General features: G+C 40.7%; 2 protein-coding genes and 8 long non-coding RNA genes across 10 annotated transcripts; 4 read left to right on the top strand and 6 right to left on the bottom strand.

The window, feature by feature from the left end:
- Positions 1-6: 6 nt before the first annotated feature.
- LOC138922163 (uncharacterized) lies at positions 7-10,488 on the top strand. The gene is made up of 2 exons (XR_011435243.1): positions 7-620; positions 6,014-10,488. It is a non-coding gene; the product is annotated as an uncharacterized lncRNA (long non-coding RNA).
- A 2,098-nt stretch (positions 10,489-12,586) lies between these two features.
- On the bottom strand, positions 12,587-16,522 carry LOC138922159 (uncharacterized). Its single transcript, XR_011435239.1, has 2 exons — positions 15,433-16,522; positions 12,587-13,722 (listed from the first exon to the last, which is right to left on the bottom strand). It is a non-coding gene; the product is annotated as an uncharacterized lncRNA (long non-coding RNA).
- A 26,944-nt stretch (positions 16,523-43,466) lies between these two features.
- LOC138922157 (uncharacterized) lies at positions 43,467-84,576 on the bottom strand. The gene is made up of 4 exons (XR_011435237.1): positions 84,448-84,576; positions 80,690-80,771; positions 48,199-48,282; positions 43,467-43,604 (listed from the first exon to the last, which is right to left on the bottom strand). It is a non-coding gene; the product is annotated as an uncharacterized lncRNA (long non-coding RNA).
- On the top strand, positions 66,802-68,519 carry LOC138922158 (uncharacterized). Its single transcript, XR_011435238.1, has 3 exons — positions 66,802-66,939; positions 67,151-67,307; positions 67,473-68,519. It is a non-coding gene; the product is annotated as an uncharacterized lncRNA (long non-coding RNA).
- A 5,715-nt stretch (positions 84,577-90,291) lies between the features above and the next one.
- Positions 90,292-165,683, bottom strand: LOC138915046 (ral guanine nucleotide dissociation stimulator-like). The gene is made up of 13 exons (XM_070258989.1): positions 165,174-165,683; positions 97,575-97,756; positions 96,027-96,220; positions 95,505-95,884; positions 94,531-94,746; positions 94,073-94,176; positions 93,501-93,570; positions 93,367-93,393; positions 92,368-92,445; positions 91,860-91,934; positions 91,274-91,306; positions 90,786-90,907; positions 90,292-90,580 (listed from the first exon to the last, which is right to left on the bottom strand). Exons 1-13 carry the CDS (start codon positions 165,555-165,557, stop codon positions 90,544-90,546), a joined length of 1,902 nt encoding a protein of 633 aa, XP_070115090.1. The 5' UTR covers positions 165,558-165,683; the 3' UTR covers positions 90,292-90,543.
- On the bottom strand, positions 115,540-124,566 carry LOC138922161 (uncharacterized). The gene is made up of 2 exons (XR_011435241.1): positions 124,451-124,566; positions 115,540-115,672 (listed from the first exon to the last, which is right to left on the bottom strand). It is a non-coding gene; the product is annotated as an uncharacterized lncRNA (long non-coding RNA).
- Positions 117,788-120,684, top strand: LOC138922160 (uncharacterized). Its single transcript, XR_011435240.1, has 3 exons — positions 117,788-119,325; positions 119,537-119,696; positions 119,862-120,684. It is a non-coding gene; the product is annotated as an uncharacterized lncRNA (long non-coding RNA).
- Positions 145,654-159,286, top strand: LOC138922162 (uncharacterized). The gene is made up of 3 exons (XR_011435242.1): positions 145,654-145,849; positions 146,868-147,018; positions 158,156-159,286. It is a non-coding gene; the product is annotated as an uncharacterized lncRNA (long non-coding RNA).
- Positions 165,684-167,035: 1,352 nt separating the features above from the next.
- LOC138914992 (elongation factor G, mitochondrial-like) lies at positions 167,036-192,764 on the bottom strand. The gene is given in 11 exon segments (XM_070258990.1): positions 167,036-169,518; positions 170,052-170,153; positions 171,677-171,814; positions 179,971-180,055; positions 180,411-180,568; positions 184,545-184,695; positions 186,785-186,901; positions 189,451-189,655; positions 190,346-190,478; positions 191,355-191,507; positions 192,417-192,764. Coding segments are annotated over 11 exon segments (1,614 nt in total). The 5' UTR covers positions 192,750-192,764; the 3' UTR covers positions 167,036-169,479.
- A 33,386-nt stretch (positions 192,765-226,150) lies between these two features.
- LOC138922164 (uncharacterized) lies at positions 226,151-228,444 on the bottom strand. The gene is made up of 2 exons (XR_011435244.1): positions 227,652-228,444; positions 226,151-227,307 (listed from the first exon to the last, which is right to left on the bottom strand). It is a non-coding gene; the product is annotated as an uncharacterized lncRNA (long non-coding RNA).
- Between the last annotated feature and the right edge of the window lie 36,724 nt (positions 228,445-265,168).

The following is a 265,168-nucleotide window of genomic DNA, read 5'->3' as shown; positions in this document are numbered from 1 at the left end:
CGTAATTGTAAATGGGATTGTATTCTTAATTTCTCTTTCTTCTTCTTCATTGATAGCGTATAGAAACACAACTGATTTTTGTATGTTGATTTTGTATACTGCGACTTGACTGTATTCATTTATTATTTCTGAAACTATTTTAGTAGATTCTTCATGGTTTCCTATATATAAAATCATGCCGTCTGCAAATAGTGAGAGTTTCACTTTGTCCTTTCCAATTTGGATCCCTTTTCTTTCTTTTTCTTGCCTGATTGCTCTGGCTAAGGACTTCAAATACTATGTTAAATAAGAGTGGTGACAGTGGGCATCCTTGTCTGGTTCCTGTTCTTAGAGGGCTAGCTTTCAGTTTTTCTCCACTGAGAATGATATTAGCTGTGGGTTTGTCATATATGGCCTTTATTATGTTGAGGTATTTTTATTCTATATCCATTTTCTTTAGAATTTTTATCATAAATGGATGCTGTATCTTGCCAAATGTTTTCTCTGTATCTATTGAGATGATCATGTGATTTTTTATTCATTTTGTTAATGTGGTGTATCACATTGATTGACTTGCAGATGTTGAGACCCATCCAGGAATCTCATCCCTGCATCCCTGGAATAAATACCACTTGATGATGGTAAAAGGTCTTTTTATTGTATTACTGTATTTGGTTTGTCAATCTTTGTGCTGTCCTTACCTGGTTTTGTTATCAGGGTAATTTTGGCCTCATAGAAAGTGTTAGGAAGCGTTCCATCTTCTTTGATTCTCTTACATAGTTTGAGAAGGATAGTTATTAAGCCTTCATTGAATGTTTGTTAGAATTCTCCAGAGAAGCCATCTGGTACTGGACTTTCATTTTTTGGGAGGTTTTTGATTACTTGTGTTTGGTCTATTCAAATTCTCTAATTCTTCTTGATTCAGTTTTGGGAGGTTGTATGAGTCTAAGAATTTATCCATTTCTTCTAGGTTATCCAATTTGTGGGCATATAGTTTTTCATAGTATTCTCTAATGACCCTTTTTATTTCTGCAATATCTGTTGTAATTTCTTCTCTTTCATTTCTAATTTTCTTTATTTGATCCTTCCCTCTTTTTTTCTTGGTGAGTCTGGCTAAGCATTTGTCAATTTTGTTTATCTTCTCAAAGAACCAGCTCTTAGTTTCATTGATCCTTTTTACTGTTTTTCATTTTTAGTCTCGATTCCATTTATTTCTGCTCTGATTTTTATTATTTCCCTCCTTCTGCTGACTTTGGGCTTGTTTGTTCTTCTTTTTCTAGTTCTCTTTGGTGCATTTTAAGGTTATTTATTTGAAATTTTTTTTGCTTGTTGACATGGGCCTGTATTGCTATGAATTCCCCTCTTATGACCTCTTTTGATGCATCCCATAGGAGTTGGTATGTTGTATTTTCATTTTCGTTTGTCTCCAGGTATTTTCTAATTTTGCCTTTGATTTCCTCATTGATCCAATGGTTGTTCTATAGCATGCTATTTAGTCTCCACATATTTCTGACGTTCCTAGTTTTTTTCTCATGATTGATTTCTAGCTTCATAGCGTTGTGGTCAGAAAAGATGATTGGGGGTGATTTCAATCTTCTTAAGTTTATTGAGGCTTGCCTTGTTTCCCAACATATGGTCTCTCTTTAAGAATGATCCATGTACACTTCAGAAGAATTTATATTCTGCTGTTTTTGGATGGAATGCTCCCCATATATCTATTAAGTGCATTTGATCAAGTGTTTCATTTTAATCTACTATTTCCTTGTTGACATTTTGTTTGAATGATCTGTCCATTGATGTAAGTGGGGTGTTGAGGGCCCCTACTACTATTGTGTTGCTGTTAATTTCTCCCTTTGGGTCTGTTAATAATTGCTTTATATACTTTGGGGTCCCTGTATTAGGTGCATATATATTAATAAGTGTTATGAGCTCTTGGTGGAATGTCCCTTTCATCATTACATATTGCCCCACTCTGTCTCTGATTGCCTTTTTCAACTTGAAGAATGCGTTGTCTGATGTAAATATGGTAACTCCTACTTCCTTTTGTTTGCCATTAGCTTAGAGTATTATCTTCCATCCCTCCACTCTAAGCCTATGTTTGTCTTCAGAGCTGAGATATGTTTATTGGAGGCAGCACATTGTTTGGTCTTATTTTTTAATCCCTCCAGCTACTCTACATCTTTTGATTGGAGAATCAATCCATTTTCATTTAGAGTCATTATTGATATATGAGCACTGAATACTACCATTGTATCTCTTGTTTTCTGGTTGTTCTCTTTATTTGTTGTTTCTCTTTCTTTGTATTCCTGACTACCATTTCATTTCAGTAGTTTTCTGAAGACGTTTTTCTCCATTTTCTCTCTTTTTATGAACTGTGGCTTCTTCTCTGATTTTTGTTTAGTGGTTACTGTGAGGATTGTATAAAAGATAGCATTGATGAGATAGTCCCTTTTCTCATAGCCTGTTATCTCCATTAACCTAAGCAGGTTCCTTCCCTTTCCTCTCCACTTCTGAGTTATTGTTACAAATTTCTCTGTTTTTTATGATGTGAGTTTGTGACTATGTTGAAGCGTTTACCATTACTCTTGATGTTTTCTTTCCCTTTATCATTTAATTTATAATTCAGTCTTTGCCTCTGTTCTGACAGAGAGCTGCAGTTTTCTGTCTATTTATCTCCTTGCTCAGAGCTTTGTAGACCTTTGTCTTTTTGTTTCAGTGTGAGGGCATCTTTAATTATTTCTTGTAGGGGAAGTCTAGTGGCAATGAACTTCCTCAGCTTTTGTTTATCTGCAAGAGGTTTTATTTCTCTATCATATCTGAATGAAAGTTTCATTGGTTATTTTTATATAAAGTTATTTTCTTCTGCCTTGCTGCTCTTAATATTTCTTCCTTGTCATTGGCTTTTGCCATTTTTACTATTTATGCCTTGGATAAAGTCTTTCAGCATTGGTGTGATTACATACTCTATTAGCTTCATATACTTTTAAATCTGGAAACTCCTTTAAATTGGGAAAGTTCTCAGGTATTATTTGTTCAAACAAGCTCTCTGTTCCTTTTTCACTCTCTTCCCTCTGGAATACCTATAATCCTTTTGTTGCTTTTCCTAGTTGAGTGGGATATTTCTTGAAGAATTTGTTCATTTTTAAAATATCTTGGTTCTGTCTCCTCCTCCACCTGTAGAATGTCTATATTTTTATCCTCTAAATCACTAATTCTTTCCTCTGTAACATCTGCTCTATTTCTTAAGGGTTCTGGATTATTTTTTATTTCACTAATTATGCTTTTCATATCCAGGATTTCTGCTTGATTCTTTTTTATAGTTTCAAGCTCTTTACTGAAGATATTCATTTTATTTCTGATCTCATTATATTGTCTTTTGGAGTTCTCTTGTAAATCATTGAGTTTCTTATGAGATAGATTTTTAATTCTCTGTCATTTAGATTGTAAATCTCTGTGCCTTCAGGGTTGATTTCTGAAGAATTGTAATTTTCCTTCTGGTCTAAATTATTGCTGAATTTTCTCATGGTGTTTGACCAACTAATTTTTTGTCAGGGCAATTGTGGTATTATTAGGTTGCAGATTCCACCTGTTACTGCTAGGGGGAAGCAGAAGAAGAATTTCTGGCCACCACCCCTTCTGCTGGAAGCTGTGGGGGTAGTGTCGGCACTTGCCCTGGCCTGGAGTGGGTTCAGGCTGTTGTGTGGACTGTGCTTGGCAGGTGGGCCTCCTACTGGACTGATCTATGGCCACTTTTTGGCACTTCAGTGGCACGGTGGTCTCCCTCTCCTCATGGGGAAAGTGATCACGTGCAGGCCAACGGTTGCTACTGCCTCTTCCCACAGCCACCCCAGGACATGCTCCCTCCTTTGGTGCTTAGCAGGACTATGGGTGCCTGTGCAGGTCCGGAGTGTGCTTTCCCCAGCATTTTGACCTGCTGCACCCTCTGCTTGTGGTCTGGGGAGCTGTGCTTGATGGACTGGGCTTCTTCACTGGGACCAAGCTTGGGCCACTCCTTAGTGCCATAGGTGCTTAGTGGGCTCCCTCTCCCTGCTGGGAAAGTGATCGTGAGTGGGATAATGGCTGCCACTGCCTTTTCCCACAGCCACCCCAGGACATGTTTCCTCTTTTGGGGTTCAGCAGTACTATGGGTGCCTGCACAGGCCTAGAGTGTGCTTGCCCCAGCATGCAGATCTGGGCCTCTGCTCATGGGCCAGTGTGCTTGGTGTGTGGGGCTTCTTTGCTGGGACTGAGCTAGGGAAACTCCTTGGTGCCACAGGTGCATGGCAGGCTCCCCCTCCCCACTAGGAAAGTGATCATGAGTGGGCTAAAGCCTGCCACTGACTCCTCCTACTGTCACCCCTGTGCATGTTTCCACTTTCTGCTCACTTGTACCAGGTGGAAAGTATTTGTCTGCAAGCACAGGGCTACCAGGGGAGAGCAGGGAGTGCTCACCTATCTCTGCCACTTACTGGGTGGCCAGTCCATCCAACCTCAGGTGTAGAGCTGGGTGTGTCTCTCAGGCATCCTCTTGTGCTTCATAGGATTCCACCATTGGTCAGTGAATGTCCATTTAGTGATAGTTAAAAATGGGGAGAGACAAAGGGAACGTTTAACTCTGCCATGTTGCTGATGTCACTCCAGTTTTTATTCTTAATATACTATGAAATGTGATTTATTTTGAGTGGAAGACATTTACTATTAATTGCTGCAATTAATTATTATTATTAGTAACTATTAATAATACACAACTTTGCAGTGAAAATTTTTCAAGGATCAATAAAGTTAAAATAACCATAGAGCATATGGAGAACTGCAGTATCAAAGTTCAGAGCTTTTGGGGCTTTTATTGTTAAAATATACTTTATTTCTGAAACAATAGGTTATATGTAACATCAAGGCAACTTGAAATACATTCTTTTCTTTCTTTTTTTTAGTGAGATATAATTGACGTATGACATTTTGTAAATTTAAGGTGTGCAACGTGTTGATTGAAGGCATTTATACATTGTAATGTGATTATCACCGTGGGGTTAGCTCATACCCTGTTTCACGTCACATGATTATATTTTTGTGGTGATAAAATTTAAGATCTAGTCTCTTGCAACTTTAAAGTATATAATACAGCATTGTTGACTACAATCACAATGCTGTACGTTACCTCCCCAGAACTCGTTCATCATCTAACTGGAAGTTTGTGCCATTTTAGCAGCCTCTCCCTATCCCCCCCCCCAGCACCTGGTAACCACCATTCTACTCTCTGTTTCTATGAGTTCAGCTTTTTTAGAGTCCACATACAAGTGATAAATCATTGAAAATATAGATGTTATAATTGAACCAGTTGAGCAAGGTTTCATTATCTGTATTTTTCTCATTACTATTATTTCTTATCAAATTTCCACAACCCAGAGCCAGGAAAAAGATCATGGCTATTCCATAAAAATCTCTACCTTATTTTTAAACAATAGTTGCAGAACTGTAAAATTATGGAAATTTGCTTCATATACCTCCTAATTTATATTTAACTATCTTTCCTTTTTTTCCTTTAAGGAATTCAACTTGAATTTGCCATCTTTACTTTCCAAGGTTCTTAATAGGCATTAAACGAATGTATTCATGTTAAAGAAAAATAGTAAATTGAGAATTTTTATTAATTTTTACTATTTTTAAGTAATATTCCTAGAGGGAAATTTAGACAAATTATTTTCTATATCTAATATAGATCTAAGTAATAAACTAGCTCAGAATATTCTCTTTTTATAATGTGTGAAATACAGATTAAATTTTACATAGATTAATTGGAAAATATAAATATAAACCAAAAATTATTTTTGTTAAAATGAACTACTTTCATATATCATGTTTTTAACCTTGGTTCAAATAATAGTAAATCCAGAAGATATTCTAAAGTAGATGTTATAATGTTCTTAAACTTTTGAAAGGAGAAACATCTTGCCTTTTTCAAAGTATTCCTGTTTAATACTACACATATTTGTAGTATTTGTGTTCAGCAAGTGACACCTTTTGTCACTTTTAGAGGAGGAGTCCCACTCCAGCAGGAGCAGCAATCCCAGGATGTCAACTCACTTCATGGTTTGGGGTCACCAAGAAAGGTAAAAGTCACCAGGAACTGGTGATGGAACAGTGCTTTACTCACACTGGGAAGAGACAGAGTGAGATCAGCTTGTACAATGAGCCTGGGTCCCCAGTGGCCAGCAGGTCTTGCCCCACTGCCAACACAGTGTGATGGTCTGCAAGCAGCCCCCCTCCTGCTGCAAGCAAAGGATCCCATCCTTCCCTGGTGGGGTTGACATACCGAAGGCTGGGACTGTGCCTGAGAGCTATCTGAAGCACAAGCTTAAGCAAGACAAAGAAGCACATCAAGCCTGGAATAGGGAAAGAGACTCTCAAGCAAGGCCCTATGTCTAGCAAATGCTGTGAGGGCTCACCATCTCTTTTGCAAGGAAATGTTCCAGGCCCATTACAGGGCCATGCAAAGGTCAAAAGACTGCACACACAAGACTGCATTTTTCAGCAATTTGCAATCCAAAAATATTTATAAACATGATGTGTATAATAAAAGAGTACTAATTCAAAAATAGTTAATAATTTTCTTAAAATATTTTGCATTTCTCCTTTTCTTTAAAGCACCTGGTTTGGGTTATTATAAATCATATTTATTTAAACTACATTATTTGCTTTATTAGTTAAAAGATTCAGCATACTATTAATTCAGTGCTGATGAAATCTACATTTTCTTTTACAATATTATTGTCTATATTCATTATACTGTGCATTAGATCTCTATGGCTGATTTACTACTCATTTCAAGTTTGTACACTTAAATACCATCAGTCTTAACCCCCTTCCCTGGGTAGGCCACCCTTTTACTCTATTTTTTAGAGGTTTAACCTTTTTTAGATTCCTCATATAAGTGATATCCTACAGTACTTGTCTTTCTGTGACTGACATCTTGCTTAGCTTGGTGTGCTTAAAGTTTATACAAGCTGTGGCAAATGGAAGGATATCCTCCTTTCTTATGGCTGAACAATATTCCATTGTGTATGTGTACCACTTCTTTTTTATCTATTCATCCATGATGGGCATTTGGGTTGTTTCCATATCTTAGCTATTGTGAACAGTGCTGCGATAAACGTGAGCATGCATATATCTCATCAAAATGCTGTTTTCATTTCCTTTGGGTGTACAGCCAGAAGTGGAATTGCTGGATTATATGGTAGATCTATTTTTAACTTTTTGAAGACCTTCCATTATGTTTGTCATCGTAGTTGGACCAATACACATTCCCAAGACCTATGTATAAGGGTTCCCTTTTCACCACATCCTTGCCAGCACCTGTTGTCTCTTGTCTTCTTGATGGTAGCCATTCTAATAGGTGTGAGGTGATGTCTCACTGTGGTTTTGATTTGCATTTCCTTGATGACTGGTGATGTTGAACATCTTTTCATGTGTCTGTTGGCCACTTTTATTTTTGAAAAATGTCTATTTTGATCTTTTGCCCATTTTTAAAAATCAAATTTTCTGAGTGTTTTTTGTTATTAAGTTGACTGAGTTCTTTGCATATTTTGGATATTAATCCTTATTAAATATATGGCTTGAAAAGATTTCCTTCCATTCTGTAGGTTGTCTTTTCATTTTGTTGATTGTTTCTTTTGCTTTGTGGATGCCTTTGATTTGATGTAGTCCCATTTGTTGATTTTTGCTTTTGTTGTTTGTCCTTTTGGTGTTGTGTTTAAAAACTTACTGCCAAGACCAATATCACTGAGTTGCTTCCCTGCATTTTCTTCTAGGAGTTTTATGATATCAGGCCTCATATTTAAGTCTTTGATCCATTTCAAATTAACCTTTGTGAGTGGTGTGAGATAGGGGTCTAATTTCATTGTTCAGCATGTGTTTCTTCAGTTTCCCCAGCACCTTTTATTGGAGACTATCCTTTCCCCATTGGGTATTCTTGGCTCTCCTGTTGAATATTAGTTTTCTGGATATACTGGGATTTAGTTTTGGGTCATCTATTCTGTTCCATTGGTCTATATGTCTGTTTTTGTGCCAGTACTACACTGGTTTTATTAACATGGCTTTGTAGGATGGTTTGAAATCCAAAAGTGTGATCCTCTGGCCTTGTTCCTTTTTCTCAGGATTCTTCGGCCATTTAGGGTCTTTCGTGGTACCATGCAAATTTCATGATTGTTTCCTCTATTTTCGTGAAGAATGCCTTTGGTATTTTGATGAGGACTGCATTGAATCTGTAGATGGCTTTGAATAGTATGGCCATTTTAACAGTATTAATTCTTCCAACCCATGGACATGGGATGTCTTTTCATTTGTTTGTGTCTCTTCAATTTCTTTCAGCAGAGTCTTGTAGTTTCATTGTACGAATCTTTCATTTCCTTGGTTAAATTTATTCCCAAATATTTTATTGTTTTTGATGCTATTGTGAATGGGATAGTTTTCTTTATTTCGTTTTCAGATGCTTAATCATAAATGTAAAGGAATGCAATTGATTTGTGTATGTTGATTTTGTATGTTGCCATTCTACCAAAATTGTTAATTAATTACAACCATTTTGGGGCTGAGTTTTGAGGGTTTTCTATATATAAGATCATATCATCAGCAAACAGTGACAATTTTACTTCTTCCTTTCTGATTTGGATGCCTTTTATTTCTTTGTCTTGCCTAATTGCTCTAGGTAGGACTTCCTGTACTATATTGAATGTGAGTGGTGAGAATGGAGATCCTTCTATTGTTTCTTAGAGGAAATAATTTCATTTTTTCTCCACTGAGTATAATGTTAGCTGCAGGTTTGTTGTATATGGTCTTTATTATGTTGAGGTATGTCCCTTCTATACCTGATCTGTTAAAGGCCTTTCTCATGAAAGGATGTTGTATTTTGTCAAATGCTTTTTCTATGTCTATTGTGATGATCATGTGATTTCTATCTTTCATTTCATTGATGTGCTGTATTACATTTACTGGAAATATGCATTTTGATATATTAATGTTTTATCATTTAATACAATTTGTAAGCAATTGCATAGACATTTACAATCCCAAATGTTTGTAAAATAAATATATAATATAAAATTAAATTATATATTATGTACAGTATAAAATATATATATTTGTGTGTGTCTGTGTGTCTGTGTACACTTCATACTCATTGTCAACTTTGTCTTAATCATACCATCTAATTGCTTAGATGGGGAGAACCCTTATGTAAGAGAATAAGCTGATGTTACTAACTTATATGTATTTATGCCTTCTGAGATCGTATAAAAAATAGCACATATACTCCCTGGCCTGTCTGAGTTGGTTGTACAACTTATGCATATAAGGTTTTCCCTCCATAATTGTTTTCTTGATAGAAAAAAAGAGAAAAACTAATTCTACATTCAGCCTTTGTTCTTCTTCATTTAGTCATGCAATACGTGAGCGTAAGTACTAGTGATAAAGCATTTATTCTTCTTCAACTTCTGCACCAATTATTTTTCCTCAGTTCTTACATTCTTATGTTGTTTCAATTCAAAATATACTGACAGATTCACAATGCAAACTTAGTCTTTGTTTATCTAGTTATAGATATTCAAAACTACCAGAATAGTCAGATGGTACTTCAAATGCACATGAATAGTATAAAACATCTTTTCTTATCTAAAAAGCTTTTTTTGTGGTCATAAAATTCTTTATTTTGATTACTTCAATTAAAAGAGAAAATAAAAAATATTTTTGGTGTTTTGACAACGTTGGGAAGGTAATTCTAAGTTGTAATGATAAGCAATAGCAATAAAAGTATATTTGGAGAAACATAGGAATGGTTTAGCCTCAGGTGTATATAGATGAATAGCATAAGCTGACACATTGAAGACATTGATAGATCTCTATCTTTCTAAGTCAAGATATGCATTTAATTTTTAAAAATCTGCATTATATTATTACTTTAGTGAAGCTGTAATTTCAGTGAGAAGTACATTAAATAACCTCAAACAATATATTTCATTATGCTGAATTAGCTTCTTTTCTACCTATTTTGACTTTTTCAGCTTGACCTTAAACTACAGAGAGTAACTACAAATTTAAGAACATAAATAGAATACTACAATGATAACAATTATCAGGTCTATTAAGGAGAATTATAATAAACAACAAGCATATTTTGTGTTATTTATATGCGTCAATGAGTCAGATAAAATACCCTCAAAAAACCTGTCAGCTATTATTCTTATCAATTTATAGATCAGATGCCATAGTTGGATGACGGATAAGCGATCTGTTGACCTTCTCAGGGCTGGACAACGAGCTGGAAGTTGAATGCACTTCGGTCAAATTCCAGACCCAAGTTCTTTGCAGCATGCTGTTCTCTTAATAATGCAATCTTTTAGTTCTCAATCATTTGTTTCATGTTTCTGTATAAACAATGTATGATAAAATTAATCACTCTTTCGGAGAAATGAGGGCTGGTGGAGAATAAAACATTTAATACACCTTAGAACGAAAGTTCTTTTTTTTTTTTTTTTTAAAAGCTCCCTGAGATTCTTTTTTTTTTTTTTTTTTTTAGATTTTTTTTTTTTTTTTTTTTTTTTTTTGCTTTTTCTCCCCAAAGCCCCCCTGGTACATAGTTGTATATTCTTCGTTGTGGGTCCTTCTAGTTGTGGCATGTGGGACGCTGCCTCAGCGTGGTTGGATGAGCAGTGCCATGTCTGCGCCCAGGATTCGAACCAACGAAACACTGGGCCGCCTGCAGCGGAGCGCGCGAACTTAACCACTCGGCCACGGGGCCAGCCCCTAGAACGAAAGTTCTTTATTCACGTCTTCTCTTCTTATCCTTCCTAAGAATTATAAATGTTGAAATGAATATTTATTAGTGTAAATTATTTGTGAGAATTTTTGAGAATGTGTTTTAAACTTGCTTTTTCGTCTAAAACCAAAGACAAAAATACATTGCTACCTTCTATAACCTGTCAGCAACTCGAAGTTTATTATCATTTATAACTGAGTATTTAATGTTACATGCATTGTAGAGCTTAGGTAGAAATCTATGTTTTAACACAAATTTGAAAATGTAACTCTAAAAGTCAAATCCTGGTTCAATTAAATAATTTAAAATATTAATTTGGGATATACTATATAGATCTGTGTTTTAGGTATAAATCAGGAGTAACAACAATGATTAAATATGAAAGCATACTAATTTCTGAAATCACGCATAGGCAATAAATAGTGCAATAAAATATTTAAATATCTAAAAATGAGAAAATTTAAGGTAGAATCCGTATCTCTAGAATCAGTATCTTGAACTCCCTAATCTCATCATATTTTGTTTCTCCACTGAGCAGCATGACCCTCATGGCCTGATTAGGGTTGCAGGCATTTACGTTTGATACACTAGAGGGCGGGGATTCTGTTTTGTTTATATTTCCTTGGGCATCACTCCAGCAGGAGTCTTGCTCAAAATTGCTACCAAGCAAGAATCTGACATGTGGAATATCAGTCTCATTCCAGCTTTGAGAGTGAACATTCAAGGAGGTTTCTTATACGCCTTTGTATTCGGTAGCCAACTGTTCTTGGGTTCTGGTCTGGAGTCAAATATTCTTAGATTCTAATGTTTAAATGATACCAAGAGTTTTCTTCTCAATCTGAGAAACCAAGAAACTGTGGCCTTCCAATGTCAAAGTGTTTTGCTGGGTCAAATACCTTAAAATCTGTACAAACCAGTTAATTGAGCACAGCTCAAGAATACTTATGATTTTCTATCTACAGAGGCATTGCTACTTTGATATATGTTCTCAAATAAAAATGCCTCATGTGGCAGCTCAGTGTGTTATTTTTATACTTGTGTTTCTAATGTTTTGAATTTTTTAAATGTCTCTATGTGTGGTGTCTAAAATAAAACTTTACTTGAATTGCTGTGTAAAAATCTAGATCGCACTTGTCAAAATGGTCAAGAAGTGTGTTCCTTGATTTAAAAAAAGCTTATACATTATATTTATTTTTCAAGAACATTTCAAATCTCCACTTGATCATGCCTTATATGGACTTATGTTTTCTCCTCACTATTTTTCTTAAATTTTTGTACATTTGATTTATGTGGTTTTAAGATAATTTACTTTGAATTTTAATTTTTATTCAAATTCTAGAATATGGGTACCATAGGATCTCATATTTGTAAATCCAAGCAAACACCATGTGTCAAGATATCCTAATTAGAACAGAACACTTTGTTTTTAATTGTACAAGTTGTTTTTCTTAAGTAATGAATAGAGAAAACTTGACGTGGCAGATGGTGGGTGGGTGGACCCCCTGTAGGCACAAACTATCTTGGAAAACTAGAAGCCGTGGAGAAGGATTCTGGATAAATTGGCAATTGAGAGGATGATCTGTCGACAAAGAGGTTGGTGTGAAATCAGGAATTTGAATCCAATCTTGATGGAACTCAAATACTGTTTCTTAGAATTGGGTTACTGTTTTAAGCATGATGATTGAACACTTACTTTGTTATATGCTGTGTTTTCATGATTAATAGCTTTTGAGATAGTTATCCATCATCCATACTTCTTGCATTCACTTGTTGACTAGAGAAGCTTTGCAAAAGACAGTGCTTGTAAATATATTTATTTGGTATAAAGAAGTGTTTTCAGTGTTTTATATGTTTAAATATGTTAGGGAAATGGAGAGTTGCTAAAGTACATACAGACAGAAGAAATATGAATACATAGACACATACATATATATCTATACGCAAAAGTTTAAGGTAAAATAATCCAGATATGACAGTAAAATTTTGGTCTTACTAAGATTAATCAGGTGTCATATTTTTAATCTTGATACTTTCTCAGTATTTTACAATATAGGAAGAAACAGTGTTACCTATATCATATATGGCATGTATGTATATTAAATGAGACAATATATGTAAAGGTCTTCAGTCAGTGGCTTTCATATTATACATACTCAGCAAGTGGTGCTCATCATTATTAATAAGAAGACTGAAAGGCTAAAATAAATGTTTTAATTAGTTTTATCTGGCTACACAGCTGAATATGAATTTAAAATATTTTAATGTTCACTCTGAACATTTATATTTATATTGTGTTACCATAACACAAAATAACTCAGCAAATTTTAAAATATTAAAACTTCTTCACCCTTACTAGGAACAGAAATGTCTGATGATTTAGACTATTGGCTCTGGAAACATGATCTTGGATCAGATTCCTGATTTGTCACCTAAGAAACTCATCATATTGAACATATTATTTAATCTTTTCAGGTCTCAGATTCTTCATCTGTAAAATTAAGATGACACCAGTGACTACATTATAGAGTTGTTATGAGGATTATACGTATAAATATACATAAACCATAGTCTGAAAAAGATTCATCATGCAATAAATGTTAGTTACAATTTTAATTAATGTTATGTTTTAACACTTTACTAAGAGATAAATGAAATTTTCTTAGTCATTTTCCGTATTATATAAGATGATCTGAATATTCAACATTTGGAGGGCATGTTTACACATGAATTCACTGAAAATTTGATTATTTGGCATTTAGAAAACTTGCCCTGAGAGATTTTGGACATCAATTTAACGAGAGTAATTAAAACCAACAGAAATAAGGGGCCAGTGCAGTGTCGTGCTGGTTGAGTTCACATGCTCCACTTCCGCAGCCTGGTGTTTGCAGGTTTGGATCCTGGGTGGGAACCTACGCACTGCTCCTCAAGCCATGCTGTGATGGCATCCCACATACAAAATAGAAGAAGATTGGCATAGACGTTAGCTCAGGACCAGGCTTTCTCACTAAAAAAAGAAAACCAAAATAACACCAACAGAAATAAAAAACTGAAATTCACCAAAAGTTCTTTTATAAGAGTGTTTGAGTAGAAGAAGTCCATAGTTGCTAAGTCATTTTGTAAAAAGAAAAGAATAAAGAAAACAATGATTTCAAATATGAGCTATAAAGCAAATGCCATAAAGTGTAAAGATATTCATTGAGAGTATGATCTAAGTGCTTCTAATATAGGAACACAAGAGACCGCATTCCTGGAAAAACCAGAAGAGATGCATTTATCGAAAAGTGTTTAATATTTCTTCAAGAGAATGCAAGGAAGCCAGTAATTCTAAGACAATAAAACAAGCATGTGTAGTAATCTGTTGAATATCTATTAGTTATGTCCAATTTCTGTATCCTGATAATGTAGACATAATCTCAGCTGTGGTTTTTAAAAGTAAGATAGATCAAGTGGCATCATATATCAAGACTTCAAATGAGAAAAAAAAAATCACAAAGAATAGAATTACTGAGGGAGGGATGTAGCTAATTGAAGATGATTGCTTCAAAATGAAAAAGAAGTAAACAAACAAAATTAAACTACTTTATTTTTGGGAAATGGGCCCAATGCATTGCCTCTTTAAATTCTTACAGCAATTCTTAAGATAGGTAGTACAATTCTCATTCATGTGTGATAAGACTTGACATATAAAAAGTTCAAATAATTCATCAAAGGTCACACAAAAAATCACTGTCAAGACACAATTGCTACCAAACTCTGTGTGTTTGCTGTTACCCACATAAGCAGAAACTGCTACTACTAGGGGAAATATTTGGATATGATGGCACAGCCCAAGGAAAGACCCGATGAGTTCCCTTAGTATCTGTCAGTAATCCTCCACTAGTCACTGCAATAGTACATCTTAAAAGCCAACAGCATATTTATTCCTATTTTACATTAATTATTTTCTTCCTCACTACTAAAAGAACATATTTCCTTATTATTTGGAACATAACGGAAAAGAGTTTTTGATGTTTAAGTAAAAGTATTATTGGAGAAAGAAAATAAAAGATACATATCCAATGATTTACACCACTTATTGAATTCCTAGCATGTGTCTGGCAACTTAGATACATGAACCAGAAGCTACAACCACCTGATCAGACCAGTGTCTATTTTATAGACTAGTAAATGGAAGTTTAGTAAATCTAGATATTCCCTGAAAACATGCAAAATGAAGGAGGCAGATTTAAGTGTCAAACACAGATGTTTGATTTTATAGTCTGTGAACTTTTAAATGAATCTTACCCATGATAAATTTAGTTTCTCCAAAGTAGCACATTATAATAAAGTATTTCTCTCTGAAGAAGAATCATACCAGTACAATCCCTGTACTTTCAATCTCAAGTAGTGGTTAATGTGGTTAGAAGAAGAAATTACCATAGTACATGTCATTGTATCAAAAGTGGAAATAGTTCCATAGGATTAGTTTAGCATGAATAACCCAACAAAAATGATTGTGTGAGTGAGAGAGGAGGTAAGGAAAGAAGAATGACTATGAGGGTAATGAAAACAAATTTCATATATTCACTGCATTTGAATTAGAGAATCTGGGACATAGGAGAAGTCGAATATGAATTTGTAGTCAATGTAAAATTGCTACTTACCTGAAGCATGAAACTTCATCACCCTCATCTTAGCTCCTAGAAATCCAGAGTTATTAATGATTAGGAAATTATCTTTCCCTGAATTTCAGCCAAAACATTTAACTCAATAACCCACAACGTTGGTTAAGTGCCGTGTAAAGAAATGTTTCCCTTTACGGGAACCATCAAAGTGAAGGAATGGTCCTTTACTTTGCTTTATTGCCCACAGTGGTTGCCAATTAATTTTATTATAACACTCATAAGTTTTAGCGCTTTCCTATAAGATCCTCTTCAGATTTTACCCTCTTGGTTTTGCGCTTTTCACTGTACTTAAATTTAATTTCCCTATTTGTATGAATACTTCAATTTCCTCCCCCCTCCTTTTTTTTTTGAGGAAGACTGGCCCTGAGCTAACCTCTGTGTCCATCTTCCTCTACTTTATAAGTGGGATGCCTGCTACAGCATGGCTTGATAAGCAGGGTGTAGGTCGACACCAGGGATCTGAACCAGTGAACCTGGGGCCGCCAAAGCAACGCACAGGAACTTAACCACTACACCAGTGGGCTGAGCCCTCAATTTTCTTTTAATAAAATATATACTTGGTTTTAAAACAACATTGTTGATTTATTTTTCCATCAACCAAAGTTAAAGATAGCATTTTGCATTTAAAATTTATTTTAATTTTGAATTCTTTTAAATATATAGTACAGTACGGAATTTGATAGAAATTAATATAACATGACCCAATGAACCCTAAGTTAAATTAAAAATATTGAAATATTATATATATTTTAGATATGAGGAAATTTACAGTTATATCTAAAGCCACATGAAATTTATTATTTTTCAAGTCCCAGATCCAAGATGATAAATGACAAGGCTAGATCATGTCAGACCTTGCAAACAGTTTAAAAAATACTTAGTTTTAAATGAAAATTTGATGCTAAATCATTAGACAGTTTTGTGCAGAGCAGTAGTATGACCTGACACATTTCAGTGGAACCAATCTACTATTATATTTAGAAAAGACAAAGGTGAGGAAGAAGATTGACCAAATAGGGGGCTATTGTCATTATTTTAGGGAGAAATAATGGGATTGAAACAGAATGGTAATTGTGGAAGTGAGTAATCAAAGTAATTGAGGAGTAATCAAACTGAATATGGAAATTGTCTTATTGATTTATCTGATTGATGGATTCTGTGATGTTGCAGTAAGAGGGTAAGGAGACAAGGCAAGCATAGTTCTGCTTTCCTGTTTTGTTTTGTTTTGTCTACTTTGGTCCTCTGAATCTGGAAGGGTGGTGTTAGGTGTTACCATGAACTGTGACAGGGAAAATTATGATTAGATCAGCTTATGAAGAAAGGCTTAAGAAAGCATTAAGGTGTTTTAGGATATTTTTCTTTGTCTTTTGGGGTCTTCAATTTACATAAAACATTTCTACGTAAGGATTTGTTCTTATTTCCTGTCCTAGTCTATGTGTTAAGCAAAATCTGTAGGGGAGGGCAAATGTGAAAATGCATCACAGATGTGAATGAAAATGAAGGGTATTGAACCCTGTAGCATTCATTGTTAGAATGCATATGTTACAAATATGCAAATCGTATATGTATTAAACTCTTTCTATTTTTCCTAATAGATTTCTTTAAGAAAGAATATCAAATTTAGGTCCCTAAAGCATTTTTCAAACATGTCTTATATTCAGATTATTTTGTGATTATTTGGTTCCGAAGAACTAAAACTCATTCAGAAATAATGCCTCAAGAAGGAAAGTATAAGTGCTATTCCAAAAATGTGTCTGCAGAAAACTTTACCGCTAGATGAGTGCAGCTGATGTTTCCTCCATTTCTCTCCTCTGGGTCTTCCTACACACTGTTTTACTTACCACCCCAAGCAACTGAATTCCAGGCATCTTCCCCTATGTGGAAATACCTGTTATGACAGCCCAATATAGGATGTTAGGCTGTGAGTGTGCATCAACTTTTGAGCTTGGATCTTTGCAGACAAAATTCACATTTGGGAAGTGAAAGCTAATTAGTTCAGAGTGGCCGAGTTAGCACTCTACAGTGGTGAAGGCGATAGTGTGATGGAGTACTTCAGGAAGGCAGTGTTTTTGCTAAGAAGGAACTGTAAGTGAGGAGCAAGTTATTACTATCTCTAGTGTAAAATATAAGCAAAATAACTTTACCATAAAAAATAAGCAGAAAAATAATGTATTGATTATCATAAAAATATCCTGTTTTTAATGCAACTTTCAGAGGTAGTATTGGTTATTAATTGTCATTGTTTACCCTTTTGCTTTATTTCTTAATAAATTCCCAGAGACGTAACTCAGGTTAGTTCTTAACAATGACGTAAAAAATACCGTTCTGGAGACATGAATATTAGAATTGGTGCCACAAAAAGGTTCATTTTTCAGTTTGCTGAGAAATGGGAGCTGAATTTCTTCAACTGTTTTTAAGTTACATCAACTGTGAAATAATTATGTTTCTCCAGCTCCTATAGGAGTTTTTGCTGTGCAATAATTTGAAGTGCAGAAGGTCTAAAATTGCAGATATCTCATGCACTTATTCCTCTCTAAGCTGCTGTGCAAATTTAGAGCAAAAAGCTATAGTGATGTTTTCAAACACTGATTTTCACACATATATTCATAACCAAATCCAGTCTATAAGCAGTACATGAGTACTCACAAAATGCTAACACGAAAATTTATGAGAATGGCTAACAATCTCCTTCCTATCTTAGTGTAACAAATATTCAATTAAAGTTATTATTCTTTAAATATTAATACTACAAAAATTATGATAAAATTTGAATATATAACAATATTAGCTTTCATTACTATTTCTTGGAATTCCATTAGGCAATTAATAGCAAATTGTTAATATATCATGCCTTTAATTTTCCCAGAATCATAAACTGAATTTTGCTTTGAAAAGGCACAATGTTGATATATAGCTTAGTATTTACGTTAATATCTTTCTTATCACAATTTTCCATTTATTTAAATTGTATTTGCATAAAATATATCACATTAATTAATGTGACCTTTATAATCATAGATATTACCCAGAGAACATTCCTTCTCACACTTACCCTCTTCTGGCATCTTCAGTCTCTTTCGTTATTGGATCTTTCTGCATTCCATTGTTTGCTGTTCTCAACTATAATACAACCAAGTAAAAATGTAAAATTATTTAATCTAGCTGACAATTCTATATCTCAAACATTCCTATTCTTTAGTTAACAAATCTCTTGAATCTGGTTTCCTTAACTTCTGATAATCTGGGTTCAGTACCCTTCTAGATACATATTACCTCATTCAGATTCAGGTTTAATTCCTGATTCAGCTTCAAGAAACATTTATTAAGCACTTACATTAAGCTTTAAAGTATATAATATTATCTTTAATTCTTATATGAGGGTTTATTATTCATGTACCTATTAAACAGGAGAGTAAGTATCTTCAGAAATTTGAAAGCATTTGGCCTAAGCAGAGCTATATATTTGATTTAGGTTTTGCTGTGTATTAGTCAGAGTCTAATCATGACAGAGAGTCACACAAAATTTGAGAAGGGAAAGTTTAATACAAAGAATGATTCTCCACAAGAACAGATTAAAGTGGTAGGGAATTGGCTGGTAAGATGTAAAGAGAACTGTAAAGTTACAGAAAGAGCAGGTATAAGAAGCAATCACTACACCTACAGCCAAGACCGAGCACCCAGGGAAGAGACGCCCTGGACTGAATCAGACCTCGTTGGAGAATTCTATTTTTCACACTGGCTACCACGCTTTCCTTACTTAGATATTTCCGATAAGATTTGTAGTTTTCTTTGTGGCCACCTTTTCTTCTCCATACTTATTGCCAAAACTTTTGTGTAGTTTTGATCATTTTAAAGCTCTACTATTTCTGCGGACTCCAAATAGTTATTTATTACCCACTGGATTCAATTGAAATTATTGTGTGTTTTTTGTAGTGGAAAGAATATGGACAACTAAAGATAAGGAGATCCCTTTTATGAGTCTTAGTACTGTCACTTGCATATCACGTTACTCTAAATAAATAATTTTCCCTTCCAGATTTTAGTTTCTTCCTCTCAAATTGAGTGAGGAAGATTCAGTATGTATGGCACTTCTAATTTCTACGTAGAAAGGTAAAGAATCAGTAGATAAAGATAAAGATATTGTTACTGCTCTTCAATATTTCTAATTCTCTTTCCCACCTGGGCACGTCAGAGGACTGAAGCTTCTAGTCACCTTGACGTGTGACATAGCCAGATGACTTCATTGACTAATGAACTGTGATCTGAAGTATGAATGCCATTTCTAGATGAAAGCAGTTAAGATATCTTGCCATGCCACTGTGATCTTATGAGTTCATTACATGGATTCATACAGTGGTGCCCCAGATCAAAGCAACCTAAAATAATATGCCCACATAGGGGATAGCATCTATGGCGGGTTGCCCTAACCACAGTGGACATTTCGTAAATGAGAAATGAGTGGATATTATGTATTTTAAGCAACTAGCTTGTTTGATATCACAGCATAACTTATAAAAGATTTTACAAAATCAATGTAGCTAGACAAGAACCCAGAAGGATAGTTATATAGGCAGATAGAACAATAGAAGGTAACACTTATTCAGCACATGATTATGCCTGGTACCACTCTAAGAGTTGTACCTAAATTGTCTATTTACCCCATCCATTTAAAAAGGTAAATTTATGATTCCTGTCTTATGCTGCTGATAACAAGAAGGTTTAAGTAATTTCCCCAAGTTCACAGATTACAAAATGAATTGACAGGACCCATATTCTGAAAACACAGTTCTTGCTCTTAGCCACTGATGAGTAGATAGCTAAATAGAACATTTCAAATAACATATTTGAGTGGTACCGAAAAGGAATTTCTGTTTAAGAGGAAAGTTTCTCACTTGTAACATGGCTTGGGTTTGGCCAAAAGTAAATCATCAATATATCGTATTTTTCAATTCCAAGTAACTCGTCTATTACATGTTAAAACCACTATGTGAGAAGATATAATAATTTCTTGAAAGTTAAGTAATAACTTAGTAAAATAAATACAAATTGAATAATGTTCTTGATTGATTGAATGATGTTTCAATCTGTCTTCCAACAATTGTCTCTTAACACTCATTAAAACACTTGCAGCTGACAAAGCCTTAGGGAATTTAGCCAAATCTACTAACCTGAAATAACAATCCAAGAACACTTCAAGTGAAAGTCAAATCTGGGTGAAAAATATGATATTTATTATTGACTACTTTGCAAATTAACAATTATTTTAAAATTAAAACAAAATTTGGTTTTGGCCTAGAAAATGTAAATCTTTTTAAGCATTTACAGTGAAGTACAATATACTGTCACCTTAACAGAAATTGTGCTACTTGAATTCAGTGGTAACATTATATCAGAACTCATAGTGGAATAATCTTCTACTAAAGTAAATAGAAAAACAAGAAACAATGCTTTCAGACAAGTTATCTTCTTATGTTTCAACATAAGGGGATAAGAAGCCCAATGAAAAGATTGAAAAAAGAAAAGAGAAGAGAAGAAAGATAACTTTGGTAAATTTCACTGCAGGTACTAAAGCTATTTTGAAATATTGTGCATAAGTCATGTAAAGGAAATTTGGCAATGTATCGATGTTTGTCATCTCCATGAAATCAAATGCAGAAATTAAAGTTTATTCTAGGGCATCAAAATGACGGCAATGACAGATGCAATAGAATGATAAAGATGTAACCAATAATTAATGAAGACACTGTTAACAGTGTAAAGAAGGCATATGATGACATAGTCTTTGTTGTAAGTTCTAACTTAAAATCAGTTGTATTGTCTACAGGAATCACATACAAAGCTGGGAGTGCTCAGAAGTCCCAGTCTTTTGAAGAGTTGATAGCTTAGATAAGTTATACTCTGGATTAGATTTGGTCCGATGCAAAGGGATGTCTCATCACTGAATCCACTTCTGCAGCCTTTGCTTCCCTGATTAGCAGAACAGCTGTTTTCACGCGCACAGGCAGACACACACATGTACACACACACACACAAAGATAGGCTTCTGAAATGACTTGATAGAAAACCTAGAAATCTTTCAAATAATCTAAATATACGCAAGTAGTCATCATGAGAAACACTTTATTGGCTTCTAAATTTACTTCCTTATATTAATGTGAAGCAGATTAGCGTAAGAATTTAATCAAGTGGAAATCTACCTCATAAAGCATAATCTGTAAACAGGAATATTGATTAAGAAAAGGTTATCTTATTTCTAGATAGAATCAAATTAAAAGTACAGAGGGACCAAAGTCAATTGAAAATTTTCATGTTTTCCAGTGGAATACCTTTGAATATTTGGGAATCGTGAAGATGTTTTTATCAGGGAAAATTACGAACATGAGTATTTGAGATTTCTCATCACCGTCTTATGTAAAAACTATGGAGCAAACATGAAGACAAAGTAGAACAGAAGATAAATGAAAATACAGACAGGCAAAGGGACTTCATGGGTAAATTCAATTATCTTTGTTAAAAATAGACTATTTAGCACGTATGTTTTCTTCCTCTTCTCAAAAAGGTACTTGGAAATAATTTTTAAAAAATTTGAGCATCCCTGGGACATAAGAGAGGTTGTCTCAATACAGCGGAATTTTGAGGAATTTCTGGGAGATATGAAGCAGATGGGAACAGAAGGAGGGCAAAGCTGATCAGTGCAGAATAGCCTTTGATTCAAAGCAGGCAAAAGGGGAAAACCTGGAGGAATAAGTGAGCAGATTTTCTAAACTGAGCCCTGAAAACAATCAAAGCTCAGAACAGAAGGGACTGGAAACAAGGCAAGCTGGGTAATAAGGTAGAAAGTGAAGGGATTCAGATTCTGAGCTAGTCATTCCCACACAAGTTGACTTGTACAATCCGAGTTGCCAGGGACTATTAAAAATGAACTGAGGGATATGGCACTGAAATCTGTCAATGTTGGCAACAGAGACAAAGAGAAGAAGGGATTTACCACAGCAAGCATTTGGGTGCCATTAATAAAACTTGGAAGACAAAAATGATTTAACATATTTGGAAAACATCCTGAATGATGTGGTATTTCCTTTCTTATTGAATCTCAAGAACTACGACTCTAAGTGGACTCAAACAACCCTAACACCTCAGAGTTTGGAAGATTGCGCTGCCTGGGGAATAGACGAGGAGATGAAGTACAGGACTTTTAAGGTTTCCTCCAGGGACCAACACACTGAATAGTTAACCACAGGCTATGCACTCAGGCTTCATTTGGTGTGAAAAGCAACTTAAAAGGGATCATGCCATTTAAGGGAATTCGTAGGCAATCTCCTGATTGAAGAAGTTTACCATCTATTGGAAGACTTCTAAACAGACCCAAACTCTCATGTCAAACACCTCACTCAACCAACACACACATAAAACTTCCACTAGACAAAGCCCCTGACAATTCATTAATGTGGGATTGGATTACCAGGAGGGATGTGGAAGTGATCTTTGTCACAAATTTGTGCTTGGGTGGATGATGAAGTAGGAAGAACATCTATTTATTCATTTTAGTTTTTTGAAAAGTTAATGAGCTTTTAAAAAGGACATGTAAAAGCTTTACACATCGTATAACCCCAGTAATATTTATTAACTTCTTTTTCACTAAGTCATAGAAGGCAGCCTGATAATAATTTAGGCCTGCATAACTGAAGAGACGCTAAGGTTGATCAGTCATATGAGAAGAAAGCACTTGCTTTGGAAGATAAGTATTGGGACACAGACCAATAGGGGTGGGATTGCCTTATTGAACATTCTGTTCATTTTGATGATATCCTTTAGAATTAGTGTGCCATTTTTGTTCTCTTGGAGCAAACACATTTGACAGAAACACAAAATAATGTCAGAATGTATGGTCCAGGATGTGGAATTAACCTTCTAACTGATAACCTTCTAATTGATAGCTCCAATTGTCCCAGAGAAAAATGCCAAGAAAATGAGAGGATCCTGCCTTAGGGACAAGAGGGTGACATCAGCACACTAGATGTTTACTGCAACAGATTTGCTCACTTTGTCACCAGTAATTAATGGGTCTAGTAATAGTTATTCATTGCCTTATATTAAGCATGTTCTATTTATTTTCCTGTGAAAGGATTTAGGGAGATAGAAATAAGATTTCTTCTCGATTTTTTTTCAGCATACACAGGGACCAACTGAAATAGAAAATGTATTCCTCAGAATACTGAGCAATGAGATGATTCATGAAGGATGCTGAACAATCCATCATTCTATGTCAATCTAGACATTCTTTTCCTAAAAATGACAGATTTGAAAAAATAATAATCAGACATACGAGGAGAAACAGAAAATTTTCAAAATAGATGTAAAATGAGTGGATTCATTAGGACAACCAGCTATTGATAAAAAAGCTGAATGCAGAAAACAGATAGGACTTTGCAATAAAAACAACTTTAAGCACTTTTTTCAGGAAGGAATCAATAAATAAGCTTGGCAAGAAAGAGTATTTTGGGAAACAAAAGGTATGGTGGTAAAAATAATGGGGAAAAAGTCAACAGAGAAACTGAGTGGATAATATGGAATACTGTCTGTGATTTGGAAGATAAATATTAGATATTCCACTGGAATGCAGAACAAACACACAAAGAAGAGATTAAAATACTGAGGGCTAAGACATGACACACGGGATCTAGAACATCCAAATCCGTAGAATAATACTTCCAGGAGCACAAAATTGGGTGGATAGGGAGGTATAAAAAAATCAAACTAATGGTGAAAACTGAAATAAAGAAATGGTTAATCGTTAATACCAAAAAGGCCACTGAATAATGGACAGTATTGAAAAGAAAACAAAACAAAATATTACTCAGTGAAAGTCACATATTCTAAGGATAAATAGGAAGCCTGTGAGTTACCTAATTCAGGGAGATGGTTACAGAGGAAAGAGAATCAGGTTAGTGTTAGAAAGCTCCTCCAGAACATTGAGCTCTAGAAGACCATGGGAAAAAAATCACAAGGTCTTTAATGGAAAAGTATTGTGACATTTAGATTCCACACTGGAGCAAATGGGGCAGAGTGTAGAAGAGATCTTTTCAGATAGGCAAAGATCAAAATATATATGATCTATAATTACAGTTTTGTCTTTGTTTTGCGTTGTAACTGTTATTCTGGTAGAACTTTGGAATGATGCTCAAATCCCATTTGGCTTTTGTTAGTAGGCCTCCTAAGCAGGGGATGACAAAGCTCTTTTCAAGCAACTTTGTGTATTTTTCTCCATCACCAGTGGCCTCACCTTCTGTGTGACCCTTCCTTTACAGTCTGATCCCTGCCCACTCTGGAATTTGGTATCCAGAACTACGCCCAGGGGCTGAGCAGCTTTCTCAGCCCGCTTTGTGCATGTTGATGTGTGCAGGCACTAGAGTCTTTTATTGTCATTTAGTACAGGCCAGTGATGCTTATGACAGTACAAACAACCTTAACTCAATTAGCTTCTTATCTGTTTGAATTCAGTGAACTCCATGTGCTACATAGCTGTGAGTATAAGACCGTAATACACAGTTCATTTCCTGCATAATGTCTCGTATCTGCTTTATTACTATTAATTATTATTATTATTATTTTGCTTTCTGACCCCAGACCCCGCCCCCTCTCTTTCTCCCTCTTCATCTCATGTGGTTAATGTGAGTTTATTAGGCTTTGGTAGGAGAGTTGTACCTTTGGCCTCTTTTCCATGAGCTATTTTTGTCTAATTGATGCGATTTAATATTACCACTTTAATTCGTTCATACAATTTAGTAAGGAATTCTTTGATTTGATCATTCACACAATTCTAAATTTTCATTGGCCTCTGTAGGTCTCCTTAGTTTGTTTTTGCTTCTTCGAGAGTTGAGAACAATTTGTGTTTTCCAACCCTGCAAGTCTCTGCATTTCTAGCCTCTCTCTGTTCTTTTTCCATTCTTCTTCAAATTTGCTATATATTTTATCTTGGTGGCATCGCTTTTTTTAAAATAGTACTTACTCTGTTGAAACCATTGGTCACTCATCTATCCATACTGAGAATATGTTTCCTAACATCTTCTATAAATAAAAGTTCAGTAGAACATTAGCACATTCCACCTGATCACAAGGACAGTTGTACCGACTGTTCTGTCGCTGTATAATGTTTATCATTCTCCTTCTAGACTTCAGTACTAATTTCATCCAACCCTTTAAATCAACGGACTCTTTAACCATTGCTGTGTTTCTGTGTTTTGCTTTTGTCACAGTAGCACCTACTTCAAGCATCATTTTTACAAATCAGTCTGCTGCAGTAACAAATAAACCTAAACCTTCATGACATCATATAGCCAATATTGTATTCTTAGTCATACTTCCTGTCATGCAGGCTCTGCTCATCTTAGATAACTAGGTAGCAGCAGAGTTTCCACTTTGACACATGCACCCGTATTCTCCAAGGAAGGAAAAGGGAATTTGGTGAGACATATGCTGGCCCTCAAAACTTCTGAGAGAGAAATATCGCTTATGCTCTCTTTTCATTGATCTGGTGAAGTCTCATGATCTGACCGACACTGTTGAAAGGTAATAGAGAAGTACGATTCTAGTACATGGTAGGCACTATGCTAGCATTTGGGTCTAAGGGAGCAAATGAAACAGAAAAAGTTCTTATTTTTTGCAGGGACAATCAATCTTCCTCATTGTTTTCCCTCCCCAAAGTCTCCCAGTTCATGGTGTACATCCTCGTTGTAAGATCTTCTATTTCTTCAATGTGTGCTGCCACCACAGCATGACAACTGACAGGCGGGTGGTGTGGCTCCACGACCCAGAAATGAACCCGGGTGGCCAAAGTGCTGAGAGCGCCAAACTTTATCCATTAGGCCCTCAAGGCTGCCCCAGAAAAAATTCTTAACATATTTGAAATTTTATCTTTCCTTTAAATGAAGTAAATTGGGTTTGCTTTTGATTCTTAATGGGATAATTTTAGAAATTTTTAAGAAAATTTCTGCTTTGCTTCCTTTATTTAAAACTTTTATCTTTTAAAAAAATTTCTCCTAGGTTTAATATGTCATAGAGAATTCAGTTGCTCATTTGCCTAATTTTTAAAAGTGTATTATCTAACAAGTTATCACAATTTTAACAGCGAAAACCAGCAAACATTTATTATCTCACATTTATTAGCTCAAACTTTCTGGGGATCAGGAGTCTGGGGTCCTCAGTCAGAGTCTTAAAAGGCTGGAATCAGGTGCAGGTTGAGCTGTGGTATCATCAGAGGCTTGAAAGGGAAAAAAAATCTGCTTCCAAGCTCCCTCAAGCTGTCGGTGGAATTGATCTCCTTGCTACCATGGAACTGAGGGGTCTGTTTTTTGCTAGCTTTCACTGGCCGCTGCTGTCAGCTCCTAGAGGCCACCAGCAGTTCCACGTCTCATGGCCCTTTCTGCAGGCCCTCTCAGAACATGGTGGTGGAATTCTTTAGAGCCAACAAGGGAGACTCTCTTCTCAGAGGGTCCAGTTCCTCTTCTAACGTTTTTCGATTAAGTCATACTCAACTAGGATATTTTGATTAACATAAAATCAATTCATTTGGGATCTTAATTACATCTTCTAAGCAATGTCATCTTTCCCATATTCTGTTGACCAGAAGAAAGTCACAGATCCTGTCCACTCTCAAGGGGAGGGGATTATTCAGATGGTGAATACCAGGAAGTGAGGGTCATGGGTAATCAAGGTAGAGTGTGTTCACTACAGGAAGATTGCTGTTGTATTCCTCATGTCCAACTATATAATCTAATTTGGTCACATTCGTGAAATAATGTTATCTATCAAGTAGCCCTTATGTTTTCCGAATCATTTCTTATTGTCCTTTTTTAAACTGTTAAAAGTTTCCCAATAAATGTATCTTTTAATTTCTTCTATTATTTCTAAGCATTTATCTTTTATATACCACTTATTGTTTTGTGTAATAGAATTGCTTAATTTTATTATAATTCTCAATTAATGAGTTGTAATTTTGTATCAGGCGCTCTGTTAAGCACTTAAATATGTTATCTTATTAATTAATTATAATACATCCAATTTAGATATAACGGTAAACGTTTCCTACAGACACCTAGTGTGTAAGTGATAAATTACAGGGGCCAGTTTACGTCTATCTATTTAACAAGGCAATTCTTTCATGTGCTATATATTTGATCCCTTAAGTTAACAATAGCTTCAATGTCAATTAAAAGATATTTATAAAAAGTGACCTTCATTTAGTCACATAAACTAATGGTTTATTAGGATGGTTGTGTTTTGATACCTATCTTCTCTTTTGCATTCCCTATAGTAGCTTTATAAATTAATTTTCCTTTAAATTTTCTGTGCTATTTTGAAAAATTCCGTATAAATTTATTTTGTGACCTAACTCAATCTGAATGCCTTTTTATTTCTAAAAGCAAGGTTAGATTATTTAAATTATTATTACTTCTCTTTGGTATGGTTTATGTGCCGAAATAGTTTTTATTTGTTTCAACGCTACCACTCTGTTTCCTTGACATACTTAATTTTACTATGAGAATTGTGTTTTCCCTGTTTATTTTAACCTGGATTTGAAAATTTATGTAACATTTCCAGTATTGCTACTGGTTCTGCTTATGTCACATTTATTTGGGCATATGTTTTTTAATTATAGAAGACAAAAGTTAAAGTGCATTTTTCCATAATCTATTTTATATGAATTTTAAAATCTTATGCTCTCGTGTGATCCCCTCCTTTTGTGTGTTGGCTCAGGCTAATGATTTACTTCTAACAAGAAGAATAAGACAAAAAGTAACGGGATAAGGCTGGATTACAAAAGATTGTGATTTCCATCTTGATGATGCCATTTCTGGTTCCTACTTGTTCATTCTGATGAAGCCAGCAGCCATGTGGTGAGCTGCCCCATGGAGAGGCACAGGTGGCAGGTAAATGAAGGCAGCTTCAGGCCAACAGCCGTGAGGAACTGAGAGTCTCTGTTCCAGAGCTCCTCCAGCCGGCTGAGCGGCTATGGTGCTGCTCCACTTCAGAGGCCCAGGGTTCCGCTGGTTGGGATCCTGGGCCTGGACCTACTCACTGCTCATCAAGCCATGCTATGGCGACATCCCACATCGAAGAACTGGAAGAACTTACAGCTGTGATGTACAACTATGTACTGGGGCTTTGGGGAGAGAAAAAAAAGAGGATGATTGGCAATAGGTGATAGCTCAGGGCCAGTCTTCCTCACCAAAAAAAGCATCCTTAAAAAAAATAATAAACACAGCTCCTCAGTGCAAGAGCCCATGAAGAACTGAGTCCTTCCAACAACCACAGGAGTGAACTTGGAAGTGAATGGTCCCCAGGTGAAACCCAGCAGACACTGCAGCCTTGTGAGAGACCTTGAGATGAAGAAATCACTTTAGTCATCCTGAAATTTCCGAGTCATAGAAACAGAATAAAATAAAGGTATGTTGTCCTAACCCGTTAAATTTGGGGAAAATTTGTTAAACAGTGATAGATAAGCAATACAATTTTTTACATGATTGTTTTCCTCCAAGTATGTCAAAAATATATTATCTTGTATTAGTTGTTTCCAACAGTACGTATCTCTCAGTCTGTCTATGGAACAATCTTCAAACTGAGGTAGTTGAATAAAAAAACTAATACCGTAAACGCTTCATTGAACAAGCCTCATCTTTTTCCAAAGAAAAGGCATGTAAATAAATTCATTAAATTTAAATAATTATACATGGATTGGGGAATATTTTATTTTAATATTTTAATAAAAATTTTACATATATTCCACCTATGAAATACTTTCTAGTTTTGAGTTAAATGATAAATAAAATAACAAAAATTGATTCAGAAGCATGAAATGCTTAAAATACAAAAACAAAATTAATTTGAATTACATAATTAAATTTGATTTATTGCAAATATATGAAGAATATTTAAAAATAACACATTATTTTAGTAAGTCAAGTAGACACATATCTGCTTTGAGATCCAAGGAGTACTCAATAAATAATAACAAGGAAGTATTCTTTAATCTGATGTTATTAAGCCCAGTGTTTTCTTATAGAATAGAAGTGTGCATTTAAATTTTACCCTGGATTCACTCATTGACACTGGATTACTATATCAAGAATTCCCTGAGCCCTGCTTAGGTTTATTTCATGCTATAAAACACTTGGGCTGATTTCGTTTGACATTTAATTCTGTGCAAGCTCTAACAGCTCAGTAACTCACATGAAAAGTGCAATCGCAAACATCCAGGGAGTGGAATTCGCTGCGATTCATACGAACAAATATTGTATGCCACTAACAATGTGGGAACATTGCCAAAACAATACAGCTGATGAATGCTTTTATTTTCTGTCTCCTATAAACTGCCTACTAGAAGGATTACTGGCAACACTCACATTTTTACACTCTTGGTGCATATTGTTTTGTACCCTTCAAGAACTAGTAACAGCAGAGGAGTAAGAAAGATACAACTTGGCATGAATATTACAAAGCACTGCTTGTGAAATTTTAGCGAAGACTTTATACGTGATCAGATTCAGAAGTAAAAACGATGGGAAACTATTTTTTACTTAATATAAATCCATGTAGAAAATACTATTTGACACATTTATATAAATATTTCACATATTTATTTGTCAATACATGAAATAAATACTACGTATAATATGAACACATATTTATACTTTTTGAGGTTTTCTTAAACTTAGCAATATGTATGGAGAATGTTGAATAATATATTTATTTAATGTAATCATATTCAATTACTTGATATAGAAAATTTTGCATAAATGCATACATTATGCATGTATCCATGTGTTACTTTTTAAAATCATACAGTAATACTCATGAGTTCCTTCATTTTGAATATATTATTTTTGCTTCAGAGGAGGATTTTAGAACATAACATAGAAATAAATTCTACTATCCTTTCTTCCAAAATGTTCAATATAATTAAAGTTTTAAAAAACGTCTTTCTGACAAAATATGGCTTTGGTAAATCCCCATGAGAAAATATACAATGCTCCATTTTCATATTACACCATAGCAGTGTATTGTAAATATATCTAGATTAGCCATGAATATGGATCCTTTATTTTAAGATGATGCCGTATATATTATTACACAGGATGAGTTGCAGGATGATTGGAAATGAGGGCAAAAAGATATAATCACATAATGGTTAAAAACTGAAAATCTAATAGAGAAGCACGTCATGTTCATAAAATATAACATACATCAAATTTTATATTATAAATTGAAATATGTATATCATTACATTTCTTCTTTTTCTGTGATTTCTTCTCATGAGTTGAATGTTCAGAAAAACATTTTCACCTCAGAGTGCTCACAGTAATTTTTATTCTTCCCCCACACCTAATACATGGCTAAAATTAGACATTGAGCAGTTTTTGAGGGTCAATGTAGATCTGGGATTCTTTCTACAGAAGGAAAATATTGTTAAAATGGATTAAACTTACTGAACATTAAAATCATAGGATTTTTTTAAAGTTTCCTCAATAAATCTCAGCCCTCCAGAGCTTTCGTATTTAACCCTAATATCCTTTCAATCAAATTATCTATTAAGATAGTATCTTTTATAGTTAGATTTTATGCATTGTCTTAAATTAATTTGCAAATTCCAGACTACATTGTAGAGATGCCAGCCATTATTTTGGGGGAATGGCAAGGTATATATAATTCCCAATAGGTTTTAGCCCCCATAGTTTTGTCATTTTTTTAAGCACTTGCTCAGTTCTTGGGAATTGGCACAATTGTTGAAAGGAACAGGAAATAGCCAGGGTTTTGACTTTTACTACTACAATATAAAGTTGGGGGACTCCCCCACGAGGTAGTGGTAAAGTTCAGAGTGCTCTGATTTGGCTGCCCAGGTTCCCAGGTTCGATTCCTGCACATGGACACACACCACTCATCAGCCGTCATGCCGTGGCGGCGACCCACGTTCAAAACAGAGGAAGATTGGCACAGATGTTAGGTCAGAATGAATCTTCCTCAACAACAACAAAAAAGGCGGCATTATCACTCTCTTCTTGAAAATCATGCCAGAGCAATGAGAGTGGGAAACATAAACACAGATCTGTTTTAGCAAAACTAAGACACTGAATTTTCAAACTTCAACCCCAAGTGAAAAGACTCTAGAGGTGTAGAGAGTGAGCCAGCCATAGTATACATAAAAAGGGGCAAAGAAAGCAGCACTGAGCAGCCAAGTAAAGGTCTGGAGGTCTGCATGGAGAAGAGTGTTGTTCCCGCAGCAAAAACATTAAGTGCAGCCTAAAGAGTCATTTTTCTTGTGTGGCTGGGCTAAAAGAAATTTGGAGCAATTACAGGTGGCCAAAAATTAATGTAAATTTGTAAAACAAACATTAGTGGTGATCCACACTAAGTGCTCAGTGAGGACTGAGCTCTCCTGGGAGCAGGTACAAATATCTGCACTGTGGTTAAAGGCTGGGCCTGGAGTCAGTCGCACGGGTGTGTGTAAGGTGTGTCTTCTAGCCCATAGAACAAAACTTTATTTATTTATTTTTTAATTTTAATTTTGAGGAAGATTAGCCCTGCGCTAACACCTGCCACAAATCCTTCTCTTTTCACAGAGGAGGACTGGCCCTGAACTAACATCCATGCCCATCTTCCTCTACTTCATGTGGGATGCCTGCAACAGCATGGCTCGACAAGCAGTATATAGGTCCACACCCAGGATTCAAACCAAGGAACCCCGGGCTGCTGAAGTGGAATGTGGGAACTTAACCACTGTGCCCCAGGACAAAACATGTTGATGGCACAACACAAACATTCTGATATGGGTGGCTATATCAGCATCCCACAAAATAAATTCTAAGAAAAAAATAAAACTATCATTAAATGATACACTACATCATGAATATAATTGACTATAAATTACTATGTACCTAACATGTGAAGTAACTACAGAGTTGAAAAAACAAAAGAGTGGTTGACATTTACACACCGCAGATTGCAAATACCACCACAGTTTATTGATAGGTCAGTCAAGCCTGAATAAATACTTTACACATAAATAGAGATCATTTAAACAACAAATGGAACAAGCTTGAATATTTTAGACATGCATAAAATACTGAATGAAACAAATACAGTATAAGGAGTATTAATCCCAAAAAATGGAAAATTTTAAGCAAAGTTGGTCATACGTAGCTAGCAAAAAATTTCTCAAATGTTTCAAGAATCTATATGTTTACAAAGCAATTGAAAAGTAAATAACAGAGAGGCAAATAAAGAATTATCATCCATAAATTATAAGTAACTTCTGTAAACTAATAAAAACAAATCAGTCTGATAGGAAATGCATAGAAAATATTTTAAAATCTTGAAAATAACGTTTTATCAAAGATAAGCCTAAAAGATAATTCTTACCCACTGCTGGGGAGGTGGAATTTAACTTCAAGAAAATAGTCTGGCACTATTTTTTACAGCTAAACATTTGCCTATTCTTCAACACAATAATTCTGTGTTATGGAATTACTTAAGAGATCTTTTGTACATAGGTACCAAGAGACTTTTATAAGAATATTCATAACACCATTGTGAGGAATAGAGACAACACCACTGATTTCTATTAAAAAAAAGAATGGATATGAAAATCTTGGTTTATGCCTATATATATATATATAATACTGAACAACTCTAGAAACAAAATTTTTACATGTGGCTATCCAGTTTTCCCAACTTCATTTATTGAAGAGACTGTCTTTGCCCCATCGTGTGTTCTTGGCACCCATGTCAAAGATTAGCTAACCTCATATCCATGGGTTTATTACTAGGCTCTCTATTCTGTTCATGAGTCTATAACGTCTGTCTTTATGCAAGTACCGTATGGTTTTAATTACTTAGTTTTGCAATATATTTTCAAATCAGGAATTGTGATGCCTCCAGCTTTGTTCTTTTTTCTCAAGATTGCTTTGACTGTTCTGGGTCTTTTGTAGGTCTGCCAAGATTTTAGAATTGCCTTTTCTATTTCTGTAAAGAATGCCACTGGGATTTTGATGGTGATAGCACTGAATGTGTAGATTGCTTTGGCTACTATAGACATTTTGACAATATTAAGTCTTTGAATTCATTAACATGAGATACCTTTCCATGTATTTGTGGCTTCTTAAATTTCTTTCATCATTAACTTATCATTTTCAGTGTACATATTTTTCACCCCCTTGGTTAAATTTATTCCTCAGTATTTTATTATTTTTGATGCTATTGTAAATTGGATTTTTAAAAGCATCTTTTTCAGATGGCTCATTGTTCGTGTATATAAAAGCAACTGGCGTTCGTATGTTGATTTTGTGCCCTGCAACTTTACTGAGCGCACTTATTCTAATAATGTTTTTGTATTAATTTTGTATAGTCCTCAGGGCTTTCTACATATAAGATCACGTCATCTTCAAACAAATAATTTTACTTCTTCCTTTCCAATTTGGATTCTCTTTATTTCTTTTTCTTGCCTACTTGCGCTGGCTAGGCCTTCCCTACTGTACGTCATACACAAACATCAACTCAACATGAATTAAAGCTTTAAACATAAACCATGAAACTGTTCAACTAGGAGAAGCAGGGTAAATCTTCTTGACATAAGTCTTGGCAAAGATTATTTGGATATAACACAAAAAGCCCAGAAAACAAAAGCAAAAATAGACAAATGGGACTATATCAAACTGAAAAGCTTCTTCAGGGCAAAGGAAACAATCAACAGAATGAAAGAGCAACCTACAAAACAGAAAAAAAAATTTGCAAATCATGTATTTTCCAAAATATACAAGGAAATCCTACAACTCAATAGCAAAAACAAAAAATGTTCAATTAAGAAATAGGCAAAAAACTTGAATAGATATTTCTGCAAAGAAGACAAATGAACAGGTATATGAAAAGATGCTTAATGTGACTCATTACCAGGAAAGGGCAAATCAGGACTAAAATGAGATATCACCTCACACCTGTTAGAATGTTTTCTATAAAAAAAAAAAACAAAGGATAATGGGTTGGCAAGGTTGTGGAGAAATTATAATCCCCATATACTGTTGGTATGAATGTAACATGGTGCAACTGCTATGGAAAGCAGCACCGAGATTACTCAGAAGATTCAAAATAGAATACCGTATGATCTATAAATCTCATCTCTGGTATATGTACCAGGGAAATGAAACTAGTATCTCGAAGAGATATCTGCATTCTCGTGTTCATTGCAGCGCTATACACAATAGCCAAGATATAAAAATAACTCATCATCCTATGAAGAGATAAAGAAAATGTTATGTATACGTACAACAGCATCTTATTCAGTCTTGAAAAAGAATAAAATCTTGAAATTTGTGACAATATGGATGACCCTGGAGCCAGTCAGAGAAGGACAGACATTACATGAATCTACTTAAGTGAAATGTCTAAAATACTTAAACTCATAGAAATAGAAAATACAATAGAGGTTGCCAGAGGCTTTGGGGGGAAACGGGGAGTTATTATTCAGTGAATACAAAGTTTCAGTTGTACTAGATGAATGGATTCTAGAGATATGCCCAACACAGGGTCTATAGTTAACAATATGGTATGGCAGCACAGAACACTGCAACATTTGTTAAGAGGGTGGATCTCATGGTAAGTGTTCTTACCACCAAGAAAATAAATGTCACACACGAAACAAAACAAAAAGCCCACAAAGGGACAGAGGGAAGCTCTGGAAGTTGTTGGATATGGCTATTACATTGATTGGGCTATTCTCATACATCTAAATTAAACAAATTGTACACATTAAATATGTGCCGTTCTTTCTATATCAGTTATACCTCAACAAAGCTGTTAAATCTAGAAACAATATTCAATGAAAACACAAATCAAAACAGAAAATGTACAGTTTTATACTTTTGATAATGTTCTAAAATAATATTAAAAATATAGTGTTAAGAAAATCTACCTGTGGGATTTTAGCAACAAAGAGGTATCAAAAAAAACCAAACAAAAAAACCCAGGGGAATCGGAATAGTGTTTCCCTCTAGAAGGCAGACAGCAGAATAGGATGGGCGTCTTTTGCATGGGTTCTTGGATGAACATTTCGTGCTGGATTCTGTATAATATATAGAACATAGCCCTAGTTCCAGAGGCTTCTGTAGATGCAAAGCACTTCCCAGCCACAGGGGCTGCCATTTACACAGTCTGCAGCCTGAGTGGGGGCCCCGTGGCTGAGCGGCGCGGCGGGCTGCCACTTTTACTTTACTCACTTGCGCCATCGGCCGCCCGAGTGGGGGCCCCCCCAGGGCTGAGCGGGGCGGCAGACTGCCACTTTGACCCACTCTGGTGGGCGGCCGCCTGAGTGGGCGTGGGTCCTCCAGGGCAGAGCAGCGCGGCGGGCTGCCAGTTTTTCCCACTCTGACCTTCGGCCGCCTGAGTGGGGGAGGGGCCCCCAGTGCTGAGCAGCGCGGCGGGCTGCCACTTTGACCCACTCTGGCGGTCGGCCACCTGAGTTGGCGGGGGCCACCAGGGGTGAGCAGCACGGTGGGCTGCCACTTTGACCCACTCTGGTGGTCGGCAGCCTGAGTGGGTGTGGGCGGGCCGCCAGGGCTGAGCAGCGAGGCGGGCTGCCACTTTGACCCACTCTGGCTGACGACCGCCTGAGTGGGAGTGCGGCCCCCAGGGCTGAGCAGCTTGGCGGGCTGCCACTTTGACCAACTCTGGCGGTCGGCCGCGTGAGTGATGGTCCGGTCCCCAGGGCTGTGCAGCGCGGCGAGCTGCCACTTTGACCCACGCTGGCGGGCGGGCGCCTGAGTGGGGAGACGGACCCCAGGGCTGAGCAGCGCAGCGGGCTGCCACTTTGACTAACTCTTGCAGTCGGCCTCCGGAGTCGGGGTGGGGCCGCCAGGGCTGAGAAGCTCGGCGGGCTTCCACTTTGACCAACTCTGGCGGTCGGCCGCCTGAGTGGGCGTGGGTCCCCCAGGGATGAGTAGCACGGCGGGCTGCCACTTTGACCCAGTCTGGCTGTCGGCCGCCTGAGTAGAGGGGGGCCCGCCCGGGCTGGGCAGCGCGGCGGGCTGCCACTTTCACCATTCTGGTGGTCTGCCGCCTGAGTCAGGGTTGGGCCCCCAGGGCTGAGCAGCGCGGCGGGCTGCCACTTTGACCCACACTGGCGGTCGGCCGCCTGAGTGGGGGGTGGCCGCCAGGGCTGAGCAGCGCGGCGGGCTGCCACTTTTTCCCACTCTGGCTATGGGCCGCTTGAGTGGGGGTCGGGCCCGCCAATGCTCAGCACCTCGGAGGGCTGCCACTTAGACCCACTCTGGCGGTCGGCCGCTTGGGTGGGGAAAGGGCCCCCAGGGCTGAGCAGCGCGGCGGGCTGCTGCTTTGACCCACTCTGGTGGTCCGCCGACTGAGTGGGTGGGGATGGCCCCCAGGGCTGAGCAGCGCGGCAGGCTGCCACTGTTTCCCACTCTGGGGGTGGGCCGCCTGACTGGGGGTGGGGCCCCCAGGGCTGAGCAGCGCGGCGGGCTGCCACTTTGACCCACTGTAGCGGGCGGCCGCCTGAGTGGGCTTGGGTCCCCCAGGGCTGAGCAGCTCGGCGGGCTGCCACTTTGACCAACACTGGCGGTCGGCCGCCTGAGTGGGTGATGAGGGCCCCAGGGCTGAGCAGCACGGCGGGGTGCCTCTTTGACCCACTCTGGCAGTCGGCCGCCTGAGTGTGGAGAGGTCCCCCAGGGCTGAGCAGCGCGGCGGGCTGCCACTTTGACCCACTCTGGCGGTCGGCCGCCTGAGTGGGTCAGGAGGGCGACAGGGCTGAGCAGCGCGGCGGGCTGCCACTTTGACCCACTCCAGCTGTCGGCCGGCGGAGTGGGTGGGGGGCATCCAAGGGCTGAGCAGCGCGGCGGGCTGCCACTTTGATCCACTCGGGCCGTCCGTCGCCTGAGTGGGTGTGGAGGCCCCCCAGGGCTGAGCAGCGCGGCGGGCTGCCACTTTGACACAGCCTGGTGATCGGCCGCCTTAGTGGGGTGTGGCGGCCAGGGCTGAGCAGCGCGACAGGCTGCCACTTTTTCCCACTCTATCGGTGGGCCTCCTGAGTGGGGGTGGGGCCCCCAGGGCTGAGCAGGGCGGCGGCCTGCCACTTTGACCCACTCTGGCGGTCGGGCGCCTGAGTGGGGGGAGGGCCCCCAGGGCTGAGCTGCGCTGTGGGCTGCCACTTTGACCCACTCTGCTGGTTGGGCACCTGAGTGTGGGGGAGGGCCCCAGGGGCTGAGCAGCAATGCGTGCTAACACTTTGACCCACTCTGGCGGTGGGCCGCCTGAGTGGGGTGTGGCCACCAGGGCTGAGCAGCGCGGCGGGCTGCCACTTTGACCCACTCTGGCGGTCTGCAACCTGAGTCAGGTTGTGTCCCCTGGGCTGAGCTGCGCGGCGGGCTGCCCCTTTGACCCACTATGGCGGTCGGCCGCCTGAGTGGTGGAGGGGCCCCAGGGCTGAGCAGCAGGGCGGGCTGCCACTTTGACCCACTCTGGCGGTCGGCCGCCTGAGTGGGCGTGGGACCCCCAGGGCTGAGCAGCGCGGTGGGCTGCCACTATGAGCCACTGTGGCGATCGGCCGCCAGACTACGTGGGGCGCCCCCAGGGCTGAGCAGCGCTGCGGGCTGCGACTTTGACCCACTCGGGCGGTCGGCCGCCTGAGTGGGAGTGGGGCCCCCAGTGCTGAGCAGCGCTGCAGGCTGCCAGTTTGACCCACTCTGGCGTGGGCCACCTGAGTAGGCGGTGGCCGCCAGGGGTGAGCAGCACGGCGGGCTGCCACTTTGACCCAGTCTGGTTGTCGGCCGCCTGAGTAGAGGGGGGCCCGCCCGGGCTGGGCAGCGCAGCGGGCTGCCACTTTCACCATTCTGGTGGTCTGCCGCCTGAGTCAGGGTTGGGCCCCCAGGGCTGAGCTGCGCGGCGGGTTGCAACTTTGACCCACTCTGGCTGTCGGCTGCCTGAGTGGGGTGAGGGACCCCAGGGCTGAGCAGCGCGGCGGGCTCCCTTTTTGACCCTCTCTGGCTGTCAGCCGCCTGAGTGGGGGTGGGGCTGCCACTTTGATCCACTCTGGCGGTCGGGCGCCTGAGTGGGGGGAGGGCCCCCAGGGCTGAGCAGCAAGGCGGGCTGACACTTTGACCCACTCTGGCGGTCTGCAACCTGAGTCAGGTTGTGTCCCCCAGGGCTGAGCTGCGCGGCGGGTTGCCACTTTGACCCACTCTGGCTGTCGGCCGCCTGAGTGGGGTGAGGGACCCCAGGGCTGAGCAGCACGGTGGGCTGACACTTTGACCCACTCTGGCGGTGGGCTGCCTGAGTGGGGTGTGGCCACCATGGCTGAGCAGCGCGGCGGGCTGCCACTTTGACCCACTCTGGCGGTCTGCAACCTGAGTCAGGTTGTGTCCCCTGGGCTGAGCCGCGCGGCGTGCAGCCACTTTGACCCACTCTCACAGTCGGCCGCCTGAGTGTGGAGAGGTCCCCCAGGGCTGAGCAGCGCGGCAGGCTGCCACTTTGACCCACTCTGGCGGTTGGCCGCCTGAGTGGGTCAGGAGGGCCACAGGGCTGAGCAGCGCGGCGGGCTGCCACTTTGACCCACTCTGGCTGACGGCCGCCTGAGTGGGAGTGGGGTTCCCAGTGCTGAGCAGCGCGGCGGGCTGCCACTTTGACCCACAAAGGCGGTCGGCCGCCTGAGTGGGGGGTGGCTGCCAGGGCTGAGCAGGGCATCGGGCTGCCACTTTGACCCACTCTGGCGGTTGGCCGCCTGAGTGGGTCAGGAGGGCCACAGGGCTGAGCAGCGCGGCGGGCTGCCACTTTGACCCACTCTGGCTGACGGCCGCCTGAGTGGGAGTGGGGTTCCCAGTGCTGAGCAGCGCGGCGGGCTGCCACTTTGACCCACAAAGGCGGTCGGCCGCCTGAGTGGGGGGTGGCTGCCAGGGCTGAGCAGGGCATCGGGCTGCCACTTTGAGCCACTCTGCCGGTGCGCCCCCTGAGTGGGGCGGTGGCCGCCAGGGCTGAGCAGCGCGGCGGGCTGCCAATTGGACCCAGTCTGTCTGTCGGCCGCCTGAGTAGAGGGGGGCCCGCCCGGACTGAGCTGCGCGTCGAGCTGCCACTTTGACCCAGTCTGGCGGTGGGCCTCCTGTGTGGGGTTGGGGACGCCAGGGCTGAGCAGCGCGGCAGGCTGCCACTTTGACCCACTCTGGCGGTCGGCCGCCTGAGTGGGTCAGGAGGGCAACAGGGCTGAGCAGCGCGGCGGGCTGCCACTTTGACCCACTCTGGCTGACGGCCGTCTGAGTGGGGAGAGGGACCCCAGGGCTGAGCAGCGCGGCGGGCTGCCACTATGACCCACTTTGGCGGTCGGCCGCCTGAGTGGAGGGGGAGGGCCGCCAGGGCTAAGCAGCGCGGTGGGCTGCCGCTTTGACCCACTCTGCTGGTTGGGCACCTGAGTGTGGGGGAGGGCCCCAGGGGCAGAGCAGCAATGCTTGCTGCCACTTTGACCCACTCTGGCGGTGGGCCTCCTGTGTGGGGTTGGGGACGCCAGGGCTGAGCAGCGCGGCGGGCTGTCACTTTGACCCACTCTGGCGGTCTGCAACCTGAGTCAGGTTGTGTCCCCCAGGGCTGAGCAGCGCAGCGGGCTGCCACTTTGACCCACTCTGGCTGTCGGCCGCCTGAGTGGGGTGAGGGACCCCAGGGCTGAGCAGCGCGGCGGGCTGCCACTTTGACCCACGCTGGCGGTCTGCCCCCTGAGTGGGTGGGGAGAGGCCCGAGGGCTGAGCAGCGCGGCAGGCTGCCACTTTGGTCCACTCTGGCCGTCCATCGCCTGAGTGGGTGTGGAGGCCCCCCAGGGCTGAGCAGCGCGGCGGGCTGCCACTTTGACACAGCCTGGTGATCGGCCGCCTTAGTGCGGTGCGGCGGCCAGGGCTGAGCAGCGCGACAGGCTGCCACTTTTTCCCACTCTATCGGTCGGCCGCCTGAGTGGGTTGGAAGGGCCCCCAGGGCTGAGCAGCACGGCAGGCTGCCAGTTTTTCACACTCTGACCGTCTGCCGCCTGATAGGGGTTGGGGCCCCCAGGGCTGAGCAGCGCGGCGGGCTGCCACTTTGACCAACACTGGCGGTCGGCCGCCTGAGTGGGGAGAGGGACCCCAGGGCTGAGCAACGCCGCGGGCTGTCACTTTGACCAACCCTGTCGGTCGTCCGCCTGAGTGGGGGAGGGGCCCCCAGGGCTGAGCAGCGCGGCGGGCTGTGGCTTTTTCCCACACTGGCGGTGGGCCGCCTGAATTGCGGTGGGGCCCCGAGGGCTGAGCAGCGGGCACGCTGCCACTTTGACCCACACTGGCGGTCGGCTGCCTGAGTGGGGGGAGGGACCCCAGGGCTGAGCAGCGCGGCGGGCTGCCACTTTGACCCAGTCTGGCGGTCGGCCGCCTGAGTGGGGTGAGGGACCCCAGGGATGAGCAGCGCGGCGGGCTGCCACTTTGACCCACACTGGCGGTCGGCTGCCTGAGTGGGGGGTGCCCGCCAGGGCTGAGCAGCGGGTGGGCTGCCAATATGAGCCACTGTGGCGATCGGCCGCCAGACTAGGTGGGGCGCCCCCAGGGCTGAGCAGTGCTGCGGGCTGCCACTTTGACCCACGCCGGCTGTCGCCCACCTGAGTGGGAGGAGGGCCCTCAGGGCTGAGCAGCATGGCGGGCTGCCACTTTGACCCACTCTGGCGGTCGGCGGCCTGAGTGGGAGGAGGGCCCCCAGGGCTGAGCTGCGCGGCGGGCTGCCACTTTGACCCACTATGGCGGTCTGCCACCTCAGTCAGGCTGGGGCAGCCAGGGCTGAGCTGCACGGCGGGCTGCCACTTTGACCCACTCTGGCGGTCGGCCGCCTGAGTGGGCGTGGGACCCCCAGGGCTGAGCAGCGCCGTGGGCTGCCACTTTGACCCACTCTGGCGGTCGGCCGCCTTAGTGGGGGGCGGGGACCCCAGGGCTGAGCAGCGCGGTGGGCTGCCACTATGAGCCACTGTGGCCATCGGCCGCCAGACTACGTGTGGCGCCCCCAGGGCTGAGCAGCGCTGCGGGCTGCGACTTTGACCCACTCGGGCGGTCGGCCGCCTGAGTGGGAGTGGGGCCCCCAGTGCTGAGCAGCGCGGCAGGCTGCCAGTTTGACCCACTCTGGTGGTCGGCCACCTGAGTTGGCGGTGGCCGCCAGGGGTGAGCAGCATGGCGGGCTGCCACTTTGACCCAGTCTGGCTGTCGGCCGCCTGAGTAGAGGGGGGCCCGCCCGGGCTGGGCAGCGCAGCGGGCTGCCACTTTCACCATTCTGGTGGTCTGCCGCCTGAGTCAGGGTTGGACCCCCAGGGCTGAGCTGCGCGGCGGGCTGCCACTTTGACCCACTCTGGCGGTCAGACTCCTGAGTGGGGAGAGGGCCCCCAGGGCTGAGCAGCCCAGCGGGCTGCCACTTTGACCCACTCTGGCGGTCGGCCACCTGAGTGGTTAGGGAGGGCCCCCAGGGCTGAGCAGCGCGGCGGGCTCCCACTTTGACCCACTCTGGCGGTTGGCCGCCTGAGTGGGGGAGGGTCCGCCATGGCTGAGTAGCTCGGCGGGCTGCCACTTTGACCCACTCTGGCGGTCGGTCGCCTGAGTGGGGGTCCGGCCCGCAGGGCTGTGCAGCGCGGCGAGCTGCCACTTTCACCCACTCTGGCGGTCGGCCTCCTGTGTGGGGTTGGGGCCGCCAGGGCTGAGCAGCTTGGCGGGCTGCCACTTTGACCAACTCTGGCTGTCGGCCGCCTGAGTGGGGTGAGGGACCCCAGGGATGAGCAGCGCGGCGGGCTGCCACTTTGACCCACTATGGCGGTCGGCCGCCTGAGTGGGGGGTGGCCGCCAGGGCTGAGCAGCGCGGCGGGCTGCCACTTTTTCCCACTCTAGCTATGGGCCGCTTGAGTGGGGGTCGGGCCCGCCAATGCTTGGAGGGCTGCCACTTTGACCCACTCTGGCGGTCGGCCGCATGGGTGGGGAAAGGTCCCCCAGGGATGAGCAGCGTGGCGGGCTGCCACTTTGACCCACTCTGCTGGTTGGGCACCTGAGTGTGGGGGAGGGCCCCAGGGGCTGAGCAGCAATGCGTGCTGACACTTTGACCCACTCTGGCGGTGGGCCGCCTGAGTGGGTTGAGGGATCCCAGGGCTGAGCAGCACGGTGGGCTGACACTTTGACCTACTCTGGCGGTCGCCCGCCTGAGTGGGGTGTGTCCACCAGGGCTGAGCAGCGCGGCGGGCTGCCACTTTGACCCACTCTTTTGGTCGGCCGCCTGAGTGGCGTGAGGGACCCCAGGGCTGAGCAGCGCGGCGGGCTGCCACTTTTACCCAATTTTCAGATTTCAGCTAGTGTTCACATCGTGATTTCCTCTTCCACTAATACAGTTTATTTCAGTGAATTCACCTTAGTGAGTTGCTTCAATTCTCCAAGACTGATATATTTCAAAACCAGTATGCCTCATCCTAATGCATTACGTTCCCCCCAAATAAGAGATCCTACTCTTGATATTTTTTTTTGGTTTAATTTATGACAATCTTAAATAAATTCTAGTGAAGTAGCCGATATTATAGCCAAACCACTCTAATATCTTAAAACGGTATTTATGAAAATGCGCATTTTGTGGCATCAGTTTAAAGAGTGGAGATGGTGTGTGTGTGTATGTGTGTATATGTAAATTCATATATACTGTATGCATGCATATATGTATGTATGTACGCACATTAAATACTATTTACTATTTTACAGTTTACACTGTTTAAATATATAGATGCACATATTGCCTCTATTGCTTTCTTCTTTCTACTATCTTCCAAAATCCAAACCCTTCTTTCTTCAGGGTTCAAGAAATCAAGACGTCGTTTAGAAAAAGAAAATAAGGCTGATTTTTATTGAACATATATGGTGTGCCAAGTTGATTAACCGTTGGTAAACATTAGGATCACTGGATCGATTTTAGCTTTTCAGTTTCTCTTTTGAACAACTCTGTTTTCAAGGGTCCATATTTCATGACTTTTATTCTTTGAGTCCTTCCAAAGAACAAAAATAGCCTTTACCTTTTTTCGTAGAATATAATTCATACTCCCTTGCGATTATCATTTTGGTCCATTGGATTCTGTAAAGAATCTAAAATGAATTATGAGATCATGATTTTATTTTCTCTGTATTTGAAACATTTTTCTAATTCATCATCTTAAGAATTCTTCCATCATTACTCATGATTACTCATCAGTTATTCCAACTAAGCTGAAAAAAGATAAGTAATAAGAAAACAAAAGAATGGTGAGATCACTTAGGAGGAGGACACAAGAGTGGAATAAATTGTTATTTTTCTGTGTTTTTATTGTGTTATCCAACTATTGCATCATCTTTTAAGAAAGTGTTAGAAAATACTAGGGGCAGCATCTCTGTAGTTTGCTTTCAGATCCACTCAATATGAGAATTAGAAGTTTTTATTTTCCAACCATGATGACAAAGAGAAGAAATTTCACATTCCATAGCCATAAGGTGAATACGATCAGAAGAATGAATGAATGTAAAGGAAAAGATTGCAGCACTTAGGCTCTAACTGTACGATGAAATTTTCATATTAATGAAATCAGACTATGTGTCTTCAGATGACGATATTTTAAATAAATTTTCTCAAACTTAAGAATTGATCCCTAAACAATGTATTTCCAAGGAAAAAAAAATGGAAATACAGTATTCTCCTCCAGTTAGTCCTTCAAAGGAAAGTACTTCACGCAACAGTTTGAAATAAAAATCTGGACAGTCCCACATTGTTAAAAGATGAAAGTATTCTTTCATCTCCAGTGATGTCTATGGACAAAAATTTACTGATTAAAATAGTTTTACTATATTTAAAATGTATTAATATTTAATAAAGTTGATTTCAGTAAGTCTTTATGATATTTGTAAATTCCTTGTAAAATGACATAAAATTATATGAAGTTAAAATGTGCCCAGAGGGTAAACAGCAATAACTATTTGCCCTGTAATCTGAGGGTTAGATATCCCATCTCAATTCATTTTCACAAAAATTCTCAAGGAATCATTATCCTTTCACCTCCACTTTGAGTTAACTCGTCTAAGACTACAGCATAAGACAACATTAAAGGCAAAATTTTAGCGCAAATTTCCTAATCTTGAATTACACATTGCTTCACTTATGCCGTGGTACCTCGCTTCAAAGGAGAAAAAACACTTACCTATGTCCTCTGATAACTCTGAGGACCTCTTTCGAAAGAAGTCGGACAGAGATGATATTTAATATTCAAAGGAATAATGGAAATTGAAATCTGCATTTCTTTATCACTTTCACATTGTGGATATTTATTTACTGAACAATTTCCATAACCTTGTGATAATGTGTAGTATTCAGACAAGTAAAAGGAGAAGCCCATGTTATGCTTGTCCTCAAAATAATCTTCTTAGTTAGGACACTATAGCTTAATTTCCCAGAAAAGTTATAAGACTTTGTAGGAGTTCCCAGGAATGGTCCAGATTGAACCCTGTAGAATGTTAGGCAACAAGTAGATTCAAGTGCCTTAAAAATCATCTAGTGAAGCATCCGAGAATGTAATTCCCCTTATGGAGGAAAAATATTACATGGTACGATTAGATTTTGATGAATAGAAGATAGAAGGTAACCAGCTGGTTTAAATTATGTTGTAAATCTAGTAAACTAAAGGAATAAATATATTAGTACATTGCTTTCATATTATAGGTTTTGTGCAGATGTTTGCTGAATAAACTAATCACTAATTTAGAAAGAGATCACTGCTCAGCAATGATGGTTAATTTTTTGTGACAACTCAACTGGACTAAGGGATGCCCAGGGAGCTGGTAAAACGTTATTTGTGGGTGTGTCTATGAAGGTGTCTCTGGAAGATATTAGCATTTGAATCAGTAGGCTGAGTGAAAAAGATCATCCTCACCAATGTGGGTAGGCATCATTGTATACCTTGGGGGCCTGAATAGAACAAAAAGGTAGCGGAGGGCAAATTTGTTCTCTGTTGAGGTGGGACATCTGTCTTCTCCTGCTCTTGAATTTCAGCACCCCTGGTTTTTGAGCCTTTGGACTAAGATTGGGACTTACATCATTGCCTCTCCAGTTCCTCAGCTCTTCAAATTTGGACTAGAACTACACCACCAGTTTTCCTGGGCTTCCCATTTGCAGGCTACAGATCATGGAACTTCTCAGCCTCCATAATCACATGAGCCAATCCCTCATAATAAATCTCTTTCTGTACACCTCTATCTCTGTCTCTGCCTCTGTCTCTATCTCTATATCCTGCTGGTTCTGTTTCCCTGGAGAACCCTGCCTAACACAGCCAGCATTCCCTTTTACTTATGGAAATCTCAGACAGGAGATTAGTCATTCAATATTAATATACATTGTGCACATTACATATACAACTATCTATCTAAATATCTATTTTCAAACAAATTTTATTTGTAATTCTAAAAAGAACAGACTTTATAAAATGCTTATTCCTATTTTTAAAATATTTGCCTGGAGGAAGATACTATTAGTATTTTCATTGGTACGTTATTGTTATTATTTTAGTGTTCTTGAGTTTATCTGAAATTACAAAAAAAAGGGAAAGGTGTTTAGGTAGTAGGTTGTCTGTGGTGGATTGATGAGTATGTTTAGAATACTTCTGAAAAATACAGATTGATAAAGCCCACACTGTATGACTCTTTCTTTCAGGACATGAAAAGGCTATGCAAATTTTTAAAGGCTGTAGTGCAGAATATTTGATTGTTTAAGAAAATATCTTGTAAAACTCTGTATTTACTTTTTAAAAAATATGTATTTTACAAATCACATATATGGATATATATCAGAGTTAGCACTATCCTGATTCTAACGTGGTATACCTAGATCTTACTGTTCAAAGTCAAATGGCTTGTATCCATCTCTAAACCCATTTCTAGGTATTCTGAGCATTAATAGCATATTAATAATTAGGTAAACATACCAATGTAGCTGCCATACTTTGTATCTGCCATTCTTTAAAGCTTTTCAAAATTTATTGATTTACCAAAGGAATATCTAGTTATAATGATGCTACTGATGATAATAGCTAGCATTTATTTTTTACAATATACTCAGCACTTTGTTATGTGCATAGTTTTCCAGTATAAGATTCACAGCATTACAGAAATGTTGATGAGGGTTTAGATTTCAGTATTAAATAGAGGGTCAGGGTAGGACCCAGTAATCCTAGTGAATTCTCGAGATAATATTCTAGGCGGAGAGAACAGGGTGGGAGCACCAGTCCTGAAGTAGATGTGTGCCTGGCTGCGTGGTGTGTTTGAGGAACAGAAAGGAAGTGCGAGTAATGAAAACAGAATCAACACAAAGAAGAGTGATGGCAGAAGAGATCAGATAGGCAATGGGGGCAAATCATCATGCACTTCAGTAGTAGGGCGAGGAAACATCCCACTTGTCCTGGCCAACTTATTTTTATGTCTACTCTTCTGTCATAATTGCTATAAGTCCTTCTTTCACTCTCTAATCTAGGTTGGATCATAAATTATGTGATCACTCTACTGATAAGCATTGCAGATATCTTGGCTTTTATGCTGAATATAGAGTAGCCATACAGAGTTTTAAGCAAAAGAGTGGTGTGATCTGATTTATGTTCTAAAAGATTCACTTTGGCAGCTGTGTTTCAGGGTCTAAGCTCTTGGGCATTAGGAAGAACTCGTAGAAGGCTCTTATGGAAATCCAGGCGAGAGGTGATGGTGGCTCAGGCTAGAGCGGGAGAAGTAGAAATGGGAAGAAGTGGTTGGAGTTCAATATATTTTAAGGTAGAGCTGGCATGATTTTATGATGGTTTAGACGTAATGTTTTAAAAATAAATAAAGGATTCTAGGGTAAAACAAAGATTTTTTTTGGCCAGAGAAACTAGAAGGAAGAATTTTCCATCAACTGAAATAGTTAAGGCTGCAGATAGATAAGATTTTTGTGAGATCATCCTGAGTTTATACTTGGACATATTAAATTTAAGATCTCTAAGAGACAACCAGGTGGTGATGAATATACGTTTTAAGTACGAGAACCTAAGTGTGGGAATTCACAAAAGAATTGTGGATTAGAGATACAAATTTGACAGCTGTGAGTACACAGGTAGTATTTAAGCCATGAGGATGAATGAGATCAGCAAGGACTAGGCTTAAGGCCTCTGCAAGTTTAAAAGCCCAAGAGAAGAGGATGCAGCCACAGAAACCGAGAAGCAACTCTAGCGATAGGGGAGAAAATCCCACAGAGTATTCAGTCCTGAAAGTCAAGTGAAAAAAGTAGAAGAAGGAGAAAGGAGTTGTGTCAGATGCTTCTAATAAATCAAATAAAACCAGGATGCAAATAGATCACTAAATTTAAGAAGCTGTATATCATGAGTGACATTGATGAAATCAGATTCGTTGGAGTGATGAGAGGTCAAGAGCCTGATTGGATGGAATTAAGAGAGAAGGAGGGGAGAGAAGTTGGAGACCTGGAGTCCATTACCAGAAAAATAGAGCAGACCAATTAAAGAAAGAAAATCTTAATAGTAATAGTAATGCAGGTCGCAGTGAGGACAGTTCCAACCATTTACTCAGTCCCTTGGTTCTTTTTTCATTTCCACCGTTTGTTAGGTGTTTAACATTAAGTAAGACAATAACTTCTCTAAACCTAAATTTACAGTAAAACGTATACACTATTATCACCCACCTCAGCATGTTGATAGGGTTGGTGGTGTTCAATAGAGTGGTGTTCAATAGAGTTTATTAGAGTGAGGTCGTCTATTGAAAACATCTAAAACATATAAATAATGAAAAGAAGTCATTGTTATTTCTGTTTTTCTTATCATTACTTATACTGCTACTACTGCCCCTGCTATTACTATTTTCTTCAATTACTGTTCAGTTTTTACTTAACAAGGAGTGGTAAGTAGTGCCCTGACCCTGCTTGCTCCTTACATTTTTGTACTTCTCTCATTCTTCCTCCTGTCACCACCCTGCCAACATCTCCTTCTCTGAGAACTATAACAAGCATACAAAGAAAACAAAATTTTCTTGCTTAATTTTAGGAAGGCACTAGGTGTTTTTATATTCTTCTTCAAAGTACATCCATATGGTAAAGAATTCTCTTTATTAATAATATTTCTCCTATTTTATATTACAAGTGCCTGCCAGGGTGAGGCTGAAGCAGAAAGACAGACATGAAGGAGGTGTATGTGTTAGCTATGTCTCTGACGTTCCACATTCCCTGACTCAAGATCTGTTCATAGGCCGCATGCTCTGCTGAAAATGTCCACCTCTTTCTTCTCTTCACTAATTATCACTTGCTTTACTCCAAGGTTCCACACTCAAATGCCTTCCAAACTAGAATTCAAATTGTCCCTAGCCCACATAAATATTTCAAGTGTACTGAACATCTAAACAATCTGTGTTTTTTAAAAAGGTGCTACAGTGAGTGTGGGAAAGAGAAACAGTCAAATCCTTTGTAGCCAATCTCCCTCCTCTCCTCTCCTCTTTTCCAGGCCCTTCACAAGGCATTCTGACATTCCTGTCATTGGAATGGGTGAGAATGCTTAGAAATATGGTTCATTTCCACAAATTACAAATCTTACTATTTCATCTCACTTACATAAATTTTAATCAGAATTGTATATACTTATCATCATCTTTGGTGCTTCTACTGGATGGAATTCCTAGACTGTAAGATATATTTTCTTTATGATGAGATTCCAAGTAATAACATTTGGAATATAGTTAATATTTACATTTTTAACTAAGTTGAACCAAATTCTGTTTCATCACAACTTTGATATAAATATTTCCTATATTTTGACATAATGACATAATTATTTATACATAGTTGTTATGCCTGTTACTGTGACTTCTATTCTTACTCTATGACAGCGTAAAATATTTCTCATCAATTGTTTTATCAATATGTAGGATGAGGAATTTGTCTTTAACTTATAGCCGTGAAAGAAGCCTCAGATTCTCTATATTAGTGAAACTTAATGAAGAAAGGATGATAATGTTGCTTAATTTTCACTATATACACTTCTTTGGTTACAAGTTCTGATAGTTGTTTCGATTGTTGCATATTGTTATGGAGCTACATGCAAATATGTATAAGAGAGTATTTTACATGGTAATGTGATGTTGAGTTCCAATATATGAAATATAAGATGTTTAAAAGTCTCAATGTACTAGAAGATTGCTAAAGGTGAGAGATGTAACTATTGTCATACAAACAAGAATAAAACCAAAGGGCCCACTCCATTGTAATTTAATTGGAGATTGTAAAAGTGGATTTCACTAGTATCTGTGTCTGTGGCTACTGTGAAGTGTTTACATTCCCCAAACAGTATAGAACACCAGCAGCAAATATAAGATGGCCATCTGGCCTAAATTGGAACAGGGATATTACTCTGCCATGTTCAATGGCAGTTTCCATGAGATGTTCATGTTTCCTCCCGCTCTTTACCTCCAGCACCAAAGGAGATTGACCTTAAGGAGGATGGGACTAAAAAGTGTCACAAAATCAGGTTTTGCCTTTTATCTCCCAAATCACTATCGCCATTAAACTAGAGGTATGTTTTAAGTCTGCATTTGAGACTGGGAAAGATATGAAATGTAAATTGAATTTGAGATCAAAGTCTTAAATCAGACTTGACTTTTCATAAACAAAAGTGACGAGAGTCTGGAACATCTTATAGTGCCAGAAAGTATGGAAGAACTCACAAAACAACAAAATGAAGGAATATGTCAAAGGGACACAGGAGCTAACTGAAATAACAAATTGGCACAATTTGAACAACCACATAAATAATGCATTATTGGATTATAATCTAAAGTACAAAATAAATATCCATTGGTGCATAGTGATACAAATAAATGATTGAATAAATAAATTAGTGGGAGAAAATAGATAGATCCCCATTGGAGAGGGGATACTTCCTCCTCCAGGAAGGAGGGCATAACTCTCCGCTCCTTCAGTGTGGGCTGATTACAGTGACTTACTTCAAAGAGTACAGTACAGAAAAGGGGGAAAACAGTAACTTTACAGTATAGAAACCTAACCAACACTCTCTTAGTCAATTGTTCAAGGTTAAGATCAATAGTCGTAAGACATACTTTTGATATGATATGAAGAGAATGGCAATTTACCTCTGTGGTTGGCCTCCCCAAAACCCATTACCCTATTACCCTAGTCAAAAAATAAGTCAAAAAAAATAAGAATTATATCAGAAAAATTCTAGGAGATATTTTTCAAAATATCTGACCAGTATTACTCAAAACTCTCAAGGATATTCTGTAAACTGTCACAGTCTGCAACTAAATGTGATGTGACTACAGCGATATGACAACTAAATGGATGGAATCTTGTAACAGAAAAAGGACATTAGAGAAAAACTAAGGGAATATGAATAAAGTGTGGACTTTGGTTAATTATATACCACTATTGGTTTATTAATTGTGACATATATGCCATGCTAATGTAAGGTATAAATAATAGGAAAACTAGATGTGGGGTGTATGTGAGTTCTCTACACCATGTTGACAAATTTTCTGTAAACCTACATCTATCCTAAAATTTTAATAAGTTTATTAAAAAATTCAGAAGAATAGGGTACGTTAAAAGAACACATTAGCCAACCTGAAAGAGCACCCGGTAAACAAAGCTGGGTCAATTTGAGGAATGAATAAATAATGCAGTATTGGATTATAACCAAAAATAGAAAATACATATTCATGAGTCCATACTAACATAAATAAATGATTAAATAAATAAATACACGAGGAGAAGCAGCAAATCTTCCTGACAGAAGAACCACATTAATATATGGATACATCTCCTCTTTCAGGAGGTACAAGTTAATCACCTTCTAGGCCCTGCTTGAGGGAGGGCTACACGTAGTGACTTGCTTCCAAAGAATATACCATAGAAAGGTCGATTAGTAAGTTTTGTGTGGATGAATTTGGCAAACACTACCTTAACTAAGTGATGAAGGTTAAAATCCCCAATGAAATCTTGTTGATATCATGTAGCACCCAATATGATGTAAGGAGAAGAGTACTGTGTGTTATTTTTTCCAAAAACCATATACTAGTCTAACCATAAAAAAAAAAAAAGAAAAAATCAGACAATCCCCAGTTGGGTACATTCTACATAATTGGTCAATGTTTCTAAACACTGTCAAAGTCACAGAAGATTAGGAAAGACTAAGAAACTTTCACAGACTGGGAAGATATTGAGAACTAACTATAATGTGGTACCCTACATTTGAATCTGGAACAAAAAGAGAAAATTAATGGGAAAACTAGTGACATCCAAATAAAGTCTAGAGTTAGTTAATACTAATGTAGCGATGCCAGTTTCTTTGTTTTTGCAATTGTTCCATTTCACTGTACGACGTTAACAGTGGAAGAAATTGAGTATGGAGTATTTGGGAACTCCCTGAACTATCTTGCAACTTTTCTGTAATTCTTGAAGTATTCCAAAATAAAAAAAGCTTATTTATAAGGAAAGATATGTGACATTATTTTATAAATAGTATACGTGGTGCTACTAGTATCACTAGTTCTTGAGATGGTGTTCTACTGGAACAAAAATCTAAAACTTGTGGAATTAGCTTTGAAATGGAGTGGTGGGGAAGCTCCCAAGGACACTATTGGTGAAAGCTGGAAGGACAGTGATCTTGCTATTGAATATAAGAGGAAAGTGAAATAACATTTGCCAGTACTGTTGCTTGAGATGTTCTGGAAAACAGAAATGGTATCTAATTAACTCACAGATATGGCCTACAAGGTTTCCAGGAAGAATGCTGCAGCTACTAGCTGACTTCTCTGAGCTTCTTATGAAAAAGTACAAAGCTTTGAGAAGAGCCAAAATGAACTCTCAGTCTTCAGGTGGAATTTAAAGGAAAAATAAAAGAGCAGGACTGTGTTTGAAAATAAAACTTTCTCATTCCAAGTCTTTAAACAACAATAAGTTACCAAAGTAATAAAAGGCTTCAGGTAAAAGATTCAATTCAGTGGGACTTTAAATCCAGTAAAGTGGTCTCTGAGTCAAAAATGTCAATGGTGGATCTTGTAAGACCCTTTGCTAAGACCTCAGAAAGATTTATGGCCCTGTCTCACAGACCCGTGCAGCTAGATGAAGAGCTTCTGAGCAGCAGAAGAGTGTTGTCCAATGGCAGCCTAAAACATGATGTAGGGTAGAGAAGGGCCTTCCTTAGAAAGAAATCTGGGCTTGTCTCACACTTCGTCTCATTGAATTGAATATAAATTGCAGAAAAGAAACTCACAAATTTTCAAAAGATTAATCCACTTGAACTGAAAGGGACAGAGAGAGTTTAAAACAAAGAGTGGTCTCTACGCCCTTAACTTCCCAGAACCGTGACCCAGACTGAGAAAGCTATGCAGCTGCAACTTTGGAATATTTCTAATGGCAAAGGGCAGAGCCAAGAACTTAGAGAGGGAAACGAAGAGCCATAGAAAACCATTCCCAGAGTGCGGCACTGAGCGCTAATCAAGCAACTGGCAATACACACCCAGAGATTTCAGAATCGCTACGAACTAATGATTTCTCTCTGCCTCCCATTCTCCTCCTTTTTGAATAAAAGTGTCCATTACCTTTTTCCTATATCTGTCATTTTATTTGGGTATATGGAGGGCACAAAACTTTTCATGTTACTTCATGTTTTTTTAGACCAATAGAAACCACATCTAAAAACAACCCCCACATCTGCATCTCCTGAAACAAACGAAAATACTCCAGATTTGAGTATGATGACTAATGAGATAAATCTTTATGTCTTATAGGGTATTTTAAAGGTGAGTGTTATGTAAATAATTATGGGTAGAGGGTAGACTATTGCAGATTAAAGAGAACTATAAATTCTTTGTCACTCCCCTCAGAAACCTGTAGTCTGTTTCTCTACCCCCTTGAATCTGAACTGTGTAACCAGAACTGAGAGTGTTTCATAGAACATAGCAGAAGTGACTCTGTGCTGGTTTCAGCCCTAATTTCTTAGAAGACTGTCAAGTTCTGTGTCCTCTCTCTTGATATCTATCCTGCTATGAAGTGGAAAAAAGCCCAGATAACCATGTGGAAGAAAATTTAAGCCTTAGTTGATAGTCCCGGCTGAGTTTCCAGCCAACAATCAGCCACGATGAATTACTGGATATCTTCTAGCCCCAATTAAGTTGTTTCACATAGATTAGAGATATGCTGTTCTGGCTGAACACTGCTCAAATAAAAAAACTAAAAACTCAAGAGCAAAGAATTTGTTGTTTTAAAAAACTTCGCATTTAGGGTAGTTTGTATGCAGCAGTAATAATGAAAATACTAGGTCTCACGTCTTTCTCTTTCATGACAATGCCAGCAAACAATGTAGGTTAGAGTAAATTAGATTGAAAACATTACTTTTCTAGTAGCATTATTAAAATACATAACACGTGAATGACTGAAATAATTTCAGCATTCACTATATGTTGCACATAAATGTTTCCCCCTTTATTAAATTGAGGTTTTTTAAAACAAAATTATTTTCATTCATTTGATATTTATTTCAATGTAACAGTCTTCCAAGTTTACTCTACACTGGAATATAATGATTTTTGTATACTATATCCATATTGGTGCTTAAAAATGAAAATTTAGATTTACACATGATTATCATTAAATTATTGTGACAAAAATAACCTTGAGATAAAGCCTTACATAATGAATTTTAATTTTAAAGGGGTTATTGTTACTTGAACTAAACGGTATTCTCTGACAATTTACACAATTGTGTTTATTTGCCATTAATTTAATCTCATTACTGTCATAAGTTCTTTATTTTTACATATAGTATGCCATCTAGTGACAAAAAATTAAATATAGCAAACATACTCTTTTAAGTCATCTTGAAAAAAAAACTGTACACTATGCACTTGCTTCATCTGGTACAGAAAATAAATTATGTCTTTGCTTTTTCTTTTTAAAATTATTTTCCACTTTGGAAAACCATTTAAAATGTCATCACCTTTAAGATACTCCATGTCATATATATCCAATATACCCACGTCTGTTAAAATCCAATTCCACTGTAAGGAAAATAAAGTGATGTTAAATTTACTCTGTCAAATAATAATATTTTTGTATTCTAATCTGGATAAAAGTCTTGTCATTTATATTTACTATTCTGTTTCTTTTATAAAATAGAGCTCATTAGCTTGTTTATTTACCAATTAAAAATATCTAACACCTCTTCTCTCTATAGAAGTCTCTACAAACACTCACAAAACAGATTTTTTTCAGATGAGTATATCCTTAATGTTAATACATACAATGGGTATTTGTGTTCCAAAAATAAAACATTTTTTCCATCTGTCTCATATATTGTCCACCTGAGCCATTTCAGAGATACAGGTATTGAGACTTAGAAAGAGTAAGTGACTTGTCTCTAATAATAAGTGGTATAACTAGTACTTGAAAAGAAGCATTCTCATGCAAAAATCAAAATTAAAATTCTACTTGGCTAAGAAAATCTCAAATATAAAACATAGTATCATATTTGACAGAGATGGTGGCTAAGGTTTTCTTCCTTATAATTCTAAGTTCCTCCTTTATTTTTATAAGCAAATGCTTTACCATCTTTCAGATAAGGGGTACAAAATATGGATATTCCAATATGGATATCCCATAGCTATTTCCCCCAAATTACCCCTTGGCAAGAAGCTAGAAGATTAAGCAATTTAGAGCAGAATTTGTAAAACTGTTTTTTCAGTTACTTTAAGATTCTAACAAAATTTGTGGGAATTTTCTCCTAAAAAGAATCACTCTTGTAAAGCCCAGCAAAGTGATCATTAGGGATATTGCATGAGGGAGCCTTTCCCTTACCGATTGCCTCCGTTTATTTGCCACTAGCAAGCTTCTACAACATTTTTTCCCTTTTTTAACATTTTTGACAAGTTTTCTTTAAATGTGATCATGTTCCCCCCAAAAATGTGTAGCAGCTGAGAATTCTGCTCTCTCTACATATTAATGTACCAAAGGAAATATCTTGAAATACACATATATATGTATATAGGTATATACGTATATACAAATTAACATTGAACTCATCCTTTGTGTTCTTAAATATCTTAAAGAATTCATTAATTATATGCATGAATGGATTTTTTTGCAAGATAGTGAAGAATAGAAAATTACTTAGCTTTTGAATATAAAGCTTAGAAAAAAATTATTTCCTATATTCCTATTCTTTGCATTTATCGTATCAAGAGCTAAGCTTTGAGGACCTGATCATAGACAGAGTTTAGCATAAGGGAATTCCCAACCAGACAGTGAAAGAAAAGAAGGAAACACCACCTGTCTTGGTCCCAGGATTTTATGGAAGTAAGCCACATATATAAAAGCAAGAATCTAGGCAGATGTCTTAATCTGACTTGTGCAAATTTCAAACTTGTAATAAAAGTATTTTATATGTCTTTAGACACTGGATATCTGAGATTTATGAAGGAGATACTCCACACAATGCTCTTCTCCCACACCGGTGGGTTCCAGTAAAGAAAAGAGAGAGGATCAGCTTTGTTATCTGGGAAGAGGGATTAGCTGACACTCTTGAATATCTTTCATCTCCTTTCAGCATAGTGAGACCCAGAAATCTCCACGTGCTTTTTAGAGTCAATAGACGTAACCATACTGAGAGCCAAGAAGACCTCAATAAATGTGCTAGGGCTCAAAAGGTAAAAGTCACTGTTAAAATGGAGGCCGAAGGCAACCCAGGCAAGAATCCAAATGCAGAACCTGGCAGACATTGAGAGATAAGGGCCAAGGGATGCTGAGGCAGCAGCAAAGATTACTAATAAGGACTACCAGCCTAAATTAATGTAAAAAGAGATGAGATCCAACATAAGGAAGCCGTAAACATGAGACACATCTACCAGCTGCACACCCAGGGATGGGATTGAGCCAAACCCTCTTTGGAGTACACCAGCCCAGGAGAACCTAGAGGCCACCTTATGCATCTGAAGATTCTCTATTTTCTTCATTGCCACATTCTCTTTCTATCTTAACAGTCTGAAGATTCTCTGTTTTCTTCATTGCCACATTCTCTTTCTATCTTAACAGCCTTTTTCAACTCTTCCACTCCATGAACACAGGACCAGGTAAAGGGAACACATAGGAAAAACACCAAAATTTCCTTGCATTTTCCAAGCAGAGATTGTGTATAAAACATTAAAATAAATCCAGTGGATTCTGTTGACTCTTTCAAAGTCCCCCAAAACTCCCATCCTATGCCTGCTACAGAAAACTACTTACGGGTAGAGAATTCACAGCAAATAACAGATTAGTTAGAAAGAAATGAAGACACTAAACTTTTTCTTAATATCTGCTGTGGACTTTCTGTTTATGTTGCCCCAAAATTCATATGTTGAAACTTAATCCTCACTGTGAGGGTATTTGGAGCTGCCGGCTTTCAGAAGTAGTTAGCAATGCACTTAGTGCCCTCATCAAAGAGGCACCAGCGTGCTCCACCACGTGAGGTCACAGCAAGAAAACAGCCATCGAAGGAGCTGGGCCCTCACAAAACCCCGAATTGCCAACTCCTTCATCTTGGACTTCCTGGCACCCAGAACTGTGAGAAATAAATTTCTGTTGGTTATAAGCTGCTCAGTTTATGGCATTTTGTTATAGTGACCTGAATGGACTAAGACAATGTCAGAATGCCGAATAAATTTTCAGATTTCACTAGATACCTAATTACTATATTATGCGGTTCTTACAAGGAAAAGTGGAATAAGAATATGCATGGAACTCTCTTTCTCTGCTACCAATACATATGATAAGATGATAGAAATTGCATCAATATAAGGTTTGATTAGTATACTTCCATTTTGTTCCTTTGATAGTCTCTAATTTTCAACTGGACCTTAGTCTGTGAGAATATGCAAATATATGTGGCTACTGAACAATTATGGTAAGGAACTTGTGAAGATGAAGTTATGACATAAAGCTACGAATAATTTAGTCTTATTATTTACAGAAATTATGAAACAATGACTTTTTTTAATAGTCACATTTTTACAGGTGTCTGGTGATATTTCATTGTGGTTTTTTTTTTCAGGAAGATTAGCCCTGAGCTAACATCCACTGCCAACCCTCCTCTTTTTTGCTGAGGAAGACTGGCCCTGAGCTAACATCCGTGCCCATCTTCCCCTACTTTATATGTGGGACGCCTACACAGCATGGCTTTGCCAAGCAGTGCCATGTCCGCACCCGGGATCCGAGCCAGCGAACCCCAGGCCGCCGAAGTGGAATGTGTGCACTTAACTGCTGCACCACCGGGCCGGCCCCTCATTGTGGTTTTAATTTGCCTTTCTCTGATGCTTAGTGACATTGAGCACGTTTTCAGATACCTGTTGCCCATTTGTATGTCTTTTTTGGATAAATGTCTATTCAAGTCCTTTGCCCACTTTTAGTGAGAATATTGTTTTTATTATTATTGCTATTGAGTTATAGGAGCTCCTTATATATTTTGGATATTAATCCTTTATCAGATATATAGTTTGCAAATATTTTCTCACATTCTATAGCTTGCCTTTCATTTTGTTGGCTATTAACTTTGCTGTGCAGAAGCTTTTTAGTTTGATATAGCCCCACATCTGTTTTTGCTTTTTGATTTCATATCCAAAAAGTAATTGCTAAGCCAAATGTCAAGAAGCTTTCCCCCCGTGTTTTCTTCTAGTTTTACAGCTCCAAGATTTTTAAGTCTTCGATCCATTTTGAGTTGATTTTTGTGTATTGTGAAAGTTAAGGTTCCAATTTCGTTCTTTTTCATATAGATGTCCAGTGTTCCTGCCAGCATTTGTTGAAAAAACTATCCTTTCCCCATTGTGTATTCTTATTACCCATGTGGGCTCTCTTTTCTGTTCTATTGGTCTATATGTCTATCTTCATGCCAATACCATACTGTTTTAGTGTGTTGGCAAGGATGTGGAGAAATTGTAACCCTTGTACACTCTTGGTGAGAATAGAAATGGGACAGCCACCATGGAAACCAGTGTGGTGGGTCCTCAAAAGATTAAAAATAGAACTACCGTGTGATCCGGAAGTCCCATTTCTGGGTATATGTCCAAAAGAATTGAAATCAGGATCTCAGAGGGATACCTGGACATTTGTGTGATTGTGTGATTGCAGCATTATTCATAACACTCAAGATATGGAAGCAACATGAATGCCCATCAATGGATGAATGGATTAAGAAAACGTGGCATATACACACAATGGAATATTTTTCAGCCTTAAAAATGAAGGAAATGCTGCCATATGGGACAAAAGGGATGATCCTGGAGGACATTATGCTAAGTGAAATAAACCAGCCACAGAAGAACAAGTAAGTACATTATTCCACTTACATGAGTTATCTAAAATAGTCAAACTCATAGAAGCAGAGAGAAGAATGGTAGTTGCCAGAGGTTGGGGGAGGGGGAAATCGGAGCTGTTATTCAATAGGTGGAAAGTTTTCGTTACGCAAGATGAAGACGTTCTAGAGATTTGCTCTACAACATGGCGATCATGGTTAACAATACTGTATTGTACACACGACAATTTATTAAGTAGATAGATCTCATATTAACTGTTGTTGCTACAATAAGAAAATTACACAATTGGGTACTAGCTAAACTTCAATAATTATCTAAATTGATGTCCACAGCTCCAATAAATTTTCTTCCAACAAAATGCTCAAGAAACATCAGTAAAAATAAGTTTTAAGGGTACTCTTCCACTCGGTCTAAATTAGGACATTCATGAATTAATGATAATTCATTTGTAGATTTTCCAAAATGTCATTTTGAGGTGTGTTTTCCTTATGCTGATTATAAGATAAAGATTTTCTATAGGCAAACTACTGTTTAAGTACTTTATATACATTAAATAAAAACTATCATGAAGTAGATACTATTATAATGCCAGTTTCAAAAGTGAAGTAACTGATGCACAGAGGGGTTAAGCAGCTTGCCCGAGGTTACGTTGCTAACACACAGAAGATCCACACAGTGTGGCTTCAAATTCTGTATTATTTAAAATTATGTTACATTGCCTCTGCCATTATATTTTGAAATATAACTCTTGCTGTCACTTCCTCAACATTTAGCTAGTATCCTACTCTTCATAACCACCCAAAATTTTAGGGTATTATGGTTATACTTCTCGGAAATGTAGTGCAACATGCAGCTCAGTCTAAACAAAACATTCAAAATCTCATCTCCTGAGAATGATTACTTATTCAGGTATGATGCATGACAAAATTGAGAAAATGAAACATGACAAGATATTTTGAGAGAACTTCTGAAAAGAAGTTTCCTCAGTTTTTAAGAGTTTCCCAAAGCAAAGCTGTATTTCTTCCCTTAGTAAGATTGCCAGACTTAGCAAGTAAAATACAGGATGACCAGTTAAATTTGAATTTTAGATAAACAATGAATAATTTTTCATAAGACATACTTATACGAAAAAAAAATGCTGTTTATCAGAAATTCAAATTTAACTGGGTGCTCTGAATTTCATCTGGCAATCTTACTCTTTAGTTCATTACAAAATAATGAAGATCTGGGAACTCTTGGCAGACATCTTGTAATCATAACGGTAAGTCAGTCTTCAGACGAAATGTCAGCTAGTAAAAGAGAGAGATGGAAACAAACAAGATAACGATGGCATACTTTAACTGTTGAAACAAAACAAGCCCGAAGCCAGCCTTACTTCATATTTTTCACTAACATGGCCAATATATTCCATTAGTGTTTTAGCTAGGCTAACTTGAGCACTATGTTACTATAATAAAATATACCTACTGTGATACACACAAAAGAATTATCATGGATTGTGATTGATCTAATAAAGTTGTTCTCTTCTCCTGAACATGCTTCAGCTATTCAAAGTTTACACTCTCCACACATGCAAAGAGAAGTGACTTGGGATCTACAGACAGGTTACAACATATAATATAATTCCTTTGCTTTATTTGGCTCCTAAAACTTGAAAGTTCAAGACAGAAGGCCAAAGGGGTAATAAGAACTCTATTTTATATCATGCAGGGAACATCACGAATCAGTACCAAGGCCAGCAATATTCAAACATCATATCTTGATGTTAGAATAGTGTACAATTTGTTCCATCACTGCACATGACTGATGTTGTGTTTTGGTTGTTGTGAGTGCTCTTTCCCTCAAATCACCTCTTGGCTCTGTATCTCTATGTTGTGTTAGATCTATTATTCAACTGCTATCTTTATTATCAGCTCATTATCTCACTGATGGCGTGATGTTTCCCTGGTGACGCTGGAATGGGCCTGCATAAAGATGTTCACACACTTGGGTTTTGGTTAGAATTAGAAAAACTTGACACCAGTATCCCCCAGAAACAGTGATAACCACTCTTTTATACGTGTGAGATGTGTTTCAGTGGAGGAATGTTAGAGATAATAGAGATGAATACTTAGTAATAAGTAGCTTGAGTAAGGAAACTCGGGTGTATATTTATTTTATTCAAATAGTCAGCTTTGTCTTTATATATTTTCAAAGTAGACAGCATAAAAAAAGACTAGCAAAAAAGTGTAACCAATCACATATCTTTTCTTCAAATGCAATCCTATTTTTCTCTTGTATTTACTAATATATATATATATATGTATATAGATATGTATATTGTCCCACTATCAGCCCATTTATTATCTTTCCCCTATAGGAATTCATATCTTATTGTCTTTCCCCTATAGGAATTCATATTAGTTGGCTGTTTTCAGGAACACTTCTCTAAAACTAGATTTAAACCCTGACAATCTCCTCTACTCTATATCGAAAAATGTTTTCTAGTTGCTCGCTTTTCTTGACCTAAAAATCAAATTTTATTTTGAACTTGTTATCAGTCAATACTGACTTATTCCTAGGTCATTTTCGTAGTATTTGTATTTTCCTCTTCAGCTTCTCCTTTACGTTAGTGAACGTATATTCACCAAATGCTTATATATCTGGTTACTCTTTCAATTGTGAAAAATAACATATTGCCATGGACTTTCTTTACACAGAATCTGAAAAGAATTCTTGTACATTTGTGGTAGATTTTATTATTCCTTTTTTCCTCTCATAAGAGTATATGTCATCAGTATTAAGGTACATCAAATAATCCAAAACCTGAGATTAAATGGTTAGTAAATATACTTGAGCTAGACAAGCACAGAGCTATTGCCAACAAAAAGAACATAGTAAAATCCAATTCAGTTCTTAGAAGCAATACAAATGAGCATTTTACAAGGGTAAATAAATAATGAGATGTACCCATATATTCATTTTTTAAACTTTTCCTACAAAGGAAACTTACTAACATTAAATATGTACCCCAGAGTACTGTGTGCATATGTATGTAGGTATCCACATACACACTATGCACCACACACCTACACACACATATATATGCGTACATACACACTTTATATATATACCTAACAGACAAATATATATATGTACACATGAATGAAAATATATACATATAAATTTATTATTATTATTTTTGAGGCAGATGTGCTAACATCTGCTACTAATCCTCCTCTTTTTGCTGATGAAGACTGGCCCTGAGCTAACATCCATGCCCATCTTCTTCTACTTTATATGTGGGACGCCTACCACAGCGTGGCTTGCCAAGCAGTGCCACGTCCACACCCAGGATCCCAACCGGTGAACCCCGGGCTGCCAAAGCGGAACGTGTGAACTTCACCGCTGTGCCATCAGGTCTGTCCTATATATCTAAATTTGATGCATAGTATTATGTTGAAAATTATTAACCTAGCATCAATTTTATCATGAGAAAGGTGTTGAAAGCAACATTTTATTGGAAACTAGTTGAAAAATTATGAAAACTTCAGGAAGAATAGCCACTGCAATGATGAAAATGATGACCTTTAAGATTCATTTAAAAGAACAGCCTTAGTTTAGGCTTGTTTGAAAATATATATATATCTATATATCAGAAAGGGCATATTGTTTGGTGAGATATTCTTCAGTGATATCTGCTTTTTTTCAGAGGAAAAATGTTAAATAGACTCTAATTCATAAAGACAAAACTGTGTCATGGGAATTAGGAATATTTATCTTGCTGCTCTCCATATGAACTTTCTGAATATTCCAGGAAGACAGAAACTTTTAGAAAGAAGAATGACAACTAAAAATAAAACAAATTAATATATATATGTGTGTTAATATATATTATATATATATGTACATATAAAGTAGGTAAGAAAAGGATGAATAAACCATTAATATATGTCAAAGAGAGAACACTGTCTTAAAGATCTTGCCACAAAGGAAGTATGGCTGCATATTATTGTGAATTAAAAAAAAATAATAATGAAGCAATTATCTTTATAGAAGCGAATGAGTGGCTCACAGAAAAAATCTAGGAAAGGAATAACAAAATGAAATAGAATAATTCAAGAACAAATGTTGAAGAGTAAAATAAGGCCATCACAGAAAGGAAGGTCAAATCAGAAGTATGAGTAACAGAATAATCACTAATGAAAATAAGGCAAGTGCTTGAATAGTAGAGCCAAGGAAAGCAGACACAATTAAGGTGAAATGAACAAAATATTAACATGAGTAGAAAGAAAATGGTAAACTGGCAAAGGGATGTCAGCATGCACATTATTGGCACCTTTTAAGGAAAGAACTGTAATAATTAAACCAAAAATATAACCAGATATAAAAATCTAAGAAGCCTGAATTAAAAAGTTGAAAATGCACAATGTGTTCCAAGAAAAATAGAGGAGCAACTTCTGTGAAAATTAAATATTTATACATCTTTCATTCCGTCAATTCTTTTCTTAAGAACTGTCTGCTGGAAATAAAATGAATATAAAGATAAATTATAAGTATATTTTTGAAATATTGGAGTCAAAGTGACTAGAATCAAAGTGACTATTAATCAATAAGGAATAGCACAAATTTTTGTGTTTCAAATATTTGAAAATGATAAATTAGCTCTACACCAGATAACGTTTAGAGATCTTCACCAGATATTGCTGAAGGGGAAAAGCTTGATTTAAAATAGTTTGTAGTATCTTATTTTTATAGAAGTAGCAATAAACGAAGAAATGAACATGCTCTATATGTGTAGGATTTTTCCCCTTTACTCTTCCCTCTGTTTTGTATATTTTCTAGAATGAACCTCTACTTTTGATAAAGATAAAAAGTTATGTTTGAACATATAATAACTTTCAATTTTTGTGCATGCATACACATTTATAGAGAAATATACTAACCAATTTTCTTTGTATTATTAAATATACCTACTTTTAGCAAGAAATTCGAGTTCTTTTCTTAAAATTTCTCTTTAAAAAATAAAAATTCTAAGAAGTACTGCATTGAGGAAATATATTCTCTGAAGGCAGAGATCCAAATTTGGATAATCCCTCAGTGTATGATAGGGAACTTTTACTACTTATTCTCAACACTAAACAGTTTCTACTCATTAATAAAGTGAAATTGAAAGTTATTCCAGTACTTTGTGAAAGTACAAGTAATGTATAAGCAAAAGAGGAGAATAAAAATTTGGAAAAATCATTTAATATCAGTAATACCAGATTAATCTGGTTTTAATTTTTTAAAACCTTTCTGATGTTAAAAGACAGTTAAATAGAAGCTGCAATCTTTTCAGAAAGATTCAGAGTTAATGGGATTCTGAAGTACACCTGTTGGGATGAACAAGGCTTTTTAGTGGAGGTGATATCCTAAAGTTGAAAGTCTGCATTTGACTTCAGTTCACCTTTCATTATTTTCTCCCTAGTTACTTTTTAACTAACCTAATGAAACAATCTATAAACAAGGAGCATTTATAAAGCATGGGTAATTAACATAGGTCATGGGTTAATAGCAAGAAATAACCATCATTTAAATATTTACTTCTGTTGTAAAGGCAGGAAGATCAGGGAAATGAAAATCAAAACTACACTAAGATATCACCTTACACCTGTTAGAATATCCAAAACCAAGAGTGACAAATGTTGGAGAGGCTGTGGAGAAAAAGGAACCCTCATATACTTTTGGTGGGAATGCAAACTGGTGCAGCCACTATGGAAAACATTATGGAGATTTCTCAAAAAGTTCAGAATAGAAATACCTTATGACCCAGCCATGCCACTACTGGGTATCTATCCAAAGAACTTGAAATCAGCAATTCCAAAAGTCCCATTCACCCCTATGTTCACCGCAGCATTATTCACAATAGCCAAGTCATGGAACCAACCTAAGAGCCAAGCAACTGATGGTTGGATAAAGAAGATATGATATATATATATATATATATATATATATATGTATATATATACAATGGAATACTACTCAGCCATAAAAAAGAACAAAGTCGTCCCATTCACAACAACATGGATAGACCTTGAGGGTATTATGTGGAGTGAAATAAGCCAGACAGATAAGGACGAACTCTGTATGACTCCACTCATAGGTGGTAGTTAACATAAAGACAAAGAGAACTGATCGGTGGTTACCAGGGGAAAGTGGGGTGGGGGGAGGGCACTAAGGGTGAAGTGGTGTACCTACAACATGACTAACAATAATGCACAACTGAAATTTCACAAGCTTGTTAACTATCATAATCTTAATAAAAAAAGTTAGGAATCATTACTCTGGTCATTTTCCTCATTTTATAAATGACTCACAGGGGCCACACCCATGGCCGAGTGGTTGAAGTTCCACATGCTCTGCTTCAGCAGCCCAGGCTCAGGGGTTTGGATGCTGGGTGTAGACCCACACCACTCGTCAGCCATGCTGTGGTGGTGACCCACATACGAAATAGTGGAAGACTGGCACAGATGTTAGCTCAGGGCTAATCTTCCTCAAGCAAAAAGAGGAAGATTGGCAACAGATGTTAGATTAGGGTGAATCTTCCTTGGCAAAAAAGAAATTAAAAAAAAGACCCATTTATAGTGTATCTACAAGCACATATATGAGATGGATCCCTGTCCTCACCCTCACTAGAGTCCTTTGCAAGAAGCTGGCAAGAAACTTGGTTTCCTGCCAAATGTGCCGTGATTAGGATAAAAATAAAACACAGGAGACAGCAGAGCACAGGTAACTGGAAGGCTGACAGTTTTGTTTTCGTTTTTAGGCAAGAAAAACTATTTAAAGATGAAGAAATAGGGCAGAAAAAAATCCACTGACATGCTCCTATGAAAGAAACAGGATGACCTTCTAAAAGAAAACAATGTCTAGGTCAATGTTGCCTGACACCTAAGACCGTTTTCCCTTAAAAATAATCTTTGGGGTCCATTGCCAGTAACATGGGGGCCAAAATCACCTGCAGGTCCTCCCACAGGGCGACACACTTAGAAATAAGGATTAAAAAACAGCAGCCTGTTAAACATACAGCTGAGTTTGCAAGTAACTGAAGAAACTCCTAGGGGTCCACGCCCAGAGCATTTAGCGGACGTGGAGTTCAGCAGCTCTGAGGCTGGGCCACGGCAGCTTGGTCATCTCCCTAGTGAGGTGCTCAGGTTCTGGTGGCCACGTGGAGGCAGGAGACAGAGCCTTGGACCTCAGTACGGCCGGGGTTGGAATCGAGGCCCCTGTGGAAAGTCGGAGCCTTCACAGGCCCACAGCTTCAGTGAGGGCGAGCGAGACCAGAACCGGCTCAGGAGCGTGGAGACAGCCTGGGCCTGGGGAGTCGGAGGGAAAGGACCCCCATGAGGACGCGGAGCTCCAAGCCTGCTTGCACGCGGGCCTGGGCCTCAGGATGTGTCTCTCCTGCAAGGTCCAGTGATCCTCCAGGTCAAAGTCGGCATGAAGGACCCCTCGCTGTTGTTCTCCCTCGAATCCCGCCAGAAGCAACAAAGACGGCTCCAGAGAGACATCTTTCCCGCAGGATCCCCACAAGCAAAGCCGCCCTGAGCACGATGCACAAGAAAAACTCACAGAGCACACGAGAGCGCCACCACAAGCCCCTGTGAGAACCAGCAGCCGCATTCGACGCCAGCCCTTCAGACGGTGGAATCATCTGACCCACAGGCTAAAACGGCCGTGTTAAAACGATTAAAGGCGTGGTGAAAACAGGAGGAAAGAACAGACTTTTGTTTTAAAAAGACCAAGTAGTTTTGAAAGAGAATTCCAGAAATAAAAAAGTTTCATATTAAAAACTCAATGGACAGGTTAAACCGCAGATTGAGCACAGCTAAGGAGAAAAGTGGTGAAATGGAATACGGACACAGAACACAGCACAGAGAGAGAAACAGAAACAGGAAAGAGAGGGAAAGAGACACAGAGAGCTAAGGGAAAAAAGTCACCTTCACAGAAGCAATGGGGAGAGTGTTCCCAGACAGATGGAGTGCGATGCGAATGCTCAGCTCAGGAAGTGAGTCCTGAGCAGGAAGAACACAGCTGCCTTCACACCCAAGGCGCTTAGGTGAGTCACCAGAACACCAGCACAAGTGACCACAGCGAGAACACAGCGTCTCCTGTGTGCTCAACGCTTTACTCAAAGATCATCCTTTCAATATGTTGGCCTATTTCCTTCTAGTCTTTCATCTATGCATGTTTAGTACACATACAAAAATTTCAGGGGAAAATAAGATTGATACAGTACATATAATTTTGTATGTACTTTTTTTACTCAGCGTTTTCCCATGAGCATTTTCGCAGGTCATTACGCAGCAGCAGTGGAACTGCATCAATAAGAGCGAAGACTTGAGTTGTGGTTACCAACGTGGGATGTGAAGTCAAGCGTTCTGTGTCTGAGTCCCAGCTCACGACTCACCAGCTGTGTGACCTTGGGTAAGTTACTGGTCCTCTCTCTGCTCCCATTTTCTCATCTGTAAGTTAGTGTGAGTTGCTATTTACTAAGCTATCTGCCAGGCACTGTGCTAAAGACTTGAATAATCCCATTTGATTTTCACAAAACCCCTATGGATTACATGTGTTATTGGCCTTATTTTACAGACGAGAGAACTGGGCCTTAGAAAGAATGTGAAGTGATTCGCCCCAAATCACACGGCCGCTGATGGTGCTTCAACTTGAATTGAGATGTGTCTGCAAAACCTGCGCCCTTGATGCCACACTCTTCTTCCATACATTTGAACAGGCTCAGAGTACGCACAGACCGTAAAGCTGACGATAAGAAGCCCCGAGTGCTGCACGTCTCCAATTATTTCCTATCGCACACAGCCCAGGAAGAACGTCTTTGCCCATCAAACTCTGTGTGCACCTCAGGTCGTGCCTGCAGGGTGGTTACTCTGAAGTGGACTCACAGAGTTGAAAGGTGTGAACATTTTAAGGCTCTTAATCCATGTTGGCAAACTGCTTTCCAGAAGCGACGAAACCGTTTACAAACCCAGTGGCAGTTTAGGAGCGTAAAACTGATTTATTCTGTTATTTACCTATTTAAATGCTTTGCCCAAGTTTCTTTAGATGTTCATTTGTCTAATTTGTATGTTGTATAGTTATATATTATGTTACGTTATACATTATGGTATATGTATTATATGTTATGTGTGCATGTATGCATATATGTTATATATAAGTTCTCTATTATGTTTTATATAGTTATATAGTATATGTATTAGCCAGTTTTATCAGGAATATGTTTAATAAACATTGATTTTAGAACAGCTCTGGAGTTGCAGGAAAGTTGGGAGATAGTAGAGAGAGCTGTCACATGCCCCACACCCAGTTTCCCCACTGTGAACACCTTCCGTGGGATGGTACGTTTGCCGATATTAATGAACCAGTACTGACGCCCTATTCCGAGCTACAGTCCACACGTCACTCTATTTCCTTGTTCCCACCTATGGCCCTCACTGTCCCAGGGTCCCACCCTGGATGCCGCCGCATGGTTAGCCGCCAGGGCTCTCTGGGATCCTCTGGCTGAGGCGGGTTTTGCCTAGCATTCATTTTTGCAAATCTTTCTTCCAATTTATAATTTCCCTTTCTCATTTATGTGTGCTGTTTCCTGATGTATATGAAAAATAAACTCTATATTCAAATGGATCAGTCTTTTGTTCTGTGGTATCTTCTGCTGCATTTATTCTTAGAACGTTCTTCCCTACATCAGAATGGCAGAAATGTTTACCTATAGAGATTCTCACTGTTTCACGTTTTCACTTTTTATGTATATCTAATTGACCAAACCATACGGGATTTATTTTGGAATATGGTATGAGGGGGGTCTGATTTGCTCTTTTCCAAATAGTTACCATTCCTCTGAGCACCACCTCTTACAGAGTCCTTCCTTTGCCCCTTGATGTGTGACCCTCTGTTCCCTGTGAACGTTTGCTTCTGGGCTGCCCGCTCTTTCCCACGGCTACGCCGACCACTCACCCCAGTGTGCTCAGGACTGTGTCAGTTTTATCGCTGGCAGCCCCGGTCCTGGGCACCCTCAGTCCCGGGCAAACTGGGACAGTTGGTCACCCACCCACGACCCAGCCTTGCACCACTGCCATGCTGTCCTGCTTACTGTTGTACGCCTTTTGTGGTCCCCCAAAGTGGGCTGTTTCTCTTCCATGAAATACAGAATATTTCACCAAATTGCAACATAAGAATCCTACGGGAGCTGCAATCCAGGGAAAAATAATTTGAGAGCAGACAGTGTTGCAGTATCGAGTCTCCTCCTGGGAACACGCAATGCCTCTGTCCAGCCTTCTTTATGTTTCTCAGTAAGACGCAAAGTTCTCTATACACAGGCCTCTACATCCACCTCATTCCCGGGCAACCTAAAAGTTTACACTGCTATATTAAATGGCAACTTTTCCCCCATTACATTTGCTAAATAATTTTTAAAATATTCCATGTATATTCACACAGTTTTTCCTAGATGCACAAGTGTGAATATGCGCGTGCTTTATTGATCAACCACAGCCTTTTTTTCTTTTGCTTTTTCTGGTTACCCTAAGTCTTCTCCACTTCTACCCCCTCCCCACATCTCAACAAGCTAGTGAGTATCTTTTTATTTTCCCCATACGTAGATACGCCTAGACAGACAGATGGATAGATAGGTAGATACATAAAGTAGGTATGTTTTTTGGATCATTGACTGTTTGGAAAAATGAGATGATATTACATGCATCTTTCAAATCTTTAATGCATCTCGCCCGATTGCTTACCATGGCTGTAATGCTAAATATTTCTCCCATCAATGTGATGGTGCCTGTACGGGAAAAACACTCTTCCTCCCGGGTGCCTCCTGACTCTCACACCACTGCCACACAGCACTCCTGACACCAGATGTGAGGGTGCTCCACACACCAAGCCATCCTCCGACCCCAGCTGGGTGTCCCACAATTCAACTCTGTTCTAACGCTGACTACTCAGAGTGGGCACCACAGCTCACAAGTTAAGGGCTAAGTCCCACGAGACCATCCTCACTGCAGATGCTAGTTGAAAAGGCCCAGGTTGTCACCTGCACTTCTGACTGACCAGCTATCAACTGGGGTACCCATGACCCCCTCCCTGGGTGTGACAATTTGCTAGAATGGCTCACAGAACTCAGGGAACACTTACATTTACGGGTTTATTAAAGGACATTATAAAGGATGTGAATACAGAGCCAAATGAAGACATATATAGGGCGAGGTCAGGAAGGGCCTTGAGCATAGGAGCTTCTGTCCCTGTGGGTTTGGGATGTGCCACCCTCCTAGCATGTGAATGTGTTCACCAACTCAGAAGCTCTCCAAACCCTGTACTACTGGGATTTTTATGGAGGCTTCATCACATAGGCCTGATGGACACTAATTCCATTTCCTGCCCCTCTGCCCTTCCTGGAGGATGGGGTTGGACTGAAAGTGCCTAACTTCTAATCACCCCTTGGTCTTTCTGGTGATGAGCTCAGATCCTGAAGTTATTCAGGAGCCCACGAAGAGTCACCTCGTTAGAACAAATGATGCTGTTACCACCCAGGACATTACAAAGGATTCAGGATCTCCATGTCAGGAACCAGGCTCAAAGAACAAACACTAGAACAGACAATGCTACTGGTGCTTGTGTCATTTAGGAGAGCACAGGGTTTGAGGAACTCTGTGCCAGGAACTGGGAGCAGAGGCCAAAATAGATATTTCCTATTATTTCAGAGTACTTTTTCCCCACACACCCAGCAGCAATAAATTTTGCCAGCATGAGTCCATCATAAAAGATTTCCTGGATAAAATATGGTGCATTGGAGCAATGGAACCCCATGCAGCTGTCAAGGGAAATGAGGAAGGTTTCCATGTATTGCTACAGACTGACCTCCAGGACATACCAGGATGGGAACGAGCAAGGTTCAGGACAGTGTTACAGGAGGTACTTTTCACGAAAGAAAAGGGGAAAATAAGACCAGATATAACTACTTGTTTATGTTTTCAAAATAAACAATGGCAGTAGGAACTAAGACCTAACAAAAATGGTTACCTCTAAGAAGAAGGAACAGGACATTGGGGGTCAGGAGGGGAAGGTAGACTTCTCCGAATGTGTTTCATCATTTTCACTTTGGAATTATGTAATTTTTTTCACAATTATAAAAATTACACCAAAAATTCCTAAGACATGAAAACAATAAAAACAACAAATGACTCCTAAACATACATCAGCTGTTGACAGGAGCAACACAGAGAATTATTCCATGTTTCTTTAAGGCACAGTAATTGCACAAAACTGGTAGGAGACACCCCAAAGACAAAAGGAATCCAAAAGAAATTGTAAATGACATTCAATAATCATATTTGTTAATACTGGAATTGTTATTTTTAAGCTGTAAGATATATATTATAGAATAAAGTAAAGAAATAATTCTATCAATGTTATTAGCAACTGAGATTTCAGCATAAAAGAAATATGAATATAAAATTAAGGAAGTTGAGGGGCCGGCTCCGTGGCCGAGTGGTTAAGTTCGCGCGCTCCTCCGCGGCGGCCCAGGGTTCGGATCCTGGGCACGGACATGGCACTGCTCATCAGGCCACGTTGAGGCGGCGCCCCACGTCCCACAACTAGAAGGACCTGCAACTAAGATATACAACTATGTACAGGGGGAGTTTGGGGAGATAAAGCAGAAAAAAGAAAAAAAAAAAAGATTGGCAACAGTTGTTAGCCCTGGTGCCAATCCTTAAAAAAAAAAAAAATTAAGGAAGTTGAGTACAAACCCTATAATCTTAATGTTGAACTGGAAATATCAGAATAAACTGATTTATATTTCTCTTTCTAAAAATACACTTTTAATGTTTATAGTTGAATAAGTCTCTCCTCTTTTCTGGAGCTTCTGGGTAGTCGGTCTTCCCTAGAAAGAGTTCCTCCAGCCCTGCGCTGTACCCACTCTACCAGACTTGCCATGTTGACCATTTCACTTTGATGTTCAGGTTAAGCAGGCTGAACTGAGTTTTCAAAATTGTGTGAGATAAGAATCCACTTTTCTTTTCTTCCAAATGGACAGTCCATTGTGCCAGTACCAACGATGACACATCTACGCTTTTCCTGCTGAACCGATCCATTGCCTTGCTCACATGCGAACTTTCACACATCCTAGGAACTCACTCTGGATGCCGTTCTGTTACACTGATCGAGTTGTCTAACCTTATATTCATATTCTGTCACCTTGATCACACTGGCTTCAGAGCATCCCCTGACACCCAGCGAGGCAAGGTATTCCTCAGAGTTCTTATTTTTCAGACTTTTCTTGACTACTCATTTGACCCAATTCCCACTCAAAAAATTTCACAAGGATTCTAACCAGAATTACATTACATTTATTTGTTAATTCTGGGAGAATTGGTATTTTTATGATATTAAGACTGCTCATTAAAGAACACTGCATGATCTTTTTCATGAGTTCACGAAGTTGTTTTCTATTTATAAAATTTTTATAATGATGGTTTATAGTTTTCTTCATATAGGTCCTGTGTCTTTCTGGTTAAATTTATTCAAAGTATTTTATGTTATTTTTACATTTTTTTTCCAGCTTTCCTAGGGTACACTTGACTAAACAAATTGTATATATATAAATATGGTGTAAGATGCAATGTTTGATATATGTATACTTTGTGAAATTATTACCACAATCAAGGTAATTAACACATCCACACCTCCCACAGTTATGATTTTTTTGTGCTGAGAACACTGAAGATTAACTCTCAGCAAATTTCAAGAACACAATTCAGTATCCTGAGCTGCAGTCACCATGCTGGGCATTAGATCACCAGCACGTGTTCATCCTACAGCCCTGGAACTTTGTACCCTTTGACCCATGTCTCCCCATTTCCCGCCAACCCCCCAGAGCCAGGGAACCACTACTCCACTCTGCTTCTATGAGTATGACTATTTTAGATTCCACACATAAGTGAAATCAGGCAGTAGATATATTTCTGTGTCTGGCTTGTGAGTTGTTTTTTCAGCTCTTGTAAATGTAATCATTGTCTCATTTCCCTTTCTAGGTGTATACAGCTATAACACAGATAATTAGTCGTTGTGTGTTTATCTTGGATCCAAATTTTCTCATTCATTAGAGATTTTTGTTACTAAAATCTCCTGGGTTGTTACGTATATAAACATATGTTAAGCAAAAGAGATGGATCATTTAATCTCATCTTTCATACTATATATACAGATATTCTTCTCTGACTTCATTCTCTAGAACAGCATGGCCCATGGAGTTTTCTCTGATGATGGAAACGTTCTATAGCTGTGCTAACACAGTAGCCACTAGGCACACGTAGCTGTAGAGCACTATCAATGTGCCTAGTGAGGGGCCGCCCGGTGGTGCAGCGGTTAAGTGGACACGTTTTGCTTCGGCGGCCCGGGGTTCGCCGGTTCACATTCCTGCTGCGGACGTGGCACCGCATGGCAAGCCATGCTGTGGTAGGCGTTCCACATAGAAAGTAGAGGAAGATGGGCACGGATGTTAGCTCAGGGCCAGTCTTCCTCAACAAGAAGAGGAGGATTGGCAGCAGGTGTTAGCTCAGGGCTGATCTTCCTCAAAAAAGAAACAGAAAAATTAAAAAAATAAATGTGCCTAGTGAGACTGAGAAACATTTTGAATTTTATTGAAGTTCAATTCCTTTACATGTAAACAGCCACATGTGACTAATAGCTACCCTAATGCACAGCACAGATCTAGAATATCTGAAACAATGTCAAATAATAATGAAATAGTAGGAACGTCTATATAGCCCCGGCTTTTAATCAAAATAGTTTGAGTCTTTTGCTACTTAGCGTGCTCTTTGCTGTCAGTTTTTGGTAAACAGACTATCATATGTAGGTATTTTTTTCTATTTCTGTGTTACTTAGACTTTCTATTAAAAATTCTGGCTGAAGTTTAGCAAATTACTTTTCACTATTTATTTATGTGATTGTGGGACTTTCTCCCTCATTTTGATGATATAATGGACTATGATGACAGATTTTCGAATATCTCACTAGCGCCAGTGCTGAAATAAGCCATATTTGGTCATAGTCTAACTTGTTTGTATGTGATTTGAAAGTAAAAATTAAAAGGTGACTTTTAACTGGAAATTATGTTCCAGCTTCTTCAGCAGCACCTGGCTCTTTCCGTTTCTTCCCCATCAGTGACAAGGGAGGACTCTGCCCTCCCTGTTGGGCAGAGACCACCCTCACTGCAGAGTCAAGAACATCACGATGCGGCCGCCTTCCCAGCATAACCAGTTCCTCATTCCGAAAGGAGGAAGGTATTTTCTCCCACTTAGTGGGATGTCTTTTCATTTTGTGCGTGGTTTCCTTTGCCTCGTGGAAGCTTTTTAGTCTAACGTAGTCCCATTTGTTTCTTCTTTCTTTTGTCTCCCTTCCCTGAGTAGACATGGGATTCAAAAAGATACTGTTAAGACTGACGTCAAAGAGTGTACTGCTTCTGTTTTCTTCTAACGTTTTTATGGCTTCATGCCTTACATTCAAGTCTTTAATCCATTTTGGGTTGAGTTTTGTGTTTGGTGTAAGATGATGGTCTACTTTCACTCTTTGGTACGTGGCTGTCCAGTTTTCCCAACACCATTTTCAGAAGAGACTTTCCCTTCTCCATTGAATGTTCTCGGCTCCACTGTTGAACACTGTCTATCCAAAGATGTGTGGTTTTATTTCCAGGCTTTCAGTTCTGCTCCATTGGCCTGTGTGTCTGACACTGTACCACTGCCATGCTGTTTTGATTACTGTAGCTTTGTAGTATATTTCCAAGTCAGGGACCGTGATACCTCCATCTTTGCTCTTTTACCTCAGGATTACTTTGATTATTTGGGGTCTTTTGTTGTTCCATATAAATTCTAGGATTCTTTGTTCTACATCTTGAAGAATGTCATCGGGATTCTGGTTGGGATTGCACTCAATGTGAAGATTGCTTTTAGGTCATATGGACATTTTAACTATCTTTAGTCTTCCAATTGAGGAGCATAGAACGTCTTTCTGTTTCTTTAAGTCTTCTTTGATTTCTTTTAATAATTCCTTACATTTTTCAGTGTATAGGTCTTTCACCTCCTTGGTTAAATTAATTCCTAGGTATGTTATTCCTTTGGTTGAGACTGTAAATGGGATTCTATTCTTCATTTCTCTTTCTGCTAGTTCATTACTAATGCACAGAAATGCAACTGATTTCTGTATCTTGCTTTTGTATTTTGACTGTGCAACTTTGCTGTACTTTTCGATTATTTCTAATAGTTTTTCTGGGATTCTTTAGGGTTTTCTATATATACAATTGTGTGAACAGACATTTGTTCAGAGAAGATATACAGGTGCCCGAGAGCCACATGAAAACATGTTCAACATCACTAATTATTAGGGAAGTGCAAATCAACGCTGCAATGAGATATCAATTCACACACATCAGAATGGCTATAATTAACAAGACAAGAAATAACACATCTTGTTATTTGTTGAGAGGATGTGGAGAAAAGAGAACCCTCATACACTGCTAGTGGGAATGCAAACTCATGAAGCTACTATGGAAAACAGGATGAAGATTTCTCAAAAGATTAGAAATAGAAATACCATATGATCCAGCTATCCTGCTACTGGGTAGCAATCCAAAGATCAAGAAACCAACAACGGAAAGAAATGCATGCACCCCTGTATTCATCGCAGCATTATTCCCAACAGCCAAGATATGGAAGTAACCCAAATACCCATCAGCGGAAGAATGAATAAAGAAGATGTTGTACGTATATACAATAGAACACTACCCTCCCATAAAAGTAGACAATTTGTGCCATTTATAACAGCACGGATGGACATTGAGGGTATTATGCTAAGCAAAATAAGCCAGACAGAGAGAGATGAACACCATATGATTCACTCATATGTGGAAGATAAACAGAACACATGGAGAAGGAGAAGAGATTAGTGGTTACCAGAGGGGAAGGGGGTGTGGGAAGGGCCAAAGAGATAAAGTGACACAAATGCACAGTGATGGATACAAACTAGACTATTGCTGGGGAACACGACTCAGTCTGTACAGAAGCTAATTCCTGATGATAAACACCTGAACTTTACACAATGTTATAAGCCAATATGACTCATTAAAATAAACTTTTTTTAAAAATTAAGAAGATTAATGGGTGGAACAAACAAAAGGTAAATAAACCAAGAGCCCCTTCTCTAGACTTAGGCCAGGCAGTTCTTGTAAAAATGCTTAGGAGGACCAAGTTAACTACAATTTCCATGTGCCACAAACACTTTTTTCTAGTGTTTCAATAGAAATAAAAATGGCTAATTAGTTCAATTCTACTGGGTAACTCCTAGGAATAAAGTAAGGAGCAGCAAAGCGCATGTAGAACATGTAAATTAAAGTAAAGAAAAATGTATTTCCTCTTTATTGCACAGGTACCAATTTAAGCAATGTCAGATGGCAGGCATTATATATGGGCAAATATTCATTGAAATATATAGTATTTTCCAAACACTCTAAAAGTAAAATATCTCCTAAATAAAGAAAGAGGTCAGGGAAATAAAAGATCACCCTCAGCAGAAGTAAAACACTATCACCTAGAACTAATTTGGGAGTATCCACATTAGAAACAGAATGAGGAAGATAAAAGAAAACTTAGGACGATGCTAACAGGGGTCCAGATAAAGCATCTTTGTGCTGCGTACCTGACTCCCACTCAGTCCACCAGGGCTTGTGAGGACAAAGGCACAGGCTAAACAACCGGCAGCCTCTCCACTTCCTATGGCAAAGAAGACACGAAGTCCATGGATAAGTGAGGGAGGCGACTATAGACAAAACCTGGCGTGTCTGTAATATTCTTTACATTGACTACGCTTCTGACAGTTCAGTCCAACCCATGTGAAGAATCAGAGCTCTTAAATAGAAACACGTGCTGCATAAACCCTGAACTCTTACCAAACCCAGTTTAGTGCTACCTGTTTTCCTGATGGAATAAATTCAACAGCAGCTATAAAACAAAGTTCTTATTGATGCCCTGGTGGTTTTTATCATCATTCCAGTGAGCCCAGAGTGAGGTTTTTTACAGATTGATAGTTTCTAATATGTTATGACCACTAATAAAAGCAGAAAAGCCACAAGGTACAGACCATACGAAAAAGTTCATAAGGAAGCTCAAAGGCAAGAGAGGAGACAAAAAATAAGGACATTAGTGGAATCTCATGCCCTGTCATGTACAGTGGCTGCTACAGTAGAGATTAGACACAGCAGAATGCTAGCCAGGTTAACATGATACCTCAAGCCAAAGACCTAGTTCCATCAGTTTCTATTATCTGATCCAGCCTGTCTACCTTTCAAACAAAAAACGAGACATGCTAAAGGCGAGAGAGATCACAGTCAGAAGAGACAGAGCAAGTATCGGAACCGTGCTCAGATATGGCAGAGATTTTGGAATTATCAGGACTTAAACTGTAAAATTACTGTGATTAATATGCTAAGGATAATAATGGAAGCAATGGACAACATGAAACAACAGATGACTAATGCAAGAAGAGAGAGGAAGTGGTAAGAAAGAAGCGAAAGAAAATGATGTACACCAGAAACACTGTGAGAGAATGAAGAATGCCTTTGATGGACAAGGCTGAGGAAAAAATCAGGGAATCTGAACATACACCAACAGAAACTTCCCAAACTGAAATCCAAAAAGAAAAAGAACGGGGGAGGGAGGAAACAGGATATTGAAAATTTTTGAACAATTACAAAAGTGATACCTATCCACAATGGAAATAACAGGAGGAAAAGAAAGAGAGAGGACAAGACAAACATGTGAAGTATTAATAGCTGAGAACTTTCCCAAATGGATGACAGATGCCAAAACACAGATCCAGGAAGCTCAGAGATCACCACAAAACAACCAATTCCAAAAAATATACATACAGACATATATTTAAACTGAACAAACACAAAGACAAAGAGAATCTTGAAAGAACCGAGAGGAACTAAAGCCTTACTTTAGTTCAAAAAGGGTAAGAATTACAGTGCCCTTCTCATTAGAAGACACGCAAGAGAAGAGGAGAATTCTACATCCAGTGAAGCCATCCTTCAAAAGGAAAAGAGGAAATGAAGAGTTTCTCAAACACAAACTGAGGGAATTGCTTGCCAGAAGACATGCCATATGCAAAATATTAAAAGAAGTGCTTCAGGAAGAAGGAAAATGATATAGGTCAGAAACTCGAATCTATATAAAGTAAAGAAGAGCATTGGCGAAGGAATCAATGAAGGTAAATAAATCTCTCCTTTTTCTTAATTGACCTAAGAGATAAAAGTTTGTTCAAATTAATAGTAATGATGTGCTTACAGCATAGGCACGAGTGAAATGAATGGCAACAATTCTATAAGGAATGTGGAGAGGAATTGGGAATATCCTGTTACATGGGAATTGCACGACCAAGTAGTAGTATTGTGTTATTTGAAAGTGGACCTAGATTACTTGTAAATGTATAGTGCAAACTCTAAGACAAACACTTAAAGGATTTTAGAAAGAACTATAATTGATATTCTAAGAAAGAAGACAAAATGAAATAAAATTAAGTGCTCAGTTTAAAGCAGAGAAGGAGAAAAGAAGAAGAAGAAAAGAAGGAAGTAGAAAGCCATTACAAACGTGACAGATATTAATTCAAATGCAGCAATAACCAGACTAAATGTGAATGGTCTGAGTACACCATTACAAGATGGAGACTGTCAGAGAACAGAAAAAAACACTATATGTTGTCTATGAGAAACCCACTTTAAATATAAACACAGATTAAAAGTAAAGGGATAGAGAAAGACATGTCCTGCTAACACAAATTACAATAAACCTGGAATAGCTATATTATTTCAGACAAACCAGACATTAGGACAAAAAAAGTGATCAGGGATAAGGAACTACGTAATAACAAAGGTGTCAATACTTCAACATGTAATAATCCTTACTATCTATGTACCTAACAACAGAGCATCCAAGTGTGTGAGACAAAAACTGATAGAACTGCAAGGGTAAATAGACAAATCCACCATCATATTTGGAGACTTCAGCATCAGCCTATTAGCAATGGACAGATCCGGCAGGCAGAAAATCAGCAACATAGTTGACCTCAATAGCACCATCAATCAACCAGATTGGAGTGATATCTATAGACTACTCTCATGGCACGTATTCTGTGTCAACTTGACGGGGGTAAGAGGATGAGCAGACAGCTGGTAAAAGATTATTTGTGGGTGTGTCTGTGACGGGGTTTCCAGTAGAGACCAGCACTTGATTGCTGAACTGAGTAAAGCCGATGACCTCCCCTACATGGGTGGGTACTGAAGGACTGAATAGAACAGAGTGCTGAAGGAGGGCACATGTGCTCTCCCTGTTTCAGCTGGGACCTCTGTCTTCTGCCCTGGGAAATCAATGCTCCTGGTCCTTTGGCCTTCAGATACAGACTAAAGCTTACACAATCGCCCCCACTTCCCTGACCCTCATACCCTCTGCCAATTCTCAGGCCTTTGGACAGGGACCGAAGTACTCGACCAGCTTTCCGGGTTTTCCAGCTTGCAATGCATAAATTTGGGGGCCAATACCTATAATAGTGTCCTTTACATATGTATATGTGTACATCCGATTGGTTCTGTTTCTCTGAAGAACCTTGACTAACAACTGTTTCATCCAAGAACGGCAGAACACGTATTCTTCTCAAGCTCACGTGGAACATTCCCCAAGATAGACCACATTCAGAGACATAAAACATATCTTTACAAATTTAACAAAACAGCGACTATTCAACACATGTTCTCAATGCAATAGAATTAAACTAGAAATAAGTAACAGCAAGATAATTTAAAGTTCTCAAGTATTTGAAGACTAAACAAGACACATTCTAAATATCAAGTGAGAAAATGAGGAAGCCTCAAGAGGAATAAAAGTATATTTAAACTAAGAGGTAATGAAAAATACAACTCATCAAAATTTATGGGATGCAGGAAAACCAACATTCAGAGGGAAATTTATAGCATTGAATGCATATGTCAGGGAAGAAGAAATACCTAAAATTAAAAATCTAAGTTTTCATGTTAGGAAAGTAGAAAAAGAAGAGTGAGTATGTTGACGGTAAGCAGAAGAAAAGAAAAAGTAAAAATTAGGGCAGAAACCAATGAAATTGAAAACAGGAAATGAAAAACATCAACAAAGTCAAAGGGTTTTTTGTCTTTTGTTTTGGGAAAGATCAACAACACTGACTATCCTAGCCCAATTAAGTGAGAAATAAAAAAGGAGAAGACACAAAATACCAATATCATCTACAAAAGAGAGATATAACTACTAATCCTATGAACAGTAAAATGTTAATAAAGGGATAATATGAATGACTCTATTCCCACAAACTGGATAATGGGGGTAAAATGGACAAATTCATTAAAAGTCAAGTGTACTATGAAAGTTCACACAAGGAGAAACAGATAATCTGAATAGGCTTACATCTATTAAACAAATTGCATCAATAATTAATAACCTTCCAAAACAGAAAGTACCAGGCCTAGGGGTGTTTATCAGTGAATTCTACCAAAACTTTAAGGAAGAAAGTATACCTATTCTCTACAATCTCTTCTACAAGGTCGATGCCGGGGAATATCTCCTAATTCATTCGATGAGGGCAGCCAGACATAATACCAAAGCCAGACAGGGTACAAGAAAGGAAAACTAAAAACAAATATCTCTCATGAAGACAGATGCAAAAATCCTTAAGAAGCATTAGCAAATTGAATCCAACAATGTAAAAAAGGAGTTATATACCATGACGTAGTGGGCTTATTCCAGGAACGCAGGGCTGGTTCAGCGGTCCAAAATCAATTCATGTAATCCATCAATCAACACACTAAAGAAGAAAAATCACATGATCATATCGATAGATACAGAAAACATATTTGACAAAATCCAACAACCATTCATGATAAAAACTTTCAAACACTAAGAATAAAGGGTAACATTCTCAAGGTGATAAAGAGCATCTATTGCAAAAACCTACAGCTCACATCATACTTAAAGGGGAGAAACTCACAGCTTTCCCCCTGAGATCAGGGAGCAGGCGAGGATGCCCCTCTCACCGCTCATACTCAACACAGTACTGGAAGTCCTTGTTGATGCAATAAGACAAAAAAAGGAAAAAAAACATATAAGATGGGGACAGAAAAAACAAAACCGTCTTTATTTGCAGATGACATGACTTTCTATACAGAAAATCCCAGAGAATCCACAAGAAAAGGAATGAAATTAATTAGCATTTACAACAAAATTGCAGGATACAAGGTTAACCTATAAAAATCTATTGTTTTCCTATATACCAGCAATAAACAATTGGAATTTGACATTAAAAACACAGTAACATTCATACTTGCACCTAAAAAAGGGAAATATTTAAGTATAAGTCTAACAAAATATGTGTAAGATTTAGATGATGAAAACTATGAAACTGATAAAAGAAATAAAAGGTCTAAATAAATGGATGGACACGTCCCATGTTCATGGGTTGGAAGACTTCACATTGTTAAGACGTCAGTTCTTTCCAACTTGATCCATAGGTTCAACGCAATCCCAACCAAAATCACAGTAAGCCATTTCGTGGATATCCACAAACTGATTCTAAAGTTTGTGTGGAGAGAAAAAGACCCAGAACAGCCAACACAATATTGATGGAACAGAATAAAGTTGGAGAACTCGCAGTACCCTAGTTCAAGACTTACTAGAAAGCTATAATAATCAATACAGCATGGTACTGACAGAAGAGTAAATACATAGAGGAATGGAAAACAACAGAGAGTCCAGAAATAGACCCACACAAATACAGGCAACTGATTTTTGACAAAGGAGCAAAGGCAATACAGTAGGGAAAGAACAGCCTTTTCAACAAATGGTGCTGGAACAACTGGATGACCGTACCAAAAAAAAGGAAAAGAAAGAAAAAGGAATCTTGACACAGACCTTACAGCTTTCACAAAAATTGACTCAAAATGGGTCATAGACCTAATGAGAAATGCAAAAGTACAAACACCTTGTAAAAACACAGGAAAAACATCTATATGACCTTGGATTTGGCAGTGAGATTTTAGGTATAACACCAAAGGATAATCTGTGTAAGAAAAAATTGGTAAATTGGACTTCATTAAAATTTAAAATTTCTGTTCTGCTAAAGACACTCTTAAGAGAATAAAATAAAAAGAGAAGAAAAAGACAAGCCAGAGAGAAAGACTGGCAGAAAATATTTGCAAAAAAAAAGGAAAAATGCCATAGCTGTCACCCTCCCCATCACCTCCTTGGGCTTGCAGGCAAAACATCTTCCTTTGGCCCCTAGTTTTGGAAAAACTCATGTTCTTGACCCAGGTTTAGTTTTTTCCTGCCATTTCTATTCCATACATTATCATACATTTAACTTGTAAAATAGACTGTGATATTATGTAGTGAATTAACGCAAAAAAGGACTTGTATCCAAAAAACATAAAGAACTCATGACACTCAAGAAGAAAATCAACACCCAATTAAAAGATAGGCCAGGGGTCAGCCAGGTGCTGTAGTGGATAAGTTTGCATGCTCTGCTTTGGCAGCCCAGGGTTCCTGGGTTCAGATCCCAAGCAGGGACCTAGGAGCGCGCAACAAGCCAGGCTGTGGCAGCATTCCACACAAAATAGGGAAAGATTGGCACAGCTATTAGCTCAGGCCCAATCTTCCTCGCACAGAATAAATAAATGAATAAATAAATAAGTGGGCCAAATATCTGGATACAGCCACACCCTACTCTCCACCTTCATCCCCTCTGATCCCACACACGCCAGCCCGGCCACACCATCGGCTGGGATCATTATCAGTCCTGGTTAACTCCATTCTGTGTCGACTGGCGCTGTGGCAGGCAGAATGGTTCCCATGCCCTCATCCTCAGAACCTGTGAATATATTATGTCAGAAAAGTGATTTTGCAGGTGAAATTCTGGTACATATGCTAAGCAAAATAGGTCAGATGGGGAAAGACAAATACTGTATGATTTCACTCATATGCGGAGGATAAAAAAGCCATAACAAACACATGGATATAGAGAATGCATCGGTGGTTACCAGAGGGCAAAGGGGTGGGGAGGGCAAAAGGGGTGAAGGGGGACATTTGTACAGTGACATTTGTAAGGTGACATTTGTGCGGAAAATAGACTTTTGGTGGTGAACATGATGTAGTCAATACAGAAGTTAAAATATGGTGATGTACACATGGTATTCATATAATGCTATAAACTAATGTCATCTCAATTTAAAAAGTTTAAAACATTTTCAAAAAAGAAATGCAGGTTAAAGCTTTTAAAATGGGGAGATTATCCTCGATTGTCTCTGTGACCCAATCTAATCACATAAACCCTTAAAAGTCGAGAACTTTCTCCAGCTGGAGCAGAGAGATGCTGCCGAAGGGAAAGTCAGAGAGACACGAAGCGTGAGAAGCACTCGAGGCTTCTGCTGGTTAGAAGATGGGGGAGCCAGGCCACGAGGAAGCCAGGTGGCCAGGTGCTGAGAGCCTCGCGGCCGTCAGCCAGCGAGGAATGGGGACCTCAGCTCCACAACTGCAAGGAACCGCACTCTGCCGTGCCTCAGAGTGAGTTTGGAAAAGGATTCTCCCCCGAACCTCTAAATAGGATCGCAGCTGGCTCACTCCTGACTCTGGCCCTCTGAGCCGTGGGGCAGAGGAGGCAGCCAAGCCCGCCTGGGCCCGTGATCCCCAGAACTGTGAGGCAGTGAATGTGTGTTGTTTGAAGCCTCCAGGTCCGTGATAATCTCTTACAGCAGCAACAGGAAGCTGTTACAAGCACCCACCGTTTCTGACCCATCATGTTCTTCCCAATATGGTGGGCACCTGAAATGAGTTGACAACCATGACTCCATTTTGTACCCTGGACTCCATCTTGCTAAAAATAGGAAACTGTGCTGACATTGCTGACTTACCAAAAGGTAGTTATTTGCTGAGAGACGACTGTCTGAAGAACTGTGCCAAAATATACTCTTTCTGGTCACAAGCAGGTGCCCTTGAGCAAGCCCATGAGCTATGACATGAATGGACCCTCCCTGACAAACAGTGAGGTGGCTGCTCTGGGCTCTCCTTTGTGATGATAAAAACTCCTGACTTTTATGACTTGGGGGACCCTTTTCTGGCTGCTGCCAGAACCTGTGTTCCCCAAACTTCAATTCGAAGACCCCAAATAAAGCCTCTCTTTTTCTTTTAGGTGCCTCTTTTTCTAAGCACCATCATCCCCGTCATTCAGGTGAGGAACCTGAGACTGTCGCACAGCAGGTGTCCAGGCCAAAGTTTCACAGGCGGAGCTCAAGACATCACAGGCTCTGTTCCCCAGCACCCCAATAAAGCCACTGTCGCAATAAAGCGAGTCACACGAATCTTTTGGTTTTCAGTGCATATAAAAGTTACGTTTACACTACACTGTTGTCCATTAAGTTTACAGTAGCACTATATTTTTGAAACATGCACATACCTTGATAAAAAAATAACTTATTGCTAAAAACACTAACCCTCGTCTGAGCCTTCAGTGAGTTGTAATCTTTTTGCTGGTGGAGGGCGTTGCCTCAGCATTGATGGCTGCTCACTGATCAGGGTGGTGGTTGCTGAAGGTTGGGGTGGCTGTGACAATTTCTTAGAATAAGACAACAATGAAGCTTAGCACATTGATCGACTCTTCCTCTCATGAATGTTTTCTCCGTAGCATGTGACGCTGTTTGATAGCGTTCTACCCACAGAATTTCTTTCAAAATTGGATCAATTCTCTCAAACCCTGCCTCTGCTTTATCAACCAAGTTTATGTAACATTCTAAATCCTTTGTTGTCATCTCAACAGTCCTCATGCATTTTCGCCAGGAGTAGTTTCTCTCTCAAGAAACCACTTTCTTTGCTCGTCCATAAGAAGCAGCTGCGCATCCGTGAACATTTTATCAGGAGATTGCTGCACTTTAGTCCCATCTTCAGGGTCCACTTCTAGTTTAGCTCTTCTCCTGTTTCCACCGCATCTGCACTTACTTCCTCCACTGGATTCTGGAACCCCTCGAAGTCATCCATGAGGGTTGGAGTCAACTTCTTCCAAACTCCTGTTAATGTCGATATTTTGACCTCTTCCCATGAATCACGAATGTTCTTAATGGCATGGAGAATGGTGAATCCTCTCCAGAAAGTGTTCAATGCCCTTTGCCCAGATCCATCAGAGGAGTCACTATGCATGACAGCTATAGCCTTACAAAATGCAGTTCTTACACAATAAGACTTGGAAGCCAAAATTACTCCTTGATCCCTGGGCTACAGAATGGATGTCATGTTAGTGGGCATGAAAACAACATTAATCTCATTGTGCCTTTCCATCCGAGCTCGATTGACCTGCTGCATTGTCAATGAGCAGTAATATTTTGAAAGGACTCTTTTTTTCTGAGAAGTTGATCTCAACAGCGGGCTTAAAATATTCATTAAACCATGTTGTAAACAGATGTGCTGCCATCCAGGCTTTGTTGCGCCATTTATAGAGCACAGGTAGAGCAAATATAGCATAATTTTTAAGGGTCCTGGATTTTCAGAATGGTCAGTGAGCATCGGCTCCAACTTAAAGTCACCAGCTGCATTAACTCTCTAACAAGAGAGTCGGTCTGTCCTTTGAAGCTTTGAAGCCAGGCACTGACTTCTCTCTGGCTGTGAAAGTCCCAGATGGCGTCCTCTTCCAGTAGAAGGCTGTTTCGTCTATGTTGAAAGTCCGTCGTTGAGTGTAGCTGCCTTCACTGATGATCGAGCCACATCTTCTGGATGACGTGCTGCCCCTTCTAGTAGAAGCAGCGCTTGCTGCTTCCCCCTGCCCTTCCAGGTTATGGCAAGGGCTTCTGTCCTTAAACCTCATGAGCCCACCTCTGCTGGATCACACTTTCTCGGGCAGCTTCCTCCCCTCTCTCGGCCTTCCCAGAACTGAAGAGAGTGAGGGCCTGGCTCTGGATCCGCTTAGGCCTGGTGGAGTGTTGTGGCTGGTTTGCTCTTCTGTCCAGGCCACTGAAACTTCCTCCATATCAGCAACGAGGCTGCTCTGCTTTCTTATCATTCGTGTGTTCACTGGAGCAGCACTTTTAATTTTCGTTAAAGGAAAAGGAAAAGAAGTTTTCCTTTGCACTCACAACTTGGCTAATAGTTTGGTGCAAGAGGCCTGGTTTTGGGCCTGTCTTGGCTTTCAAAACACCTTCCGTACTGAGCTTGAGCATTTCTAGCTTTTGATTTGAAGTGAGAGATGTATGACTCTTCCTTTCACTGGAACCCTTAGCGGCCACTGTAGGGTTACTAATGGGCCTAATTTCAACATTGGTGTGTCTCCGGGAATAGGGAGGCCTGAGGAGAGGGAGAGACGGGGGAACAGCCGGTCGGTGGAGCAGTGGGGACACACACAACATTTATTAATTGTTTGCTGTCTTATATGGACGCAGTTCGTGGAGCCCCAGAACAATTACAATAGTAACATCAGCGATCACTGAGCACAGGTCACCACAACAAACAGAATAGTAACGAAAAAGTTTGAAATACTGTGAGAGTTACCAAGATGTGACCCAGAGACCCAAAGTGAACACACGCTGTGGTAGAAACGGCACCAGTAGACTTGTTCAACGCAAGGTTGCCACAAACCTTCAACTTGTAAAAGACGCAACATCTGGGAAGCACAATCAAATGAAATAGGCCTGTATCACCCTTTAAACCGTGGGGGCGTGTCAGTTACTCAGTTGAAACCCATAGGAGGAAAAATTAGGGTTTCCTGGCGAAGAAGAAATTATGCCTCAGGTCGCAGCTTAAAATCTTGCTGAGTTTCTAGTCTGCTGACCTTCCGGTCGCTTCAAACTTGCCAGCTCCCACAATCACAAGAGTAACTCCGTGAGATAAACCTCTCGCTGTGTGTCCGTGTACACGTATGCATACACATGCATGTACAGTCATGCGCTGCATATGACCGTTTGGTCAGTGACGGGCTGCAAATACGATGGTGGTCCCATAAGACTAGTACCACAGAGCCTCGGGGGGCGGTAGGCCACACCGTCTAGGGTTGTGTAAGTGCACTCTGTGCTGTTTGCACAAGGACGAAATTGCCTAACGATGCATTTCTCAGAACATGTCCCCGTCGTTAAGGGAGGCATGGCTGTATGTTCATACATGTGTATGTTCATGTTATACATATATATGTTCCTGTTCTCTGGAGAGCTCTAATACAGATTGTGGTGCCAAGGATGGTTCTAGAGGAATAGAATATTAAAGATGTGTTTCTAAAATGGTTCTGTTTCTGTAATTGGCTCTCTAATTTGATTAAATTTAAACGTTCTAGCAGCCCTACTTCCAGTGTTCAGAGGAAACTAACGGTCCATGGCAATTTCTGGCAATAGGGATATACAAAATATCACCATTGTGTAATCCTAATCAAATATTTATAAAAGGCAAGGTTCTGGGTGGCCGTGAATTTGATACTTTAGATCATTCTGGACTAACTAATGTAATGAAATTAACGAACTGCTCCTAACTGCACTGATTATGTGAGGAAAGAAAGAGATGAGTCCAGGTGTCCAATTCGCAGCTCCAGCACCATGTAATGGACCTGAAGCATCTCCTTCTTCCCTGAAATAAACACTTATTTCCTGTAGCTTCAGAGCTGAGATTTCGGAAAACCTAACCCAGAGTCTCTGCCTGCAAGTGGCTGAATCACAGCCCAAATGGAATTCCCGTCCGCACAGCAGTGAAAGTGATGGCGTCGATTTAGAAGGAGTGGGGTCTTGAGGGTGGAACGGGGACAACAGGCCATTCCTGGGTGAGCTGGGCTTCAGGCTCCACAGATGGGCAGCGTCTCTTTGTCCATAGAAGCAGCGCCCTCCTCCTCCTGTCTGAGGAGATCACTCTGCCCCTCCTGAGGGTCCCTGAGGGCACTGCCTGGCAAGACACCGCTCCTCCTCAGGACTACGCCCAGCAGCCTCCTTGGCTTGCAGACCAAGACTCCATCCAGGTGAACCTGACTCCCAGCTGGTCCCAAAGGGTGAGGCGCAGACTGGGCCCCAAGGAACTGCGCTGCACTCCAGAAGAACTGGTCCAATTCCTGGGCCACAGACGGGAACCTGGCAACACTGTGAAGAACCGGAATAGGCAGGGTTGGGAGAAGGCTGGAAGGAACGTACAGTAGGTTTAAGTGGAACGCAGTGGTAGGGCCCCACTCGGCAGAGGTTCTCTGTTCAGTGTGTGTCTCACGGGGGGACAGAGAGCTTAACAGTCTGCTCAGTTGACCGGCTCCAAAGTGGACCCATGTGGAGGGCACACAATGAAAAGCAGCGTCCTGGGAATACTGTAGAAGAAGGGATCAAAAGAATCATTCTGAAGCAGCACAGAGAGCTACAAGAGCACACAGCCAACTGCTTAGTGAAATGAGGAAAGCAAGAGCAGGACAAAATGAAAAGCTCAGAAACAAGAAACACAAAAAAACGCAAAAAAGAACCAAACAGATATTTTGAAGCTGAGAATGAAAAAAAAACAACAGCATGTTAGGGGTCCCTCACTGCAAACATGGGTCTCTCCGGGGGACTGTCAGCACTTTTGGCCAATGGATGCCCAAGGATGCAATGCGCTGTCCCCCGCTGCCACACGATGGGCATGGGACATGTTAAAGGTCGCTCCATGCAGGCTGGCCTCGCAGGAGCCCCACAGTCCTGCAGGAGAAACCCATCGGACACCCGTGCCTTCATCCCGGCCCTGGCCCAGCCCTGGCACCTGGCACTTCTGCTTCCCTTTGGAGCGGAAGGACAGCCATTCCTCCATTGGCAACTCTCTTTCCTGGATGGCTGTGCCGTGTCAGGAAGGGCCTGGGCTACTGGGAAGCAGTGTTTATCCTCAGCGGTTGGCTGTCCTGAGAAGGTGCCCTGGCAGAGTCCAGCCTGCAGGGAGCTGGGTGACACTTGCGGCCATCAGGCAGTGCCAAGCTCTTCCTCTGGCCCTTGTCTTACAAGATTTTTCAGGGCTAACGTTCAAAGCATCAGGTGGTAACCCTTTAGCTCCTGGTCAGCGGATGGGTTCTTGGGCTGAACTCAGGGCGCTGTCTGTTTACGCCCACATGGGAAGCATTTCAGTATTTTAACTGGTAAGGCATTTTCACATGTCCACGCATGTCCAGAGGTCATCACTTTGGGGGCATCCCCGCTGCACCCCCACCCACGCTCCTCTCATGTCTCAGCTTTCAATGCTCCCAACAGGAAAGGCTCACACCCCCGGGACACAGTCACAGCTCAACTGTGGAAAAGAGCACAGCCGTCCAGGGGCTGCACGCCATAGAGGCTGGGCCAACTGCCCCTTAGGTTGAGCTGGCAACAACAAAGCTGAGTGTGTTAACGGGCACTTGTGTGAGACCATGCACCTCAGAACCATGTGGCCCAGAAGTCACTCTGGACAGCAAGGGAGAGTGTAAGTGCACTCGCTAGCCAGGATTATGGCCTTTTAGCCTGCAAATCACAGCTCACCAGGATCCATCGGGCCCAGCCAGGGAGGAGTGGCCTTGAGGCACCTGAGGGAGGGTGGGGCCTTGAGGGGACTTCTGACTTGACAAGAGTGAAGAAGGAAGCGCAGGGGCTGGGGCCCTGGGTCACAGGGAGCAGGAGAGTGTCAGGAACGGGGCCCAGCTGGAGCCTGGCAGGCTGCACAACAAATCTTCCCCTGGAGAGGAGGCAAGCAGGGAGACGACTTCGGAGCCAGGGACATGGTCCCAGCAGTAGTCCTGTCCAGGGAAAGGGTGAGCACGGGCCCCAGGGGACACTGAGGAGGGGAAGTCCTGCCTGCCCAAAGTCCCTGCACAAATGACCTTCCCCTGGCCTTGTCCTCTCCACACGCACGGTTTGATCGCTACATGTTTTCCCCACTTAGAGGTGATGCGTTTCCAGAGGCTGAACTAGAAACTACAAGTTCCAAACATGGGGTCCAGACAGACCTCCACAAGAGACGCAGGAAATGTTCCCTCTCCCTCCAGAGTGTGGACGGGCAGCCCCACTCCTGGGGCACAGAGTGGGCCTGGCAAGTGGTGGCTTTAGGGCCCCCCACATTTCCGTGGTGGATGCTCGGCCTGAGAAAACACCTCGACCTCCCATCTCAGGGGTCTGAGGGGCTGTCTCTGCTCCTGGCCCAGCTTCATGATGCTGACACGGACCTGTCCTCTGAGGAGGGGCACTTGGGGGTCTCCTTCAGCAGCCAGGGAGGGGCTGCACCTTCCCCCCTCTCCCACACACAATAATCGGATGACTGCAAAATGTCTTAATCCAGTGAGGAATCTGAGAGTCTGGACAGCGTTTAAATTAGCACAGAATGTGAAAGAACCACCACTCCCAGGCTCTAAGAGAAACAGGACTTTAATACAACAGTTTGCAAATCTGGCATGAACTATTTACAAGCAGTGATTCTCACCCCTACAGAGATGGAAATTGGCCTCAGGCAGGGGTGGCAGGCGGTGGGGCCCTTGCACCCTCAGTGCCCCAGCTGGGTCCCTGCTGCTAAGGAAGAGGTCATACGACAACCGGACGCTCACTCCCTCCTCAGCTTCATGATGGCCATGCTCTCTGGGCCTGGAGAGATTTGCTGGCCAACTAGCACCGGGGCTCCAGCTGGCAGGACAGGCTGTAGCTACAGGATAGAGTGGACCTGTGAGCCTCCCACAATCCACAGCCCAGGTGTCCTTCCCGGCATCTGCCCTGCAGCTGGAGCCCAGCTTCCCCAGCCATCGCCATGCGACAGGTCAGGGCTGACAAGGGAGTCATGGACTCAGGCTCTCCGGACTGGCCAGCAGGGAGAGTGCACCTGTTCCTCCCCATGTCCTGTCCAGCCTCACCTCTCGTCCTCACTGAGCTGCTCCATGTCCCAGAACCAGGCCCTGAATCGCTCCTGGGGCTCTAGGTTGTAATTCTCTGCAGCCTCCTGGAGCTGCACGATCTCCATCATCACTTTGTGCTCCTGGCACCAGAGGGAGGAGAGGATGCAGACAGAGCCTGCTGGGGATGCTGCAGGGTCTTCAGGGGGTGAGGAGTGGGGCAAGGGGCTGGTCCTGGGTCCTTGCTCACATGGGACCCTCCTTCCCTCCAATTCCACGCAGGACCTACCTGTTCTCAGAGATGGGTAGAAGCCCCTCCCGCAGGGAGTTTTGCTTGATGCCCACCGCTGCCCCCACCCCCCCACTGGATGGGTCTCCTGATTCTCTGTCATCCAACACTCTCAGTAAATGTAAGATGCAGCGGGCGGTGCCCAGGAGAGTTCCTCCCAGGGGCGTCTCTGGTTTCCACGCCCCTCTCCTCCCTGACATGGAAGGCCACAGCTGCTCACCTTTTTCTTTTTCTCGTGGTTGATCTCATTGCCCTGGAAGGCAGACAGCAAAAGTCCATCAGAACGAGCCCCCTAGCTATGACCAGCCCCCGTGCACACCCCTTCTCATGGTGCCCAGCTCCAGGTCCAGGAGGGGGCTGGGCCTGACAGAAAACAGGACTTGGACCCAGGCCAGGCTCTGGGCTCCAGAGAAGGGAGGACATGGGGGCCGACACTCAAAGACCCTGTAGCCCAAGCCCCTCTGATGACGGACAGGGAGGCTGAGTCCTCAGGCAGGAAGGGACAGCTCCATCAGTGTGCTGCCTGACTTGGAGGCCGACTTCTCTCTCGCCTCCAACAAAGCCCATGCAGCTCTGTAGGCGGGCAGCTCTGCTGCTTCGCCAGCCTGGGGACCCGGGACGGGCTCCACGTGGAGCCTTCGTTCCCTCATCCCTAAGAGGGGCACACTGTCCCAGCCCACAGGGGAGCCTGGGAGGCTGTCACGACAGGAAGTTACCACATTCTGACCACTCAGGTCTTGGTACTGGGACTGTGTCTTCCCAAGTCCCAACCTGGTCACCCCCTTCTGGCCCCCGGCCTCACTCACATTTACGTAATCCTCCATGGCAGTGTCCAGCATGATCAGGTCAGTTAGCATGGTGCCCAGGAAGGGGACGATGCCCTGTGCCATTGGGATTAGATGGGATGAGGCCCTGGTCTCAGGTGTCCCCATGACCCTCCCCTGAAAACTCCTCATGCTCAGCCTCCTGGCCCAGCCCGGGGTCCCCACACGGAGCAGCCTCAAACCCTTTATAGCCGGCCCTCAATCCCCACCCCTCACCCTCCAAGAACACCAGACTCCTCCTGGTCACCTCCCAGGGCCTGCTTTTGGCTGGTCACAGGGCCTTTAATCCTTGGCCCCTCCACTCTCCCGACCCATCCTGCTGCAGCTCCCCAGGCCCTCCTCCTGGTCACTTCTAAGGGCGGGTGTCAGGCTCTGCGGCAACAGGAGGAGGGCTGCAGGAGGAAGGCCCCCTCTCTGGATTGGAGCCCCCAGCTGGGAGGGCAGAGTCCCCTCCTCTGACCTTGGAGCCCCTCCCCACAGGCGCACTCACCTTCTGCTGCTGCCTCTTCCGGCCTCTCTGCAGGGTCCTCAGCAGGGTGGCAAACTTGGAGGGCTGCTTCTGCCAGGACTGAGGACAGGGTCAAGGAGGCCATCCTCCCCTCACCCCACTTCTCCTCAGCCCCTCTGACCTCAGCCCTGGACGTCTGAACCAAGTCAGCTGGTACTCATGCTACTCCATCCTCCAGCACACTCTGATTCTAGAACAATCCTAGCTCCAACACTCTCGCTGTGTGACCTTGGGCCGAACGCCTGTCCTCCTTGAGTCAGCCTTCTCAGCTGGGAAGTGTGACAACTCCCCCTACCTTGCAGGGTCTCCTGAGGACTCAGCGTCAGTGACGGTCTACATGGTTCTGGCTCTCACCCCACCCAGCATGAAAGGGTGGGGCGGGGCTGAGAGGACACTTCGGTTTCTCTTTCATGTGGAGCCTATGAGGTCCACTCAGGAAAGATCCACTGAGCACCACCAGTTTCCTGGACACTTCCCATAAGCCACCTGGGCACCAGTTACTGCTGACTAGGACCCAGGTGAGTGTTCCTGACAGGGACAGACTAGGAGGGACCGTGGTAGGGCCAGTGGGGAGTCACACATGCACAAACATCTGTCATGCTCCAGTCATTCAGACTCAAGGCTGGGCAGCCCATTTGTCCACCTGGCCTGGGGGAATGCCTGGCAGTGCCCATCCCGAGGGCAGGCAGGGTGCCCTCCTCGTGGAGAAGTGGTGAAGACAGAAGGAGCAGTGGGGGCCTGGCTTCCTAAAGACACACTGAGCTGGTTCACGGAAGGAACGTACGCCCGTCCACCCCATGCACGCAACAGCCTGGAAGAATCTAAGTGCTGACAGCGTGGACCAAAATGGAAGGCAGCCCCTGCTCAACCGGCCAGCTCGGCATCCCCTCCGGGATCAGCCCAGACACCCCCACTTCCTGCCATGACCGGGGCTTCCCACCCCACAAACACCTCCCCCACCTGCCCATGGACCAAACATACCCCATCTTCCTGTTCATCCAGGGAAGACTGGAATTGTACACAGAAACTTCAAGTGAGAAATGACCGTCCACATCCTGCCCCGTCCCCCTTCCACACACCCCGCCTCTCCCTCCACGTGCCAGCCTCCACTCTACCTTGATGAGCAGCTCCCAGCTAAGGGAGTTGTCCTCATCACAGAGCTTTTTAAATTTTCGGTAGCTCTTCCTGAGGGGGGAAAGGAGGAAGGAGAAACTCAGGAATAATGGGGCAGGGGGCATAAGTGCAAGTCCCTTCTCGATGAGAATCTGGAAAATCCAAACTGCCTGAATGAGGATTTTCGTCGGGGTCCTCTGAGCACTGACGTCACCATGGGACTGCAGAGGGGGCTCTCATGTTGGTCACCTGGGGCTGCCACTCCCTTTTCTATGCAGCAGCTGTATTTTGACCGGTTTGGTTTTCCACTGGGCACAGAGTTCTGTTGCTGTATGGCAAACACTTGAAAATCTCCACTTTGGTTCAACCTACTATGTGACAGCCAGGGAACCTGATTCCTGAAGCAGAACTGGGGGCCTAAGTTGCCAGTGAGGATCAGGGACACTGCACACCCTCCCAGGCCCTGTGCCCAGGGCTTACTGCCACCCAGGAAGCTCCAGCCGACGAGAGGGCAATGGCAGACACGTGGGAGCTCCCTCCTCCCCCTGGTCCTCCTGCGGAGAGGCCTCCCCACCTGGACACCTTCCCCCAGGTCTTCTTCAGTCTGTGTATGGGCACGCTCTGCAGAGCCGAGAGGACTGCGTGCAGGGAGGAGATGTTCCTCAAGGCTCGGCACTCCTGAGGAGGGAGAGGAGGAGCTGGGAGGGGGAGCAGGAGCCCTGTCTGCTCTGGCTTCAGTCCCCCTCCCTTCCACTCTCCCCTCCTGAGTGGGACAGATGGCCAGGGCGCCAGGGTGGCCACAGGTGGACCAAAGAGTAACACTTCCAGGAGGAGGAATTTCGCTCAAAGTAGGAAGGAGCCAAGGAGGAAGTGAGCATCCCACCACTGGGACATGCGAGTCAAGGTCAGTGTGCCCTTGACAGGAAGGACCTAGCGACTGTGCAGGGGCTTAGAGTGCAGCCTTCAGTCCTGAGAGCTGATCAAGGAGAAGGGGCAGTTCCACGGCTCTGGAGAGGGTCTCCCCCCGCCTACCCTGGCCACCTCGATCCACCGCTCCAGAACCTTGGCCCTGCCCCGGGCCGTCACGTTTGGGTCCCCAAGGCAGGACGTCATGACACACTTTACTACTCTGTTGAACTGCACCACTGTGGCCCAGACGGTGGGTGCCACGTTCTCATGTCCGGGCCGGTTTCTTTTGCCCCAGGTGGAGCCCAGACACTCAGAGGGCTCGACGTTCTTGAACACTTCCTGGGGAGGAGGGGGAGTGTCACTCAGCCCTGCCACAGCCCAGCTGAGTGTCCAAGCAGGAGTCACCGGTCTAAGGAGGGGCTCAGGAAGCTGAGGATGTGTTCTCAGCGTGGTGGGAGCCCCTCGCTTTCATTGTTCTTCCACTGAGAGCACCCAGCACAGGAGGACCCGGGACTCCAGACTGGTGGGGAAAGGACAGGAGCATTTACACACAGCCCACCCCCACAAACTGCAAGCTCCAGAGGGCTGCTCCGCTTGGCTCCTCCCAAGGGGGCAGCTCCCTGCATCCTGAGCATCCTTGGTCCCAGGCCCCATTCCGCTGCACATTCCCCTGTGCCAGCTACACCCACGGGCTTTGTCAGGTTGTCTCCCTTTTAGTGAAGTACACGTCTGGTGCATCACAAATACTGAGGCTGCTGAGCATCCCGAGCAGATGGCTGGACCGCCTGAGTTCCTGGCTGCACACAGTGAGTTCTCCTCCCCGACCTCTCGGGCCAGGCCCCACCAGGCTTCCTCTGTGTTCTACTTCACTCCATGTGCTCAGCCCCTCTGTCCAGCAGGGCCTCTTGGTCCCCATCTCTACAGTGTGAGGGTGGAACACGAAGGCTGGGGAGTTGCCCAGATCCCATGGTTGGGAAGTGGTGGAGCTGGGATTGGGACCCAGGTCACAGGAGCCGCCACAGGGAAAAGCAGGTCTGGGCCAGCTGATGGCATAGGGGTGGCCTGCCCCACCCCGCCCTGAGAGCCCGGGTGCTCACCGCGTCAATGGCCGTCAGCTGTTCTGCCACATCCCTTGGGGAGAAGGCCATGAGGCTAGGCTTCCCATCGGGCTGCTTCTTCCTGGTCACTCGACAGGGGTGGGAAGCCTCTGGAACCGGAGCTGATTCTGCGGCTGTTACTGGAGCCTGAGGTGGAAATCCCAGCAGGCCCCTTGGTCCCGTTGAGTCCAGTTCAGGACCTGGCACTTGGGCTGGGGCTGCTGATGGCACTCGCTCGGGGTCTGGAGCAGCTGAGGGCGCTGCTGCCAGTTCCAGCGCTAGAAGTGATGGCAGAAATAGAACTGGAGTTCCGTCCAGCTCCAGATGTGGCCCCTTTTCCGCCTCTGCACCTGGCAGAAGTGCTGGAGCTGGGGCAGGAGCTGGAGAAAGAGAAAGGGTCAGCTACATAAGTTGCTTTCCATGTGCCTCTCCCCAAACAGGAAAGATCCCACTGTCTTTAAATGAATCCCCAGTCGTGACCCACCCACTGGGGTAGTCTTCCAAGCCTACGGTCTCCCTTACCCTCTGTCTCCAACTCAGTGGCCTGGAAAAGGTCCACCTGGATGAGAAGAGGGGTGGCCTGGTGCTTCAGGACTGAGCCAGGCAAGAGGTCCTGGAGATACGCCAACGTCAGATTGATCCTGGAGTGGCGCAGCATCTGCCACATATCCTGGGAGTTCTCCTGAGGCCGGGGGCCCCAGATGGGAGAGAGGGCACTGGGGAGAGGCATGTGTGAAGAGAGTCACAGGCCTGGCCTGCTGTTCCACACTGTGTTCCCACAGCACCTTCTCTGTGCCTGAGCCCCAGAGGGTGGACCAGCCACTCCAATCCCTGGGTGGCTGTCCTTGCACTGGAAGGCCTGGTCATCAGCCAATCTAACAGAGAGCCTGTGTGAGTCTGGTCTTCCACCCGACACTCTTTTCCCAAAGGGCCTGGACATAGCCTGCCCCATCCTCCACGCTCGAGCATCAGGACTGAGGTTGGAGGCAGATTTGTGACCAGGATGCTCACCACCTACTGTTCTGGGCCCCAGTGGCGGTGCTTAGGAGAGGTGCATGTGCAGAGGGCAGGGAGAGGGAGAGGGAACTGTGGAAGCGAGGAGTCTCTCAGTGGCTGACTCAGCCCAGCCTCTCCTCTGCTTCCCATGGCGGGACTGGCACCCCATGAACAGGTCTCTTTGATTCATTTCCTCCTGTAGGGAAGACCGCAGACCTCAGGCCTCCCACAGAAACCCCAAGAGGTGTGAGATCCAGGGTCTGCCAGTCCATCCATAGCCACAGTCCCCATGGTCTCCTAGCCCCTTCTGTGGACGCAGGAGGCCCTCCCTCTGGACCCAACACCACTCATGGTCTTAGTTGGTCCTTGAAGTCTGTCATCGTGGTCTGACTATGAGAGGATGCGTCCATATCTAGAGGAGGCCAAGAGAGTGTGACATCTAACGTCCTCTGGGCATCAATACTCATGATGCCCAGAAGTGAGCTTCTAGCTCTCAGGCTAGAATTGAGCCCCAGGGATAGTGTCTGCTTCCTTCATTGGACATCCTTAGTGTGTAGGAAAGGGTATGAATGTAGTAGGAGCTTAACATATGGTATTGAATGAATGAACCCCATCCAGAGCCTTCCCAGAATTCTGAGTGGGCCTGCGTCTCCTCTGCTGCCCACAGAGACCACTGCTCTGGCCGCACCGAAGACAAGGACCAGGATCAGCTAGATGGACTCGCTAAATTGTCTTGCCAATAGGAAAACAGTTTGCTTTCATGTACTTTTCCACACTCAGGAAGGCCACAGGCCAGCGAGGGGAGAGGCAGGGAGTCTCCTCACTGGGGACGGAAGCTGTAAGCATGAGGACATGCAGCATGAGCAGCAGCCCCTTCTGTGGAGTCCGGCACCAGGCAAGCGTCTGCCGTGCTTTCTCCCGTGATTTCCTTCAGTGACCCTGTGAGGTTTACCTCTTACCACCCCACTATTCGGATGAGCAAGGTGACGCTCAGAGAGGTGTGGGGACGTTCCCAAGGCACACGTTTATTAGGTAGGAGACTCCCTGCTGTGCTGTGGAGGGGTGGGCACTCACCTCTGGAGCAGCTGGTCCAGGACCTGTGGGGTCGGGTAGAAGGCCTGGTACACACACGGGAAGGTGGTGACGGAGATGGATCTGCCGTGGAAAGATGGTTGCAGGCAGCCTACCACCTTCTGCACTGCGCCTGCCTTGAGGGTCAGCATCGTGCAGGCCTCAGCCACGGACAGGGTGGGTTCCTTGGCATACCACATGGACAAGGAGAGACACAGAGTCAGTGGAGTCACCATGAACCACCAGGGGCATCAGGGTCTGGAGCTCAGACCAGGACCTCCCAGCACCTCAGGAAGTTGTGCAAGAGGGACGAGAGCCCGCCTTGAAAATGGTTTTGGACTTAAAAGTACAATTTGATTTTTAGGGGAATGACAAACACTCAGTACCTTCAAGGCATTCTGTGACCTGAGGAACAATCGTACCTCTGTGCATTAAGAGCCTGAGGTAAGAGCATTATCCCAGGGAGTCATCAATGAACATCCCCACCACAGACAGGAGCAAAGAGATGATTAGTGACCTTCCGCCAATCTGCGGTTCTATGTCATGGCAGACCTGGAAAACTTAGAGTCTATTCGGACACGCTTAAAATGTGCCCTGCAGTGTGTGGCTCACATGGCAACAGAATTGGGTCATGTCAAGGTCCAACAGCATCGAAAGGCTGAATCGCTGTGCAAAATGTCCTCCTCTGTGGAATATGATGAAGTCACTTAAGGCCTCAGCTCCTGACCTGAGCGGCCTACAATGAGTTGCCGTGTTCTGTGCAATGACAAGTAGCAGAGAAATGTATAGGATCCTGTAATCCCACCGCCATCCTCTTTATGTGTAAATCAGCCTAGCAAGTGTGATGATTCGTGAGGCTTGGAGCAGGTGTGCAAGGACAGTGGCGCTGAGTGCTACAGCTTCCCAGCCGGGAAGTTACAGCAATCAAAACAGGAGCAAAATGCTAAGGTCCTCATGGCCTCGTGAAAAGTGATAACAACATTAAACATTTCCTCTATGATTCCAAGAAACGTGAAGAGTGTCTTTCCACCCTACCCCACAGCTGGCTCAGGAGGAGAGGAGGCCCAGACTCCTTCAGGAGCAAGGCCGTAGGACACTCCGTTGGGAAAGCCCTGTGAGGGCCCCAGGGGTGTGCTCAGATTCAGACCTGGGTTCCAGGCCGACGCTGAACATCTTGGGGGGGGTGGGGGTAAAGACCTTCTGCTCCTGCTCTCACCTCAGACCGGCACAGGATGCTGCTGGTGGCCTGCTGCTCCTGCTCCTTGACTAGGGAGGGAGAGAAGTCGAACCCAACACATAACTCTTCAAACATGTCCTGAGTGGAGTTCTGGAAAGACAATGCCCGGCAGACGGGCCAGGAGGCATCAGGAGCCTGCTGGACATCGCCATAGGGGGACACCCCCATGAGAATTTCTGTTCCCTAGTTCAGGCACACAGGGACATCTGCACAGACATCTGACCAGGGACGGAACTAGATGAAACTTCTAAGGCTCGGGATTAACACAAGGGCAGAGGAGCTTGATCCCCAGCACCCACCTGCTCAGGTTGCCAGCCTGGGGTATGAATATCACAGACTCACCAGTTTTACAGCACGTAACAAACTGCTCTGATTCGAAGTGTTTTGTGAGATGACAAGGTGCAGAGAAATGTATAGAATCCTGTAATCCACGCCCATGCTCTTTGTGTGTAATCAGCCTAGCAAGTGTGATGATTTGTGAGGCTTGGAGCAGGTCTGCAAGGACAGTGGCGCTGAGTGCTACAGCTTCCCAGCCGGGAAGTTACATCAATCAAAACAGGAGCAAAATGCTAAGGTCCTCATGGCCTCGTGAGAAGTGACAACAACAGTAAACCTTTCCTCTACGATTCCAAGAAACATGTGGAGAGTGTCTTTCCACCCGAGCCCTCAGCTGGCTGGGGAGGAGAGGAGGCCCAGACTCCTTTGGGAGTAAGGCCGTAGGACACTCAGTGGGAAAGCCCTGTGAGGGCACCAGGGGTGTGCTCAGATTCGGACCTGGGTTCCAGGCCCAACCTGAACATCTTGGGGTGGTGGGCGGGGAGACCCTCTGCTCCTGCTCTCACCTCAGACCGGCACAGGATGCTGCTGGCGGCCTGCTGCTCCTGCCCCTTGACTAGGGAGGGAGAGAAGTCGAACCCATCATGTAGCTCTTCAAAGATCTCCTGCGTGGAGTTCTGGAAAGACAGTGCCCGGCAGATGGGCCAGGAGGCATCAGGGGCCTGCCTGCACATCGCCACAGGGGGACACCCCCATGAGGAATTCTGTTCCCTAATTCAGGCACAGAGGGACGTCTGCACAGACATCTGACCAGGGAGGGAACTAGATGAAACTTCTACGGCTCAGGATTAACACAAGGGCAGAGGAGCTTGATCCCAGCACCCAGCTGCTCAGGCTGCCAGCCAAGCCCCGGGGTATCAATATGACAGACTCACCTGGCTGACAGCACATAACCCTCTCCTCCTGCCCAGGAGGGACCCACTCCTCACCTGCTGCCTTCCCGCACAGCGCCCACGCGTACACACACACACCGACACTCACACACAAACCCTCACACAAGGTGCAAGGGCTATGGGGCTGCTCAGGTGGGATCCGAGTTGTGTCCTGCCCTACAGTGGGCTGCCCTGGGCTGCCCCACATTACCTTTGGGTACCTCCTGCCAAATTGGCCATGAGGCTTGATCCGATGTCCACAACAACACAACAGTCTCACACTCTGGGTTTTCCTGAGCCTAGAGCCTCTGAAAACTGGTACACAACAAGTAAACATGTTTTACTCCGAAGTGTCTCCAGTCAGATGAACTGGCTAGGGGTCTGTCTCTAGAATTAACTGCCTGGTTACCAGAGTTCTAAATCTGTTGGGGTCTATCGCCAAGGAAGTGAGGTCACTTTTTCAAGATTCCATTACCTGGGCTGCTTCCTGTAATCGGACCTACCCAAACCACCCCCATGTCTTCTTCTTAACTCTACATGAGGAGCTTCCACAGCCCCAGCCACAGCTCCCTGGGAATGTGATGAGGGTCCCAGCTTTGAGGAGGCAGAGCAGAATTCAGACCTCCTTTATCTTACCAGTTCTCTGTCCTGGAAAACTCATTGTGCCTCTCAGGGCCTCCCCAGTCTCCAAACCTGCCCAAGGGGAATCCGCCTAGAATCTACTTGCTAGGGACATCATCAGGTGTATATGAAATAATATCCATACCACCTGTGAGGTGGTGTCAAGTGCAAGTAATGCACAAACAAAGAGATGGAAGAATTACGAGAAGGGATGTAGCATGAACGCCACTCAAACCAGGCCTGGGTTCAGCAATGCGCTATTGCAACAGGCACTTCCTCTCTTGGCCTCATTTCAATGTCAGCACAAGGAGAGGGTTGATGAATGAAATCCAGACACTGTCATCCTCTGGATTCAAACCTCTCCATTGTTTCCTCTTCTGTTTAGAAAGAGACCCAAGAGCCTCATCTTGATCTGTGAGGTGGGCAGCCTTCACCATGGCTCCCAGAGATCCCTACCCGTGGTACACACATTTTGAAAGTCGCTAATAGCGTAAATCTTAGAAGTTCTCATCACAAGAAACACATTTGTAACTCTTGATGATAGACGTCAACCAGACTTCTTATAGTGATCATTTCACAATATACACACATATTGAATCATTCTGATGTAGACCTGAAACTGATATAAAACAAACTTAAATTTAATATTAAAAATGTCTTACTATGTTTTCTCTGAAAAATACATGGTCACAAAAATTTTGCAGAGTTCTGTATAATTCTGATTTCAAGGTTCTCTTAGGCCCAGAATGAAAACATTTGTCTGATCAAAGTTGCCTCAGGTACAAGGGCTGAGACAAACACCAGGGTCAGAATGGAAGGGCACGAATGGAAACACTAAATCATCCTCTGCTCATTTCTTTGTATTTGCACTTTTAACAGAAAATATATTTGTATTGGCTTAAAACGCACATAATGTGAAACTTACCGTCCTGCCCATTTTCTGTGCGCACGCCATCAAGCACATTGACTTCCTTACGCGCATCCTCAGTGTTGACCACAGTCGTACGGTGGTGCAGCCATCACCACAGTCCATCTTCAGAACTCTTGTCACCCCACAGAACTGAAGCTCTGTCCCCACTCATTGGTCACTCCCCTTCCCCTGCTCCCGCCCCTGGCCAACAGCATCCGCTGTCCGTCTCTCTGAATCTGACCATTTCAGGAATGCCATATAAGTGGAGTCACACAAGGCCAGTATTTTTGGGACTGGTTGATTTCATTTAGCATAATTTCCTAAAGGTTCATCCATGTTGTCTCATATCTCAGAATATCCTTAGTTTTTAAGGATGAATAACATGCAATTGTATATATATACATGCCCATGTTGCTTCTCCATTCATCCCTGGATGGATCCTTGGGCTGTTCCACGTTTCAGCGATCATGAACAATGATGCCGTGAACATGGGTGTTCAAATATGTCTTTGAGACCAACTTTTCAGCTCTGAGGTGTATATATCCTGTAGTAGAATTGTTGGGTCATTTAGTGATTCTATTTTTAATTGTTTTAATGAAATGCCATGCTGATTTCCACAGCAGCTATACCATTTTACATTCCAGCCACAGTGTACGTGGGTCCAATAACTCCACATCTTTGCCAGCATGCCTTTCTTCACTGTCTGATTTTTGGGGGTGCCGTCACATGGATGTGAGGTGATGTCTCATTGAGATTTTGACTTACATTTCCCCAGTGATTAGCCACATTAAGCATCTTTTTAGATCCTTGTTGACCATTTGCGTATCTTCTTGGAGGAAAAGTCTATTCAAGTACTTTGCTCATTTTTGATTTGGGTTGTTTCTTTTTTTGTTGTTGAGTTGAGAAGTTCTATGTCTATTCTGGATATTCAGCCCTTGTCAGATAGATCATTTGCAAATATGGGCTCCCATGCTGCATGGGTTGTGTTTTTACTCTGTTGAGGTTGTCTTCAGAGGCAGAAAAGGTTTTATTATTCATGAATTTTGGTGTGTGTACTCTGTTTTTTATTGCTCATGCCTTGAGTGTCATATCCATGAAATCACTGCCAAGTCCTATTGTGAAACGTTTTGTCCCATGTTTTCCTCAAAGTGTTTCAGTTCTTACATTTGGGTCTTGATCCATTGAGAATTAAGTTTTATATCTGGCGTGAGGTCAGAATCCAAGTTTAGATTTTGCATGAAAATATCCACTTTTTCAGGAACCACTGGTTGAAAAGACTGTCTTTTCCCCGTTGAACAACCTTGGCCACCTTATTTCTGGGCTCTCTATTCTGTTCCGATGCTCTATGTGTCTGTCTTTATGCCCTTACAATGCTGTTTTGATATCGTAGGTTTGTAGCAAGTTTTACATCAGTAAAAACAGAGTCCTCCAACTTAGTACTTCCTTTCAAGACTATTTTAGACATCTGGGCATACTTGAGATTCCATATGAATTTTAGGATGGGTGTCTTTCAGCACAAAATGTCATTGGGATTTTGATAAGGACTGCATTTAATTGGTTCATCTCTTTGGAGGAAGCTGACATCTTAACAACAAGGAGGCTTCCAATCCACGATCACAGGACGCCTCTCATTTCTGGTAGTGCCGGGTGGTTGTTCAGGTGGAGGGGACAGCACTCTTCCAAGTAGTCACGCAGGGTCCCAGAATTCCTCCACACTGTGCCTTCAGCATTTCCTCAGAACTCATCGACATCTGCATCCAGTCAAGGGAGAGAAAAATGCGTGTCAAATGCATGTGGGAAGTTTTCAAGGACTGGGTGTGGATGTAGCACACGTCTGTGCCACCCTCTCCCCTGGCCAGAACTACGCACGGAACCAGCAGACCCTAACAGTTGGGACTGCAGGCAGAACCAGCGGACCCCACCAAATTTGGGACTGTAGACTAAGCAAGGGCTAGAGACTCAGTGTCTCAGGGAACCATATGCCAGCTCCAGCTGCCTGCTACCACTTTGACTGGCACTGTGGACGAACCCAGGGCTGAGACAGATGCTCTGCTAGAGCATCCTGTCAGACTACACTGGCCCGTTAACCTGCGCCTGGAAAGTCACTTAGCTCAGGAGCTCAATGCAAGGAGAGTGGAGCTGAGATGCACGAGACACTTACCCACAGCCCTCAGAGACAGCAAAAAAGATGGAGAATCCAAAGGCTTCATGGGTACCAATGCATGTGTTTCTCATCCCCGAAGCCATGAGAAGTGTCCTTCGAATCCCGCTGCTGCCACCAAGCTGTTAAGAAAGAAAATACAACTGTGTAAGTCTAAAGAACTTCATTGCTTTATTCACCAATTCCTGCATCCGGAGGCATCCAAACTAGCAGATAGAAAGCAGCTCCAAGGAGCTGTACAGAATGAAAGACTTTGAAAGGCAAAAGGGAGAAGAAAAAGAAGTCACAGCAGGCGGGAAGATCGCTCGGTTATTGCAAGGTTACTTTCCTCAGGGGACAGCAGCAGTCTATGATGTGGAATACCTACCTAGGGCTGATTGGGGGATTCCTAATCCACTGGTTTAAGATTCTGTTTCCGGGAGAGTCGAAAATCTAATGAAGTCAAGACTCAGTTTGGTGAGGTGGGGCTTAGCGTAAGAGGTTCCTCTTGGGGCCCGCCGTCTGGTTTTGACACATGACTCTGCTGGCCCCCTGCTGGCCCCGGGTACACCCGGGTTTCCCTTCCTGACCATTGTTGGTCACACATCCACTGCACCTGCCTCCAGTTCTCCCCCTTCCACACCGCAATCCCCGCCATGACTCCCTCTGACACTATCACGACTTCTCCCACCACACTGCCCTGCTTTCCACAAGGCCAGCAAGAGGCTTCGTAAGCACCACTTCATCAGTCCAGTGGGCTGAACGGGCTGCCCAGCATCGGGACTCAGAAACTGGTGAGCCTGTCACACGGCCTCCAATCACCGGTACCCCAGCTGAAGTGCCTGCCCTGATGAGAAACTCAATTTTAGCCAGCTCCATCGAACAGCATCTTTGCCCCAAGCTTCCCTTCAAAATACTCCACACATTTTCTGCCCCAGCTGTTTTTTGAGGAGTCATTTTGGGGGAGCCTTTGAGGCCACCTTGGTGATTCTGTGCCCGGGCACAAGCAGCTCTTGGCCCACACACGCTTTGATTGTATCACCTGGAATCGTAGAGCACAGGGAGCCACTAGATGGGCACCAATCACTGGTTTGACCACCAAGAGCCCTGTGAATATTTTAAAGTGGGAACGTCCACTTTCGGGTCTTCCTGTGGGCGCACGTCACAAGGCGCTCCCTGGTACCCCGCTCTCCCCGACATCCTCTGACCAGCTTTCCCCAGGCGATGTTCTGCAGTACATCATTGTCTCCACCGACCTGCCCCTAGAGGTGCACCCCACAGACCAGGAGTCCCTGGGTTTCCTGCCCTGACAGGCTACCACCGACCCAAAGAGATATGTCTGTTCTACTAGGATGACTGGACTGGCATAGAGGAGTGGCCCTAGCCACAGAAAAGCAGGTAACTGAGGCCACCCAGAAGTGTGGACAAACAACCCAACACGGACAGCAGCTCCATGAGACTCTATTCTACTCCTTGTAGGACAGTCGTCTAAGTCTCTGCCAAATGGTTTTAGGAAACCACCTGGCCTCAGACTATCTCTACTGGCCAAGGAAGGAGGGGTCGGGGCCCTCCCATGGTCTACCACCTGCATGGACATCAACAACTGACAAGTTCAAACCTACCTACACCAGAGGGTCCAAGAGGTGAGAATATTGTCGAGTATAACCGAGATCTCTGAACAGATTCCCAGGGCCCCCAAGACCACTGACCTATTTTCTTGGCTGGTCTTTTCAAGGTGGAGACCATGACTATGGACTGGATCTCAGACTGTTGCTTGTGTGATTTTCGTACTTGCTACTAGACCCTAATCAGATGTTTACTCTCAGGGCTACACCGTGCCTTACCCCTAATAGCTGCATGAATTACCCTAATTTCAAATTTTCACTGAAGAAAATCTGCTCAACATAAAATACACCATTTTAAGTATTTGAAAGTACACAAGTCAGTGACGTTTAGGACAATGAGAATGTTGTGTGGCTATCACTACTATCTAATTCCAGAACAGTTTTAATACCTTGAAAAGAAACCACACTCACTCCCTCTGTGCTTTGCCCTAACCCAAGGCCATGGAAGCACCTCATCTGTTTCCTCTCCCTGCGGATTTGGTATTCTGGACATTTCATTCAAATGGAATCAAAGAACCTGTGGCTTTGTGTACCACTTCAATTAGACACTTTTTTTAAGGATCATCCAGGGCTGAGCACGTCGCAGTGCTTTCTTCCTTTTTAGGGCTGTGTTATATCCCATAGTATCAATATGCCACATTTGCTTTATGTGTTCATAATTTGGTAGAAAGTTGGGTTTCTTTCACTTTTGGACTACTGTGAATACTGCTGCTTTGAATGTCCATGGACAGGTTTTCCTGTGAGTGACCATATGTTTTCCATGTTCTTTTGGAGCTGCCTCACAATGGACTATCCAGCTCAATGGTACTGATTGCTCGAAGATCTTAAGAAACGCAAGGCTATTCTCTACAGTGGCTGCATCATTTTACATTCTCACCAGTGATGTATGAGGGCTCCCCTTGCTCCTCATCTTTACCAACACTTGTGATTTTCCTTAATGTTGAATACAGCCTACATACTGAGTTCGAAACAGTAGCACATTGTGGTTTGAATTTCCGTTTCCCTAATCATGAATGACATCGAGCATCTCTCTTGTGCTTATGGGCCATCTGGATATCTTCTGGAGAAATGTCTATTCCAACCGTTTGCCTATTTTAATTGTTTTATTTCTCTTTTATTACTGACTTCTAAGAGATATTTATGTATTCTGAAGACTACATTATACAAGTTGAAAGTCGGAGAATTCAAGACCCCACTTTCAACAATGGATAGAACATCCAGACAGAAACTAAGGAAATGGCAGAAATAAATGACATTAAATACTAAGGACATTGTATTGAAGAGCAGCAGAATACACATTCTTCTCAAGAGCACACAGAATATTTTCCAGAAGAGATCATGTTTGAGGTCACAAAACAAATCTTAACAAAATTAAGACGACTGAAATTATACCAAGTATCTGTCCTGAACACAATGGCATGAAACTAGAAATCAATATCGCAAGGAAACCTGCATCATTCCTGAGAGATGGAAATTAAACAGCAGCCTCTTACACAGACATTAGGTCAAGGAGGAAATCAAGAGGGAAATTTAAATATAGCTCAAGACAAAAAGAATTAAAAACACAACAAAACTACGGGATGCAGCAAAAATAATACTAAGAGGGAAGTTTACAGTGATTAACTTGTAACATCTTAAAGAACGATCTCAAATTAACAACCTAACTGACAACACACAGCACTAGAAAAAGGGAAAACTGAACCCAAAGTTAGCAGAGAGATGGAAGTCACAAAGGTGAGAACAGAAAAAAGGAAATAGAGGAGGAAGGCAAAAGATCAAAAGGACGAGCTAATGTTTTGAAAAAAGAAAATGGACCAATGCTTAGAAGATAGAATGCCTCAGAAAAGAGAGAAGAAGCAAGTAAAGTAAATGAGAATTGAAAGAGCAGGTCTTACAACTGATGCTTCAGAAATAAAAAGATCATAGAGATGCTTCTGAGCTCTGGCTCACTAACACAATGGGTGACCCAGCAGACTGAGTAAGTTCCTAGAAGCAACCTACCCAGTCTCACCCATGAGGAAACAGACAACTGAAGAGACCAGTGACAGAGAAGGAGGCTGAGTCAGTGATCACAAATCTCCCACAAGGAGGAGAGGGAGGGCCCGACTTCATCGCAGACGCAGAGCCGGCCTGCCCAGCAGCAGGCTGACTCCTATGCACCTGCTGGCGCCCTGCATGCTCCTGCAGACGCAGGCCCCTGGCTCACCCTGGCGCACGCCAGCTCTAGTGGCCTCAAGCAGAGTCCTTGGCACCAGGGACTCAGCAGGCTCCAGAAACCCAGGCCCCCATCTCAGCCTAGTGCCTGCCATCTTCAGCAGCCCGAGGTGGCTCCCGTGACCCCAAGTTTTGTCCCTGGGACCAGGCTCCTGGTGGGTAGTGGAGGATCCACACTGTGGCTGACGCAGTGCCTGCTTTCTCCCGTGGCCTCAGGCAGCTTCCATGGCAGGGCTCCCAGTGGGTTCTGACAAACCAGGACCCCAGCTCACTTCAGCATTTACTGACTCCAGCGACCCCAGGCAGATCCCAGGGCGCCAGGCTCCCGATGGGCTCCTGGGAACTCAGGCCCATGTCTCACCAGGGCACCTTACAGGTCCAGCAGCCCCAGGCAGCTCCCAGGGAAACAGGCTCCTGGCAGGCCCCTCCACAACCAGGTCCCCAACTAACACATGTGCTTGCTGACTCAGGTGGTCCCCGACAGCTCCCACGGCACCAGGTACCAACAGCTTCCCAGGAACCCAGGCTTCCACCTTAAAACAGCACCTGCTGGCTCCTGCGACCCCTGGCTGATCCCATAGCTCCTGGCTCCCAGCTGGCTCCCAGGATCCCAGACTTCTGACCCACTCCAGCACATGCTGTCTCTCATGACACCTGGCTCTGTCAGACTCCCGTGAACAAAGACTCCCAGCTCACCTCAGCACCAACCAACTCCCATGGCCCCAGATGACTCCTGCCGCCCCCGGTTCTCAATCACCACGTGCAAACCCATGCTCCAGGGCTGGTACTCACCAACTCAGGTCCCAGCTGTGCCCAGGACCAGACTGGATGACATGCACCAAGCTTTCCACTCACCCCAGCACCGGGCTGCCCAAGGACTCCAGCAGCAAGCCTGCCCCGGGACCCCACCAGATGGCCCACATGGAACCCCAAGATGGGCTCACTGTGCCCAAGCCCGTCAGTAAAGCCTGGGAGAGGCACCCACTTCCTCAAATTTTCTGACCTCACAGCAACGCCACAAAGATCGTGAATAATCAAAGACCCATAACACCACCAAAGAGAATTATAAAACTCCAATGTCTGAAGAAGAAATGGGGATATAAGAACTATCTGACCAACGCTTCAGAACACTGCTCTTGAAAAATTCAGTCAGCTCTTGAATTCAGATCCCTACTAACGGAAGTTAGGAAAATCGTGCAAGAACAAATGAGATGATCAGCACAGAAATAGAAATCATTAAGGCAAAACAAACAGCAATACTAGAGTTAAAGACACAAAGACTGCACTGAAAAATTCCATAAACAGCTTCAAAATCAGATTCAACAAGGTAGAAGCCATAAGTAGTGAAGAAGAAAACATGATGTTTGAAATCATCCAGTCAAAGGAGCAAGAAGAAAAAGCATGAATGGGGTGAGGAAAGCCGATGTAAATTATGGGATCCCATAACCAAAACAGCTGTGCATTATTGGATCACCAGAGGAAAAGAGAGGGAGAACGGAAAACAAAGTTGATTAACAAAAATAATCGCTGACAAGTTCCCAAATCTGGAGAGAGATTTAGACATCCACGTTCAGGAAGCTAATACGTCACCCCAACATTTCAGACTCAAATCATCTTCTCCAAGGCAGATTATAATAAAACTATCAGAACTCAAAAAAGGATCATACAACATGATCAAGTCCAACATTTGCAAATCAATAAATGTGACATGCCACACTAATCGAATGAAGGTGAAAATCAGAAAATTAACTCAGCAGATGTAGAAAAAGCATTTGACAAGATCCAGCACCCCTTCAAGATAAAAACTATCAATACATTGATTATTGGAGGAACATACACAAACTTAATAGAAGGTGTACACGACAAACACACACGTAAGAGCATACTGAACAGTGAAAGGCTGAAAGCTTTCTTGCAAAAGATCGAGAGCAAGCCAAGGGTGCCCACTCTCAACAAGACTTAGGAAGGCTTAATCAGAGAAATTTGGCAAGAGAAAGGAATAAAACGCATCCGAACCTCAAAGAAAGAAATATAAGTACCTCTGTTTGCAGACGGTATGATCTTATTTAGAGAAAGTCCTAAAGACTTTCCCCTAAACTGTTAGAACTAATAAATGAATTTAGTGAAGCTTCAGGATACAAATACACAAATCAGTGGCGTTTCTGCACGCTAGCAATGAGCCATCTAAAAAAGATATGAATGAAACAATCCTGTCTACAAAAGCATCACAAACAATGAAATGCTTAAGAATAAATTTAACCAAGAAGGTGAACCATCTATACACTGCCAGCTATAAGACAGTGATGAAACAAATTGAAGAAGACACAAAGAAATGGACAGACATCCTACGTTCACGGATCAGAAGGAATTAATGGTGTTAAAACTACCACCCAATGCTATCCAATGCCATCTCAAGATTCAACGCAATTCCCATTAAAATTCCCAGGGTATTGTTAACAGAAACAGGAAAAACAATCCTAACATTCTTATGGACCCACAAAAGACCTCAAATAACCAAAGCAATGCCAAGAAAGAAAATCAAAGCTGGAGACATCACAATTCCTGATTTCAAACTTTATTACAAGGATATGGTAATAAAAATGGTAAGGTACAGGTTTAAAAATAAACACATAGACCCACACCACAGAATCAGGAGCCCAGAAGTAAAACCACACACATACACTCAGCAAACAGTTCACATCTGAGGTAAGAAGATTCAAGGCAGAAAGGAAAGTCTCCACAATAATTGGTGTAGGGAAAACTGGGTAAGCACATGCAGAATGAAATTGGACCCCAATTTCACACCACTCTAAAAAATTATCTCTAAAGGAATTAAAGACCTAAATGTAAAACCCATAACGGTACCACTACTACAAGAAAACATAGGGGAAAAGCCCCTTGAAATTGGTCTTGGCCATGATTATTTGGATGGAACACCGAAAGTTCAAGCAACAAAAGCAGAACTTAGCAAGTGGGATTACATCAATCCATAAAGTTTCCTCACAGCAAAAGAAACAATCAGCCAAAAAAAGGGGGTTAATATCCACAATATATACAGAATTCTTACACGTCAAGAGCAAAGAAACCAAAAGTATGATTTACAAATGGTCAAAGGACTTGAATACTTTTCCAAAGAAGACATAAAAATGGCCAACAGGTACATGAAAAGATGCTCATAATCACTAACCATTGGGGAAATGCAATCAAAACTGTAATGAGCTATCACCTCACACCTACCAAATTGGTTATCCAGAAGACGACAGACAGAAAGCACTGGTGACGCTGCACAGAAAAAGGAACCCTGTGCACTGATGGCATGAAGGTAAATGGGTATAGCCACAGTGGAAAGTAGTGGGGAATCTTCTCAAAGAAATAAAAACAGAACTACTCTAGGATCAAACAGTTCCATTCATGGGTGTATATCCAAAGGAACTGAAATCAATAAGTTGAGGAAATATCTGCATCCCCATCTTCATTTCAGCATTATTCACAGAGCCAGGACATGGAAACGATCCAAGTGCACACCAATGGATAAATATGTAAAGAAAATGTGATATATAGATATGTAACTAGAAATATAATATAGAATGCAATATTATTCAGCCATAGAAAAGAATGAAATCTGGCCTTTTGCAACAACATGGATGGACCTTGAGGGCATTATGCTAAGTGAAATAAGTCAGACAGACAAAGAAAAATACTACATGTTCTCACTTACATGGAATCTAAAAAAACTGAACTCAGTGAAATAGACAAGAGATTAGTGTTTGCTAGGGTCTGCAGGGTGGGGGAAATGGGGACATGTGGGTCAAAGTGTACAAACCTCCGGCTATAAAATGAGTAAGTTCTGGGGATCTAATGTACAGCATGGTGACCATAATTAACAATACTGTATTACATAATTGGAAGCTTATAAGACAGTAAATCTTAAAAGCTATCACTAGAAAAAAAAAGCTAATTATGTGATGGAATAGAGGTCCTAACTCACCTTATTGGGGCAATCATTTCTCAACACATACCTGTATCAAATCATCGTGTTTCACACCTTAAACTGACATATGTTTTACGTCACTAACATCTGAATAAATCTGAAAAAATTCTCCGAACAAATGAAAACTTAGGAGTAGATAACGTACTGATGAATTCCACCAAACTTATAAGGAAACATTAACAACAAACCTTACACTCGTCAAAGAAGTGAAGGAAAGAGAATAGTTCCACACTCATTTTCTGAGGCCAGCATTACCCTGATAGTAACACCAGACAGGGACAACTAAAGAAAATAAATTTGCAGACCATTACCTCTGACGACTAGAGTTGCAAAATCCTCCACAAACTATTTCCCAACAAAATTCACCAGCACATTAAGAGTATACGATGTGACCAAGAGAGATTTGTTCCTGGAATGCAAGGATGGTTCAACATACAAAAATCCATCAATGCAACAGGCCAATCACAAAAAGGAAGGGAAGAAAAAACATTATCATCTCCATCGATGCAGAAAAGCACTGGACAAAATACAACACCCTTTCATGATAACACCATTCTACACATAGAAATAGAAGAAAATGACCTCCACATATTAAAAGCCATATGGGAAAAAGCCGCAGTGAACAAAATACTCAATGCTGAAAGACTGAAAGCTTTTCCTGTCAGATCAGGAATAAGGCAAAGATGTGTGATCTCATCACTTTCATTCAACATAGTACTGGAAGTGCTGACCAGAGCATTTAGGCAAGAAAAAGAAATAAAAGCCATCCAAATTGGAAAGGAAGAAGACTATCACTGTTTGCAGATGATATACTCTTATGCAGAGAAAATTCTATAGAGACCACTGAAAATCTACTCAACCTAATAAATGAATTCAGCAAACTAGCAGGATACAAAGATGGCACACAAAACTCAATGGCATTTCTACACATAAATCATGAAAACTCTCAAAAAGGAAGTTATCAAAAAGACAGTCCCTCAGGCCCCCGCCCATGAATCCATGAGAGAACATGAGGGATGAGAGACACAAGGCAATCAAGCAAGATCCTCATATTTATTGATGGTAAAAAACAGATCTCTATAAGGAGCTTGAATTAAAACACATAACAAGGCCATGAACCCCATGTAAAATAGCCTTTTACGTGGAAAGCAGTTGATGCTCCTTATTTCTTTAAGCCCATTTTCCCTCATGTCAATACCTTCATAAAAAATCTTGGCCTAGGGAGATGTTATTCCAAAGACCACCCAAATACTGCTTTCCTTAAGACTCTTCATACTCTCCTCAAGCCTCATTTCTATGGGCATCTTCCGGACTCAAAAAAGGTGATGGAGAAAAACCTGCCAACCTTCCTTTTCATTCCATGCAGGAGGAAGAGAATTCTTTAGATGTACTGATCTCAAGTCAAAGGGCAACAGGTATGGACTACAAGGGGCATCTCAAAAGGTACGGAGAAAAAACGTCCAAGAATGACGGAAAGGAAACCACAGGTGGTACCACTAAAGTTGTGGAGGGCCATAAGCTGCCATTCCTTGAAAACAACGGCAGAGCAGGTCATGACAGCAGTAGGGAGAAGGAAAGATGACATGGGAATGACTGCAGAGGGACAGATAACACCCAAGGCCTTGCTCAGACTGTGCATTTGAATCAAGCTCACACAAGTCACAGGCAAACCCAGGGTTCCAGCCCAGGGCTGCGTTCATGATTGGCTTCCCTAAAAAAGCTGCTTCAAGTCAACGCCCAAACTGGATGCCGGACACAGAAGGTGAGCAACAGAGGAGTGGGTGTGGACAGACACCGGGAGGTCACTGTGGCATCTCCAGGTCCCACGATGAACACAAGCGACTGGGACTGATCACTACACACGGGGCCAGAAAGATGAACCCTGCGATAAAAGCATGGAATTACTATTGTTAGTACTTTTACAAAAAATGCTAAAGCAATGAGACCACTGAATCTTTACAATCTGTAACAGCTGAACGAGCGAGCAGCACCTGAGCCGTTCATCATTTAATGTACGAACAAGTAAAATTCGTGTTGTGTATCTAAAGCTCCATTTTGCAAAAGTCACTCAGAACAGCAAAGCCTACACAATATAATTACGGTACTTTCTGCTACACAGGAATGCATACAAGGGACAATTAGCATACAGCAAACCGGGATTCCGATGTACTGATCAGGAACTCTAGATGAAGAAAAGGGCCAACAGAATTTGGAGATGAGTCTGCAATATAGTGATGATAAGAGCTGTGCTTATTGAGGGGATGTATGTTATCTGCCACACCTTGTTCTATGTGTTTCCAAGGGATCACCTTTCTAAAAACTACAATTCTATGCAGGAGGAACTATTGCTACCACACCGTTTCACAGCTGGAGGAGCTGAGGCTCAGAGAAATTCACTTCTTCTAGGTTACGCACCTATTAGGTGTCAGGGACAGGATTGGAACCCAGGCAGGTTGACTCCAGAGCTCATGGTCTGAACTCCCATGGTAAACTGCCTCCTAAGGTGTGTCAAGATAGGAAGGAGCACTTCTCTAAGAGGCAGGCCCGCAATGACTGGAACATCTCATTCGGGAGAGCGGGAAGAGCAGAAGTCTTAGAGTTAGGCCGAACTGGGTTCACATCCCGACTCTGCCAACACCTGTGTGACCACAGAGACGTCACTTCACCTCTGTGATCCTCAGTTTCTTTATCTGAAAACTGAGATGGTCACGCCTACCTTACAGGGTTGAAAAATGAGATCCCATGGAAGGCACTGGGCTCACTGGTGAGGCCTCATGGTAGCTGCTATTTGTTGTTAACCGGAACAGAGCATCTCTGAGAACCCTGGCAGAGTCTCTGTCTGGGAGAACAAGAGAAAACCAAGAAGGCACTTCAGGAAGCTGACAGACTGAGGAAGTGGCAGAGCTAACGGAGCATATAACATTGAGAATTTAGTTTCCTCCTGCAATCAATGGAAAGCTATTGGATGATTTAAATAATAGGGTAATATAGTAATATTTGTACTTTTTAGTGATAAAAGTGCTACATGCCTGTTTTGAAACTTGCAAACAAGATAGAGCTGCTTAGAAGGAAGAGCTCCCCTGACCCTCCCATGAGCACTTAGAAATGTCACTGCAGCAGCCACATGGGAGTTGGACTGAGGCAGAGGACAGTGGTTAGGGTACTTCTCCAGTCCAGGCAGGAGACCCAGGAGGACTGAACTCAGAGGGTGGCAGTGGGGCCGGGCAGGAGGGGACAGAGGAGCTCGTGGGGGAGCTGTGAGAAAGAAGTCTGCAGTCAAGTGGAGAGGGAATCAATGCGATGCTAGGAAAGGAGGTCAGATGGAGAGTCACGTGCCAATGAGAGGAAGCCTTGGGCTTCAAAGGGCGCACAAGTGACCAGGAAGAGAGGAAGATGACAGACCTGCTGGTGTTGAACGGGCTGCAGAGTGGAAGCGATGCAAATGGGTATCCCAGGTCCAGAGCTCCAGTGTCTGGGGGACCCCGGGAATGGTTTATTGCCACCTGCTGATTCAAGGACCATAAGCACACACCTACAGTCAGAAACACTTAAAAGATTACTCACAAACGCAATGTTCTATGAGTTTTAACAGAAAAATTGAGAAACAAGGCTAAGATATCATTTGGCTTTGAACACTGGACTTTGATGAAGAAAGGAGGAAGGAGTAGAAAGACAAAAAGGAACGAGAAGGACGGAGTGGGGTCAGGGACTCAGCAGCACTTGTTAACTGGGCTTCAGACCTTTAGTCAACTGCTTCAGACTCAGGCCATCTGCTTCCTAACGTGACTGACCTGTGTCCTCAAGCAGTGTCATCCAAATTAGAAGTACCATGTGGTCAAGCTATTGTAGAGGCGCCTTCTCACTACACAGGGACCTTATCAGCACTGCCTGGCGCTGGTTCTGAGCAGCTGTCCTGCATCATCGCTGTGTGGCAGGATGTCCCACCAGGTGGAAAGTGCCCATCCCCATTTCTCTAGCACTTTCTTCCTTGTCCTTCCCTCAGGCAGGTCCAGGATGCTCTCTTTTCTGAAAACTGCTCCCACGCTGGGATTCTTCGTCCCATCAGATTGACTCTTGTTCCCCCTGTGCTCCATTCTCCTGTTCAAGACAAGCACAAGGGCCCTCTGCACGGTGAGGGTTTTGCTTTGACTCACTCTGGGGAGACAGACAGAAGACAACACAAAGAATAAATCTGGGGAATTGCGAAGGTCATGGAGCTGTATAAATTCCTAAGAGGCACCTCTGATTCACATTACCATCCTCAGTGATATGGCAATTACTACGATCCCCCTGGGCCTTATTCCCGAGTGGGGTCTCATCCAGCTTCCCCACTTCACACAAAGCTCCGAAGCCATAAAATAAAAGCGTGTTCATTCTGTCTACATAAAAAATCTCAAACAGCAAACACTTCCATGAGCAAGGTTTAAAAGAAAGACAACACTTGGGGAACAAGTAACTGAAACTTCCCTACAAAGGACCAATTTCCTTAGTATATAAAGGGCTCCTGCAAAGCAATAACAAAAGACCACTCATTCAGTAGACAAACGGGCAACGGATATAACGAGACAGTGCAGAGAAATGGGAATATGGATGGCTCTCGAACATGTGAGGTGTTCCTACTGAAGAGAAATTTAAAACCCTACCACGAGATGTCCCTCACCCCTTAGACTGGCAAAGCAGGAGTCCGGCCACATTCTGTGTGTGTGCGTGTGAGGAAACACGTGCTCTCTTACACTCCTGCTGGGAGTGTAGACTGGCACCACCTCCACGGACAGCTGTCCAGCAATATCCACCACACTACAAATGCACAAACCTTCCATTCCAGAAATCTGACTTCCAGGAATTCACCCTCCAGATATCCTCACGTGTGCAAAATGACATACAAACAAGGTGACTGACAGCATTGCTTCTCACACAAAGGGACTGCAAACAACCCACGTGTCTCTCAATAAGATAGTGCTTAAATACTGTTTCTGCGCGATAATGTTCCTACCAGCTATAAGAAAGACCGTGGGGACAGCCCAGTGGCGCAGTGGTTACGTTCGCGTGCTCCGCTTTGGCAGCCCGGGGTTCGTAGGTTCGGATCCCTGCTCTGGACCTGCTCACTGCTCATCTGGCCATGCTGTGGCATGTCCCACAGACAAAATAGAGGAAGACTGGCACAGGTGTTAGCTCAGCGACAACCTTCCTCAAGCAAAAAGAGGAAGATTGACAACAGATGTTAGCTCGGGGCCAATCTTCTCAGTAAAAACAATAAACAAAACAGAACAAAGAACAGAAGCTGGGGCCGCGCCGATGCTGTAGTGCTTAAGTTCATGTGTTTGCTTTGGCGGCCTGGGATTTGCAGGTTCGGATCCCAGGCGTGGACCTCCACACCAGTCATCACAGCATCCCACATCAAAATAGAAGAACATTGGCACAGACGTCAGCTCAGGGACAATCTTCTTAAAGACAAAGAGGAAGATTGGCAAGAGATGTTAGCTCAGGGCCAATCTTCCTCATCAAAACAAAAAACAACAAACCAGAAGCTTATCCTAAGAAAGTGTAGACTTTGGCGGAAGTCCTAGGAATCTGGTGCAACTTCAATGCAAGGCAGACGTTGGAGAATCTCTGGAGATGAGAATCGCAAGCTAGACACGGACTATTCAGTGACGCTGTGCTAAGGAGTTTGGATGTGGTTCTGAAGGCCATGGGGAAGCTCTGGAGAATCATAAGGAGGGGCTTTAGAAAGATGCGACCACACCAGTGCCCAGGACGGAAAGGACAAGATGCAAGGACAAGATCGATGTCCACTGCACAACGTCATTCCGAGGGAGACAGGCTACCTGTGGACGACTAAGGCAGAGAAGCAAGAGGAAAACACGGGGATGACCAACCACTTACAACCTGCTCTGTGTCCGCATCACATTACACGATTGTTTCTGAAAGGCATGAAAGGAAATTAATTACACTCTCCTTTCTAAGAAGCATGCCAAACAGCTTTTACGTTTGTAGCAGGGCTCATCAAAAAAGTTTGGAATCATTACTCTGGTCATTTTCCTCATTTTATAAACGACTCACAGGGCCTGACCCGTGGCCGAGTGGTTGAATTTCCACGTGCTCTGCTTCAGCAGCCCAGGTTCAGGGGTTTGGATCCTGGGTGGAGACGCACACCACTCGTCAGCCATGCTGTGGGGGTGACCCACACACGAAATAGAGGAAGACTGGCACAGAAGTTAGCTCAGGGCTAACATTCCTCAAGCAAAAAGAGGAAGATTGGCAACAGATGTTGGATTAGGGTGACTCTTCCTTGGCAAAAAAGAAAGAAAAATAGACCCATTCATAGTGTATCTATAAGCACAGATGTGAGATGCATCCCTGTCCTCACCCTCACTAGAGTCCTTTGCAAGAAGCTGGCAAGAAACCTGGCTTCTTGCCAAATGTGCCGGGATTAGGATGAAAAAACGAAACAGGACACAGCAGAGCACAGGTAACCGGAAGGCTGACAGTTTTGTTTTCGTTTTTAGGCAAGCAAAACTATTTAAAGATGAAGAAATAGAGCAGAAAAAAATCCACTGACCTTCTCCTATGAAAGAAACAGGATGGCCTTCTAAAAGAAAACAATTTCTAGGCCAATGTTGCCTGACACCCTAAGACTATTTTCCCTTAAAAATAATCTTTGGGGTCCATTTCCAGTAACATGGGGGCCAAAATCACCTGAAACTCCTCCCACAGAGTGACACACTTAGAAATAAGGACTAAAAAACGTCAGCCTCTTTAAGTAAAGCTGAGTTTGCAGGTAATTGAAGAAACTCCTAGGGGTCCACGCCCAGAGCATTTAGCAGACGTGGAGTTCAGCAGCTCTGAGGCTGGGCCACGGCAGCTTGGTCATCTCCCTAGTGAGGTCCTCAGGTTCTGGTGGCCATGTGGAGGCAGGAGACAGAGCCTTGGACCTCAGTACGGCCGGGGTTGGAATCGAGACCCCTGGGGAAAGTTGGAGCCTTCACAGGCCCACAGCTTCAGTGAGGTCGAGCTAGACAAGAACCAGCTCAGGAGCGTGGAGACAGCCTCGGCCTGGTGAGGTGGAGGGAAAGGTCCCCCATGAGGACGCGGAGCTCCAAGCCTGCTTGCACGCGGGCCTGGGCCTCAGGATGTGTCTCTCCTGCAAGGTCCAGTGATCCTCCAGGTCAAAGTCAGCATGAAGGACCCCTCGCTGTTGGTCTCCCTCGAATCCAGGCAGAAGCAACAAAGACGGCTCTAGAGGGTCATCTTTCCCACAGGATCCACACAGGCAAAGCCGCCCCGAGCACGATGCACAACAAAAACTCACAGAGCACACGAGAGCACCACCACGAGCCCCTGTGAGAACCAGGAGCTGCATTCGACACCAGCCCTTCAGACAGTGGAATCATCTGACCCACAGGCTAAAACGGCCGTGTTAACACGATTAACGGTGTAAGTGAAAACAGGGAGTAAGAACAGACTTTTGTTTTTAGAAAAAGACCAAGTGGTTGTGAAAGAGAATTCCAGAAATTAAAAAGAAAAACGTTTTCAAGTTAAAAACTCAATGGAGAGGTTAAACCGCAGATTGAGCACAGCTAAGGAGAAAAGTGGTGAAATGGAATACGGACACAGAACACAGCACAGAGAGAGAAACAGAAATAGGAAAGAGAGGGAAAGAGACACAGAGAGCTAAGGGAAAAAAGTCACCTTCACAGAAGCAATGGGGAGAGTGTTCCCAGACAGATGGAGTGCGATGCGAATGCTCAGCTCAGGAAGTGAGTCCTGAGCAGGAAGAACACAGCTGCCTTCACACCCAAGGCACTTAGGTGAGTCACCAGAACACCAGCACAAGTGATCACAGCGAGAACACAGCATCTCCTATGTGCTCAACGCTTTACTCAAAGATCATCCTTTTAATATGTTGGCCTATTTCCTTCCAGTCTTTCATCTATGCATGTTTAGTACACATACAAAAATTTCAGAGGAAAATAAGATTGATACAATACATATAATTTTGTATGTACTTTTTTTACTCAGCGTTTTCCCATGAGCATTTTCCCAGGTCATTATGCAGCAGCAGCGGAACTGCATCAATAAGAGCGAAGAAGAGTTGAGTTGTGGTTACGAACGTGGGATGTGAAGTCAAGCGTTCTGTGTCTGAGTCCCAGCTCACGACTCACCAGCTGTGTGACCTTGGGTAAGTTACTGGTCCTCTCTCTGCTCCCATTTTCTCATCGGTAAATTATTGTGAGTTGCTATTTACTAAGCTATCTGCCAGGCACTGTGCTAAAGACTTGAATAATCCCATTTGATTTTCACAAAACCCCTATGGATTACATGTGTTATTGGCATTATTTTACAGACGAGAGACTGGGCCTTAGAAAGAATGTGAAGTGATTTGCCCCAAATCACACGGCCGCTGATGGTGCTTCGACTTGAATTGAGATGTGTCTGCAAAACCTGCGCCCTTGATGCCACACTCTTCTTCCATACGTTTGAACAGCCTCAGAGTACGCACAGACCGTAAAGCTGACCACGAGAGGCCCCGAGTGCTGCTCATCTCCACTTATTTCCTTATTTATGTGCTTTGTCCATGTTTCTTTAGACATGTTCATTTTTCTAATTTCTATGTTGTATAGTTATATATTACATTATGTTATACATTACGCTATATGTATTACATGTTATGTGTGTATATATGCATATATGTTACATATAATATATTGTCTATTAGGTTTTATATAGTTATATAGTATAGATATTAGCCAGTTTTATCAGGAATATGTTTAATAAACTTTGATTTTAGAACAGCTCTGGAGTTGCAGAAAAGTTGGGAGATAGTAGAGCGCGCTGTCACATGCCCCACACCCAGTTTCCCCGCTGTGAACACATTCCGTGGGATGGTACGTTTGCCGCTAGTAGTGAACCAGTACTGACGCGCTATTGCGAGCTACACTCCACACGTCACTCTGTTTCCTTGTTCCCACCTAAGTCCCTCGTCCCAGGGTCCCACCCAGGATGCACCGCACGGTTAGCCGCCAGGGCTCCCTGGGCTCCTCTGGCTGAGGCGGGTTTTGCCTAGCATTCATTTTTGCAAATCCTCCTTCCAATTTATAATCTCCCTTTCTCATTTGTGTGTGCTGTTTCCTGATGTATATGAAAAATAAACTCTATATTCGAATGGATCAGTGTTTTGTTCTGTGGTATCTTCTGCTGGATTTATTCTTAGAACGTTCTTCCCTACATCAGAATGGCAGAAATGTTTACCTATAGAAATTCTCACTGTTTCACATTTTCACTTTTTATGTATATCTAATTCACCAAACCATACGGGATTTCTTTTGGAATATGGTATGAGGGGGGTCTGATTTGCTCTTTTCCAAATAGTTACCATTCCTCTGAGCACCACCTCTTACAGAGTCCTTCCTTGGCCCCTTGATGTGTGACCCTCTGTTCCCTGTGAACGTTTGCTCTTCTGAGCTGCCCGCTCTTTCCCACGGCTATGCCGACCACTCACCCCAGTGTGCTCAGGACTGTATCAGTTTTAGCGCTGGCAGCCCCGGTCCTGGGCACCCTCAGTCCCGGGCAAACTGGGACAGTTGGTCACCCACCCACGACCCAGCCTTGCACCATTGCCATGCTGTACTGCTTACTGTTGTGCGCCTGTTGTGCTCCCCCAAAATGGGCTGTTTCTCTTTCATGAAATACAGAATATTTCAACAAATTGCAACATAAGAATCCTACGGGAGCTGCAATCCAGGGAAAAATAATTTGAGAGCAGTGTTGCAGTATCGAGTCTCCTCCTGGGAACACGCAATGCCTCTGTCCAGCCTTCTTTATGTTTCTCAGTAAGACGCAAAGTTCTCTACACACAGGCCTCTACATCCACCTCATTCCCGGGCAACCTAAAAGTTTACACTGCTATATTAAATGGCAACTTTTCCCCCATTACCTTTGCTAAATAATTTTTAAAATATTCCATGTATATTCACACAGTTTTTCCTAGATGCACCAGTGTGAATATGCGCGTGCTTTATTGATCAACCACAGCCTTTTTTCTTTTGCTTTTTCTGGGTTACCCTAAGTCTTCTCCACTTCTACCCCCGCCCCACATCTCAACAACCTAATACGTATCTTTTTATTTTCCCCATACAGAGATACACCTAGACAGACAGATGGATAGATAGATAGACACATAAAGTAGTTACGTTTTTTTGATCATTGACTGTTTGGAAAGATGAGACATTATTATATACATCTTTAAAATCTTCAATACCTCTCACCAGATTGCTTACCATGGCTGTAATACTAAACATTTCTCCCATCAATGTGTGAGAATGCCTGCACAGAAAAAACACTCTTCCTCCCGGGTGCCTCCTGACTCTCACTCCACTGCCACACAGCACTCCTGACGCCAGATGTGTGGGTGCTCTGCTGGGAGCCGTGGCTACATCATTTGATCGGCTGTTTGACAGGGTCCAGCCGATTAACGCCGAGGGGTGCAGGGTCGCCCCTTGGTGAAGAATAACTGGCCAGCCCCTCACATAGTTCTGAAACCTGTGCTGCTTCTAATTGCCCTTCATTCCTTTTCCTTTCTTAACCTCCAGTTTTCACTCCTTTGGGTGGCTGCTTGGGAGGCACTACCTCCTGGGAAAATTAGATATAGTAAGAGAATGTGACCACCTGCAGGTAACTTTCAAGATATTTTTCAGTTAATTATTGGAGGAGCACACAGTCCCATTTGAGACAATCAGAAAGGAATCCTGCCCAGATAAGATGTCGAATTAGGTTTATGGCCTCTGTCTGCTTAATGTTTCCTTCTCCCTCCAGTTCTTTGTCTAAATATATATGCATTGTCCTTCTAAGTTGGTTGGTTAATTGGATGATCAAGAAGTATCTACATATTATTCTGGACCTTCTGCTTTCTGTTAAAATGTTATAGAGGTTTTCTCCTAAAAGCAATAAATAATAAATGATTGATGAGTAGAATGGCCGAGGGGTGCAAGAATGCCCCTCGGTGAAGAATGGCCGGCCGACACCCCTGATATTTTCTGAATTATATGCACGCTTTCTAGTAAGGTTATGTTTATACTTATTTCTGTTGTTTATTCCTGAAGATATATAGTTTAGCTTAACTTTTCAGCCCTTTACTTTACTAACAAAATGATACTTTCTGCGGCAGTGTGCTTAAGGGACTGTTAGCTCTACAATCTAAAAGACAAAGGAATGCTTCCACCCCCTAAAGGGCGCGGAAAAAGTAAAGGTGTTTAACTGCCTGCTGAGGATGCAGCTAGCCCTGGGGATAAGACACCCTGGAGTCGCCTTTTGTTCCCATTAACCATCTACACTAGTGGCGTAAATGATTGAGGGAGGCAGTGATGGCTCCACCAGGATGCAACCAGAAGGACTGCTGTCCTGTCTGGAGGCCTGGACCTTCTCTCTTTGATTTAACTTTGCCATGAATTACAACAGGTGTCTAGGTACCTATCTCCTTTAGCTTAGAGACAACAAACACTAGTTAATTGCGGAGAAGACTACCATTAACCTTATGCTCTATAGAATAGAATGCTAATAAATATTCTTGTGCTCGTTTTTTACTTCCTTATCTCTCTGAGAATATTTGTAGAACCATTTCTGTACTAATCCTGAAAAATATATAAACGACACTTGTGCACAGTAAAGGCGGACTTGCTAACACCAACCCAAGTCTCACGTCCTCTTTATTTCCCCCTCCCTCAGGTTTTCGCCGACGCCGTCTCTCCCGCGGGAACCTGGACTCTGCGAGGCTGGACCCCGGCAGTGCTCCACACACCAAGCCATCCTCCAACCCCAGCTGGGCTTCCCCAATTCAACTCCGTTCTAACGCTGACTACTTAGAGTGGGCACCACAGCTCACAAGTTAAGGGCTCAGTCCCACGAGACTGGCCCCACTGCAGACGCTAGTTGAAAAGGGCAAGGTTGTCACCTGCACTTCGGACTGACCAGCTATCAACTGGGGCACCCATGACCCCCTCCCTGGGTGTGACAATTTGCTAGAATGGCTCACAGAACTCAGGGAACACTTACATTTACGGGTTTATTAAAGGGCATAATAAAGGATGTGGATAAAGAGCCAGATGAAGACATTTATAGGGCGAGGTCAGGAAGGGCCCTGAGCATAGGAGCTTCTGTCCCCGTGGGTTTGGGATGTGCCACCCTCCTGGTGTGTAAACGTGTTCACCAACTCAGAAGCTCTCCAAACCCTGTACTACTGGGATTTTTATGGAGGCGTCATCACATAGGTCTGATGGACACTAATTCCATTTCCTGACCCTCTGCCCTTCCTGGAGGATGGGGTAGGACTGAAAGTGCCAAACTTCTAATCACCCCTTGGACTTTCTGGTGATGAGCTCAGATCCTGAAGTTATTCAGGAGCCCACGAAGAGTCACCTCGTTAGAACAACTGATGCTCTTATCACCCAGGAAATTACAAAGGATTCAGGAGCTCTGTGTCAGGACCCAGGCTCAAAGAACAAATGCTAGAACAGAAGATGCTACTGGTGCTTCCATCATTTAGGAGAGCACAAGGTTTCAGGAGCTCTGTGCCAGGAACTGGGAGCAGAGGCCAAAATAGATATTTCCTATTATTTCGGAGTACTTTTTTCCCACACACCCAGCAGCAATCACTTTTGCCAGCAAGAGTCCATCATAAAAGATTTCCTGGATAAAATATGGTGCATTGGAGCAATGGAACCCCATGAAGCTGTCAAAGGAAATGAGGAAGGTTTCCATATACTGCTACGGACTGATCTCCAGGACATACCAGGACGGGAACGAGCAAGGTTCAGGACAGTGTTACGGGAGGTACTTTTCACGAAACAAAGGGGCAATATAAGACCAGATATGACTACTTGTTTATGTTTTCAAAATAAACAATGGAAGTAGAAACTAAGACCTGATAAAAATGGTTACCTCTAAGAAGAAGGAACAGGTGGTTGGGGGTCAGGAGGGGAAGCTAGACTTCTCCGAATGTGTTTCATCATTTTCACTTTGGAATTATTTTCATAATTATAAAAATTACACCAAAAAATTCCTAAAACATGAAAAAAAATACAACAAATGACTCTTAAATATAAATCAGCTGTTGGCAGGAGCAACAGAGAGAATTATTCCAGGTTTCTTAAGGCACAGTAATTGCACAAAACTGGTAGGAGATACCCCAAAGACAAAAGGAATCCAAAAGAAATTGTAAATGACATTCAATAATCATATTTGTTAGTAATAATACTGGAATTGTTATTTTTAAACTGTAAGATATATATCGTACAAGAAAGTAAAGAAATAATTATGTTAATGTAACTAGCAACTGAGATTTCAGCATAAAAGAGATATGAATATAAAATTAAGGAAGTTGAGAACAAACTCTTTAGTCTTAATGTTGAAGTGGAAATATCAGAATAAATTGATTTATATTTCTCTTTCTAAAAATACACTTTTAATGTTTATAGTGGAATAAGTCTCTCTTTTCTGGAGCTTCTGGGTATGTGGTCTTCACTAGAAAGAGTACAAGGCGATGTTTTGATATATGTATACTTTGAGAAATTATTACCAGAATCAAGCTCATTAACATGTCCACACCTCACACAGTTGTGATTTTTTTGTGCCGAGAACACTGAAGATTAACTCTCAGCAAATTTCAAGGACACGATTCAGGATTGTGAGCTGCAGTCACCATGCTGGGCATTAGATCACCAGCACGTGTTCATCCTACAGCCCTGGAGCTTTGTACCCTTTGACCCACGTCTCCCCATTTCCCGCCAACCCCCCTAGACCCAGCCACCACTCTACTCTGCCTTTATGAGTATGACTACTTTAGATTCCACACATAAGTGAAATCAGGCAGTAGATATATTTCTGTGTCTGGCTTGTGAGTTGTTTTTTCAGCTCTTGTAAATGTAATGTTTGTCTCATTTCCCTTTCTAGGTGTATAACACAGAAAATTATTCATTGTTGTGTGTTTATGTTGGATCTAAATTGGCTCGTTCATTGGCTCGTTCATTATACATTTTGGTTACTAAAATCTCCTGGGTTGTCTACGTATATAAACATATGTTAACCAAAAGAGATGGATCATTTAATCTCATCTTTCATACTATACATACAGATATTCTTCTCTGACTTCATTCTCTAGAACAGCATGGCCCATGGAGTTTTCTGATGATGGAAATGTTCTACAGCTGTGCTGACACAGTAACCACTAGGCACATGTAGCTGTAGGGCACTTTCAGTGTGCCTAGTGAGACTGAGAAACCTTTAAGTTTTATTGAAGTTTAATTACTTTAGATGTAAATAGCGACATGTGACTAATAGCTACCCTACTGAACAGGTCAGATCTAGAATATCTGAAACAATGTCAAATAATAATGAAATCGTAGGAAAGTCTGTATAGTCCCGGCTTTACTCAAAATAGTTTGAGTCTTTTGCTACTTAGCATACCCTTTGCTGTCAGTTTTTTGGAAACCCAGTACTACATTGAGGTATTTTTTTTTTCTATTTCTATTTTACTTAGACTTTCTATTAGAAATTCTGGCTAAAGTTTACCAAATTACTTTTCTCTATTTATTTATGTAATCGTGGGACTTTCTCCTTCATTTTGGTGACACAATGGATTACGATGATCGATTTTCTAATATCTGACTAGCCTCATTGCTGAAATAAGCCATATTTGGTCATAGTCTAACTTGATTCATGTGATTTTAAAATACAAATTACAAAGCGACGTTTAACTGGAAATTACGTTCCAGCTTCTTCAGCAGCACCTGGCTCTTTCCGTTTCTTCCCCATGGGTGACAAGGGAGGACTCTGCTCTCCCTGTTGGGCAGAGACCACCCTCACTGCAGAGCCCGGACTTAGGCTAGGCAGTTCTTATAAAAATGCTTAGGAGGACCAAGTTAACTACAAATTCCATGTGCCACAAACACTTTTTTCTAGTGTTTCAATAGAAATAAAAATGGCTAATTAGTTCAATTCTACTGGGTAACTCCTAGGAATAAAGTAAGGAGCAGCAAAGCGCATGTAGAACAAATTAAAGAAAAATTTATTTTCTCTTTATTGCAGAGGTACCAATTTAAGCAATGTTAGATGGCAGGCTTTATATATGGGGAAATATGCATTGAAATGTACAGTATTTTCCAAATACTCTAAAAAGTAGAATATCTCCTAAATAAAGAAAGAGGTCAGGGAAATAAAAGATCATTCTCAGCAGAAGTAAAACATTATCACCTAGAACTAATTTGGGAGTATCCACATTAGAAACAGGAATGAGAAAGATAAAGGAGCACTTATGACAATACTAAGAGGAGTCCCAGAGAAAGCATCTTCAACCTGTGTACCTGACTCCCACTCAGTCCACCCAGGGCTTGTGAGGACAAAGGCACAGGCTTAAAAACCGGCAGCCTCTCCACTTCCTATGGCAAAGAAGACATGAAGTTCACGGTTAAGTGAGGGAGGCGACTATAGACAAAACCTGGCGTGTCTGTAATATTCTTTACATAGACTACACTTCCGAAAGTTCAGTCCAGCCCACGTAAAGCATCAGAGCTCTTAAACAGAAATACGTGCTGTATACACCCTGAACCCTTACCAAACTCCAGTTTAGCGCTACCTGTTTTCCTGATGCAATAAATCCCACGGCAGCTATAAAACAAAGAAGTTCTTACTGATGCCCTGGTGGTTTTTATCATCATTCCAGTGAGCCAAGAGTGAGGTTTTTTTTTTAGATTGATAGTTTCTAATATGTTATGACCCACTAATGAAAGCAGAAAAGCCACAAGGTACAGACCATATGAAAAAGTTCATAAAGAAGCTCAAGGCAAGAGAGGAGACAAAAAATAAGGACATTAGAGGAATCTGATGCCCTGTCATGTACAGTGGCCTCTACAGTAGAGACTAGACACACAGCCAGAACGCTAGCCAGGTTAACATGACACCTCAAGCTAAAGGCCTATTTACCTCAGTTTCTATTATCTGGTACATCATGTCCACCTTTCAAAAAAAACAAGACATGCTAGAGACAAGAGAGAATACAGTCAGAAGAGACAGAGCAAGCATCAGAACCGTGCTCAGATATGGCAGAGATTTTGGAATTATCAGACTTAGAATTTAAAATTACTGTGATTAATATGCTAAGGACAATAACGGAAGAAACGGACAACATGCAACAACAGATGAGGAATGTAAGAAGAGAGAGGAAGTGGTAAGAAAGGAACACAAGAAAATGCTGTAAACCAGAAACACTGTAAGAGAGTGAAGAATGCCTTTGATGGACAAGGCTGAGGAAAGGATCTTGGAATCTGCACATACACCAATAGAATCTTTCCTAACTGAAATGCAAAAAGAGAGAATGGGGGTGTGTGGGGGGAAACAGGATATGGAAAATTTTGGACAATTACAAAAGTAATACCTATCCACAATGGAAATAACAGAAGGAAAAGAAAAAGAGAGAGGAGAAGAAAAATATGTGAAGTAACAATAGCTGAGAACTTTCCCAAAGGGATGACCGATGCCAAAACACAGATCCAGGGAGCTCAGAGATCACCACAAATAACCAATACTAAAACATCTACATCTAGGCATATACTCAAACTGCAGAAACCCAAAGACAGAGAGACTCTTGAAAGAGCCAAGAGGAGCTAAAGCCTTTAGTGCAAAAAGGGTAAGAAGTACAGTGCCCTTCTCATTAGAAGACACGCAGGAGAAGAGGAGAATTCTACATCCAGTGAAGCCATCCTTCAAAAGGAAAGAGGAACTGAAGAGTTTCTCAAACAAACTGAGGGATCTGCTTGCCAGCAGACATGCCATACACAAAATATTAAAAGAAGTGCTTCAGCAGGAAGAAATAGAGAATCGGAATAAACCAATCACAAGCAAAGAAATCAAAACAGCAATCCAAAATCTCCCCAAAAGTAAAAGCCCAGGACCAGACTGCTTCTCTGGAGAATTCTACCAAACATTCAAAGAAGATTTAATACCTATCTTTCTCAAACTATTCCAGAAAATTGAGGAAGGTGGAGCATTCCCTAACACATTCTATGAAGCCAACATCACCCTGATCCCAAAACCTAAAAAGGACAACACAAAGAAGGAAAACTACATGCCAATATCACTGATGAACACAGATGCAAGAATCCTCGACAAAAGTTTGGCAAACCAAATACAGCAATACATTAAAAAGATTATAAACCATCATCAAGTGGGATTTACACCAGGGACACAGGGATGGTTCAACATCCGCAAGTCAATCAACGTGATACACTACATTAACAAAATGAGAAACAAAAACCACATGATCACCTCAAGAGACGCAGAGAAAGCATTTGACAAGATCCTACACCCATTTATGACAAAAACTCTCAATAAAATGGGTATAGAAGGAAAGTACCTCAACATAATAAAGGCCATATATGACAAACCCACAGCTAACATCATACTCAATGGGCAAAAACCGAAAGCCATCCCTCTGAGAACGGGAACAAGACAAGGGTGCCCACTCTCACCACTCTTATTCAACATAGTACTGGAGGTTTTGGCCAGAGCAATTCAGCAGGAAAAAGAAATAAAAGGAATCCAAATAGGCAATCAAGAAGTGAAACTCTCGCTGTTTGCAGACGACATGATCTTACATATAGAAAACCCCAAAGAATCCATGGGAAAACTATTAGAAATAATCAACAGCTACAGCAAGTTGCAGGATACAAAATCAACATTCATAAATCAGTAGCATTTCTATACTCCAACAACGAAATAACAGAAAAGGAACGCAAGAACTCAATCCCATTCACAATAGCAACAAAAAGAATAAAATACCTTGGCGTAAATGTAACCAAGGAAGTGAAAGACCTATACAACGAAAACTACAAGGCTTCCCTGAAAGAAATGAATGACGACATAAAGAAATGGAAAGACATTCCATGCACATGGATTGGAAGAATAAACATAGTTAAAATGTCCATACTACCTAAAGCAATCTACAGATTCAATGCTATCCCAATCAGAATCCCAATGACATTCTTTACAGAAATTGAACAAAGAATCCTAAAATTCATATGGGGCAACAAAAGACCCTGAATTGCTAAAGCAATCCTGAGAAAGAAGAACAAAGCTGGAGGCATCACAATCCCTGACTTCAAAGCACACTACAAAGCTACAGTAGTCAAAACAGCATGGTACTGGTGCAAAAAACAGGTGCACAGATCAATGGAGTAGAATTGAAAGCCCAGAAATAGAACCACACATCTATGGACAACTAACCTTTGACACAGGAACTGAGGGCCTACAAGGGAGAAAGAAAGTCTCTTCAACAAACGGTGCTGGGAAAACTGGACAGCCACATGTGAAAGAAGGAAAATTGGCCGTTCTTGTTCACCGTTAACAAAAATAAACTCAAAATGGATCAAAGACCTAAAGATTACACCTGAAACACTAAGTCTTCTAGAAGAGAATATAGGCAGTACACTCTTTGACATCAGTATCAAAAGGATCTTTTCAGACACCATAACTCCTCAGACGAGGGAAACAATAGAAAGAATAAACAAATGGGACTTCATCAGACTAAAGAGCTTCTTCAAGGCAAGGGAAACCTGGATTGAAAAAAACAAACAGCCCACGAGTTGGGAAAAAATATTTACAAATTATTTATCTGACAAAGGGTTAATCTCCATAATACACAAAGAACTCAAACAGCTCAACAACAAAAAAATCAAACAACCCAATCAAAACATGGGCAGGGGACATGAACAGACATTTCTCCAAAGAAGATATATGGATGGCCAATAGACACATGAAAAGATGCTCACCATCACTAGTCATCAGGGAAATGCAAATCAAAACTACACTAAGATACCATCTTACACCTGTTAGAATGGCAAAAATAACCAACACAAAAAGTGATGAACGTTGGAGAGGTTGTGGAGAAAAAGGAACTCTCATACACTGCGGGTGGGAATGCAAACTAGTGCAGCCACTATGGAAAACAGTATGGAGATTTCTCAAAAAATTAAAAATATAAATACCTTACGACCCAGACATCCCACTACTGGGTATCTGTCCAAAGAACTTGAAATCAGCAATTCCAAAAGCACCATGCACCCCTATGTTCATCGCAGCATTATTTACAATAGGCAAGATGTGGAAGCAACCTAAACATCCATCAACCTCGTAGATGATTGGATAAAGAAGATTATGGTATATATACACAATGGAATACTACTCAGCGATAAAAAAGATAAAATCGTCTCGTTCACAACAACATGGATGGACCTTGAAGGTATTATGTTAAGTGAAATAAGCCAGATAGAGAAAGTCAAACTCTGTATGACTCCACTCATACGTGGAAGTGAACATAGAGACAAAGAGAACTGATTGGTGATTACCAAGGGAAGGGAGGGGGGGTGGGGAGAGGGCGCAAAGGGTGAAACGGAGCACCTACAACATGACTAACAATAATGCACAACTGAAATTTCACAAGGTTGTAAACTATCATCATCTTAATAAAAAGTAAAAAAAAAAGAAAAAAAGAAGTGCTTCAGGGAGAAGGAAAATGATATAGGTCAGAAACTCGACTCTATATAAAGTAAAGAAAAGCATTGGTGAAGGAATCAATGAAGGTAGATAAATCTTTTCTTTTTCTTATTCTTAATTGACCTAATAGGTAAAAGTTTGTTCAAATTAATAGTAATGATGTGATTACAGCATAGGCATGAGTGAAATGAACGACAACAATTTTATAAGGAATGCAGAAGCGGAATTGCGAATATCCTGTTACATGGGACTTGCACGACCCATGGAGTAGTATAGCGTTATTTCAAAGTGGACCTAGGTTAGTTGTAAACATATAGTGCAAAGTCTAAGGCAAACACTAAAAACGTTTTAGAAAGAACTATAATTGATACTCTAAGAAAGGAGACAAAATGAAATAAAATTAAATGTTCAGTTTAAAGCAGAGAAGGAGAAAAGAAGAAAAGAAGTAGAAAGCCATTACAAACGTGACAGATATTAATTCAAATGCAGCAATAACCAGACTAAATGTGAATGGTCTGAGTACACCATTATGAGATGGAGACTGTCAGAGAACACAAAATAAACTATATGTTCCCTATAAGAAACCCACTTTAAGTATAAACACAAATTAAAAGTAAAGGGATAGAGAAAGATATATCCTGCTAACACAAATTAAAAGAAACCTCGAATACCTATATTATTTCAGACAAAGCAGACATTAGGACAAGAAAAATGATCAGGGATAAGGTATTCCATAATAACAAAGGTGTCAATACTCCAACACGTAATAATCCTTACTATCTACGTACCTAACAACAGAGCATCAAAGCGTGTGAGACAAAAACTGATAGAACTGCAAGGAGAAATAGACAAATCCGCCATCATAGATGGAGACTTCAGCATCACTCTGTTAGCAATGAACAGATCCAGCAGGCAGAAAATCAGTAACAACACAGTTGACCTCAACAGCACCATCAATCAACCAGATTTCAGTGTTATCTATAGAGTCACAAAGACCCCAAATAACAGCTAAGGCAATCCTGAGAAAGAAGAACAAATCTGGAGGCATCACGCTTCCTTATTTGAAACTATACCACAAAGCTATGGTAATCAAAACAGTATAATACCCGCATTAAAACACACCCAGAAAACAACAGAACAGAATCAAGAGCCCTCAGCGAAACCCATGCATATATGGTAAACTAATCCTTCACAAGGAAACCAAGAATACTCTATGGGGAAAGAATAATTTCTTCTGTCAGTGGTGTTGTGAAAACTGGCTAACCACAGACAAAAGAAGGAAATTGGACCCCCAACTTAGACCACTCCCAAAAATTAACTCCAAATGGATGAAAGACTTAAACGTAGGACTTGAAACCATAAAGTTCCTAAAAGAAAACATAAGAGAAAAGCTCCTTCACATCGGTCACGGCAATGACGTTTTGGATATGACCCCAAAAGGAAAGACAAGAAAAGCAAAAATAAACAAATGAGACTACAACTATCTAAAAACTTACACACAGCAAAATAAATAATCAACAAAATGAAAAGGCAGCTTGTAAAATGGGAGAAAATATTAGCAAGTCATCCTCTGAGTTTATAAATAACTCATACTACTCAATAACAAGAAAACAAAAACAAAACAGTCTGAGTAAGAAATGGATAGAAGGGCTTAACAGATGTTTTTCCAAAGAAGACGTACAAACGTCCAACAGGTACATGAAAAGATGCTCAACATCATTACTCGTTAGGGCAATGTGAATCAAAACCACAATGAAATAATACCTCACACCTGTTAGAATGGCTATAGTTGAAAACTGGTGTGGACAAGGATGTGGAGAAAAGGAGATCCTTTTGCACTGCTGCTAGGAATATATATTAGTACAGCCATGATGGAAAACAGTTTAGAAGTTCCTCAAAACATTAGAAGGAGTTACCCAGTTTCCCAGTACCATTTGTTGATGAGAATATGCTTTCCGCCATTACGTGTTCTTGGCTCCATTATCAAAAATTACATGACCTCACATGCAGAGGTTTATTTCTAGGCTACCTATTCTGCTCCCTTGTTCTCTAGGCCCATTTTGTGCCACTATCCCATTGGCATAATTTACTATAGCTTTGTAATATAGTTTGAAGTCAGCAAGTGTGATGCCTCCAGATTTATTCCTTCTCAAAATTGCTTTGGCTGTTTGGGGTCTTTTGTGGTCCCATCCAATTTTAGAATTGTTTTTTCTGTATCTATCTATGAAAAGTGCCACTGAAATTTTGATAGGGATTGCACTGAATCTGGAGATGGCTTTGGGATTGTGGACATTTTAATAGTATTCATTCTTCCAGTCCATGAACACAGGATATCTCCCCACGTGTTTCTATCTTTTTCAATTTCTTTCACCAAAGTCTGGTAGTTTTCATTGTACAGTTCTTTCACTTCCTTGCTTAAATGTATTCCTAAAAATTTTATTGTTTTTGATGCTATTGTGAGTGGGAAAAGGATAGTCTTTTCAATGAATAGTGGTGGAAACGTTGCATACTCATAGGCAGAAAAATGAAATTGGACCCCTAAATTGCACCACTCACAATATTACCTCAAAGTGGATTAGAGACTTAACCCTAAGTCCTGAGATCCTAAAACTCCTGGGAGAATACATGAAGAAGCTCCTGACTCAGGTCTTGGCAATTGCGTTTTGGATATGACATCGATAGCACAAGCTACAAAAGCAAAATCAACAATTGGAACTATAAAGCTATATAGCTGTAAACTATAACTATAAAGCTTCTTCACAGCATAATCACAATCAAGAAAATGTAAAAACAACGTACGGAATGGAGAAACAATTCACAGACTGTAGAGTGGAGAAGGGGTTAGTACCCGAAATATAAAAGGAACTCATACATCTCAACAGCAAAAAAAACAAAATAATCCGATTTAAATATGGGCAGAGGATCTGAATAGATATTTTTCCAAAGAAGAAATCCTAATGGCCAACAGGTACATTAAAAAAATACTCAACATCGCTAGTCACTAGGGAAATGCAAATCAAAACAACGTTGAGCTATCACCTCACACCTGTTCAAATAGTTGTCATCAAGAAGACAAGTGGTAAGTGTTGGCCACATTGTGGAGAATAAAGAAGCTTTGTGCACTGTTGGTGAGGATGCTGATTGGTTCAAATACTATAGAAAATAATACGGAGAATCCTCAAAAACTAAAAGTTGAACTACCGTATGCTCCAGTAATCCCACTTCCTGTTATACATCCAAAGGAAGCGAAAACAGGATATGGAAAAGATATCTGCAGGCACATGTTTATTGCAGCGAGTAATATAGCCAAGCTATGGAAACAACCCAAGTGTCCATCAATGGATGAATGGATAAAGCAATGAGGTGTATGCACACACAAGGGAATATTATTCAGCCATGAGAAAGAAGGCTATCCTGCTAATTGCAACAACATGGGTGGACTTTGAGGGCATTCTACTTAGTGAGATAAGCCAGATAGAGAAAGACAAATATCGTATGACATCATCATATATGGAATCTCACATGTTGAATTCATAGAAACAGAGAGTAGAATGGTGGTTACCAGGGGCAGAGGGGTGGGGGAATTGGGGAGATGTTGTTAAAGGGTAAAAACGTGCAACTAGAAAAGGAATAAGTTCTCAAGATCCAGTGCATAGCACAGTGATTACAGGCAAAAACACTAGATTATATACTTCAAAATTCTTAAGAGATCTGTTCTTAAATGTTCTCACCACAAAAGAAGTTATAATCATGTGATGTGATAGAAGTGTTATCTACAGCTATGATGGTAATCACATGAAATATATAAATGGATCAATCAACACACTGGACACCTTTAAGAAATTGCAAGCAGAACTACCGTGTAATCCAGCAAACCCATTCTGGGTATATATCCGAAGGAAACGAAATCAGAATCTTGAAGAGATTTCTGCACTCGCACGTTCACTGCAGCATTCTTCCCAATAGCCAAGACCTGGAAACATACGAAGTGTCCAGCAACACATGAATGAGAAAGACCATGAGGTATATACAGAAAAGGAAATATTATACAGCCATAAAAAAGAAGGAAATCCTACCATTTGTGACAAGGAAGGATCAGGAGGGCATTATGCTGGGTGAAATAAGTCAGAGAAAGACCAATACTGTAAAATCTCATTTATATGTGTAATCTAAAAGAGCCAAACTCGGAGAAACAGAGAACAGAATGGTTTTTGCCAGGGGCTGGTGGTGGGAGTCTAACAGCTAGATCTGAAGTTAGCATGAGGGAAGCCAGCTTAGGAAAGGAAGCAATTCTGTAACCAGGACCCTGACTCACTAGTCTCTGGGAATACCTTCTCGCCTGCACGCAGCCTACGTGATTAAGCACCTCTCCCTGCTGCAAAATACATCACCTGCTCATTCTGAGACTCTTGCTTATGTACATCCTCCAGCTGTGACAAGACAACTTTGTTCTCTGAGTTCCCCAGGAACATGACAACCTCCAGAAAGAAAAATCCTGCACTGCTACCCATCATGAATGACAGACCAAAGAGATAACTCGGCGCCTTGCAGTTTGTCACACCGGATGGTCGACATCCCTAAACCCTCTCTTTCCCTGCCCATCTCCCCTCCATAAACTGCCTCAAGGTTCTGTAGGATTGGAAGGTGGTTCTTTCGGACACTAGTCCGCCATCTTCCGATTATGCTAGCTAACTGCATAAATTTTCCTTTCTCAGCCACAGGCCTGTGTGCAATTGACTGGCATGAGATTGTGGTGAGCAGAAGGTGCCCCTTTTGCTTAGTTACAGAGGAAATGAGGAGATGTTGGTCAAAGGGTACAAATTTCCAGTTACATGATGAGTAAGCTCTAGTGAATCTAATGGACAGGATGGTGACTATAGTTAACACACTATATTGTATACTTGAAAGTTGCTAAGGGAGTAGCTCTGAAATGTTCTCCCCACAAATAAATGGTAATTATGGGAGGTGATGGAGGTGTTAACTAACCTTATCATTTCACAGTGGTAATCATTTCACAATATACATGTGTATCAAATCATCGCATTGTACACCTTAAACTCAAACAATGTTATATTACATCAACTATATGTCAATAAAACTGTGAAGTAAAAAGAATTTCAAGATGACAACAATGGAGCAGGAAATCAAGGATGGGCTTTTCTGCACGAAGGACCTTGTGTGACAGCACAGGTGTCACACCTGTGAATCTGGCAAAAACGCATCTAAAATCTGAGCACTTGTCGCCATCTCCACTGCTGACAACCTGGCCTGTGCTCCCACCAGGGTTACTACTGGTGCCCCAATGGTCATCAAGATCAAATGCAACCAGCCACCGTCCCACGACAACTAACGACATTTAGCAAATGCTGAAATATGTGTACACATATGTATAAAACATGTTAGTTTATAATACAAACCTGAAAATCACATATTATCTTATTAGAATTATATGTAATGTAAAATGAAATTGGGAAATACCCCAGGCTGAAAGCAGAAGTGTCCTGGTGCAAAGAGACCACAGATCTGTACGCAGTTCCCATGACGGGATGACTGTGTGCAGCAAGTGGAAACTGTCCAGGGAGCTCTCAGCGAAAACTCCTGATCCAGATGAAGACGCGCCGAGTACAAGGCCGCACCCCTTGCCCACGGCCGCCGTGAGAAAGGAACTGAAATCTGCGAGAGAGACGCAGAAACATACTTTCTGATTTACACAATAAACAACAAGAAAATAAAGGAGTGAGCAAGGAAGAAGCTACAGATAAAAATATCAATTCTGCTGGGAAAGACGTTTATAATAAAAATAAGGTATAGATATCTTACTTTTACCTTTTGAATGGACATACACAAACTTAAAGAAGATGTCTTCAGATTTTACATTTTTAAAGGAGAAAATCTGTTTGCAATGAATGTATCTAATTTACAAAACTGTCATTGTCTTAGGTCTTTAATATGATGGAGCTTTAAGTTTAGTATATTTCATGTTAAATGCTTTAAGCAGCATGCAATGCTGTTATTTTAAAAATCACCATTGTGCTTGGATTGTCGAAAACTGATTCATGATATATTCTTATGAGATTCTTACCAACAATTTGGTCGGGGCCTGGATTCATTATTGTTGTTTAACAATACTGGCCACATTGGAATCCTGCAAAAATGTTTCAACGAGCTCATATTTAAAAATATTTAAGATTGTAGCTCTGTTATGAGAAAATGCCAATCATGGTAATATTCTCATTTGAAAGCAAGATAAGCAAAGAAGTGTATTTTAAATATATTATACATAATTTGTCTTCCTTTAAAGCCAGGAAAGTAAAACTGTAATAACTCCTCACTCTGATATACTTAAAATATTGAAACAATGTGTATTAATACGTCATCTTTACCTTTGCAATATTTTTTCAGCTACTTTCTCGTTACAGGAAAAATTAGCCATCAACAATTCATGTAGTGCGTGTGTATCTGTACACTTTTTCCCTTTCGCCCAGCAATTCTGTAGTCTCCAGACGTGTCCTGTGTTCCCAGCTCCTTCCCCGGGAAGGCCCGACATCTTGCACATCCTTTCACGAGGGCACCTGTGTTTCTGAATCTGTGCACGATTCCTCCCACAAACCCCGCGAGCCTGTGACACAGCACAGCGGGCTGTGATTGCCCCATGAGCCCCGTAAAGGACGATCCTGTGCACAAGAGGCCTCAGGAACACACGCCCTGAGGGAGTAGAGAACAAGCCCCGGGAACATTCCAGACCATGCAGCTCTGTGCGCACAACCAAAGGAGAAGGTCAGAGGAGACACCCAGGCCCCTGCTGGGCCGGCAGCGGGCAGGGAGCATCCTCCTCCCGAGGGAGCAGCACATCGATCCTGGGGACAGGAAGCTCTTGTCTCACTGCGGCCAGGAACCAGCATCCATGGGCAGCACACCCAGCGCCACACCCTGGTCTCTGGGGCCCTGGTGAGAACAAGGCGGTGGTGTGAGCCCTGTGCCCCCGGCCGGGGAGCAAGCTGGCTACCGCTAAGCAGGGACTGCTAAGCCGAGGCACAGCAGCTCAGTGGTCACACTGTTCAGTCCCTTAATTTCTGAAGTTCAAACGGAAATGGGCACAGCATCCCAGGCCTTGATGAGAGTGGATTATGATAACAAGAAGTACAGGTCAAAATGCAACACGCGGTGCGTATTCTCTGTGCTGCCAATGAATGAGGGGAACTTAAAAGAAAAGAAAATGCCCTTCACAAAAGGGTACAAAAGGAAAATAAATAAAATCCTTGTGTAAAAATATAAACAAGTAAAGACAAATCTGTACCCAGAAAACTACCAAATGCTGTGGAAAGCTGGCAAAGAAAACCTACCTAATAGGAGACGTATTTCACTTCCATGATCAGTAGACTCAGTATAATGAAGACGTCAGCTCTTCCCGACTGGACCTATGGAGTCAACACAACCCCAGTCAATGTCCCAGTCAGACACTTTGTAGATATCTACAAACCGTTTCTGCACCTGGAATATCCTGCACAACACTGAAGAGCAAAGTTGAGTAAGCCGCACTTCCCCGTTCCAGGATTTAAAAAGCTACAGGGAGGGTGATGCTGGGGTAAGAATGTGCCAGTAGATAAATGGAAAAGAACACAGAGTCCATAGATAGACTCACAAACATGGTCAACTGATCTTTGTCCAAAGATCAAAGTCAATTTGACGGAGAAAAGTTAGTCTTTTAAACAAATGGTGATGCCACAATCGGGTGACCTTATGGAAAACAATTAACAAAGACACAAACTTTCCACATGACACAAATATTCACCAAAATTGTTCATGGATGTAAATGTAAACTAAAAAGCTATTAAAATTCTAGAAATAGCAAAGGAGAAGATATGACCTCGGTTTTCATGAGGACCTTTTATCCTCAACATTGAAAGAATGAGTCTTCAAAGAAAAATCAAGTTAAGGTGGACTTTGTTAGAATTAAAATTTTCTACTCTGTGACAATACTGTTAAGAGAAGAAAAAGACCAACTCTAGACTGTGAGAAATCTTTGCAAGAAGCATATCTAAGAAAAGGCTGTATTAAAAGGTACAAAGCATCATAAATTCAACAATAAGAAAACAAACATTCCAATTAAAAATGGGTAAAGATCTGAACAAACACCTCACTAACGAAGATATAAGCATAAATTAAGCATGCAAGAACACGCTCAAAATCACTTATCATTAGAGAGAAGAAAACTGAAACAAAGTGAGACAACCTTTACACACAAATACACGATATCAATTCATGGCTGGGGGGCAGGACAGCACAGACTCTGTCATCGCTGCTGCCCATGCCGAGTGGTGCAGCCGCTGTGGAAGACACTTGGGTACTTTGTTACAAAGCTAAACATCATCTTAACTCGTGATCCCTCAACCATCTTCCTAGGTATTTACACACTGTTTTCAAATAGAACGTCAACAAAAAAGCCAGCACACATACGTACACTCCACCTTATTTATAGGGGCAGGGAACTTGAATGAACAAAGATAACCTTCAATAAATGAAAGCACACCCAAATGAGGTACATCCATGCAATGTAATGCGATCAAGTGCCAACACTGAAAGAACTATCAAGATGAAGACATGGAGGAATCTCAAACTCATCTTTATAACTGAAAGAAGCATCTGTGAAGGCTGGGTAGAGTATGATCTCATTGATATGGCATTCTGCGAACACAAAGCAATCAATTTGATACACAGATCAGCTTCCCAGTGCTGTGCAGGGATGGTGTGGGCGGAGAGGTCAGGAAATCTGTGTGATGCTTTAATGGCGGATACTTGCCTCTCTGCCTTTGACAAAATCCCCAGATTTTTACAGTAGAAAGAGCAAATCTTGACTTACACAAATTAGTAAAATGATTTAGGTGGGTGGATCCTTGGATGGAATGCAAATGAGACTAAAGAGTGTAACTATATTGAGAATGGAAAAAACACACAGCAAGTGGTGGGGGAAGTGGTGTTGACCTAAGGACCTTTGGAAATGACTGGAATCTGTACAACTACAGGAAAAGAAACCGACCAAGCAGAGAACCCTACTTGATAAAGTTCTTTCTCAACAGTTGCTGGTTAATAACTGTGAGGCCCCTATGCATCTAGACCGGGATTGGAGAAAGGACTGAGTGGTCGCCAGACAGCAGGAGACAGGGTTCCACTACTGCAGGGGCAGGTTTCGGGGAGGGCAGGGCGCGGGCTGGAGGGCTCCATGTGGCCATGCATTCGAGTGGGAAGCCGTGCTCTGAACTGATGCTGACCTTAATCTAAACATGGCCGTTTCCATATAGACACATTTATAGCAGACAGTGTACACACGGTAAGGTCAGCACACCAGCCTAACTTAAGCATCCTGCCACCGAGAGGGCCAAGAAGCAAGGACACCCCGGAGCAACCAGCACACTGAGCTCACAGAGCCATGTTTTTAATGCAATTGTCTCATACAAGGAGCCAGCGTTCCTTGAGGAAAAGGCTGATATCCAGGCTGAGGCTGAGAATGCACAAGACAATGCTGCAGAGTCCTGCAGAGCTGGAAAGTAAGGCGGTGTTAAACCACCAACCACAAACGGCATTTTTCGATCACTTTCACGTCCTAAGACACATTAAGCATTAAAAATAAAGAAGACACTTATACGATTGCAACCATTTCCCCTTTCACCCCAGGCTGCCATCTGCCAGTCCCCATCACTCATGATTGAAAAGTTCCAATATCTGGCATATTCACTTCACAGTCATGTAGGTTTCCCTTCTCCTTTAATTTGTATCAGAATTTCTCCCCAGAAACAATCCTGAATATGCAACAAATACCCAGCATGCTGTGATTCTGAGCCTTCCAACACCTCAATGAAGAGATACTTTTATAAAGTAAGTCTTCTTAAAACATGACTGAGAAAGTAGAGAATAAACCACGAGGGAACAGCCCAGAAAATAAAGCTTCTGTGCTGACCGTTTAAGAAAAACGTCGCGGGGCCCCGAACGCAGCCCCCTCGTCAGCCATGAGGGCCAGACAGGAGGTGTGTTCTTTCTGAGCAGGAGACCCCAACATGACCGCAGCTGTGTCTCCTCCATCCTCCTGACAAGCGAAGCACCTTCCCCGCTGAGGATGCAGCTCCTGCGGCCTCTGGCAGAACCCGCAGGCACCCCACGCTGCTCACAAATGGAGGTCCATGCGCCCCCTGCCGGACACCGGGGGCAGAGCAGGAGGCTCAGAACTCACAGCTGGAGGTGGATGGGCGCCCCTTCCGGAAACGGTGCTAAATTACTCAAACCCGAGTGCCCTAGTCTCTTTGCGATGGTCCCGAGGACGCTCTGCTGCAGCCAGCGCTGCTCTCTTGCCCAGGACATGCCCCACCCCTTGGAGCCATGGCCTGGAGAACAAGGGAGTCACCAGGCTTTGGAGTCCTTGAACAAGACCGCCTCGATGCCACGGCACAATGAAAGCACCCATTTCAAGTCCCTAGAATACAGCCACCCATTTTCATCATCAGAGTCTCCACAGGATGTTAGGTGTTAGACTCAAAGGACTGCAGCTCTGCTTGTGATCAGACCCTCTTTGATAAACTGCCCTACAGACTTGATCACAGTCACAGAGAACTGAAGCCAAAGATGAGAGCTGAAAATCCGTTGGCTCGTCCTCATTTGTGGTCCTGAATTGTGGTCCAGAGGTGCTTCCGAGGAATCCGCAGCTCTCTGAAGCCCTGGAGGACAGCTGGTCTGCCTGAGAGCTTGTCGGGGAGGGAATCCAGCTGTGTAGCAAGTGCATCCAAAACTGATGAAGTGAGGAAGAATATTCGGGTCCTGACTGTCTCTGTTCGATTGTATTTTTAGGCACAAGAAAGTAATCTGCACTCCTACCAGCTACAAACTATCTGAAAACAAAAGAATGGTAATATATTTAAAATGTGATACATCTTTAATATCAAAAAATTGTTGGGAGAGAATGTGATTTTCGTTTTTTAAATAAACTTATGCACAGGTGGCAAATTATCATGCTCTACACCTGAAACTTATACAATAAGAAAAAATAAATAAATAAACTTAAGAATTACATTTTTAATTTACCCTTTCAGCTCTTCAAGGGCTATTTACTGTTTCCAGATTTGGAAACATATTTTTTCATGGAAAACTTGCTTCAGAACAATTTTTGTTACAGACTTCTTTAAAGTCAAGTCAAGTCATCTGCTGGCCCAAAGATAAATGAAAATATCAGTTATTGGAACATTATATAGATTTGTTTCCTGCATATAGCATCTCAACACAAGCTTTCAAATAGCAAGTGACTCTGCCTATTGATTTTCCTCCAGTCAGAGGGTCAGGACCCAGCTACCTTCAATTTGGGGATTTGCCCTCTTCGACATGTGGATTCGGCTCTGGGCGTGTCCTTAGGTTCCTTCCAGAACGTTGCAAAGGGGAAATGTATGGCACATCCTGAGGCACGTTTTCATGGACTGAGCCTATACATGCAAACAGCACTTCCAGCCCATTTCCTTGCTGAACACTACTTCACATGGGCACAGAGTGAAGAGAGCAAAGAGGCTGGAAAGGAAATATTATTGTGGTACTAGTGGAAAAAGAGAGACTTTGGTCTAGAAGCCTCTTTTGGGGTTGTTTGTTTTATTTGTTTTGTTTTTTGATGAGGAAGATTGTCCCTGAGCTACCATCTGTTGCAAGCTTCCTCTGTTTTGCATGCAAGTCACTGCCACAGCCTGGCTGATGAGAAATGGGTACGTCTGCACCCAGATCTGAGCCCAAGAACCCCCCCGGGCCTCTGAAGAGCACATGAACGTTATTAACCACTATGCCACCAGGCTGGCTATTGGTTTTTCAATATGTTCACAAATGTTATTTTTAGAACAAACAACCAATTTTCTTGCTTGCACACATTTTATTCAGTAAAAAGTGTGACTCAGTGTCTGATTACCCAAACTAATCACAGGGAACAAACTGATGGAACAGGACAAGGATGTCACTCATTAAAGTTCATGGCATCACTGGCTCTTTGAAAGGGTGATTCCCATTGATTATCAAAGGGCCATTGTTTTCTAAAATGTCAGAAAGATACGATAATAGCTGTAGTAGCAGGTGTGGGTTGATGTGAGTGCCATCACTCAGTCGCGACGAGACGTCTTATGCATCCAGGATGGTCTGTGTTGCTGTCACTCAGTGTGCGGAGAGGTGGGCAGAGGACTCAATCCCTGTGCTTGGAGCACTTCGCGCTGCCCTGCAGTCTACATGTCCTCCGGTGCATGGACACACAGGTTACATTCTCTACCTTCACAGAAATTAATCCTGACAAAATGTACAAGAGGCTGATAGATACTCCTGAGAAGAAACAATCGGCTTACTTCCAGATGTACAACCACGATGTGAGTGAGAAAGTGGCCAAAGTGGTCCTTTGACTGTGAGGAGGAATTCTCCTTCCAGTCTCCCAGTGCCTGGGGAGCAGCATGCCCCTAATCAGAGCCCCTGAGAAGTCAGCCAAAGTCCCGTTATGGAGAGGACTTGAAACGTAAGTATGTGGGTTTTTCTTACCTTACATTTTCTTTAAGTGTGGACTCTAAAAAAGCCAAGCTCATGGAAACAGAACAGCATGGCGTCTGCCGGGGGCTGGGAGGTGGGGGCAGTGGGGGGATGTAGGACACAGGGTACACACTTTCCTTTAGAAGATGAATAAATTGTGGGATCGACTCGACAGAATGATCACTGCAGTTATCAATACTCTATGATACACTAAAATGTTGATAAGACAACGGATCTGAAATGTTCCCACCTCACACGCACACAAAGGTAAATATGGGAGGAAAGGGAGGTGTTCACTAAGCTTATTGTTGAATTCATTTCACAATATGTGCGTGTGTCAAAATACGGCCTCGCAGTCCTTAACCTCACCCAATGTTACATGTCAATGATAACACGATAGAGCTGGGGGACGGCACCTCAGGATGGCAGCAGGAGAGCATGAGAGCAAGCACCAGGCTCTCCTGAGCGAGGGGCCTCGTATGACAGCACAGTCACATGCCTGCAGAGCCAGCCCTGGTTCTCCCTGCAAATGCACATCTCAGCCCTGAGCACGTGTCGCCTTCTGCACCGCTCACACCCCGGCCTGAGCTCCCCATGTCACTCCTGTGGCCTCCTGGCTGGCCCTGCTTCTGACTTGGCCCCTGCTCCTGCCTCACAGCACCAGGGCCACAGTAAGTGGGATGGCGCCCCTCCTTGCTCCAGCCCTCCCCTGGCTCTTCATCTCGCCCAGAGTCAAACCAGGCTGCACAATGGCCGACAAGTGTTCTCATCCCCCAGGAGTCTCTCCCTTGCTCACTTGGCTTCAGTGACACGGAATTCCCAGCAGTCCTCAGACAAGCCAGGCCTGTTCTTGTGGCGTTTGACCTTGCTCTGTGTCTGCCTGGAACCTCCTGGGCATTGGGGGCCCGTGTGTGTGCTCCCCCCACACTTTTAGGTCCCATTCATTCACACGTCTTTATCAGGCCCCAGACTCTATTCTAGGCACAGATGGCTGGACCCAGCCTCTCTCTGATCAATATGAGGTGGAACTTCATTGCATAAGCGTATTGACTATTTTATAGAGATTTTGCTGGAAAAACAAACGAACAAACAGAAAAGTAATAGGAAGAGAACTAGTCTCTCCTAGTCCCAAATAATTGACATGCAGCACAACGCACCATCCTTAATTAGGGGTTGGGTTCAGGGTTAGGGACAGGCTTAGCCATCCTGCAGAGGAACCCTGAGCGAGCAGGTGGCCGGTCCCTGGGGGCCAGGCCTCGGGGAGGGCGGGTCTGGCACTTGTGTGGGGGACACCTGGCAGTCAGGTCTCAGAGGTGTGGGGCCGCGTCCTGAGCCTTGGCTCAGGGCGGACCTCTCCTCATGGTGGTGATGCTGAGAAGGAAGAACGCAGTCAGCCTCGTGGTCCGGAGGGAAGTCAAGGCACGAACTGCCCGCCCACTTGTCCGACACATGAGGGACGCTGGAGGCAGAAAGAGTCGGCGTAAGTCCATCAGTAGAAAGAGCGGTCTCATTCCGGCCAGGGTGGCTCTGAGAGTTTGAGAAAGAAGCCCCCTCAGAATCAGTGGGGGCATCAGCTGGAAGCTTGTTTAGTTAAGAAAATAGTCTGTTCACGTAGGATTTGAGCAAAATGGCGGGGTGAGCTGACCCGGGACTCTCTCCCCTCCAAAGTACAACAAAGGACTGACAAAAAAACCCTGAATTGCAGCTAATGAACCTAATGCCACGACTCAGAGACCTACAGTATCAAAAGACAGAGGACGGACCCCCTGCTGCCCACCTCGGAGGAGCTGGAACGGGGTAGGAGAAAACTTTGCTCCCTCCCCTAGAAACCGGGATTGCTGCACTGGTCGGGAAGGAGCGGGGGCGGGGACGCATGACGGGGGATCACCTAGGACTCCCGTCCACCAGTACAGTGGAAACCCGCTGACGGGGGAAAGCCTCCGTGTGCGCGGACCCCATAAACCCAGGGCCCCGGGAGACCAGGGAACAAAACTGATGAATCCACATTGGTGCGCAAGAGAAACCGCCCCCACCTCCCCACCCCCACCCAGCAAAGCGCACTGGGCGCCGCCATCTTGCCCGAAGGCAGAGAGCTCAGAACACGCGGCACTAGACCCCCATCTAGTGGCGACGGGCTGTAACTGCAACCGAATTCTACCACCATGCGAAAAAACCACTCCTCTACCACCCAGCAATGTATAAAAGCCCCAGACCAGAAGGAAAACAATAAAAACACAGAATTAGGTCCTGAGGACTTGGAAATAGGTAAACTAAGTGATAATGTTCTTTTGCAGTGAGGAACATATGTAGGCATTTCTATTGGGTGTTTATCTAAGAGAGGAATTTTGGGGACCTAGAGTATGTGAAGCTCCATCTTCAGGAGATCTTAAAAGAGCTTTTGAAAGTGGCTGACACCCTCAGCAGTCTGCGAGGGCCCAGTTACTCTCCATCCTCACCGACTCTTCATATTTTCAGTGGTTTTGTTTTAGTCATTGTGCATTAGTATCACATCTTGGTGTTAATTTACATTTTCCCCACCAGTAACAATGTTATGCACCTTTTCAAATACTTGTTGGGCATTTAATTTTCTTCTTTGTGAAACGCCTAGTTGAATCTTTTGCCCATTTTTTTCTGGTAAGTTGTCTGTTTTCTTAATAATTTATGGGAGTTAGTTACGTATCTTACATGAGGCTTTTCCAGATAAAATATGGCAAGTGTTTATTCCCATTCTGTTCTTGCCTTCTCACTCTCTCGAAGATATCATTTGACGAGGAGATGTTCTTAATAATAAAGTCCAATTTATACATTTTTGTGTTTATGTTTAGTGTACCCTCTGACCTGCCTAAGAAATCTTTGCTTGCCCCAAAGTCATGAAAATATTCCCCTGTATTATCTACTACAAATGTCATTGTTTTAAACATCCACATTTGGATGTAAAATCATCTGGAATTGACCTTTGTTTATGGTGTGAGGCAGGAGTCAAGGTGAATTCTTTCCCGTCTGGATAGCCAGTGCCCCTGGACCACTGACTGAGAAGACTGTCTTCTCCCCAGTGCTCAGCCTGACTCTTCTGTCACATACAAATGTTCACGTCTGTGGGTCTCAGGGGGACTCTCTCTTCTTCTTCCTTCTCCTTGTGGCTGTCCTTGCAGTAGGACGGCACGCTGCCCTGATGCCTGTAGCTTTATACTAAGGCTTCATATCTGGTAGTGGAAGCTCTCCGGGGTTGTTCTTCTTCTAGATTGTCTTGACTATATGTGGCCACTTGTATTTCCTGCGCCAGGTGACGTAGAGGGTCAAATTTGAGTGCTGAAAATGGCCAAGTGGTCTCCGTCCTCCAGGAGCTTTCAGTCTGGCTTAGAAATGGAGAGCCATGCCAATCTTCTCTGGATTCCAGCTGGAGCATCTAGAGCCCATTGAGGCAGAGCGAGAAGGTGAGGGCATGCAGTCTGGAAAGACTCTGCTTGGGTTCGTGGGCTGGAGTTCCCTTAAAGGCACTGGAGTCCTTCTGTTCTGGTGGGTTCTGGGGGCACCTTGGTGAGAGGAGGGACGTCTCCAGAGACTGAGACATTGGTGGGGGCCATTGTTCTGAACTGGTCCAGGCATGCTGACACACAGACCCTGGTGGGTGCTAAAGTTGATGATTTCTATTCCTTTCTAAGGTGTTCCCACACCATCAATAAACTGTTTTCTGTTCTGTCATGAAACCTACTTGATGCCTCTCTTCTTGACTGAGTACAAACCAGGAAGGTCTGGGGTGCAGATCTCAAATATATGAATCATTGCTTCTGCCCCCAGGCAGCTGAAACTGTTCACTTATATTTCCTCACTCTTTGATACTCACTAAATACTACAGATAATCTTATTTCACATGACGCTTTTGGGAGGGAAGCTACAGATTGAACTTTTTTTCAAGTGAGTCTAGGACACGTTCTTTTGTACTTACATTTGGAAACTGAGGCATGTCTAACATCCTATAATCCATACACCCCTAATCAAATAACTGAACCACCTTTTCAAGGGCAGACTGAGTTCAACCTAAGAATGTTGCCTAGCTTCCTCTGAGAAGCTAGCCTCACTTCTCAAAATTCCTGCCCTACAACCAGAAATCGAGTTACCTGTCAAACTGACAAAAACCACTTGCGTAGGCTAACCTTCAGAAACCTATATACGTAATCTGCACTTTCCTTGGCCATTATTTAAAGGGCTTCTGAATGGACTATACATTGCACAAACCGTGAGAGTCAATGAGAAAAAGAGAGTAAATACGAGTGAATGGTGTAAATGAATTGCTTTATCTCCTCAACTTAATTCCATTCCCATGTACTTGAAACATTTACCACAGATAATCTGACATCTTAGAAATGGAGTGTTAACAGTACCTCAGAATAACCCCCATATGAAGGCCTCGCCAACCAGGCCTGCAAAGACTATGGTACAGGGAAGAGAAGGTTTGGGAGTCAGACAGACAGGGGAAATATTTTAATCCCAGCTCGGCCACTAAGCAGTTGCGTAGCCCTGGGCATACACGGGTGTAAGCTTCAGTTTCCCCAACTGTAAAATGGGGATAACAACACCTGCCTCAAAAGACCACTAGGATTCAGCATGAGGGAATCCGTGAGAGCACCTGGCACATGGCAGGCACTCAACAGTCAGAATGAGTGAAATCTTTTGGTTTCCACCAGATATCAGTGCTAGCAAATGCAGTCATACAACCCGGTGTTTCCTCTTCCTTTGTCAGGCATCATTATTTCTAGAATTATTGTAAGGCATCATTACGATTAGAACTCAAGCATCTGGAAGAGTGCACGCACACCACAGGGACTTAGAGACTTCGAACTCAGGGAAATTGAATTCTGGTTAGAGAAGAAAAGTTCCTTAAAAATGAACAATAACACAAAATGTTCAACTGCCTGTCACAGACCATAATTTCAAAGGGGAGAATGATTACTTAAAGATGACACGACCAAGCAAGACTTCAGGGAAGAACTGGAAATAGGAAAACCTTGAAATAAGGCCAAGACATAGCTATGGGGAGGAGGAATGAGAAATCTCTTAGAGAATGGAACAGATTTCACAGAGTAGCAGCAGTGGGCATGTGTATCCATCAGGTAGTCAGGGAATAATAAAGAGACCAATTCTGCTGTAGCGCAGAGTTTTGTGTAGGTGAGTGACAGAACATAAGACCGTAAAGTAGTCAGGGATGACATTAGGAGAACCCAAAAAACAAATTTCAGATAAATAAATCATGTTTGGCAGAAATCATAGACTTTTTCAAAACAAACCATGAACAACCCAGTGAGCTAACAAGACCGATCGATCAGAGATGTCAGTGAGCAGACTGGAGAGGAGAGAGACAGAGACTAAGTGACCAGTTAGGAAGCCACTGTCACAATCCTAGCAGAGAGTGATGAAAACCTGAATTGGCATGATGGTGGCATGACGATAAAGATGGAGACAGAGATGAGAGGTATAATACAAAGTCTCACAGACCTGAACGCAGAGGGAAGAAGCATGGATGACAGGGTAGACTCAAGAGTGGGAGCCTGAGAGAATGGCAGCACCATGAGAGGAAGAGGCAAGTCTGGAGTCATCTAGGGACACAGGAGGCAAATGTGGTTTCAGATGGGTTGTTACCAAGGTGATACCCAGAAAAAAAATACTAAAAGTCAGCACACAAAGACCTGAGTTCTAGATGGGAAGGGAAGCCCTCTGCTCACCAAGCGTGGCTGAATCCACGCAAGGTGCAAAGATTCCAGCGCAAAGAAACAAAATGGGACCAGCACACTGAGTATGGCCCTCCCTGAAACCCAGGTTCATGAAACAAGTGAAATCCTCAAAGAAATCAGAGAAGCAGCAAAAAAAAAAACCCAAAATTTAGTGGTGTCACTAAGGCCAAGGAGATGAGTCTCAAGAAGAGAGAGGAGGTCAAGAAAGCCGCATCCCACAGAAAAATCTAAGATGAGAGCTTGAAAACAAGTCATCACACATGACAATTATGAGGCCCCTGGAGACGTTCAAAAAACCAGGTTCAAAGAAGTCTCAGACGGCAGGAAGAAATAAGGAAGTAGGAAGAAAGCAGGAGCAGTATCTATACTCTATACTTTCAAAGGCACTTTCCTAGTAGAAGTCTCATTCAGATTTGTAATCTGGAATAAAGAACATGTGGTTTTAAGAAAATGAGAGGCCGGCCCAGTGACACAGTGGTTATTTAGTGGCCCAGGGTTCGCAGGTTCAGATCCAGGGCAAGGACCTACACACCACTCATCAAGCCATGCTGTGGCAGTGTCCCACATATAAAATGGAAGCGGATGGGCACAGATGTTGACTCAGGGTGAATCTTCCTCACTGCCCCCCAAAAAAGAAAAAAAAAAAGCAAATGAGAGAATCTGATACTACAAACTTCCTTTAGTGGTCACAGGCCCTAATCTTTCCCTTCCACTCTCCTTGTTTCATCTGATTTCCTTACCTTGTGTAGCCTCTCGACAACCCTATTTCTAGGCTGTACTTCTGAATCTCCTTTCAGTAAGAGAGGGCCAGGTCTAGTCACACCTGCCCTTCTCACCTCTCTCTTTTTTTCACTCACATCATATAGGCAACGACAAATGTCAGATTTTACAAGAAAACCAAGATTTGATCAACATTTCTCTTTCATGTTTTCAAAAGGAGGCCATTTTCCAAAAAGTACATAGACAGATACTCAACATTATTAGTTATTAGGAAAATGCAAATTAAAACCACATTGAGAAACCACTTCACAACTACTAGAATGGCTAAAATTAAAAAGACTGGCCAGGATGTGGAGCAGTCAGAACTCTCAAACACTGCTGATGGAAATGTAAAATAATACAACCACTTTGGAAAACAGTTGAGCAGTTTTTTTAAAAGTTAACATACACCTACCCTACAATCCAGTCACTCTACTCCCAGGTATTTACCAAGAGAAATGGAAGCATATGTCCATACAAAGACTTGTATGGCCAAACACTGGAAGCAACTCAAATGTCCAATAACAAGTCAATGGATAACCAAGTTTTGGCATATCCATACATTAGACTACTAAGCAATAAAAATGAGTGAACTATTCATAGGTCCAACAACATAGATGAATTTCAAAATGAGTATGCTGAGTTGGAAAAAAAAAAAAGCCAGAAAAAAGGGCATGCAGACTGCATATTTCCATTTATATAAAATTTTACAAAATGTGAACTAAATCTACAGTGACAGAAAGCAGATTCATGGTTGCCTGGGGATGGACGGACGGATTGGAGAAGGACATAAGAGAGGTATCACAAAGGGCCATGATGGGGGCTGTTCCCGTGGTGCAGTGGTTAAGTGCGCACGTTCCACTTTGGTGGCCCGGGGTTTGCCAGTTCGGATCCCGGGTGCGGACATGGCACCACTTGGCAAGCCATGCTGTGGTAGGTGTCACACATATAAAGTAGAGGAAGATGGGCATGATGTTAGCTCAGGGCCAGTCTTCCTCAGCAAAAAGAGGAGGATTGGTAGCAGTTAGCTCGGGGCTAATATTCCTCAAAAAGCAAAAACAAAGGGGCATGAAGGAACTTTTGAGGGTGACGGATATGTTCATTATCTTGATGGTGATGGTTTTATAGGTATATACCAAACTGATCAAACTGCATATATTAAATATGCACAGCTTATTTTATGCCAATCATACCTCAGTAAAGCTGTTTTTAAAAAATGAAAGTTGAGACAATTGGCAAAATTTGAATGAGGACTGTGTATCGTATTATAAAGCAAAGTTAAATTTTTCTTTTTGAGGAAGATTAGCCCTGAGCTAACATCTGCCGCCAATCCTCCTCTTTTTGCTGAGGAAGACTGGCCCTGAGCTAACATCTTTGCCCATCTCCCTCTACTTTATATGTGGGACGCCTACCACAGCATGGCTTGCCAGGCGGTGCCATGTCCACACCCAGGATCCGAACCAGCGAACCCCGGGCTGCCGAAGCGGAATGTGCGCACTTAACCGCTGCGCCACTGGGCTGGCCCCAAAGTTAAATTTTTAAAAATGAAGAAAGTGGATGTCCTAAATCCCCATAATATAAAGTCACCATGAAGGCTGGGGACAAGGGCTTCTCTCTGATAAAGTGGGAACATCAGTTGCGCACTCCCACTGCTATCCTATTTTTGAGAGAAAAACAACCAGCTGTGCCCTTCATCAAAGAATGCCCTCTTAAGCAATCTTTCCAAAGTACATGCCTGCCTGTACTCTTTCATGTCTAAAACTGTTTGCACTACGTCATCCTCCGAGGACAAACAAGTTCCATCTCCCTGTGGCTCCGCAGACCAGAGCAGGGCCCGTGGCCCTAAAAGGAAGATGTAGAGAGCTTCTCTCGCCAATGTCAGGATCCCAGTTCTTTACCTGCGTGATTTCTTCATCAGCAGCCGCGTGGATCCCCCAGACATTACAAAGACGAACTTCCTCTCCGAGAAGTCCTTGCTGCTCAAAGAGTCTCACTCTTAGACAAACCAGAACCAGACATTTACCAAACAGTTTAGGCCTGAAGGTCCCATTTTGGATGCTCAGGAGGGGTGCCAGGCAAGCAGGAAAGGTCAGAATCCCCAGTTAGTCTCTCTTCGGAAATGACTGGAGGATAAAATCCCCCAGGTCTCAAGCCACACGCAAGAAAAAAACAGCAATTGTGAACTTTTCCTACGTATTTATGAGAATAATTACCAGGCTGAATGCCCATCTCTACGTTCCCATCCGGTGTCAAAAAGATATGGCTAGCACTTAGATTAAAAACAAAGCATCCAGGGGCCAGCCTCGGCCGAGGGGTTAAGTTCACATGCTCTGCTTCAGCAGCCCAGGGTTTGGCCGGTTTGGATCCTGGGTGTGGACATGGCACCACTCAGGCCATGCTGAGGTGGCGTCCCATACAGCACAACCAGAAGGACCTGGACAACTAGAATATACAATTATGTACTGGGGGGCTTTGGGGAGAAGAAGAAATCAAAAAAAGAAGATTGGCAATAAATGTTAGCTCAGGTGCCAATCTTTAAAAATAAATAAATAAATAAAGCATTAAATATGGCATTATAATTATCGTTCTAAAACTGACTTTAAAAATAATCAGGATAAATAAATGTTAACTTCAAAATAGCCACATGTTTATTCTGCTTTCTATCTTTAAAACTTTAAGAAACTAAATTTTCTCAAAGTAATCACACACAGAAATATATAATATGCTCTATTTAAAACATAAAAGAGTTCCTGTCGCCACGTGAAAATTTCAAAATATTCTTCAATTTCTTATTCTAGTATCTTACAGAAGGTACAGTGAAATGATACCATTCACAAGTTTACACAAACTCAAGATACTCTCTTATATCAGTTAAAACACTCTAAAACTGTATTTTACATGCACATACTTTATTCTGTACTATACCTTAGTTCAGATACTACACATCCATAACTACATATTGCTCTACAGAATAAGAGGCACAAAATCCCATACGTGATTCTTTATGGGCGATTTGGGGGGTCTTTCAAGGGAAATTGTGGCCATATGTGATTCTGTCTTTATACACCAACCTAGGACCCGACCCCACAGTATAGACTCTCCTGGAAGCAGCTGCAGTTTCCTTACAGGACAGGTAGTTGAAATTAGGGCAAGGATTTTATGCACAGGAAATCCACAAGGACAACCTTCACCAAAACCGGCAGAAGAGCCCAGCAAGAAGGCTCCAGACCTCCCACTGCTCTGGAGCCAGAGGGACAGATTCCTGTGTGTGTCTCACTAGCGCCTCCCCAGCCTGGAGAATCGTATCCTGTCGAGTCAGATGTTTTGCCTGTAGTTCAGATAAATGCTTCCCGGACATTTCCATGAGATGGCTCTAGTGATGATAGTTTTTTCCCAAAGAAGACAAGACAGACTTGGTTCTTCCTTTCACGTGATCAATGCACGCTCATCTCCATTATGTTCTAGTCCATCCTCGTGATCATTAATTCTCTATATTACTATATCTTGAATATCCTTTCTTCTTTGGCTCTTACTTTAGCACTGGTTTCCATTTTTCATTATATCAGCAAGGAAACTTTAGCCCTATTATCCATAAACTGAAGCCACCTCATAGTCCCCTCATGTCAAGCTTTTTAACTAACCTCAAATACAGGAACATGATAACACTCATTATCAATGAGAATTCAGAACATTGTTCTGTTCTAGTTAATGAAGTGAGGCAGAAAACAAAAAGTCTAACTACAAAGGAGGAGACAAAATCACATTATTTGTACACAACATGATAGCATATCTTTAAAAAAAAAAAGTAGAGAAAGACTGAATCGCCAGAAAAGCTACTAAAACTAAATGGGAATTCAGTCAGTAAGCACTGCTATCGTCTGCCAATAATGAGCGAGGACAACACAATGAAAAGATGCCCTCATTTTCATCCACTTACAGCACCAGCAGCAGGACGAGTACTTCATCCTCACACGCAGAATCTACTCCAAGTGCGTTCACTTGGCCCACAGAAAAATCCGAAGACTTTAACATCCTCCCCCTCCCACTGTAGCCTAGACCACTGCCAGGCTGTCCCCCTCCAAAGCGGGTACAAAAATTCTGAACCTTCCAGGAATCGCTTCTCTTTGGCCTGGAGGAGATTTGAATCTTTTAAAACAAAATAATAGAACTTAAGATACGTAGGGGCCGGCCCTGTGGCCAAGTGCTTAAAGCTCCGTGCGCTCCACTGCAGCAGCTCAGGGTTCGTGGCTTCGGATCCCAGGTGTGGACCTGCTCCACTCCTCAGCCAAGCAGTGGAGACATCCCACATACAAAGTAGAGGAAGGCTGGCACAGATGTCAGCTCAGAGCTAATCTTCCTCGGGCAGAAAATAAAGGAGGAGGATTGGCAACAGATGAGAGGTCAGGATGAATCTTCCTCAAAAAAAAAACTTATGATATGTAAACATTAAGAAATAAAACTCCTTCTAAGTTTGACCAGCAAATTCATTGTCTAAAACAAGAAGACAGTAAAATCAAAATGAATAGCCAACAAAAGAACTGCTGTGACACTCCCACGTTCATCAGTAGCATTAGCTGTGCTGAAAACTGAGTTAGAGAGAGAGAAAGACCACACGCTGTTGTTCTCAAACACTCAGGCCCGTGCTTGTGCTGGTTTACACAGAACTGAGAGAAAACCTGAGTGAGAAAACTACCTACTAATAGCTTCTTAAAACTTGTTGGGACCCTAAAAAACCACATTTACATCTCAGCTCCTAGGCAAAGTCATCTCTAAGCCAATCCAAAAACAAGATGGTTTACTCTTTTCTACAGCCTTGTTAAGCTAATTTTTCCCCATGTCAGTGGTATATACTTTACAGCAACATTCTTCAATGCAGTTGCTAACGTGCAGACAGGAAATGTTCCAGGCCATCTTCTCTGAACTCCCTTCCCACCTGTGTGGCCCACCCAAAAACCATTCCGCTTCTTCCTAGCTAACACAACTCTAGTCTTTTTCACCCTCCTGTGCTGTCATGACCTCCAGAGAAGGCGAGACTCCTCCCCAGTCCAGAGTGAATTATGTTGGGTCAGAGTTCATCACAGTGATGGTATTTCCACGACCAAGCCACTGGTTTAGGCATGGACACAATTCTGGCCTGGGAGATGGGAGGCGTAGTTTCTGGAAAGTTTTCCTCAGGCTTTAAGAACACAGAACGGGTACAGTCTCTTTTTCACGTCTCTGGATGTGTAGTTACATAAAGACTTGAAGTCACTGAGCTGCTGGACCAACCAGCCTTGGAAACTCCCACTTCAAGACCTTTCGTTATGTGAGATAAGAAATGCCCCCGGTGTTCAAGCTGCTTCTGTTGAGTTTTCTGTCACTTACTCCCAAAAGCTTCCAAATAAAGCACCATCTAGTCTTCTAGCTAGTATTACTCCACCTGTAGAAGAAGCCTCTAACAGCGGACAGAAAAGACAAAATCAACCAATCTGTGAAACTGGAAGAGGATCTGTCCTTTACGGCCAAACTAGCTCTTCACAAAGAGGAGCTATTATTGATCATTTGGAAACTATTCTGTCTTTGGTAGCAATTACCCTCTCTCTTTTTTTGAGATGAGTGCTTCTCCCATAAATCAAATGTCCTTATTTAATATGGGGGGAGGCAGGGAAGAGATTTTGATTACTATAATCTTACTAATTTACAAACAGTAACAACCTAATCCTAATTTATCTCTCTTGGGACCAGACTAAGAAATAGGCCTAAATCAAAGGGACCTAGTTCACACATAAAGATGAATTCCCTGAGAGAAAGGACTATGGAGAAAAAATTCTCCAGGGACAACGTGGAATCTCCTCGATGAAAGCCTGTAGAAACAGAAGATTCACGCAGCTGTGAAGCCTTAGGCACTATACTTGGATCATACGGCAATTCAAGATCCCTGCCACGCTGATCTAAAGAGAACATTTATCTTCTTTCTACACAGAAATGTAGAAAAACATCTAAGTGTTAAAATAAAAGCAAAAACTTCTTAATCTCAAACTCTACGACAATTATATATACTTATGCAAACCATTTGCTATGGCAAATCCACCTCATTACTCTAGGGAGCAAAAAAGGCAAACAGTATGACCAAAACTCCTACTATGTCTCAATTCCCGTCAAATCCGGACGGTGTCAGGAAGTGCCTTATTCAGCCAGAAAATGTCCAGTGACTAATTTAACTGAAAGGTAATTTATTTAATTAAAAAGAGAAATGGATTAAAATTTACTGGATTAAAAAAGAAATGGTATATATACTTATCAGAATCAAACAGTTTCCGCCCTATGGCAATTCGATAACTAAGTGAATACACCTTTTTAAATGTTTTTAGATTAAGAACTTTACTGTCCAGGAGTAGTGCTGACTATAGACTGTCCTATTAAAAATACAGTTTGAAATATTTAAGATTTATGGCTCCAGGGCACTAAATCCCCACTCACATTTATAATGACCAAAACGTAGAAGATGAACATTGAAAAGCAACTGCAAATAAGTGTTCACTTCTCCAGGGAAGTCGTAAGGTCTGCCGACATGATGTGCAATGGATAACTGGTCTTCGGTTCAGCAACTAAGACATAAATTATGTGTCAGCTGCTCACACAGGCGCAGGACAAGGAGGGCAGTGATGGTATGGGAAAGAACGTGAGTCTCAGAAATACAGCCTACTGCTATCGTCCCTTTCCCGCTTGTACACATTACATTCAGGCACCATTTCCAAGTGATTACAGACCCAGAGATGCCTAGCCTGGGGAGCAGACAGTTCTTCTGCACACGTTAGGAAATGGAGACTCTATCTGGTTTCGCTGTACAATGCACATCTTGCACCATCATACGTAGTGGCCCCAAACTCACCTTCCGGAGCCCCGTGCCCGGCAGCAGACGGGAACTCCCAGGTCTTTTAGGAATGGGGGAAAGGAAGTCTCATTCTTAACAAATTCAACCACCAAAGCCATCCCTCATTCTAGAAAAGTTGGAGGCAGCAAAGGTTCCATTAAATTGGGCCCTATTTCTCACTAAACAGAGAAAGAAAGAATTCTCCAGCGAGATCAAGGAGTCAAGATTTATAGGTTTGTTGCTCAGATGGAAAGTAAATCTTCACTTTTTCAGCAAGGCTTTTTACAGCACAGACTTCAACTTTATTGAGAGGATATTAATATATCTGTATTATGATTTTTCTGTATATGATTATTCACTTAAAATGCTTTGTATTTTTCAAAGGAGGGCCTATAACTATAAAAGAAGCTATAAAAGGTACAATGTGCCATTAATGATTTTTTTAAATGATGGCTTTATTTGTTTTTTATTTGTTTATTTAAACTTTGCCTTTGAAGATTTATATGAAAAGCAGATTATAACTGGGGCCAGCCCAGTGGTGTAGTGGTTAAGTTCTTGTGCTCCACTTCGGTGGCCCGTGGTTTGTGGGTTTGGATCCCAGCCACAGCCCTACACACCGCTCAGCAAACCATGCCGTGGTGGCATCCCACATACAAAATAGAGGAAGACTGGCACAGATGTTAGCTCAGGGCCAATCTTCCTCACACACACACAAAAATATTATAACTAACCATCACCAAAGCTTGAACTTGACTTAGGTTAATTGAGGGAATAACGTAATAAGTAGTCTTCTGGAATAGAAATACAAGACTAGCATCTACTAAATAGACCAACTCAGTATTACAAACGAATGAGAAAATATTTTGCTGTTTAAAACTGGCAATCATTTATATATTAGGAAATTACTTTGGTCCTCAAAAAAAAACTGCTTCAGCATAAAAGAAATTATACAAATACATACATACCCCTACATACTTATCCTAAAGTCAAGCCTTTTGTACTTAGAAGTAAAATAAAACATAAATCACTATTGCTTATTGAGAATGGCTATGTTAATGCCACTCTAAGTTCTATGCAAGCCTTTCACGAGCCAACAGGCAAAAATGTTAGAGATTCTCTGTAGCGGGATGGAGATTCTGCCAGCAAACAAGGGGAGTGGGTGAGAACAGCTGTTTGAATGTGACTCACCGTCTGCTCTGACTTCTGACCCCACTATGTTTTTAACTGCAGGGCTTTCTTAAGTAATTGCGAGATCCACCGACTAAGGTTTCCAGCATAGAGTTTTCAAGACCACCACCACATGTCGCAGGGACACAACCATCAGAATCAAACAAGAAACTCCCAGTCCTACTGAGCAACATGAGAAGACCAGGCAGCGTGCACCTAACAAGGCCGTGCACGCTTCATGACTCAGATGATGACATCTGCGAGCTTCAACCAGAAACTGATAGCACACGCTCTGGAGACAGGCGGCTCCAAGTCTGAATCCCAGTTTCAAAGCCTCCTTTCACCACCTGTGAGCTGTGAGAGATCCTGGGTAAATCACTTCACCTCTCAGTGCCTTTATTTCTACAGAGATACAACGGGGACAACATGGCACCTACCTCAAAAGCTGTTACAACAATGAAAATTAGGTGATATATATCAAGCACTTGGAAACACTGCCTGGCATTTTATACATAGTCGATAAATGTCAGCCATTATTATTATTACCAGTAATAGTGGTTTCTTTACTTCTCCTCCAATCCAGAAATCCCACTTCTGGAAATCTACCCTGGAGAAATAATCCAAACTACAGTACAGGCACAAAAATACTTAGTACCATGTTATTTACAATGGTGAAAAGTTAGAGAAACCTAAATGTACACTAATAAGGAAGCAATTGAGTCATTTATCCAATATCCATCCAGCAAAATATTACTCCGTAACTAAGAATACATTAGAAACACAGTAAAGAATTATGGAGCAAAATGGCTATGTGTTTATACAATTATACAAAGCGAAAAGAGCCAAAATTTAAAACTATATGTACATCATTATAACAATCTAAAATTATACTTAAAGTGCATACTAAAAAAACTAAAGCAAGTAATACACCAAAATCATCACAGTGGATGTGAAGATAATATTTGGGGTGAATTTTTTTCTTTTCTGTACTATCACATAGTCATATTACTTTTATAATTTTAAGATTATTTTTAAATGTTTAACTTGCTACAGACTTATTTTAAGACTAATTAAATAGGGTTGGGAAAATGGTAACAAAAGTTAAACCACAAATATATTACTGAAATGGTTAAGAATCAAAGTAGAAATTAAGAATAAAACAAGTGCTTGAAATATTAACACTCAAAATAAAAATATTATTTAAGAAACTGAGTCCCTAATGAGTTACCCAGTATTTAAACTGGACAGAGTCCAGGGACCACTTACATCTGAGACTGAATGATACACATATTTTTTATTGTAAAATGACTGTCAGGGAAACGAAATGATTTAAGAGAAATGAAGACATTGCGCTGTTTTTTAGTCTTGGAAAAGCTATCTCCTGTAACAAAACCTAAATTAGTCTCGGTAACAAAGTAACATAGTAATAAATGCCTTTCCATTGAATAAATCAGACCTTATATATAACATATCTTTTCATTGTTTTAAAATGAGTCCATTTAGATAAGGTATGACAGAAATAACGTTTTACAAATTGGGGAGGAAATGGTCGATGAACATTTTATGAATTCCAGAAAATATCTAAATAGAAGGGAGGAAGGAAACAAATTTCTAACCAAACTCACTATTGTCCAAATCTGTTAGCTCAGGGCTAATCTTCCTCACCAAAAAAAAAACGGGGGGGGGGGGGGGGCGGGCTCATCTCTCCAAGTAGATGGAATGCTCCCTGAGGGCAGAGAATGCACTGCTTGATCTTCAGGCATCAGAGAGAGTTTAACACTGTTTTCCACACGTGGCAGACTATATAGAAAATGCTGGTTTAACTGAACTGAACATCTAAATAATCCGTTCAGAAGAGGCACCAAGGTCAGCAGTCAACTCAAAAAGGTTCCTAAACACAGGATGGGGGCAAGGGGAGGGGGCTTATTAAAGGGGAAGTGCTCCTTGCCTTTTGGCAGAAATCTTAATGTGCCACTTTAAACCAAAATAATGTGAATTTTCTCTTAAACCATAAGGCATTTGTCCATACTAAATCCACAGGCCTCTTGTACATCAGTAATGTGGGAACCCAACATTTACTAAGAGCAGCTGTAACGTCTGAGAGCAGATCACTCGTGCCACTCGTTATTTATTTATTCAGAGCTATATCTAATTTCAGAAAGGATCCAGTGAAACGTACATAAGTACATATACCACAACAAGATAAAATGACATACCTAAGAGGAGAAAGAGAAAAATGGGACAAAAGAACGCTGAATGCAGGAAAGAGAGGCTGTCCTGGGAGTAGGTTCATGCACCAAATTAATGTATTCTATAAAATTCTGCACATTTGCTCGAGGAAGGTCAGAGGTTTGGCTCTAAGAATTCTAGCAGCCAACAAAAACAGGACGATCCAATCAGTTACACGAGTCAGCATCTTAAGATAAAAATAAAAGCTATCAGAGAACTCTCTCCCCCTTGGTCCTCATAAGAGGAAACTACATCGTGTAACAAATCAAATACTCAACGACATCCTTGCAGCTGACTTGTCACAGCTTCGGAAGACCATCCCTCATAATGACCCTCCCAGGCACATGACAGCACACAAGTCAAATCAACGCAAATGATGAAGAGGAAGGCAACCCACCCAAGGAAAGGGTCCACTACACAGCCCCTGCAGGTCTAGCTTTATCAGAAACAGATTTCATTCCACCTAGACTAACCTAAAATCCAGAGGCTTCATGCATCCACTTACCTTGAAATTATAAACAAAACTTGATGCACAAGTCCATTTCTCGGAGGGATACGTTTGTAGTTTCATAACATCCTCAGAGAAGCATGACTCAAGAAAGGATAAGAGCCCCTGATCTACGGCACTAGACTGTGTGCATCCTTCAGGCATCCCTCCACAAGCACTTTCTCTTCGGAGATTTGGAGAACTGCTGAGCCTCAAGACCGCAGCTCCTGACAAGCATCTGATGGGTGCTCCTCTCTGATGTCAATGTGGAACTCTGAGCTTAACCACTGGCGAGGCTGTGTCTCAGCCGAACAAGACAATGATACGTGACCTTTCAGACCATAATGCCCACAAGCACATGGAGCACCTAACAATCTGCTCTTCTGGGCAGCTTTCCGCTATAAGCATTCACAAAGTTACCTCAAAGGACTGGTGATATTTTCTCTAGATAACATAAAAAGTAAAAACAAAAACCCATCTTTTGCTTGCGGATAAAAAATTACAGGTAAGCACAAAAAAATCATTTTCCTACATAAACATTATTTTTTAATTTTAAAGATAACCTTCCCACGTCAGTTGATACAATTTGAGCTATGTTCTTTTTTGCCTTTTTGTTGTCTTCATCTTTTGCTATACCGCAACACAAGCACTGCCATAGCCTTAGACACACACACACACACACAGTCAACCATCCACCCATAGTATCGTGGTTAGAATGTCTCAAGGGCCCAAGGCCATCAAGTGAGGAAGCTGGCCTGTAGGGCCACCGAGACAAGGCCCTTTAAGATCTCACCCATCTAGAAGTCACAGGCATCCAGAGTCTGGTCCTCAGCATAACAAGGCCAAACACATATCTTTATCAAACATACACACTTGAGTAGACTCAAGAGAACTAACTCATCCTAACCCAACTAGAAGGGACTGAAATGCAAATGACAATACCAATTTACTAATTAATCAAAGAGAATATCCCTTCTCACTAATCAGAAAATTCACATCTGAAGCCACAACGCTGCTTGCCTAATGCTAGGATACGAGGTATCCTGGATTGATAGTCAATTCACCAGAAGTTAGACCAAAGAGAGACAGAGAGTTTGGGGAATAACCAATGAATTATCCAACCTACACCTTTTTAGGGACAAAGTTGTCCCTTTCACATGCAGGTCTCCTTCCCTTGGACATCATCGCCCTAACACTGCAGGCTTCTTGGTCTGTGAGCTTTCTTCCTCCACAGCCTTCTCTCCATTAGGAACTTCTCTAGAGAGGGTACAATACAACTGATGAGGGGGTGCCGTACATGCATCATTAGCCTTGTTTCAGATCAAAATCTCCCAGATAAAGCTGCTCAAGCCACCCACCCGAGGCCACAGCTGGATAAGGCAGAGCAGAGATTCAAAGCCAGATCTCAAGCCCAAGCCCCCTTTCGAGCTTGCAGTAAATGACTGCTTTCAAGTGTCTTCCCACAGCTTCCACCTCCCAGCCTGATTGAAATGCCCCTCCTCAGGGTCCCCTAACACCCTAAGCACCCCATGGCACTAAGTGCTGGTACACAAATCTCTCACTACACTGAAACGTTCTGAGGATGGGGATCATAGCTCACTCATCTCTGTATCCCTCGTGTGCTATCCATCTATCCAGATAAATATGCAAACTAATTTGTCAGTGGTTTAATATGAAGGTAAACTAATTTGTCAGTGGTTTAATATGAAGGTCACCAAACTGAAGGCCTTGAACTCGCTGTGTAGGATTAGGAAGGTCACAACTTCTCCAGCCATCAACAAACATCTCATCTAAAACATGGGATGAATGGATATATGAGGTGGCTTTAGGTCCCTTCTGGATCTAAAAAGCACTAGCACTATAGACGGGCCCTGGTTTTTTATAGCCTATCTTAGCAGTTTGAATTATTAGAAATAAGTTAAACTCGTTGGTCTTCTGTACCACTCAACAGGAAGCATATACATAAATAATAGTTCAGAAAAAGCTTCCTCTTTTCTCAAAGGAGATAACTATCATTTACACCAAAATCAAACAGTGGCACCCTCCTCTGGTGAGTGTTCAAGGAGCTGAACACCACAAAAGGCAAGAATTTGATGGTGGGATTTTCTTTGAATAAAAGAAAAATCAGAGAGAAATTACCACCTAATATTCTTTGTTATTATCATATTCCCAATAGCAACTAACTCACTCCTTTTTACAGCACTTTCCTCATTTTGCTCTAAAACAAAGCCAAAATGAATGAACTGGCTCCATACTGCAGGAGGTTAGAAATAGAAAATTATTTTTAAGGGTACTGATTATATTAATTATTTTGCAAACAGCAGGCTTTCTAATGTAAGGCACAATGGAAAGCATTTCATAGTTTGGCTAACAATGATCATCTTCTTGTTTAGCATTTAAGAACTTAATGAAAAGCCCTGTACATGTAAAATACTCCTGGTTAAATAAGAGCATTTATCATGTCCCTTTTCTGGATGGTATATTTACTGGAGGATAGTACTGGAAATTTTTCAATCTGAAATCTGCTTGGGTCTGAAACTTTCAGGTTTTAGAATATCAACTTGATAGAAAACTTAAAATACCCATTCACTTACACGTGCGGGCTCAAAATATGTCAATATAGCACAGCCAAACAAGTACAACCCAAAGTTCCACAACATTAATAGTATATCCAGACCTTTCAATTAAACACAAAACTGTGCTAAGGCCAGAAGCAGACTATCATCTGCCAACAATTTTAATGTAAAACGTATACAGTAAATATAAGCTTTGCTGAATGGTTTACGACAGTCCAGGCACATAAAATGAAAATATGCACATTCTAACTCAAACCAAGGAAACAAATCAGTCATTATACTGGCGACCTCATCATTAAGGTGTGTCTTCCTCAAGTACACAGCACGTCTGTCAATCAAGTTCACATCCTCCTCCTCCTGTGAGGGGAAAGGAAGCCCACACTACACCAGAGGCTGCGAATCACAACCAGCAAGAAACCCTGAGTAGCAAAGCCAGAATACAGAAAGGGCTGGGGCGGGCGGAAACAGGAGAAACTGACTTCAGCTCTACCAAATACATTTTCCAACTAAGTTTGTCACTCCTGGCAAAGTTGGTTCTACAAGGCAGGAAAACACACTGTCCTGGAAAGAGGAGCAGAGCAATGGGTGAAGTGATTTTGCATCGAAGATGCAGATAAGCTAACCAATTGAAAGCTTTCTCAACGTCCACCCAAAACAAAGACTGAAGAACAAGCAAGCCCTTGAAAAGGAGTGACATGCCCTACCTCCCATCCAGACGCCAGAAGGGCAAAGAAGAGAGGTGGGGGAAAAGCTGGATGGGAGCATGGGGGTGTGGGGGAGGGGGAAATGGCGAAGGAGGGCGAGCATGAGTAAGAAATTATGCTGCAAAAAAACAAAAAAAAAAGTATTCAGCAATAAACTGTCACAAACTGTCAAACTGAGAGAGATGGGGCCGGCCTGGGGCTCTGTGGAGCGCGGCGCTGAGGCCACCTGTGCCACTCACCCCGCCTGAGCCCATGCCCGAGGACCAGAGCCAAGCCCCGCCTCCACCTCCAGGAAATCCGAGCCCCGCGCACAACCAGGGCGCCACAGAAATGCGGGAGAGAGACCTGACTCGGCCTCTACCTTCGCCTCTGGCTCCGAGAAAACCCCAAATAAAGGGGTTTAGCAGCAAGGACACCTCTTCGCGCTCACGCCGGCCAGGGCGTGGGGGTGAGATCCGAGCGCCGCCACCCCTGCAAAGGCCGGAGGCAGCTCGGTGCCGCTCCCCGATCCAGCCAACGCGGGCGGCCGGCTGTCACCTGGCCGCACTGCACCCGCCAAGTTAATGGAGCCGGGAAGCAGCGCAGAGACGCCCCTCGGGCGCCTCCTCGGGGCGCAGGCAGGGCACGGAATCCCAGCTCCTTCACCCACCCTGACTCGCCTCTGAAGATTCTGTCCCTTTCCCCAACGAAGCATCACAGACACTTTCTTCCGTCTTTGTGCCCAGCTCAGCCCAAACCTCAGAACTGAAGCTCTGAGGCCCCGGGCCAAAGGCCACCCCAGAAACCACTCACTCTTCCCGCGAAGCCCGCACGGACACTGCTGGGCTCCGGCCCTGGGGAACCTCACAAGTCACGAGGCACGAACCCGGCTGTGGACGGCCCTCCCTCCCCCAAACGGGATCCAGCCGTGTTTTGGGCAACTTGAGCCGCATTTGAACGAGTGGTCTTGTCCAGCCGGCACCAGGTCATCACCACGCCCCTCGCACCCAGGTCCTACCCCGCGGCGCAGGCAACGTCCTGGTGTACACACACACTCACACTCACACAAGCACACCCTGTCAAACAAAGCCCCGGAGAACTCCTACCTCGCCCCCGTGTCCGTCGAAGATCCCGAAGATGGACGGGTGCGACTTGTTGGCCAGGTCCGTGAGAACTTCGAGGCGGTCCTCCACGTGGTCTCTCCGGCCCTGGATGGAATACCCCGCCACGTTGTGGCTCTTGAACTCCCAGGTCTTGGAGAACTCCGCCTCCAGCACGTCGAGGCCCCCGAGCCGCTCGTTCTGCACCATCTCGGCCACCTTGCCCTTGACCATCTTCACGCCGTCCCGGCTGGACTTGACGATGGTCTTCACCTCGTCCGTGTGGAAGAAGTAACTCCACAGCGCCAAGCTGATGCACAGCAGGAAGAACGTCTCGGGTCTCAGCAAGAAGTAGCGCATGAGGCGACCCAGCAGAGACAACAAAGTCATTGTATCCTCGCTAGAGCCCGACCACCAGCACGCGCGCGCCCCGAAGGCTCGCCGGTCCGGAGCGCGGGGGGACGGCCCGCGGGAGGGGCAGCAGGAGGCTGCGGAGCCGGACGGGGGGCGGACGCCGGCGGCTCGGCGCGGCCCGGAGAGCACAGGCAGCCTCCATTTTGTCTCCCGGCCTCGCGGCCCGAGGCCCGCCCCCTGCGCACCGGCGCCCGCGCCCGCCGCACGCGCCGCCGCCCCTTTCTGCGCCCCTTTGTGAGGCGGCGGCGGCGGCGGCAGTCAAGCGAAAGTTGCGCCGGGCAGCTCGGCCGCGGCGGGCAGGAGAGTCCAGGGGCGCCGGCGCGCGCGCGGCCCGTCCGCGGGCCCCTCGCCGCTCGCGGAGCGGTCAGCAGGTGAGGCGGCGCGGGGCGCGAGAGCCGGCGGGGAGCGAGGCGAGTCCCCTCGGCCGCCGCTGTAAGGGAGCGCAGAGCCGCGAGCCCGCCGACCCCTTCAGACGCCGGTCCCCCGAGAAAAAAAGTTTTGCGGGAGCCTGGGCAGAGGCGGGGTCCGCGGAGCCCGGCGACGCAGCACGATGGAGCCGGAGCCGCAGGCGGCCGGCGGCTCTGCGTGCTTCTCCCGGCAGCTCGCGCTCCGCTCGGCTTGACTCGGCTCGGCGTCGCCCGCGCTCGCCCCGCCCCCGCGCTCGCCACGCCCCGCGCGCTCGCCACGCCCCCCGCGCGATCGCCCCGCCCCCGGAGCCGGGACTCGAGGCCCCGGGGCTCCGGGCGAGCTGTCAGAGGCCAGGGAGCCTCGGCGGGGGCTGGCGCACACGCAGCCCCGGGCGGCCCAGCGAAGCGAGGGCGAGGCGAGGGGCGCGTCCACGACCGAGCTCGAGCGGACGCTGGTTCCTCCTCCCGCGCGGGCTCCCGGGACAACACGACACTGACCCTGGTCGTCGTCACGCTCCTTGCCCGGGAGCCGCGGCCGCCGGCTGGAAAGCAGAAGCCCGGGCGTGAGCGCCCCCCTCCGGCAGGCCGCGCGGTAGCGCCGTCCCCGCGTCGCCCGCATAAGGCAAGCGAGAAGGGACGCACGTCTGCCGCCTCGCAAAGCGGGGCGGAGCGGGCCGGCCGCTGGGGTTCGGTGGCGGGGGCCTGCCCGGATCCCCCGAGGCGAGGAGGATCGGGGCCTCGCAGCCTCCTCGCGACGGGCCAAGACCCTCTGGAGGAGGACAGCAAGTGAGGACTGGGGCGCCTGGAGGTCGCTAAGATTCTCGGCCCCGGAGGGCGAGGTGGGGCTGCCTCTGCGAGCTGCCACCCGCGAGCAGGGGACTCCGGCACGGAGGCTCCCCTGGGCGCTGCCGTTCCCCGGAGGGACAGGGAGCCTCCCAGCGTGGCCGGCGCGGCCAGTCTTCCTCAGCAAAAAGAGGAGGATTGGCGGCAGATGTTAGCTCAGGGCTAACCTTCCTCAAAAACAAACAAATAAATAAATAAACTACATGAGATATCAACACTTTATTGTAAAATAGGCTTCGTGTAAGATGTTTTGCCCAAGTGTAGGCTAACGTAGGTGTTCTGAGCACATTTAAGGTAGGCTAGGCTAAGCTAAGATGTTCAGTAGGTTAGATGTATTAAATGCATTTTCGACTTACGATATTTTCAACTTTCAATGCGTTTATCGGGATGTAACCCCACTGTAAGTCAGGGAAGATCTGTAGTTCGTTTGTGTGAAAATCAATAAAATGATTTTTCAAGCAGACCCTATAGGCATCTTCTTTCTGCTGAGAAATTCATGTACTTTACATAGTAATTTTTAAGAGGCCTAAATATGCTTTTTTTAATATTTTACTCTGAATCTTACTATGTTTGATTAATAAAAAACACCTTCCTCTAGTGACAAACTAATATTTGCATATTCCTTGAGGTTGTAAAGTCTTTTCATGTGTATTGACTTCCAGCCTCCTAACAATCCTATGAGGAGAATAAAGGAGCTTTTATCACTTTATTAATATGAAGAAAATGAGGCACAAAGATGTTAAATGAATATCACAATTCAGCAAATAAGAAGTTGGAAACTCAAGCTCAGTTCTGACCACCGATTCAGTACTCTAACATCCACTGATTTCCCGGGGATGCTGAGATGATTAGTCTAATTTTTGTACTTCTCTAATAACATTTCAGTAGATCTCTGTTACAGAAATCTCAGAAAGAATACACGGGGTCCTATTCCACAATTCTGGCGTCAGCCTTTGGGACCAGCACTGCTCTATAAATATTGACCGCATCCACTAAAAACTCTTGTGGGGCAGAAGACAAGTGTAGGTAAGCTCCGTCTCTATGTAAAGCCTAAAAGATCTGTTGCTAGAGTAAAATACTGTCTGAATTTCACAGGGAAGAAAGAAGTACCATGGGATGTACATTATGCACACATTTTACCATTACAAGCGACGTGGTAATGAATAAAGAGCTAATTGCAATCCTAAGTTTTCATGAGATATAATAATAAGGACAAAAGAGTCACCAGGTAATTATCATTTTCAATTACGCAACTTATGTTAGCCTTCCAAGTATACAAAGAACATAAAATATAGCTTTTAGAAGTAATATATTCTCAGAAAAACTTTCAGAGTTGTAGCTCTTAGGTTTAAGAAATCTTTAAGACACAGTTTAATAAAAAATAAATCTATTTTCCAGTATGATGTTGTCCCATGATGTCCTCCTTTCTTTTTGTTTTTGCCACTTATTACAAAGTTATAAAACTCAAATGTAAGGTGCCTTATCGTCTGAGCCTCTGAATGTAATAAAAATCCCCTGAATTAAATTTTAAATGAACCTTTCACACATACAGAAATTCTCTGCACATTTTTCAATCTCTCAATTATCAGTGTGGTTAGTGTTCTTATATTGTTCCTGCTATCTGCACGTAAATATGCGTTGAGTATCGAGTAGGACTCGTACTAATATTCTCTCAGTATACGCTTATGTATGTAAACCTTTGAAACTCTACATACAGAAGAGCACATGGAAGTGTTGGGAAGCGCAGCGACCGTGAGTGCTGCACCCACCAACCGCCACCTGACCTAGAAACTGCACTGTGACCAAGATCCTTGTCCCGGCCCAGGAGCTCTTGCCCTATCCCACCTCCCTGCCTGTCCACCACAGGTACCACTATCCCGAATTTTGTGTTTTATCATCCCCTCCCCTTGTCTTTTTAAAAATAACTTCATCACATATCTCTGTATCCCTAACTAGTATGTTTTTCAGTTTTGCTTCATTTTGAGCTTATAAAAATGGTGTCTTACTGTAGATAGTTCTCTGGTCCGTATATTTTCACTCAATATTATGTTTCTAGATCCTTCCATGTGGTTACACATAGTTCTATCATTTTCTATCATTTCTATCACTTCTATCTAACATTCCACTCGGTGACTGTTCTATAATTTATGTATTCATCTTCTTTCTGTGGATGTTTGAGTTTGTAGTTTTTTGCTATTATGGTCAATGATTTCATAAATTAATTTTGTATTCTCTCTTGGTGCATGCCTGCAAGAGTTTCTCTAGTATATACACCTGGGAGTAAAATTACTGGATAGTAGGGCATTCCAGGCCCCTTCTCTCCACAGGCACAGACCTTCGAAACCACCGCCGGGGTGGTCTGTGGAATAAGCTCCCAGCACTGAAGAGCTATCAGTGCCCTCCTGTGTGATTTTTGTAGTATCTTAAATCATTTGTAAAACCATAGACATTAGAGAATATTTTATACAAAAAAATTAAATTACAAAATTATGAGTTCATCATTGTATACAGGAGCTATTATAGTGCTCACTTGTTAGCGTTGGACCAGTTCTTACATAAACGACCCACTGTAAATTCCTTCACTGCAAATTACCTGTCCCCTAAGTACTCATATTCTTTCTTTACTGAATTCAGGAGAGGAACCAGCCTCACGAACAAGTGGTCATACTGTAGGAGAGGCTGCTCTCCTGTAGAGGCAAAAAAGGGGAGTCAGTGAAGGGGATTCAAAGGCAGCGGCTGCCGAGCACGTTCCTCCCTTCAGGGTCGCTGATGCTGAAAAGGCACCTGTGTGAGTGCCACAGGGCAGGCTGCAGTCAGTCATGCTGTCTAGCTGCATCTTGCCTTCAGACCATGGTTCTGTCCTGTTCTGTTCTCCCCAGGTCTAGCCTAAACGTTACAGTCTGGTCCAGCAGTTCTCCTGGGGTTTGAGGGCCCGCCCTCTGGTTGCTGAGTTAATAAAGAGCTGGCACTCCACTGGGACTAGCCTGATGCTGGTGACGGCAATTAGAGAGGCACCCAAAATGCGGAGGCAGAGGAGTCAGAGCTACAGGTCCAGCTGTGTCTAGGGGACATTTAAAGAGCCACAGCCAAACTATACGTGATGCCTATGGCACTCAATGAAAACCTCAGTGGCTGTTTTTCTGAGGTACTAAAGGTACTACATAGAAACACAGACTTTTGAAACTCAAGTGATAAACAGCTTTAAAATTAAATGACTCACCACAGAAAGACCACTATTGTCTTTGTTTGTGAATGTGTCTCCACTAGCACAGTCAATGCCAAATAATGCACAGATGCCTCCAGCAAACACTTCCTCAACATCCTAAATAAAGAAAGAACACAAAATGATACTCGCAAGTAATACAAATCAGGGCATGGTAACTAAAAAGTAACTGCAGAATAAATACATTGTTCATAAATAAACATGGCAGAATCTCACCATGAATTCTACAAAGAATGAATTAGCTACAACCACTGCAACACCGCCAATCAACCACAGCAAAACACCTTAAACAGGGCCCCTCTTTAAACCACATCTCAGTCGACAAGAAACTCAGAGATACGGCCTCATGACTTGGAGGATCTGCAGCACTGACAGAACACAGAGCCTCACAGTTCTAAGTGATTTCTATTGAATTAAAAAGCATGTACTATATGTGCTGCCATAGTCCAATGAGATGTGTATGGCAAAGGCTTACACGGAAAACCTGCAAAGGAAGTTTTGAAAACAAGGAGAATGGAGCCCATTGTACTTAAAATAATCAATTTCTCACAGGTGTAAGCAGTTAAGAAAACACAGGAACTCTAAGAACAAAGCATTGGTGCCTCTAAGCTTTCTGCTTTTTGTCCTTTTATACTAACAGCTCATTCTGAACAGCTGTGAATGAGCTGCGACTGACTGTGAAGGAGCAAGTGTGTGTGTCTGTCTGTAACGGTTACACAGCTGTACAGATCGCCTAGCTTCTGGCCCATGAAACAGCAGTGCCAGCACTAACCCCTCCAGCCTGCCCCTGTTGCCCATCTCAGAAAACAGCAATGCTGCCCAAGATCGAGACTGCCTATTTATGTTCCAGGAGACACAAAAGTTATGGCCACCAAAAATTTCTGAACGTCAAGATTTTGCTTAGACAACTAAATTTCTCCAGGAATACAGAGCTGAACTGGGAAAGGCTGAGAGTAGAAGACAATCACACACACTTGGTACTCCTGCCAAGGCCTAACCCCGTGGACAAGAGAAGGCCAGGACAGACTCAGAGCCAATTCAAGCATTCAAGCCCTAAGCCGAAGTTCATCTTCCAGACCAGATCTCAAAAGGCTTTCAATCTTCAGAGAGATTCCAGCACCAATGGGACCTGTCAAGGGGCTGGTTCTACGAATACAAAACTCTAGGGTTAAAAAGAACTTTCACATCCACCATATTTCAGAAAGTAAATCCACTAAACAATGTGGGAAATTATGTGTGAATTTATTACTCTCACTTACCTTTGAGAACCACAGTTCCACTGTCCTAAAAACCTATTATACTCTTTGTAATGATAGCTCTTAAGGGCTGAATCTTGTGTTCTGAGTCTCAGGGACCAAACTGTCCCTTCTCCTTAACCTCGGCCATTGAGGAAATACAGCTAACTCACAAATAGTGGTGTGGAATGTGTTCTTATCATCTGCTGATTTAACCTTTACCAAAGTGCTCCATCAGACCTGTAGCACAGCTAATTAAAAAGAAAGAAGCCAGGAAAACATGTTCAATAGAAGTGATTTCCCCATGGGGTTCAGGATACCAAGAAGGTAGATGTATTTCACGGACATCAGAGAAATTTTGGACCTCACAGCAATGACTGTACTTGCCTCCATCATGTCGGCATGCATGCGAACGAGCCTCTGCACTCGCACTTTCTTTCCTGTCCTGGTGTTATAGATGGTGTCACCCTTCTTCAACTCTCCTTGATAATTGCGAACATAAGTTAACTGTCCAAAACGACCTGCCTAGAAGTCAAGATTGGGTAAGGGTAGAAAGAAATGAAAAAGAAACAAAAAAATCAAAATTAGGAGTGATGTCAGTATCATGGCAGAGTGAGCTGTTCCCATTGTGTCTCCCCTCTAAGTTACAGCCAGTAGGAGATCGAATGACAAACAAAAGGTGCACAGCACACCAGAAACCCTGAGAGATCCAGACATATAAACACCTGAAGGTGGGTGGACTGGACCTCTGGGAGGCAGTGGAACTAGGGAAGCAGCCCCGGTGTCCTCCTCTAGTATTGGCAACTCCAACACCAGCCCTCCCAGCAGCAAGGGTGCATCTAAAATGCAGATACCCCTTGTGGTGGTGTCCTGACCTGAAGTTTCAAAAAGCACAGTGGCACTGGAGACCAGAGGCTGCACGAGCAGCAACAGCAGTTTTGGCTCAGCCCCTGCCCCTCTCCCAGCAGTGGCACTTGTGACTTAACCCCTCTCCTTTCCCCTGCAGTGGCGGGTGGCACCTGCAACCTGAGGCTCCAGGAGTCACAGCAGTACCTGTCACCCATCCTCTAGTGGCAGCACTCCTGACACCAGCCCTACCAGCAGCAGGGGCTGCACACGAGACCCCAGACCTCAGTCACTGGCAGTAACACCTGTGAACTGAGTGCCTCTGGTAGTAGTACTGCCAGCATCCCCAGATAACCTGGGAGCAGCAGCACAGGTGGTGCACGGGGCAGCAGCACCCGAGCCCGTGGAGAGCCCACAGAGAGCTAGTGGAGGAACACGAGACCTAGCAGAGGTGCTTGCAGCCTGGTGACCCCAGTGGCAACACCCACGACTGTGGGGACATCATAAGCAGCAACCTCGCAGGCACAAGCAGCACAAGAGGGCACTGACGATGCCTCTAGCAGAGGCAGTGGAGGGTGGAAAGTGCAGGCTCTGAAATGCAACCAGAAGCACCTCAGAATCAAAGTAACCAAAGCCGTGCCCAAATAAGAAAGGTGGGTACCACCATGAATGCACTGGCAGGGGATGAACTCATCACCCACCATGAGGAAGCACAGCAACACACAGAACAGAAGGAAAACAACAACCCTCCAGAGACCAAACTGGAAGTCACGGAAGATTGTGATCTAACTGACAGAGTTCAAAATAGCTGTCATGAAGAAACTCACTGAGTTACAAGAAAACTCAGAAACACAGTTCAATGAGCTCAGGAATAAAATCAACAGAAGGAGCACTCCACCAAAGAGACTGAAACTAAAAACCCCCCAGAAATTCTGGAGATAAAGAACACAATTAATGAGATGAAAAAAACTAGAAAGCATTGGAAATAGAGCAGACCATATGGAAGAAGGGATTCGCAAGCTTGAAGACAGATCTAGAAATGATTCAGGTGGAAGAGGAGAAAGAACTAAGATTTTTTAAAAATGAAGAAAATGGAGAAATATCCAACTCAGGAAAAGCAACATAAGGACAATGGGTATCCCAGAAGGGGAAGAGTGGGAGAAAGGAGCAGAGAGCTTATTCAAAGAAATAACAGCTGAGAACTTCCCAAAACTGAGGAACGAACTGGATATACAAGTCCATAAAGCTAATAGAACCCCTACTTATCTCAATGCAAAAAGACCTTCTTCAAGGCACTTTACATTAAAACTGCCAAAAGTCAACAACAAAGGAGGAATATTAAGAGCAGCCAGAGAAAATAGCATACGAAGGAACCCACATCAGGCTATCAGCAGATTTCTCAGCAGAAACTCTACAGGCCAGGACAGAGTGGAATGATATATTCAAAATATTGAAAGATAAAAACTGTCAGCCAAGAATACCCTGTCCTGACAGCAAGACAATAATAGTAGGGGACTTCAACACCCCACTTACACAATGGACAGATCATCCAGACAGAAGGTCAACAAGGAACACTAGCCTTAAACAAAATGCTAGGCCAGATGGACTTCATGGATGTATACAGAACATTCCATCTCAAAGCAGCAGAATATACATTCTTCTCAAGGGCACAAAGAACATTCTCAAAGACGGACCATACATTGGGAAGCAAAACAAGCCTCAATAAATTTAAGACACCTGACATCATATCAGGCATCTTTTCTGATCACAATGCTATGAAACTAGAAATGAACTACAATAAGAAAGCTGAAAAAGTCACAAATATGTGTAGACTAAACATGTACTGAACAACTATTGGATCAATGAACAAATAAAAGGAGAAGTCAAAAAATACCTGGAAACAAAAGAAAATGAAAACACAACATAGCAAAGCTTATGGGATGCAGAAAAGTGGTACCAGGAGGGAACTAAATAGCAATACAGGCCTACCTCAAGCAACAAGAAAAATCTCAAATAAACAATCTAACACTATACCTAAAAGAACTAGAAAAAGAAGAACAAACAAAACCCAAAGTCAGTTGAAGGAGGGAAATAATAAAAATCAGAGTGGAAATAAATGAAATAGAGACTAAAAAGACAATAGAAAGGATCAATGACACTGAGAGCTGATTCTTTGAAAAGATAAACAAAATTGACAAACCCTTAGCCAGACTAAGAAAAAAAGAGAGAAGGCTCATGGGCTGGCCTGGTGGTGTAGTGGTTAAGTTTACGAGCTATGCTTTAGGGGCCCATGGTTCGCAGGTTTGGAACCTGGGCACAGACCTACACACTGCTCATCAAGCCATGCTGTGGTGGCAACTAACATACAAAATAGAGGAAGATTGGCACAGATGTTAGCTCAGGGCCAATTTCCCCAACAAAAAAATTAAAAAGAGAGAGAAGGCACAAATAAATAAAATCAGTTTTAAATATTTTATTTAAATATATATTTAAATGAAAGAGGAGAAATTACAGCAGATACCAAAGAAATACAAAGGATTATAAGAATACCATCAAGAGCTATGCACCATGATATACATGATATACATTATACATGATATACACTAACAAACTGGATAACATATAAGAAATGGATAAATTCTTAGACTCTTACAACTTCCCAAAGCTGAATCAAGGAGAAATAGAGAATCTGAATAGACCAATCACAAATAAAGAGATTGAAGAAGTAATGAAGAACCTCCCACAAAACAAAACTTCAGGACCACAGGGCTTCTCTGGTGAATTCAACCAAACATTCAAAGAAGACTTAAGACCTATCCTTCTCAAAGTCTTCCAAAAAGATGAAGAGGACGGGATGCTTCCTAACTCATTTTACAAGGCCAATATTACCCTGAAAACAAAACCAGACAAGGGCAACACAAAAAAGGAAATTACAGGCCAATATTACTGATGAACATAGATGCAAAAATTCTCAACAAAATATTAGCAAATCAAATACAACAATACATTAAAAGGCTCATACACCACGATCAAGTGGGATTTATTCCAGGCACATGGATGGCTCAGCATCCACAAATCAATCAATGTGATTCACCACAATAACAAAAAGAGGAATAAAAATCACATGATCATCTCAATAGATACAGAAAAAGCACTTGACGAGATTCAACATCCATTTATGATAAACCCACAGCCAACCCATACTCAATGGCGAAAAACTGAAAGCCATCCCTCGAAGAACAGGAACCCAAAAAGGATGCCCATTTTCATCACTCTTACTCAACATACTATTAGAAGTGCTAGCCAGAGCAATTAAGCAAGAAAAAGAAGAGGGATCCAAATTGGAAAGGGAGAAGTAAAACTGCCACTATTTGCAGATAACATGATTCTATATATAGAAAACCTTAACGAATTCACCAAAAAACTATTAGAAATAATTAACAAGTACAGTAAACTTGCAGTGTACAAAATCAACATTTAAAAATCAGTCTCATTTCTATACACAAACAATGAACTAGCAGAAAGAGAAATTAAGAATACAATTCCATTTACAATTGAAACAAAAAGAAGAAAATACCTAGGAATAAATTTAACCAAGGAGGTGAAAGACCTATACACTGAAAACATAAGACGTTATTGAAAGAAACTGAAAAAGACATACAGAAATGGAAAGCTATTCCGTGCTCACGGATTGGAAGAATTAACATAGTTGAAATGTCTATATCACCTAAAGCAATCTACAGATTCAATGCAATCCTTATCAAAATCCCAAGGACATTTTTCACTGAAATAAAACAAAGAATCCTAAAATATATGTGGAACAACAAAAGACCCCAAACAGCCAAAGGAATCCTGATAAAAAGAACAAAGCTGGAGGTATCACACTCCCTGATTTCAAAATATACTACAAAGCTATAGTAATCAAAACAGCATGGTACTGGCAGAAAAGCAGACACACAGATCAATGGAACACAATTGAGAGCCCAGAAATAAATTCACACATCTATGGACAACGGATCTCTGACAAAGGAGCCAAGAACATACAATGCAGAAAGGGAAGTCACTTCAACAGATGGTGTTGGGAAAACTGGACAGCCACATGAAAAAGAATGAAAATAGACCATTATCTTACACCATACACAAAAATTAACTCAAAATGGATTAAAGACTTAAATGTAAGGCCTGAAACCATAAAACTCCTAGAAGGAAACATAGGTAGTACACTTTGACATAAGTCTTAGCAGCATCTTTTTGAATATCATGTCTACTCAGGCAAGGGAAACAAAAGAAAAAATAAATGAATGGGAGTCCTTCAAACCAAAAAGCTTCTGCATGGCAAGGAAACCATCAAGAAAATGAAGACAACTCACCAACTGGGAGAAAATATTTGCAAATCATATATCTGATAAAGGGTTAATATCCAAAATACATCAAAAAACATTTAACTCAACATCAAAAAAATGAACAACCCAATCAAAATGTGGGCAGAGGATAAGAACAGACATTTTTCCAAAGAAGATAAACAGATGGCCAACAGGCACATGAAAAGATGTTCAACATCATTAACTATTAGGGAAAGGTAATCAAAACTACAATGAGATATCACCTCACACCTGTAAGAATGGCTGTTATTAAAAAGACAAGAAATAAGTGTTGAAGAGGATGTATAGGAAAAGGAATCCTCATACACTGCTGGTGGGAATGTAAATTGGTGCAGCCACTACGGAAAACAGTATGGAGATTACTCAGAAAATTATAAATAGAAAATACCATATGATCTAGCTATTCCACTTCTGGGTATTTATCTAAAGAACATGAAAACACTAATTTGAAAAGATATATGCACCTCTATGTTCACTGTAGCATTACTCACAATAGCCAAGATTTGGAAGCACCCTAAGTGCCCATCAATGGATAAACAGATAAAGAAGATGTGGTATATGTATATATACACAATGGAATACTACTCAGCCATAAAAAAAGATGAAATAGTGCCATTTGTGACAACACTGATGGATCTTGAGAGTATTATGCTAAGCAAAATAAGTCACACAGAGAAAGACAATTACCATATGACTTCACTCCTATGTGGAAGATAAACACACAGATAAGGAGAACAGAGTGGTGATTACCAGAGCAGCAGGTGGTAGAGGGCTGGGGGGCAAAAGGGGTAAAGGGGCACACGTGTATGGCGACAGAGAGAAACTACACTTTTGGTGGTGAACTCAATGCACTCTACATAGAAATTAAAATATAATGATGTGTACCTGAAATTTATACAATGTTATAAACCAAAGCGACCTCAATCAAATAAATAATAATAAAAGTAATCAAACTTAGGAGAACTTCACACTACCTCCAAATATTTCCTATCAATCTTAGTAGTACATCTTATATACATGTTTTGGTTTGTCATAAACTACCTTAATACTAGCTTTGAATAAGATAAGTTAAATGGTTGTTGTTATTCTTTTTGGTATCACAATCCAAGATACTACTTCTGTTTCCTCCAAAATAAAAGTTATTAAAAGAAAATTTTAATTATTTATATAATTAGGAAGTATGCTTTTGCCTTCTAATATTATTTCATAAGTTCAGTTTAATAAAATAAGACACAAAAATAAGGTATAATTATTGGAAAGACAACAAAAACATCATTAGAAATGGTAAGATTGTACTATACATCTAAAAAACCCTTTGATAATCACCTGGAAAGCTATCTAAGTAAGAGTTCTGTGAAGTGACTGAATATAAAATGAGTACTCAAGAATCAATTCCTCCTGAACAGTAACACTAATCAATTAGATATATATTTAAAAGTTACCAATTTTTCCCACATTAATTTATGGGTTTAACACAATAGCAACCAAAATCCCAAGAGGAATATATAAACATTTGATAAGTGATTTAAAATCTACTTAGAAAAATGGTTAAAAATAGAAACTAAAAACTATGGCAATGAGAAGAAACTAACCCTGACTAATATTTAAAAAAATTAAATACTCCAAAACTTAAAAAGTATGGAACTAGCACCAATTAGACCGAACAGTCCATAGAGCATAGTTAAAAATCTAAAATGTTTGGGGCTGGCCCCGTGGCCGAGTGGTTAAGTTCGCGCGCTCCGCTGCAGGCGGCCCAGTGTTTCGTTGGTTCGAATCCTGGGCGTGGACATGACACTGCTCATCAAACCACGTTGAGGCAGCGTCCCACATACCACAACTAGAAGGACCCACAACGAAGAATATACAACTATGTACCGGGGGGCTTTGGGGAGAAAAAGGAAAAAATAAAATCTTTAAAAAAAAAAAAATCTAAAATGTTTAATTCATTTGTCAATAATGATTAAAAAAACATGACAATCAATGGAAAAGTGTAACGTTGTTCAAAACCTGGTAACGAGACAATGGGTCTTCTCTTTGGAGGCAGAGGAGATCCACTTAGACCCTACCTCACAGCACACAGCAAAACAAATTCCAGCCGGTTTAACAACCAATAAACAAAGCAGAGGAAACTAAAGAAATATTTACAAAATATATTCAAAGAGCAGGGCTTCTGCAGTTAAAAATGAGAGAATGACTCAAGATAAAGACATATATTTGATTATATAAATTTTAAACCGCTAATTGTTTTAAAAGAGAACTTTATTAGGGAAAGCTCATACCAATAAGTAAAACACTTTGACTCTAATTTTAAAAAAGGAAAGACAAAAGAAATAAAGAAACAATTACAAAAAAGGAAATGCAACTGCATAAACAGTATATGAAAAAATATTCTCTATCATTAGGAATTAAGGCAAGATGAAATATTAAAATGCCATTTTCATGTATGAAATCAGTACTGATTTTTAATAAATAATACTCAATTTGAACAAGACTCATTGAAATAACCTAGTACATTAATTCTGAGAGTATGAAAGCAATCTGGCAATACAAACCATTAAATATTAAAACATTCCATACTTTAAACTGAATAATCACTATTCTGGGATGCTAAGAAAGCATTCCTAAATACCTATTTTTAAAAGCTTTATGCATAAAATTGTCACTGCACAGTTATTTCTACTTTTGAATTTAAAATTATTTTCTCATTTTAGAAGTAATAAGAAGTAGATTGTAAAAATTTAAAAATAAAAACTAGGAAAAAGTCCCCAAATAAAATTCCATCCCAGAAATAACCACTCTTCACACTTCTAACTTATCCATCATTTTTCCCCACTTAAAATATTAGGACCAGAAGCAACAATATCCCAACAAAAAGCACACTCCATGCTCAAATCTTGGTTCCTAATACTATTCTTGATTAAAAGGAATCAGGGCTCCTAGAGAAATGGCTGATTCTAGGGCTTGGGCCATGTAATGCCACAAAGTAAGGAAGTATTCAAAAAAGCAAAACATTGAAGAACGTCAAAAAGACACAGGAGCCAACGGAAAGAGCTCCACTGGCCAAAGCTGGGCAACAGAATAAGTGACATACTACTGGATTACAACTCAAACTACAAATAAATATCCATGAATCCATACTGATATAAACTAATGACTGAATAAACACATAAACGGGGGTGAAGAGACAACTCTCCCATATAGAAGAATCCCAAGTAAGTTAATGTAGATGCTGCTCCTTCCAGGAGGGGGAGCTGATGCCCCACCCCTTAACTGTGGCTGTGCATAGTAACTTCCTTCTAAAGAGTCAGTATCAAAAGGGGGAAAAAAGAGTAACTTTATAGCAGAGAACCCTGTAACCAAATCTTTTATGAGTCAATTTATAATAGGAATAAAAACCTAAAAGAAAAGAAAATCTCTACCTACAGCAGTTAAATACATTAGAAAGCAACTTACCTCCAGTTTAAAAGCCAGGCCTACGAATGGGTGAGAACTGTCTCTTTTGGAGTTCATTAAGATTTTGGTTTTTTCTTTTGAATCACTTAAAATAAAAGAAACATAAATCTATGAGATGCAATATTTAATACTTCTTTTATATCAATTTATTTCATCAGAGTATTAGCTAAGAAAATGCACGTGTGTTAAACGTTTCTGACCTCACATAAATGAAATTTCTTTGAAAGAGATCAGTAAGAATAACTTCCTTGGGCTTAGTTACAACATGGTGACAGGACCAGAGCAGACTAAAAAATACAGAAATTATCTGGGAGAGACAGGAAAGAAAAATAATCAATGCGTGCTTAAAAAAGTCTGTTTCTTAAAGGAACCATTGCTATCATATTGCGTAAGTGTTAACGTATTTCTGCAGAAACTAGGAGTCAGTTTGCAAGACTTACTCCTCCTGATGAAGAAGAGCATAATTCGGGACTTCAGATGGATTCGGTAGATACTCTAAAACAGCATCTAAGAGAGGCTGGACGCCTTTGTTCTTCAAGGCACTTCCCAAAAAGACAGGAGTAAAGGACCTATTTAGAGTAGCTCTTCGGATTGCAAGCTGCAACAGAAAAAAATTTAATGATTAATCTTAAAAATTACATTTTTTGTTTCAGATCAATTATAAACCAACAAATGAATGAAATGCATTGATACTCTCTGGAGTACTGGCTCTAGCGGAGACTAGCATCAGGTTCTCTATAACTTAAGGTCAAAATATAAAGAAAAAGAAACAAAATCAGTTCCTTTTTCAGGGCTTGGAAGCTACGTACTGTACAACGGCTTTCAACATTCTTGGAATGTCACTAATTTTCAATTTGGCAAAAAAAGATACATACACATAGAAAATAGACACATACACAGAAGAGTGTGAACAGTATGCTAACAATTGCACAAAATAGAGGGAAAAGTTATACATACGCAAAAAAAAATCTCTGGAAAGATACAACAGAAACCATTTACCAGTAACCTGCTTTAGGGAGGGGCAGAGAACTGAGCAGAGGGGAGACAGGTGGGAGATTTTTTACTGTATATCTTTGTATACTTTAAAAAATTTTAAACCATATGAAAGTATCATCTATTAAAAACACTTGGGGCCGGCCTGGAGGGGCAGTGGTTAAGTTCGCACCCTCCACTTTGGCAGCCCAGGGTTCACCAGTTTGGATCCCCAGCAGGGACCTACACACCACTCATCAAGCCATGCTGTGGTGGCATCCCACATAGAAGAATTAGAAGGACTTACAACTAGAATATACTACTATGTACTGGGGTTTTGGGGAGGAAAAAAAAGAGAAAGATTGGCAACAGACGTTAGCTCAGGGCCAACCTTCCTTACCAAAAAAAGGCATACCTTAGAAAACACTTGATTGTTTATTTATTTATTTTTTAAAAGAACATACATACAGGAAGTCCAGCGGTACGGATCACTCATCATAAAGGGCAATGAGAGTAAGAGGCTCTACAATAACGAACACCAGGCTTTAGTGCAAGCCCTATCAGTGGGCCTCAGGCTGCATCCCCAGGTGCCCGAATGGCCCAGGAGGTCTCCAAGCGTCAGCAGTGGAGCGTCAGCTCTTGCAGCTGAAAGAGGCCAAGGGCAGTGCTGTGGCCACAACCTACCTCTGCAGAAATACGGAGCCAGCATACAGTTATTTGTCAGTCCTCATGAAAAAAAAAAAACTACCCTCAAAAAGCTTAAAGCAAAATATTTATAACCAAAATTTTTAAACATCACGAAAATGAAAAGTAAGATAACAGCTAGCATGATAAAACAGAGCAGAACAGGGGAAAACATGCACGGCAAAAAAACAATTACTATTTGAAACTACCTTAGCAACTTGATTTTGCCATTGCTAGGAACCAAAAATGTCTAGGTCACTAACCACCGAGGCTACCCAGGCCACATGGTCACATCCTTGACCTTCCACCCCTCCCTTATACGCAAGTAGGGGCATATAAGAATCTTACCATGCTTACTTTACATCCATTGGATAGAGAAACAAATGAGAGTGGTAGATAAATAGAAAAACTATTCCTATACCAGCCTAACAAAAGCTGTACTTTTCCAAAATTTTCCCTTGTTTTCTTAAGAAACACTTTGTTGACTTCCACTGTCTCTAATAATAATATATCCAACAATACAGAAACTAAAGTTACCCACGCATCCTGTGCAGAAAACAGTAAACACAGCAGGACTGGAAGTGCTATCCTTAGAATGGCCTGCTTGCAAGGTTGGCCCCTGGCTGGTGTCTGGGAACCAGGATTTCAGGAGGGTGCCCAGCATTCCCAGAAGTGCTAAGACTGGTTCACCGGGCCAAGACTGTTTGTACAATGTGGTATATGCTAAACACCTGCTTTCCCTCTGGGAGTCCAGGAATTGGTGCATGCCAGGTAGAGGGTGTCATGTGACCAGCCCCCAATAAAACCTTAGGCACTGAGTTTCTGAGAAGCTTCCCTGGTAGCTATTTCACAGGCGCAGGCACAACTTGCTGCTGGAGGAGTCAAGCACGCCTACGTGACTACACTGCGAGAGAACTCGTGGAAGCTTACACACGGTTTCTTCTGGACTTCACTTCACGTGCCTATTCCCTGTGCTGATTCTGCTGTATGTCCTCTCTCTGTAAGAAATCACAGCCTTGAGTGTGACTATGTCCTGAGTCCTGCGAGTCCTCCTAGTCAACAAACCTGGGCGTGGTCGTGGGGACCTCTTCCACATTCTGTTCAATAGATAAAAACCTAACTCTATTGTGGTTCCCAGGACACAATACTTGACTTTATTTATGGCCAGACCTATCCCTTCCTACACTGTGTTCCCTACTCATCAGAGAACTGAGGTGGTGAGCTTTGTGAGCGGTAAAGGACTAAGTTATGAGATATATTAGTAAGCATCCTCAGCTTCAACAGTTCTTTCCTTGGGCATCTGACCTGGAAACTCCATGAGTGCAATGTTTTACACACAATAATTACTTACGTGATTTCTGCTAAGTGCATGAAGTGGTTAGACAAAATGAATATCAGTCATTTTTTTATAATGATAAAATGTCCATAAAATAAAATTTACCATTTTAACCATTTTTAAGTTTACGGTTCAGTGGCATTATGTACATTCACATTGCTATCTTACCATTACCACTATCCATTTCCACACCTTTTTCATTATCCCAAATTGGAACTCTGTCCCCAGTAAACTCCCCCTTCGGCCCCTCCCCAGCCCCTGATTAGCACTATTCTACTTTCTGTCTCTAGGAATTTGACTGTTCTGTGTACCTCATATACGTGGAATCAAATATTTGTTCTTTTGTGTCTAGCTTATTTCACTTAGCATAATGTCTTCAAGGTTCATTCACATAGTATGTATCACAATCTTATTCCTTTTTAAAGGCTCAATAATATTTCATTGTATGTGTATACCAATTTTGCTTATCCATTAATCCATTGGCGGACATTTGGGTCATTTCCCCCTCCTGGCTACTGTGGATAGTGCTGCTGTCAAAACTGGTGGACAAGTACGTTTGAGTCCCTGTTTTCAGCTCTTCTGGGTATACACAAGTGCAATTGCTGGATCATACAGTAGTTCTGTTTAGTTTTTTGAGGAACTGCCATACTGTTTTCTACAGCAGTTATATCATTTTACATTCCCATCAGCAATGCACAAGGGTTCCAATTTCCCCACATCCTTGCCAACACCTATTATCTGCTTTTTTGTTTTTTTGAAATAATAGCCATCCTAATGGGTGAAGCAGTATCTCATTGTGGTTTTGATTTGCTTTCCCTCATGGTTCACAATCTTAAGCATCTTTTCATGTGCTTATTGGTCATTTGTTATCTTCTATGCAGAAACATATAATCAAAAAATGGCTACCAGTCTTAGGCAGGGATCTTCTCTTTATTTGTAAAGAGTTGAGCAATGAAGTGAAAGACTCTATACAGCCTTCCAAACAGTACAACAGTGTAAGTACCAACATACAGTCAGCAAACACTTAGCAGCCTTGTCTCTTAACCTCTCTTATTGCTGTAACATTTCTCTACATATCTTCTTTCTTTCTAATAAGGACATACCCAAGAGGTTAGCTATTTAAGTATCTTTTTTTCTAGAACAAACTATGACTCCTTTTCCATTTAAAAATATTACATAACTCATTACTTAAAAAAAAAGAGTACGAGACCATGTCAAGTATTATTTTTTTCCTGAGGAAGATTCGCCCTGAGCTAACATCTGTTGCCAACCCTCCTCTTTTTTTTGCTTGAGAAGACTGGCCCTGAGCCAGTCTTCCTCCACTTTATACACTTGCATGGCTGACAAGTGGTGTAGGTCTGCCCTGGGATCCAAACCCGGGAAGCCAAAGCAGAGCACAATGAACTTAACCACTAGGCCACACGGCTAGCCCTCGAGTACTTTTTGAAGAAAGCAATCATGTTAAATAAGTTTACTCACATTCCATGAATAAGCCCATCGGAAAGCATCACATCTCCTCGCTGCAAACCAGACCCCCCACCTCGTGCTTTGTCAACTTAAGGCCCAGTTTGACGGCACCTGCCTTTAAATCAGAAACAGAGGGGATTTTTTCTTCCAGGAACATCTCACCAAGCTGCTCGTCTGAATTAGCAACACACTCAATCAGCTCCTGCCGGCGGTCAGCTGCTGCTGCTCTGAATTCTGCCGGAATTTCTCCGTATCGAACAACTTGACTAAGAAAAGAAAGGTTTATTTTGGTACTTTGAGGATATTCGATTAAACACATAAAGCACCCATGAAAAAGATAAACCAATGGCTAAAATATTTTTTCAGATGAGAAAGAGCTCTGATATATTTGCAGTATAATGGCAAATAAGATTAACATACGGCTTTAAAGTTCAGACAAAACAGTGGGCAAAATACTTCACTGACACAGCCAGAGCAAACCGCTCAAGGGTGTCCTGCTAGTGAATGGAAGCGGCAGGATTCGAAACCAGTCTGACCCCAAAGCCCATGTGAGCACCTGAAAATTTATTACCCAAATGAATCAGAACATCATGGTCTCTAACAAGCAGATTTAGAGACCCGACTCCATTGCTTTCCATTAATAACAAACCAATCACATAATTTTTAACACAGACTAACCCATTTTGCAGTAAAAAAAAAAAAAAAAAAAAAGGTTACTATATACGCAGACTCTTCAACTTTAATCCCAATGCTTCATTCCTCTAGGGGCCGAATAGCTAAGAGTCACAAATAAAACATACACAACCAAGAAATGGATACACCTGACACTTAGAAACAATAGTCTGACAGTTTTCAAAGTATTTCTTTAAAAATGGAACTTAATGTCAAAAAATAATAAGCTTTTCAGAAAACACATTTCTAAATCAAAAAAAGTAAAAGAAGCCAATTGCAAATGATCAGAAAATAATTATTATCCTAAAGAATGCTCTTCACAGCTTTTAGAGCTTAATTCCTTCCTTCCCGCAAGCTCCCTGACCCTTAGCGTTTCACATCAGAATATACACATGCCCGGCGGGCCAGCGCTGAGCAGGGGTAGGTATATTAAGAGGTTCCACCTGGGGTTCTGATGCACAACAAAGTTGACAAGCCTTCACTTTAGAAGACAGAAACGTGTGCCCTGGTAATTCTGGGGAAGTGGATTTAATCCTTTACCTACCAACATGTTTTGAGTCCCTGTTACGTACCAGGTTGTTCTGGGGCTAGGGACATGAAGGAATAAGCCTGACAAAAATCCGTGTCCTCTTGGGCCTTACATTCTAAGGAAGGACAGACAAACTTTGTTGCTGTCACACGAAAAGTGAGAGAAATGCCTCATCCGCTGGACAGCCTCCATCTTTTCCCTGACTACAAGATGAGATAAACTCTACAGCTAATTGATCATAGGCCCTATCACCCACCTGCAGGACCAGCAATCCCAGTTCCATAGCAGAGGAAGGAAATCCCTCAAGAAGTACCTTTGGAGAAAGTGCCAGGCCCTTGGGGCCACTCCTCAGAACAAAGGGTCATTTACCACTCCCCACACTGTCTAGATTAGTGCCACTCAAAGTGTGGTCTGCAGACTTGCAACATCAGCATCACCTGGGGGCTTTCCAGAAACGCAGATTCCAGGCCCCACCCTAGATGTACTGAATCAGAATCTCCGAAGGAAGATCCAGGAACATGTGCGTTAACAAGCTCTCCAGGGGATTTTTCTGAATGCTGTGGTTTGATAACCACTGGGCAATTATAGTGCTTTGTATGCAAAGGCCACTCAAAAGTGGACTGATGGACCAAATTCCATGTCAAAAAGTTACCAATTTGCTTCTTATATTGCCCAAACCACACCTGTGCAATTTTTAACCGCCTTTACATATTAATCTTTTTATCTTTGTAATCTCATGAAATAGGCAGAGAAAATATTTATGATCCCTATTTTCTTCATAGTTTTTGTCACAAGACCCAAGACATAGCAGCTGCTCCAAAAAAGTTTGCAGAATGAATGAACGAATAAATAAATCAGTTGAAAAAGAGAGATTGCATTCCTAGCCCAAGCTGAAGGCCTCCTTCCACCACACCAGGCAGGGCACAATGTGATAGAAATCCATTAGCGAAAACTTAACCTATGCTCCCTTGGAATGAATACTAAGCAAAACAGGAAGAAACCAGGATTAAAGGCATTGGAACAGAATCAGCTTAAAGGATATTCTCCCAGCCTCATTTCAAAAAGATGTTTACTCTGCGTTTAAAGAACTCATTCTTTTCCTTCTCTTTCATACTTTTTAAAATGTAAGATTTTAATATATTTTTAATACTTACCCAAAGTCTCCATCAAAATAGATGGCTCGCTCCTCAATAAGATCTATAATCCCTTTAAAATCGCTCTCCAAACCAATGGGCATCTGCACAAACGCTGCATTATGACTTAGCTTAGACCTGAAAAATAAAAATACATACGTTTACCTCTTTCTTCACCCCAAATGTCTCTGAAATGACAAAATAAATATAAAAAGAAATCTATGGCAGATGAGGTGGGACAGTGAGGGGTGTCACCAGCAGGTCAGACTGGAAGACATACGGCAGTCAGGGACAGACTGACAACCAAACTCTTCGTGCTCAGGAAGCCACAACCCTATTTAGGCAACAAAAAGAACTCTAAAGTAAGTGTTTTGCCATCAGATCCCCAGAATAGCCTGGATCAGAAACCGAAGGGGGAGGAACAGGTCAATGGGTAGTCAGCCAGGAAATCTGAAGATGGTGGGATAACTGTGCCCACGCCTCATTCTCGGATCAGCCGACTCTCGTGAAGCCGAGTACTGCCATCTGAAGAGGAAGTTCTTAGGGGAAGACTCTCAGAGTAGGTGCTAAAGGCAGACACTCGTCACCAGCCCGTATCCCGACTCAGGCCAACCACTGAACAGAAGCCACACTCACCAGCAGGGCTTCTCCCTCAAGAAGGAATGGGCTCCAGCTACCAACATCCAGTCTAGACTTTAGGCCCCCATTTGTAACTATGGATAGATAACTAACAATCACCAAATATTCGAAGGAAACCAATAGCTTGAAAAAGAGGCATGAGTTCAAGAAATAGAACTAACGTCCAAAGAGAGAGTTACTATAAGAAAATAAAGTGTAAAGATGAGAAGTAATTACCTCTATTAACAAAGATGTTGCAGTAAAAGAGAAAGTTTATGGAAATTAACTATATAATTGCTGAAATTAAAAAGAAAACTACAGGCTAAACAAGAGAAGGGATGCAGATGAATATCAGAGTAGTAAGCTGGAAGACTGACCTCAAGAATTCTCTTGTAACCCAGTGCAAAATGAGAAGGAGACAGAAAGTATGGCAGAAAAGTTAAGAAGGCGAGATTCAGGAGTTTCAAAATCTGTTTAATGAGAGTTACAAAATGGGAAAACAGATTAAAGAGAGTAGGGGTCAGCCCAGGGTGCAGCAGTTAAGCACACACATTCCGCTTCGGCGGCCTGGGGTTCACCGGTTCGGAACCCATGGCACCACTTGGCACGCCATGCTGTGGTAGGTGTCCCACACACAAAGTAGAGGAAGATGGGCACGGGAGTTAGCTCAGGGCCAGTCTTCCTGTGCAAAACGAGGAGGACTGGCGGCAGATGTGAGCTCAGGAATAATCTTCCTCAAAAAAAAAAAAAAAAAGAGAGTAGACTAAAGAACCAAAGTAGAAAAATAAACGCTAACAGAAAATTTTCCTGGAATTCAGAAAAAGACTTGGGAAGAGTCCACTACTGCCAAGCACAAGTAAAATATAAGTAATAAAGGCAAAAAAGTGAAAACGTTCTATTTTACCAAGAAAATATGACAAACATCCAATAAAGAAAAATTTCATTCTCATGTTCCCAAATAGCTCACTTCCATCTGAGTGCACACAGCGATACAAAGGTCCTCAGCACCATCCCTCCTGGCACTGGACACATCACTCAGTCTCTCCACTACCACGAACCCGACTGCCTACACCCATCAATCAGCTCTGCCATGGGAAAGCTGAGTGGGAACGCTACAGCTCCATTTACACAGTTACAAAGGGTGAAGAGCGAAACGTGGACTCTTCTCAAGGCTATGTGACACACACAGTATTGTGCAAAATGTAAAATGCCACAAATACCACTGGGTAACATCTGGCACAGAAAGAAGTGCTACTGTGTCTCAGCAAATATGTTACCACATGAGAGCAAGGGAAGAGAGCAGACTACCTAAGGGCATTAATTAAAATTAGTTGAAGATGATCTTTTAGGTTTGTCTCAGTAAATGCAAGTACTTTTAGGATCTAGCCAGGCCTGGTGGTCAGTGGTAAGATCTGGCGCTCTCACCATGCCGCCTGAGTTCGTTTCCCCATTAGGGAACCACACCAGCCCTCTGTCGGTTGTCATACTGTGGTGGCTGCATGTCGCCGTGATGCTGAAAGCTCTGCCACCAGGAATTCAAACACCAGCAGGGTCACCCATGGTGGGCAGGTTTCAGTGGAGCTTCCAGACTAGACAGACTGCGAAGAAGAGCCTGGTCACCCAGTTCCAGAAAAAGTGGCCATGAAAACCCTGTGAATAGCAGCGGAATACTTCTGACGTAGCGCCATAAGGTGAGAGGACGGCGCAGAAAGACACCACTCTGCTGTGTCACTAGGAGTCGGAATCATGTCAACAGCTCTAACAAACTTTTAAAATCTACTCTAGATTATGACTTTTCTAACTATAGCAAAACAGTAATTGCCAGATTGTCTTCTGAATTCACCTTCAACAACCCTACAATTTAAGTCATATTTTCACCATTTTACAGAGAAGGCAGTTGATGAGATCACAACACAAATCAAACTACTGACCTCAGTGTTCCACTTACTAAGATAAGTCACTCACATAAATAAATTTCTTTTTCCAGTGACGCTGAGTCAATCGTAGTTCTGGAGGTAAGGTTTGTTATCCAGATGGTCACAACCCCTGTCCTTTCTCAGGCTCGGTACCTCATTTGCTGTAGGGCCCTGGCTGGGTTGGAGCCCACGCGGTCCAGTTTGTTAATGAAAGTTAGGAATGGAACATTGTAGCGCTTCATCTGACGATTAACAGTCATGGTCTGGCACTGCACCCCTCCGACAGCACAGAGAACAAGGACTGCACCATCCAACACTCTCAGGGCCCTTTCAACTTCTATTGTGAAGTCCACGTGCCCTAAATGAGACAAAGAAGTGTGGGAAAGTCTTAAAGAGCGGTCTGATTTTTTTATAACATGCAAAATTAAAAGTTTTTTATCTTTCACGACATAAGTCTTCTAATTAGAATGTGGATTTCTTTTTTCTTTTTTAAAGATTCTATTTTTCCTCTTTCTCCCCAACGCCCCCCAGTACATATTTGTATATATATTCTAGTTGTGGGTCCTTCTAGTTGTGGCATGTGGGATGCCGCCTCGGCATGGCCCTATGAGCGGTGCCATGTCCACGCCCAGGATTCAAACCGGCAAAATCCCAGGCTACTGAAGGGGAGCATGCGAACTTAACCACTTGGCCATGGGGCCGGCCCCTAGAATGTGGATTTCTTAAATCACTCATACCATTCACCCAGCATAAGGTCCAGAGCCCCAAATCACTTCAAAAAGATACCAGGACATGGGCACCTTTGGATCAGCTACAACACATAAAACGTGAGAACCTTCCCAGTCACAAATTATTTGCACTATTTTTCAAGGAAACTACATAAGGACGAAATGCTCTAGGTCCCAAGTCAGATTTCTCTAACAGGAAATTCACAGTCACACTTTAGAGTATTATTTGATACTCAACAATGAGCCGGGTCATAGAATAGAAAAGAACTAAATGGGCTTTTGCCAAAATAAGCTGCAACAAAACCAAGAACTCAGCTTACCAGGAGTATCTATAATGTTGATGTTGACATCCTTCCACACGGTATAGGTGGCCGCTGACTGAACAGTGATTCCTCTTTGTCTCTCTAGTTCCATGGAATCCATGACAGCACCAACGCCATCTTTACCTTTCACCTAAACACAAGCACAGTGATTCAGATTTCTCTGTCCCTATATTCCAAGAAGGAAAGAAGTCTTTACTGAGGTGGAACTAGAACACAGATGGTTAACTGGGCAATTTCCAAAGAAGCCTAATCACCAAACCAGATCATCTCTTGAAATAGAAAACTGGTAATAGGTTTTACCCTCTGTGAACTGTCTAACCCTCTTTTCACTGCTGCTCCCAGCAAGGGCTCCCACAGAGCAATCACCTGGTCTGAGAGCCATTGTTGCTCCCTCTGCCCCGCTCCTGCCCTCCGGCCTCGTGTTAGTCCAGGAGCAGATGTTCAGAGAACGGGTTCTGCCCTGCTCTGCTGCATGTAGAGTCTGAGGCCCAGGTGGGAAGGATTCAGCTTTTAAAGCGTATGATTTAACAAGACGATCTTTTATCTGAAGAAATATTTTTAAATGGAAAGTTAAGTCACTCAATGATATAATAATTTCTTCAAGAGACTTTCAAGATTTAAAAAAATTTTTTTCTGCTATATGTATTTAACTCAAGCTCATACTATATATTATTTAAAACCATTTTTTCCACTTAACATTATAAACATCTCTAAATAACATTAAAAATTATGTATATACTATTTTAATGGCTGTTGAAGGGTACATCATATTGACAACACTCTTAAAAGACAATCTACTCAGGATACCCACAGTGATGGTCTAGACGGATTCCTGAGAGCAACATTTCAGGCCAACTTGAGCAATCCTCTGTGTGATATGACTGACTAAAGATCCACGGTTACCATTCTTTTAACCTTTCAAGTTTTGTGAAGTTTATCAAACCATTAACTACAAAACAAGTAAAACCAAGCTCTAACTACTCTGGAGCCCACCACAACCACACACCTCATGCATCTTTGCAATCCTGCCGGTGTACTAAAGCACCCGTGCTGTCAATGTGGTTTTCCCAGAATCAGTGTGAGCTGAGATTCCAATATTTCGTATTTTCTCGTTGGGAATCACCCCTGATGAACACCATCGGCAGACCTTCCAATTAACCTGAAAAGTAAGAGAGATCAATTCAGTGCACCTTTTCTAAGAGAGAGCATGGGTTCAGCGGACATCGCTCCTCCAGAGAAACTCAACGGACACAAAACACCATACGACACAGCTTGGAAAGGCAAAAGAGGGCACGTCTCCACCGCAACTCCCGCTACCAAAGGGAAGGCTGCAGGGGAGAGCAGAGAAGACACAGCCTGAAAACAAATACATAATCAACCAATCAGAAAAAGATGCTCGCATTAATTATGTAATTAATTAAAAGGGGACAACTACTTTTATCAAATGTTATAGGTTTGAAAGTATACACTGGGGATAATAAAATCAGAAAGATAGATCCTAACAACTACTTTACCAGGAACTAGAGTTTTCATCTTAAGTTCTGCTGTTTCCCCTTCCCCCTTAGTCTCGTTCACAGCTGGCAAGGCCGTCCGAGGACTTCCGTGCTTCACGCGGTGGTACCGACAGCTCTAACGCAGCCCACAAAAGGTTTCCAATTCCTTCTACACAAAGTTAACGCCTTTTTTTTAAACTTTATTTTACTCGGGGCGGGGCGGGGGGGACAGGGCAGAATCCTGCATTTTATGGAATTAAGACACAATGTAAACCACTGCCTACAGGGCTGCACATCCAAGTGCACTGCGGTCACTTGTGGGCAGAGGGAAGCACAACTTGGAAGCGGCGGGTAAAACTAATGGGAACCCTGGCGCCGGGCGCCTCCAGAGTAAACCCAGGGAAGCCTGCGAGCCGCGCGCGCCAGGCCCGGGCACAGCGGGCCACCGCCACCCGACGCCAGCCCCCCGGGCGCGCCCCGCGGCCGGCACGGACAGGGAGAGGGGCCCGGGCCGCTCCGAGGGCCACGCGGCCAGGGGACAGTCCGGGCTCGGCCCCGCTCCCCGGGCGCTCTACCTGCCTCCCCTGCCAGCCCAGCGCGGCGGGGACCCGCGGGAGCCCGCGCCCCAGGGCCGCGGCCGTCCCCAGCAGCCTCATGGCCGGCGCAGAACGGGCGCGCAGGGCCCGCGGCTCCGGGATGCTCAGCAACCGGCACCGCGGCGGGAGACCTTCAAAGTCACGCCGGCCAGCAGCCCCTGAAGAGCACTTCCGGGGCGAAGGACGCGAGCGCGGAGGGACGAAGGGAAAGAGGGAGGAGCTCCCGGATCTGAGGGCCGAGCAGCGCCCTCCGCTGCCCGGGCGCCCTCTGCCGACGAGGAAGAGGAGCTGCAGTCGCTTCACCGAGCTCATCCAGCCTTGCACGCTCCCAGAGCGCTGCAGCCTTTTGGGATGTGGTGCCAACTGTAGCAACCTGGAGAAACGTTTTTTAACAGAATTTAAGTGACAAAAAGAGCAGTTGTCATCTATGCTACCATCACAGATATGAAAAATACTTATCTACAGGACACGACCTGAAAAGAATGTGGAAAAATGATGACTGAACTATCAATTACAAGTGCTTTTTCTCATCTCGAACGTTCCGTCGTTCTTCGGTGTTAGGCGTTTTAGGGCCAGTTCATATGGAAGACAGCCTCCTTGACGATTCCACTTGGAGGCATCGCGAACTTACTATGTCCGAAACGGAGCGTCTGATCTCCCTCCCAGCACCGTCTTCTGCAGTCGTCTTCATCTCATAAACCGCAGCCGGTGCCGCACTCAGTCGCTGTGAGCGCGCCGTCTCCTGGCAGCGCGTGCCTTAACCCCTCGCCGGGGGTCGGGGCCGCGCGCCAGCCCGCCTCTCCCGCCCCGGCCCCCTGCCCCCTGCCCCCTGCCCCCTGCCCCCTGCCCCGCCCGGCCGCTCCTGCCCGCGCTTTCCCTCCGTGCAGGCGGCCGCTCAACGGGGTGCTCCAGGCCCGGCTCTTCCGCGCCCGCGAGCTCTTCCCCGTCGCTCTTCTCGTGCGGCTTCGCTCTGCAGAGCGCTTCTCAGACCAGACGTCTCACACACCTGAGCGCTGTCTCCTTTCCCAGTGAGGTCAATGCCGTGAGAACAGTGACTGGGCTGTGGATCGCTGTGTCGCCCTGCGTGGGCTAGGTGCTCAATGATATTTGTGGAATGAACGAGATCGAATAAATAGAAATCAGAGGAAATTACAAGGGACAAGTAAAACCAGAGACTCAGTAATGAATTTCGAATTTACTTTTTGTATATCATCCATATATTAATTTACAAAAAAAGATGAAGCTTCTTTGATGAGTAAATCCGTTAACACTGAATATACCATTAAATAAACTTTTTCATTTATAGACTTTCGAAGATTGTCTTAGAAGCCTTTATATGTATTTGTTTAAAATATATAAACACATAATTATGTAAATGGTAATAAAATTTTAAGATATAATTATTTAATAGTACATATAAAACAGTACATCTATTACACTGAAATTACCACTTTAACAGTTTCCTTGAGGAAAAATTCATACTCATTATCTTCTATGTGTGTATATTTTCATATTTTTCCGTAATTATTATACAAATTATATCTTATTTTTATTAATCACTTTTAACCAAAGGGATCAACTATTTTCTCCACAGAGGAAACTAAAAGACAAAAAACCAAGAAGTCTCTAGCTAAATTCTTATGTGTACACATTATATGGTACCTCTGTTAAGTTTTACAATGGCAAAATACACATATATGGTATCATCCAAAACATTTGCATATTCTTTTAATCCAGTCACTTTATAAATGTATAAGAATAAAGATACATTGAAACTATCCTTAGTGACCAAAGCTTTGTACCATTATTCACTTATAAATTATGCAAGTATCTAAGGGCTAATTGCACGTTTTCTAAGGTCTTGAGAAGTTACCTGAGGATTTGAATAATTACAATTTTAGCTAACACATTTGGTCCTTATAATTAATAGAATTACAATTTCATAATGTCAAAACCCCTTTAAAGGATATCTGTATTACAGCTTTATTTAAACACCATTTTATATTTTGTAACCTTACATAATTGGTGAGTCAGTGATAACTTATTTGACCTATAAGATGAATATAGGAAAGTTAGAAAATTTAAATCATGAGAAGTTCAACCTTAGTTTTATATAAGCTAGAATATTTTATTAGCATTAATTTTAAATAATAAAACCTGGAGAAGACATATAGTTGATTTAAAGAAATATTCATTCGTTTGCTCCAATTCATCCACTTACCGGAAATATTTCATAAACCTTTTTTAAAAATACTTTATAAACCTTATATTCATAATCATTAAATCATATTTAAAAGCTCCTCTTTTATCTTAAAACCTTTCTGCTTATAACCATAATAGCAAAGGCTATTATTTAAATTCGCTCGTCCACATTTTATGCAAAAGCAGCACAAATAGTTTATTGGCTTTTTTCTCTTAGCCATTTTGGATATTCATTTGCACCAGATAGTCCTAGATTGCACATATGACAAAATTATTTTTTTCTGAATTCATCTTTAAAAATTTTCAAGTGAGAGGAAAAAGAGAAATAGGAAAAAAGGTGAGCTAGAGCCAGCTTTATACCATTAAAAGATAAATTGAGGCATATTAAAATTTTTGACTTTGAGCAAAAATGGGTTGAAATCTGGCAGCACCAAATGGGAAGTGGTCAGGAACAGCCCACCAGCGGGAGCCAGGGGAAGACTTTGTAGAGAAGAGGCAGAGGCCAAGCAAAGCGATCACTCGGCGGGCTGCGCTTCCGCGGGCGCCTTCTTTGGGAAGCCTGGTGGGTGGCTGGGGCCCGAGGGTTTGCGGTCGCAGCTCTCAGCCCCGGGGCGCTACAGGCCTAGGCTTTGGTTTGCCTACAGAGGCTGCTAAGGCATTAAAGCCCCTGTCTGATGGGCCTCCTCGGTTACTGAGTTTGATACTACTACCGTGAAAGTACCCCTGGAAAAGGCTAATTGCCTTCCTCTTCACGGAGAAGAGAAAGTTGAAATGTTAGCCACACAGTGAAAAAGCCCTTAAGAATGACATGAAAGGTGAGTGGTCTACCTAAACAAAGTGGTCTCTTTTAGACGAAGGACACAGAGGCTCTCCTCTTGAGGGTTTGTCTGCTGTTTTTCTGTTGGTGTGTTCTTCTAAGGCGCCTCTCCAGTGAAAGTCCTGTTCATTTCAAAGTTCCCCAGAGCGGCCACTACGATTCCGGGCTGCAGCTGCGCCAGCAGGTAGCACAAGTCCGTCCGCTGACAGCCCCATGGAAAGCCGCCTGATGCTCTATCAAACGCAAACCACTCCATGTCTGCCTCGGGCTTTAACCCTAACGTTAGACCGCCTGACTGCTAACCTGAGAAACGTGGGGTTAGAAGGCAACGTGGGTGGACAGAAGGTCTCTCCCCAAGCCGACTTCTCATACACAAAGACTGAGGAAAGTTTTCACCGACAATAGAAGATGGTGGGCGGGCAGGCACAAGATAGGAGATGGGACTTAAAGCCAAATTCACCAGAGGACTCCGAAGTCTGATCAGATTCCCCAAACCCCAGGAGACAATAAGCATGACATCGGGGTCAAAGAGATCATCAGAATGCGGATGCACTGCAAAATCCATGTAATCAGGGACAGGGGGCCTCAAGAGGCCTCAGATATGTACATTACTGCCAAACGCAAGGTCCTAATTCACTGCAGCGAGGGTGTAGGTCAAACCTCAGCAGACTCCAAATTGTCCTAGCTCCGTCAGCCTAAGACCACTGTCTTAGTCCATTCAGGCTGCTGCAACAAAAATACCACAGATCAGCTAGCTTATAAACAGTGGAAATTTATTTCACATAGTTCTGGAGGCTGGGAAGTTGAAGATCAAGGTGCCGGGAAGATTCGGTGTCTGATGAGGGCCCGCTCCCTGGTTCATAGGCAGCCAACTTCTCACTGTGTCTCCACATGGCAGAAAGGGCAAGGGAGTCCTCTGGGGTCTCTTTTATAAAGGCACTAATCCTATTTATGAGGGCTTCACCTTGCTGACCTAATCGCATCCCAAAGGCCCCACCTCTAACACCATCACTTTGTGACATGCAGGGCACCATCTGATTCCAAGGTGCTCCTGCAACTGCCCTGTGACAGTAAAGGATAATGGAGCCATGAAGGTACAGTAATGAAAACCTCTGATACTGCCAGGTACCGGGAAAATCACTAAAGTGGCAAGGAGCCCAAGTATGCAACTTGGCCTTATTATCAAGGTCACATTCACCAAATTGTTAATATCCTTGCATTCCCAAAAGACCCAGGGTTCCAGAAACAACAACAGTCATCCATAAAGAAAAAGTATGTGAACTACAAGCTACAGAGAGCTTTCTTTTTCATATTGGTTGACTTTAGCATTACGGTAAAAATAAATTCTGAAGTCACTTTCAGCATCATGTAGACATAAAGAATTGACATTGAATCTCTATATGTCACCTATTTTATAAGTGGCACCTAGGGAGCACTGTGGCATAAGAAGAAATACATGCTTAATTCACTTTTTATTTGATTTCTATGGTAAACAAACTGGGAGGAAAAAAGTTTCTATGAATTCTCTGCTATATGATGTATAGATGTTATATTGTTCTAAGTACAATTATTTATTAAAGTGTGTTTTCATATTTGAATACAATGATTCAAGATACCATCAGCCTAATGATTTAGGGAAAAGGGGAATCATCACAGTGTCTATTGAGATTTGCTCTATCAAGTGAATTTATGCAAAAGTGTTATTTAAAATGTATGCCTTATGACAGCTTCCCAATATGTTATAGTATTTAGTATGCTAAAATATGCATGATTTTATATTCTCATAAACTTCAAACTAACTTTTATAAAAACATCTTTAAGTAATACATGCTCAATTACTTTCCATTATAAAAATGAATCGACACATACACATCTTATTTTAGTGGCAAATTAAAGGCATGAAACACTAATAAAATTAACAGGAGATGATACAGAAAATTAGAAGAGTATGAGCACAATCACATAGTTCTACTTCCAAATTTACAAAAGGATGACAGTAGCATGAGAGAGTGATAGCAGATTTTCTGTTCTTTTTCTCCTTGATAGAAACATTTTCTTGTTTCTTGTTGGTTTTTTTGCGGGGAAAGATGCACCAACATCTGCTGCCAATCTCCCTTTGTCTGATTTTGTGTCAGAGGACAACGAACTTTTTACTGCTTTTAGTATAGCTCTCAAACTGATTGAAAAATGAAGGAAGTGGTGAAAACCCTCCTACATTCTTTGGCAAATGCACCCTGTCTCTGTAGGTGACATGACTCACTTTACTAAACAGTACTCCCCTGGTCAGGCTGTCACTCTCTCTGCAGACATCAGGCAAGGACTCCTCACAGCGGCAGCTATCATCTGAACACTATGACACATTTTTATCGTTTGCTTTCATAACATGCTTATAATTACATGTATGGGTTTGATTTATTATTTGGGAGACATTGAATTAGTATTTATGGTGTAAAAAAGGCAGTATTTGCACAAATATTAGACATTCCTTCAGCAACTGTCACTGGCAATAATTTTGAAGTAGAAATGTGAAACGTAGCCTAACTTTTCATTTAAAACACAGTTAAAATAAACTGAGATACTATAAAAAATTTTGAAAAACTTTTCATTTTGAAAAAAATTAAATTAGTAACTTGGTAAATTCATGTGTCAACATTCCCAGAATTAAACTTATTGTGTTATTGGCAATCCAAACATTCAGGTACTCGAATTTATAAATTGCTAACAAGCAAAAGGAGAGTTGCTGAATAAGAGACTCATTTTGTTAAATATATGTGTCATATGTCTCAGTTCAAAGTGATGTTATATTAAGTGAGAAAATATTAATAAATGTGAAGAGATTCAATGCAAGTAACTATATTGAGCCCCATAGAGTTCCCAGTGAAAATCAGAGGTCTCTCTCTTGAATTTCATACATTTATCTGCAACTAGTACTGATTTGATGCTTCACAGTTTGGAAGGTTATCTTAACCTGCCTTGTCATTTAACCTCAGAGGAAAGCAATAAAATACGTATTTTGGCCAATTCTCAAATGGTGTATCTGAATTTCAAAGAGCTCTATGAAGTTTCCCAAGGCTGACATCCCAGTGAATATTGAAGGCATTGCAAAAAACAATCAGCTGATCTAATAAAACCAGCCCTCGATTTCATCTGCTCTCTGCTCTCCACACCACTGCCATTATGATCTTGTAAAACATATATCAGATCATGTCTCTGCTCCGCTAGTTTCTATCTCATTCAGATTGAAATAGAAAATCCTTACCACTCCCTGTAAGTTTCACATAAACCAATTCTCTATCTCTGTGATCTCCTGTATATTCCTCTAACTCTGTTCTCTGCTCTAATCATACTAGTCTCCTTTCTGGTCCTCAAACAAAGCAAGCATTCTTCTGTTTCAGAATCTTTGCACTTGCTGGTCCATCTGTCTGGTCCCCAAATAGTCAGATCACTCATTTCACTTTATTTTGGTCTCTTATTAAATGTTTACCACCTCCGAGAGGCTTTCTATGATCACCCTATCTGCAGAAGCCCTGCAACTTTATTCCTATCTTTATTTTTCTTCATAGTACTTATCACTGATCGTTAATTGTTATATAATTACACTCAGCAGTCTGGATTGCTTATCTATTAGACTTCTGTTCCCTGGAAGGCAAGTCCCCTCACTGGAAATGAGTGTTTAGCTCAGCTGCTGGTTTTTCTGTTCCTATTTATTTTGATGGAATAGTTCCAAAAACAAAAATGTCCTAGAACACAGTGACATGACAGTTGTTTCATGAGTGAAACAACTCATCCAAGGGGCATTGTGACTTAAACATCATATCATCACCATGCACTTAAAGCATCATATCAGATATTTATAATCAATTAGAATGGTTTCAAGAGTTAAGTGTTTGTAAGATTAGTTCTCATCTGAGCATTCAGTTTGCAAACTGTCAATAAGAACATATTGACTGCTCCGTCTCATGGGTCACACATATTTGAACCCTCTGTGGGGGCTAAATTAATCAGTACCTGGTGAACCAGATACTAAGGTTAAGTCTTAGCTCAGTTGCTACTGAAGCATGTTACAAGATATATCTCTACCTGCAGCGTTATCCAGTTACCATCTAAACAAAGTCTTCTTTCTCTTCACCCAAGCAATGGCTTATACCTACATCCTAGATGTGACAGGCTCTACCCCTTTCAAGGTTGTATTGCACTCACACACACACACAGACACACACACACGCCCCAGAGTGAGAATTTCAGACCTTCCACGTGACTGATCCTGGAACATTTGGCCCGGAGTTTCCCTGAACAACCCTCCTTTATGTTCAAACTACTAATCACTTATTATCCATAGTTTAGAGAGACGTACAATTAATTTTTTTCAACATCGTATCCATGGAAAACATGAATAGAAATGTGCAAAAACAATTCTATTACTATTTTAGCCAAAAAGTGTTTGGACTTAGATGTAACAGAAGTGACATATATTTAAATGATTGAATGACACAATGTAAAAATTCATACAATACATCTAACATTGCAAAAACATATTTAATTCCTACTCTTCAGTTCAAAAATAGTAATTAAACTACCAATCTTCTACCTCAAAGTCTAGTTATTTCCCAGTATTCAGGTACAAAATGTTACTTTTAGTGACATCCAGGCAGGGTTTGTATTTAGTCTCCCTTTCTATGTCTCACGGGGACATTGCAGCAGACACTGCCGTTGCCCATCCAGACCCCTTCAGATCGCTCCTGCAGGCCCTGGGGGCTTTACTTCTAATGGGTGGTGTCTACCATCGTCTTCATAGGTTCTTCCATGGGTCCTGGAACCCCTTCTCCCTCAGCGGGAGAGAGCTGGAAGTGCCTGAGAGTTTACACCCACTCAGTTATAAACGACTTACTGGGAAAGGAATCTGAAATCCCAACTCCCTTTCTAGAAGTTGGAAGAACTCTGGGATGTAATTTATGCTACACAGTTCACTATGAAGTCAGGCTGGGGCTGGGAATTATTCTTACCCTTCTCTGGCTTGCTTCCCCCTCCCTCACTGGGTACTTCTGTGAGTACTTCTGTAATAAATTAGTTGCACATTGGTTCTTGTCTCAAGGGTGCCTTATGAGAAATCTAACCTAAAGCAGAACTATAGTATTTTAGTATTTCATTTGCCTATTTTGGTCACTAGTGAGGTGACATTGATCCCGGGACATCCAAATGCCTTGACAGCTGTGCCCCCAACTCTAAGAAGTCTATCATTCAGAATTTTCGAAACACTTGTCTGCTTAGGCCCAATCCCTTAAAAGTCCACTTTCAAAAATTGTGTTATTTAGAACACGGGTTTCTATGGAGTTGAGTAGTCTAAGCTACTCAAAATAATAAAATTATTTTGCCTAATATAACAATTTAACACCTTTGGATATAGACTGTTGATTAGGTAATATCAGTGCATCAAAATTTTATTTCCTAATTTTTTAAATTTTGAAAATAGAGTTTATTTTCTAAAATATCATTGGTTTTAGGAAATATATACCAAAGAACATCGACACAATGATCATGATTTCTTAAATTATTTTCAAACATTTCAGAAAAGTTAAACGTATGTCTGTCTCCATCTGTTCATATAAGTCTTGATATTCATGTGATATAAGTGTTAACATATGTAAATATATCAAAACAGAGAATGATGAAGGAAATGGAACAAATATAAACAGTTGATGAATTTCAGTAAAAGGCATATGAGCAGTCATTGAGTTATTCCTAAGCCTTCTCTCTATGTTTGCAATTATGTTAAATTAAAAAGCCACAGAAGTTTATACCAACAACTTTAACATATCTGTAGGAGAAGTTCTGATAATAACAAATTAGTGTTTATTCATTTACAAACACTGAAATTCTGGACTTTTTCTTTTTTGTGAGGAGGAATGTCACTGAGCTAACATCTGTGCCAATTTTCCTCTATTCTATGTGGGATGCCGCCACAGCATGGTTTGATGAGCTGTGCTAGGTCTGCGCCCACGATCCAAATCTGTGAACCCTGGGTCACCAAAGCGGAGTGTACAAACTTAACCACTATGCCACTGGGCCGGCCCCCGGAATTCTGGACTTTCTATGACATATATTTATCATACACTTAAGTTTCAAACAACATGTTCATTTATCTTTTCAAAGGAAAACTTTGCCCCAAATGCATTCAATATAGATTCAGTTAATATCAAAATTAATGGATTACAATAAAGATTGGAAAACATCAAGGTAGCAGTTCAGATAGTGAGTGCAGCCTTTGTTTTGTATACACAGAAAGCACTTCTTTTAGTTACTCTTAGTATCACTTTGGAAGTTTTAGCAGCTTTTCTCAAGGTGTGAGATTTTGCTCTGTTTGTTTCAAAACTGACTATTTATTTAAAGGAAAGTGAATGTTTTTGGTAGTTCAAGGTGTAAGAACCAACATAGATCCCTTTAAAAACGGTTGTGTGTGAGGTTTTATGACTTAGAAGGAAACAGTATCTGGGATAACTGCGATAGCTTATGCATCCCACATTTAATCTGAACTGACACTGCCTTTGCTGGTAAAACAAAGGTCAATTTCTCTAAAATGAACCATGCTCTTAACTTGCTTCTTTCTAAAATATGATTTGTTCCACATATTTTTATTTTCCTTGTCTGAAAACATATATTGTATGAATATTACAAAAATTATATTGCTCTTTTCTATGTCCAACCCCAGGAAAATGATTAGACACAATTCTTTCTTCAGTAAGTAAAATTCACTTTTAATGATCACGTCAAATGTCACCATAACCAAGTAATTTTAGGTAGTTTTTATCTCAAAATATTTGCCATGTTTTATGTAATAATACACATAGGTATACTTGATAAATCCAAACTGGAGAATATATTTTTAAAAGCAAAGTTAAATAAATAGATGTTTAAAGATAATATAAGGATAAAAAACATTCAATTTCTCACTATCTGAATATATTATATGTGATCCATCCTTATGAATCAATGATGTCAACCCTTGCTTTGGTCACCTCTCTGTGGTATTTACACAAACCACTTCCCCTGCACCTCATTCAAGATGTTTCTGTATTGCTTTTGCATCAATAGTCTGAAAGGCACACCCAACCTTACCGCATCTTAGTTCTTGATGCTTCCTGTTATGGGTTGAATTATGTAAACTTAAAAATTCATATGTTGAAGCCCTAACCCCCAATGCCTCAAAATACAACCTTGTTTGGAATGTCCTGCCTTTCTTCTGGGCAGAACCCCTGCCCCATTGCAACACGGCCTGGGGTGGGAATCTTCTTCTCCTAGAATAACATGCCTATTCTATAAATTGCTACCAGGGAGCAGTCTCTAGTCTTCTAAGCTGCCTCCTCATGCATGGAAACTTCACTCTATGAGCAAGCTGGGGCTGGGGCTGGCTTATCAGGCTGTCCATCTTAGCCTGCTGTGCCTATAGGAGAGCTTATGTCCTACAAGTGGGACCTTGGGAAGGTAAAGGGGCCCCAATCCTCTCTGCTGTACTTACTTGGAAGATGGCTTCTGCAACATGGGCTAGTTGTGGAGGTGAATGAAAAACACTGGGACTGTCCCTCTAGGCGTAAAACTGTAGCACAAACTGGGAGCTTTGAGGAGAGGTAGCCACCACCTTCTTGGCTGCCACTTCCCAGAGTAGAGTGAGTGGGATAGAGCTTCCATAACAGAATGGTAAGAAAGACTGTGATGCTCAATGTCAGACTCTTGCTCTTCATATCCAAATTTAATAGATTTCTTTGATTGAATGTTTCTTCAGTTATTGTAGCCTTAGAACAATTTTCTAGTGGCATTAAACAATTGCATTTTAGGTATTGTTTACCAAAGAGTTGTTTTGCTGGGGAGATAATCCACTGAGCTCCTTACTCTGCCATTCTGGAAGTGTCACTTATGGGAATCTCCCTAACTTGTGACTTTGAACCTCACTTTTTAATAATTAAAGTAAGGGTGTGATAATAATATGAAAGTAGAAATGTGACGAGGTCCACAAGGTTATCTTTGATTTGGAACTGGAACGTAGAATGCAGAAAAAAAGAGAAGAAAGGGAAGTTTCAAATCACTATGATATCTTCTTTTCTTAAAAGTTAGGGTCTTACTCTTGCAGACAAATGGAGATTTGCTTAAGAACAAAGAGATAATTTTTGTAATTTTACTAAATGTAGACAGAAACTTACACATAGAGAAGAAAAGTTTGAGAACCTGTGGCTCTAAGGAGCTCGATTATGCTATGTAAAAATATTAATTATCTTTATGGTGTACAAAGCAGTATTTTCTTAAGTTATATTTAATTGATAACAATTATTTTTTTCTGTGTTTTGATTTAGATGGTCCAAAGACTGAATATTTTTTCTTCTAGGGAGATGGTATTTTTATATGTGTGTGCATGTGTGTATATGCACGTGTGTGTGGATGTGTGTTCAAATCGTTGAACAAAGGAGAAATAGGGACTGATTCTGAAGATAACTAAGAGGATGTGTTGACATGATTGTCACCTAAAACTATGAGATAAGCAAAAAGAACTTGGTATACTCAATGTAAACTGTACTGTTGATCTCAGTTTTCAATATGCCAGATTTTTGTAAATACATTATCTTATGTTATGTATATTCTGTTATATTAGAATTGCATGATATTTATATTACAGTATCAATTGTAGATGGATGTATTAGTTTTCTAGGGCTACCGTAACAAATTTCCATAAACTGAATGGCCTAAGACAACAAAAATTTATTTTCTCACAGTTCTATAGGTTAAGTCCAAAATCAGTGTTTTGGTGGGGCCATGCTCAGAAGGTGTTAGGGAATAATCCTTTTTTTTTGAAGAAGAAGATTAGCCCTGAACTAACTGATGCCAACCCTCCCCTTTTTGCTGAGGAAGACTGGCCCTGAGCTAACATACATGTTCGTCTTCCTCTACTTTATACATGGGACGCCTACCACAGCATGGCGTGCCAACTGGTGCCACGTCTGCACCCAGGATCTGAACCGGCGAACCCCAGGCTGCCAAAGCAGAACGTGCGAACTTAACTGCTGTGCCGCTGGACCGGTCCTGGGAATAATCCTTACTTGCCTCTTTTAGCATCAAGTGGTTGCCACCAATCCCTAGTGCTCCTTGCCTTATGGCTGCATCACTCCAATCTCTGCCTCTGTCTTCATAAGACCCTCTTCCCTCCATGTCTCTGTGTCTGAATCTCCTTATGCTTATAAGAACACCAGTTACTGTATTTAAGGACCACCCTAATCCAGTATGACTTCATTTTGATTTGATTACATTTACAAGACTCTATTTCCAAATGAAGTCACATTAACAGGTTCCAGGTGGACATGAATATTTGGAGGACATTATTCAACTTTACTACAATGGGCTTGCATGATAACAGCAAGTTATTGTTAGTGTGATATGCTATGGGTGGCATTTATCTAGGGGATATTGTGTATCTCCACTGTTATTTGTTAAGGGAGGAAATAGCTCTTGGAATGGAAAACATGTACTAGGGTGACAGGTATTCGGGGTTTCTGTCTTTAGTTATTTCTTTATCAGGGAAGTTGGAGACACGGTAGTGAGGTAAAGGAGTTGTGCTCAACGAACTCTTTCTTTGGGGAGGTAAACACATCTTGCAATGTCATGAAAGAGTAGAGGCCGAGGAAAGGTCCATGCATTTAGGGATCCTTGTGGAGGACTTTGGTCTCCTGATCTATGAGAATAATCTCTTCTATGTGAGGCCTTAACTTTCTCCTACTTATAGATCCACTTTCATTCATAAGTTATGAACAAATTTTTGATAAATGTAGTTGCCTGGTCTCAACCATTACTATGGGGTAATAAAGCGTTAACCTTGGGATAGCCTGGCCCAGGGACTGTAGAAAGTGACCTCTAATAGGCACCGATAAGTCCACGCAGTGGAGAACCTGCTGGGTCCAGGATACAGTAGGTGATTAATGAACAGTTATTATGGTTGTTTTTCGTCTATGACCAATGCTAAACTTGCCACAATAACAGCACATTCCTGCTATTGTTTAGTCCTCTCAATAAATCTGTTTATTCTTTTAAATGTGAGAACAGTATATCTATGCTGACTTTCTGTCATAGAAAAATGAATGTGTAACTCATGTTCCGAACTCTGCGGAGTTGGCTAACTCTCCTCCTCAAATTCTCTTGGATCCACTTGTATGAGATCCAAGTAATTTCGTAGACATCTGTAAGTTAAAAGATGAATTGTACTATGTGCTATGATTTGCCTCTAGATAAATATGAAAATTTTCGTGACTGCCTTTTGGACAGTTCACTTCAAAACTGTGAAAATGTTAAACTAAAGTGGTTGCAATAAATATATTGAATTACTTAATTTCTTTGCTGTTTTTCATGCTCGGTGTTCTCTAAGCTTCCTGTATTTGTGGGTTTTAACTCTAACTCACTGTTACTATACCGTAGGCTAGTTGGTGTGCTAGTACGGTGCGGGGAAGAAGACATTCTATAATCCTCCTATTAAATCTTGGTATTTTGGTGGCCTGTGTCTCAAGTTTGTGACGTTCACAAGCATTTCTCAAGTGGTGTAGCTTTTTTGTCCCTGGTCTCCTACTCCCTTCCTTGTCTTCGGTGATGCAAATATATCTCCTTGAAGCCATGACTCTTGTGAAATATTTTTCCCCATTGGGTGAAACAGGAAGACTAGGTGGATCTAAAATGAGACAATGCCCTTCTCCCAACTTGGAGAAGTCTATAGCAAAGTTTTTTCTGCTGAAGACTTGGTCTTTTTATGGAGAAGGCTCTGGGCATATTTCACAATAATTTCTCTTTCCCTTCCACTGTCAGAGCCATGAAGGGATCCTTCTTGCAACTTCCCTCTGAGGATGCAGTGGCGTTCCTGGAGGTTAAAACCACAAATATATGTGGGCTTTTCTAAAAATATGGCTCCAGGATTGTCTTACTCTTATGCTAAGCACTGAATCTCCAGCAATATTTCAAAATTACTTGGTTAATGACTCCAGAAGTTTCTGTTCCAGGTAAGTAGATCTCAGCTGTATCTCTCTGGATGCATTTGTCTCTCTAGATTTCTGGGTGGCAATTTGCTCTGCAATCTGAGTTCTTTGATGGGATCAGGAAAAGGCACTGATTTTTGGTTTGTGTATTAAAAAACAATTTTAACAGACATAAGTAATAAATTCCAACCTCTTTAAATGTTCAAGCTGAAATCTAAGGGGTTTTTTTAGCTTTTTATTTTAATAAAGATTTTAGAGTAACAAAAGTTGCAAAAGCAGTACAGAGAGTTTCTACATACTATCCATCCAACTTCCTCCAATGTGAACATCTTATATAATTTTGCTAACATTGTCCAAACAAAGACATTTACATTGACACAATATAATTAAATAAAGTAGATCTCATACAGATTTCAACAGTTTTACATTCACTCTTGCTTTCCTTTTTTTAAATATACTTCGATGAAATTTTATCATGCACACACGCCTGTGTGACCATCACAACGGTCAGAATATAGAGCTTCCTTTACCACCAAGACCCCGGCCCAAGTTACCACTGTGGAGTTATTTCCTGCACCCAGTGCTAATTACCATAATTCTCTTGTTTTGAGAGTGTTAATGGAATCACTCAGTATGTGATCTTTGGAGATTGCCTTTTTTTACTCAGCATAATGCTGTTAAGACCTGTGTACATTGTTACAGGTAGTAGTAGTTCACTCGTTTTTATTGCTGAGCAGTATTCCATTATACGAATACATGAGTTTGTTCATCCACATTCTCATCAAAAGACATTCCTGTTGCTTTTAGTTATTGGCTCTTGCAAGTAAAACTGTTTTTGTGTATATAGGTTTTTGTGAACATTGATTTTCATTTCTCTATATGTATGCTAGAATACAATTAGGTTGTATGGGAAGTATGTTTAACTTTTTTTTTTCTGAGGAATATTCGCCCTGAGCTAACGTCTGTTGCCAATCGTTCTCTTTTTGCTTGAGGAAGATTCACCCTGAGCTAACATCTGTGCCAGTCTTCCTGTATTTTGTATGTGGGTCACCACCACAGCATGGCCGCCGATGAGTGGTATAGGAACTGAACCAAGGCTGCTGGAGCAGAACCTGCTGACCTTAACTGCTAAGCCACTGGGCTGGCCCCTGTTTAACTTTTTAAGAAAATGCCAGACAATTTTCTGGAATAGCTGTACCTTTGTGTATTCCTACCAGTGAGTTTGAGATCTGATTGTTCCACATCCTCACCGGTACTTGATGTTGCCAGTAAGTATTTTTTTGTTTGATGATTCTTATACATGTGTGGTAGTATCTCATTGGGGCTTTAATTTTTATATTCAGTGTATTTTTCTCTCTTTATCTGGGTTGAGTAATTAGTATTCATCTATCTTTAAGTAAACTAATACTTCTCTTACTTCAAATATACTGTTTAACTTGTCTAATGAGTCTTTTATTTCTGTTTTGTCCTTTTCACTTCTATAATATTCATTTAGTTCTTTTTTATCATTTCTATTTTTCAGTTGATATTTTTGATTGATTGAATTTTTGTCATCATATTCCTCTTTAATTCTTTGAATACATTATCTACTAGTCTTTTAACATACTTATAATAGTGTGTTTGAAGTTTTTCTCTTTGAAATCTGGACCCATTAAGGATTAATTTCTAATATCCTTTTTTTTTAGCATGGGTCACAATTTCTTCTTTCTATGCATGTCTAGGTAATTTAGGTTGAATATTGGATATTTTAGATAAGTATCATAGCAAATGTGATTATATTTTGTTTTCCTAAGTTTTTTTTATTGGTTGTTTGTTTGTTTTAGTAACCCAGAATTACACTGTTCAATCTTCATCCTTCACTAAGTGTAGCTATTATATTGATATCTCTGCCCAATTTATCTTCTTCTTCTATTTTGTTTCTACTTATCTTCTAGCCTAGTTTTTTCGGGCTTTTCTTGTGTAGACATAGCTTAATGGCCAACCAATGATTTCAGTAGAAGTTGTGCTCAAATACTCCAACTGTGTAAGGCTTCCAACCTCTGCTGATTGATCAGTGTGTGGGTTGGGGAATAAATTAAAGTTTGCAGTCAGTTCTCAAGTTTTTTCCACCTTCCACATCTGTTTTGGACTCTCTTTAGTCTCGGGGAATCTGCATAGTTTCATTGCCATCCAGTGATGTGTGGCGACCTTATATCAAGCCTTCCATTAGTTTTTCAATTTCAGGGTTTTTTCTGATAATGATCTACCATTTGCCCTAAAACAAGATTGAAAACTTAGTCTAGTAAATTACTATTTTGTCATGTCCATTCCCAATTTTTATTATTCAAAACCCTATTTTTTGTCTCACCCCTTGCCCTGAATCAACATCACCATCTCCAGAATTGAAGCTACTATTTCTCACGGCCTGCACCAGGTTCGTGAAGCTACAGTTCTCACCAACAGAGCTGCAGAGTGGCCATGTGGGTAACAGTAGCTCCAAGTAAGAAGGCACAGATTGCTGCATGACTTACCAAATCTAGAAGGTTTTCAAGAGTGAATTCTTCTCCATTTGTTGTCTGCTAGTGGTCAATTTCCAATACCCTGAAATGGCTGTTTTTGAGAATTTTGTCTCATTTTTAACTTTTATTTGTGGAAGAGCATTGCAATTTTCATGTACCACTTCTACTGGAATTAATGTCTTGTTGCTCAGCACCCAAATACACTTTATTCTGCGTACACTCAAATACACTTTATACTGCATACAAGATGTTAAAATAATCATTGTTTATTCAGACTATGATAGGTTAATAAATCATATAAACATTAGATCTTTTGATTCTTCCACAACACTTGAAACATTACAATCATTATAGTTAACCCCATATTATAGTTGAAGAAATTGAAATTCGGGTAGATTTAGTGACTCTCTTATATGTGGTTATATAATGGGTTAGTTTCAGAGCTATCACTTAAACCTAGGTCATCTGTTTTCTCTTGCTGTTTATTATTATTTGAAATTAAATTAATCTTAAGAACTCTTCGGATAGAATCTGCATCCCACTTGAAATTGTATTTCCACTTACGAGGAACACTGCATATACATTTATAGACATAGGTACAATTTTATTTTATAAAGCAGTAAATTGATCTGAAAATTTAGTTTGAGGAATAAATGAAATTCTATCTATCTGGCATTCTTATAAATGTTCACTTCTTGAGTGTTTCATATTAAACTTTCCCTCACTTTCAATAGAAAATTCACCTTGAATCTAAGCCGCACTTTAGTTCACTTCCTTATTCTGGGATCTAATTGATTCATCTTCCTGTAACATATTTGTTGCTTCTTTTTGACTCACCTTTTTGACTATGTGTGCGTGTCTGTGCATGTTGTGTTTTTATATGTTTGGATCAAGTACTACTTTATTAAAAGCAGCTAGATTGTTGTAATGATATTGTTCTAGAAGTATATTGTATTTTAGTGATTTGGCTGTATACGATCACATATCATTTTAATATTGACTCTTTTAGCACACACACGTACACATATCTTCTAAAGCTATGGCTATTGCCATTTTAGTATTTTGCCTATTAGACTCTGTATTTTAAAAAATTATTACAGCTCAATATTTTCTTGAGTGAATGAATTCCTAAGAAGTCTTTCATGATACAAATTGGATATTCTTCTGTCTTGGTATTCCAAACAAATTCAACCCTGGTCACCGGAAGTCTAAAGAAGAATAAAGTTAAATTCTACCATGTTTGGGGGAGGGAAGAATGAAGATGTTTAGAGCAAGGAGGGTCATCAGCATTTCAAAACAACTATTTGGAAAATAGAAGAGACCTTGGGCGCTAGTTCATCTGGATGTTAATGGATATGGTGGTTTGAAAGGGGAATTAGTGTGTGTTTTGAAGCTAATTAAGGCACAGTTGTTAAATGTCACATTTGTTGTTAATAAAGCATATGGTTTTAAGATTTAATCTTGCACAGATCTGGCATTTTTAACCAATATCTGCTTATACTGGGATCTGGGATGATTTGATCCTTTTGTGGTTTATTTGAATTCAATATTCATAGCTAGATTTCAGGAGAGAACCTTTAGAATATTTTAAGAGGAATTTTAAAATTAGGTTATGTTCAATGACTCAAAACTACTTATTAATATTTATATCTTAAGTTAAAAATCATAGTGTTAAACGGTATTCTAGGAATTAGAAAATATTTCAATCATTAGATAAGTAGATATTCTGGGGCAAAGAATTTGAGATCATTTTAATTACAACACTTTAAGCTTTGATTTTTGGTAAATATTATTTTCTATCTTCATGTATCTATTTAACACAGAATTGGCCTCATATTTTCTTGACTTCCAAGTGCATGAGGATTAACAATATGAATCACACCCAAGTGAAATGCACAGCAGTTCAGCTGGAATATACAAACGTTGTAGAAGTTTCCCCAAATTTTAATTGAAGGTCCACTTTTTAGGGCAACCAAATTTTGCTTCCGTTCAATTAATATTATCGTTCACTGTCAGGAGATAATTTGTCTTGTTTTTGTGTCTGCAATCTAGAAAGTTAGAACAAGAAGGAAATTACATCCTCTACTTGACCTCTTTTCACATCTAATTTGAGAGCATCGTTTCTGTGGAGGTAACAGTCTCCATGGTTACTGGTCACAAAGAATTTTTAAATGTTTTAACAATGTTAGGGGGACCCATGAGGCTATTGCTTTGCATTTCAGCAAATAAGGGCATTCGTGCTCTGAGACTGCATCTCTGAAATAATAAGTGTGGATTATATGAAGTGCACTGTAATGTCTGTAATAGATCAGTGGCTTATAAATTTGCATATATGGGTAGTTATTCTCTGAAAGACTCTGTACCTAAAATTGTAATTTGTCAAGGTAAAAACCTACTAATAGGTAGAATTGGATTCAAGCGTCTGGACAGATCAATATCACTGTGCTCTTCAAATAATGTGGAGACAACTCTCCATTTGGGAGATCGGTCTGGCTGTCATTGAATATGGCAGAAAACGTCATAATTGAGGGGGAAATGCAGAGTTGTCACTGGAGAAAATGAGATGGTATTTTATAAAGGATGAGCATTTACACAATAAAATAAAATGAATGTAAGTTTTCTTTTTGATAATTTTTGAAGAGAACAGCTAGAAAACGAAGAGGAAGTAAAGCATTTACTATCACGTTTTTAGCATCTTGACCGTTTCATCCCGCGTAATTTTTTCCTAAAATGATCCATTCCTCAAGATGCCAATTCTATGTGCATGTAGTTATACGCCATATATATATATAAAGGTGATACTATATGTTTACTGTTAGTCAAACATTGTGGATTTCTTCCAGCCATATAAAATGTTTGGTCAGTTTAAACATTTTAATCGATTAAACCATATAAGTGATTAGCATATTTAAATATATTTTTCATCCTCCTCCAGTATATTTGAATTGTGAAATTTTGAGCATTTAATGTTAAAAATAAGCCAGAAATTACTCAAATTTAACATACTTTTTTTCAGTTAGACACGTTTTATCCAATTCACTTGGGACTAACTGCTGACTATATCTGTATTACAGTGATAGACCAGAGCAACAAACTGAAGGAAATAGAGCATGGAAGTAATCCTCTGGCATGCTGGTGTTTTGTTTGAGAAGATTTATTCTATGCTCGGTTTCACCCATCCACAGAGTCAGTCATGCTAATTCAAGAGCTTTGTGTCACATACTTTAAAAAAAAGTTTCCCTATTAAAATTCAGCTACATTAATCTCAAAGATGGGCCTTGACTTCTTCTGCTTCTCTTCTAAAACTCAGCCATATTTTAATCTAAATTGGTTTCACATGAAAATATCAATGAAGTATATTTAAAATTATTTTGACTATGTCTTTTAGTGGTTTAAACACAGAAAAGCATAAAATGAAATGAGCAAACCAACAAAATCCCATAACTCACTGAAAGCTACTGTTACGATTTGGTGCATATGTTCTTTTCTATTTTTAGTCTTGCAACATAAAAATCATTATCTGACTTATGATGCATTCTTGTGAAAGAATTAAGAAGCCATTAGAAATGATGCCCGTAAAAGTAATTATTAAATAAAATATTATATAAAATTAAAATTATCTAAAAAGTACAAAACTATACAGCATTTTAAAAGTATGCACATGCATATTCATTCTTGCACATTTTAAAAGGACTTCTACAATCTTATTTATGTGTTCTTTATCAGGTACTTAGAATATATTGTTTCTTTGGTTCCCATTAAGTTATCAGTATAACTAATTTAGGCTAGGAGACCTGAAAAAGCGGGGAAAATCTCATACCATATATCAAATTTACCATGCAAATATGTCTGATTCAATGAAAATGTAAAACAATATTGCATTTATGTAAAAGTATATAAACAGAAGATGCTTTACCATAAAGACCATGTTACATTAATGATTTCTTATGATTCTCAACCAACATCATATAGATTAATCTAGAAAGAGTAAATAGGATTGTAAACAATTTCAAAGGGTTTATATTCATACATTTAATTTCTAAAAAATTAATTTAATTTCTTTAAAAAATTTGGGAAACTATCAGAGATGTTTGTGCAGAAATACCAATCTCAAATATACTTAAATAACAAAAAAATAGCAACTATTTACTTATCTATGATATTTTGGTTAAGTCATTTGGTTTCTCTCTAAGAGGACATGAAATCCACTGCTGGGAGATTCTAAAAAAATGTATTTGCCAACTAGGATATACTCTGTAAATATTAGTTGGAGCTATCGCTGTAGCTTTACTGAGCTCAGGCAGAAATAATCTCTGGAACACAGGGCAGGGAAGTTAAATATACTGAATGTAGACAAGGGGCCAGAACTTTGCCAGTTGATTTAATATTGTCTTGTAGGGACTGTTCTCCTGTTCTCATATTATCAATTTTCTATCTTCGTCACATTTTCTAAAGCCCGTTCTTTTTTTATCCTCTCTCCTTTGTGCCCTTCATTTTCTCTTATTCTCACTTCCTTCCCCACCTTTTCCCTTCCTTTTCTGTCTTTTGTAACCAACCATCTGGGGATGTACGTGAGAACTGTTAAATGTATCATGCAAATCTAAGCCACTAACTAAGTTTTGCTCCGATCTATCCGCTCTTGTCTTCCTCATAAATTCTATTAGCGTGTCCACAGACTAAGGAAATACGCCCTTCTTCATAAGTCAGGACACACAACATGTGAAATATATTTATGCTTACAATTGCATGTGTGTATAAAATTTCTTAATAGCAATATTTTTAAAATACACGCTATTGCTTTGGTTCGCTGTTAACTAAGTTTTAACTTTGGAAAAAGCCTATCACATCGGTGAGCCTAATTGGCTCATTTTTAATGTAATAAAATTGGAATAAATATTTTCTAAAGTATGCTAATATTTTACATAATTGTAGTTCTGTATGATTTTGGCAGAAGTCATCTGTTAAACTGGGTTTATTTTGTAATGGAAAAATCAGGCATTGAGATGCAAATTGGTGAATAAAAGTTAGATAAAAGTATAGAATACAATCCAGAATTTAAATACAAGACATTCTCTGCCTGTATTGTTAGGCGGTCCACTGATTTTCATATCAAAATTGGTGAATTTCACATTAACAATCGTGTCCACTTTTTCCACTTTCTAATATTTCACGTCTTCCATTAACAAATATATTATGTACTAGATAAGATGGTGTCTACTGGACATATGATGATCAAAATGTCCTGATGTATTTATTCACTTGTTCATCATTCAGTAATATTTGAGCGGGTACTATGGTCCAGGCACGATGTGAAGCACCAGCAAGAGAGCAAACAAGATGGGCAGGCCTCCAGAGTCATGGAGAGCAGTCTACCATGTAAATGAGTGAAAGGAAATTCATAAATAGCACATGAGAATGTGCGTAAAAATGGCCGAAAGAAGATGTTATTACAGGGAGTAAGAGGGAAGGCTTTCTAGAAGTTCCTTTTGGGACAATTCCTTTATGAAGGAGCTCTCTGCTAGCGATGGACATAAATCAGTAAATAGGCAACTCCAATACTACATGGTAACTATCTGGGCCAGAAGCATGCACAGTGTGTCATGAGCACACAGGACAAGAGGAGGCTCTGGCCCAGAGCCAGAGACTGAAGCGAGGAAGTCTTCCTGAATGAGACAAGATAGGAGCCAAATTCTGAGTCTAAGTCCATGTTCACAGGCTAAGGAAGAAGGAGGGAAAGGTAGGAATAAAGGGATCCAAAAAGGGAAAGCAGCAAGTCTATAGAAATGGAGCCCTGATAAGCGATTGATCTTATTAGAAATCATAATTATTCCTATTTTGGCAAGTTTGTTTTAATTGACTCATATTGATGTTCCTCTCTATTTTCTATCATGACACATATAGTACAGCCTTCACTTTTATGTAATTGTGACATAAAGGCTTCATTTTACTATTTAAAACAATCTTAAACAAATAGCAGAAACGTATTTTCTTTCTTATTTTATTTGTCAGCAGGGTGACATTTCAACCAGTCCCATCTCAGGTTAATGCTGATAATTGTGTTTCGGGCCAATATCATCTGTTTGAGTCAGTCAAAGGAGGCAGGTCAACAAGTCTCTTCTTCCCTCGTGCTCCCTTATTCACAACCACTTAGCACTCGTGGGACAGACGTTGATGGCTACTCTCAGAAGCTTCAGCTGTAAATTCTCTTTTGAACCAATTCTGTCATTAATCACAGGGAAGATATGTGCTTTTTTGATTCTTTTAAATAGTGTAACCGAGAACTTAATGAGTGTCAGATAAGCAGAAGAAAAACTAATTTTCATTTTTCTTCATTTCTTGGCAAAAAAATTTGACTTTATAAAATATTCCTAAAAGTGAAAGCTCCCTCAGAGAGGTAAATGTTACTACAGCAAGACAATAGAATTTTATTTTTATATAAATCTTCCAAAGATCATAGGAGGTCTTCTCTATGCCATCTGTTAGTGACATCAATAATGTCACCCTGGAGATCTGAAGGGCATACAGAGAAGGAATAGCCTCATTTTAAACAAAAATGATATTTCTAAAATATAAGAAATATACTAATCCTCAAGCTAGAGTTCCCAAAATTTATCAAACCACACCTCCTTTTCACAGTCTTTCTCTCCATGTCTCTTTGTATTTCCATACCAAAAACATACAGAGTTTTGAAATTTAAGTATGCTCATGCAGGTAATTACTATAGTATGCAAATAAAAGTATTTCATCAAGCATTTAAATTCTACTTTATTGAAATGTAATTTACATACAATAAATTTAATTTTATGGTTTGAATTGTCCAGTTTAATTGTAAGTTTTAATTGTACATTTTGATGCCTTTTGACGAGTATATACACGCATATAATCACCACCACAATCAAGATGTAGAATATTTTAGTGTGATGGAAAAGTTCTAACAGTAATTTTCATAGATCTTATGATCTAAAGCCAAATAGATATCTACTAAAGAAGTCGCACTATTGATAGTAAATGTAATAGGATGTAATGTAATGTAATAACTAATTAAAAAGTAATTAATATGTAATGACAATGTTATGTAAGATCTCCGAGGGCAGAGATTTCTGTCAGATTTGGCCAATGCCTTATCTGTCAGTGACATGTGCTAGGCGGTCAATACATTTAGATGAACGAATAGATGAACTAGGAGTAAATTACTTACCTGGATAACTGTTTATTCACTACTGCTGTTTGTAGCCTTTCAAATTTCTTACTATATTCCTTATAATAATAAAGAAATAAATTCTTGTTAAATATCCTTCTACTTGAATTTTCATTTGATTGTGTTATAGGAAATATATTTTGCAAGAAGGAACAATCAATATCAACGTTAATGGAGGATTCTGCTAAATTTAAACATATATAATTTAACTATTTTATCCTATCTATCTAAATGTTATCTCTTTAACTTCAGTATCATTTTGGGTTTTTTAAAAAATGCTATTTATATCTAACTCATCAAAGCAATTTCACTTGATAAACTACCTAATTCTACATTTGTTTAGTGTCATAATAACAGTGGATACACCAGTTTACGTGATTGATAGAAGCTCATCCTATCTTGAAACATAGAAAACAATGGCTCAGTGAAAAACAATGACCCAAGCTGAGATTATTGACAAGAAGATTTTTTCCCATATAGTAAAAATTGTTAGATTGCTAAGCAAACTTTATCATCCAGACATAAGCAACTGTCTCTGGCAAAGGTAACGCACCAAAACACAATGATTCAAACTGTTCTTAATCCTACAAAGAAGTTCTTTTCATTCCTGGACTGTTGCACTTCTCCATGACAACAGTAATTTTCAGTGCCTGGAAAATCTATTTGACATACTAGGGTCAGGGGTTGTTATTACCCATAACAGCAGGTGCTTCTAATTTCATGACAGCAGAAAAGCTCTCACCGATTATGCCTGCTATAAAACTTTAGACAATAGATATTTCCATTCTTTAGCAATGCCATACTCCTCATAATATAGCCTATTTCATTCTTTTATAACCCTTCTTCTCATGAAATTGCATATTCTTTTCTTTCTTACAGCAAATATTCTGGATAGTTCTCTCCCGTTCACCCTTGGCTCTTCCCGCAAGGTTTGGCTTTTCTGACAGCCGTGTCATTGCTCTGTTCTATCACACCAGCTGCTGCCTCTTTTCCAGCTTCTCCACGACTTACATCTGAGTTCACACGCTCACTGGCAGCCTCCAGAGTTTCACGTTATGCTATGTATTAATTTCAGTAGAGGGTGTGCTTCACCGAATTACTTTGCAACAATAAGCAAAACCAAGCAAGCATCATCAAAAAAATTAACAAAACAGCACAATTAAGTGTTAAATATGTACTTGCTCCCCTACAATGTCAATGAATGGGATCTTCTTTTCGGAAGGAAAAAAATAAAGGCAAATAAACAAACCGAGCTACAGTAGCAGGTGGTCTCAAAAAATGAAGGAAAATAATTTCTTTTGGATTGAAATACAATCCAATTCCTTTAGAAACTGTACCCCTGGAGTTTGGGGATAATTTTAGTAGAACTATTTTAAAGATCATTCTCTAGTCCTCAGTCAGGGACAACCCCATTTAGAGGCATCCAGCGACTGCAGTTAAACTTCAGTGCACTGGGAAATCTCTTTAGGAATGCAGGTGGTCCCAGCCTTCACTTTTGGAGTATGTTCAGCTAAAGAGATGAGTCCCATATCTGTCTAAAACTCCTATCCTTAGTTGATGGTTGTGAAGGAGGTCATACAGGTGATCAGTCTAATGAACAGAGTGAGTATTGAAGCCTTTCGTGTTCAACAAAAACCATAATAAAAATAATTGTAATAAACATCAGTCGACCAGCTACATTTTGTTAAACAGCCCACTGATCCTCAAAAATCTATATGGAATATAGAGAAAGACATGAAGTTGTTATTTTTCTCCCTTAATGCAAATTTTACACTCCAAAAACCGTATGAAAGGCAGAGAGAGAGGATGCTCATGCTTTATTCCTTATCTATTCTTTCATCAGTCATCGCTAGTGTATGTTTCAGTATGTCACAATGAACAATAATTCATTAAAAACTACATTATATAGGGGTCGGTCCGTGGCACAGTGGATAAGTTCACACATTATGCTTCAGCAGCCCAGGGTTCACTGGTTGAGATCCCAGGTGCAGACCTATGCACCTCTTATCAAGCCATGCTGTGGCAGCATCCCACACCTAAAGTAGAAGAAGATGGGCATGGATGTTAGCTCAGGGCCAATCTTCCTCAGCAAAGGGAGGAGGATTGGCAGCAGATGTTAGTTCAGTGCTAATCTTCTTCACAAAAAACCACTACAACATATAAGGGCCAGCCCAATGACACAATGATTAAGTTTGAGAGCTCCACTTCAGTGGCCTGGGGTTCACAGATTCGGATCCTGGGTACAGCCCTACACACAGCTCATTAAGCGGTGCTGTGGCAGCATCCCACATACAAAATAGAGGAAATTGGCACAGATGTTAGCTCAGCAACAATCTTCCTCACCAAAAGATCACAAAACAAAAAGACTACAATATATAAATATTTTTTATTAAAGACCTAGGGACTTATCATAGTGTATCTTATTTTTATGAAAAAAGTTCATGGCTTTCTTGGTTGGAGAAATGGGAAATTAATACAGATAGTCAAGAGTTGAGACTAATGTACAAAATGGAAGTGTTTATTACATAAAGTGCCAGAAAAAAGGGCCTGTAAACCAATGAATTTGACCAAATGAACATTAAGCTTCCTTATAAAAACAATTATGAGTGTGAATTCTAGGATGAAAATATTTCTATCTACCACCTGCACTTTAGAAGATAAGGTACATGATAGTAGAAGCTTATCTGTACCTGAGCAGAGTTTCACACATACTAGGTGGTAAATATATTTTGTTGAGTGAATAAATAACTGAGTAAATATACAAATAGTATATGAGTACCTAAAAAAACTATAGATATGCCACTATTAGGTCATTAAAAAACAAGTTATGCCACACTAATCTGTATTCCATTTTAGACAGGGTTATTAATTATAGAGTAGCTTACATATAGAAAGGAGAACCCCACCCTGGAAGATTGTATAATTAACCAGATTCTAGTCTTTGAACAGATCTGATTACAACTCTAATCTGAATAAACTTCGCTTGTGATATTCCCTGGTGGCCTTTCTTTTACATTTTCCTATTAAATTGCTTTACTATTATTACAGATGATAGTATAAAAGGTAAGATTATCAAATATGTGATTATGATAGAGTAAAGAGAAGTTATTAGATTAGTAGATTTATGTTTAAGGTTCTTTAAGAGAGTAAAGTAATAAGAACAAAGTTTAATCTTAATGGGATAAAGTTTATGAATTTAATTTACAAAACCTTAGTCATATAGATTGAGTATGGGGGAGAAATGACTTATTAGAAACCCATGTGAAAGACATCAGTGGAAATTTAATAAAATTGAAGTCAAGTAAGCAACATTAACGTAAGTGCATTATAAAGCTAACTCAATGTTAGCTTTTCTTAATCGATATATGATGCCTATGTTATTTACATATATTATTGAAAAGTCTGCGTACAATCTGTTTTCCACATGGCATTCAATCTGAGGCTATCTGTCACGTTCTTTAGCCTTCATAATTGTCCTCTTTAATAAGTATGTAATACTTTTGAGAGATACTTCTAGGGAAAATCAAGTTTACTTTTTCCAAATATTTTTTAAATTATCTCACCTTTACTTATATGTAATACCTAATAAGATAAACTCAAATACAAGCCAACCCACATCATAGCTAAAATACAATGGAAATTACATTGAGGGTGTTTTATTACATTAACAAATGTTTTCATTTAACTTACTCTATGCTAGGTGAGGTGTTGAAATCATACTTAAACACTCCTCAAATATGTTTTTCAAACTATTTCATTTAACTCAATTTTAGCATAAAAATTATATGGACTTTGAAGTAATATAAATATATATTGATGTAGATATTTATGTAAATGTTTTTATAGTCTCTGGATTGTACACCATGGATATGTTTAGATAGAATCTCAGAAACCACAAAGTAGTCTCCAATTAGATATGTTAAAGAAGCAATATCAATTTTAAGTGTTTACCTCTAACTTTTAATGCCAGAAAAATCATTAAAGCCCTTTAAAATAATATAGTTGATAATCGATTAATGATTCACTACGGTTCTTAGTTAGTTTGTTTTTCTTTCCACTGATACTAAGGGTTTTTAAAGTCTATATATTTCCACTATTGATCATGAATAATTTCGCTTTTATTTTATATTTGACCTTCCTCCAGCCATAATGTAGAACAAGGAAAATGTAGAGGTCTGAGGACTGATCCTAGAACACATCAGTGTTGAGAAACCAACAAATGAGAAAGAGAAGTCCCAGTGAATTAGCAGGTAAGCCAGGAGAGTGTACTATTTTGTAGGTTAAGAAAAGAGCTTCAAGAAGGAGGGATTGAACTACTATCCCAAGTGCTGCTAAATCAAGTTAGATGTGGATGGAGAACCGACCAATAGACATAGCAAAGTGGAGATCAGTTTCTCTGGAACAAGAGGGACAAACACTTGATCTTTCAAGAAGGGATGAGTAGGGAATGGAATAATGGGGTAGCGTTGGAGGTAGGCTTTATAAGAAAGGAGATCAAAGCACGTCTGTATGCTGATCATTTGGTCCAGGAAGCAAGGAGAAAATTCATGATGCAGGAGAGAGAGGAAAATTTGGGGGGTAGAAATATCAAAACAAGAACATAGCATCTTGGGCAGAAACTGAAAAGTTGCTTTAGATAGAAACTGAGACAATTCATCCATAGAAACAAATGAGAACTTAAGTATGAATGTATATAGAAGTAAATTATTAGATGAGGTAGCAAGTCTTTGAGAAAACTCCCTTCTAACTCCTATTTTTTTATGCTGTGGAATAAGAAGCCAAAATATCTGAGCAACAGGATGAAAAAAGAGATGATGGAAGTTTGAAGAAGTCAAAAAATGAAAGGGGGAAGTATAAAATTCCATTAGAGAGTAGGACAGGAATGGACTAGGAAAATGCCATAATGGCCAGGCAGCATCAACTTGAGTTTGAGACAACAAGTTCAAAGGGTGGCCACTCAGCGTGGTCTTGTGTTGATCCCTCTGGCCACTTTCAGTGGCTGGAATTCATGTGATGAGTAGGCAGGATTGGATTAAACCACATTTTTTGGCAGAAAAAAATAGGAAAAAATATGTTGAGTTGCATTTAAGTTGTTAGTACAAATTCATTTTCCCAAACTGTAGAAAACATATAGATAAATAGCTGGGAGTATAGTTATTCTGGCTTGCTCTTTCAAGACACATGGAATATACAATATTAGGGAATTAATTCCTACAACAGGAGATGGTGCAGATGGAAGGAGTAGAATATCACAGATATGAGCACATTACTGGGTAGTGAAATACATCTAGAGTGAATCCTAGCTTCAAAACTATTCTGGGAACCCAGATATTTTACTTAAACCTCCCTGGTACTTTCTTTACTTTATTTTAATCATAAGTTTGATGTGAGAATTTAATGAAATAATATATGTGAAATATTTAGCAATGCCTTTCTTGACATTAAATAATCAATTTATGATTTATTACATTTAATGTTGTTTCTCCGTGAAGATTCCTATTTTTTCTGCTTCCCATGCATGTTACTTGTACCTTTGCTGTGTATTCTTCCAATCAACATATATCTTCACTACAGATTTGCCTTCATCAACATTTCACCCATGACTTCCTGATTGTCACTAGTTGCCTCTTGCTCGTTTGATGTTGTTAACTAAATTCATCCTGGGGATGTTCAGAGGTTATTTCCTCATAGAGTAACAAGGATTAGACAACTCTTTCCTGACTTAGCCATTCTAAAATACACAATGTTAGTTAAAGAAATTCATTTCTCAACAAACGCATCAAAGTATAATTTTTCTGTATATTTTAAATGCACATTTATTACACAAGTTTGTTCACTTACCTTACACAGATTTTTCGCTTTTGCACATTCTATAAGAAATTTATTTGCATAATTTCAAATACAAAATGCATAAAATCATTCATCAAAATTGTCAAAGTAAATGTCAGTAGTCACTTATTTATAGGTTAAACCAAACTACCTATACTTTAGCAAAAATATGTATAATAGTCTACCAACAGAAAGTGACACTTGTAGATATTGCCAAAGTTGATTACACTAACTTTTCTTAAAGTTATTTTGGTATTGAAGAACATTCTGAATAATTTGAATAACATCAAGATAATTGCTCATTTAAAATTAAATATCATTTGAAGTTTTTTAGCAACTTATGATGCTGGATAAAATTTATTTTATTTACTTTTTATTCACAAGACTTATTCTAAGACCTGATGCCCTGTGATCCTCCCAGGGGATTCTGTTCTATCAGTTCTGTCCTAAGCCAGCATCATATCTGAGAGTGCCATTAGCATTGTCTGCTCCCTGCTCCAGAGCACTGTGAGAGGAAGCACTGTATCCCCAGGCTCTGGTACTTGAGGAAGATACTGGCAAAGGGCTTTGTTCAGGAACAGCAGGAAGGAAACCAATAGGATGGTGAGAAGCAGGAGGATGCAGGGTAGACTTCTCCTCCTCAACAGAGCTGAGTACCACAGGTCAGATAAGGAGAGTTAGGCCTTTCATCTGATCCCCTTCAAAAACAAGAGCAGATTAAAGCAAGTATACTTACAGGGTCAGGCATTCACATAATATTATTTCTGGGACAACAGACATCCCTTTTTCCTAAAAAAATTCCCAGTCTCTGCTCCCAGGTGTTTGCAATAAATTTTCAGTGAAAAATGTAAGTACTTTGTAAGAGATGTTGTGTTAGAAATAAAGTCTTAACCTTGAAACTTCCCATTTCTAAAACATGTTGTTTTAATTGGAAGGCAGTGGTGGGGGAGGGGTTGGAAGATGCTACTGTAATTGGAAATGCAAAGATTCTGTGCCATGGGAAAGCCGAGCCACCTGGGAAAAGTCTCTGGGAGCTGCCCGATCTCACTTAGATCTCGTTTATTTCATCTCTGTGTTGACAAAAAGAATCGTGATAAAAGAGTTTCTGGTCCTGCCCAACTGCACTGAGGCTCAGTTTCATGGGAGCTATAAGCATCTCCAAAGTAATTAGACTATAATAAAGTGTCACCCTTGTGAAAATCTATAATGTTTACAAACTCTTTCTCCTGAGGGCACTTAAAATGCTTTATTAATTAAGCAATTAAGACTGACAGTTCTGAAATTAACACTTGGTATGTACTTCAAAAACATTAAAAGACCATTATTCAAGGTATTTTCTGAAATCCTTTATAACATTCTTTTCTAAGACTTTTTTTTTCCTTGTGATGATTTTGGCAACAGTCTTGATACGTAAACGTTTGCTGTGAAAACTTTCTTTAACTTAATTGTTGACAATTATCTTAATACAATACGCTCATGTATAAATATTAGTGGGTCAAAAATGCTCTCCTTTTTATGTTTCAAATTAATCCTTCTCAAAGCCCCTACAATGATCAATATTGCATTTAACAAGATTTTGAAAGTTATTATTCTGTTAATATTCGGTTTAATTTACCCACACACTGGTCGAATGTCAACTTGTCCAAAACTCAAAACCACAGTAAAACTATACTTGGTTTTACATGAGGTGATTTTATTTTCTTTCCTGGAATAGCATTGATTATGTGTCTCTAAAGATATTTTATTATTAATGTCTATGGGGAGAAAGACATTTTCTCATGGGCTTTGGGAATGTAACAGGTCAATTTCTCAGAGTCTTGATTCTTTGTGTGTTTGCTATAAAGTAGAAGATCGTTCTCACTGATATGTTTGCATTTATAAAATTGCACTCCCCAGGAAAGAAAAAAATATTTCATATATGTGAGTTTTGAGGTTCCACATAGAATTTAATAGTTTAAGTCTACTTATCAGAAGATAGAGTGTGGCTCAGGGATACAGTGTTGCATTTTTAGGACATGTGCTCCTAGGTGGTAGATTTCTCACAAAAATTTACGTGCTTCTCGCTGCTTTGAACTCAGCATGTAGCATGGTGCCTGTATATAGAATATTCCTGCTAGAGAGTGGGTCCTCAGTAAAGTTTTTGGTGAAGTGTTGACTCGATAGCAAGAGCCGATAAAAGTATTTAATTGACAAACTACTTTACATACACAGATACCAATATTATTTCAAAACAGAATGATCTGTAACTGCTCAAAATTACTTAAATACCACTGGGAGATTTAAAAAAATATTCATGAGTTCTAGGCTGAAGTTCCAGATCATGTTGGAGCACTGATGGATCAAGCAGATTGCAGACTTTTCTTGGGATCCAAACAAAATGTGTTGAGTAGTTGTTATGATGTATGAAGGAATTTGGATCAAGGTGAGTGAGAAGTTGTCATAATTGTTCATGAGACAAACTACTTTCTCTTGAAATCAGCAACAGCATTTAGTAGACGAGGACTTAACTGTTTTTGAAAGTTGTCAGCCATGGTTCTTTCTTTCAGATACAAACATAAGTAGTACAGATGATTTAATCTGGGTCCTATTATTTCAAGCATAACTGGAATGTATTGGCCTGGCCCTCAATTTGCAGGGTCTGAAGCCCATATCGCACATCATAATATTTACATGTTATATATGGAGTTACGCCCACTGCTAGCCTTTTTTTCTACTCAGGGCTTCCTCCTCTTCTTCTTCCTCCCCACACTCGGGCACCACCTTCTCAGATGAGAGCCCAAAGAGCAGAACTTCCTTCAGCAGCCTGAGAGCCTAAGAAGCAGCAGGGACGGAGGGGACAGAGACCTTGAGTGTGGAAGCTGAGCCCTGGGGCACAAGACACCTGGGCAGTGACTGGACTCTTCCGAATGAGGAGGGTGACCTGGTCAGGCTTCCCTTATAGGAGGGGCGGCGGATTCCCCTCAGCTACTTCTACTCTTCTGCTAGTTTCAAACAATCGAGGTGAGAGGAGGGAGGGAGCACAGGAAGGTAGGACAACTGGCTGGTCTAGCCGTCTCCTTTGGGTGACTTGAGTGGTCTATTGTAAGTGAAAGCCATCCCTCCTCTTCAGCTTCCCCGTGCAATGCTTGTGATTGTCTCCTTCTCCTGCACACTCAAGTGGTGGGTGCCAAATAAAAGTTGCACCAGATGGAGTTAAACAGGCAAAGAAAACTATATTCAACACTCTTCCAATAAGGGAACTCAACTCCCCTGAAACAACAGGCAGAGGAAATTTTAAACGCTGGGGTGAGCTAAGGGAAAAGCACTGACCATGTTAGGGGGCAGGTTGATTAGTGTGATTATGCCACCTGTGTTTGCTAATGGTCACTTATTGAAGTTAGGCTCCCACAGAGACTGGGAGGGAGGGGCTCTATCTCCTTGGATGATTGCATTTCAAAGGGATGACTCTCAGGTCCTTAGGAAACACATTCTTGGGTTATAAAACAAGAGGCTGAGAGAACTTTTACATTTCAGAGGAGCACAGAAAGAATTTGCAATTACAAGTTTTCTAAAGCAAATGCTCTAAGAAAAGAAGGGGCTGAGGCCTAGCCAGGAAGAAGCCTGTCTGACGTCTAGTCAAGCTGAGGGGAATGTTAAGTCCATCAAGGTGACAGGCTTAAGTTTATGGACACATTAGCACTGTGGCCCTGAGCAAGAGGATCCCTGACCTAAGTCCTGTGCTTAAGAGAACTCCACTCTAGCCCGGTTATAGCTATAGCTACACACCTTCCATGGGGCGAGTACCCCAAGCTTTCACCGCCACTTCTAGTCCGTGTTCTAGACACCTGGCATCTGGCTCCTGCCCAAAGTGCTCCAAGCTCTGATCTAAGGCCTAAGTCCCGCTACTAGGAATTGCATCATGCAATCCCAGTCCACATCCTCAGGTATATATATGGTGGCCAAATCATGACTGTTTTTAGGGGTGTGGATGGAGCATGGATGTGTAGGCTTGGGTGCCCACACACATGTATGGAAGGCCTCTCAAGGTGTGGGATGGACCAGAGTGGGGGCTGAGGGGTGGAGGACAGCTCTTAGAGTTCCATTATGTTCAGTTTGGTATGCCAGTGAGTCCAAGAATTGTACATTCAACGTGTACTTTCCGGTCAATATAAAGGTACAATTGTCAAAATTGGTGAATAGAACATATTGTATTTAGCAGTTTGTAAATTCAGTTTATATCTTTTGCATATTGAAACATCTGGTATGAGCCCTCCTTTATACTCTTGCCCCAGGCACTGACATTGTTAAGGAGCCCTGCTCCCTTAATTCTCATTTGCCATGTCTGTCATCAGACTTTTTAGAAGTTTTCGGTGTTGTGATATGTAAGACTCTCTCAAATGAGAGACTCAGGGCAGTGTTCTTGTGGTCTGCACGTATCCACCCTTCATCCTCATCCTGAGTCCCACTCAGCATCAAATCAAGGAGTTATTTACTTCTGAAACACTGTACACACCATGAGATTTTTAAAGCTAGTTAGTTTTGCAAATAGCTAGGCAAACTCTGCATATGTGAATGCATGCGTGTGTATACACATATATACGTGTATACACATAGATAAATACACACTCACTCCTTCAGCATAAGCATGACTTTTGCTATATATTCCTATGGCTGGATCATCCTGAGTTGAATGTGTCTTTGAGATTCAGGCATTTCTCTCTAACTGCATTCACTCTCAAATATCTAACCAGGAAGACAGAACATATAGATGCCAGTATCTTGAATGTTCTGGAATGATCCAAATATAAGCTTTTCTATATATGTTTTCAAATTGTTAATAATAGAAAATATGTGAATAAACATGCATGCAAGAATCAGTATATTTTCATTTTTTTAACCTATTCTTTTAATTCTAAGTCACGGCTGCTATAAAAAATATCTGACTTCTAATATCACTAAATTACATTGGATTAACTGTCACTGATAACCTATATATAAATAAACTAAAAATAAAGTATTTACATTCATTAATTCACTATTCATTCATTCACCACTATAAAGCAACCTCATGACGAGATAAATTACCATGTCCAAGAGGACTGGAAATCAGAATTAAAGTAAGCAGTCTGGGGGCTGGCCCGGTGGTACAGCCGTTAAGTTTGCACATTCCACTTCGTCGGCCCGGGGTTCGCCAGTTCAGATCCCGGCTGCAGAAGAGCACCACTTGGCACACCATGCTGTGGTAGGCGTCCCACATATAAAGTAGAGGAGGATGGGCACGGATATTAGTTCAGGGCCAGTCTTCCTCAGCAAAAAGAAGAGGATTGGCAGCAGTTAGCTCAGGGCTAATCTTCCTCACAAAAAAAAAAAAAGAAAGAAATCAGTCTGGTAATCTACTAAAAATAGCTTGTAGTGACAGCAACCAAGTAATCATCCTGTTAACATCTATTGATGGTATCTGATCTAAACAAATCTGTTGTTACAGGTTCTTTATCACAGTGGGCACAGTGAAACACTAAAATTTCAGTATTAGTGTCTTTAAAACATGGAGGAAAATCTGATCCATTGAGTCACTAGAGATCTTGTTAATGATGCAGCTCCTTTGCACTTAACTCATAAATGCCTGGAAATGAATAGGTCAAATAAGTTTCATATAAGCACATCTGTGACCACTAAGATTTGGGAACCACAAACCTTAGGTGATGGACTGGAGATGCTCCAAGATCAGATGCATGCGATCTAAGAGAAGGTCCTGGAAGGCTGCAGGAAGCCAATGAGTAAGCAGGAAATGTGACTATGGTAAATATGCAGAAAAAGGCACATCCGATTGTTGCTAAAATTTAAAAGAATACATTAGAATTTCCACCTACTGCATGTTAAAGACAATGATATTCAATTTTTAAGACACAGAATATATATTATACTTTGACCATTAGGATTTCTCCTAAGCAACCCAATGTAAAGGCCACTAAGTTTCATTTATATGATCTTTCCAAAATCATTCTTCCGTATCTCGTGAGAGATGGCCTTCTCTGCCACTGCTATGCATGGCCTCCCTTTCTGCCACCGTGGCTACTCTACTTATCTGCCCCTGGTGCTCATTCTAGGATGGCTCATGACAAAGGTTAGTTAATTTCAGCTGAGTCATTTTGTCTACCACAGGAGTCAGAAGATTATTGCCCGCAGGCGAAATTTACTGCTGAGCCTGTTTTTGCAAAGACTGGAGCAGGGGATGGTTTTGACGTTTTCATAGGACTGTAAATAAACAAACAACAGAAAAAAAACAAATAAGAACATCTGACAGTGACCATATGTGGTTCTCAAAGCCTAAGATATTTATTCTCTGGCCCATTACAAAAAACATTTGCTAACTTCTAGTCTACTTGGTTGTCTAGCACTTCCGTGGTGGTGAATACTTTTTGGATATTAGCATGTGATACAAAAATTTTCATACTTTGTACCCATTCATATGTGTTCATACTCGTGATCTATCCCAGACCTTCTTTCCTCCAACGTTCCAGGCTTTTACTTTCCAGCCCCTTGACCAGGCTAGGCCATTTGCCACAGTCCAGGAACGTGTATAAATTCTCACCCCAGGTCACTTCTTCCACAAAAAGTGGATGACCAGGTGCACTGCTCTTGGCTCCATCCATTGGGAAGATTTTCCCTCCCCAGTGTCGTTGTGAGCCATACCTGAATGTGGCTGTGATGCAGGAGCTGTCTGTTTCAGCTTGCTCCCACATACCAAGCTGATGCATCTATAACCCAGCTCAGGCTTTTCTTCTTTGTCTAATGGAACACCCCAGATGGCAATAGGTTCAAGCCCTGGGTGCAGTTGTGTGGAGGTCTTGACGACCAGCTCATACAGCTTACTCACACCCTCTGGTCCTATGCATGCTTAATCTCAGTTCTATCATTTCCATCTGCTGCTGGCTCACTAGACATTATGACTTGGCAAGTTGTGACTTCCCACCGCATAATGGGTAATTCTGATACATAGCCATTTGGTGTCTCATGGTTAAATATTCTATCTACAAAGGTCACATTTCACAGTTATTTGTGAGGTCTCTTTAGTCTCTTATAAACTGGAATGATTGATCAGAGTTTCTTTGTCTTTTGTGACCATTATATTTCTGAAGAGCACAGATCATTTATATCAGAAGATATTCCTCATTGATATTTTCTCATGGTTAGATTCAGGTTGTACAGTTTAGGCTAGAATAGTGCTAAAGTGATATGGCTTTCTCAGTGCATTATATCAGGAGGCAAGTGATATTGATTTGTCCTGAAGTCGATGATAAGTGTGATCACTTGGTTAAGATTTGCCACCATAATTCTTTAGCATCTCCTTAGTTTTGCTGCACTTGCATCAGCACTATATTCTTAAAGAAGCCTTGTTTCCTCTTAGGGTTGAGTGATATTCACAGACCAAGATTTCCATGCTAAGTATGGTCAGGGATATCTTATTTCCTTAATTTTAAGCCCTCTCCTCAGAAAACATCCAGAAAACAATTGGGTATTATCAAGAACTGAGTTCTGAAATTTTACTTTATGTGCAAAGTGAGAAGCTAGCCTGCATGGGTTTATAGATGCAGGCAGAAGAAACAAGACTTCCAGGTCATGGCATTTCAGACATCAGGAGCTTCATGTCCCCATGGTTCCTCTTGCCCTCAAGCCCAGCAGAGATGCTTTGGAGGTGGGTCGAGGTAGATGCTATCCACACAGTACGTTTTGTGTTACAACTGAGGAAATGTGACCTAAGGAAACATCCAGTATTATAAGGGAATTGTTAGCAAATCTGCCCCAACTTTGCCATGGAGTGAGACTTTACTCCCCTGAGTAAAGGGGAGTAGGAAGCACATCTGCCCTCTGCCTCGGAGGGAGCCAGGGAGACACTATGTTTATCCCCCAAGACTGAATTCTATAAAAATATTATTGGAAAGCTATCTGGGACAAGTAAATGCTTTCAATACTTCTTCTCAGAAAATGGACAAAAACACATGGAGAATTGTCTCTCACCACATGTGTGTGTGTGTGTGTGTGTGTAGGCATAGGTGTGGAACAAGTTTCTACCGAAAGCTCTAATTCCAGACGACAGAAGACACTCCAGTCTTATCTTTTTGCATATTTGTAACTCTTTTCTGGTTCCTATTATTTTCTATGTATTTACTTATTATCTAATGCCCTGAATAGACATAAAATACTTTCAGATTTTCCAACCTGTACTACAGAAAAAAAAGATACTAAATAAAATTCAATAATTTTAGTTTTTTGTAAAGGAATATTTATGCATTCTTACTAAATCCATCTTAACTGTATAATTCAATAAGTTCTGATGAGGACATACACCTTTGCACTCCACACACTATCAATATATAGAACATGTCCATCACTCCAGAAAGTTCTCTCATACCCATTCTTAGTCATCTATCTCTACCTTTTTTTGGAATATTTTTACCACAGGTTATTTGTGTCTTAGAATTTCACACAAAAGGATTAATATCATATGCACATTTCTTTTGTGATTTTTTCACTCGGTGTCATGTCTGTGATATTCATCCAAATTTTTGTATGAGTAAGAAGTTTGCTCCCTTTTGTTGTTGAGTGGTGTTTCATTCCCTTGTATGGAAATAACACAATTTGATTGTCCATACTACTGTAGATGGACATTTGGATCATTTCCGTTTTTTTTAGCTATCTGAATAAAGCTGCTATGAGTGTTCACATATGAGTCTTTTTGTAGATATATAATTTATTTGTCTGGGATAAAATCCTAAGAGTGGAATTGTACTTACCAAAAGATACTTGATTTCTTGATATTTCCATCTCATTTCAATGATTTTCTTTCCTTTCTACTTTTTCTTCAAACTTTTTGGTACATATAATTCAGAAGAATGACAGGTAAACAACCAAATATATATTAATGTCTTAAAATTTGCTCTGTTAGAAGAATAAGGAAAGAACTATGGAAATAAAAAAATAAGGTTTAATTAATCATAAATAAAAGAATCAAGAAAGACATAGTGGGATACTTAGCAATGGAAAAGGTGTCTTGGCCAGCAGTGAAGATTTTTACACGCATGGGGAAGTGTGTTTGAAGAGCCCTCCGTGCTGCAATAACAAAATAAACAGAAGCTGGGGGTGTGTAAGCCCACAGTGTGTCTAGAAAGAGTGAGTGGGTTAGGGCAGGAACGCACACTGCAGAAGAGTAAAGTTATAAATTCCTTGTTACAGAAAAGCTATATGGGGACTATATTTGTAGATCTTTAAATATCATTTTTCACACTTTCAATATTTTTCTTTCAAGAAGATTTTGGTTTTGGTCTTTTCCTTTTCCCTTGATTTTGTCTCATATTGAACTAATTCTCAAAAAAAATAATTAGTGCTCTCACAAGCAAAATGAGCTATTTTCTAGTCATAAAATATTCCTTTTCAGTTAGATTTGAACAATAATTTTTTACAATAAATAATGATAAATTATGCTGTCTGTTCTTTATATGTAGATTTTTATCTGTACTAGTCACAATGTACATGCACATATATCACTATCTTGTAATCCCATTTCCTTAATATATATGAAACATGCTATGTATTTTATATATTTTCAGTATTATCTCTAAAATCACATGAATTTCAATGCCTTTGGATCAATTGCAAAAGGTTTCTTATCCTTGTTAATAAAATCTTTAACTTTTAAAAACATTATTTTGGAACTTTAACTTTGAAAATATGTAATATTAGAATGCTCTTACTATGTGAGGCTTATGCTTTTGTATCCGGTGTTGCCTAGAAAAGTGCTTCACTTCAAAGGCATCGTGGAACCATATTCCCCCAGTACTTAAAATATCATGCGGGCAAAATAGCTGTAGGTCCCAAAGTGTCTATCTTCTCTCTTAAATCTTCTCAGTCTGAATTCTTTACTTCTGTTTTCATTCAATACCTTTCGTGTTTTGACTAATTTGTCTCAAACTCTAGTCCTTTTTATCAGCTCCTCTAAAGTTTTTTCCAGACTAATTCTTTACTGTCCTGTAATATTTGACACACATCACAACCGATACATTAGTCCAAATGTATTTCATGCTAAACAAACAAAATCATAAAAAAACCAAAGACTTCTTTTCCCCAAATTTTCCCTTTAGCTAGTGTCCACTTTCTTAAATCCTCTTCTCATCTCCATTTCGTAAGACCGTATAATGTGTTATATATGTATGTAAAACTATTTAAATAGCCATTATTTTCTTCACCAAACACTTTTACTTTAAGTTTTGTGACATATCTAATTAGGCTTATCCATCAGCTAATTATACTCCAGAAGAGGAAAAAGAAAAACTGTTGGTTAAATTGGTGCACCTAACATAACAAGTTTCACCCCTTGGTGAATTAAAAATAGTGCGTCAGCAATAAATAACAATTGACTAACCATTGTTGCATAATTCAAAAATTTTAGTGTTTTATTCACATATCTTTATAATAATTGTCTTACTGATCTTCAGTAAGTACGTTTTCATTTTGAAAGGCAGGACATTAAGAAAAAAAGTGAAAATGCCAAATGAAAGAAAGAAACTTTCCTAAAGCCATTAAGAAGATGTATTCACAGTGAATTACTAAACTTTAATTTTAAACACTAGTGAATCTGAAATTGCTACTTTTATGATCGGATCCTTGCAGGTTTCTATTTCCAGTGACAGCTATACTTCAGTAATCACATAACTATTTGCTTCTGCCATAAAGCTCTTGCTTAGCCACGATCACACGCTGTTTCAATTTTCTAGCACAAAATCAGATATAATGTTTCTGTTCAGTCACTTACAATACTCTTTTTAAGGACCATAAGAATTGGAAAGTAATAGGATTAAAAAGGGTGAACCCAAGGCATAGATTTTTTATTAAATAAAAATAGTTTGAAACAGTTTTAAATCCATTTTCTTTATTATTCAGTCTGTTAAAGTTAACTGGCAATATTTCTACACTTGATAGCATAATTGAAGCAATCGTTGAATTATTAAGTGATTATATCTGCAGAATATTTTCTGTTTATCTGTCATATTTTAATAACCTTCTAAATAGCAATATGAAACACTAGCAATCTTTTATTTGTGAATATGTTAAACGTTCATGCAAAACCCAATATTATTTAATTTAGGAAGAAATGAAAATGTGTGCATTTGTTTTAATTTTGGAAAACTGGCTCAAATAAGTAAGTGAAATGAAATAATCTTTAGAAAAACCGTTACATGAAAAGTGTAATTTGAGAAACTGATACATACATAGATATGGAGATATTTACAAATAAAATGATTTACCGAATGCACTTATTACAAATCAGCCAAGTATATAAGACACAACCTATGATGTGGAAGAGTGAAAGAAAAATACCAGAAGAGTTCATGCAAACCCTAGGTTATTCTGGGACCGAGATCCTTCCTGATGGCCCCAAAAAAGACATAGGGGTACAAGTTATGCCGTGCGCTGCTGGTCTAGTCCAGCTGAAAGTTCATTTCTTTGTACGCACCCTTTGACAATCTCTTGACCTCCGTACCCAGGTTAGTTTAATGTTTCCCCTGACTGTTTGCCTCTTACTTCTCTTTTCGCCTTTTTAGTCTCCATTTTACTTCCATCACATCTTTTTTTTTTAAAACTCACTTCCACCTCCTAGATTCTCATAGCTGTTTGTGCTCCTGCCAATGGAGAGTTCTCTTCCCTCAATTGGTACTAGTACCTGTCTTCTTTGCTGATTAACAAGTTCACTATTTGGCTTTCCATAGATTTTTCCTCCTGATCTACCATTCTCTGTCACCCTGATAAGAAATAAATCTTGAGCCTTGTGTGAATGGCAAAACAGTAAAAATCTGGAAATACTAGGAAAGATTTGGCTTTGGACTGTTCCAAATCTTAACCTGGTCTAGATGATACATTTTCAATAGTCTGTTCTGTTTCCATTTGTTTCTCCCTTCTTCTTTCAATTTTTAAATTTTAAATCATTATTTTTTAGCACATAAAGAGTGCCCCTGAATTTCTTCAACTCACAGCTTGCTAATAATTATTGATACCTGTTGGGCAACACCAACTAACTGCATGAATTTATGTCATTACATTCTGTTGTCAAACTGTATATTAATAGGAAGTGAGTATATTTTTATGAATATTATTTGAAAGATTATGACAGATATTTAAGTAAATCAGCTCATTGTCTTATAAAAGAATATTGTAAAATTCATGGAAACTCAGAGGATGAGAACAACTTTGACCTTAGTTTGATGAGAAGCCCATGAAAGTTTTCATTGACGAGGAAGGAAAGAACCCAAACTTACAAGATGGATAATAATTTGGCAATAGTTAGCACAAATTATTTAGGGCCATTTCGGAAAGCTGAAATAATATGGACATTGACTTTGGTAGCGAGCTTGAAGCAGTCTGGGAAACATCTGGTTCATTTTTTATTAAATTCTATTGCCAATGCTGGGGATATTGAAATGTTAAACTAGTTTAATAGATTTTGGCAAGAATTTCCAGGGAGTTGCCCTGTTTTTCCATTAATTAGGATGCACTCCATAAAGAAAACTTAATAGAAAAAAATTCTAGTGCATGATAATGAATATAATAATACTCTTGTTAGTGAAATAGAAATAACGATGAGTGTAGTTGGAAAAAAATCACAAGAAGCCAGAAGAGGAGTTTCATTTCTGTCATGGTCTTCATGAAGTCATTGACCATTCTAGGGCTTCCGTTTCTTCAACTCTAAAATTGAGATGATAGTGTCAATAAGTTCTGATTACTTTACAGATACGTGATAAGGATGAAAAGGTCACATATTAATAACACTTTTTATGTAAATCTACTAAAAACAATAAAACACTATGTGGAAGGAATGAGTTTCAATGGCCTAGACCCAGTATGTGAAGCACAGAGAATACTAATCTTTCTTTCTTCTAGTGGGTCAGTACTAAAGGTTTTCCACAAATGAATAAAAGTGAAAGGATATAATATATAAATGAATAAAAATATGAACAGATGATTCAAAACCAAGAAATAAAATGGGGATTTTAAAAACTAGATATTTAACATCATTTACCACTGGAGAAATAAAAATTAAGGCACAGGTTTCTTTTTTCACCTACTGAATAAGAAAAATCAGTAATGTTGAACATAACACTAGCAAGAGTGTAGAAAACTAAAGACATCGCTTACAAAAAGCGTTAATCAATAAAAAGTCTTTGCATGGCAATCTAAAATTTAAACTTATATACTTTTCAAGCCAGCAATTCCACCATTTAAGTAATTGCACAAGAAACTGTGGACTGCCCTCTGGAATTTGGGCTAGATTCAGAAATGGGAGGATTTCTTTCTTTCTTTTAAGCTTTTAATATGTGTATGTATCAATCTTGTAACAAAATGATATTTTCAATTAGAAAAAAAGCTAATGTGTTATAAATATCCGAAATTACTGTAATGTAAATATTTTTTTTGTTTTGTTTTCCTCTTCTTAATAGAACATATGTGGGCCATTCTATGTCTTTTATTTGATCTAATTCACTACATGGTTGTTTTCCCTATGAGTCCAGTCCCACTAAATTGAGCTACATGGATAATCATCTTTCTTCCTACTTTTATTAGTAGTCATTTTGAACCACACTATTGGTTTTGATGAATTCTGCCTAAAAGGGAAATAATTCTAGCACTAAGTTTAATTCACATACCCCTACTCCCCTCTCAAGGGGGGAACTACCACAGTTTCTGACAAGAAACAATCATAAATGATAGTATCATTTGGCTTAATTATCATGACTGTTGCATGCTGTGATGCAAATTGGAGATATCAATTTTAGCAACATGCTGAGTTTATCTTTATTGATTCTTTACATCTAAAGGTGAATCCAGACATCAATGCATCTGTAGATCAATGGAAACATAATTTATCAGTTGCATCTGATATCTTACTTAAAAAGCATTTATAATTTGGCAAATAATTCTAATGACCATCCTTTACTAGCTTCACTATGGACTTTCTAAAATCTAATTTAAATCATTGCACACTAATTTGCTTTCCTTTAATTTAGTGGGTATTTTGCTTGTTCTTTTTAAAACTGTTTAATAGAGATAACCCATTTTATATTCCTATTTTCTTTCAACTTATAGAGGTTTCTCCATATATTTTCATCCTGGCAATGAGCAAGACAAGAAAGCCACCCTTATTGAATAGAGAAGCTGGGGACATTGTATAGTTGAAAGGATTATATAACTTTTGTTATGTGTTATTATTATAAGGCTTGAACACAGATTTTGTGTTTTCATGTCAATATTTTATCTGATGCAACACAGTTATCTATATACTTTGAAGGCAGTGTGTATGTTCAGAAATTTTAAGACAGATATATTAAGGGTCAATCTATATTAAGGACATATAATAGATTCTGTCAGTGCCTAGTACATATTCCTTTTGTCCTGATTACTTCTGGGTACATTGACTGGAATTCCAACTGGTGGCAGCTGCATCCCTTTGCTTGAAGGCTTTTTTCTAGCAGCTGGAATCCAATTTATCCATACAAGTGGCAAGCTGTGAAGTTAACACCACACTACTCAGCCATGACTGATAAGAGTAGGTGAATAAACACTCTGGCTTCTTTGGGTGACATAACTGAAGAGTGTGTTCTATAGAGGCTTTTCAAGTTCCCTGTGTCCTTAAATTTTTGTTGCACCCAGTGGTAAACCAATTAGTCATATAACTTTATTGAAGATACTCTCCCTTCCCCTAATCACAATCTCACTCTTGTGTCAGGGTTTCCAGGGACTGTCTCTGAATTAAACTATTCATACTTTTTTTTTTTTTAAATGAAGGCATTGAGTTTTAGACCGTTTTTCATTCAGTTGTCAGAAAATTAATATGATTCAAGGAGACTAAGGATTCTAAGAGTGAAATATTAGTGACTTGCAGATGGTAAAAAAGATAAGACACAGTGGAGATAAACAGAGATGACCCAATTAATCAGTCCAGCATTTTACATCTTTACAATTTATTGAGGGGGCCTGCCAGGTGGTGTAGTGGTTAAGTTCATGTGCTCTGCTTCTGAGGTCCTGGGTTCATGGCTTTGAATCCCAGGTGTGAACCTACACACTACTCATCACACCACGCTGTGGTGCGGTCCCATATCGAAAATAGAGGAAGACTGGCACTGATGTTAGCTCAGGGACAATCTTCCTCACCAAAACAAAGAAACAAAAACTTACAGTATAATTCTGCTGCAAAGAGGACCAGATCATGACCTCAGGAGGAAGAACCTATTGCTTCACACTTCATTTCACATGATTACCAGGGCTCCATAATTCCTCATTATTTTCCCTTTGTGATGTCATGTGGAGGAATGGGAAAAAAGATTTTAGTGGAGTCTTTGGAGAAAATGGAGACGAGGAGAATGCTGAGATTACCAAGAAAGTGGCACAAGGCATCTGCAGCATTCTGACCTAGTCATGGTCCTTAAAAAGGCCATTTTGTTAGGGTGAGACTTCATTTAAACCATATTTGAAATGTACCATTTTCCACATTAGGTAGTTTGCAGTGTTAAAGCTGATATTTCCTTGCAGAGATACTTTTAGATGATTGGTTGGAATTCTTTATATGGTACAGGCTTTTGTTCCCTGCCACCGTCACCATTTCATTCCTGTACATTCATCTCATTGAGGTATATGTTACCAGATTTTAAATATCACTGGGAGAAAAATGTTAAACTATGACTCTATCCTTACCTCCACAAATATTTCCACTTGTTTAAACAAAATTAACTTTCTTCATTTCTCTGATTAAGGAAGCAAGGGAAAACACTCAATTATGACAATTTAGTAGAAAGACAACACAAAGCAACATTCAAGAATCTGAAATCCTCTGATCATATTTCAGTTATAGGACTAAGTTTGGGAAACACTGCATTCCAAGAATTTCAAGAAGAAGGGATATTGAAGATTCTTCTAAGCAACTATATTTCTCCCAAAAGAGTAAAAACGAAACCATCTGAAAAACACAAATTGCTGCAAGAACAGATTGCTCTGCACTTTTCTGTAGAGAGGTCCATCTCCACCCGGGGCTGTTCATCTGAATCCCCACTGAGATGAAAGCAAAGTGATGTCTAATAGTGTTCCCAGTAGCCTAGAGTCCAGAACGTCTGTCAGGAGCTACAGGAGGCAATGAAAGCCTAATAATATCCTGCTCTATAGTCTTTTCAGACTGTTAAACGTCTCATTTTTCAAGAGTCAAGAACCTTGCTTAAGGTTTATCTGATAGCCTTTCTCATTGGGCACAGTGTGCAAATAGTAATATATTTCCATGGAATATAACAGAACAGCAACAAACTGTTTAGTAAAAGCCTTTGTAAATTAAAATTTCAAATGTCATTTGTCAGGTAATCTAAAAATAAGTGTTAGAGCGTGGTTAGTACAAAGTCCTCAACACAACTAGATAGCCTGAAGATGGGTATCTCTACCATCTGTAGTTTGTGACACAAGAGGTCGCCTAAGGAAAAACTAATGTGCTGAAGATCTTAGGTTCCACTGGTCCCCCAAAATAAGACTGTGATACCTTTGATTAAGAGGAGGACGCTCTCTTGGCTCTTCAACCTTTAATCTAGAAGGGTTGGATTACGGATTATGTAGATCTTTAAAAAAAAGTACATAGATGACTAAAAATTAAGGTGAGGGAATAAAATGTATTTCTGCATAAATTAATACACAAAATATTCAAGAAGAAAGAGGAAAGAAAAAAGACACCTGCTTCAGTAGAAAGGGAACAAAACTATGAGAGAAAGGATAGCAATCAAACAATTGAAAAACTAATTGTTTTACAGCAGATATCACACCTTCTCAACGATCGATGTAGGGAGGCTATTAAAGAGAGAAAGGACAGAATCTGGTAAAAGAGCCACTCATTTCTGTAAGCATTTAAGAAAAACCTGGGCAAACAGGATAATTTTCACTAGCTCCTGAGAAAAACATCCTTTATCCATACAAGATAACAAAGGATACTTTTCTGTTTCTCTATATACAGGGAAAGTACTTAGTAATTATAAAGAAGCCTTGTCTTTTTCAATATTTGATAATTATATTCAGTTTCAAGGAATGAATGTAACTTGTATCCTCATCATTTAGTGAAATTAGATAACACTACTTAAGGCTTTAAGTGAAAAAATACATAACTACAGGAAATTGAAAAAGAATCCTTTACTGAAGTGAGGAGGTTGACTTATAGTGTAGTATATTACAGATTTAGCAAATCAAATCTGTTCTCCTTTCTGAATACGCAATCAATTCCGTATCTTTATTTCATTTACTCATTACACAGGGCCATTTCATTTCTTTCTCTGCTTTTCCTGGTATGCTTTTCCTAGAGATATTGACATGGCTTTTTTTCTCTTTTCAGTTTTCTGGTTAAATTTCGCCTCCTCATAGACGCCCTTGCTTAATACTCCATCTAAAATAGGACCTCATCTCTTCTTTAACCCTTTGCCTAATTCTATTTTTTTTTTTTTGCAGCACAAACTGTTTTCTACTGTTTGATAAAATTTTAATTGTTAATAATATATATAATTGTACACATATATAGTAAAGATTATATGTATATACATATAATACATTGTATTCCCTGTTTTGTAAACTGCTTGTTTCACATATTAGGGGTAGTTTTCACTTCATTTTGTTACATTTGCTTATTGAATATCTATATATGGCAGGCAATTTTCTAAACCTATTCAAACATTCATTCATTTATTCAATGATTCATTTATTTTTTCAATACGGTTTCATCGCTTACTAAGTACCAGCCTTATTATGTGCTTTGGGAATACAGCAGTGAGCACAAGCAGCAAAGTCTCTGCCATCACTGTGTCATAGTATAGACAATGGGTTGGCAAACATTTTCTGTAAAGGGCTAGATAGTAAATGTTTTAGGTTTTGTGGTCTAGTTGGTCTCTGCTGCACCGTCAATTCTGCTGTTGTAGCACGATTGCAGCCAAAAAAAAAAAAAAAAAAACCACCACATCAATGAGTGAGCATGGCTGTGTTCCCATAAAACATTACTTACAGAAACAGATGGAGGGTTGAATCTGGTCCACAAGCCAATGACTAGACTATACATATTTAGGTGCATGTATATACGCATATATGTATATATGTGTCCACATATACACACACTCCATGATAGATGCTGCAATAGATTCTCCAGCAAGTGGGAGAAGGAGAGAAGAGAGCATAGTCAGGGCACATAAGGAACACAGGGTTGAAGCCAGACAGTTAGAAAGAGCCAGATCTTAAAGAGATTTGAATGATATGCTCAGAGGTTTTTATTTTATTTGTAGGCAAAAAGGAGAAGTAGAAGGTTTCTAATGAGCATGACAAGAGATGAAATTTGTGTTTTACTGTAGAGAAGAGAGTATGGAACGAAGTGGAAGAAACCATTGGGAAGGACTTGAGTTTATAGTCCATTCAAATAGTCCGTCTAGGTTGAACAGAATTGCAATTTGATCTAGAATAGTGATGGCTGAGGAAAAGTGTAAGGAAGGGCTTCCAGAGAACATCGAAGCTGCCTAACACCTTTGTACACGTAAGGCAATAGGGAGAAAAAGGGGCAAAAATAGCAGTGGGGGTGGGAGGGTTGGAAAGGCCTCAGTAGTCACAGAACTTTATTCTTTTTCCTTCCCTTCTCCCTTGTAGGGAATGCCAAGCAAATCCAACTCTCTCTCTCTTCTCTGTGTCTGTCTATTTTTTTGGTCTGCCCTAAGGCAGGAGGCCAGAACAACTTCAGAGTTGAAACAGGAAAATCTGAGCTTTAATGTTCCTCCTGTATTTAGAAACGCCACTATTAAATCCACCGGCACTTTTCTGTTTGATGTATTCCATTTTTGTTTTGGTAGAAACAAGGGTCAAATTGTTTTATTCATGTGGATCCACATTTGTTTTTTTTCCTGAATTTGCTCAGGATTTATGTATTTCAACAGTAAACTTCAGAATAAGACCCACTTTCAAACTTAGATGCGAAATTCAGTAGGGTATACAGTGCATAAATAAATGTTTACAAGTCCAAATGAAGTGCAGGCCCCTTTGTAAATCTCATATTGGGTTCAAAAATAAGTTTAGAAGTTATTTGACATTTGTGATAACTTAATATGTTATTTTGGGGGCCCTAATATGATTTTGGGACTCTCATTTTGGCTTTCCGGTTACTCAACAATCCCTGCTGTGTGCTACCGTTGAGCAGTTACCTCCTCAGTTACGGCTGCTTAGGGTGGGAGAGCTGGTTTTGTTCTAGTTGCTCCATCACAGCTGGCAGAGGTAGTTCCTAAAATGTATTTATTCAAACCATTTTTAAAAAGTGAAATTTTTCCTAAACTACATAAATTAATATTCGAATTTTCTTTCCAAATTCGCTGTATGTGTGCTGTAACTAGCGTTTTTCAAATAATCATAGGTTCTACACATATATCATTATGATATTTATGTAAGTACAGTTAGAAAAAGAAATGAAAGAGTTAGAAAGAGCAAACTAAAGTACTGTATAAAACTTCATTATATGCGTCTGTTAACAATTTACCTATTTCCTTCGGATGGAATTTTGGATTGTTTAAAACAGATTGAATTACAAAATCTGCTACTAGGCTCTTTCCTGTGCATGTCCATTTGCGCATGTGAACAAGTATTTCTCCAGTGTATATTCAGGAATTACTGAGTCATAAGATATGGACATTTAAATTTCTATTAGATCATTTAAAATTACTCCTTAAAGTAGCTGTCCCAATTTACATTCCCACTAAAAACGAGTGTATACATCCTCTGTGCCTTAGGTTAATGCTGGGTTAATAGCGTTTTCCTTTTATTCTAGGGCCAAATTTATTCCTATTCTAATTTAAATGTTTTACAATGTATAGTTATATGATTTTAGTCATTAGCCTTAAATTTGTAACATATATTTTTAACCAAGTCTGAAATTATTCATATCTTTAGTCTAGTCCTGAATAAGACAAGTTACTAATAGATTTTTACGTTCATCTGAAAAGCTCATTCCTAAATTCCAAGATATTTTGTCTCGAATTTTAATTATAACTGCATTTAAATATAAAATTACTGTTATTATCTTATCACAATCATAGTTTTTAGTCTGGCCAAAATGTCCTATTGATTTACTTTTTCATTATAGCTACACAGTTTGAATTAATTTCTTTTTCTTTGAAGTACATACATTATTTATCACTTTCCCCTACATATCTGGAGTTGCAACGCTCATTCATTTAACTGATCTAATAGTAGTAAAATATCTGGAAAGTTACATATGTTTTTATTTTTAAATTCTTTTAGGTTGATGGATTAATTCATTGGATGTAAAGGTCTTGTTTCAATTTTTCCATAGAATTTTGAGGCTATTACGCTTTGAAGTTTACCATCTAATATTGTTAATAATTTGTCTTCTCTTGACTTATAATTCTTTCTTTTTTCTTAATGTACTTCAATTTTAAAGAAATGTGTATCGATGTTAACCTTTAAAAGTAAGTCTTCTCAACAGTCAGTGCTGTTTTTCCTTCTGAGGACTCATTCCTTTCTACACTTCAATAAAATTCTGTGGTAATACCTTCTTCAACAAGAACAAACCAATTCTTCCCCATAATATTGCAGTAGCACCTAAATGAATAGTGAAAGCTAAAAAAGAAAAAATAATTTACTTAATCCAGAATTTTTCTCATCCAAGAAATAGGCACAATTTTAGTTTATGCATGAACTTGATAATTATTACATACTATAATAGCAGAAGTTTCATTTCAAAGTTTGACATGTATTTAGCATTTAGTGGTAAGAATACAATGTCGTAAAATTTTTAAAGGATAGGAAAAATGGCAAAATTAAGTTATTAGAGTGTCTTGCCTTGGGTTTATTCCAGAAATCAGAATCTAAGCCTACAGTTTGGATGCAGGTAATCTGTTTGGGGAATTGACCCCAAAGACCAGGAGTGGAGAATGTGGGAAGAATGAATAGGGAAGAAAGGAACACCAACATAAAGGTGAATAATGAGTTAGTTACGTCTGTGGAAAATGGGGATCAGTGTTGCTGGGGATAGCATAAGGAAAGTTTTATTATGCATTTTCAGAATTGTTCATTTGAGACACAAATGAGAGCATATGTATCTATTGGCTTTTGCTGCTCACTAATCAAATGTTGGCCCAGGTTGTTATCACATACTTCCTATTTCCAAGTTTGTGCATGCAAATATTTCCCCAGTTTGGACAGTTGAATGAATTCAACAGACACCACAGAGCATACCCAAGGAGAGCTTCTTTTTCAAGGCAAATGATATGGTCCAGCAAAAGTTAAGAGTTCAGTCAAGTGTCGGAGGTCCCAGAGACTTTCCTTGCACAAGCTTCCCAGTGTCCCACATTTATACACGTGGACCGTGCTCTCTCTCCTGCTCATACCACCGACATCTGTGTGAGGAATCTTGGCTTTGGGAGACTCAAAGCAGAAGTTCCTCATGACAGTTTTATATATGCTTCTAGCCACTTAATCAAGAAAAGCTGACTTAATGAGTAGGCCATTGGTAAACCATCAGTAAAGAACTGATTTGGGGATCACCAGGAGAGTTTCAACTTTCAACTACACTTCATAGGTCTTGTCCTATCTTAGTCAAGAGTCAAAAACCAGGGGCTGGCCCCGTGGCCGAGTGGTTAAGTTCGCGCGCTCCGCGGCAGGCGGCCCAGTGTTTCGTTGGTTCGAATCCTGGGCGCGGACATGGCACTGCTCATCAAACCACGCTGAGGCAGCATCCCACATGCCACAATTAGGTGGACCCACAACGAAGAATATACAACTATGTAATGGCGGGGGGCTTTGGGGAGAAAAAGGAAAAAAATAAAATCTTTAAAAGAAAAAAAAAGTCAAAAACCAGACATCTGATATAGAGAGAAAGATTTTTCAAGCCAGCTATAAATCAACTCTCCATGTGCCAGATGGTCGATCAGATTCCTACAGACATCTGTGTGTAAGAGGGAGAGGATGTTGAAGACATAAAGCAAAATGTATGGGATGTAGCTAAGCAAGGTGTTTTCAGGATAAACCTTCAAGTGATACCTGTCACAGCAATGGTGAGCAAAAAAGCGTGGGAGAAAATGTGTAGGTAAGGCATGAAAGATACCCAACAAAGAAAAAGTGTGCAATGCCATTTATTGGATGAGGCTGTTAGACTATATTACTTGTGTTTTTTCCTTCTTTTTAACTTTTTAATGAAGTTATGATAGTTTACAACCTTGTGAAATTTCAGTTGTACGTTATTGTTTGTCAGTTGTGTTGTAGGTGCACCCCTTCACCCTTTGTGCCCACCCCCCAGCCCCACTTTGCCCTGGTAGCCACTAATCCGTTCTCTTTGTCTACATGTTTAACTTCCACATGTGAGTGGAGTCATATAGAGATTGTCTTTCTCTATTTGGCTTATTTCACTTAACATAATACCCTCAAGTTCCATCCATGTTGTTGTAAATGGGACGATTTTATCCTTTTTTATGGCTGAGTAGTATTCCATTATATATATATATATATATATATATATATATATATATATATAAAACATGCCTTCTTTATCCAATCATCAGTTGATGGGCACTTAGGGTGCTTCCACATCTTGTCTATTGTAAATAATGCTGCAATGAACATAGGGGTGCATGGGACTTTTGGAATTGCTGATTTCAAGTTCTTTGGATAGATACCCAGTAGTGGGATGGCTGGATCATATGGTACTTCTATTTTTAATTTTTTGGGAAATCTCCATACTGTTTTCCATAGTGGCTGCACCAGTTTGCATTCCCACCAGCAGTGTACAAGGGTTCCTTTTCCTCCACAACCTCTCCAACATTTATTACTCTTTGTTTTGGTTATTTTTGCCATTCTAATGGGTGTAAGGTGATATCTTAGTGTAGTTTTGATTTGCATTTCCCTGATGATCAGTGATGATGAGCATCTTTTCATGTGCCCATTGACCATTCATATATCTTCTTTGGAGAAATGTCTGTTCATGTCCCCTGCCCATTTTTTGATCAGGTTGTTTGATTTTTTGTTGTTGACTTGTGTGAGTTATTTATATATTACGGAGATTAACCGTTTCTTGGATATATCACTTGCAAATATTTTTTCCCAATTACTGGCTTGTTTTCTGGTTTCAATCCTGTTTTCCCTTGCCTTGAAGAAGCTCTTTAGTCTGATGAAGTCCCATTTGTTTATTCTTTCTGTTGTTTCCCTTGTTTGAGAAGACATGGTGTACAAAAAGATCCTTTTAGTACTGATGTCAAAGAGTGTACTATCTATATTTTCTTCCAGAAGCCTTATGTTTTCAGGTTTTACCTTTAGGTCTTTGATCCATTTTGAGTTTATTTTGGTGAATGGTGAGAAAGAATGGTCAATTTTCATTCTTTTACTTCTGGCTGTCCAGTTTTCCCAGCACCATTTGTTGAATAGACTTTCTTTTCTCCATTGTATGCCCTCAGCTCCTTTGTCAAAGATTAGCTGTCCATAGATGTTTGGTTTTATTTCTGGGCTTTCGATTCTATTCCATGGATCTGTGTGACTGTTTTTGTACCAGTACCATGCTGTTTTGATTACTGTAGCTTTGTAGTATGTTTTGAAGTCAGGGATTGTGATGCCTCCAACTTTGTTCGTTTTTCTCAGGATTGCTTTAGCAATTCAGGGTCTTTTGTTGCCCCATATGAATTGTAGGATTATTTGCTCTATTTCTGTAAAGAATGTCATTAGGATTCTGATCAGAATTGCATTGAATCTGTAGATTGCTTTAGGTAGTATGGACATTTTAACTATGTTTATTCTTCTAATCCATGTGCATGGAATGTCTTTCCATCTCTTTATGTCATCATAAATTTCTTTCAGGAAAGTCTTGTAGTTTTCATTGTATAGGTCTTTCACTTCCTTGGTTAAATTCACCCCAAGGTATTTTATTCTTTTTGTTGCGATTGTGAATGGAATTGTGTTCTTGAGTTCTTTTTCTGTTAGCTCGTTATTAGAGTATAGAAATGCCACTGATTTATGTAAGTTGATTTTATATCCTGCAACTTTCCTGTAGTTGTTGATTATTTCTAATAGTTTTCCAATAGATTCTTTGGGGTTTTCTATATATAAGATCATGTCATCTGCAAACAGGAAGAGTTTCACTTCTTCACTCCCTATTTGGATTCCTTTTATTCCTTTCTCTTGCCTAATTGCTCTCGCCAAAACCTCCAGTACTATGTTGAATAAGAGTGGTTATAGAGGGTACTGTTGTCTCGTTCCTATTTTCAGGGGGATGGCGTTCAGTTTTTGCCCATTGAGTATGATGTTGGCTGTGGGTTTGTCATATATGGCCTTTATTATGTTGAGGTAGTTCCCTTCTATGCCAATTTTGTTCAGAGTTTTTATCATAAATGACTGTTGGATCTTGTCAAATGCTTTCTCTGCATCTATTGAGATTAGCATGTGGATTTTATTCCTCAATTCGTTGATGCGGTGTATCACGTTGATTGATTTGCAGATGTTGAACCATCTCTGTGACCTTGGTATGAATCCCACGTGATAGTGATGTATGATCCTTTTGATGCATTGCTGAATTCGGGTTGTCAAAATTTTGTTGAGAATTTTGCATCTATATTCATCAGCAATATTGGCCTGTAGTTTTCCTTTTTTGTGCTGTCCTTATCAGGCTTTGGTATCAGAGTGATGTTGGCCTCATAGAACATGTTGGGAAGTGTTCCATCCTCCCTAATTTTTTGGAATAGCTTGAAAAGTATAGGTATTAAATCTTCTCTGAAAGTTTTGTAGAATTCCCCAGGAAAGCCTTCCGGTCCTGGAGTTTTATTCGTTGGGATGCTTTTGATTGCTGTTTCAATCTCTTTCCTTGTGATTAGTCTGTTGAGATTGTCTGTTTTTTCTTGACTTAGCTTTGGGACGTTGTAAGAGTCTAAGAATTTATCCATTTCCTCCAGGTTATTCATTTTGTTAGCATATAGTTTTTTGCAGTATTCTCTTATAATCTATTGTATTTCTGTGGAGTCTGTTGTTATTTCTCGTCTTTAATTTCTGATTTTGTTTATTTGAGCTTTCTCTCTTTTTTTTTCTTTGTAAGTCTGGCTAGGGGTTTGTCAACTTTTTTGATCTTGTTGAAGAACCAGCTCTTTGTTTCATTGATCTTTTCTACTGTCTTTTTTGTTTCAATAGTGTTTATTCCTGCTCTGATTTTTATTATTTCTCTCTGTCTACTGACCTTGGGCTTTGTTTGTTCTTGTTTTTCTAATTCAGTTAGGTGTAATTTGAGATTGCTTATTTGGGGTTTTTCTTGTTTGTTAAGGTGTGCCTGTATTGCAATGAATTTCCCTCTTAATACAGTTTTTGCTGCATCCCATATGAGTATGGCATGTTATTATTTTCATTTGTCTCCAGGTATTTTTTGATTTCTTCTTTAATTTCTTCAATGATCTGTTGCTTGTTCAATAGCATATTGTTTGGTCTCCACATCTTTGTCCCTTTCTCAGTTTTTTTCTTGTAATTAATTTCTAGCTTTATAGCATTACGATCTGAGAAGATGCTTGCTATTATTTCAATTTTTTTTTAATTTATAGAGGTTTACCTTGTTTCCCAAAATATGATCTATCTTTGAGAATGTTCCATGCACACTTCAGAAGAATGTGTATTCTTCTGTTTTTGGATGGAGTATTCTATATATGTCTATGAAGTCCAACTGTTTTAGCTTTTCACTTAATTCCACTGTTTCCTTGTTTATTTTCTGTCTAGATAATCTGTCTGATGATGTGAGTGCGTGTTGAGGTCCCCTACTATTATTGTGTTATTTTTTGATATCTTCTTTTAGGTTTGTTAATGGTTGCTTTATGAACTTTGGTGCTCCTGTATTGGGTGCATAGATATTTATAGTCATTATTTCTTCTTGATGTAGTATCCCTTTGATCATTACATATTACCCCTCTTTCTCTCTCTTTACCTGCCTTATCTTGAAATCTGCTTTGTCTGATATGAGTACTGTGACACCTGCTCTCTGTTTTCTTACATTAGCTTGGCATATCATCTTCTACCCCTTCACTCAGAGCCCATATTTGTCATTGGAGCTGATATGTGTCTCCTGGAGGCAGCAAATTGTTGGATCTTGTTCTCTAGTCCATCTTGTCACTGTGTCTTTTTATTGGAGAGTTCAATCTGTTGACATTGAGGTTGATTATTGATGTATGAGGGCTTAATGCTGTCATTCTGTCACTCGTTTTCCTGATTTTCCTCTACTTCCTTTGTTTCTCGTCCTGTGTGTTTTAGTCTACCCATTGATTTCTGCAGTTTCTTATGCTGTATTTTTTTGTTTTGTCCTTGTTTATTTTTTGTGTCTCTGTTCTGATTTTAGTTTAGTGGCTACCTGAAGATTGTACTCAGAATCTCATGCATACCATCGTCCATTTTCTGATGGCCTCTTATTTCCTTAGTCTAAACTGATTCAGTCCCTTTCCTCCTCCCCTCCTAAGTTATTATTTTAATATCTTATTCCAACTTTTGTTGTGAGTTTGTGGTTAAAGTGACAAGATTGTCTTTGTTTTTGGTGTTTTCCTCCCCTTTATCCTAATGCTATAGTTGAATATTTGCTATCCTATTCTGATTCTATTTGTCTATTTACTCCTTACTCTGTGTTTTGTGACCCCTTTCTCCCTTTTGGTCTTTTGTCAGCTATGGGAGCCTTCTTGAGGATTTCTTGTGTGTGTGGTGGGGGGGTATCGTGGCTATGAAGTCCCTTAGCTTTTGTTTGTCTGGGAAAAATGTAATTTCTCCCTCATATCTGAAGGATATTTTTGCTGGATTAGAGTATTCTTGGCTGAAGATTTTTATCTTTTAAAGTTTTGAATATATAATTCCATTCTCTCCTAGCTTGTAAGATTTCTGCAGAGAAATCTGCTGAAAGTCTGACAAGGGTTCCTTTGTAGGTTATTTTCTTCTGCCTCCTGCCCTGAGTATTCTTTCTTTGTCATTCATTTTTGATAGTTTTACTACTACATTCCTTACAGTAGGCCTTTTTACTTTGACAAATCTAGGAGATCTGAAAGTTTCTTCTACACACATTTCTCTCTCATTCCCTATATTTTAGAAGTTCTCTGCTATTATTTCTTTGAGCACACTTTCTGTTCCATTCTCCTTCTCTTTACCTTCTGTGGTACCTATAATTCTTATGTTGCATTTCCTCATTGAGTTGGTAATTTATTGGAGACTTTCTTCATTTCTTTTTAGTTTCAGTTCTCTCTCCTCCTCTGTCTGGAGCAATTCAACATGTCTATCTTCAATCATGCTTATTTGCTCCTCTATGGTGTCCACACGAGCATTTTGGGAATCCATATTTTGTTTTATCTCTTTCATTATGTTTTTCATCTTTACTATTTCTGATTGATTCTTCTTTATAATTTCAATCTCTTTTGTGAAGTAGCTCCTGAAGTCGTTGAATTGTTTCTCTATGTTCTCTTTTACCTTATTGAGTTTTTTTGACAGCTATTCTGAAGTCATTGTTGTTTAGTTTACTTATTTCTGCATCCCCAAGACTGAATTCTGCATGCTTGTCATTTTCTATCTGGTCTGCAGATGTGATGAATTGCCTGATGCTGGAAGTATGGGTTTTTCCCATTGTGATATTATTTGGTTGCAGTTACAGCCTATCGCCACTGGATGGGGGTCTAGAGCCACATATTCTGAGCCCTCTGCCTTCAAGATGGTGCGGCACAGCACAGGTTCCGGGGAGTGTTTCCTCTAACGCACAGTGCGGGTTTCCTGATCAGCTCTCACTATCTGGTCTCCTGGGGTCTTGGCTTGATGAGGTCACCCCATGCAAAAGCTTTCACCCAGTTAGAGAGCTTCCCTCTAGGCTGCAAGGGCACTAGGGAGTCTTGGGTGATCCTGCAGATGCACAACGTCTCCCCTACTCCTTCCCTCATGGAGCCTCCTGTGGCAGTGACCCCATTCTTTAGGGGAGGGAGGGAAATTCTCTCTTACCCCATTCCAGCTCCTCCAAGGGGGGGCTCCAGCCTCTCCACTCTCTGTCATTTGGCTGCTGTGACTCTCTGAGGGTTCCTTTGGTGTTAGGATATTTCCTTTTAGAATATGGTTGCTCCTTTTTGTTGTATGTTGGAGGGAAGGGAGTCCCTGGCAATCTCACTCCACCATGACACTGATGTCACTTCTGGATCTATATTACTTGTATTTAATACCTAAAAACTGAGTATTTGATTATAGGTAGTCTTTCAGTTATCTTATAGAAACAGATCTGCAAATGGTAAGTGTCGTATCTTGTCAATATTGCTATAGCACTTCTAAGTACTCTGGGGAAATTTGTTTGTTTTTCATTTGGGAGAGAGTCATAGTACCACTCTGAACCAAAGTAATATTAATAACATCGATCAGAAGAATATATTTGTTTTCTTTATGTCTGGTTCACTGTTTGAAGGAATAATCATTAACTGATTATAACATATTTATAAAATTATTTAGTCCCACATGTATAGAAGTTGGCAGTTAGTAATAGAAATATTCCTTCAAGGGAAAATCATAATGAATAATAGTTTTTATGTTTCTTTGGAGACTTAATTCTAACAACATTTACCATTTTTAAGCATACAAGATAGTTCCAAAATATAATGAGTGGCAAGGAAAGATCAGAAATATTTCTTTTACAGCAAAATACTGTTTAATATTTTAAAAACCTACACTTGTTAAACAATTTGAGGATTGTCAGAAGATGTTCAGCAGAACTGAATGACTCTGAATTGGAAACAATATCTAGAGGCTCTAAAATCTTTCACAAAATGTAGAAGAGTGATTCGGATCAACTTGTACAGATTAGAGATGCTAGGAATTTCTAGAAAAAGTGATGCCCTTTTATTTAGAGATAGTGGTAGGATTCATAGAACTTCACTTTTAAATATAGTCTAGAGATTTCTTTTCTTGATTCGCACAATTCATCCTCTCCACATAGAGAAAGTAAATGTTCTTATCCATAAAGTACACAGTCATGCATGAAGTTGACATGATCTGTGTCTCATTCTTTCCTTTTGGGAAAATTATGTGCTAGAAGAAATAAATATTATTTCTAGAGTTATACAAGTTAAAATTGGAATATAATTGTGAATAAACAAATTATTGCATGTGAGTTTACAAAGAAAAAAGAAAGTTATTTTCTGTAAAGCTCAAATCTCTCTTACAATCAGCCTATTGTTCTATATAGGATCAATTTTGAGAGCTACAACAAATTATACAAATGTATACAAAAGCACAAATATATATTTAGGATAATCAGAAATAACTATTAAAGGACACAAAATGATAAGCACAAACATATACAATTTTTTTTGAGGAAGATTAGCCCTGAGCTAACATCTGCTGTCAATACTCCTCTTTTTGCTAAGGAAGATTGGCCATGAGCTAACATCTGTGCCCATCTTCCTCTATTTTATATGTGAGGCGCCTGCCACAGCATGGCTTGATAAGCTGTGCATAGGTCTGCACCCAGGATCCAAACTAGCAAACCCAGGCTGCCAAACTGGAGTGCACAAACTTAACCACTACACCACCAGGTTGGCCTCAAACATACACAATTTTTATTAAAAAATTTAAAAAACACAAAGCAAATTTTATATAGGAGGAAATATAAGTGACCAACAAATAGAAGAAACCATGCTCAAATACAATAGATGCTAAGGAAATACAAATTAAAGCTGAAATAAGGTAGGGTTTGAAACCAAACATATTGTCCAAATTAAAAATCTGAAATGCAAAGTCTCAATAAAATGGTTTAACCAAAGTAATTCTGATGCATAATCTGCATAAGACCATAAATTGATATAACTGCTTTGTAACGACATTATCCAGTATATTTGAGTATTTTCACTATCTACCATTTAGCTGTTCAAATATGTGTTAGTCTGGATCCTCCAAAAGCCGACATCAAGGCACGATTTAGCATGGAAGAATGTTATTAGGGCAAGTGCCTAGTGAGAGAAAACAGGAAGTCCTTGAGCCAACCTTGACCGTCTGAGGAATCCCATCTCTCTCAGAAACAAGCTTTCATGAATATCTCTACTGTACTCCATCATTGGCTGAGAGCCATGGTCTTCAAATAAAAAGGAGGACAGATTTTCAAGAGCAGCTGTTTCGTCAATTACATTCTTTGTATTTGGAGCTCTACAGAGTATTTTAATGCCTACCTCAGTTCACCACTTGTGCCACACAAATCTGTTTCTCCAGACAGGTTCATGGTATAATTCCTCCATGGTTTCCATGTGACTTTTTGCCTGAATGAGTTTAGTGGTCTGAATTATAGCTTCCATCACTTCAGCTGACCTCTGCGCTACAATTGGTACTCATCATCTCCTCCAACCACTATCCATTCTAATTTCCCTTTACCCTAAACTACCACTTAGGTAGGTCAAATGGTGCTGTGTCCCAAACCTCCATATTCATCTCCTGCTCAGGTCAGGTTGCCACACAGGTCCATTAGCAGTTAAAATGGGTCACAAGAACATCAAGAGGTATCTAGTTGGATTACTTGGGTTGCGCACATATTTCTTCTTGTCCCCATTGTGTAAAAGCAGCCCTACCATACACTCTGCCAGGATGGTGACTCTTCTTTTCATCTGCCAGTACCTGGGCACAGAGTTCAAAATGTCTTGGTAGCAGCTATAACAGGTAATTCACTGATATCCTTTTTTGTCTCCTGGCAAGTGTGTACCCTTCTGTGGGGACCAGTACTTCTGAATCTTCAGATCCCAGATTTGTGGAAATGGAGAGCACCATTCCCCATCTGAATCACTGGAAGTGATGGCAATGGGAGCCCCTCCTACTTCACCTCTAGGGTCATAGAACCATACACCCTTTCCTTTGAGAACATAGCACCATATTGAGGTTTCTGGCTGATGCAATACATGATCTGACTAGTGATCCCATTGTTATTTGCCCATCTGTGCATGTCATTCTTCATGAAGTAGGATTCCAGGCTAGAGGTTATGCAGTGGGGGATTCACTGCTTGTGTACCTGGCATTACATAAGCCCCAGAGATTGTACCTGAAACCTCCTCTAACACTGCTAAAAATATCAGACACAGAGCTGCAATCAGGTCTACTATTTAGTTAAGTCTGGGTGGTGTATATACTTTTCCCCATGATTCATCTGATTTTTCCAAAAGGCAGACTGGTGAATTAAATGGAAATATGCTAGGAACCATCCCTCCTGGGATTTTTTATTTTACTTTATTTTTGTTTTACATTTATTTATTTATTTTTTATTGAGGTCTCATTGGCTTATAACATATTATATATTTCAGGTGGACATCATTATATTTCAATTTTTGTATAGACTGCATCATGTTCACCACCTAAAGTGTAGTTGTCATCCATCATCTTACACAAGTGCCCCTTTACCCATTTTGTCCTACCCCCACCCTGCCCCTTTACCATCTGGTAACCACCAATCTGTTGTCTCTATCTACATGTTTGTTTACCTTCCACATATGAGTGAAGTCATATCGCCATTGTCTTTCTCCATTTGACTTATTTTGCTTAGCATAGTACCCTCAAGGTCTATCCATGTTGTCACAAATGGCAAGATTTCATCTTTTATATGGCTGAGTAGTATTCCACTGTATATAAATATACCACACCTTCTTTATCCATTCTTCTGTGGATGGGAATTTAGGCTGCTTCCAAGTGTTGGCTATTGTGGATAATATTGCAATGAACATAGGTGTGCATGCATCTTCTTTAACCAGTGTTTTCATGTTCTTCCAATAAATACCCAGAAGTGCAATAGCTGGTATTTCTAGTTTTAATTTTTTGAGAAATCTCCATACTGTGTTCCAGAGTTGTTGCACCAATTTCAATTTCCCCCAGCAGCAGTATTTTTAAAGAGTCAACCTCAATTTAAGTTTATTAAGATATTTTCTCATGATTATTATGTAATTAAGGATTTGGGGGAAGAATACTAGAGAGATGAGATACTTTCCTCAACACATCAAATCAGTGGAACATGATGTCAATATGGCTTATGATTCATGATATTAATCTTGGTTGCTTGGATAAAGTGATAGCTGCCAAGTTGCTCTTACAGTAAAATTACTATTTTTCTTTTTCCAAACACTATTGTAACTTAGTTGCTAAAATAAGCCGACACTAAAGGGAAAGGAAATTAAACTCTGTATCTCAGAGGGAAGAGTATCAAAGAATCTGTGGACATTCATTACAACAATCACAGTACTTAATAAATAATTTGGAGGAGATACCTTGAAGCTATGCAAATATTCTGCTTAGCCTTGAAGTTTAGCATGCTAATTTTATCATTAACTGTGGATGTTGTGTACAACAGTTATTATTGTGGTGTTACTGGTGATTTTCTACTTTCCACATTCCTTCTACATTTACTATTTGGAATTCTGCTAGGAAGATTTGTTTTTTTCTCCCCTATTTATTTATTTAATTACTCATTTATATAATACTGTAATATCTTTATACTACTGCATAGCAAAAAACTACAAATTTAGCAGATTAATACAACACACATTTATTAGCCCTCAGTTATGTAGATAATATCTCTGGCAATGTCCAGTCAGGGGATCGCAAGGGTGAAGTCAAGGTGTCAACCAGGCTAAATTCTCTGGAAACTTGAGAGAAAAATAATCATTTCTAAGCTCACTCCTCTTGTTAAGAGAATCCAGTTCCTGTGGTTGTAAGATGGAGGGCCCGCTTTCTTTGCTGGATGTCAGATGAAGGCTATTTTCAACTAGTGACCACTCTCAGATCCTATTGACATGACCCTCAGTAGGCAATTCACAGCATGAATGTTTGCTTTCTTCTGGACAGATGGAGGGCCTCTCAGACTTACTCTTCAATGGCCAGTGATTGAGAACTCTGTGCTCTAAAGATGCTCATGTGATTATGTCAGGGCTGTTTGGGTAATCTCCCTTTCTTAAGGTCAAAACGTAGCCTGGTCATGGGAAGGATATCCATTACAGTCACTGTCCTGGAAATTATGCAAGATGTATACACCAGAAGGACTGAAAATCTTGGGGAGAATCTTATATCTTGCCTGCAACAGAATGAACTCATGGGTATTTATTTTACGCTTTGGACTAAAATCCAATACTATCATCATTTATTTTGTTGCTGTACTTGTACCAGTTTTGGTCATTGAAAGTTCTTTCAGGTTGCATGTCACATTCTTTTGACATACCCACAACCATTTATTTGTTTACCACTCCTTTACTTTATGACACTGCAAGAAGCTTCAGGCTCACCTTGTATATCCCTTGAACAGCATTAGAATATGCCTCTTCACCTATGTGACTTGGTTCCTTCTACTGGAGAATTATTTTTAAGAAAACAAGATCATGGTGGTGTGCTTATTGCTACTGAGGTGTTCTTGCTTCTAAGACCTCTCAGATGGAAGAGTAAGAAAATATTTGTGTGCAGACTAACTCATGTATCTATCTAACGATCTATCTATCTATCTATCTATCTATCTACCTACTTACCTATCTATCATCTGTCAATCACATATCTGTGTATCCATCTGTATCTATCTTAAGCTAAACATGAGTTCATGTTGATGACTCCAAGCCAGAAAGAGAGCTCTCACCAGGAACCAAATCTGCCAGCACTTGATGTTGGACTTCTCAGCCTTCAGAACTATGAGAAAAGACTTATGTTGTTTATGCCACCCAGTCTATGGTATTTTGTTTATGGCAGCCTAAGCTAAGACAGATTTTGAACATCTTTTCACATGCTTAGTATTTATTTGCGTATCTTCTTTGATAGGTTGTCTGTTTATATTGTTTGCCAAGTTTTTAATTGGATTTTTTCTCATTCATCAATTTTAAGGATTCTTGGTATATTTTAATATGATTTTTTGTCAGATATTTATTTTTCAAGTAATTTCTTTCTTTCTCTGGCTTGTCTTTTCATTCCATTCATGACTTTGTACAAAGTAGAAACTTTTAATTTGAATAAAGTCCAAATTATCAATTTTTTCTTTGATCGATAATGTTTTTGGTGTTGAATCTAAAAGTTAATCACCAAACCTAAGGCCAATTAGATTTTCTCCTTTGTTTTCTTCTAATTGTGTTATAGTTTTAAATTTTGGGTGCAAATCTATGAAAATTTTGAGTTAAATTTTGTGTAAAATGTGAGCCTGTGTAGAGCTTCATGTGTTTTAATACATGAGCTTCCAAATGTTCTAGGCCAATATACTTAAAAGACTATCCTTTCTCCGTTGAATTGGCATCACACTCTGAACTAAAATCAGTTAACTGTGTTTGTGTGTATCTATTTCTGTGCTCTCTATCCTGTTCCACAAACCTATAGGTCTGTTCTTTGCCAGTACATCGCCTCAATTACTGTAGATGGTTAGTAATTCTATTATTCAGGTAGTGTGAATCCTCAGGCTATGCTCTTTCTTTTTTAGAATTATCCTGGCTATTCTAGTTCCTTTGGATTTTCATATTAATATTAGAACAACTCATCAATATATATAACTAGCTACCTGGGATTTTGATTGGAATTGCTTTGAATTTATAGAGTAAATTGGGAGGAATTGATATCTTAACAAAACTGAATCTTTCAATCCATAAACATGGATATCTCTTCATTTACTTAAATATTCTTTTATTTCTTACATCAGTGCTCTGTAGCTTCCCATACACAGAGCCCATACATAATTTGTTAGGTTAAAACCTAGCAAATGAAATGGCTTTCATTTGAAATGAAATAAGAATTTCATTTTTTTGTTGTTGCTATACAAATAGTAATCCTTTTTAAATTTAAATTTTCATTGTTCATGCTGGTAGATAAGAAAGCAATTGACTTTTGTATATTGACCCTATACTTTTCTCCCTTGTGATATTCACTATCAATTCCAGGAGACTTTTTGAGATTTTCTATGCAGACAGCCATGCCATCTGGGAATAAAGAGTTTTATTTCTTCCTTTCCAATATGTATACATTTTAGTTCGTTTTCTTGTTTCATTTATGCACTCACCAGAACTTCCAGTAGGATTTTGAATAATTGTGGTAAGATAAGACCTCCTAGTCTTGTTCTTGATCTCCAGAGAAAAACATTCAACTTCCCACCATTAAGTGTGATGTTAGCTGTAGGCTCTTTGTACATGTTCTTTATCAAACTGAGGAAGTTTCCCATTCTACTTTTCTGAGAGTTTATAGCACGCATAAGAATTGGATTTTGTTCATGCTTTTTCTGCATCACTTGAGATTACCATATTATTTTTCTTGTTTACTCTGCTGATATAGTGGGTTATACTGCTCAATTTTCAAATGTTGAACTAGCCTTGCCTAGCTGTAATAAATGCCACTTGGTTGTGGTGTACAAGTCTCTTTAAACTTTGTTAGATTTGGTTGGCATCTATGTTCATGAGAGATATTGGTCTGTAGTTTTCTGTTCTTGAAGTGACTTTATTTGTTTTGATAGTAAAGTAATACTGGCCTCAGAAAAATTTAGGAAGTGTTCTCTCTGGTTCTACATTCTGGAAGACATTATGGAGAATTGATGTTCCTTCTACTTAAAAAGTTTGGTAGAATTCACCAGTGAAACTGTCTTGGCTTGGTGCTTTCTGTTTCTGAAGGTTATTAATTGTTAATTTAATTTTTAAAGTAGATATAGAGATACATGGTATTTTTCTCCATCCTTTTACTTTTACTACATATTTACATTTTAAGTGAGCTTCTTAATAATAGGATAAATTTGGGTATGACTTCTGACAACTTCTTTCACTGGTATGCTAACCTATTTACCTTTAAAGCCATCAGATCATTTTGCTAGCTGTTTTCTATTTGTCCCATTTTTTCTTTGCTTTCTTTTCCTATTTTTCTGCCTTCTCTGACTTTGATTAATCAGTTTTATTATTCTGTTTTATCTACTCTAGTGACTTATTATTTATATCTATATTTAAAACCTTTTTGTGATTGCCTTAGGATTTATAATATATATTTTAAATTGTTCTGAGGCTATCTTCAAATAATAATCAACTATTTCACATGAGGTATATGAACCTTATATTCCCAAATCCTACTTTCTATCCCTTATTACCTTGCTTTTCCCTAGGCATTGCTATAAAAACACACTACATTGTTGTTTCTGGTATCTCTCGTAATACAGTGTTTTTTCCTCTCCATCTAGGTTCAGGTCTTACATCTCTGTCACTCCTCAGAGAGAATCTGTCTCTTGTAGCCTCACTAGCTGTATCCCACTGTTATTTTTATTAAAAGCTTGCTAGATTTGTGCTGGGGGCGGGGCACAGGGACTGGGGCTTTCTTCGGTGGCCTGACTGGGCCTTGGTCTTCCTAGGTACTGAGAACCCGGGTAGCAAGTGTGTGCCGTTTACAAATGTTACTGTCCCTCCTCCACGGGTAATGCTGGGCCCAGCATATATTTCCCATCCCTCCCCAGCTGCGGTCGATTTCTAGTCTGTACTCAAGCTACAGGTTTTTCTTTGTTTGTTTTTGCCCTTTTCTCTGCAGATTAAGGCTTTCCTCAATGAAACAGATGGAGAGATAAGTTCAGGCAGAGTTTCTTATGAGCATATTATTTTGGGACATTTAAAATGAAAGAATTTTTAATTTGTAATAGATAAAAACTTTCTAGCCATGAAATTGAAAGTGTATGTTGCAGTACTAAGTACAAAGGCTATTTTATGAGGCTATAAATCCAGGAATTAATAAACAAGATAATGTTTACTGCTACTGGTCAATTAGCATATTATTTTCCTCAGTCAGTTAAATGGCTAAAACAAATGTAATTTAGCTTGTTTATTTCTGTTCTTATAAGACAGTAATAATCTCTAAGGATGGAAAGTAGTCAAAGCATAAATAAATCCGTCATATGTATAAATTTTCAGCTTTATGGCATTTTAGTTAAGAATTAACAAGTAATACAGATTGTCTCATTATGAGAAAAAAATATTCTCCCATGTTTTAGTAGAAATCAAGAAATGCAGTGATGGATTTTAATAAATTTATAGTGCATATCTTAAGATATGACTTTTCTTTATTATTTCAAATAATTCACGCTTACCTTTCTAATTTTACAGAGATTAAAAAAGATGCAAAAATTGTAAAATGTCAATGCAATTAGAATGACTATATTACTTATTCTGCTGTAGTCATGGACTTCCATTATAAGTAATATACTACTTAGGACATACTGGAAGAAAGACAAATAGATGGAGGCAAAATGACAAGACATGTCAACAGATGACACTTATTTTCAAGACAGAGTTGAAGGCACTAAGTGCAGTATTTGACAGCTAACGGAACGACTCTCTGAAGAACTTCTTTAGAGAGATTTGTTTCCACTGCTGACAATGAATTTTAACAAAATTCTGAAAATGAGGATGGGTTTTGTCTCTCCATTTTTGGAGGAAGAAGCATTGATTTTTGTGAGTACTTCAAAGTTAATGAAAACAGCAATTTAAAGTTTCAGCTTACATATGTATCCCCAGTGCTTCCAGAAAATGCTTTCACATGTGTTGGTGATCTTTTATGACCTTTGGTGACTTTGTTACGGCTTATTCATAACCTAACTTGCAGAGAGGGTGAAGAAACAACAGCAACAACAAAATGGGGTGTAGGCTGTCAATGCAATGCTCTATCAATTATAATGGAACAAAAAGGAAATTGTCTTGCCTAATAAGATTGATGTCTATTTGAAAACGGAGGATTGGGTGATCAAATATTGTGGTCTTCTATTTTCCTTTAATAAATCCAGCAATGCTTACATAGTAAAAGTGTATTTTCAGAAAACACACTACTTTTGCCCTGGGTATTGGAAGACAGATGTTATTGTAAAGAATTTGCAATGTTTTGCAAAACAACATATTAAATAATTTGATTCCTAGAGCAACTCATTTCCTTTATGTGACAGGCAGAGATCAGAATATATTAAACTCCTTTCTTACTAACAAGTCCTTTTGCTGCTCATCTTTACAATTTTCTGCCTCATAAACTTTTGGAAAAAGTTGATAGAATTTTATTAGTGATTACCATGTGATGTCAACAGGAGCAACTACTAGTGTTAGGCACCTTCGAGTAAGGCTAGTGCAGTTTTTTGAGAAGTTGGGATTTGATTATTTCATCAAGGTGTAAAATAATGACTCTACTAGAATAATGAGGCATATTGGTTAAAATATTTCAAATTTTGAGAGCACATGAGATAATCAAATATGTATTTAAGCTCAAATAATTTCACTGAAGTTTTCCATTTGTAGTACTTCCCTGTGATTATATTTTGTTTAATCAGAAGTAAGATCTCTTCTCCAAACATTACTTTTTAAATTAAACAGAAATACACATAAAAAAGAAGGAAGAATCTTGTACTACAAGGTTTCTTTTACTGAACCTAACATTTTTCATAATTTGACTAAATATCAAACATGACTACATTTTTCTCCATTTAAAAAGGGGAAAAGAAGAAAGATTGAATTTTAAAAATAACAAAAAATGAATTTTCAGGGCAAGAATTCTTTCTGTGGGAGAATCAGACTCCATTTTGCTCAATGATCTTCCAAAGCTCCATGTGAATGATAATCGTATTTCAAATTGTGCTATGGAATCTGAAGCCTGAAATGTGGGAAAGCAATAGCTGGGACATGCTGCAACATGACACATTGAGTGGATGCAGAATGACCCGCTCACTGTTACACTCAAACACATAGAAATTTTAATTAAAATTAAAAAAAAAAATCTGTCCAATGCTGAAAAAAAAAAGGGAAAACTTTTAACTTCTAGAATTGAAAAAAAAGGGCAAAAATTGTGAGGTAAGTAAGAGCAATGTCAGAGAAAGCCAGGGTATCAGATATAATTTAAGTTTTAGGCCCTGCTTTTAAATCTGAGAATAGAGATCTATCAGTGATTACTGAAATCAATCTAGTGGGTAGTGTCAGAAAAAATACCTGAATGTTAAAATTAGGCAATGAATTTCTTAGTGTACTCTCAGTAATCTGTGCTTGAGTTGACCTTAGTCGAGGATTTATTGACAGTTGTTTTCTTTTTTGTTTAGGAAGATTAACCTTGAGCTAACTTCTGCTGCCAATCTTCCTCTTTTTGTTGAGGAAGACTGGCCCTGAGCTAACATCCGTGCCCATGTGCCTCTATTTTATATGTGGGACGCCTGCCACAGTGTGGCTTGCCAAGCAGTGCCATGTCTGCATATGGGATCCCAACCGGCGAACCCTGGACGGCTGAAGAGGAATGTGCAAACTTAACTGTTGCGCCACCGGGCCGGCCCCTGACAGTTATTTTCTAAAGGCACATACGCAGAAGTTAACTTGTAGATTTTTGTTTGGGAAGTGGGGAAATAATTGATTCCCCTAGCTATAATAACACCAAGAATTACAGTTTATTGCCACGTAGGTCATTAATCAGTTTGTATCTTACCTTGTGATTTTATCCTAACGTTCCTTTATGCAATTTCATGTTAATAGTTAGTTTCTAAAATTCCCATTTGAGCCTGTCTTCATATGTTACTAGCTCCCTTATAAATAGGGCAAAGAACATCATTGAAGAGTCTTTATTTTTTATTTGATGGTTGTTTTTGTCCATGTTTGGAAATTACACTTGAAGAGTTCTGAGTAGCATTAATCAGAATGAATCTCTTATGAAAAAGGTAAGTTTTATTTTTGAAAAGATGTGGTTTTGTGTTTGTGTGTATGTCTGTATTTGTGTATACTAGATTACAATGCAAATGAAAACTCCTTACTATTTCAAAGTCATCATTTTAGGGTCTAGGGTTTGTGCTGTTAGTATCTATTAAAATAGTTTTAAAAAAATCTATTGGCAGATGTTGAGAACTAAGTCACTTGCCAAAAGCTGGAAACACAAAAAAGCTGTGTTTTTTGTGAAACCAGACCTAGAAAAACTTCGTCTAAACTGGCTGAACAAAGCAGAAATGTACCTATTCATCCCTTCTAAGCATGGTTGGGGAAAAAGAAATCACAAAAGAAAAATTTAAAACACAAGCTTAAATTATGAAAGTACACGGGGATTCTAAATGTGTGCTACATGGTTATGTGAGAACCCCAACCATAGATTTAAACATGTAATTGATTTGTTCTCGAAACCTTCCCTGCAAAAGCAAATTCAAAACTTCTCTGTAGGTGTATATCAATAAGAGCCTCCCACAGAAATAAAATTAGCTTATAATAGAAAAGCTCAAATGACATATTAAACAAACTATTTTAAAAGAAATTAAATATAAAACCTCCCAAAGTAATTATTATAACAATAGAGACTGAAAATTCTAAATGATATTATAAAACATATATATATGAAAAATTTGCAGAAAGGAATACACATCTTAATGAAAAGAATGAACAATATTAAAAAAAAGGTCAGTAGGTTTAACATTAAAAGTAGAGAGACTCCTTCATCTTCAAGATTTAGGCTGTTTGAAATACTAGACATTTAACTATAAAACTCAGAAAACTAGAGCTTAGTATTTATTCGGGTGTGAATAAGAGAACCTGGATTCATATCTTTGTTCCACATTTGCTACCTATGGAACCCTGAATAATTCCTCTACCCTCCATGACCCATATTTCTCTTTTATTAATAATACTCATAGAGTTTCTGTAAGGATATTTACTATTAGAAAAACCCCAAACATATAATAGTGTCTGGAACAGATCTTAGCCATAAATATTATTATTAATATTATCATGATGATTCAACTCCTTATGGAAGTTAATTCTGACACATATAGAGATATCACTATTTACTTAGAGAAAGTAAATTCTTCCGCATTGCTGTTATTTTTGGCTTTTAAGATGATATTTTTTGAAAAAATACATTATCTGAAACTAATATACTAATTCACTAAGCATTAGATAAATGGAAAAAAGAAAACTTCTTATAATAACAATTCATACAGGTCTAACTTACATATAGTTGAAAAACTAGACAATATTTGTCAGGAGATTTCTCACTGCTGATTTTACACATTACATCTTGTTATTGACATTTTTAAAAACTCTTTTAGTTTTCTTTTTCATTATTAGAATTGAAGGGTGAACTTCAACCATATTAGGAATAAACGGAAACGTTACACATCTTTCAAAATTTTTGTGTTAGAAGATTAAACTTTTCTGGTGCAATTCAAATATCTTTGTCATAAAAGTAAATATGACCACCCTATGTAAGCATAGCTATGCTTTTTCTGTTAATATTTACAAATGGATACATAAATTTAATAACACTTTCTGTGAAATCGGTTGCCCACTCTGGATATGCACTTTTTCTGGGAGAGAATATGAAGTTGTCAAAGGAGAGTCAAATATAATAATTCTTGGTAAGAAATATTTTCACAAAATTAATATGTCTTTCTTCTATGCCTGTGTTTCTCCATGACGAAAGTATATTTGCTGACTTCTTAACGAACAGAAACATTTTATTTCTCCATATATAAGTATTATATTACTAGAAACACAATGAATTTACCATTGAGGCTATCTTGTAGTCCAAGGAGAAACCAGTTCCTCAGTCGTGTTTGAATACGCGCGGAGAGAGGACTGGGGATAGCGTATCGGGAACACTGCAGGCACCTTTCCTGCTTTGCCTGATCAAGCTTCCTCACTTCTAATAGAATAAACTTCCCCATTTTGGTGAAATTCGTCTCCCATCACCAAAATCACAAATTTCAAATGGATATCCTTATATTCTTAAAGACGCTGTCACCCATAATTGAATACGCACTAAGTGAAAGCATTCTCTAAATTATTTAAATTAAGAACTACGGAACCTTTCCTTCTCTGGAATTGGTGTATGTGAAGTTCAGATGATTTACCTGGCCGTCTTCACACACGGTTAGAAAAGCTTTCATCTGTAATAAAAACAAGTAAAACAACCATGCAGACAAAAACAGTGACTCAAAAAGGAGAAAGAATTCTGATGGCTTTTGACTCCCTGCTATCAATTTTCCCTGAAGACAAGCTGTCTCTATGCTCTCCCCTGAGATTTGTCTGTAACTTTCCTTAGCTTATGTGAGAAACCTCAGCATCATTTCCAAACCAACAATACCACATGAACGCTAGTTAAAATTTCATTTCTATGTCTTGAATACAAAAGAATTATGGCTATTAGGAAATTTTAAAACTTTCTGTCTTAAGAATCTGTCATATAAGTGGCATACGTATGGAATTAAATAATTTTAATATTCATTCTATGAAAAGATATTCTCCAGAATTGTGTTTGAGTACTATAATTCCCCAGGAGATGACTGAACTTTGTTAAGTGAAGATAACAAAGAAAACCATTATACATTTGTAAATGCTAACTTTTCCTAATATATGGGGATATATAAATACTCTTTGTATTTTTAATATATTTTATTCCTTTTGAGGAACAAAAATAGAAACAATGTTGTATTAGAAAAAGAATGTAAAGTTTGATATTTCTCTCTAAATTGTAAATCCTCCCATTAGAATTATCACTAATTTTTGAAGAATTATTGAAAATTCCAGCAAGCAATTATTTCCTTTAAAAATAACACTGAATTCATTACATAATATTAAGGCATTGTTTTATAGAAGTCTCTAGAATTAGAATGATTCTAGTCTACATTATGTTACATCATCATTTAATGCAAATGGGATCCTTCAGCAAATATTCTATCTTAAATTCTAGAAAAAGGAAAACACACGTTACGCTTCAGCACTTTTACAATTGCTGAAGTGCTTAAGAGCTAATGGTCTACTTGTACTAGCTTGCTTGACCTACTGAACGGCATTTTTAAACTAATGATCTAAAGAGCAAATGCACGTCAATATAAAATCATTAGTTTCTTACTTCATTTAAAAGAACATTTTCTTGACAATGAGACTATTTGGACTCGCAATATAAAATGAATGAAACATTTTCTGATTTGGCTTAACATTAAAAAAATATTGGAAAATATTTCATGTCCTACAAACTGAATTCTGATGATTATTGTTCGTGGCTTAATATTAAATCTTTCAAGTCGCATGTATCGTTTATGCTTTTTCTTATATGAGAAGCATGTGGAGGGACATTTGTCTTCTCTGTATTGAATCTTCTCCAGGAGTTTGGTGTTTTTAAGTTGTAATTTCACATCTCATGCTAAATCATAGAAGTATATATTTTTACTCAAAATAATATAGTTTATATTGCAA

Source organism: Equus caballus, unplaced genomic scaffold (assembly GCF_041296265.1).
Source record: "Equus caballus isolate H_3958 breed thoroughbred unplaced genomic scaffold, TB-T2T haplotype2-0000561, whole genome shotgun sequence".
Lineage (NCBI taxonomy): Eukaryota > Metazoa > Chordata > Mammalia > Perissodactyla > Equidae > Equus > Equus caballus.
The sequence above is the reverse complement of the archived record's forward strand: the minus strand, read 5'-3'. Positions and strand labels throughout refer to the sequence as shown.

Coding starts and splice junctions, on each gene's coding strand:
- LOC138915046 (XM_070258989.1), bottom strand. CDS start 165,557: ATGACTTTGTTGTCTCTGCTGGGTCGCCTCATGCGCTACTTCTTGCTG. Junction 97,757..165,173: donor TCGACGGACACGGGGGCGAG/GTAGGAGTTCTC, acceptor TGGTATGCCAAG/GAACCCACCCTGTCCGTGGC. Junction 92,446..93,366: donor TGGATGAACAGGAAGATGGG/GTATGTTTGGTC, acceptor CCCTGTCCTCAG/TCCTGGCAGAAGCAGCCCTC.